We start from the raw sequence: 288,358 nt of genomic DNA on the forward strand, positions 1-288,358 counted from the left end.
AAAAAAACATCGTTCATTCAAAATCGTTAATCGTGCGATCGGTCGAATTATCGCACCGTGTAAAAGTACCATTAGGGCCCTATTCCACCGGACGATTATCGCTTGCATAATCGTTAACGATTAACAATCTCAAACAACCGCTATTGCGAAAGACCTGAAAACGTTCACTCATTTCCACGGAACGATAATCGTTACTTATGATCGTAATTGCGATCGTTTCTTCTTCGCTATTTATTCGCTATTGCGTTCGTATCTTTTGCGAACGACCGAACGATGTCTTATTCAATGTAAACGATTTGCGAACATTTTGCGAACGAGCAACGATAAAAATAGGTCCAGGTCTTATAAAGCGATCAACGATTTCTCGTTTGGTCGTTAATCGTTAACTGCATTTCAACCGAACGATTATCGTTTAGATTTGAACGATTTAACGATAATCTGAACGATAGTCGTCCGGTGGAATAGGGCCCTTAGCACTTAGAAGTAGTAGACTCCAGATAGCTGGTCAAATGGAAAATACTATAAAGAATACAATGAAAAAATTTACTTCAATAATAATATATGTATGAAATTATACTAGCACTTTCCAAGTCATAGACTTCTTCGATATAATGAATGTTTTTTTTTATCTTTTATGATTGAATCTCTGTAAGGCCTTACCATGACTTTGATGGCCCGAACTGGTAGCTTTTAGTTGTGGTCATCAGAAATGTGTTGAGGCTGGGAATTGCATCCATAATACAGATACAAAAATGTGTGTTTTTGTTCACTTGAAAAAGGAAGCAATTTTTCAGAAAGCATTAAAAATTAAAAAAAGAGTCCTACTGTTTTGCTGTTTGATTCTGTAGTTTTTCTCCGAAAATGGTTCTTTGCTACCAAGCAAGCCCCTAGGTGGTGCAGTGCTCAGGAGTTACCACAGGTAGGCAACGTCTGTTTTGCTGTAACTCTGTACTAAAGAAGCAAAGTTACCGTGAAACGGACGTTGCCTACCTTTGGAACGTATCACCACTGTTCTTTTTACCGCTACTATTTTTTTTGCTTGTGATGACGTCTAATTATATGTGATTATCGGCCGTATTCGCATGATGTTGGCTGATCGTTGGCTTTCAACATGTTGAAAGATCAACGTTCACAACAGCAGCTGCCGTCGCTTAGTGCAACAGGAGTGGCATCAGCAGACCCTCCCCACGGTCACCAGGGCTCTTACCTGCTCGCTGCTGACCTGACAGGTCGGCGCTCGCTTTCTCCCTCTCATCACCCCGTATAATAGCTTAAGTGGCATACAATGTTTTAATTAGCTGTCTTCCTCTAAAGAGGGTCTTTGTGTTGAAAGATTTATGAACAGACACAAGCCATGAGCCAGACGTAGAAATCTAGCTCTGAGCTGAATTGGATTTCTGTGGTAATGTACGCCTATTCTTGACATGTTATTATAAATGTTATAAAAAAAAAATAAATCATGAGAAGTGGCATGCGGAGTGCAGCAAGCAAGTGTCACATATTTTTGCCCAAAAACTGACATACCATACCCTAATGATAAATTACCTGCTAAGTTTACATAAATTAGACAGTTTTAGGATTCGGGTCAGGGAACATGTTAGAGGTATTGTGGCGGCAAAAGAATGCTCTGATATTGGTCAACTGACAACAATCCCTCGACACTTTAAGTTGTGCCACAATAGTGACCCTAGATCCTTTCAGGTGAGAGGAATTGAGAAGGTGGTAGGTGGCATTAGAGGAGGTAATCAAAAGAAGATTCTAGCCCAAAAAGAATGCCGATGGATATATACACTAGGTAGCTTGACCCCTTATGGGTTAAATGAACAGCGAAGCTTTGCCTCATTCCTTTAGTTTCCATGTGTATCTAATTTTAATAGCATGTTTTTAATTTTTGTCTTGTTATCTACATTTTTTAATTTTAGTAATTTGGTGATGGGTTACATGAAGCATGATGAGGATTCCTACATATTATGGGGAAGAAGGGTCACTAAAAGGGAAGAAAAGGAAAAAAGGAAAAAAGGAACAACACCTTATGAATTATGGACGGATATTATAGAAACATAGAGGAGATGATATTTATCTGGTGAATCAATGACAGTGTCTTTTATAATTGTACAGGATTTTTCACTATAGCACTTTTATATATAAAACACATATTTATAACTGGTATATATATTGCATAGTACACTTTAATTATGAGTATTTTTCTATATTTGGATTGTTCTTATGTATATTTGTTTTTTATGTATGAAATTTTGCACTTGGCACTTTACTTTTTGTGATATTATAACACGATGTATGAAATTATTATAAATGATGTAGATTTATGCACTTATTTATAGCTCACTATGTATTAGACACGCCTTATATAACCATGTCAATTTATGTAATCATGCAGTCTCCGAATAGGGAATTTGAGATACTGTCCGTGTACGCGGGTCTAGGGAGAATCCGGCGCAGGCGCTCTTCCGACTTGGCCTCCTGAGTCGCTGTGCGCATGTCCACTTGCGTTCCACCGGTGGACGTGCGCTCCAGTGACGTAGGCCGAAAGGAAGCTGCGTGATTCCTGGCCCCTCCTTTGACCCGCGTCATGCCCCGGAAGGAATCCTCATTAGAGATATAAATAGTGTGCAAGACAGGAGTTAGATACGCCCCTTGATAAAGCGACCTGTACGCGAAACGTGCGTCGGGGCTATTGGCGCCAGACACACGATGGGTAAGCATCTTGTACATTCATTCCATGTAATTGTGGGATTAGTTGGATAGTGCATTTAGTAATCCTGCGAGGCTATGTGGATACACTGCATGGTTACATTTATTGATTATTTTTTTCTGATGTTTACATAATATAGTGATACATTCCAACATTTTGTAAGACCGAAGTGTCTTGGCTGTCATTTATTACTGGATTCCGTTGGCACTTAAAAAGATTTTTTATGTAAATTTTTATTGTAATAAAATCGTGATATTTAAACTTTAGCTTTGTTGTGGTGTAATTGTTATCTGATATAAAGCTAATTAATTACTTGAATTGGACCGGTTACACTATGGTAAATTAACTCTGCAAAGCGGAGACCAGTGCTTATTTGTTGTTGTAAGGTCCATTGGAACTATTGTATATAAAATGTTTCGTTACAACTAGAGATGAGCGAACCTGGAGCATGCTCAAGTCGATCTGAACCCAAACTTTCGGCATTTGATTAGCGGTGGCTGCTGAACTTGGATAAAGCCCTAAGGCTATGTGGAAATCATGGATATAGTCATTGGCTGTATCCATGTTTTCCAGACAACCTTAGAGCTTTATCCAAGTTCAGCAGCCCTTGCTAATCAAATGCCGAACATTCGGGTTCGGCTTGACTCGAACCCGAACCTGGTTCACTCATCTCTAGTTACAACCAACAATTTAGCAATGGATTTTTATTACCTTGTGTCATTTGAGGGTCATTCTGTTATTAACACTATGTATAATGTAAACTAATTCTTTCGTTTTCACAAGATCTGGTCTTTTAGGCCATAAATGTTATGAAGTGAGAAACCTTTTGTTTTATACTACTAAAGCAGGCTGTATTGGGTGCCACAACCACCAGATTAAGCCAGAAGTACACCAGAAGGACAATGAAACATTGGGAATTGGTACTAATTTCATGTGTTATGATTTTTATTGTAAGGCTTTTAGGCAATGTCTGAATATTAATGCAACTAAACCTATTGTTATTTTTGTAAAAAAAAAAAAAACAACAACTTTAATCTACGCTCTCTCCAGAGATTATTTGTGTTTATTTTAGATATACATACAGCATGTATTTGCTAGTCTTCATATTTTAAATGAATTATTTTACTAACATTTATATGAATAATTACCCAGACAGTCAGGTGCGTGTCTCTTATAAGACGTAGATTGCTCATTTGTGACTATGGTTTCTGACTACTTGCACATACAGAATATATCAGGACTGGAATTATAGCCGCATCTGCATAATTAAAGTAATAATAAAAAGTAGAGGCTAGCAATTTACTCTTGCTGGAACTGTACTCTGCACTAACATCTGATGCAGCTGTACTATAAAGTATAATGATGTTGCAGCACAATCATTTTAGCAGCTCTTAAAATTCACACTTTCACAATCAGCCATTTATCTCAGCTCCACCACATGACCTGGGCCATGATTTCCATGTTTAATGAAGGAATCAGTAGAGACAACAGCTTCCTGGCAGCATGAAAGGCACATGAATATCACACATTCGAACAAGGAGAAAGTACATTAGCGTTTCAAAGAACAGATGTTTGCTGTGACAAATTGAAAGCTTAAACCTCAATGAGAGGTACGTGCCCTTGTTTTTTCGACGGGATGATTAACCCTCTCGCTGTCATCTCAATGCAGGTGGAAGACGAGATTTGTGCACCAGTGATTTAATATCTGAAGCATAGAAAGGAAATGCAATGTACAATTCGTAGTAATGTAGACAAGCTCTAATAACAATGACATTGTTAGGCAGGCTGACTGTTAGCAGTCACAAAAGTAGACTTTTTGAACAGCTCAGTCATAGTAGTGTATGAGATATGTGGACAAAACAGAACAATTATACTAATCAAGGGTCTGTATAACTGGCACTTGACAAATGGCTTGATATTTTCATTAAACAATTAATTTTATGACATATTTTATGGCTTCTTTAGACTAGTAAAACAATAAGAGCCAGTGAAGCATTATTAATGGCCATTCACATTCCCCGTGAATTCATAATAGTCAATATTATTTAAGAATTGTTTAAAAATGTAAAAATAAAACAAACCGTTGGGGAAAGGGATTTTTTTGATGAAGATCTGCAGGCGCTCGCTTAGACTAGTCATTAGTGTTTGTAAGGCATTTTCAGATTTTAGGATGGAACTTAACCATTAAAACATCTAATAGTCATTGGCTTCATTGAGTCCAATGATTCCTCTGTGATACAAATGAACAGCAGGAGAAGCCATGATAACTGGGAAATAAAGAATGCATACTGTGATAGCACTGGGGGTTGTAAAGCTATATGAACAGCAGAGATGTGGAAGCACCAGGATCAATACACACAACATTTGTCTACAATACCACATTAGCAGACCCAGCTATGTGATAATCAAGTTCACTGCCTACATGCCTGTACACACAGTGGGGATCATTTAGGGATGCTGACAGACATCATTGGTGCAAATTACCAGATTTCAACTCCAGTTCAGTGTTTAGGAGCCTTTATGACTTTACAACTTGACCTACTGTATTAGACTTCCATCTCTTGTCAATAGAATCACCTCTTAAAGGGGTATTCCAGTAGCTTGTATTTAAATAAAACTATGACCCCAAGACATATAGCTTTCTAATATTTATCACTAATAGTACTGGTATCAGCATGCATTTGCATTATTCACCACTGACAAAAAAGTTTAAAATGTGTATTGTCTACAGCTCCCCATCTCCTCCCTTTCTCCTCTTTTGTCACAGGAGACTTGGCTGGATGTTGTCGCTGAGCGAAAGCCCTGCCCCCGAGTGATGTCACCACCTGTGACCAGTTCTTACAGCCTACATCAACATTATCTCCCTGATATAGAAAACCTCTTCTGCTCTGGACAGTTCCTGTCTCGGACAGGGGTGGCAGCAGAGAGCACTGTGTCAGACTGAAAAGAAAACAACACTTCCTGTAGGACATACAGCAGCCGATAAGTATGGGAAGACTTGAGACTTTTAAATAAACGTAAACTACAAATCTATATAACTTGTTTTAACCAATTGATTTGAAAGAAAATGATTCTCACTGGACAACCCCTTCAAGGAGTCTACTTTAGAAATAATGGAAAATCAAGTCTCTGAACTGATATCAATTTAGAGATGATTGACCGAGCACTCCAAATTCTGTTATTAGGGTTTTCTAAATGTTTCTGGTTCTGATTTTTCTAAAATTACCTGTTTCTTTAGTTACACTGTACCCAATAGGGAGACCCAAGTGGTCTTTAGTGCTTACAGTTTAATATCATTTCTTTTAGTTATTGAAAAATATCATAACTGCAAGACTCTTATTTTGTTTCTAATATTGAGAGTAAATTCCACCTGCACCACTACACCTGCGTCACTACCTTCCTGAGAGCGGATGTTAGGCCAACACACAGGTGGCTGGTGCAACCCATGAGATAAATACAAGCTCTGCTCGATTTGCCTCCGTCTGACACTTAGTGGCACAGCCAAGTGTCAAGGACTTATGGTAGGACACAATGTCCTGTAGACTTCAGTACCATCAGTATAACAATATTTACCCACTAAGTGTAAGCAACCATTAAGCAGGAGTGGATTAAAAACACAGAAAGGATCTGTTCACACAATGGTGAAATTGAGTGGATGGCCTCCATATAACAGTAAATAACTGCAATTATTTCAATACAACAGCCGTTGTTATAAAATAACAGCAAATATTTGCCATTAAATGACGGCCATCCACTCAATTTCAACATTGTGTGAACAGATCCTTTCTGTGTTTTTAATCCACTCCTGGTTTTGGTTGCAATATGAGGACCACAATACTGACTGAAATATACGTAGTGTGAACAAAGCCTTAGGCTACGTTCACACAATGTATATTTTGAATTAATCACGGCCGTTGCTGCGATTTGCAACAACGGGCATGATTAATTAAAAATATACATTGCGCTGAAATCAATGGAATACATATTATTTACTCCGGCCAGGATCCCTAGGGGCCACAAGAAAAATTGACATGTCAGTTTTGGGCGGCCGCTATTCATTAAATAGAGGCCACACAAAACTGTCAGTTTACATAATAGAAAGTGCCGCTCCAGCCGCACTCTCCATTGTGTGCCATGGTAAATTGGGATGCAGGCACATACGGATGCGCCCGCATCCCAATTCAGCAGAAATGAAGTTCATCTGGCCGGGACTACAGATCTTCACAGACACCGGACAGTTTCTAACGTAGTGTGAACCTAGCCTAAACAGACAGACAATTTCATGATTTGGATCTACATAAGTTGCAGAGCTTAGTTTGTAGCAATGACCCTGTGATAACAATTCATTGTATTATTATGGCATGTCATCTTCTCTTTTACATTATTACCGTAAGCAAACATATTTTAATATGTTCATAGGCATAACATGAAGCTCCTGAGCCCCAGTGCCAAATCTCTGACAGGATCCCCACCTACCATGTGCAATTTATAATACTGGTGTCTTCCTATTAGCAGTAAGGCCTTTGGGGCCCTTGAGACTTTAGAGTTTTGGGTGACACTGCTACCTCTGCACCCCGTATAGTTATGTCTCAATTATGTTATCTATAAAGAGACATCTAATACTCAATCCTAAAAGCTGAAATAATTCCTGTATATGTGCACGCAGGTTGAGCATAAACTTGGTCACTCATTACACTATCTTTCTATCAGATTTGTAAGTTTCTATTACCCTAGTAATATTCCAGTCTAATTATTTTATTACTCCCCTTAGTATTCAAAATCCATTTTCTATTTACTATTCTAATTTCCCTGTTTTTGTAGTGTATTATTTATTTTCTCCAGGGAAAGTATTGTCATGTCTCACTACAAAAAGCTACATTTCCCCTTATTAAATTTGTATTATGTTATTCCACAGACAAATGTAATAATAAAACAAATAGAAAAAGCATTCAATTACAGTCATTTGCTTGCTTCTGTTTAAAAATCACTTATTTCTGCCTGCTCCATTTTACAAGGGATTCTCTATGCCCTTTGTTCTTCTGGTAGAGATATATATCTTTAATATTATGTAACAGGTTCTTAATGTGGATGTGACTTTCTTGGGTCATGAACGTGTGTCTTTGTAATTGTATTTGCTTTCACTCTCAATTAGGCACAAAAATGATGTGAAGCGTAAAAGAGAGGAAGAAATCCATCCAGTGCATAGAAATAAGCCCCCAGAGCTCATTGATATGCCTCGTTGTACAGGCTGTTATCAGCCTGCTTCAGATACATGATTATCACAGTGTGCAACAAGAGCAAAGCATTCTGGGTACTGCCGAGAAAAAATTACTTTAAGTTGTTCCTAATGTCCAGAAACCTGTGTACATGATGTCACAATTTGAAACACAAAAAGTACACATGTATTAATTGTTTTTATCCATTAGAAGATGACTATACTACTCACTAATGACACCGGCATCAAAGACACTTTAACCATGTTCTATAGTTAATAAGGTAAGGACCCCAAATCAGCTATTTACAGATGGATGGTTATCCATTTGCTGAAGACTCCAGTTTACCTCAAAATCTATAGTCAAATTTCAAGGATCTGCAATGGGTCAGACACTGACTTAAAGGGAAGCCAACTTCACTAGAAATCCAGCCTTCTTACTTTTTAAAAATGGGGCACTATCTAGACTATAAGACTCACCACACCAGCAAGTGGTCTCCACAAGGAGAATCTTTCCTCTCCACCTTGAAAACAATATAAGGCTATGTTCACACCACGTATGTTTTGCATAAATCATGGCTGTTGTTGCAAATGTATTTGAATGAATGGGATCCCAGCCGGAGTACATACACATAGTATATGATTCTAGGATTCTAACCGGCCACACGAAAAAACTGACATGTCAGTTTTCGTGCAGCCGGTTGAAATGTCAGCTCACACAATAGAGGGTGCAGCTACGGCCGCACATTTCATTGTGTGTAAGGCTGGGTTCACACTACGTATATTTCAGTCAGTATTGTGGTCCTTATATTGCAACCAAAACCAGGAGTGGATTGAAAACACAGAAAGGATCTGATCACACAATGTTGAAATTGAGTGGATGGCCGCCATATAACAGTAAATAACGGCCATTATTTCAATATAACAGCCGTTGTTTTAAAATAACAGCAAATATTTGCCATTATATGGCGCCCATCCACTCAATTTCAACATTGTGTGAACAGAGCCTTTCTGTGTTTTCAATCCACTCCTGGTTTTGGTTGCAATATGAGGACCACAATACTGACTGAAACGTAGTGTGAACCCAGCCTAATGGTAAATTGGGAAGGGGGCTCACACAGATGTGCCCGCATCCAAATTCAACAGGAATGAAGATGATCTGGCCGGTACTGCAGTACCAGCCGGTAAGACCTTCACTGACACAGTCAGTTTTGTGCGGCTACTATTCATTGAATAGTGGCTGCACAAAACTGATAGTGTAGACAATGCACAAACTGACAGTGCAGAAAAAGTGCAGCTCTGGCCGCACTTTACATTGTCTGCTATGGTAAATTGGAATGTGGGCACACCCGTATGTACACCCGATTTAAAAAGGAATGAAGTTCATCCGTCCGGTTTGCAGTACCGGCCAGGCTGAACTTTGCAGGCAGCTGCCAACCTGCGACATGGCCATTATACAGAACGGCTAATGTCATACAGCATGTGAACCCGGCCTAATACTATAAGCAGTGTCTAGGGGTCATTATACTTGGATTAAAGGGGTCATTGGGCATTAGAAATATATCCTGCACTTTTATATAATGCAGCCCAGTGGAAAACCTATATCATCACTGGCCGCAGCACTATCCTGTCTCAGTCAGTGGTTGGCTGAGCAGGCTGTCACTCTAGAGACAAATTCATCTTAGCAGTAACGGGGTTGCAGTCAGCGGAGGGCACAGAAAAGGTCACATAGGGACATAAAGGGATAACCCCACATAGGTCACATAAAGGGATAACCCCTTTAAAACTGCCAAGAGTCTAAAACTTGTGGCCCCCAGCTATCGCAAAACTACAATCCGAATCATTTTTTATTTTTTTCCATGATGTTTTATCCCTCATGTAGTGTTAGGTATGTGAAAAGAATTACAGGCAGCTTATTGATTAGTTGCAACTTTTACATTTGCTATCCTGTAACTTTTGGTATGTGTTGTTGTCTGTTCAGCATACAGCCTCTTCTTTATTCATCTTTAGGCTATGTTCACACTGCGTATGAGACCGTCCAGAACGGCCGGTCTCTGGCTGCATCATCTCGGCCGGTATTTAAGTACCAGCCGGATGATCTTTCCGGCCACAGTGCTCTGATGCGGGCGCATCAGCGTGTGCCCGCATCAGAGCTTCCCATAGCACACAGTGAAGCAAGTGGCCGGAGCCGCTCGCTTCGCTGTGTGCACTGACAGGTCTTTCTGCGGCCGGAATTCACTGAATTCCGGCCGCAGAAAACTGACCTGTCAGTTTTTTCTGTCTGCGTATGGGATCCTGGCCGGAGCGTATACGATGTGTGTACGCTCCGGCCGGGATCCCATTGCAAATAAGGCATTCTTCCACACCGCAAAACTACGGCCGTAGTTCTGCGGTGAGAACTACGGCCGTAGTGTTACGTTGTGTGAACATAGCCTTAGCCTGTATTGCTTATATTAGGAGTTGGAGCAATATACCGGGCGAACATGAAAAATTCAACAGTGCCAGTTAAAATCTAAATATTCCATGTAGTGGTAGAGGCAAGCTCATTGTGCGATAAATGAGCCTGGCATGACATCAAAAGCTACGTAATGTACCAGTTAAGAGAAATGGCTACTGAATGATAATCGAAGATCAAACTGAATTTACACTTTGGTTAGACTGTCCTGTGGGTAAAATGTAATTCAGATTGCACCTACAGCAATATCAAAGGAAGAAAAATACAGGGAGGAATGAAAGCAATTTTGGATGTTCCCTGAAAATTTTACCATGTTATTTACTGTACTATAAAATTAAGCATTAGATAGGCTGTGTTAGGATTTTGCATGCTGCACAGCAAACACACTTTACAAGATCGGATGATCAATGCTATCCACTACCTTTAAATACAGACTGCAAAAAGTGTTGCAAAGCCAACAAGGATCTATCCCAATATAGAGAAGCTGAAAGCTACATAAACATTTCTTAGTCTTAATAAAAGCAACATATTTTTCTAGCAGTATAGGGCACATAATAACACACATATTAGGTTTGTGCCCAGATAAAGACTAAACATTAGTTAAAATCACAGTATACTGTAAGTATACATTAATCATCCATAATATTATGACCCAACTGCTTAATATTGTGCAGGCCCCCCTAATTCCACCAAAATGGCTATGACCCATAAAGGTATGGTACTCTACAATACTTCTGAAGGTATCTGGCACCAAGAAATCTACCAAACCAACTGATTCACCCCCTAATCATAAAATATACAGTGGTACCTTGGGGCTTTGCAAGAAGAGCTAACAGTTTTTCAAAATTGTGACTTGGTTTAAGAGCATTGCTTTGGTTTAAGCGCTCCCTGTACTGGGTGAGAGGGGGAGTGGGGGGGGGCATGGCCTGCATAGCGGGTTCTACAGTCTCCCTCACATTCCAAACATTTTGAGGTGTGGAACCATTTTTCTGCATTTCAATGATTCCTTATAGGAAAAAAGTGCTTTGGTATAAGAGTGGATTTGGATTACAAGCACGGTCCCAGAACTAATTAATCAAGGCACCACTGTGTTAAAAAAAAAACTGTATGGAGTCACATAAAATATCTAATAAGAGACACCTACATCATATAACAAGTTGTGTAAGGCAATGAAAAAATATAGCATATGGCAAGTTATGGAACCTTCTTGTCCATACTACCCTCTTCATTGGGGGCATGCTGTCATGAATGATGTTTTCCATTTCTGATTTAGCTGATTTGCCCATACTTTATAAAGAGGTTTGTATGGGTAAGGTTTCTGCTAGAATCTCTTTAGCTTTTATTGTCAGCAGGGTTATTGGCTGGAGAGGTTTTAGTGTCAGCTAAGAATAGAATGGAAAAGAGATAACTATAGATTCGTTTTCTTAAAATTTACATATATTCAAACATATACTGTATAACTAAAGGCTAAACAGTCCAATGCACTGCTAATTAAGCCTGGACTCAGGGCTGGCCTAAGGGTCCTATTACACTGAACGATTTTTAACGATTAACGACTAACAATAAACAATCGCAAATGAGATTGTTTATCGTTAACCTGAAATCGTTCACCATATTACACACAACGATAATCGTTAGTTACGATTGTTACTATGATCGTTATTGCGATCGTTACTATGATCGTTTACTCCTTCTGATCCTAGCAAAACAATGAACAATGTGCGATTACACTGGACGATTAGTGGAAAAATTCAGAACCTGAGTGAATGAATGTGGAATTACAGCAAACGATTTGCGAACGATTAACAATAATTTTAGGTTCAGATCTAAACGACATACGAACGATTTTTCGATCATTGCCTGCAATTGCATAGAACGATTATCATTTAAATACGAACGATTTAACAATTTTTCGAACAATAATTGTCCCGTGTAATAGGGCCCTTAGGTTAGATGGCACCCTGTGCAGAAGTTGCTTTTGGCGCCCCCTCAGAAACAGCAGGACATGGGACCAAAATTTATACAGGGAATGCACCAGTAATCATTTCTTTCGCCCACATAAACCTTTTAAGGACATACTCCTTAAGTCTCCTCTGCACACAATATAATGCCCTGAAAGTGAGAAAGACATTACCAATAAGACCACTCCATATCTAAATAGTCTAATACTAACACACCATGACCACTATCACTACAGACCCTATAAGAGAGAACAGTTACATCCAGTGACTATAGTTGGCATCTTCTCTGATCAGAGTTGTTCACTTTTCCTTTTTCTCTCCATCCAGCCCGGGCCATCTTAAAGTCTTCTCCTGGCCATTAATCTTCTTACCAGAATCTGCCAGAAAAACATTTTAGGCTCCTTGATTCAGCAAAGTAGTTAGGTCAGCTGTGCCCCATGAGGTTTTACCCCCCCCCCCCAACATAATAGTAGTATGTTCTCTATATACTAAAGGCCCTCTGTGTAGTCCCCATATAGCATCAGGCATCTCTGTACACCCCAATATAGTATGAGACACCCCCCTGTGCAACTCCCAAATAGTGTACACCCCCTGTGCAACCCTTATATAGTATCAGACTCCCACCTCTGCAGCCCTTATATAATATCATACTCCTTCCTGTGCATCCCCCATATGGTATCTGCCCTACTACCTGTGCAGCCCCCACATATCATTCTAACTCTCAATCGCCCCTCCAGGCCCTATATAGTATTACTACACAAGGTATCAGCCCCTGTTTAATATCAATCCCCATCACCATATAGTATCAGTCACCTTATAACATCAGGTATCATCCCCTTCCCCCCATATAGTAGCATCAGCCCCTCTCTCCCTGCAGTCACCATATAGTATCAGGTATCAGCCCCCCCTCCCCCTGCAGTCACCTAATAGTATCAGTTATCACCACCACCCCTGCAGTCACCATATAGTATCAGTTATCAGCCTCTCTCCCGCTACATACAGTCACCATATAATATCAGTTATCAGCCCCCATATAGTAATATAAGACCCCTTTTTACTATTAATCCCCTTCCTGAAGCATCAGCCCACCTCCTCCTGCAGTCACCTTATAGCATCAGGTGTGTATACCCTCCCCAGCAGCCCCAATAGTATCCAGTGCCCCCTGTGCACAAATAATAAACACTTTACTCACCTAGCTTCCGCTGGCTCCTGACTCTTCCAGCATCCCCTATTCTTCTCTTCCTCGCTCTGTACCTCTCTCTGCTCCATTGCACAGTGACGTCAGAGCGCTGGAGCAGGGGTACAGAGCGGCCTCTTGTAACCACAGACTTTACGTTGCCTGTGGTCACAAGAGTGATTGACAGCGCGAGGAGCCAGTGGCACCTTGCACTGTCAATCAGTCTAACTATAAGCCTGACAATAGGCATGCTTATAGCTAAAGGGGGCGGCACAGCACCCGAAGGTGGCCACGGCACTAGTTCGGGTTTACCAAGAGCTGGCGCCCCCTTGTGATTGACGGGGTGATACGGTCTGTGCGGTAGCACAGGTCCACACCCCTAAGGCAGGCCCTGCCTATACTTAAAGGGAATCTGTCCATTGCAACTGCATTTCATGTTCCAAACTACTTCCACAGTTAGATACAGTAGCTGTTAGAATAAGGAGACACATGGTATCTTTCATATGTCCGTCTGTGCTTCCAGAACATAGAAAAATACTTTTATTCTATAGTAAAAAAAAAAAAAAAAACAAGTCAAAGAGGCTTTCCAAAGCTCCAGAAATACAGCTAGCTGTAACACCTCTTTACTCCCCCTCCCAAACCTGCCCCTGCTTGTAACTCAGCTTCCAGGTGTCAATAAAGCAGGGAGAAGAGGAGACATTCCAGCTTGCATCAGATCAGGAGTTTGGAAAAGTCTCTTTCTACCAGAGAATAAAGGCATTTTCCACAGTATATAAGTACAGATGGATATATGAAAGGTACCATATGTCTTTTTGACCTAACAACTTTCTAACAGTGTCAGCTGTTTGGAATATGAATTACAGCTGACAGATTCCCTTTAAAGGTGTGTTCACACCTACCGGATCCGCAGCGGATTTCACGCTGTGGATTCACAGTGAGATCAGCTGCGGATCCAGTCCCATTCATTCCTATGGAGCACATACTCACAGCACATACTGTAAAGCACATACTGTAAGTATGTGCTTTAACCCCCTGCTGCCTGCCGGCCACCCCACTGCCTGCCGGTGAGAGCATACGTTACCTGCTCTGGCGACGTGGCTGCATATGCGGCTCCCGGCTCCGTTCCCGCTCAGCCAACCAGTGCTGCCGTCCAATGAAAGTTCAGGTTTCCATGAAAATGCCCTAAGCATCTGTGAGTTCCATGCATGAGCCCTATTCGTCTTAATAGGTCTCTCAGCTGTGTCTTCATATGGAAGTTTAGAAGCTTTAACCATGACAGGTATGCTTTAACTTGGAGCAACACTCCACTAAATCCAATGTTTTAGATTTCAAGGCACTGGATAAATATATTTAAACATAACTTTAATTACAATAAAAAGGCATGTACAGAATTACAATAGCAGCAACATTGTGGCTGTTTTAAAGCCAGTGTACATGTACAGATTTATAGATCTGAGACAAACAACAACCTAGAGAGAATAATGAGATATGCGATGGACACAGTTTTGTATGATGCAAAAACTAAATTTATTAGTGCCAAAAAACTATTTATAGATAACAACCGTCTTCAAAGGTATATGGAGTAAAGGTATAGTGTATAACAATATGTACAGGAGGGAGAGCCCCGATAGTCAGGGATGTTACCCTATTTAGGTCCTACCTACAGACCTATAGGGGCTGCCTACACCAGCCGGGATTTCCCCTACACTTCGAGTCTGTCAATTCAATAGGAGGTCAGAATAGAGTAGGAGCTTGCCTTTTCATACTTATAGAGGAATAATGGAGTCTCAACCGATCTGGTTACAGGTATAAATTGACAGTTAGTTAGGACAATGGTGAAAATGGACACCCTCATATATTGCAAGCATATTCTGTGTTCCTGTTAACATTAGAACGTCTTCCAGACAGAGTTTCTTTCCACCTCCTCCCCCGACTATCAGGGGTCCTTCCTCCTGTGCATATAGTGTATACACTAAACCTTTGCTTCCTTAGAGAAGACAGTCATCATGTGTAAATATTTTTTTGGTACTAAATTTAGTTTCTGCACCTACAAAACTGTGTCCACCACGTATGTTATTATTTTTTCTAGGTTCTTTTTCAAGCCATACAAAATCCAAAAAGCAGTATATGGTTATTAGGATTGACACAAAATAGGATCCTTATATTACTGGTTTATACACTAAAGGATGTTTGCGCTGTAGGAAGGCTGGGGGGAGCCTGAAGGCTATCTGACAAGGTTTTCTGGCAGATAATGTTGTCATTTACCTTATATCCCCTAGGGCACCAAGCTAACTTGTTCCAGTACTGGATGGGGTCAATCTTAGATTCCTTTCTTCCTTGAGTCGCACAACAAGTGACTTCAAATAGCATATAGCGTTGGTAAAATGTAGGAACCTTGGTCTATGCTAACAGTCACCTAAGAAAGGTCTAAGGATCATGGGTATCTTCAAGTTATGGTAGGCTAGATGCATTTACTTTGTATAAGCTTATAAAACTAGGACTAGGAAGACTAGGAAGTCTATGAGCACATTTTTAACACCCAGAATTAAGTCATAACTCAGCAAAGTCCTTATATTTGTGCTCAACCAAGAAGCCAAACAGGTACCTAGATGGTGGAATTTATGTGAAGTAAAAAAACAAACCTATTTTTTCATACAGGTTTTCAGGAAATAATTTGTTAATGTAAGTGATGAACGTGTTGTTTGCAAAAACAATACATAATGTGTGTCTGCTACTTCAATTTGCATAGAACATATACATATCACACAGGAATGCACCACAGGAAATAATGAACATTCTCTAATATAATTTGCCTTGATTTAAAGCACATAGATATCATATTTGACATTTAATTAATATGCTTTGTTCTTGCTTTAATGCAGCATATGTACATGAAATATGAATAAAACGTGAGAATTTGCATATGATGTAATTTCATGTGCGGCAGAACTATTAGAACTAATTATTTATAGATGACTGAGAAAAATAAAGACAGTTGTAAGAATGATAATTCTCCGCTAGGCAGATTTGGTATTTTTTATTTAAAGAGGTAGCTCAAAAGTTAAAAAAAAAAAAAAAAACCTGCAATAAAGCTAGTGTCACACACAGTGGTTTTTGGAAAAGAAATGCCATTGAGCCAAAGTCAGAAGTGGATCCAGCAAGAGGATGTCCTTACTTTACAATTCCCATTACTTAAAATGTACCTCCAATTGTGGATAACATTGCACAATAGTGATTTTTCTAATAAACATCAATTTTGGCACTAGAATATGTTTTAATAGAGTTACACTGCGCTGGTTTTATGCTGAAGATTGAAGCTGTAGAGAGCAAGCTGCACAACTCCCATTAAAGATAATGCACAAATATACAAATTTCATGCAGATTTAGGCTTTCTGATCCCCTGGCAGCCAGAGGGGGTCAGAAAACCATCTTTGGAGAATCTCAGTGTTCCTTTCCTACTCCAGCAGGGGTGTATGACATTCAGGTGCCCTCTGTCAGAGCAGGAAAGGAAGGGAAGACAGAATGATGTGCTGGATAACGGAGGTAGGTGAGTATGGAGCGGGGGCCTTGCTGCTGGGGAGACTACCAATAGAGTGGAGCTGGCAACTGGAGAGACTACCTACAGGGGCACCAGGCTACTAGGGATGCTATCTATATGGGGGGGGGGGGGCTAGTGGCTACTGGGGATGCTACCCACAGGAGGGACTTGGGATCAGGATCACTTTTCCATTGACTTGATACAAAGAAGGATCAAAATTGATCTGTCTTTTAATTTATAATTTTTTTAGCGTACACAAAAACAATGGTTACCCTGCTTTTCGGTATGTTATCATTATATGTTGAAAATGGATAAAATAAAACGGATGCAAAAAGCGAGGTGAACCTAGCCTCTTTATAAAACCTCCTGGAATCTTTATCCCGTACAATAAAACAGGGTAGAAGTAGGAAAATGCCAAAAAAATTTCCTTTTATTTTGTGCCTAGATAATCATATTAGTCATATTTCATGTAAAGCAATGCAACATTGCATATACTGTATAGATGTCAGACCTATCCCTGCATGCCTCCGAGTGAAACTGACAGCAGCCTTTCATCTACATGTACTAAGTCAAATTCACACTGAGGGAATTTGCCATTTAGAGTATAATAATTCATTACTTACTTACATATTTGGTCAAAATAGGTTTATTGACGGTAACTTGATGCATCCAGAGAAACCCTTAAAGTATGACACTTAAAATACATTACATATTACTTCAGCCCCTGCAGTTTTATTGCTTGTACAAAACTAGATCTGCTGTGATCCACAGTGGGCACTACAGACTAGTGGGAGGCAGGAAAAAGCAAATCCTATGATCTTACTGTATAATCCATCATAGATAATAGAACGGTTTCTCTGGCATATAAAATTAAAGCTGTCATAAGTACCTCTCCCCTATATCACCCCTGGGCTGTGACCCATGATAATTCTTGTCTTCCTGCTGTTCAGCACCAAACTACAGAAAACTGATATACGGTAAAAATAAATACTATTGATTCTCAACTGTAAAAAGTTTTCTGCTAATTTTTCTACCAGTGCTTTCATTGTTCTCTGAGTCTGATTTTCCTAAATTTCTGATAGGTGTGGACTTACCTTTTCATAACTGGGAGATGCTCTTGTGGCCATTGATCCCTAACTGACTGAGAATGTTCTAGAATTTAAGCTAGCTGATGTATGTAAGAAAAAGGTTGGCAAATGTTATAACAGTATCTGCTGAACTGTGAGGTTGCAAAAATAGCTAACACAATGTTACATCAGGACCAAGGGTGAAAGCACCGAACATGTGTGAGAGGTTCCCTGTTGGTTTTACCTGTCTATAAATAAAAGATCATTTTTACATTTCAGTGTGGGATTATCTTTATGTTACTTGAACCCTGACTGGACCTTACACCTGCACATGGGATTCATCATGAGTAGAATTGGGCTCAGTACAGCAGTGAGGTGGTTTTTCTATTGTATAAAATATGACTTATTTGGTTTATGTAGCAATAAGTTTCTAGTCTCTGGACAGCCAGCAGCATATGTAAGGAAGGTGAAAATTGGAAAGTATTGGAAAAATTATTTACCTTCTTTCCACGTCTTATTTTGCTGTGTTAATACCATAAAATATGTTTCCATGAGATAAAATGTGATCTCTCATGCCAAATCGGTATTTTCTGTATGAACTGTATATTTGTATTGCATTCACAGTATGTGTATTTGGTTGCAATATTTGTGTAACTGGATCATGTCAGTAGCAATTACCTGCTTGTACAGGAGGTACCAGGGGCTAAAGGCCCATTTACATGGACCAACAGGCTGCAGTACAATTAATCATGTGCTCGGGCTCTATATGCATAAGCCATTGCAGCATTGTTTATGCAGCCCATTTAATGCATCCTTGTCGGTCACACATCAACTATTTACTAAGGGTGGCGTACTGCTGACAACAATACATTTAAAGGGAACCAATCACGCCGAAAATCCATCTTAAGATAAGGAAACGTGCTGGCACATCACCCAGCACGTTTCCTAAACATCCCCCTGTAACCTCCGTGCCCCCCTCCATCAGTCAGTAATCTTACTTTGAAGAAGTCCTGCGCTGTATGTAAATTTCTGGCAAGTAGTCACGGTGGGCGGATTTAGTCAAGGTGGGCAGGATCAGTCACAGGTCCTGGGCGTCTGTAATGGCTGTAATCACGCCCAGAGGGGCGTGCTTGAGTTCTGCCTTCCATCCACATAACCTGGGGGCTTGCGTTTCACGTCGGCGGCGCGCTGACATCATCCGCACGCAGCGCCGTCATCTTCCAGAGTCCGCGCATGCGCAGTACGTCGGCGGCGTCTCCCGCCGTGCTGCGCATGCGCGGACTACAAAAGACGTCTGCGCTGCGTGCAGATGATGTCAGCGCGCCGCCGACATGAAACGCAAGCCCCCAGGTTACGTGGATGGAAGGCAGACCTCAAGCACGCCCCTCTGGGCGTGATTACAGCCATTACAGACGCCCAGGACCTGTGACTGATCCTGCCCACCTTGACTAAATCCGCCCACCGTGACTACTTGCCAGAAATTTACATACAGCGCAGGACTTCTTCAAAGTAAGATTACTGACTGATGGAGGGGGGCACGGAGGTTACAGGGGGATGTTTAGGAAATGTGCTGGGTGATGTGCCAGCACGTTTCCTTATCTTAAGATGGATTTTCGGCATGATTGGTTCCCTTTAATGGGCTGCACAAAAGATCCAATAAGATGATGAACGAGCACTTGTCCTGTTCATTGGCTGATTGCTGGTCTTTTTACAGAGTCGATTGTCAGCAATTTGCCTGTAAAAGGGCCCTAACATTAAGAACCCTGTATCTATTTACTAACTAGTGCATGTGAGTGTGACATAGGGATATTATAGGGAAAGGTTACTGCCTGAGTTAGTGCCTAGTTAACATGTTTTTGTTTTTTTCTTTTCATGTCTTATTTTTATTAAGGCCCTATTCCACGGAACGTTTTTGAACGATTATCATTCATAAAATCGCTCAAACGACCGCTCGTTAACGATATTCGTTCTGTGGAATAGCTGTAAACGAGCGAACGACAATTACGAAATCGTCGTTGAGTCGTTCACTATTTTTTTCAACATGTCGAAAAAAAATCGTTGGTCTTTCAACAATAATTCGCTAATCTTTTCGTTGAATAAAAAATCTTTCAGTCTTTCTTGAAATGTCTACCTACATTTCCCCACCTACATGCTCAGCCTGGCGAACATTTTAAACGACCATGTAACGACCGCAAAAAATTGTTACACTACAGATATCGTTCACGTTCCCACACATATTATGTGTTATCGTTCGCTTAAAAAAATTGTTAAGTGCTCGTTAACGAGCGGTCGTTGGAGCGAGTCTATGAACGATAATCGTTCCGTGAAATAGGGCTATTAGGAAACCGACAATAAAAAGTAAAAGGCTTATCATGTCTTCTTATCTAACGTCTTCTTATCTAACTTCAGAGAGTCTCTCCAACAAACTCTTTAACTCTAATTGTTTACATCTACATTTACATTTATCAGGCTACGGCCCTTCATAGCGCCTAGCATTGACCAATAAACCACCTTTTCCTCCCAATTCACCAACTCATTGTTCCAACCCCTGTGTTCTTAGGGTACAAACCCACACACCGTATACGCAGTAAATACGCTGTGTATACGGTGTGTGGGTTTATACCCTTAATCCTTTTTTTTATACCTTTCAAGGAGTCTACTCTAGTAAGTCTAAAGGATACATTTCTAGATATGGGGGGAGATTTATCAAACTGGTGTAAGGGTGCCTTAACACCTACCGGATCCGCAGCGGATCTCATGCTGTGGATTAGCAGCGAGATCCGCTGCGGATCAAGTCCCATTCATTTCTATAGAGCACATACTCGCAGCGGGATTGACATCCCACTTTGAGTATGTGCTTTAACCCCCGCCGCGATCATTCATTACCTGCTCTGGCGACGCGGCTGCATGTCAGGCTCCCGGCTCCGGTCCCGCTGAGCCAATCAGTGGTGCTGATTGGCTGAGCGGGACTGATGGGATCCGGGAGCCTGATATGCAGTCGCGTCGCCAGAGCAGGTAATGTATGATCTCAGCGGCGGGGCTGCGTGCGGCAGGGCTGCGGACAACAAGGGGTTAAAGCACATACTCAAAGCGGGATGTCAATCCCGCTGCGAGTATGTACTCTATAGAAATTAATGGGACTGGATCCGTAGCGGATCTCGCTGCTAATCCGCAGCATGAGATCTGCTGCGGATCTGGTAGGTGTGAAGGCACCCTAAAGTAGAATTGTCTTAGTTGCCCCTAGCAACCAATCAGATTCCACCTTTCATTCCTCTCAGATTCTTTGAAAAATGAAAGGTGGAATCTGATTGGTTGCTAGGGGCAACTAGGACAATTCTACTTTACACTTGTTTGATAAATCTCCACAATGGTTTATCTACAAAGCAGAATTTTCAAAGGGGGAAAGGGACAGAATCAAGGGGAAAAAAAACACTTGTTAACATGGTTGAAGCGGATTGTGCTAAAGCTGAGCTGTGCCGAAAGGACTATCAGATTACAGCATCTTGGTGCTACCACAGGAAAGAATTGTTGAAGTTCACCCCTCAGCCCCCATACTTCTATGAAACAGCATTGTTAGGATATGTTTACACAAGCAATAACTACATGGTTAAACTGTGCCAGATTGCTTTTCAAAAACACACAATTTCACAAAAAAAATATCTGTCATTGACTTCAATGGGAGACAGTGAACCAGAGAGAAAGAGAGAGAGAGAGAGAGAGAGAGAGAGAGAGAGAGAGAGAGCTCTGCATAAAATTAAGAGACTATTCCATTTTTTCTTAAATCAGCTTCTCCATGTATGGCAGCCATTCCATTCTAATGTTTGTTGAATTCCATTACAGACACACGTCATTCTACTTATTGAGCTGCCGGTAAAGTAATCCCATAAAAACATCATCAAAATATGTCCAGAGCTCACTTTCTCCTCGTTCTCCGCTCGCCGCCAGCGCTATTACACACGCTGATAGCAAGCTGGTAAGTGTGTGTGTGTGGGGGGGGGGGGGGGGGGGGAGCTGCGAAAGGGCTCCCTGGATGATTTCTAGATCGTCCGGGGAGCCCATAGGAAATAGCAACAGTCTGCTGCCACTGCTCCTATTACACGGAGGGATGGCAGCAGATCGTTGATATAGTCTTTACTCTTTCAATATGTTGAAAGACGTTAAAAGACAATGATCAGCCGACATTGTGCATGTCGGCTGATTGTTGCCTTGTATTACACAAAGCAATTATTGGCCAAATGCGTCCGATAATTGCTTCGTGTAATGGTGCTTTTACACAGAAAGATTTATCTGACAGATTTTTTAAGCCAAAACCAGGAATGGATTTGAAAGGAAGAGAAATCTCAATGTTTCCTTTATTACCTGTTCTCTGTTTATACTCTGTTCCTGGTTTTGGCTTCAAAAATCTGTCAGATAAATCTTTCTGTGTAAACGCACCCTTAGGGCCCTATTCCACCGGACGATTATCGTTCAGATTATCGTTAAATCGTTCGAATCTAAACGATAATCGTTTGGTTGAAATGCAGTCAATGATTAACGACCGAACGAGAAATCGTTGATCGCTTTATAAGACCTGGACCTATTTTTATTGTTGCTCGTTCGCAAATCGTTTGCATTGAATAAGACGTTCATATACCTATATATGATCCAATGGGTGTATACCCCAGGGTCCTTATGCACACTGCAATGCCAAAACCAAAAAAGGGAAAGAAGGGGGGGAAAACAAACCCTCCCCGCTAACCAACCATGCAGGACCAAAAATCACAAAGTTTTATATAATCATATATCTTTATTTGTATGTATGAAAAGTATATTACAAAACAAGATTAAAATATTTTTTACATAATGGAGGAACTGACACATGAACAGAACCCCAGAACAATGGTGGTGGTAAATAATATAGAGCAATATATGTACAAAATACAGAAATAGTAAATAAATTTACACAAACGGAGCACTGGGCATTGGGCATGTAATAGACTAAGTTTCAAGCATAGTGCTTAATAAAGTGCATACAAAATACTACCCATACGTCCTTAATGCAACGACCACCATACCACTCACCCGACGCGCGTTTCGCGTACTTGCTTTATCGAGGGTGATGTCACAAGTGGTAGGCTTTCCTCATTTATATCATGGTCAACCAATCCATAACTTACCCCACATGTGTTAGGTATAATGATCCCAATATCGGAAAACCGGAAGTGATGTCACTTCCGGGACCGATGTCACCAAGTCATGTGATAGCCCTCCATTTGGGAAAACGTTAAAGAAAAAGAAAAAGGACAGTATATATATATATATATATATATATCTCACTAAGATCCCTCACATCGTTCCTGTATAGCATGTAGTAAATTGGCATAACTCACATACCCATCATATATGTCGGACCGGAAGTGACACCATATCACATGATCATCATCTGATCATGACGAGCGCCGGACCGGAAATGCCCGTGTATCACATGGGCCTGTCACCTGGTCCGAAGAATGACGCCGGCATTTCCGGTCCGGCGCTCGTCATGATCAGATGATGATCATGTGATATGGTGTCACTTCCGGTCCGACATATATGATGGGTATGTGAGTTATGCCAATTTACTACATGCTATACAGGAACGATGTGAGGGATCTTAGTGAGATATATATATATATATATATATATATATATATATATATATATATATACTGTCCTTTTTCTTTTTCTTTAACGTTTTCCCAAATGGAGGGCTATCACATGACTTGGTGACATCGGTCCCGAAAGTGACATCACTTCCGGTTTTCCGATATTGGGATCATTATACCTAACACATGTGGGGTAAGTTATGGATTGGTTGACCATGATATAAATGAGGAAAGCCTACCACTTGTGACATCACCCTCGATAAAGCAAGTACGCGAAACGCGCGTCGGGTGAGTGGTATGGTGGTCGTTGCATTAAGGACGTATGGGTAGTATTTTGTATGCACTTTATTAAGCACTATGCTTGAAACTTAGTCTATTACATGCCCAATGCCCAGTGCTCCGTTTGTGTAAATTTATTTACTATTTCTGTATTTTGTACATATATTGCTCTATATTATTTACCACCACCATTGTTCTGGGGTTCTGTTCATGTGTCAGTTCCTCCATTATGTAAAAAATATTTTAATCTTGTTTTGTAATATACTTTTCATACATACAAATAAAGATATATGATTATATAAAACTTTGTGATTTTTGGTCCTGCATGGTTGGTTAGCGGGGAGGGTTTGTTTCCCCCCCCCTTCTTTCCCTTTTTTGGTTTTGGCATTGCAGTGTGCATAAGGACCCTGGGGTATACACCCATTGGATCATATATAGGTATATGTAGTTAATTTTCCCTGTGTGTTTTTCTCACAGTTGTTTCTGATCCAGAATGGACTTTAGAACCAGAGATAGATCTTGGGCTGTACAACTGGATAAAGCCCTTGGAGGTGACACAGCACAGAATCCAGATGCGGTACAAAAGAATTCAATGAAAACAACGTTGAAAAAGCTACTTCACAAAAGGACTCGTACCTGGTGGAACAAAATTTCCCTGGAAAATTATATTCAAAAGGGACTGATCCCAAGAGGACTGCGAATCCAGGTATTTCCTTCATTTGAGGTTGACGACGAAGAATTTAAGAAAAAATGGGAAGAGGCCTGTTCAATATGTTCAAAACAGTTTATGCAACTATTAATAGGACTGAATATGAAATCTATTGAAAGTGTAGAACAAGAGATAGATAATCTACAGACACAACTGTTCTCAGAACAACCACAAGAGAATATTGAAAGAGTGAAAGGTGAGATGGAGGAGTGGTTTAATGAATGGGAGAAAAATATTCAAACCGTTAAGGTGAAAAAATTTCAACGTGACATGAACGACTATTCCACGAATAAAGTATACAAATGGAGACAACCACACAATAAGATGAGTCGCTCAGCATCTGTGACATCACTGACATCGATGGGTGCTGAATCCAATCTGTCGTCTGTGAGCTCGCAGGATTCAAGACGGGGGAAACGTAAATGGAACATGAATCACCAAGGCAGCTTTAAGAGATTCTCTAAAGGACGAGAAGGGGGACAAAGACCAGCTAAGGTAATTAACCTCTCTTCTGTCCAACTATCTAAGGCTCAGATTGAGGTTTTGGAATTAGGTCTATCATTTTCACCAGCTGCTAAATTTGATTCTTTCTTAGCAGTAAAGGACCTGCATTTATTTGGACGGAAGCTATTTTTCAAGAAATGGTTCAAACAAGGAACATCTGCGGAGACAACAATGGAACAAGATGCAATCCAAGCATTAATTGACTTACTGGATGAACAGGATTCAGGAATGGAAACTACACCTAAAGGTAAGTTTCCTAAATCTCTCCTACCTAAATCGAAAAAGTTTCCTGCCTTTAGTACATGCCCTGCCATAGATCTTTTCATTAAGATGGTAACACAAGAATTTGAGAAAATTCCGGTATCTGTAGCCAATGATAATTTAACACAAGAACAGAGACGGGCACTTCAGGATCTATCCAAAATGAATGGAGTTGTCATTAAACCTTCCGACAAGGGTGGCAATATTGTACTTTGGCCAACCCACCTCTATGAAAAAGAAGTGTATAGACAACTAAGAGATGGTAATTGCTACAAGAAGTTAACGTTTAATCCCTTGTCCCAATTTCAAATAGATCTATCATGCTTGATGACAAGAGCATGTGAAAATGGAGCTCTGACTATCAAACAGATGGAAGCATTGATTGTGAAAGAACCCACAATTCCCACCATATACCTGTTGCCGAAGATTCACAAGGATATCCATAATCCACCTGGACGACCGATCATATCAGGTAATGGGAACTTCTGTGAAGCTATCTGCAAGTATGTGGATGAAATGCTGCGTCCATTGGTAGAGGTCCTGCCCTCATATATAAAAGATACAACAGACTTACTTACAAAGCTGGATGGGGTCCAACTGGAAGATGATATGTATATTGTGACATGTGATGTGGAGTCCCTATACACATCAATCCGACACCAAGACGGAATTGAGGCAGCAAAATCATTTTTGCTGTCAAGTGAATATTCCCCAGAGACACAAACATTTATTGCAGAAGCCCTTTCATTTGTGCTGATGCACAACTTTTTTATCTTTAAAGGGTCATTCTATTTACAATCACAGGGTACGGCTATGGGGGCGGCATGTGCGCCCTCATATGCCAATCTGTTTCTAGGGCACTGGGAAAGGGAGATTTTCCAAGTTAACCCCATCCCTGGAATTGATTGTGTCCACCTCTGGGGTCGATATATTGATGATGTGGTTTTTATTTAGCAAGGAACTACAATTCAGCTAGATGAATTCATCAATCGACTAAATCAAAATAACATAAATATCAAGCTGACACATCATCATAGCCGTACAACAATTGATTTCTTAGATGTCTCTTTACAGGTGGATGAAGATGGTTATATACAGACCAACCTGTTCAGAAAGAAGACTTCTGCCAACACAGTACTCCATGCTACATCCTCACACCCAGAACATCTTGTAAGGAATATACCGGTCGGACAATTTCTGAGGGCTAGAAGGATTTGCTCCAATGATGAACTCTTCGAAAAACAAGCACAGGATTTGACGATCCGCTTCCAAGAAAGAGGGTACAGTAATAGGTCGATCAAAAGAGCATATCATAGAGCAAAAAACGCAGATAGGAGATCCCTCTTACAGTCAAAGAACAAAGATTCAAAGACCAATCCTCAGGTAAGATTTATAACAAATTTTTGCTCAAGGAATCAGGAAATGCGTGCGGCAGTGGAAAAATACTGGCCTATTTTATTAACAGATAACGATCTGAGAGAGGAGATTACCATGAGACCATCCATCACATACAGACGATCAAGGAACTTACGAGATCACATGGTAAGAAGTTTTTACAACCCCCCAGGCACTAAGGGAATCTTTGGTTCAAGAGGCCCAAAATGGGGCTCCTTACCATGTGGCAAATGTGTAGCGTGCCCCAATATGAACCGAGAAACAAGATTCTTGAGTTCAAATGGAGAAAAAGAATACTCCATCTGTCATTCAATCAACTGTGAGACAAAAGGGGTTATTTACTATGCGGTCTGTCCATGTAGGAAGATCTACGTTGGTATGACATCACGCCAGCTGAAACGTCGCGTAAGGGAACATATCTTGGACATACGAGCAGCCAGAAACATGAAGGATCTCTCTGAACTCAAGACCATCCCTCGACACTTTAAACAAGTTCACAATTGTGACGAAACACTGCTAATGTTCAGGGGTATTGATCGGATCTATGACAATATGCGTGGAGGTGATCTGAAACGATGCCTGGCTCAGAAAGAGGCAAAATGGATATATCTTCTAAATACAACTGCTCCATTCGGATTAAACGAAGGTAACAGTTTTGTGTCCTTCCTATGAAAATATACCTACTCTCTGCCACTTTGGATGTCTCTCTTTTTTTTATTCACATGTATTAAAATATTGAACTTTTTTGACAACAGGCTTGCGAATCCTGTTCTATGTCGTCACTATTTATGCTTCAGAAGTAGTCCGTGAAAGTCCAGATCCGAATAGTTTGAATCATTGAATCATTGTTCCGTTTTTGTCCAAGTAACGGGCTTTTTTCTCTTTTTTCCTTTTTTCTCTTCCTCTTACTTGTTTTAAGTCTTATTGCTCTTTATTTTAACCAAACTATCTTTTTCCTTCTCTTTTTAAATATTGTCCCCCCTTTTTTTTGGGACATTTTAGTGTTATTTAATAAAGATAGTGTTTTATGGTTTTAATATTCTTGTATATTTGTTACTTATAGATGCAGTTTTGAAGGCTGGTTAATCTCTCTTACTCCACTGTTAAGAAATAGGACACCGAAGAATTGGTTCTGGATCTTACAAGGTCCTCTATTGCCATATATCACAAATTTGTATGGCGATGCTACATGGATGTACAATAATCGGTTTTATATCCTATTCTTCCTCTTTCTCTTCTGGTATTGGTATGATGTAATACGGTCTTACCCCCCCTCTTTTTTCTTGGTATACTTGCTATCTGATTGGTAGGCATTGTGGTATTTGGCATGATGTACATTTATGCTATACCTGTTTTTTTTAAAAAATATAATAATAAATAAATAAATAAATATAATTATATTCATGGCACACTAATAAAAATTATTAACTAGTATTGGATACTGTGGCATTGGGCATGAGGCAATATATATACATGTTTACTGGTATACTTTTATCCATACATGGGTACCCTTGGGCTTTGGTGCAATATGTTTTGGGCTTTAGTGCAATATGTTAAAAATAAAAATTAAAATACTATCATAAGATGTTCTATTACTCTATGATATTATTTACACTTTTTATACATGTTGTCCATGGCATATTTTTGTAAGCACTGTATTGCCAGTTTTTATGATACCGTCAACATTAATTTATCCAACCTCTCTATTTTTTCATTTTTTTATTCTCTTATTTGAGTAATTAATAATTTTTATTTACTATTATTCACTAACTAATTATTATTCCTAATTAATTATCACTCATCAACTAACTACTATTTTTATTTTTATTTTTATCTTATTTATTTTATTATTTTTTCACTTTTTTATTTATTTTTTATTATTTTATTTTTATTATATTTTTTTTCTTTCTCAATTTATTTATTCATCATTTTTTTCATCTATTATCATCATCACACACATTATTTAGTATAACTTATTTCACCATGTACGTTCGTGCATGGTTTATCACTATTTCCACTATCACATGTATTGACTAATTGAGCAAACACAGTTCAATTTTTTTACTTTATTGTTCTATGCACTATTGTGCATGATTTATTATTTTCATCACATTATACACTTATTCACTTTTACACATATTTACGAACAACTCACACACTTATTCTTTCACTTTTTGTCATTATATATATATATATATATATATATATATATGTACATACATGTTTTTTTGAGTGAATATTTCACATACCACTGTATAATGTGTTTATTGTTTTTATATATATTCTTTCATGGAGTTGACAATATTCCGGATTTATTATTTAATCTAGGTTTGTATTTTATCACTTTATCACGGTTTTGGCATGGCACTTTTTCACTAGCACTGAGCACTTTGGTCACGTGTATTATGCGCACTGTCACTTTAAGATGTGGAGGATATACCTTTTTAATGCATTTATGTGATGCCGTGGTCATGTGGCCGGGTGGCCGCATTACCTCGGAGATGAGTTATTTATTTATTTATTTAATCTATGGTTGGAGTTTGTATATATTTTTAGTCCCATATCTTTATATTGATATAATCTGATACTAGTATCAGCCTTAGTCTTATCTTTTTTGAAAAATGCTACAAGTATATATGCCTACTCTTCATATGTGCGGTCATGTGACATGCCCAGCTCATCTGCGGTCATGTGACATGTTGGGTTCACCTGACCGCACATGTGATTTAGCTCGTGGACTTCCGGTCCAGGGCGTCATTCTTTGGACCAGGTGACAGGCCCATGTGATACACGGGCATTTCCGGTCCGGCGCTCGTCATGATCAGATGATGATCATGTGATATGGTGTCACTTCCGGTCCGACATATATGATGGGTATGTGAGTTATGCCAATTTACTACATGTTATACAGGAACGATGTGAGGGATCTTAGTGAGATATATATATATATATATATATATATATATATATACTGTCCTTTTTCTTTTTCTTTAACGTTTTCCCAAATGGAGGGCTATCACATGACTTGGTGACATCGGTCCCGGAAGTGACATCACTTCCGGTTTTCCGATATTGAGATCATTATACCTAACACATGTGGGGTAAGTTATGGATTGGTTGACCATGATATAAATGAGGAAAGCCTACCACTTGTGACATCACCCTCGATAAAGCAAGTACGCGAAACGCGCGTCGGGTGAGTGGTATGGTGGTCGTTGCATTAAGGACGTATGGGTAGTATTTTGTATGCACTTTATTAAGCACTATGCTTGAAACTTAGTCTATTACATGCCCAATGCCCAGTGCTCCGTTTGTGTAAATTTATTTACTATTTCTGTATTTTGTACATATATTGCTCTATATTATTTACCACCACCATTGTTCTGGGGTTCTGTTCATGTGTCAGTTCCTCCATTATGTAAAAAATATTTTAATCTTGTTTTGTAATATACTTTTCATACATACAAATAAAGATATATGATTATATAAAACTTTGTGATTTTTGGTCCTGCATGGTTGGTTAGCGGGGAGGGTTTGTTTTCCCCCCCTTCTTTCCCTTTTTTGGTTTTGGCATTGAATAAGACGTTGTTAGGTCGTTCGCAGTAGATACGAACGCAATAGCGGAGAAATAGCAAAGAAAAAACAATCGCAAATACGATCATAAGTAACGATTATCGTTCCATGGAAATGAGTGAACGTTACCAGGTCTTTCGCAATAGCGGTTGTTTGAGATAATTAATCGTTAATGATTATGCGAACGATAATCTTTTGGTGGAATAGGGCCCTAAGAGGGCCTTAACCCTTTCCCGCACGAGGATGTAACTGTACGTCCTCGCGCGGGTGGGGGCGTTGGGAGCGGGGCCGCGCGGCGACCCCGCTCTGAACCACCGCGGTCCCGGGTGCTGCATGTGGCCCGGGGCCTTGGCTATTAGCGGGCACGGTCTGATCGCCGTGCCCGCTAATTAAGTCTTCAGATGCAGCTGTCAAAGTTGACAGCTGCATCTGAAGACTTCAGAGCAGCTCTTCCCTGGTGTCTAGTGGGGAGATCGCTCCCCCGGGACGTTGTCACGGAGGAGCGATCTCCATGACTGATGCTGGCCAGGGTCTGCGCCGTAATGGCGCCGATCCTGGCTCGGCATTCGGTTGCTTCCGGCTGCAGCAGCCGGAAGCAAACGAGTGCCGATCTCATCGATCTATGCTGCATATCTATGCAGCATAGATCTGAATGAGAGATCAGTGCACTTATACTAAAAGTCCCCCAGGGGGGCTTCTAGTATAAGTGTAAAAGGTAAAAATAAAGTGTCATTATTAATAAAAAGCCCCCTCCCCTAATAAAAGTCAGAATCACCCCTCTTTTCCCATTTTATAAATAAAAAATAAATAAATAAACATGTTTGATATCGTCGCGTGCGTAATCGCCCAAAATATTAATTTATCACATTCCTGATCTCACACGGTAAACAGCGCAAGCGCAGTTTTTGGTCGCATAAAATCCAGAAAAATTCTAATAAAAAGCGATCAAAAAGTCGCATATGCGCAGTCAAGGTACCGATAGAAAGAACACATCATGGCACAAAAAATGACACCTCACACAGCCCCATAGACCAAAGGATAAAAGCGTTATAAGCCTGGGAATTTTAAGGACCATATATTTGTTGACAATGATTTGAATCTTTTACAGGCCATCAGATACAATAAAAGTTATACATGTTACATATCGTTGTAATCGTACCGACTTGAGAAACATACGTAACATGTCAGTTTTTCCAAAGGACACACGGCGTAAAAACTAAGCCCCCCCAAAGAAAAAGAATTGTTTTTTTATTTTATTTTACCGCGCATATAATTTTTTTCTGATTTCGCAGCATACTTTATGCAAAAATTCATTCTGTCATTGCAAAGTAAAATTAGTGATCCAAAAAATAAGGGCTCATGTGGGTCTGTAGGTGTAAAAATGCAAGTGGTATGGCCTTTTAAGCACAAGGAGGAAAAAAGGAAAACGAAAAAAACGAAAATTAGCCTGGTCCTGAAGGGGTTAAGTATAATCAAAAGATAGCTACAGGCCATTGCCAAAGAGTTGAAAAGAGTGAATAGAAAAAGGGTTCCATTCTAGCTTTACTGGCAGAGGTTGCTTCGTCCTTTGAAGAGAGTGGTTCATATAAAGAAGGTCAAGCAACAAACATTGAGGATAACAAAGCCGCAGACTAGAAGAGGGTGGAAAGAACTCCCTACTGACCATGATGACATCATCTTTTTTAAATCTCACAAATGAATAAATGTCTGCAAGTTCTGAAAATGAAGCTTGAACTTTATTGTTATATCGTAAAAAACACACAACAATGCATCTAAAAAAGTTTGTAGCATTATTGATGTGTTTTTCAAATGGAGGACCATCCTTCATGGCATGTAGTCAATAAATGTACATATCTTATATACTCTGAGAAACACCCCCCCCCCTCCCCAGAATAGAAGCTAGTTTGTCACCTTGATAAAGAATAGGAACATACTTACATTTTTATACTATTAAGCTGTTAATAAAATGGAGTAGAAAAAGTCAGTCCATTGGCTGCAGTATTGTGAAGCCGGTAATTGTGTATCATCTGTATTGTCTGTCTTGTAAGTGGAATGATCTGTCCTTGGCCTCAGCAATTGATTTGACCCTATTAAGAATACTGTAGAATTAGAGTACCCTCTCTTCCTCAATATATATTCAATGTCATCACAAATCTCCTTGTAGGATGTATCACATTAGTAGGCTTTTTAAGCCATTTTCATGATATGATGTTGGTGAAGAGTAGATACATGGTGAATATTATCACCAGTGAACTGAATATACAAAAACTAAATTAGAAGAAAATCATAAGGAAATGTCAAGCTTAAATTCAAAGAGCTGTCATTTTAAAATGTGTTAAAAGGAGACCTACCATATTAGGAGGAGGTCATCTATATATTGGGCATACAAGTTAATGGAATCAAGGTACTGATTAGACGTTGAAGATGAAGCTCCTCACAATAGGCTATATATAAGATAGCCATATTTCACTAATGAGAATTTCTCCTCAGTAGCTACAAAGTAATATAAAATTTTACTTTTATTTTTATTAGCTAGTATTTTTGTGCATTGTGAACCATGAATAAAGTGGTTAAAATACAACTGTTTCTGTCAGTAATCTAAGTATTAGATACCAATGATAAGGCGGGAGGGGGTGGAGGGGCGGAGGGGCTACCTCTTATGAGCAGAGGAGAAATAAAGCTTAGGCATGCTCCTTTACTGGGTATCTTCTAGCTGCCTCCTATATGTAAGCTGCAGACTTCCTTCAGTTATCAACAGCGACTGTAATCTGTAATCTATACCATGCCGCTCCCTTACATGTTTCACCAGTTACTTTACAATGGCCACTTTAAAAAAGCCAGAAGTTACTGGTGAAACATGTTAGGGAACGGCATGGTATAGATTTTAGATTACAGTCGCTGTTGATAACTTAAGGAACTGCAGGAAGTCTGCAGCTTTGTCAGTTACTTACATATAGGAGGCAGCTAGAAGATACCCAGTAAAGGAGCATGTCTTGCACTTTATCGCTCCTCTGCCTAAGAAGGTCGGTGGCTCACAGGAGGTAGCCCCTGCGGGGTTACCCCCCCCCCCCCTTTCTATCATTGTATCTAATACTTAGATAGCTCTAGCAATCACATTACTGACAGCAACATCTGTATTTTAACAGCTTGATTCACAGTGCACACAAGTTTTATTTAATAAAAAAAAAGGTTACCAGTAGCGGGACGCTCAGCCAATCAGTGTACAGTCCCGTCGCAGTCAATGATTGGCTAAGCAGAACCTCCAGGAGCCTGAGAGCCTCAGCTGGAGCGTGGACCAGGTCAAGTATGCTCTGGATGGTGGGGGGTTAAGGGAGGGTGCCATTTACATACCGTACTTGCAGCAGGATGACGATCACGAGTATGTACTCTCATTCTTGTGTGTTTTGTCAGGGCGTGAAAATTGGGCATATAGAAAAATCTACCGCTTATTAATAATACCCATATCTATTCTCTGTTGCAAGAGACAGTACATTTTTTTTTACCTTGAAGACACAAGTAGGATCAGACTGCAGCTGTCTGCATTCAACCTTTTTCTATAACATTTTTAGGACCTCTCTTTCATATAGACCCTTATCGACTACAACCATTGATTTTCCTTTATCTGCTTGGTGGATTAGGATCTTGAGATCTTATTAAAGAGGTTTTATTGCAATACATTCACTTAGTCCTAAATAAAATGTGGCCCTGTATAATCTCCAGCTGTTTTAATTTCTGTTCCACTTAATATTGGAAATTGACCTGGAATTAACAGGATAAAAATCTGAATTAGGCAGCCTCCACCCTTCTATTACATTCCCATAGCACAAAGGGCACTGAGGATGAATATCCATAAACCCCTTAAGGACCAGGCTAATTTTCATTTTTGCGTTTTCGTTTTCTCCTCCTTGTACTTAAAAGGCCATAGCACTTGCATTTTTACACCTACAGACCCACATGAGCCTTTATTTTTTGCGTTACTAATTGTACAGGCTGAACTTTTGCATAAAATATGCTGCAAATACGCTGTGTGTCCTATGGAGAAACTGACTTGTTATGCATGTTCCTCAAGTTGTTACGATGACAATGATATATAACATGTATAACTTTTATTGTATCTGATGGCCTATAAAAAATTCAAACCATTGTTAAAGGGGTTCTTCAGCAAAAATATTTTTGTTTCAAATCAACTGGTGTCAGAATGTTATATAGATTTGTAATTTACTTCTATTCAAAAATCTCAAGTCTTCCCATACTTATTAGCTGCTGTATGTCCTGCAGGAAATGTTGTTTTATTTTCAGTCTTACGCAGCGCTCTCTGCTGACATCTCTGGCCGAGACAGGAACTGTCCTGAGCAGGGGAGGCTTTCTATGGGGATTCATAGAAAACTGAGACAGAGTTACTGTCTCGGCCAGAGATGGCAGCAGAGAGCACTGTGTCAGACTGAAAATAAAACAACATTTCCTGCAGGACATCCAGCAGCTGATAAGTATGGAAAGACTTGAGATTTTCAAATAGAAGTAAATTACAAATCTATATAACTTTCTGATATCAGTTGATTTAAAAGAAAAAGATTTTCGCTGGACAACCCCTTTAACAAATATATGTTCCTTAAAATCGCTCCATCCTTTGGTCTATTGGGCTGTGTCAGGTGTCATTTTTTTGCGCCATGATGTGTTCTTTCTATCGGTACCTTGATTGCGCATATGCAACGTTTTGATCGCGGTTTATTACAATTTTTCTGGATTTGATGCGACCAAAAATGCGCAATTTTGCACTTTGGGATATTTTTGTGCTAACGCCGTTTACCGTACGAGATCAGGAATGTGATTAATTAATAGTTTGGGCGATTACGCATGCGGCGATAGCAAACATGTTTATTTTTATTTATAACCTGCGAAAAGGGTGGTGATTCTGACTTTTATTAGGAGAGGGGGCTTTTTATTGACAACAACACTTTATTTATTTTATTTACACATATACTAGAAGCCCCCCTCTTCTAGTATATACACTTTGATCTCTCATTGAGATCTTTGCTGTATAGCTGCAGCCGAAAACAGACGAGTGCCGAGCCGGGGACAGCGCCATCTTGGAGAGGTCCCCGGCCAGCATCAGTTACGGAGATAGCTCCTCCAGGACAACATCCCGGTGGAGCGATCTCCCTCACTAGACACCAGGGAAGTGCTGCATCCGGTAATCGGATGCAGCTGTCATCTTTGACAGCTGCATATGATTACCTTATTAGCGTGCACGGCGATCGGACTGTGCCCGCTAATAGCCGCGGCCCTGGGCTACATGAGGCACCAGGGACCGCGGCAGTTCAGAGCGGGGTCACCGCGCGGCCCCGCTCTGAACGCTCGCACCCGCGCGAGGACGTACAGTTACGTCCTCGTGCGGGAAAGGGTTAAGAGGGACTGGCCAGTGGGGCAGATTGGTGCTCTGAGGATGGTAGTCCTACCCCCAGTGCACCAAACCTCTTCATTTGCATACAGAATAAAGTAAAGATCTCTCTAAAATGGCACTGAGGATCAAGGTAAGAAAATGGCAATCATTGTCAGAGCTATGTGTGCTATGGGCAAGGCAGTCATCAAGAATTTGGGGCCCCATAAATGCTAAGTTTTTGGGCCCCCATTACCAGCAATAATCCCAAAAATGTGGGACGTATGTTTGAGTGATCTCAGGAGAGGGGTGCAGAGGCAGATGCCACTGGAAGATTGGGTTACTTTGGATATGTTCCACACTATTTCCGTGCATGATTCCTCTCAATTAAAATAAAAACATGGTAACCGGTCTCCCAGCAGCCACGTCTGCACACCACTCTGGAGACATCAACTTTCAAGTTTTGAAAATAACTTTTTGATATGTTTATGTGATATATAAATACTTTAGCCACAATTAGCCACGGGCCAACTCAGGAACAGAAGCTGTCTGCGCTATAGTGGGAAACGAAGTTCAGAGCAGGGACTCCTTTAAATTATGATGGAATATTGGGCTCCTGAATAGTAAACAGTGGTGTGCTATGCATCACCACTTAACCCCTTACACTCTAGAACCAACTTATGGAGCATAAAGCCCTCAACTTTACAGCGAGTTTTCTTACCTACTGACATTAGTGGGTATCAAATCCACTGTAGATATCATAATTGTAAAACTGTGTAATATCTGCAGTAAAATGCGCTGTGTGAACATACCCTTATTGTAGATCCACCATTACTGTGACAACAATAGATTCTTGCATAATGTATCAACAGTAAATTGTGAATTTTAACACAGCGGAACAAAGTTGGAGGCTATTGTACAGAATGCTACATATATTTATAGTCATACATGTAAATTATATGCATGTACACACATACATACACATGCTAAATAATGTGCACTTTACATGTATCATATACACACAACAAACATACTGTTTGCATGGACACACACATGCACATTGCATGGACACACATTGCATGAACACACACATGCACATTGCATGGACACACACATTGCATGAACACGCACATTGCATGGACACACACATTGCATGAATACACACATATGCATATTACATGGCACACCAGAACACTTGCTCTGTTTGCAGGGAAGCTCCAGAGGGGTCCATATACTAGGTCCAACGTAAAGGGTTGAGTCCAGCTCCGAACCAGGTAACGTGAATAGAGCTTTATTTCTTCACCTGTCAACAAGCACACATTGCGGCTATTCCCCAAAAGGACGCCAACACAACCTTAGTCACAGCCATGACTAAGGTTGCGGGTTGCAACTGAAACGCATTGGCATCTATTGGGGGAGTTGCTGCTATGTGTGCATGTTGACAGGTGTAGAAATAAAGCTCTATTTACACAACTCCTTATGTTGGAACTTGTATGGACGCACTGGTTGGAGTGAGAGCCCGGGCTGTGGAGCCAAGAATGAGGCAGTAAGCTGCCTGTTTCCTTCTTTTGTACTAGGCTCCATATACTCTTGGACCCAACAGGGTACTAGAGTCTCCTGTGAATTAAAAAGTTTGCCCCCAAAAATGTATCCTTTCACTCAGGGACAGTTGTAGACAAGTGTGGTCCTGGGCAAATTTACACGTACGGCCCCAAATACCCCTGGCTTCAGCAAACTCAAAAGGCCCAGGGTCTAAAAAGGTCAGCCCCATGTCCTAAATATATGCAAAAATATTTATTGTACATAATTTAAAATAATACTGTCCATATATTAAATCCACTTCTAGGCTATGTTCACACTACGTAAAAGTACGTCCGTTGTTGCCATCGGCAACAACGGCCGTACTTTTTACGGAGCGCAACATAACCTTGACTGATATAGGATCCCGGCCGGAGCGTATACACATCGTATACGCTCCGGCTGGGATCCCATACGGGGCCGCAAATAACTGACATGTCAGTTTTCTGTGGCCGGAATTCACTGAATTCTGGCCGCAGAAGGACCTGTCAGTTCACACGCGATGATCCGGGCACAGACCGGCCGTTCCGTGACCCAGCCGGGGTCACGGAACAGCCGGTCTGATACGTTGTGTGAACATAGCCCCACAGTGGTACTAAGAAAACCCACTACACGAAGACCTATATATAAATAGTACCACTCAACCAGGCCCAAACAATGGCACCACACCATGGCCACTGCACTACAGAGAAAAAAAAAAAGAAACATATTAAACTCAATATATACCAGTATTATACGGAATAGTGATGCTGTATATAGCTAGTAATAGTCAGTAATCCAGTCCTCTGCTGTGCTTGACTCCAATACTACATGTTGGGAGGTGTTGTAAGGGTAATGTTAGGTAATGTTGCAGAAGTAATTCCAGGAAGTTTTGCAGGAGTAATGTTAGGAGGTGTGAGGGAATGGCAGGCGGTATTGTAGGAGTTATGCCAGGAAGTGTTGCAGAAGTAATGACAGGCGGTGTTGTGTACTAATAGGTTATTTGTACTGGCCACAGCTCTTATGTAGTCCTGCTGCAGCATAGGTTGGTCAACAATATTGCCCCCTCTCATTCAAAAGTCTTTTAAATACAGCGACCTGGCAGTCTTAAATGTATCTATTCATGCTTCTTCTATTGTGCCAATTCCATTTCGGTCATGTTTCCACCACTTTCTAAAGTTTTCAGGTGAACCATAGGAGGTCCCTGAAAAAATTCTTGAGTCACCCATTGACTTTAATGGGTTTCGTTACTCGAATCGAGAACTCAAGCAATTGAAAATACTTGACTGGAGTAACTAGCATTCGAGCATTTTAGAACTCGCTCATCTCCAATAATTCTGCTTCTGAGATTCCCATGGGAGTTCTTGTTAATGTATATTGTTAAGAAATATTTACTATATAGAAAGCTTTAATAAATACAGGGTCACAAAGAGAACTAAACAGCCTGGCGCCCACACATAAAATGGCATCCTATAAGTCCTGGTGACATGTTTGTCAGCTTCCATCTTGTTACTCTTCTGAAATCTGAGAGGTCAGCTTGTTGCTCTATATTATTTTACAGGGGAAACTTCAAAGATAAATGCATATTGATGTTAAATGGAGATGAGAACTCTGAGTGTTTCCTCTCCTGTAAAAAGCCCACACCTATAATAACCTTTTATGTGAGCATAGGAAACTCTTCATCTGAGTCTATATTCTCTTGTTTTTATGTGCTCCTACCCTGTCTTATTACAGGAAGGTTGGCTCCACCTCACAGCCGTCTCTTCTGCCGTTAGCTCTATAATTCCAGCATCATGGTATTACACCACGCTTACCATTCCCCATCTCTAATGAACTTACCACCCATAGTGCCCTGAATAACACTGCCAGCTTTACTTTCCTTCCATGCTCCATTTATTGCAGTGGCATTCTCTGGCAGAAACTGAACTGATTTTCTGTTGTAAGATGGAGATGTGTCCTATGTGCCCTATTCCACCGAACGTTTTTGAACGATTATCGTTCATAAAATTGCTCAAACGACCGCTAGTCGTTCACTATTTTTTTCAACATGTCGGAAAAAAAATCGGTCTTTCAACAATAATTCACTAATCTTTTTGTTGAATAAAAAATCTTTCAGTCGCTCTTGAAATGTCTACCTACATTCCCACCTATATTCTCAGCCCGGCAAACGTTTTAAACGACCATGTAAGGATGTAACGACCGCAAAAAAATCGTTACACTACAGATATCCTTCACGTTCCCACATGTATTATGTGTTATCGTTCGCTTAAAAAAATCGCTAAGTGCTCGTTAACGAGCGGTCGTTGGAGCGAGTTTATGAACGATAATCGTTCTGTGAAATAGGGCTATCAGTTCTCAGTCATCCTCCATATTTCCTCTTATCTCTGTGTTTGAGTCATCTGTTTACTTAGCACTATACAGAAAACTGCCCATACACAGTAGAGGAAGGTTGGCAGCTGTATGGCAAAGCTGTATGGCACAGTAGATGAAAGAGAGCCCTCCATTAATGCTGTCTGCAGGTGTATGGGGATCTGAAGAGAGAGCTGTTGCTACAACAATCATATCTTCCTTTACATGTTGTGTGAACTCTCTGGGGCCAAGGACTTTATGTGTAGTGTGAGATGTGGCACCCATTAACATTAAACCTTTTTAAGACCACTATTTATTCAAATAATTAAACACGGCTGTCTGCCCACTTTGATGCCAGGCTTCATGCCCAGAATTCCTTTGTGTTGGTTTAAATACATGCATTTTCCTCCCGGGAAACATAAAATCCTTGGCACTAAGCCATTTAATCTTTTAGTGACATTTACTTTTCCCAGTGAGTATAATGGCCTCCATGACTCCTTTTTGCCATATTTAAAATCTAGAACCACACTGAGCTAAGCCTGATGTAAGCAGGCCTCTGGATGTACTGCGAATCAGAGGCCAAAGGCCAGTTAACCTTGTAAAACATGGATGGCAAACCTTCGGGCCACCGGCTGTTGCGTTTTTCATCATGTCTGAACAGACAAAGCATGATGGGAATTGTAGTTTTGCAACAGCCAAAGGGTTAAAGGTTTGCCATCCCTGTTGTAAAACATTCCCCATGTTGCCCGCTTTAATACCAGTTCCCATGTTCACGCTTTACAGTCAGCATCTAATTCCCAGGACATTTTCTTTCCTGTCCTGTGACACAGGCAGGAAGTTACTATCACCTGTGGTTTATAATCGCTGCATCCTATCAGGCTGTATATACTATTTTTATGCACATTTAAGCCATTAAGCTCATGTTCACACAGTATTTTTTCTCAGTATTTCGTATTTTGCAACCAAAACCAGGAGTGGATTGAAAACACAGAAAGGCTCTGTTCACACACTGCTGAAACTGAGTGAATGACCATTCAATGTCAAATATTTCCTGTTATTTCAAAACAAGGGTCATTGTTTTGAAATAACGTCCAGTGTTTGCTGTTAAATGATGGCCAGCAGTGTGTGACTCCTGTGTGTGAACATAGCCTTACTGTGTTTTCAATCCACCCCTGGTTTTGGTTGCAAAATACTGAGCAAAAATACTGTGTGTGACTCCTGTATTCTGCTGTGTTAGCATGTCTTTTTAAACCACCTTCCTCGATGTGTAATATGTCACAGAAGTTAGTAAATAAATGATGTTTTAACACTTAGTGGCAAAATAATACACAAAAAAAAAAAAAACTAAAAAAGACCTACTTCAGAAATGTTGATATTTAGTAACTCTAGGCCACTGTCTGTACATCCAGAACCACTTTGGGTGTCCAACCAGTCAATGGTTCTATTCAGTATTCAGCTACTGGTAAATGCACTGTACTTGCCTCAATCTCCACCCTACAGATCATCTTTCTTCTTACTTACTGACATATTCTTCTTACAAGTGACATCACAGAACATGACAATGTATTTTCTGTTTTAGAGGAGAAGCCCCTTCAGCATCTACTACATTGTAGTAAGAAGTGTGAAGAGTTAGTCGGGGCAAGGTTTCCACCACTAGATGGCGCCGTGGGGTCCGTGTCAGGCGTGCACTGTGTGTATGGATAGAACGTGCTGTGGCCACTCACAGCTCATTCATGCAGATGCTATCAGCTGCTCAGCACGCTGCCTGACTGTGTGGAGCTCCTCTCCGGCTCTGCCCTCCCATGCTGCTGAGCGGACCCTCGGCGGCTTCATCCAGCAGTTCCCAGCCACAGCCTGTGGACTCTACGAGGAGCGTCCGGGCAGATCCCCCCCGCAGCAGCACCATCAGTAGCAGAGGGAGCCCCCCAGCAGCCTCCAGCACGGGACAGCAATGCGCCGGCAGCATGGCCAAATGGATCAAGGAACACCTGGGCTTCAAAAGCTCCAAGCCGCCGCCTCCTGCCCCTCCTAAGCCGGACTACAGGCAGTGCCAGGCTGGGGGGCACCACCATCACCACCACCAGTTCCCCGTCACCCCTGCAGGACAGCCCGACATCCTGGCTGCATACAAGCTGCAGAAGGAGAGAGACTTTGAGGATCCGTATACTACTTCTAGTGCCACAGGTTCCAGCGCTCCTCTCAGCTCCTCCATAGTCCCCTCTGCGCCCCCTGCTCCCACGGCGCAGTCCCCGTCCTCTCCGTCCCCGTCTCCTGAGGTCAAGTATGTGTCTCCCAAGCATAGGCTGATCAAAGTGGACACCGGGGAGAAGGGGGGCTCCAGCCCCACCAGTAGCTCGAACCCCACTTCAGGGAACCCTGGACAGTCCAGCTCTGGAGGAACAGCCCTCAAGTCTCCTCCTGCTGCTGCATCTGTGGCCCCTCAGCTGGATGAATGCAAACAGGATAAAGTAAGTGTGCCAGCTGCTCAGCCCACAAGTGTGCCAGGTGCTACAGTGGCATCGCAAGTGTTAATGCCAGGGGCTAATAAAATCTTGGTTGCACATCCCCAGCACCCCATACTCTGATATACTATGTACATGAGAAGTCATGACAGGTGGATTGCATAGGAATCAATGAGCTGTCAGATTGACAAAGACATATCAATGATAAACAATGGATCCAGATCTTAGGACTTGTATTGTTGCATTGTCCTTATTAATCAGTATAAGAAGTGACTTACTGGCCAGGTGGTTACATCACTGGTCATATATAGTCAGCATGTGCCCCTCTAGGGTTCTTCTCTTTGTATATCTCTGACAGGTCAGCCCTGTGGGTATAAAGTTTATCAGAGGATATAGTTGCACTCAGCTTTGTGACATCTTGTACAATGTATGAGCTGGAGCTTGTGGTTGGCTGATGTTGTTATTTGTTGATTATTTTATTGTATCATTGTCCTGATCCCTCTTCCCCATATCTGACATCAGGTTCCGGAGCAGGATATTGAGGGTGAAAAGGCTGTAAATTTTAAAAGGACAAACAGGTGAATGAGGTGAAATGTGCACAATGCTCAAGTGTAAGATAACATTCATCAAGACCATGAAAAGGATGACAATAGGAGCTGTCATAGGGGGTGGGGTGAGGTAGGAGCAGAACCCTTTCACTGCTGGCTTTGTCATGATGTCATAGAGCAATAAAGTGTAAGAATAAAGAAGGTTTTGTGTAGAAGTGACAATGTGATGTCTATATCCTCCCCACCTCTGTCACTGTAGCTTTATTACAGGAACTAGGAAGGGAAAACACAACCAATCCTTCTTAGATTTGTTCCTAAACATGTCTTTTGTCATCCTCCTCCTCCAGATTTTGCAAGTGCTTTTCTTTGTTGCGAGGACTTGTTATATTGTTTTTGGCTGTTGTTGCAGTGCAGCACATGATGTGTGGAGGGGGGCGCCGTGCAGCCTGTGAATGGTGTGTGTGGGAGGTGGGTGACAATGTGTCATGTACCCGGGAAGGTGGAAAGCTCTCTAGGGGATAGGTGAGAGGAGTATAATCGCAGACCACCACGTGAAATGGCTTACGTTACACAGCTACATCCTACCGTGGAATACATGTCTCCAAATACATCCTAGTGCTATTACCATTTATCTGTGTCATTCATTTCAATTGAACCCTGGGATAATGCGGAACCGCAGAAAATCATTGGTGGTGTAATTATGGATTGAGGGGAGCATTGCTTATTCCACAATAAGACTTATTATCCCATGGTAATTTCTTGTTGCCGTCTACATTCATTGATAGATTCAAAAGTGGCTTTATCTTGACTCGAGCAGTAGGACTGAGCTTTATCCAGTGGAGTAATGCCTTTTAATACTGGATAGATCCCACATGACAGTTGCGTTATTCCACATTGTACTATGGATTTGGAATGGATAGCCAGATTTTAGGATTACTCAAAACTAGTAAAAATGAAAAGCAATGAATGTAGGTTTCTTTTTGCTGAAGTCTTTGTATAGCGACTTGGGCTTCTCTGCCAGTGAGTACAGCATGAATTTGCCTTGCAACATCCACACTTGGACTGTTGTACTATAAGATTACTGTTTAGGACAATAGCCAATTATTTATTTATTTTTTGCATATTATTTTTAATGCAAATTTATCCAAATATCATTTCTAGGTAATAAAATTGATTTTCGTGTAAAAACCTTCATAACCTTGTAGAGGGGAATGACAATTTTCTGGAATTACACAGTGACTCTTGCACTGTTGCCTTGGAACACTTGTGTCCTTTGGTTCTAATCTGACCCTTATCTACACCAAGACCCTCTGTCTGTGGAGAGTCCGGAGGCCCCCATATACTTTATAATGTTGGACGAATGCGCAATTGTATGGGCACACCATTGAAATTACAGCTATTTTTATTGGATGGTTGTCATTTATGCTGGTTTTATACATGGCAGTTTTTGTGGCAAAACCAGAAGTGGATGCGACAGAAAAGAGATGTACCAGTCGTCCCTATTTTCCCATCCTATTTGAATCCACTTATTGTTTTGGCAGTCTTCCAAAACACTGCCATGTGTGAAACCAGCATTAACGACAAATAAGGGTATGTTCACGCGGAACGTTCCACCGCCAAATCCAGCTTGTCTATGGGAGAGAGCACGCTCCTCCGCTGAAAGTCATTTCTCATAGCGGAGAGCAGCGGAGAAGCGCGTGCTCTCCCATAGACAGGCTGTGGCACACTGAGACAGGTGCGATGTCGCCTGATTTACTCAGTGTGAACATACCCTAACAGCCCTTATTTTATGTTAAAGTCCCGAAAAAAACACCAATATATTGCGCTGGGTTAACTGTGTCAAATACTGCCAGGTGCTACTTCCGACCACAATATTGCTCCAATACGAAAGGAACAAGACACAGACGAAACTTCATAGTAACCTTTTATCTTTTCTATTGATACAGTGGTACCTTGGTTTAAGAGTAACTTTGTTTAAGAGCTCACAGTTTTTCAAAATTGTGACTTGGTTTAAGAGCATTGCTTTGGTTTAAGACCTCCCAGTACTGGGTGGGAGCAGGAGTGGGGGAGGGGCATGGTCTGCATAGCGGGGCTACAGCACTGTACTCTGACCCAGGAAGTCTCCCTCACCTTCCAAATCATAGCAGATCCACTTCAGGCTGGGGCTTGTATCAGGGGACAGGACTGTGGAGGTAATCTCTTCATAGCTGTAACCCTTCTCTCCCCGGACAGAGTGATGCATGCATGTGCCCACATATGCCCTGGTTATTCCTTCATGCTTCCTGCAGTCTCTGTCTGACCTGTCCGACCTTATCACATATTCAGCTGTTTCTGAATGTTTGTTTCATCTGTTTTACATGTTATTCAGAATAATACATCATTATTTTTGGGGTGTGGAGCCAATTGTCTGCATTACTATGACTTATTGGAAAATTTGCTTTGGTTTAAGAGTGGATTTGGATTATAAGCACGGTCCCGGAACGAATTATGCTCGTAATCCAAGGCACCACTGTATATTTACAATCTCAAAAAACATCACAAACTGCACTTTACCCATAGCGCTCTTCAAACCACGGCGTCCATGGAGGCTCTCACCCTCCACAGATGGCACAGAAGTGACGTAGGGCGCAATCTTTTTGGGTCCTCCTTTTTTTTTCTCAAGTGCTTGAGAAAGGTGAGGACCCCGAAACTTTGTGCCTACATCACTTCCGTAAACTAAAGACAGGTGTCATTTTTTTGTGTGTGTGAACATAGCCTGAGATTTTTAGTGTGTATGCAGTATTGGACTGGGGTACCTTGGACCCACCAGGGAATTTGACGTTAGGGGCCCACCCTACATACTATTACATATCATATTACAATAGTAACTTATCACAGAGCTATGTATGTGACCAGCGATGCTAGATCACTGCTCGTAACGTGTCATTATTACTGTATATGTCATCCCGGAGCTGTTAAACAGGGAGGCCCACCTTTTGCTCAGGGGCCAGCTAAAGGGTAGGGCCCACTGGGGGATTCCCCTGCTCCCCTATGGGTCAGTCCTAGCCTGTGTGTATGTAATGTGTCATGGGACTTTGTAACCTCTGTCATACACTGACATAGAGTCCTTTTAAGATGAGCAGATTTCTTGTCCATGGGGGCCCAAATGAGCGCTGATCAGAAAGATTGGAGGCTTTGATTTGTAGTTACTTTACACAGCATGAGAAATTGTGCAGATGGGCTGCATGAATGATCTGTGCTAGCCCATCGGGCAGAGAAAACTCAAACCATGCCGAAAACTCTTATCAGAGGCCAAAATTATACTTTTGTGTCCTCTGTCAGGTAACTGAGGTTTTTAGGTATGTACCAGATTTCCAGAAACCACTGATGTGGTATGCAAGGAGCTTTAGAGCATGTTTACATTGCAATACATACCAAATTTCAAGGGTAGCCTCGAATTTCTGCAATGTATTTTATGATTCATTTGTAGCTGTCCACAATCCACTGATCCATTTATTAGTTAATGGTGATCATTCGGACATGTGAATGGGGCCAATCAAATGCATGGGTCCATAGTCTTTCATAGATGTGCGAATGCAGCCATTTACTTTCATGTCCTGTCTTGATCCTCTGTATAGAATTTATTTGGCCTATACTGTCCCATATAGTATAACATTTTCTTGTAAATAAGTTTGCTGGGTCCTAAAAGTAGTCATTCGGAATTTCCATGTGGAAGATTAAACTTCAAACTTGTAGGAACATTGAGTACTTTCTTGAAGGGGCTGTTTTGCAGGGCGTTTTCATTCATAGCCTATTCTCAGGATAGACTTTCAATGCCCATTTGGGAGGTGTAGATCCGCCAGCCAGCACCTCTGCCGTTATGGCCGTTTGTCACTGCCATAACATTTCCCACAGCATCCACAATACATGGTGAGTGATTCTGGAAGCAGGAGGTGCTTTACACTGTGTAGTGGCCGTAATGGGTTACTGGAGCTTAGCTCATGAGCTGATTGCTTAGCTATTTGGTATCATCCATATTGTGGTGCCAGGTACGTTTTGTTTGTTTTTCATGCATCCATGGAGCGCGATCCTGATTCAGATTATGACGTTGCAGCAATGGTATTGTTACATATAAGATACTTTAAATCCTCTATGGATAATTACAGCTTTGCCATAAAGGAATGCTTAGCATTCCAAGAGCTTGGCGAAGAATGAGATAAATTGGGAGCTGCATACATGCCCAGTTATGGATAGCAGAGTGATTAACCATTCATCTGTGTGAGCTTAGAGGGATAAACCCCATCAGTACTTCCTCAGGGAGATCCAGATTTTTAAAGTTAATTTATTTTAAAAATTAGTTTAGTGCATTGATTCAAGTCAGCATGTCCTCCGGGTAAATGCAGACCTATTGCTATTCATTTTATCCTTTGGGGAAACCATAATGGAATGTCAAGTTGTCTAAATTTTGGTCCCTTTTATTCCCCTATTTACTACTAGAGCCATCAGAAATCATTAAATAGCCATGTGGCTCATTCATACTGTATACTGTATTTAGAGTGGTTTTTATGTTGTAATGTAAAATAGAAATGAAGTCCAGCAATCAGATCTACATATGCACAGATGGCAACTATGGGCATTATTCTTCTCTGCATCCGCTCTGGGAGTGACATTAATGTTTTCATAATTGGCAAACAACATTCAAGAGCGATCAAGAGATACCTGTCTTGGAAGGCAATGAAACGCTTCCCTGTCCCTTATGTGCGTTTGCTAGTTTTGCAGTCTGCTGAACTTATAAATTGGCTGTTAGCGACATTTTAGTCAAATTCATTCAAACTGAGTGAAGTGCTGAACAAATGGCTAACCTCCTTATCGTTTGTTCTGCATTTTGGAGCCGAGCCAAGCATATACTCTGTGTGAGCATCAGAAAATCAGGTTAGTTGGATTTGGCCCACCACTTCTTTTTTAAGATAAGACTTAAGACAAAGCATAATCTCTCCTGTAGTGTAACAATGATTGATTTATCACTTACCTCAGACTTTGACCTCTACCTTGGGTATATTCAGAAAACACTGTGCCAGGCATATCTAGGACTGTTTTGTGCTTTTAGCATCTGAAAAGTAATGCTTTCCAGTACCCATTATGGCTATGTTTATCTAAACACAGTGGTATCTCCGTACACAACCAGCATTTTCTGGAAGGCTGGGTGAGTACCGAGAAGTTTTCCCATAAATAGCTAACTGTTGTACTTGTAGATTTCATTGAAAAATGTACAATACTGCAAAGAGCACAGAGCCACTGTATATTTAAGATGTTTTCTGAGATAAGCAGAACGGGCAATGAAAATGTGTTCGGCCAGACTTGGTTGCATTTTTATGCATTCCTAAATATTATATGCGTTTACTGCGATGGCAAGTGATCAATTTGTTCAGCATTCACTTCAGTGCATAGAACAAGGGTTATGGACCCAGCTACTGATTTGTCTGTCCTATGTATGGTTAACACTACCACTTATATATATAAAATTGATAATGTACGACATGGCGAGAAAGAAGTTGCTACACCTCACACCTATTGCTGACACTAATGCCTGACTGCTACATTTAAAAACCAACGTCAGGATGTTGGTATATAATTTGATCAAACCATTTTGCCTTATGTACTACGTGCAGGATCCTGGATCACATGAGTTCCTACACTAACTCAACACTGTGTCGGTAAGCGACCGCAAACCCCCGAATAGCCCTGCAACCCCAATGTCACAGGACCAAACCACAAGGGCCCTCCCTAACCAGGGGACCAGCACGTGGTACATGGGGCAATATAGTTTGATCAAATTATTTACCAACATCCTGGCATTGTTTTTTAAATGTAGCCGAGAGGCATTAGTGTCAGCCATAGGTGTGAGGTGCAGCAGATCCTTTTTTGTCCTCCAAATTGATAATGTTCCTCAAGTAAGCATGCTCAATAGTTTTGTTGAGGTGCGTGTTTGGACCTGGATTCCTGCAACACAGTATTATCAAACTGATGATAGTGGTAAATGACTATGACTGATGACTTGACAGAAGGCATGCTGAGTGTGTTTCCAGGTTTAGAATGGGCATCTTTTAACTAACTTGAGAATGGCAATAAGAAGACAAAGACTGATGAGAGGTGTATCATGTGGTCAATCCTTTTCTAAATGTCCTATTAGACAAATAGATGTACAGGATACATTTCTGCCTTGAATCTCCCCTCTACTGCAAACAATAGATTTATTAGATTCATCCCCGATAGATGTTCATAGGGAAAAATTCACTCTATGTACGTAGATAGGAAAAATCCATTACCTTAAGGCTGCATTCACACATCCCGCAAAATTGTCAATTTTAGGTGCCATTAAAATAAATGAAGCCATTTACGTGACCTGTGCCGCGATCTGCACTACAAAAAAATAGGACATGTCCTAGTGCAGCTGGGCACGGACACCCCCCAGCTGCCCGGCATGAGTGAGTGCGCTTCTCTCATCACATCTACTACTCACCTATTCTCCCGTGCTGGCTTCATGTTCACCAGAAGTGGCCTTACTCTCCTGGCAGTGTTGTCCAGGCCACTTCCGGTGAGGGTGTGTAGCCAGCCTGCACGAGGAAATAGATGAGTAGTAGATGCCATGACAGGGGCGCACATTATGTGCTCCTGTCATCTCTGCAGCCGTGGATGGGGGGGCTCCGACTAGGGGATCCAAGTCACGATACTCCTCTGGAACGCATCACAAATCGTGTGGATAAGGCCTTAGTTTGTAAAATCTTTCTATAACAACCAATAACAATTCAGCCTAAGCTGTGATTGGTTGCTGTGGGCACGTTACACCAGTTTCTACTGTTACCCTTTGATAAATCTGCATAGCCCTATTAGTTATGGTGATCCATACTCATGACAGGTGCCATACATAGTGCCCCATGGATAAAAAGTATGCTGGTCCTTATAGTTTTTTTTTCTCCAGGATCCAGCTCAATGGAATAGTGCAAACTTCCACACTATTCCATTCCAGGTAACCCCGTCTTATACGTCCCAAATGGAAGGTAGTATGACATGCTGAGGGCGTGTTTTAATTGAAACTGAACAAAGGCATGACGTTTTAGATGCAGGTGAGTGCCACTTGCTTTTTCTCTGTGATTGGACACTTCTGGCCTCTATTGGGTATATGGTATATGAATCAGTTTAATGAATGTGCTGCCATGTTCTCCAGTAATTGCGTTAAACAGATTTAGCAGTGTACTGCGTAACACAATATGAGAGAAGCCATATATAAGTGCATGGTAAAAAATGGTTTTGGAACTTTCTTTTAAAATTTTACATAGATGGTAACCTATTCTGAAGTGAATTGAAGAAACATACCTATGCATTATTGCTAGCAGACTATAATTATTTTCACTTATTTTTAACCATAGCTTGATGGCTCTAAATCCAGACATACAATAATTATTTATTTATAGTTTTCCTTTCCCATTCTGAATTCCAGCCAACCTCAGTGTTAGCAGGTAGGTCATCTCAGTCTGGACTCAGAAGAATTGAGATTTAGTGGCTATATGACCCATTTGGATTTTTAGAATCCCTTATAAAAATGCTGAAATTGCTTTACAGGCGGAATAGGATGTCGCTTTCACATTGCTACCAGCCTGAAATGATTGCTTTGTGAAATCCTCCCATTTATAAAGGCAGGTTTCTCTGAAGCTTTTAAATCAATTTTCACCTTTTACCTTTTTATGAATAGTTCACTGTAACTGACCAGCATATGGCATCCTATACATAAGCCTTTACATACAATGTATGGCTTGGCTGATTGGTGGCCAATGGTATTCCACTGGTGTAGACCTGTTTTGGTAAAATATTTTTGGGCTAGTTCACATAACAAGTGCAACACTCTTTGCATTGAAGTATGTCTAAAAATTATGTGCCACAGTTTGTGCACATGTAGCCAGTATACATGACAGACTGTCAAAAAGAGTCTCTTTACAGTACCGCGAATATTCAAACACTTTTCTCGCTCCCGGCACGATATTGATACATCATGCTGGGCGGGAAAAGAATCCACTGCAGGGTATGCATGTCCTTGCTGTCCGTGTTTCACGGAGCATGTGAATAAGCCCTAAGTATATGAGAAACAAACTAAATGTAGTCACTATTAGACATACGATGGGGCCAAAAGATTGTCCCTTAGAAAAACTAGAGCTGCTTCCTGTCTTCCAGTGAGATTCTTGTTGCCATTAAAAAGCTACTTATGCATGAGGCCATAGTGTCGAGCTGCCAAATAGTGTGTGATACTAGCAAATTATTGCCTTTGACATAGATGGTGGTTTTGCAGGTTTATATTCCTTTTTATTTCCCCTGGGGGTAGAGCAGATTGTAAAAGTCTGTTCCCGCTTTAAAGTATAGGGTTTTATTTGAATCAAAATGAGGTGTCAAATTTGACCTACATGTGAATGCAGGCAGTGGCCTTAATGCACATTATATGAGTCTCATTTGCTAAGCTTAAAAGGGGTTAAATTTCAGGCATAAAATGACAAGTCGAGGACAAGGTTTCTTAGATAACTGGATGTACTTTGTCATATTGCCATGTATGATTAGTTACAATGACCATAATGAAGTTTCCTTAGATATTGATGGGTCTTTTAATATAAATTATATGCATGATCATGGTCATGGTTGGGTGCCGTGATGACTACATCATGGAATACTGACCTGAGGTGCTCTTACAGGAAATATTCAGAGAATTTGCACATGATGTGAGAAGCTGTAACAAATCAGAAATGATGGGAATATCTATTACATGCAATTACATATAGATTCCTCTAGTCAGTGGTCTTGTGATATATATTGCAATGTATATTATGTGCATGGGTGTTATTCATTTCTGTAGGGAGTGTCAGCTCATAGCCTTATCTGCTTTGGTGACAGATGTTTAATAGGTTTCCAGGGAAAGAAAAAGATGTTCTAAGTGGTCAGAGATGGATACTTTCTTGCACAATGGGTTGCTGCTGTGGTACCTTTTCTGCCTGTTGAGACATGGTCAGGAGCAAGACCTGGGCACAATCGGAACATAAGCAATGCGGGAGTAGAGCGGTCTCTAGAATGTGGCCATGTTTTTTTTAAGCCTGCATAATCCCTTTAGTGATTGCGGAAAGACTAGTCTTTGTTTAGGAGTCATCTGGTTTGTAGGTGAAAAATGTATCGCCTATTACTGTTTTACCAGTGTTCTTCCTAGCAATCATGCCATTCCTGCATCTTTTCTGACCGTCCTGTTTCCCCATCAAGGAAGGTAATCACTCTCACGCCATTAAGGCAAAGTATTTTACTCCAACTACGAGTCTTAGAACATTGACTGGGGAAATATGCCAAGCCAAAAACCTGTCCAAAATTATAGACTGCCCATCTGCAGTTGTTTCAGGTTGTTGCCCTTTTTCAGTGCAAAGCAGGGTGACGTGCTGTACCCGCAGCTGTATTCATAACATGAATTTTTGACATGCCCTGCAATCTCTTACTTGTCTCCTATCCTGTGTAGTCCATTATAGAGATGTGTGGAAACTTAAAATCCATTCCTGTTCCACTAGGAAGTCTGGGAAGAAAGGATATGCAAATAGCTCTCACACCACTTACCCCCTTAAAGAGTCACTGTCGTATTTTTTTTTTTTTGCAGAAATCAATAGTCCAGGCGATTTTAAGAAACTTTGTAATTGGGTTTATTAGCCAAATCTGCCATTATCTGCATGTAAAAAGCCTTTTCCCAGGTCCCCCCCTCCTTCCTCTTTTTCAGCCACTCTGAAAAATCTGAAAATTGTGACTTGTTGCAGGAGACGTACCCTGTCTGCTCTAGGGAGAGGGGAGGGGGGAGGAGGAAGGAGGGAGTTAGCCGGCAGCAGAAAGCAGATAACAGAGGATTACAGGCACGGAGCTGGGTGACAGCTGTAATCTGAGCTCAGACAGGTCACTGGTGATGGTCAGAACAGATAACGGGTGAGGGATTTGTAGATTAACTCTTTGTTGTCCTGTTTTGGTCTTTTTCTTTAGCTCTCTCCATAGGAGAACAATGAAGACAGGGGGGAGAGCTTCAAACTGCTTTTTCATGATAAAAATGCATTTTTCGGATAATAAACCCAATTACAAAGTTTCTTAAAATCGCCTGGACTATTGATTTCTGCAAAAAAAAATTCACGACAGTGACACTTTAAGGACAGAGCCAATTTTCATTTTTGCGTTTTAGTTTTTTCCTCCTTGTGTTTAAAAGGCCATAGCACTTGCATTTTTCCACCTAGAAACCCACATGAGCCCTTATTTTTTGCTTCACTAATTGTACTTTGCAATGACAGGCTGAATTTTTGCATAAAGTAAACCAGAATAAAATTCAATGTGTGGTGAAATTGAACAAAAAAAACATTTTTTTTTTTTTATTTAGGGTTTTTTTCTTTTTACGCCATTCGCCCTGGGGTAACTGACTTGTTATGCATGTTCCTCGAATCGTTATGATTAAAATGATATATAACATGTATAACTTTTATATTATCTGATGGCCTGTAAAAATTCTAACCATTGTTAACAAAAATATATTCCTTAAAATCGCTCTATTCCCAGGCTTATAGCGCTTTTATTCTTGGGTCTATGGGGCTGTGTGAGATGTCATTTTTTGCGGCATGATGTTTACTTTCTACCGGTACCTTGGTTGCGCATATACGACTTTTTGATCACTTTTTATTACATTTTTTCTGGATGTGATGCGACCAAAAATGCGCAATTTTGCACTTTGGGATTTTGACGCCGTTTACCGTGTGAGATCAGGAATGTGATTAATAGTTTGGGCGATTACGCACGCGGACTTCTAGTATAAGTATACTGATCTCTCATTGAGATCTTTGCTGTATAGTTATACAGCAAAGATCAATGAGATCGGCACTCGGATACTTTCGGCTGCTGCAGCTGAAAGCATCCAAGTGCCGAGCCGGGATCAGCGCCATTTTGGAGCGGACCCCGGCCGACACCAGTAGGAGCTGTCCCGGAGGAGCAATCTCCCCCACTAGACACCAGGGAAGTGCTGCATCCGGTAATCGGATGCAGCTGTCATGTTTGACAGCTGCATCTGATTACTGTATTAGCGGGCGCGGCGATTGGACCGTGCCCGCTAATACCTGCGGTCCTGGGCTACAGGCGGCACCCGGGACCGCGGCAGTTCAGAGCGGGGTCGCCGCGCGGCCCCGCTCTGAACACCTCTTGGGGACATATGACGTACCGGTTCGTCATATGTCCCTAAGAGGTTTAAGAGCTTATCCAGTGCTACAAAAACATGGCCACTTTCTTCCAGAGACAGCACTGCTCTTGTCTCCACCTTGGGCATGTTTTTGCTGCTCAGTTCCATTGAAGTGAAAGCAGCTTAATTGCAAACCGCATCTGAATTGGAGACGAGTTGTGTTGTCTCTGAAAGAAAGTGGCCATGTTTTTGTAGCACTGGATAACCCCTTTAAAGCAAAGTGGTGTCACTTTAGGTCAGTGTTTCACTCCAGAACATTGAATGTCAGTAGCCCGCCAACTCCGTATTAAAGAGGGGCAACAACCCCAAAATAGCTGTCTGCAGATAGGTAGGCTTTCCTTTTGGACAGGTTTTTGGCTTGGCATATTTCCCCAATTCATGTTCTCAGACTCCTAGATGGAGTGAAACATTGACTTGAAGAGACACCACTTTGCATAGGTGGTGTGAGAGCTATTTGTATATCCTGTTTTCTGAAAAATAAACCTGAAAGAGGCAGAAATATGCAATGAGCCCTAACATTGGTGTTACTTGGAGAGTTTGTTAGCGTTCTGTGTTCGGGGTACAGGAGGTATGATTACTGTAGTCACTAATATTCTACGTGTTGTTCTGTGTAGTGTTTTCTGAGTTTACAAGTCTTTCAACTTTATTGGCACGATTTAGGCCAGGGATGGGGAGCCTTCTGCCCTCAAACTACAATTCACATCAAACCCGGACAGCAAAAGTTTTGGCTGTCCAGGCATGATACCTGTTGCCTTATTAAACATTTATTAAGTTGTTATAAGGTGTAAGACTGGAACATGATTGTATAGTACTGATATTACCTGAAATACATGTACAGCATACTTGTTATATACAGATAGAGATACAGGTATGGAAATAGTAACTTGTATTAGACAGAGGTTATGTATTATTAGATGTTATAAATCCTCATCATATAATGTGTGTTTTTACTGGCTGAGTAGTGAGATTGGATCTCTCTACCACAGGATGTTGTATCATGGTTGTGTAATAGCTGATTCATTTGAAAGAGGCCTAAAGGTATTGTGATCTAGATTGTTGGACATAGGGAGTTGATCTTCATATTTGGCGTTGGGAACTTAAAGGGAGATAAAGCAAATCATGCATTTGTAATTGCTGGTGGCCATTTGCAGAGTTATAAAATAGCATTTTTCCTTGGAAGCTGAAGTGCCACAGAAGTGATGCTGAGCCACAACATGCACGCCTCCTCCCTGTCTGTATTGACTAATGTACAGGATTGAGCCTTTAGCTTTGTACATCAATTAGTTGAGGCAGAGAGAGGTTTGGGGGGAGGTGGACATGCTGTGGCTCAGCCTCACGTCTGTGGCACTTCAGCTTACAAGGAAAAGTGCAATTTTATAACTCTGCAAATGGCCACCAGCAAATACAAATGCATCATTAGTTTTATCTCCCTATCATCTATCTGCTCTGTATTAGTAAGGACCTGACAGATTCCCTTTAGGGTGGGTTCACACGCAGTGGCGTAGCTATAGGGGTCGCCATGGCGACCAGGCCCCTACGCCTACCCCCCCCCCACCCCCTCACCACTTCCTGTCACTCTGCAGCTCTCCCGAACTGGCTGTGATAATCACAGCCAGTTCGGGTGAAATGCACTTAAGCCTCCCTGCCCGGACTGACAATCTGGCAGACCAGTGTGCTAACCAGATTGCCATTTCATCGAGGGCCTGCATTTAAAAAGTAACAGGCAGCGCAAGGGACAGCCCTTCCTTGCCTGCCCAAGGCCCCCCTACTCGTCCCCATGCTGCCTTAGCATCTGCTAAGGACGCCTGCCAGACACTGCTGACAGCCCGACCCCATTACAGGAGGAGGAGGAGGAGGAACATGATGTCTGCTGTACAAGGCTTGTGGCTACTGCTCCCAGGATGCTGATCAGTGGGGGACAAAGGGACAACATGTTCCCCTGCAGGAGGAAGCACCGCCCACAGACTGCCCGGCAGGAGAGGAGGACTATGTAAGGGCTTTTGTGTATGTGTGTCCCTGTATGGGTATGTATGTACCTGACTGTATGTGTACATGAGACTGTATGTATCTGCCTCTGTATACAGTGTGTGTGTGTGTGTGTGTGTGTGTGTGTGTGTGTGTGTTTGTGTGTGTGTTTGTGTATGTCTCTGTATGGGTATATGTCTGTCTATATGAGTATATGTGATTGTATGTGTCTCTCTGTATGTATGTTTATGTCCATATGTGTATATGGGACAGTATGTATGTACCTTTGTGTACAGCATGTGTGTATGGGTATATATGTGTATGTATGTATGTGCTTGTGTGTCTCTGTATATGTGCCTGACTCTGTGTGTGTGTGTGTGTGTGTGTGTGTGTGTGTGTGTGTGTGTATATGTGACTGTATGTGTCTCTATGTATGCATGTGCATCTATGTGACTGTGTGTGTGTGTGTGTGGGGGGGGGGGGACCCAAGCTAAAATTTTGCACCAGGGCCCATCAGCCTTTAGCTACGCCCCTGTTCACACGTACAGGATTGCAGCGGAGTTACAAACTTGCAATGGAATGAAAAATGAAGTGAAATCCGTTGCAATCTGGTACATGTGAACCCACCCTTAAAGGGAAGCAATCTTGACAAAATTGAGCTAAAAATAGTGTCCTATAGCCCCCAGTACTGTTTCCAGCCAAGTAACCACTATCAGTGTTGCTCATATGGCCTGAAAATACAGTACTTTTTTCCGGGCCGCATGTAAATCGTACCTATGTAGTGATTGGGGAAGTCCTCAGCCAGGTAGTCACAGCTGCTGGGAAACCTCTTCAGTAATCACACCTTTTTGGACGCTACTGGCTCCTGTGCGCTAAATCTCCCAGGGAGGTGTGATCACTGCAGATGTTTCCTTTCAGAAATGACTCCAGCAGGCAAAGGACCGACCTGATGCCTACATAAGTATCATTTACATATGACGTAAGACATTTACAAACTACATTTTCAGGCTATATGAGTAACATTCATAGTGATTACTTAAATCGCTGGGGACAGGTTTAATTTTTTTTTTTGTGGTCCCTCCCTAGCCCACGAGAACAAAGGAAGTTTGCAAGGATCACTCAAGCCTCTGAGCCGGTTTTCTCACAAGGCCCTGTGTACCCACAGGTATCCTTTTCACAAACTGACATTCTACCTGGGCAGTAGCGTGAGGTTTTGGTTCTGGCAGCATGAAACAGCTGGCAGGTTTTCTTTTAAAGTGTATAAAATAGAAAATAAGTCCAAGCACTCACCAGATGAAGTGATCTCTTTGTGCGTTTATTCAGACATCACAGGGAGGGAGCGGTGGTAGAGTGTGCGGAAGCGTGTAGCAGACACCTCAGCGCTTTGTCAAGTCTTACATCACTACCGGGGGAGGGTAGTTTAAATAAGTTACATCATGCATATGCAAATAATATTCAAAATAGGTGAAAATAAAAAATGTTAAATACAAGTACAAATTATCTCACAAGAAAACACTCCAATCATTCCTCTCATTGAGGCCATTGGGACCGGTCGCATCTAGAGTGGCAATCCATGTTGCCTCTCTCCTGAGGGGAGGAGACAGGCATCAGTACCTCCTATTAGGTTGATCCACCTTCTCTAAGCCCAGAAAACGCAGGGAGCTCGTGTCACCTTTGTGGACAGAATTCACATGTTCAATAAGCCGGGGAACGCCTTTCCCCGTCCTAACTGAATAGGCATGCTCTCTGTACCTGGTCCACATCGGGCGTTTAGTTTTGCCAATGTAGAAGCGGTGACATGAGCACACAAGCGCATAGACAGTGTAGGGGGTTCTACAGGTGATGAGGCTATCGATTAATATAAGCAGTAGGAAAAAGCTGCGGGCAGTATTTACAGCTACCGCATCTTTTATTTCCTGTCAGAGGAGCTCTGGTGAACCACTCATCTGCCGCTTTTTTCTTTTTGCACGTATTCACATTGAGCTTGTCTCCAATAGTGCGGCTTTTGCGTAATGTGATGAGGGGTCCCTGAGCTGCAATCTCCTTCAGGTCATTGTCCTGTTCCAGGATGTGCCAATGTTTCCAGATAGCTTTAGTGATACACTGATTCAGCGTGAATTTTGAAAAACAAAAGAAAACCTGTTTAACCCTTTCTGTTGTGTGGTTTTGGTTCTCAGTAAATCTGATCTGTTCAGCATATTGGCCCTAGTTCTAGCTTCCCTAATAACCTGTTCTGGGTACCCCCTTGCTAAGAGTCTTCTTTCCATGTCTGCAGCCTGTACAGCAAATGATTGATCACTTGATTGACCGGTCCCAATGGCCTCAATGAGAGGAATGATTGGAGTGTTTTCTTGTGAGATAATTTGTACTTGTATTTAACATTTTTTGTTTTCACCTATTTTAAATATTATTTGCATATGCATGATGTAACTTATTTAAACTACCCTCCCCCGGTAGTGATGTAAGACTTAACAAAGCGCTGAGGTGTCTGCTAAACGCTCTTGCACCCTCTACCACCGCTCCCTCCCTGTGATGTCTGAATAAACACACAAAGAGATCACTTCATCTAGTGAGTGCTTGGACTTATTTTCTATTTTATACACTGTTCTGCCCTTGTCTCTGTTCGAGCACCGCGGCTACTTACCAGTGCAGTTTATTAGCCCTTTATCCGACTCCAGCGCAGAGCTACTGATTGAGCAGTATTCAGACAGTGCCGGCACCTGTATTTTCCTGAGGCATTATACCCCCATTTTCAAGTACCTTACCAAAATCTGCTCTAATATGGTACTTTTAGTTGACATGGAGTCTGAAGAATGTCTTCTGCCTTCATCATTTATCCCATTGCAAACAAATACAGTGATTTGTTGCTTTATAGCTTTTTAGTCAGCTCAGTTTACCGACCAGTTGCAAAGAAATGAGATATACTGCAGGTGTGAACTCTGTCTTACCTGCAGTGAAAATGGAGTTTATCAGGTGAAGTAACTTGTATTTAACTATCCTATAGTATCAAACGAATCGCACATTGGCTGCTACTACCATCATATCTCTGAATGAACACCAAAGCCGTCAGACTTAAACTCTCATTGCAGGAGAGACCCACAGAGCTGTAGTAATGAACTCCTTTATTGCTAAAGAGACACGCAGAGCCATTTTAATTAATCCCTCCACTGTTGTGCGATTTGCATACCCAAAGAATTAAACGCTACTTCACAGCTGGAGGGAAACCTACAACTTTGTTACCATTTTCCTGCTTGCTAGTGGGACCTGCAGAGCTGTCTGGCTGCTGTACGGTCAGATAGTATCACCCATTAACCACCTGCACAATTTGTAACGTTTAAGCGCTCCAGGGAAGCTGCGGATTGTTTTAGAGCTGCAGGCTCGTTCTCAAACCACCTTGATTTCTCAACTGATGTTTCATAGGCATGTTAATCCTTGTCCAATAATCCTCTTTGGAGCGAGATCTAAGTATTAGGAAATGTTAGTTGGTATAAGAATAGTTGGCAGATACACATTTGACCTTTATTGTAGAACACTGAATGTGTGGAGAACAGGTTGATTATTTAAAGGGATCCTTGTCTCTGTGCATCTTCTCTTAGAACTGTGGCTTCCAACTTGTGGCTCTCTAGCTGTTACAGTAGAGACCAGAGTTTTGACAAATTAAAGGGGTTATCAAGCGCTACAAAAACATGGCCACTTCCCCCCTACTGTTGTCTCCAGTTCAGGTGCAGTTTGCAATTAAAGGGGTAGTGCGGCGCTAAACAATTATTAACAAAATAACACACATTACAAAGTTATACAACTTTGTAATGTGTGTTGTATGTGAATGGCCCCCTTCCCCGTGTTCCCCCCCACCCACGCTAGACCCGGAAGTGTGGTGCATTATACTCACCGCATCTTGTGTCGATCCCCGTCCGCCATCTTGGGACAATGACGTAGTCTTCGGGAACCGCTCCATCCGTCCCTCATGCCGGCCCCCCTCTGCCGCGTCATCAGCAGCTCAGCCGCGATTGGCTGAGCATAACTGTGCTAAGCCAATCACGGCTGAGCATAACTGTGCTCAGCCAATCGCGGTTGAGCACAGTTATGATGCAGCAGAGGGGGTTGGCATGAGGGAGGGATGGAGTGGTTCGGCCAGCATCCCGAAGACTACAGGGGAGATTTATCAAAGGGTGTAAAATTTAGACTGGTGCAAACTGCCCACAGCAACCAATCACAGCTCAGCTTCTAGCTCTGGTGAAAGGAAAGTGGAGCTGTGATTGGTTGCTGGGAGAGGTTTGCACCAGTCTAAATTTTATATCCTTTGATAAATCTCCCCCCTACGTCATTGTCCCAAGATGGCGGACGGGGGTCGACACGAGATGCGGTGAGTATAATGCACCACACTTCCGGGTCTAGCGTGGGTGGGGGGGAAAAACGGGGAAGGGGGCCATTCACATACATAACCTACATTACAAAGGTATAACTTTGTAATGTGTGTTAATTTGTGAATAATTGTTTAGCGCCGCACTACCCCTCTAAGCTCCATTTACTTCAATGGAACTGAGTTTCAAAACCCCACCCAAACTGAAGACAATAGTAGGGGGAAAGTGGCCATGTTTTTTTAGCACTGGATAACCCCTTTAATCTGAAAAGGACATAGGATTAACACACCTTCCAATATGGGGCATAGCAAATCCTGCATAGTTGTACTTTTTTTTTATTTTTATTATTATTATTATTTTTATTTAATTCATATATACATTGAAATAGGTGTAAACCTTCATAATTACAGTTCACAGTCCTATGACATGCCACACTAATAACAAATCAATTAATCAACATGCATAAACCCCCCCCCCCCCCCCCCATCCCCATGCGGCAGGAGAAAAGGGAAAAAAAAAAGTTATTTCCAAAATGACCAAATTTTAGAATATCTACGCATTGCTTTGGGTGAACCCTTTTTTGCAATACATTCCTCGTAGAACTTAACCTTATCCACTAAGGCCTTCCACTCACTGAAAGCAGGAGCCACATCACTATACCATCTACACGACATAAGTACTTTCCCAATAAAAAAAAGTTTGTTCATTAATGAAATCTTTCCCCCATCCTCCGAGAGGCCCCCCAGTAGTATATTATAAGCTCTTTCGCCCGTAGTTATGGACAATGTCCCCTTAATATAGTTTTTCACACTCTTCCAGATTTTTTGTACTTTAACCCCTTAAGGACAGAGCCAATTTCGATTTTTGTGTTTTCGGTTTTTCCTCCTTGTGCTTAAAAGGCCATAGCACTTGCATTTTTCCACCTAGAAACCCACATGAGCCCTTATTTTTTGCGTCACTAATTGTACTTTGCAATGACAGGCTGAATTTTTGCATAAAGTACACTGCGAAACCAGAAAAAAATTCAAAGTGTGGTGAAATTGAAAAAAAAAACGCATTTTGTTTATTTGGGGGAAATGTGTTTTGACGCCATTCGCCCTGGGGTAAAACTGACTTGTTATATATGTTCCTAAAGTCGTTACGATTAAAACGATATATAACATGTATAACTTATATTGTATCTGATGGCCTGTAAAAAATTTAAACCATTGTCAACAAATATACGTCACTTAAAATCGCTCCATTCCCAGGCTTACAGCGCTTTTATCCTTTGGTCTATGGGGCTGTTTCAGGTGTCATTTTTTGCGCCATGATGTGTTCTTTCTATCGGTACCTTGATTGCGCATATACAACTTTTTGATCGCTTTTTATTACAATTTTTCTGGATTTGATGCGACCAAAAATGCGCAATTTCGCACTTTGGGATTTTTTTGCGCTGACGCCGTTTACCGTGCGAGATCAGGAATGTGATTCATAGTTTGGGCGATTACGCACGCTGCGATACCAAACATGTTCATTTATTTATTTATTTACTTTTATTTATAACCTGGGAAAAGGGGGGTGATTCAGACTTTTATTAGGGGAGGGGGATATTTACTAATAATGACACTTTTTTTTTTTTACTTTTACACTTATACTAGAAGCCCCCCTGGGGGACTTCTAGTATAAGTGCTTTGATCTCTCATTGAGATCTCTGCAGCATAGATATGCTGCAGAGATCCATGAGATCGGCACTCGTTTGCTTTCGGCTGCTTCAGCCGGAAACAGACGAGTGCCGAGCCGGGGACGGCGCCATCTTGGAGCGGTCCCCGGCCGGCTTCAGTCACGGCGATCGGACCGTGCCCGCTTATACCAGCGGTCCCGGGTTACAAGTGACACCTGGGACCGCCGCGGTTCAGTAAATTTACGCCCGATGTCGTTAAGGAGTTAAGGGTACAAACACACACACACACCGTATATGCAGCAGATGTGCAGCAGATCTGCAGCAGATTTGGTGGTGAAGACTTGATGCTGTGTTCAGTTATTTACATCTAATCTGTTGCGTATCGCAGCAGTAAATACGCTGCGTATACGGTGTGTGTGTTTATACCCTAACACACATCCACACCAAATGGAAAAAATCTGCCCCATCTGCTTCAAGTTTTGGGCATTTTGATCCTTCTCTACTTCCAATCAGGCAAAGCCTGAGGGGGAGAAATAAAGCTGATATAAGATCTTCATCTGGATGATTTTATGCATCACATTCAAAGTTGACGTGTTGATGTTATTTAGTACATTAGCCCATGTGACCTCATCCATTGAACCAATCTGTGCTTCCCATTTCACCTTAATTTGTTTCAAGTGTTCATTATCTCTGCATAGTTTTACTTGATGCAACAATGTTTCATCCACTGAATATGTTTATCGTCACATGTACACTTTTTTTTGGTGCACCATATATTTTTTTTTTCCTGCATTATTTTATAAGTTGTCAATTTTTAATTTGCATGGCTGGCTTCTTACTGCCTTTAAAAATTTTTTGGGAAAAAAACACAACTTTTTTGTGTGTGCGCGCGTGCAATAACGCGACCAGATGTTAGCTGGAAGTCAATAGGAGTGTATATGGCATATCGCGCATGGCGTTTTATTTATTTTAATTTTTTTCCTTTCTGATGGAAAGTGTGCTCAGTGTGCTGCTTTGAGTGAAGGACAGGGCGCGCGCGCGTCCACTGCCTCCACTCAAAGAAATGACATGCCATCTCTACGAGCAGAGAGCGGCGGCAGCGGAGAAGCGCGCACCCTCTCATTCACTCAAAGCAGCGCACTGAGCACCGGAATTCCGACCATCTTGCTCAGTGTGAACGGGACCAAAGAAGTAACATGTCACTTCTTTGGGTGGATTCTGCTAGAGGAATCCTATAGAAGTCAATGGGGCTTGAATTCTGCTTGCATTCCGCTCGAATTACACTCAAATTCAGCTCCTATTCTGCCAAAGCAGAATAGAAGCGGAATTTTTTGAAGCAGAAATTTTTCCTCTTCGATTTCTCGTCTATTGCTCATTGTGCATGAGCCCATACAGTGATCTACGGAGCATGAGAATAAGCCCTTAAGTGAATGGGAGTTACACAAAATGCTTATGTTCCAGACAACCTGCTAAATTGTGGACAGATTTAGGGCCCATTATTTTATATTGGGCTATTCACACTGTCCGTAGTTTTACGGATCTGTAATTTCTGCTGCAAAAATATTACTACTATGCCCCAATGCGGAACGTAATTGCAGCATGGATACACCTCCATGATTTCTGCAAAAATACAGACCCATAACTAATGTTATCAATTTGAATATTCCTCCTTATTTCTTTTTTACAAGTGCTTTAGATTGGATCCACTTCTGGTTTGTGTGACAGCAGCCTTAACATTATTATTAATTAATTATTTTTGTGTCTGTCACCTACCCCCATATGTATCTTTTATTTATTTTTTATCTATTCATTTCATTTTTGTATTGACCCTAAGCTAGGAATATGCTTTGCTGTCATTCTCTATTCCATTTGCTTATGTAATTCTATTTACTGTGCATATTTCCTGTACTTCCCTCTTTCATAATTTCCAGTCTTTGATATCTGCACTTCAATCTATTATGAGTCATTTGTACTTTCTGTAAACTACCTATGTCTGCATTTCCTCCCATCCAGTTGTGGATTACATTTGATTCTGGTGTTTTGGATATAGCTGAGTCACATAATAATAATTCATGTCATTATTAAGTACTGAAGTTACACTGGAAAAGGCTTATTGCTAGTTTCTATGGGTTGCTCCTGTCTAGGTCACTTGGCTCCTTACATATGGAATCTCACTGAACCTGTACAGCAGTGCACAGAGGCTTTGTAGCTCCATAGTACAGGGATGCCCTGCCTCCTTAGTACTTTCTCACACACACCGTATACGCAGCGTATTTACCTTATGCATGGCCCATGCCCACTCATATACTTCATGTGTTATGGTGGGAACTGATCCCCGATTAAGTTAAAGCTCTGGGTGTGTTCCTGTGCTTTAAATTCCACCCTGTACCCATTTACTAGCTGGAAATAAGAATCCGTCAGTCCCAAGTGATATTTGTAGGATTCCTCCAGAGATAAAATGTTGTAACATGGTTCTGGGTCATGTGGCTGTTTTCTCACTCTTGTGAATTGTTACACGAGAAATCATGACACAAAAGAATCCTCTTTTACTTATGTTTATAGTGCATTGCGTGAGAGGAACTGCTCAATCACATTGGTTCTGCTGAGATGGACATGCTGCTGCTGCTACTACTACTTTATGGATCAGTGAAAACTATATATAAATCCCAAACGTTCCTAAGAGGAAGTCTATTTTAACAGTATGGAAATGTGGTGGGATTCTTTTGTCGTCAACAGTTTGTGATATGGGCCAAATTAACAGATCCGTTACACATGTACATTGTAGGTGATTGGTATATAAGAACTGGGATCTGAGACAAAGGGTATAAGACAAGGCATACCTGAATATATGTCAAATACGGTCTGGGTACTGACACCCACATCAGCTGCCCCTAGAAAGAAAGGGCTGCAGTACTCTGCTAAATGCCGTGCCTCACCTGCTCCCATTGGGAAAGTGATATATGGCACATACATAGCTCTGTGGTAACCAAAGAACGCATTGAGAGCTGACCTGGATTGCCGATGACTGGTGGAGATCTCAAAGCTCGGCCTTCACTTTTATAACCCTGTTATGACTTTTATATTTTAATTTATTTTAATATTTTTATGTCATATTGAGTGTTTTTCTATCATTTAGAAAAAAAACTTTTGACATGTCAGAGAGCTCAACCAAATGTTTGCAGAGATTTTCCATCTTGCTGCAGGAGAGGGAATTCAAAGAAACCTCTGGAGCCTGTTTCCTGCAGCCTTGCACTTTTTTCCTGGCTTGTTCTAATGATTGGTTGGGGTTTGAACACCCACACCCCCACCGATCAAAACGTTTGACGTGTCTCTTTGGCAATAAATGGCGAGACCTGCCATGTAAACGAGTGACGTTCTGAGTTTGCGCTCGCGTACATGGCCTTTTGCACAGCTATTGCAGCCTTTTTCTTTAATCAGCCGTCGGCTGTGCTTCTCTTATTACACAGAGAGATTTGAGGCTGACTATCCTTTGATGTTTTTAATGTGAGCGATCAGCTATCAAGCCAACATTTGCTGGTTGCTGGCTCTATTACGTGGGGAGATATCTACCTAACTTGGCAGATAATCTCTCCGTGTAATGGCCTTGGTGAGGACACCATAAGAGATACTTATGTGTCTGATTTTATAATGGCTTGAGCCACAATTTGGTAGCAAAATTTTTGTCTAAAGCAACCAACCAAGAAGTGTCCTAAAGAAGATTGTCTAACATGTCTCCCAAAATTATACTGTACCGTGTGACGTCGTGCACTTTTTCCTTTCTGGTCTATTACTGTATGTTATAATAAACCCGCCCCAGTGTCTCCTTGTTGTGAAATGTTGGAGCGTTCGTCTCACTGTATCTGTATATGATGTGACCAGGCCCCAGCTGCAGGCTGGTATCTTATTACCGAATATGACTTTGCTGAATGACTAAAAATGATGCGGTTTTAAAATAAATGGCAGCAGATGCGTCTGTGGAACAAAGAAACACTAACAAATATACAGGAAAGGATATAAGCATCATTGTTAAATGATAAAGGCAGAAATATTAAGTTACCATCATATCAAATGTTCATTGTTTACAGTGCTGACGCCTCAATCTGTTCCTGCTGAACCTGTATTCACAGGGAATGTGACAACACTGGCTTTCCCACATGGCCTAAAATGTATAGGACACTATACCTGAAAGACCACTCCTTGATGACTATATAGTTTGTTTTGCGGAAGTTCTTCATTGATCTGTAGAAGATCACATATCCTTGTTTTATGAGAGGGTTGGTTACTGTATACTGTGTGAATGTTGTTATAGGCAGTCCTAGGGTGTGGGGGGTTTAAGCTTTAAATTTCTTATAGGATGCAAACGTACATCAGAGGTTTTCTTCGTGAATCATTTTTGGAGAAACCTTGTATTGTCATATTGCTTGTTATATTTATAACTTTTCCCATGTAGGTTACATAATGGTTAATGTTCTCAGTCCATTTTATGGACTAATAACTGAATTTTCAATATCTGAGCTACACCTGATGCTTATGAGGACTTGTAAGCCATACAACCTTGACCTTGCACCATGTGATGCACAATATGGCATTACTTTCTTGAAGTAAATGTCAGCTCTTAAAGAAATAATAATCTCACTTTATGTTCTTTTAGAACGGGAACACAGACGTATTTAACGCATCTTTATTCCCTTCATCGCTGCAACTTTTTTTTTTTTTTTTTTGGCAATTTGCGCATTGGGGTGACCTATAAGAACATTACTCTTAGGGCACTGAACGATTATTGGCCCTAGTTGGCCAGTTATCGACCCCTCTGGATAATAATTTTTTGCTGTAATGGCTCTTGTTAAAGGGCAACAATCAGTCGGCATTTTCACACATATTGTAATGCAGCAGATTTCGCGCCTTGAGATTCTCGTTGTGAAATCAGCTGTGAACCTGTCACAATTGGCAGCTTTTGGGTCAGCAGTGAGATCCTCTGCTTATTCAAAAGTTCAGGTCTCCATGGATACGGCTCCCGTATCTGATTATCATTAGAAGGGGTGGTCTGTCTGGGGCAAATCAGCAATCTTGGCATGGAGCAATGCTTCAAATGGTCTTATGAGACACAGCATTACATTAATACTGCACAGGAACGGCACTGAGGATGAAGGTCCTGTGCGCAATAGGGAACTATTAACAGGTTAGATTCCTCTACCCTGCTTATAGTTCCCCTTTAAAGTAAATCGCTTAGAGCAGTTAAAAACTATTTAGTATCTTTTGGAGGTAGGGTATGAGGGAGCAGGGAAGAATATCTGGCTGACTGGGCATCTAGGTTTGTGAGTGTTCTGCTGCACACTGGAAAGATGAAATTCCAGATTAAAAAAAGCAGCACAGCTAGCCTGCTGGCACATTGGCTCTTATGGCTTATCTGCTGAATTCTATTTAGCTTTTTCTCTTTGCTGAAGAAAAGAACCAGCACAATGTTAAGGCACTATTACACGAAATGATCATCGACCAAATAATCGTCTAGGGTAAGACAACGTTCAGCTGACATGCACAACATGTTGAAAAATAAAAGATCCCGATAGCAGCGATATTCTGCCGTCACTCCGTGTAATAGGAGCGGTGTCAGTGAACCGCCGCTATCCTCTATGGGCTGCGATCAACCAGGTGCCCCCGTGTGCAGCTCTCTGCAGGCCCCTCCAGCTCTTACCCACTTGCTGCCAACATGTGTAATAGTGCTGGCAGCGAGCGCTAATCTGACAGGTCGCCTGACAGCACGCTTGCTCCGTCTCGTAATAGGGGCTTTAAATGGATATGTATACCATACTCTATAGAGTGAAGTTGGGTGACTTCCAGCACTGGCTGACCATCTCTTCAATTTGCTGTGGATGAATCTATTTCTTACTCTATAAATCATGCAAACATCTGGGTTCTAGTGCAAATGTCGAACCAACTAATCTATTTTCTGGGTGTTACTTTTAGTGTAATGGCCACATGTATGCTATTGGTTGCAAGCGTTTATCCAATGTACTAATTCTAGTTCTAGGAACAGTGTGCGAAACCCTTAGTTTTACAAATGTCATTGGAAACCCCTACTTGATACTGTATATCGTATTAACTGTTGTTCACTCTTGACCCTAGGTTTTCTAAGTAATCTCATGTTCTCCTAAGCTGTCTTGGAAATCTCATATGATATGCAACATAGCTTGTGAGATGATGACACCATGCTTTATGCTATACCGGTATGAATGGCTGAATTTGTCATTCAAAAGGGTGTAGCTTCCTGCCCTTGGGCTTTAAAGCTTTCAAAGATTTCCAGTCCCTGCATCATACAATAACTGGTTTTTCAAAGTTATTTGAGTGTTTGTGGCTGTGTGTAGCTTTTTTTTTTTTTTTTTTTGTTACTCATTCTTGTTCTTTCATATTAAGGTGTGGGATCTAGGACAGGGAAGACAGCCAACAGGTTGCATGTTAGGGCAAATTATTATTCCAGTAAGTCATAAAGAAAGTCATCCGGTATAAAGATTCAGTTGGCTGTTTAGGTACTTTAGCAATAAAAGAAATATACTAATGATATAATTAGCACTTGGCATATAAAATATGAAGTTTTGTTTTTCCTTAAATAGGGGGTAGATTCTTAAACTATCTTTTTTTTTTATTACATAATGTTAAGCTTTTTTTTTTTTTTTTTTTTTTTTTAATTTAGTTACAGCATATAGAAAACATAGGGCAAAACAAATCTAGTCTCAGCTTACGAAGCCTTTAAAGCAGTGCTGCCCTACAGCAAATGGTGGACGTACCAAGATATATTCCCCTAAAGGTGAATACAGGAATAAAGCCTGTGATGAAATGTGCCGCAGCTTTTTCCTGATGGTTTTATTCAAAAAGAGTGGAGTGAGCCATAATATGTCTGTGTATGAGCCCCTTTTTTAAATAGAAGCTTTTTTTTTTCTTTTTCTCCCACAGGGTGCTGCTGGTTTCTTTAGTGCATATAGCAGGTGCTAACTGCTGGAATTTTCAGGCACATAAGTAGAAGTAATTTTTTTTTTCCTCCAGCTTATTCCTTAAAATGAATCTAAGTCACCCATTCTAACTTTCAGAGGATAGAAGGAAAACCTTTTTGTGAATATTTTGCACTGGTCTTTTGGCTGGAAAACTAAAACTACAAGAACTACATCCTTAGGCTATGTTCACACTACGTAAAACTACGGCCGTTGTTGCTGATGACAACAACGGCCGTAGTTTTTGGGCAGTGCAACACAGCCTATTGAGCAATGGGATCCCGGCCGGAGCGTACACACCTCGTATACGCTCCGGCCGGGATCTGTGCGGCCCCGCAGATAACTGACAGGTCGGTTTTCTGCGGCCGGAATTCAGTGAATTCCGGCCGCAGAAAGACCTGTCAGCACTGTGTGCTATGGTAAGCGCTGATGCGCCCACATCAGAGCTCCACGGCTGGATGGATCATGATCTGGCCAGAGACCGGCCGTTCCGTGACCCCGACCGGGTCACGGAACGGCCGGTCTCATACGTAGTGTGAACATAGCCTTAAAGCGACTCTGTACCCACAACCTGCCCCCCCCCCCAAAACCGCCTGTACCGTCAGCTGCTTTTAATTCAGGATCTGTCCTGGGGTCCATTCAGGGGGTGATGCAGTTATTGTCATAAAAAACAACTTTTAAACTGGCAGCCCTGTGCCCAACGGCTGTGGCCTAGATAGTGTACGCATTAGGCTGGCACAACCTCTGTCCCTCCTCCCCACCCTTCTTGTCATTAGGAATGCTCCAGGCAGATTACTATTCATCACCTGTGTCAGAACGGCACATGGGCTGGATCGGTAAGGCACCTGTGCAATGTTTAGACAGGAGAAAATGTTCCAGTGGCATTCCTAATGATGAAAAGGGTGGGGAGGAGGGACGGAGGGGTGGTGCAAAGTTAGGGCACCGATACTCTAAGCCCCGGCCGATGGGCATGGGGCTGCAAGTTTAAAAGTTGTTTTTTAGGACAATAACTGCATCACCTGCTGAACAGACCCCAGGACAGATCTTGGATTGAAAGCATTCTATCCGAAGGTACAAGTGGGTTGGGGGGAGGGGGGCAGATTGCGGGTACAGAGTCGCTTTAAGCTGTGACATACTTCCAATCATAACATGAAGGATTTTTGGAACTTTAACAGCTCCCTTTGGTATAACAACCTATAGTTCTAGAGGCTATCGAAAAAGGTTATATACAGAAGTAAGCAAATTAGTCTACAAGATGAAACTGCTGACCTACATGCGTTTCTAGGTAGAGTAGCAAAGCAAAGTGTGCTAAAAATTTCCCAAAGCAGAATGCTTTGAATGCTGCATTAAGTTAGCAATTCTAATAATGCACCAGTCTGATACTCTTGCTTGGAAATAAATTAAAAAAAAGGGGGGGGGGGGGTTGATTTTAAAATATAAAATTCTATGTAATCAAATAATGAGAGTGACACATGGTATTTTATACGCCGAGTATGGTAGCCACATACGGTGGGGGAGCTAAAAAACAAACGCATCTCAACCGTATGCGGCAACAACTATTAAAAAATAAATAAAAAATTCAACTTCTATGTGACTCATTCCCGGCAACCGCGCTTCCCCCGTCATATTCCTGATGCAGGCAGTATGATGCATACTGCCTGTGCCGGAGGGCCCCAAAGCCTCTGTCATTCTCCTGAAGCTCTCCTGGCAGCAGAGCATCTGTGAGCTTTTCTGATGAGAGGCTCGGCTTCCAGAAGAGCTTCGGGGACCTCCGGCGCAGGCAGTGTGCATTACACTGCCTGTGACTGGAGACTCGCATCTGTCAGGAACAGGTGACAGGGCAAACCCCTGAAAATCTTCTCAAAAGTCAGGGGTTGTCTTATATGCTGGAAAATATGGTAGAATTAAAAAAAAAAGTTAATGTACCCTAAGATGGAGTGGATCCAAAATTTGTCTTTTATTTATCTAAGGCCATGTTCACACATTGCCTTGATTTAGTGTTCTTTAATGCTATTTTGCAGCCAATCACAGTAAAATTTGCCTATTTTTCCTCAAATTGCCACAAACACAGCTTGATGATCTAATCTACCAAAGGGCCTTTAACAGTATAGACCCTATTACATGAGGTGATTATCTGCCCCATCAGGCGGAATTGGGCAGATATCGCACTGTATAATAAAACAATAAGTCGAAAAGCTGATCAATGTCTTTCACAAAGTTTAAAAATCAGTTCAGCGGTGCTCACTTACACTGTGCATAGAGCTGTGTAATAAGGCCCGGCTTCCCTGGGCCCTATCACTAATATGCCTCATTGTGCTGTATGTATAGTGCACAATGAGAATATAGCCTTAATTTTAGTAAATCCTTTGTTTTGGTAGCAGTTCTAGGTATTAAATTTCCTACATATGTGTCTCATGCGAGACTACAACTTCCCTTCACATCCTTCACCCCCATTGCTTTTTTTTTCTGTTCCTTACTAATCTCTGTCTTGTTCAGTCTCTGATGTGATTTTGTTACTTTATATTATCTCATATGTTCTGTATATATCTTTGTTATACTGTACATATGACCATTGTACCAGTGATGGTATTTTAATAAGCATAACGTTGGAATTATATTGGAGGATTATTCATATTTGTAAAACCCCATTTACACTAGCATTTACTCTTTTTTGTGAATGAATTTAAAGTTAAGCTTTGTTCTGACCCATGAGAATAAAGCCAGCAGTGACCATCATATTGGGCGTAAACCAGTACAACTTCCTTTTCTCTGAAATGATTCTGCTGATTCTGCTTACTATGGAATCCAGGAAGCGTTATGTCTTTTCCTGCAAAAAGTCACTTGGCGGTTAGTATGACAAGGTGTAATGCACCCCTTCACTGCCAGAAGCTGCTCAATAACACAGAGATTGGTGAGGAGTGAACAGAACAGTAGATGACTGCTTTCTGTAAAGCGTACATTTTATAAGTAATCATTAGTAAGTTAACACCTAAGTGCAGAATTCCATAACATCCTGTCTGGACAGTCCAGCTGTCATCACCTCATGTCTATCGCTTCCTATTTCAGCTGTGTGAAATGTCTGTAAGCCGCTATTCTTTTAATCCATCCACACTCTGTGTTTACTTCCAGATTCTCATCAACTATTTAAGAGGACTTACTATGAAACACGCAGGTCATATATTTGACCATTCTCTATAGAATCCTTCTTTTACACAGAAGTGTATGACCTGAATGGACATTAATTCATTTTCTATGTATTTGTGTTAAAGCGGCACGATCAGCAGGTTCTGCCCAATGAACCTGCTGATATGCCGCAGATCTTTATCTGAAGACAGCACAGCTGGTAATGAATCCTCTCTTCTCCCCTGCATTCTTACAATACTTGCTAATTGCCCCTATGCTAATCAAGGGCTTAGGAGCATTCGGAGTGTTACCCTTAGCCTGGAGCACCAGCTAGGCCCACCCAGTCCGCCCACTCCCATGCCGCCTGCTATGCACATATGAATATGTATAGTGGCCAGCCAGGAGCAATCCCCTCCCCTGCTGCACAGCATGCCCCCTTCTGTGCCGCATAGTGAGCAGCATGGGAGGGGGCATGCTGGGCAGGCCGAGGGGGTTGCACAGGGCTACCCACTATGCATATTCATATGTGCATAGTGAGAGGCATGGGAGGGGGCAGACTGGGTGGGCCTAGCTGGTGCTCCAGGCTAAGGGTGAGGCCCTAAATGCTCCTAAGGGTCCATGTACACAGATTATCTGCCAAAGATTTGAAGCCAAAGCCAGGAACAGACTGTAAACAGAGAACAGGTCATAAAGGAAAGCCTGAGATTTCTCCTCCTTTCAAATCCATTCCTGGCTTTGGCTTCAAATGTTTGGCAGATAATCTGTCAGATAATCTTTATGCGTAAATGGACCCCACATCCCTGATTAGCGTAGAGGCAATTGGTGAATATTGTAAGAATGTGGGGGAGAAGAGAGGATTCATTACCAGCTGTGCTGTCTTCAGATAAAGAACTTCTGCAGCATATCAGCAGGTTCATTGGGCAGTGCCGCTTTAAATGATTCACAAGGGGCTATTAAAATTGTTAAACCAGTCTGTTAAGATTTAATGAGGGAAGGTTGAAGCCGACTGTAGGGGGACCTTGGTGTGATCAGTCTGACCATAAAGAATGAGCCTTAAGAGGGAAAAAAATATTACAACTATGTCAATGGTAATAAAGTAATGGAAATGGAAATTTGTTTTACTGGTTGAAATGAGTGTAGGGATTTAAAATTTGCCGTTTGTAAGTGAATGTTACGTGAAAATGATTCACAGGAAACTAATGGTGCAGTAACATACTATTAAAGGATACAGATATTGTTGACTCCTGGGTGCAAGTGTTTATTCCAATGAAAAATGCATTGTATGGCCCATAGAAGTGTTAGAGAGGTGTGCCCTGCGGCTACAGCACCTCTGTCCAGTAAATTTCTACCCATTGACAAACAGGCAGGGCTCGGCTTACATTGCGTTGTGCATGGCGGTGCATGCATGGTGAGAGATATTGAATCCTACCCTTTTAACTTTTACAGTCACATAATTTAGCAAGGCTTGGCAGTGTAAACTGAGCCCTGCCCATCTGTCAATGGGTGTTTTATAGCACAGGAGCCTTGTGGCCCTAGGGTACAAAAGACCCCAGGCCACGCAACTCTAATACTTCAGCAGACTATAAAAATTTCTATAAGAAAATTAAACAGTCTTCAGATTGGATTCCAACTTTCTTTTTAATATTTGTGTCCTCCGAAGATAGGACCTAATCTCCCCATCCATTAAAAACAGTAAATGCATTAACTTGCATACTTACAGGAGAGTCAAAAAAGATGAGCGACAAAGAATGGTTAAGCTGGAAACTATTTTATATGTACAGTATAGGAGGCTTTACTGGAATAAGAAGATACATTGGCGGGTTAGGTGACCCATTATCTATTACAATGTAGTCCTTTTTAACACACTAATGTAATAATTACTATATAGCTACAGCGAAGTGGGACAGGCAAGTATACATCACTTTCATGGCCCCCACAGCCCCAAACAAATTCTTTGGGCATCTGCAACATTTAAATAGTAAGTTGTCCAGAGTTAAGTATCACAAATGATCAAGGCAAAGATCTAAGCTCATTGTATAGCCAATGGCTGTCTTAAACTGGAGAAATCCACAGAGTAAGGACCCTTTACATGAGCCATCTTAGGAACGTAAGAAACCTTTACTTAACTCTGTGATCATGCAGGCAGGGCTGCTCTAACAACCACTAGATGTCAATTCTTTGAGCGTAGAGGCGTGAGGCATCCCATTGAGAGATAGCAGGCGGGATTTGGAGTCCGCGGGCGGGGGTTCTAAGCGGAATTTCATTGCTGATTCCATAGTGTGAACGGACCCTTAGGCTGCATTCACACATTCAGTGTTTCATGCGCTTTAAACGAGCAGTGCTATATTAAGTATCCCCAAGGGGAACTAAAAGTTAGTGTGTGAGTGTGGGGGGAGTTTTTTGTTTTTTTTTTATTAATAACCCCCCCCTATAAGTTACATAAATACATTCCTCTTATAACACTGTAAATGGCGTAAGCACAAAAAAATGCACAATTGCTGTTGTTGTTTTTTTCCCGTCACATCAAATACAGAAAATATGGAATAAATAGTAATCAAAAACAAAAACAAGGAACCGATAGTACAGATGGCGCAAAAAAAAAGACACCCACACAGCCCCATAGACCAAAAATAAAGGCGTTATAATGATGGTAATAAAACTTTTTTTTTTTAATAAGTGTGTTTGAAATGGCTCTAATTTTTAAAAGCAGTCAGAAAAAACAAGTTATAAAAGTTACCTATTATAATCAGACTGATTTAGGGACCATGAATAACATGGCAATTTTATTATAGGGCGAACAGTGTAATCACGAACGACCGGTGTTGTCGTTGATTGCCACCCAATGAATTAAGAAGTGCAACAGGAGGCAGGGGGATTTTTTTGTTTGTTGTTTTGCTTAGTCCCCTCTTCAATAAACCGGGGAGGTGAGTGGACGTCTTTTCTTTCAGCCACTTCCTCCCCGTCCAGATCTAAAAATAGCCCCCACGCTGGATAACCCCTTTAAGGCCATATAAATATTGGCATTTTTTTTCCATGACCAGACTAGCTATATAAAGACCTCAACACCAATATAAACTGCCTATATTCTGACAAGGTCTTTTCTCCTGTTGTGGGCTGCATACAGGGTTAATGAATTCAACCATTTTCTCCTATTCTCTGTGTGAAATAAAAATCATATTTCATTTCAGCTGCCTATTTGATTCTGAATCGACAGAAGTGACAGGAACATTAAACTAAGCCTGGAAAACAGAAATACTCTATATTGAGAGTTTCTCGAAACCAACAGCCCAAGGCACTACAAGTAAATAAATTGCATGCTCAGAAAAATAATCAGACCCGTTTCCGAAATCGGCTGATGGGAAATAAATTCTCGAAGAAAGAAAAATGCATGCAGCTCCACTTCTAGTCCAGAAATCCTGTTAATCTGCCATTAGACAAAAATGGTCCAGAGAAACATTTTATGGCATTCAGATTTTTAATTTGGAGTTATATGTCAGCAAATAGTCCTTAAAATGATTTAAATCTGGAATTCGGCAATCTTGTAAGGCTATGTGCACACAGTCTCAAATGCCCATTTTAAAGACAAATCTTTTGTCACTTTTTGGATTACATCAAAAGCTATAGCCTATAAAGTGTCTTTTTGGTGGCATCCTCAATTAAGTAGTAAGGAATGTTTTAACAATTTTAATGTGAAATTCTTTTTTAATCTTTTATTTTTAGCATTTTGAGACTCCATTTGTTTTCCTCATTGCTGTTGCTAATGTACTCCATCCTCTCCTCTTAGAAGGCAATGCAGTCTCTTCTTTCTAAGTCATTTTAGCTATACTGACATCATATTATTGAGACTCTGATCCTTTTCTGAAAAGCAGGGGAGAAAGATGTTTCTATAAGTTGCTCTGCAGTGATCGGAGACTGAGTATACAGAGAACTGTCTGTAGAGGGAACAAGTGAGTTTGTGTGACCTCCAGTCATCAGCTCATTCGGTGGACATGCACATAGCTAAACACTTTTTATAGCTTTTTTTCACCCTGTCCCGATGAAGCAGTAGCAATGTGAAACGCACGTTGAGGGTGATTGGTGTTGGTACTACCAACTCGGCTGATCTTTGTCTTTCAGAATGTTGTAAAATAACAATGACAATAGCAGTGGTCTGCTGCTCATCGCTCCGCGTAATAGGAGTGGCGGCAGACCGCCGCTTTTTTCTATGGGCCACCTGGATGATCTAAAGACCCCATCAATGTCTGTCTGTGCGTGTAATAGTACAGACAGCAAGTGGGGAACGAGCAGGAAGCAAGTTTGGCACCTGCTTCCTCCTGTAGGTCATGCTGTGTAATAGGGCCCTAAGTGCTGTTTTCTTAAATCCATTTTTATTTATTCTATTTATTAATATGTTAATTGGGCGGCTTGGTGCACTGAGGTAGTGCTACAGCCCTTGGTGCACTGCTCTGCAGTGATCTCACTCTGGCCACTTCTCACTGTAGAACGCTGGATGAATATTAATGAAGGTAGGCAGGCAAATCAGTGCACCAAGGGCTGTAGTAACCCCCCCCCCCCCCCACCCCACCCCCAGTGCATCCAAATGACTAACTTAGAATTTAAGATTGACAAGCATGAACTTGCAGTGATGGGTTGGTTGCAAGACCATCTTCTATTCGTCTTTTCTGCCTATTTAAGAGTGATTTCTGTTGTATTATAGTGTCTCTTCCTCAACATGGAATCAAACATAACTTTTGAGAACAGTGTATTTAGTATATTGCAAAAACACAAAAAAATGCAACAGCTCACCGCAATGGCAAAATACAGACACACTACAGACATGAAAATAGTTAAAAGCAGCCCCCCAACTGCCAAAAAAACTCCCATTGGAGGCTCTTGGTTACCATTTGAAAATGGTGTAAACTGCCTCACCACGTTACAGTGGCCTCAGAAACGGGGCAGTCCTACACTACGCCTATGCTCTGGGCATGCAAAATCTGTCTTATACCAGCACAAGTAATTACACCACATGGGTGGAGTGCACGACCAAGCAGAGGCAGCCACTCCCCCATGTGGAACACAGAAAAAAGACAAATTTGGTCAGCTCTCCTAGAACACAATTCACACTAGGCAGGAGCATGTTGGTATATTAGCTAGGGTTCTTATGAAAAATAAAGTAGCTTTAGCTAGTATGGCTTTTGTGAAAATTGCTTTCCATAAAGGGGAATATTTATTTAGGTATATAGAATCTATAATTTTCTCATAAATAAAATGTTTACCTGTGAGTCCCCTTGAAAACCCAATTAAGTATTGAAACATTATAACCTGATTAAAGTTTATAACAGAAAAAGTCTTGTGAATTGAAGGAAGCAAAAAAAGCTTCCTTGCATTTACAAGCCCATCTGACAGCTGACTGATTCCTTTTATTGATCGCAGAGCGCCACACAGCCTACACTTCAGAATAATTTGCTGAGCATATGAAAGCAAAACGCTTCTTGCTCCTGCTTTATGGTTGTTAGTCAGTCTATATTTCCTTATAGGTTGGTTTATTTGATGAATATGTGTACTGAACGTCTTGTTCCCATGCTGCTTGGATTTATTTCCATCCAGATGTTCTAATGAACATATGGTAGTTTGGTCAAATCTGCCCACTCCATTATGATCTAAGTTAATTTATAGTCTGGATTTTCAGAGGTTTGTACTATTTTTTGTAAATAAAGGTTAACCCTCAAAGGGGTTATTCACCTTCCAAAAAAATTATTTAAAGCAAATGTACTCTCCCCCCCCCCCCCCCCCACACACACTTACATGAACAAGCCGGTGCCGTGTTCCATTCATTAAATCTCCGCCCAATTCCTGCGCACAGTGTTAGTCTATTCCCGAACACTGGCCGGGCATAAAGCACTGGGGGGCAGGCTCACCAGCCCCCAGTGTGACAATTTTTTTCTAATGGAGCCTATTCACAAAAGGGAGGGGTTCTTGTGACACTGGGGGCCAGCAGGCCCGCCCCCAGTGCTTCATGCCCAGCCAGTGATCGGGAATAAACCATCGCCATGCACAGGAACCAGGCTGCAGTTAAAAAAAAAAGACCACAGCACTGACACCCCAGCGCTTTTCTGCTCATGTAAAAAACAAGCGATGTACCTAGTGGTACATTCACTTTAAGTACAGCCCTTATATTCATCGTATACATTGTAAAAAATGAATGAATTACGGAATGCTGCACTTTGTTTGCACCAGATCTGAAATAAACACAAATGTTAGCTACTATCGCTGCTGCACCTTTAGCTCGCTGAGTATCAACAACCATTTCACTTTTTTTTATTCTTTTTTTTTTTTTTTTTTTACATGATGGATTATTCTTATTTTTTAGCTAAAGAAAAAATTTAAACCCAGTGCAATCGTAACTTTTTTTTTTTTTTTTGCCTTTCTGTTTGTCCTTCAGAGCTTGATCACATTTCGCCAGAAGAAAATTCATATATTTTTATACCTCCTAAGCTTTGCAGGACAAAATAATTGGATCCCTAAAAGACTTTGACGTCCGCAAGGGCTCCCAAATTCCCTGAACAGAAGTCATAGAGCAGAATTATTCTGTTATAAGGATATTGAAATAAAGTGGCAGAATTAGCACAACAAAAGGTTCTGCATGAATGAAATTGGCCTCTAGAGATTCATTCAGTCTACAGTCATCCCTGAACTGCATTGGCACTACAGTTTTATATAATCCTTAGTAGGCAAGTCCAGACTCTTACAATATTTTGTGTCATTTTCTTAGCTTTTTTCTTCAGGTGCTCACCGTTTTATGGCTGTTTGTTGATGTAATTTTGAAAAAAATGTATGGCTTGTGGTTTGTTAGAAAATTTCATACATTAGATGTTCAAGTACAATTGTACTGTGTAAAAAATAATGTATGTTTACTATAGGCGATGACTATTAAAAAAAAACAACAACAAACAAAAAAAAACATTGGTTGGGTCTGTGATATGCTTAGAATAAAGGGGCTGAGGCAGTTGTCATTTTCTTAAACCAGGATATAAGGGATTAAGTGGACCTTAATCAGATCTGACTGAAATATGCCTCAAAGTAGTTTTATGTCTTCAGAGTTGTAGAGACGTATATGTAATTTTTTGTGTGTTTCTGCTGTTAATATGAAAGATAAATGCTAAGGTATCTGGATTTTAACCTCTGCGGTTTTTGTAGTAGTGCCTGGTATTGACTGCCCCAGATGCTATGAGAATAGCATTTTTCTGCCAAAGAGTTTGATGGAATTTCTTTTGTTCGTCTTAAAAATGCCAACAAAAAGCCATTCGCACCTAAAGTAAAAAAAAAAAAAAAAAAAAAAAAGGCCAGAAAAATGGCAAGATATGTCTGCTGGCACCCTGAGTCCTTTACTTGCTTCTAAAGATTAAAGGGGTTATTCAGAGAAAATCTTTCTGAAACCAGTTGATTTAAAAGAAAGTTTTATATAGATTTGTAATTTATTTCAACTTAAAAATCACGTCTTCCCATAGTTATCAATAGGGATGAGCAAACTGAACCGTTACGAAGTTTGCAAAAAGTCCAGTACTGAACCGAACTTTGAGAAAGTTTGTTCCGAATCTGTTAAAAATTACAACGGTGAAGCAAAATTGTACTTTTTTACACCAGGATACAAGGGATTATTACTCCTATAATCCCTTGTATCCTGGTTTTCTGTGAATATCCAGATGTGTGACGTCACCCCTGTTAGGGTGAGACCTTAAATTAGTCTCCTCAGATATACCTGGGTGCTGATTAATCAAAAATGTAATGTGACAGCTGTCAGTGAGTATTAACCAAGATACATGAAAGCAACTTTAGTGTTCAAACTTATCGAATTTATTAAAGTAAAATCAGTTCATATCTTTAAAATCAGGTTCACAAAATAGAAGAACCCCGTTTAGCTGCAACAACAAAAAGTTAATAAAAAAAAGTCCCAAAAAAAAAGTCCCATCACTGTCCCAAAAACAAAAAAAAGTAAAAAAAAAAAAAAAAGGCCCATCGCCTGTCCCATCACTGCACAGTTGTGTAGAAAAATGTTGGCGACTCATTGGGTATCTTGTTGTCCAAGACCGTGCACCCAAGTGCTGATGTCTGGTCCTTTAATTATGGGCAAGTACGTCTGTTACTGCCCATTGGGTCATCATTCCTCCAGAAGACCACCAGAAAGTTAGCCCATTCTTGCCACTGTCGCCTCCCCGGTGCTTTAGGGGGCCAGTTCTGCACAAGTTCTTCCTCCACCAGCTTGCAACCATCCACCGCTTTGACTGCAGTCTAACCTGCCCCGGTGTCTTACCAACGATGTCAGGCCCGGTGCTCTCAGGCTGTCCTCCATTTTGTGAGCCTGGGTGAACGAAACCACAGTGGGCAGGAGCTCCTCCGGACCATCAGGAAGGAGAAGGAGATATATGAATGGCTGACCCCAGGTCAACTAACGGTGGGAAGTGTTGTAGCCGACAATGGAAGGAACATTGTTGATCCCTTTTGAGGACGTGACTCTGTGAGCAGGCATCAAGGACATCATCCCACTCATCCGTATTCTGGAAAGTGCGGTAACCAACATCATCAGCGAGGAATCACAGGCCACCACCCCAAGGCTGACCATCCTTCTGCTCCATGCTAGTCTTGTCTCAATATTACTGGCCTGAGTGCAATCAGGTACTGCCTCCTCCTCCAATAGTCTCTTTTTAACCATACTGGGCTGTTTGCAATCAAGTGCTATTACTGCAGCTGGTTCCACTGTCAAATGTCTGTTTTCTACCCTACTGGGTCCAAGGAACTTTGTGTCCTATGTCCCGTGTAATCACTTGCACCTTGGCAAATTTTTTTTCACTATTTTTGCTGTTCGATTTTTCCCACTTTTTTCATTGTAATAGCAACTGCAACTGAACGAAACTAAACCCTATTAGACTCCCACTATTGTAGCTGCAATTATTCAGCCGTTATTGCAAGGTTTGTTCTAGGTTCGGTTCGGCCAAATCCGAACTTAACGAAAGTTTGCCGGATCGAACCGAACTTTTGAAAAGTTCGCTCATCCCTAGTTATCAGCTACTGTATTTCCTGCTGGAAATGTTGTTTTCTTTTCAGTCTCTCTGGCTGAGACAGGAACTGTCCAGAGCAGGAGAGCTGGATTTGCTGCTGCTCTGGAGAGTTTCTGTCTTGGCCAGAGATTGCAGCAGAGAGCGCTGTGTCAGACTGAAAATAAAACTATTGTTAATTTTACTTGTTAACCTGTTATTGCTGAAAACATAAAGGAGAAGTCCGGCATCTGTTTTTTTTTTTTGTTTTGTTTAATAAAAGGCAGGGACACAGGGAAAAATAACAGTGTTATAACTCTCCTCTCCCCGTGCCTCTTCAGCGCTGGATCGCCCCTCCGGGATCTGCAGCTATGCAGACCCCATAACCCTACTGTTGGACTGGCTGCTCAACCAGTCAGTGACTGGAGTGGAGTTCCACCCCAGTCCCTCAGCCGGGAAAGGCATTTTCCTCAGAGTTGTGATGTCAAAATATATGAGAGAGAGATTTTTTTTTTTTCCTGGCTTTCCTACTCTTGGCTTCAATGTTAATTAGTCTAATGGAGTGTTATTGACAATTTGTGGTACGATTGTAGATAAGGAGCTGGATATTACCTTACATAAAACGTATATGATATAAATTAAACTTACTGGACCTGCCGATTGCTCTGCTGCCAGTAAATTTAATTTCTCCATGTAAAGAAATAAATCTATCTTCTATCCTCCATGGTTCTTAGAGGGTTAATTTTGGTCAAAGTAATTTTCATTTGAAAAGAAGTCTCCTTTAATAAGATAACGAATACACAATTAGATCCGGAGGTTTTATTTTTCTCATATCCCCGGGGTAAATATGTCAACTTACTGACGTTTAGGATGTCTTGCTGATTTTTAGCCGTTAAAGCTTTAATAGACTTCAACAAAACCCTAGACCTTTATTAAAATGTCATTTTAGTGCCACCAGTTTTGCGTCTTGGAAGCTGACATGTCTGCTTGAGAAGTGACAGTTCTTTTGTTTCTTACCTCTTACAAATGAATGTTCTTTTTAGCAGTCTGGCAGCAATGCAGCAGCACAAGAACAAACCATTTCCATCTTAAGTGGGTACACCTACAGTTATATCCAAGATCCCGATCATGAGGCAGTCTTCCGGGAAAATATGTATCTAGAGTTATGTTTCTGAGGTAACAGTAATAAGTCAGGCTATCATTTTATTTTATGTGAATCAAATATACATAGTATTGAAGGCTTTTCCTCTACTGTATTGAGAAAAAGATTAATACATTGGAGGAAAATCCTAGTAAAATGGTAAGAGTAGTGACAGCTACGGGTTAGTAATGCCTGGGGAATATGTTGTCCAACTGTTTGTACTTTCTGTATACAGCAAAATTAATGTAATGTATTTTATGATGGCTAGTTTTTTTATTTTTTTTATACCTTTTTGTGTCAAAAACAACAAAAGTATTATAGAAGGAATACCTTTATTGCCCAACCAGAAAAATTGTTTATTGCACGCTTTCAGAGCACAGAAACCACTTTATCAGTACAGCATTTTAAGGGGTTATCCAGGCTTAGAAAAACCCAATTTAAGCCTCTATTACATAGGGTGACGAGAGGGAGCAAACTAGCAATGACCTGTCAGATCAGTGCTCGCTTGATCCTCGTTCCCCGCTCACTGCTGGCGCTATTACACGCGTCCGCAGTGAGCGTGTAAGAGCCGGGGGGGGGGGGGGCTGCCCGGGTAATCGCTAGATCGTCCAGGCAGCCCATAGAAGATAGTGGCAGTCTGCTGCCGCCGCTCCTCTTGCACGGAGCGCCGGCAGCATATAGCTGCTATCCTGATCTTTTTACTTTTCAACATGTCGAAAGACAACAATCAGCCGACATCGTGCATGCTAGCTGATCGTTGTTTTCTATTACACACGACTATTATCGGCGGATTTCAGCCGAATACGACCGATTACCGCTTCGTGTAATAGGGCCTTTACTTTTTCCATAAATGGCACCATTCTTCTCTTCAGTTTGTGTGGGGTTTTGAAGCTTGATTCCATGGTAATGGAGTTAAATTGTAATACCACACATGGCCTGACAGCGGTGGTGCTGTTTTTGCAAGCAAGTAGCTGTGGTTTTTATAAAAAATTGTGGATAACCACCTATTAGAGATGTTAACATAGTCTACACTGGGTAATATGCCATTGAGGAAGAGAATGCATCTGCACGCTGTTTCGGAGGTATATAGCTTCATGATAGGTACCCTTTAAAGATCAACAGCAGTTTTCCACAAGCTCATGTGGCTTTTGTATGTGACCATCACAAGTACAATGCTATTAGCTTCCTTTAGTTTGTAATCTGAAAGGTTGCTCCTTTTAAAATTTAGATGTGTGCATCTGTTCATTTTATAGCATTGGGCAGTATCCCTGCTGTAAAGAATGTGCATTTCTTTTCTTTCCTCACTGAAATAATCTGTAGACGATGGAATTTTCATCCAGGACACACACGCGAATCCTCTCAGACAGTAAAGTTAGTGACTATTGGAGATAACTGGTGTTGTTTTGAAAGTGATTATTATTGTTTTGGCTTATCTTACTCATGCATCACCCGTGTACAGATGTCTTAGTATAACGTCTCTTAAATGTTAGTCATTGATTTGTAAACTTGGCTGCTGAAGGGGCCTCTGCTCTGAAAGCTTGTAAGTATATTATTTCTGATTAGCCATTAGGTCACTCATTTTCCCTAATAGGAACACATTGACTGTTGGAAAGTAGCACAAGCTCTGTGGCTAAGTGGCATTGTATAGTCACATGTTCTTCATGTAGTAATTTAACGGCATGAGTACATTCATTGTTAAACGTGTCTGGGATAAACCTATATCTATCCTAAGATAATAAGAAGGGAAATACTAAAAGGACAGACTAGATGGACCAGGTGGTCTTTTTCTGCTGACAGGTTTCTATGTTACTATGTTTCATTTATCATTGTGGCCAATCCCTTTAAAAACAGGATGAATTAAATATTATACACTTAAGGTATGTCTACACTGAGCAAATGGGGCGCGGAATCCGTCCTGCCTCAGTGTGACACTTTTTTTCTCTATTTGGAGGGCATGCGTGCCTCTGCTCCTGCCGTTCTCTGGTCAAAGAATTGACATGTCAATTGTTTCAGCAGAGAGCGGACGCATGCAAGCCCTCCTCTAGAGAAAGAGGCAGACCTGATTCCACGGCAGAGAGCTCCACATTGGTTCAGTGTGAACTACCCTTATGGGCACAAAAATAAATGCCAAGATGGAGTTGTTGGAATTCAATAAATCTGTTGTATGTAATGATATTTGTAAGTGATTACAGTATTAGGCTATATTGACACGGCGTTTTGTTTTTGGACATTTTTGAATGGCTGTCATTTTAAGATTAAAATATGGCAATAAAGCTGCAACATACAGCTGTATTTTCAAATAAGTTATGTTTGTCCAAAAATACAGCTGAAAACAAATGTTATGTGACACAGCCTCTGGATACCTCTGGAGACATTTCTGGGAAACCCTTGCTATTTGTGGGCCAGCATTATCCTGCTGGAAATCACCAGCAGACAGCCATGTCGTGAGAGGCAACACATGTAGCTGCAAGATGTCCTGCACATATCACTGAGCTGTGGGTATCTCTCACTACTAAGGACGAACTAATACCTTATGTGAAGGCTCCTGAAATCAATGTAAGAGCAATTTTTCGTTCAACAAGAAAAGCAGGGGGAAAAAAAAAAATCTCATCTCCTCCCGCTCTCTTCAATAGGCGGGCTGGATGATCTAAGAATGGTCCGGGCAGCTCCCTGCAGTAGCCCCCCCCCCCCGTAATAGCACAGACAGCAAGAAGGGTACGAGGAGGAAGGGAGTGCTGACCTGACAGGTTGGCGTCCGCTTCCGCCTTTTTGTTAAACCATGTGATGCACACAGCAGTCAATCATAGCTCGGCTTTCATTTTGCCAGAGCTGAAAGCTAAGCTGTGATTGGTTGTTCTGGGTAATTTACGCCATTTTCTATTTTATACACTTTAATAAATCTGAGCCAATACTCCAGTAAATCTGGGCTACTTAATACCATTGGAATATACTGTTATTGTACACCTCCCTTATTTCTGATGGTCATGCTTAATGCATAAACCTAGAAACAAATGTTTCAAACTGGAACTATTTTGAATTTCTCACCAACTTTTCCTAATATCTCATACCTCTATTTTATTAGCTTTGTCATATGAGTCCTTGAGAGATGATTTTGGTGTAAAAGCTTGACATTTATAGTTAATTACCGTTGTGTGATTGCTAAGTGTTGAATCTATTTAATATTAGTTTTTCTGCTGCTCTGAGCTCATTGAAGAATGACAGTGGCTTGTGTCACCGACCCTTCATTCTATTGCTCTATGCCTCAGCGATCAATTAGGACTGTATGCTATCACTGCTCACAGCTGCATGAAGCCATTTTACTAAATAACAAAAGGCAATAGAAACCAGTTAGATTGTCATTGAATGTATTTGGGTGAAATATACTACAGTATATTCTATTTCCCATTTGTGTTTTTTATTTAACCTGCATTCCAGGATGAGATGATGAGTGGAGTATTGTGGTGTGAAAGGCACAATGATAAGCTAGACATGCTTCACATATCAGAGATTTTCCAGCTGCTACACTATACCTCCTGATAAACAGACCCATACTTTCCTAATGTCTTAGTGAACCTACTTGGATGGGTTGCACAAGCCTGGTATATATATTTTTTAAGAATATGTATTGGGTTTTTATGTTTAGTATAAAATGACTGGCTAGTATAAGACATTGTATTGTGTTTTCAGCTGCCGTACAGTTTACTATTGATGAACATTAAAGAAGAATCTGCGTGCTCTAGCTGGCCAAAAAATACACAAAAGGTTTCCCCACAGTTCTTACCTTTTGAAATTACATTAATACTTGTGTGTTTTTTATTTAAGTATGTTATGCTGGGTTTACACGGAACGATAATTCGCCCGATCGTACAATTAACGATTTCAAAGTAACAATTTTTTTTAATAACGACCAGCGTCTAGACGGATGCCCATAGGGGGCAAGGTATCAAGACTAGTGAGCGATGCATACCCCAGTGAATCTGCGCCTTTTACCTGATGTACGCCAGGTATATTTCTGATAAATTTTCCAATAGTGTAACTTGGCAAACAGAAGGTCTACTTGATTCTAACGTGGTTTCTTGTGAATTGCTGTGTGTGCATATAGATATACAGCATATTTAACATACTTTACCTAATGAAAGATATATTTGTGTAAGAAACTCAAACTCCCCTACTGGATCCCTATCCTACAAATTAAGTGTTTCCTCTAAATATAAACATGCGCAAAACCCATGACTACAGCATTCGCCGGTGTACAGAATAATAAAACCTTTGCTTGGCGTGAATCCAGTTGACAATTCCAGTTTATGTGGGAGTCATTTTGTGAAATTACAATAAGTGTGACATTATGTAAAAGATTTAAACCTGTATCTTATCTGTAATGGATGTAATGAGATCAGCCTAGCTCAACAGGTGATTCATTACACAGGCGTCTTTACAAAAAAAATAAAAAAAAGTCTGGGAAAAAAAAAAAATTCTGCCCCCTTAAGGCTCTTGTGCACAGGCCAATTATCAGCTAAACAAGCGTTTATAAACTCCTGTGCTCAATAATCTGCTCAATAATCTACCCATTGAAAAGGGCCAGTGATCAGCTGACAAATGAGAGTGAGAGCTTGTTCTTTAGCTGACGCAGTTTCATTGCATTACTAAATCACTTAATTGCAGAAATTATTTCATTCCATTAGATTGTTTACACATACTGTGTCATTAAGTTAAAGTTGGCGCTATTTTGCACAGCCTTACTGCATTACATTGCTGTTCAAACGTTCTTTATTGTGTTAACACAACGGAACTTGTGTGTGAATATAGCCTGAAAGTGTTATTGGCCGCACATGGTTCATTGTAAATGAGTGATGCGCAGCTGACAATGATATTAAAGGCTGCATGTACAACCCTGCTATCATTAGTGCAGCCCAGTCTGTAGTTGATTGTACCACATGAAAGCTAAATAAATGTGAGCCCACATTGTTAATCTGAACTCGTAATTGTGCAGGCATCAGTCCTGTATAAAAGGGCTTTTAGGCTCTGGGATTTGCATTTTGCATTGCCTAGAGCGTTCGTATAAGGGCCCTATTCTACCGGACGATTATCGTTTGCATAATCGTTCACGATTAACGATCTCAAACGACCGCTATTGTGAAAGACCTGAAAACATTCACTCATTTCCATGGAACGATAATCGTTACTTATGATCGTAATTGCGATAGTTTTTTCTTCGCTATTTATTCCCTATTGCGTTTGTATCTATTGCGAACGACCGAACAATGTCTTATTCAATGCGAACGATTTGCGAATGTTTTGCGAACGAGCAATGATAAAAATAGGTCCAGGTCTTATAAAGCGATCAACGATTTCTCGTTAGGTCGTTAATCGTTAACTGCATTTCAACCAAACGATTATCGTTTAGATTCGAACGATTTAACGATAATCTGAACGATAATCGTCCGGTGGAATAGGGCCCTAATGGTCCTTTTACACGGAACGATTGATCGTTCGTTTTTGCACGATAACTGTTGAATTCAAACAATAATCGTACGTGTAAACGCAGCGAACGATCAAACGACGAGCAAAAAATCGTTCATTTTGATCTTTCAACATGTTCTCAAATCATCGTTGATCGTTCGCAAAAAATTTGCAGATCGTTCAGTGTAAACAGTCTTTCAGTGATTTCACCTATGTGTGAGATAGGCTTAAACGAATTTTCCGTACGATGTATCGTTCCGTCTAAATGCTGATCGTTATTAAAAAAAAATTGTTCATTCAAAATCGTTAATCGTGCGATCGGGCAAATTATCACCATTATCACCAAGTACCATAAGTCTTTTATAATCCTGATACCAATGCAATATACTAATGTTTCTCTAAATATTGAATTCTTCTTTTCCCCATAGGTAATCATCCTTGAAGACTATGCAGACCCTTTTGATGCTAAGCAAGGCCCAGGAGGCCAGACAACGGCAGAAATTGTGACTGAGAATGATGGCTATATGGAGCCATATGAAGCTCAGAAAATGATGGCAGGTAAGCCGTGCTTCTTGTGAGAATATTTATTCATGTGCCATGTCCTTGGGAAGTCACGGTGAACCTTTTCTGACAATGTTCACTATGCAATAGTCAGATGCAATCTATATACATGTAATAGTTTCAGTAGGGATAGGAAACATTTGGCAGTTGAGGGAGACAGACTTTAATATGACTAGTTTAATCACAAGATTGATCACACAGCCCTTGATGCTGAAAAAAGTTTCTTACAGATATTATATTAATTATTGTAGAGCGTGAAATATAAGTTTACTAAAACCATCTCCTTATTATATCTCACAGGAGCTGGGAAAGTGCAAGGTTAAAAGCTTTCCTGTTGTAAAATGCTTAAGATCTGGAATAAATTGGTTTAATTATTAATGACTTGATAGTCCTTAGTGTCATTTACATTCATAAATGAGAATATCCTGTATAAATACTGCTGGAGAGTGCCGGGCTTACTCTGCTCCTAATGTGGAACACACCGTGCGATCATGTATTTTTCAAGTCAGTGTTACTTGTTATCTCGTTTGACATTTTATTCCTTCATGATGATTTCAGAAGCCCCAACAAAACTCAATTCATGGATTGTCCTGGACCATTTAAATTCTTATTTTGGTAGGGTTTTTCCTCGATACAGTTGCCTGCATTACTGTGCTGTGGCACAATAGATGCTTGTCTGAAATAAAACATATGTAGAAATGATTATTTATATACTGTGTGTGTGTGTGTGTGTGTGTGTGTGTATATATATATATATATATATATATATATATATATATATATATATATATATAATTATATAGTGTGTTATTATTAATCATATATTTTTATATATTTTTTTAATTTGATGGGTCCACTGCATGGCCTTTTATGCCACATTCACGCGTTGCGCGGCGCATATGCATACAGATCCCTTCGCTCCCAGCATCATTTTAGAGATGCTGCCCATGCAGGGGGGGCGGGTACTCCTTTATATGCCTTCCATGTCCGTTTTCAACGTGAAACATGGATCGTGTGAATGCAGCCTAAGACTACCTGTTCGCCAATCTCCTTAAGTAGACATATTATTCCCTCAGATTGGAAAAAAAAACCTTAGATATGTTTCAGTATTGTTGGAGGTTTATCAATAGAATGCTGCAGAAAAAAGAAAAAAAAAAGGAAAATCTGTTTGTCGGATATATTATCCGAGTGAAGAGTTGACACAAAGCTTGTTTCCATTTCACTCAAGACAGGCCAATAATTTCATTGGGAACTGTGTAATACTTCAATTCCTCTGTGATAGAGCTCCAATGAAAATGTACATTTGACAATTTTCCTCACAAATTACAGCTGTTTGTTTAAAGAGGATGTACCACCAGGTACATCCTCTTAAATTTAACACACCAATAGATTGGCGCCATCATGGGGAAGCCAGTGTCGTGGTCTGTTTTTCGAACAGCGGCCCGGTTCCCGTGTACAGCGCCATTCTATCCAGCAGTACCGTGCAGTGCTAAAGCACTGGAGGTCGGCCAGCCCACCCCCAGTGGGAGGGAATTCCCTCCCCTCTATAACGCGGCTCCATTGATTCTAATGGAGCCGCGTCATAGAGGGGAGGGAATTCCCTCCCACTGAAGGCGGGCCGGCCGGCCTCCAGTGCTTAAGCACTGGCCGGTACTGCTGGATAGAATGGCGCTGTACACGGGAACGGGGCCGCGGTTCAAAAAAACAGACCGCAGCACCGGCTTCCCCATGACGGCGCCGATCTATCGGTGTGTTAAATTCAAGAGTATGTACCTGGTGGTACATCCTTTTTAAGGTCTCTGTAGCCAGATACCTTAAGGCTAGGTGCACATCAGAAAGTAGCCTTCCATGCGTTCAATTCTTGCTGATGTGCTGATTCAAATGTTCAAAATGTGCTGATTGTAGACTGTAGATTGTAAGGGTGCCTTTACACAGAGATTTATCTAAATGATTTTTGAAGCCCATGCCACAAATGGATTTGTAATGAGGAGAAATCTCAGTCTTTCCTTTTATAACCTGTTCTCTGTTTAAAGTCTGTTCCTGGCTTTGGCTTCAAAAATCTGTCAGATAAATCTCTCTGTGTAAAGACACCCTAGGGGCCCTGTTCCAAGGCTGATTTAAGGCTACAAACAAGCGCAGATCAGTGAGATTGGAGCTTGCTTGCAATGCCGTATGATGGATTCTGCAGCTTGGCCGCACAAACAATAGCTGCAACCATTTAAATGAATTATTATTGGCCACACAACTGCTCTTTTTAGATTTGAGTTAAAAATATTTTATCTGGCTGCACAAAAGATTCAATGGGTCAATGGCTGATCGCCGGCTTTTATTACATGGACTGGTTATCTGCTATCATTCAGTGACACATGACATCAAAAAAGCTGTCCAAAAAATAAGAACAAATGGTAAACCTTGCTTTTGTGTATATAAGGATACAGGAGCTTTCAGTAAAATGATTAATATTAGAAACAAGAAATAAGGACTGGTGATGAGAAACATGAGACAGGTGATATCTCTACTTTTATATTCCCAACATGTGTGGGTAAGAAATATTTTCCACATGAGCAGAATAACCTTTCCTTCCCCACAAATTAATAAGGGGATTGCTTTACCCCACGCTTCTTGCGTTTTAGTTTATATAAACTTCTATAAAATTTCCTCTTTCAATTAGTTTAATATCTCTTTGGAGATGCCAGAAATTCCCTTTGCTGTCCATATTCTCCTTCTAATTAGAGTGTCCTCAGCATTTGCTGGACTTGTTAACTCTTGTGTTGGATACTGTCACCTCCAAAATGTGCTGAATGGTAAGCGGACTCCAGCTGTGCTCAGAATTAGCAATATCTCTGGATACTTACAAAGCAAAATGTGCCGCTGCTGAACAGTGAGCTTTACAGAGTAATAACTAATTTGGGTGATGGATTGCACAGTGACAGCGAGAATACATTGGTGACTTTAATATTATATCACACTTCCTAAGGTCTATTAGGAGGAATCCACACTAGTTTATCAGGATCAGTGCTGGATTCATTAACTACTGTTGATTACTGAAGACTTCTCATCAATTTTTGGCTGACTGCTGTAACTTATGTTGTTCTGCTTCACGAGAATGATTTCTCCAGGCTTTGCTTTGAATCTTATTTGTGAGCTGAACCGCTCTGATGTGCAGCAAGGGAACGTATTTAAGGGTCATTTCTGTGTAGACTTGGGAGACGTGCACAATAGAAAAGTTCCTACTCATTAAAGCTCTGATCATCTTCTCGCTATGGTACCTGTCTAGGGGGGTATGTATTAGGCAGCGCGTAAACAATTAGTTCTTAAAGATGTATTGTTAGCAGCAAAAATGGCCAAATAGAAGCAACTGGGCAACTTTTACAAAGGCCAAATTGTGGTGGCTAGACGAGTGGGCCAGAGCTTCTCCAAAATAGCAGGGGTTTTCAGTATGATAGAGGTATTTACCCATGAAAAGTGGCTTAAAAAAAGGACTACCAACCGCAGGGTTATGGCTACCCAAGACTTAAAGGTGTACTTCTGGCAGGAAACTTTTTAAATATGTGCTGCGGATAGGTCATTTGACAATAATTAAGTGTACTTACATCCCTGGCTCCTGCTGCACCACTGGTATCTTGCTGATCTGTACTGCTATTTGGCTTCTTCCAGGACCTGGTGGTGTCAGCCCTGCCAAGCCAATCGGCGGCTGCAGCGGTGTTGTCTGGACCCGAGCAAACAGCGGGACGGATCACAATAACAAAAAAATGTTGCCATTTGGTATTGTAGTAAATAGATTATAAAATGTAGCCACCTTTTAAAGTAAATGTACCATCAAGTGCATCGCTTTAAGTTTTTTATATGACTAGACCGGCGCATCGATGCTGGTGCCGCCGTCCTTTTTCTTTGAAACGCTGCCCGATTCCTGCCCATGGCGCTGGTCTATTTCCGGACACACATTTATGGGGGACTTCACGTGTTCTGTGAATGGTCTGTAAATATGGACAATGCACTACAGCACAGAATTTGAAACTCCCAACATTATGATTGATACTGATAAATCTCCCTATCAGCTTTCCACTTCTGCCTGCAGCTGAGCAGACATTTTCAGTTTAAAAAGTCCAGGCCTAGAAACTAAACTTTAAGTCCTAGTGAACTTATGAACCAAAGTTGATTGTTACAACAGAAAAGGAAAATTGCATTTTAAGATTGGAAAGACCTCAGCTGACAGTCATCATTTCATACATTCTAACATTGTGCAAAATCTACAATTTACATACATATAATCTGTTAGTAGGAAATAATCCGTTTATCCTCTGGTATGAGTCCCTGAACTCCTCCAACAATTGCTCAGTGCTTCTGTAAAATTCCTCAGATTTCTTCATACTAAAAATGCTGTCAGACTAGTATTTTCACTGCAATGAATGGAATGTTATGGTTTCACCCATATACTGTGGTCATGATTTATGGGTCTTTTTAAAATAGTTACTCCATAGGAAAAGCCACTAACGTCACAAATATTCTACGTCAAACACTAAAAGAAAATAGTTAGGTTTTTGTCTCAGTATTTTACACACCTGAAACTAGAAAAATAGAGGACACAGATTTTTATAAACTTAAAGGGGCATTCACACGTTCTGTGATTAGAGTCCATGTACCAAAGATGTGCTACGGACTAAAATGCAGAATTTCCAGTATCATTATTATTAGAGATAAGCGAGCATGCTCGTCCCAGCTTTCTACTCGTTCGAGTATTAGGGTACTCGATGGTGCTCGTTACTCGGACAAGCATCTCACAATACTCGAGACAATGGCATCTTCCTCTTCCTGCATGTTTGGCGTTTTTTGCGGGAAGAATCTTTGGGAGCTTGTAGCATCACGTGGGAACCCTACATGTCGATAGCAGTGATTGGCTGGCCAGATCAGATGACCTGGGCATATAAGAATCAGGTCCTGTGATGCTCTCTTCAGATGCAGGCTGGATGAGATTAGGGAGAGCTGCTGTCTGTCAGGAAGAGTGTTAGGGTGGGGTAAATAGTGTTTGTTAGGCAGGAATCATCCACAAAGAACCCAACAGTCCTTCTAAGGGCTACAACTACATTTTTTTTTTTTTTTGCCTCCTCTTGGCTGCTGGCTGGAACTAGTCCAGCTACCGCCATCTTGGCTGCACACTGTACAGAGCGACTGTTGCCAGAAAGGGGACAGCATGTTGTCCACATAGACCCCAAAGAAATTGCCCAAAGTCCTCTCAGTACTCATTTTTGCTGCTGCTGTACCTTGGCTTGCCGGGATCTGTAGTGCAGCTACACCTATCCTGCCTGTGCGGTGTAACTGTGCTCTAAAACAAACAGCACCTGGCACACACAGACTCCATGGATTACACCAAAAGTCCTCCTAGTTGGGTGCTTTTCTTACATGTGTCAGCACATGTGCCTTGCCCATCTTGGTCTGGGTCAGCAAAATTGTATTGAGGGCCATCCCCTGGCTTTTGTCCATAATCTGGCATCCATGCATGCTACCCCTGCGGTTTCCTGTCCATTTCTGTGTTGTTTCCATCATTTTCTGAGGTTTTCAGGCAACCTTCCCCCTGCCGAGCTTTGGTCCCCTGCAAAAAATGCTCAAGTTTTCCATCCACTTCAAAGGGTTCGTTACTTGAAACGAGCACCCGAGCATTGGGAAGTATTCGTCTCAAGTATCGAGCACCCGAGCATTTTAGTACTCGTTTTTCTCTAATTATTATGCCAGAAGCTCTGAAACAGATTAAATCTTCACACTACTGTACTGCTACCAGGACTCCCAAGGCTACGTCCAACTTCTCAGTGAGAGTCAAATGCCGAGGTTTGGGTTTGGACGAACCCATATCTTTGACAAGTTTGCTCACTGCTAGTGACAGGTCCTCTTTAGGGTATGTTCACACTGAGGAATAGGCAAGGATTTTCAAGTAGAATCCATGCTTAATTTTGCGCGCATTCTGCTTAAATCTGTTGGTCACATGGTGAAGTTTATGCACGGAATGCTGCGCCACGGATTTGCTTCCCGCCTAAAGAATTGACATTCCAATTCTTTGGTTGAATTCTGCAAGAGAAATCCTATAGAAGTCATTGGGACTTCGAATTTCTGCGTCTATCCTGTGCCTATTCCATCAGAATTGAAGAGAAGGAAATTTTTAAACATAAAACTTTTCTCTTCAATTCCTCACCTGTTCCTCAGTGTGAACATACCCTCAAGAATGCAAAAATGCTCCCTCCACAATAGGGGAGCTGTAGCATTTTGTGCATTTATATAAAATGTTCGTTTATTTATCATGAACAGCAGAACTTCTAGATGTAATTTTTCCCAGCTTGCTTTGAGCAAAGATTTGTTCTTTTATCCTTCAGTTGTTGTTTTTCAGCTCTTTTGCACGCCAGTACTTAGTTACTTCATATGCCTTCTTCCTTGGCGCTTAGTTGCCCCATCTGGTCATCGAATTCTCTGCCATTTCGAATATTTTGTACTATAATCTTTATGCTGCTATAGTATGCAGACTCCTTTCAAGCAGTTTGCTGTCCTGAAATGTTTGAATTATGCTTGCCATATGTCTGTGCCTTGTGCAACTTGACCTTAATCTTTAAATATCTTTTTTTTTTTTTTTTACCTAAAGGTTTCAGTAATATTTCTACTGTGGTAACCAATGGTCTGGAAATCCTTCTGGTCCAGATTTCTTTAAACAAATCTTTGAATGGCAATTTTAGTCTAAACTCTCCCATTTTATTTTTTATATAAATATCAGATATACCTTTTTATAAAAGCAAGTCTTAAGAGTCAAACAAGGAGCTCATATAAACACAACTCAAACCCTCAATTATAGCCTTTACATTTAGTCGATAGTAAAGGGTTTCTCCAGGATTTGGTGACTGATAGACTATCCTAAGAACAGGCCATCATTTAAAGGTCCGTGATCGTCAGATCGTTTGGGCAGCCCATAGGAGACAGCGGTGGTCTGCTGCTGCTGCTCCTATTACACAGAGCGACAGCAGCAGTTGCCATTCTGATCAGTAGCATTTTAGCCTGTTGAAAGACAATGATCAGCCGACAACGTGCATGTTGGCTGATCGTTGTCTTTTATTACACAAAGCGATTATAGCCCGTAGGGGCTGATAATCGCTTTGTGTAATAGGGCCTTAAGTTGCAAAACCTCACCCAAACTGGAGACAAGAGTGATGTTGAGTCAATGTATAATTGATGTTCTTACTTGGTTAGCATTAGTTCATTAGCTGTCGTTGCATTATTTCACAGCATGCACTAGGCCAATGGCAAACAAATAGTTAAACACGAACTGGAGAGAATGGAACCGCTGCACATCCCATCTATGGCTGATACTAATGCCGCTAGGCCTATATTAAAAATCAACACCAGAGTGTCTGTATATGAATTGATCAAGCCATATTGCCCCGTGTACCACCGCACAGGTCCTCTGGTCCACACGGGTCCCTACGCTGACTCCACACCGTGTCGGTCAACGTGCATGTTGGCTGATCATTGTCTTTTATTACACAAAGCGATTATCGCCCGTAGGGGCTGATAATCGCTTTGTGTAATCGGGCCTTAAGTTGCAAAACCTCACCCAAACTGGAGACAAGAGTGATGCTGTCTTTTCAAGAAATTGGCCATGTTTTACCAATGTTTGATAACCCCTTTAAGACTATGGGATTAAGATTAAGTAGACTGGCTGCTAAGTGTCCATTACCCCATTATACCCATTTATAACAAACTTTCTACAGATTTTTCCAGTATTTACAACATTTATATATACAAAGGTATTGCATCAGTTCCACTGAGAAGGATCTATAGTATGTGGACATGTTTGGCAGATACATGGCTTTTCAAGTCAATTGATATATTGGCAGTTCTGTACTGTATCTCTCTTAGGTTTTCACAGCAGGACTGATGTAGTTTCATCAGGAGTATATTGACTGGCTATGGGTCACAAAGACTTCTGCACTCCAAAGAGAAGCTGATCTATAAATAAATTACATAGTTAATGAAGAGCAATGGGGGTGGTGAAGGCAAAAATATCCATGTGTTTCACTTTAACGAAGAGCATTACAAGTGGGTTTTAGCTGTAGTGGAAATTAATATATGTACTTCTGTTCAGCTGTTCAAGTCCATGACTCTTACCTGTGTATATAGTTCTAAGAACTACCTGGTAAGATGATTTTTTTCTTCTCTCCAGATGTCCAGCTGGGAATCAATGATGAAATATAAGACCCTATACATACACTATTGTATTTTGGGTCAGTGACATTTTTTTCAATATAGATCCTAGAATTGTATGATCAAAGAATAACATTGCTTATTGTAATGCCCGAATGAGTGTGGACCTGTTGTGCTACCCTACTGGTTTAAATAAGAGTACTTTAGTTAATATTTTTTTCTTTTTAAGTCAATTGGTATCAAAGTTATATAGATTTGTAGATTATTATTATTATTATTATTATTAATAATAATAATAATAATAATAATAATAATAATAATAATAATAATAATAATAATAATAATAATAATAATAATAATAATAATAATAATAATAATAATAATAATAATAATAATAATAATAATAATAATAATAATAATAATAATAATAATAATAATAATAATAATAATAATAATATTATTATTATTATTATTATTATTATTATTATTATTATTATTATTATTATTATTATTATTATTATTATTATTATTATTATTATTATTATTATTATTATTATTATTATTATTATTATTATTATTATTATTATTATTATTATTATTATTATTATTATTATTATTATTATTATTATTATTATTATTATTATTATTATTATTATTATTATTATTATTATTATTATTATTATTATTATTATTATTATTATTATTATTATTATTATTATTATTATTATTATTATTATTATTATTATTATTATTATTATTATTATTATTATTATTATTATGTCTCCCAGTTCTTATTAGCTGCTGTATGTCTTGCAGGAAGTTTTTTTTTTTTCTTTTTTTCCCCCCAACCTACTACCACCTCTGTCTGTGATGGAAACTTTACAACTTAGTAGAAAATCCCCATGGTAAACACCTCTGGACAGTTTCTGTCACGGACAGAGGTGGCATCAGAGAACACTGTCAGACTGGAAAAAACACACCACTTTCCGCAGGGCATACAGCAGCTGATATGTACAGGACTGCTTTAGATTTTTAAATAGAAGTAAATTACAAATCTATATAACTTTCTGACACCCAAAAAAAAATTGAGATGGGGAAAATTTGCATGCTTGAAGCAGCTGTGTTTGAGTTTTTATATGCAAGTGAGAAAAATTACACACAATTCTAAAAATTTTTCGAATAGGAGTTGCTTTTTGTACACACAGAAAAAAGAAATTGGTTATTAGGCTGAATTATAAATCTCCCCAAAGTCTATTGTGTCCATATTGTTTATTTTGACGTTTATTAACAGTATCATGTATAGAATTTATAAAGGATGATCTATTTTTAGATTTTCCTTCCAGTTGAACCAATGCTAGATTAATCTTGTGGGTTATGCTGCTTTTATTGCTTATTTCCATAGAACATCTGTGTGACTAGTAAGAATTTATGTACAGGGCTCCATTACTTATCTGTCATGTATGGATATGTGATACAGCATCCACAGAAATCTAGGGGTCCACGTTGTACTACTATATGCCTCAGACTTTCAATGTTTCCTAGAGTCATTATGGTCCCAAAGGATGAAATGAGGGAAATGTTTCATTGCATTTCATCTTATGTAGATAATTATATTGGCAGCATATGTAAGGCAGTACACAGCAGCACACACATTGCTCTCAGCTTCGCAATGTAGAAGGGCAGTGCTGCTATAAAGGGCCCATGAACATGGCATTGCCATGTTGAGTCAATGTATAATTGATGTTCTTACTTGGTTAGCATTAGTTCATTAGCTGTCGTTGCATTATTTCACAGCATGCACTAGGCCAATGGCAAACAAATAGTTAAACCTTATGGTATTTCAGGGTTTTCTCTTTGCATTCCCGTGCTTTACTTTAAGTGTCATGTATTGTGATATGTAAAGAAATAAAGGAATTAACCATGACCGGTTAAGAATTCAAACAGGTTCTGTCACGCTGTTTCTGTGGACGTCACAGGAATATTGTAAATCAGGATCTTCCATTAATAATGCATTAAAGTCTGAAATATGAGAAGCAAACTGGGAAGCTTGGAAAATGCAAAAAAAAAAAATCATGTGCACTGGAATTTTTTTAATATTATTATTATTACTACTACCAGATATGTTTTGCAGAACTTTGTTTTTAGGCAGGAGCTATACCCAAGCTACTGTAGCTGTGTCTCACGTCAGATGGCTCATAAATATTTTCTGTGTTTTTTTTTTTTTTTTTACTTTGGATTTCACACCCTGTGGTGCACTTGCGGCAATAAGAACTTTTATTAGACCACGACAGTCTACAGGAATACAGACACACAAAAGTCACCTGTACATACAAGGGCAACTTGTTTGCGGCTAGGATGGCGAAATAAGTAAATTGTGTGTATGTGTAATTGCTGTATGAGAAAATATCATGAAGATGACTGCAGCTGACTCTTACTACTTAAAGGGGAATTATCAGCAGGTTTGTGCAAGCAAACCTGCTGATATCCCCCTCCAGCTCCATACCTAATGTGAATAAGCCACTGTGCTTCCTGTTATTGTCGGGCCTGCAATTTTTGTGCAGTTTAAGACATAAATTTAAAATGTGCTTTTTAGGACCACTGGGGGCGTTTCTCAGACCCACAGAGCACAGTCCTCTCCCGCTCGTTCTCACGATTGGTACAGGTCTGAACACTCAGACCCAGACCGATCAAAACTTTTGAGATGTCTCTAACACTGTGTATGTTGCTTGAATAAACTCCACCGTATTTCTGACTACTGGATGCAGCCGGATCCCTTCTGTTCTGGATATCAATGGTTTCCAATTGGGATTGGAGACCTCCAGGCGTGCGTCCCACATTTTCTATCACCCTACACTATTGTGTCTGGTGCTGTTAGACTCTTTTATTGATGGTATGTCTCTCTGACATGTCAAAAGCTTTTTATGATGACAGGTACACTTAAAAAAAAAAAAAAAAAAAGGCATGATTTTGAGATATTAACTAGAGATGAGCGAACCTCGAGCATGCTCGAGTTCATCCGAACCCGAGCGATCAGCATTTGATTAGCTCGGGCTGCTGAAGTTGTATAAAGCCCTAAGGCTATGTGGAAATCATGGATATAGTCATTGGCTGTATCCATGTTTTCCAGACAACCTTAGAGCTTTATCCAACTTCAGCAGCCCCCGCTAATCAAATGTCGAACGATCGGATTCAGATGGACTCGAGCATGTTTGAAGTTCGCTCATCTCTAATATTAACCCTTCAGCGTGGTGACTTTGTGATTTAATTTTGTTACTGCTGTTGGACTCCTGAGAGTCCTCTCCACGGTGCACAGCTATTTCTCATTCTCTCCATTTCAGAAATCCGACCTTAGTTGTTGTCCCTGCTGTACTTAAGCCTGACATACTTTCCCTTGCTTTTTAAGCCAATGCTCTCTGCAAATGCCATTATAGTGCGGGAGAAAGTTCACAGGACCAAACAGAATTGCAGTATACAGAGTATACTATATAGTGCTACATTATCATACTATAGACCTCCTGCACCACTGCTCCAGTCCTCTCTCCCACCTCTGTTCCTAGCACTGAAGCCCTGGCTTAAATAGTCATGTACTATATTCTGATAACTCCAGTGATTGACTGCAGTGATTACATGGATAGATGGGCACGTCATCATTGCAGCCATTTAAACCAAGCCCAACATGGAACATGGGAACTAGGCACTACGAGAATTAAGCCCCTATTACACCAAGTGATTGTCATTTAAAGATTCGCTGTTACGATCGGTTGCTAGCGATAACTAGCGATTTCATAGTGAATTATTTACATGTTATTACACAAAACAATTTCTCTACTGAAAGATCACTTTTGGAGTTGTTTATATGTTCGCTTAATAGGTGCAAGAGAAAAATGGTTGATCATGTAAGTTTTTTTAACAAATGACCAAAAGATTTTATTTTACACAAACGTATTATTATTATTATTATTATTTATTATTATTAGTATTATTATTATTAGACCAACAGTTTTTTTTCGACATGCTGAAAGGTCATGATGAACGAGAATATAGCAATTTTGTGTTCATGGTTTGCTTGTTTACACCTATTACACGTAACGATGAATGCCAACAGTCTATAGTTTGGGCGGCTTTCCAAACCATAATCGATCTGAGTAATAGGGCCTTTAAACAGGTAAATATAGTGCATGTTTTTTTTCTTAAGCATCACAATCCCAAGCAGTAGAAAAAAAAATTGTATAATTTTATGGTGGTGCATATATTTGGCACTTGTACATGTCTAACCTGTCCATTTCATACATTGTCCCAGCTTTAATAGAAAACATTGATATATTTTTGTGTTTAGACTTTCATTATTAGGGTACAAACCCACTTGATGTATTTGCTGCGTGAATCAGTCTTAAAAATAAGCAGGCAAAACGCAGGTTGGCTTTATACGATTGTTCTGCGTTAAAATACGCAAGTGCGTATTTTTGAAGCGTGAAGCTTGTTGTTAGCAAAGCATCAGTTGTTAACAACCTGTGCGAAAAACACATGTAGCTTCACGCTTCAAAAATACGCAATTGCGTATTTTAACTCAGAACAATTGTATAAAGCCAACCTGCGTTTTGCCTGCTTATTTTTAAGACTGATTCACGCAGCAAATAGGTCAAGTGGGTTTGTACCCTTACTGTAGAGCCAAAAATGTGAAGCATCCCCTTCCTATTCCAGGTGTCTTTTAGACTCCTTTCTCTCATGCTTTCCTGCTGTATTTTTTTGTACTTATCAATCTAGTTTGATCTTCCGCCATGTTTACCATTGCTTGAACGTGCTCCTGTGTCTTTAATCCTTCTTGACCTTGGCTGCTCTGCATCTCTGCCTTGTGTGTTCTGGCCGCCTACAGAGTCATTTTACAGATAAATAATTTAGCGCTGCTGTGTTAAGTGAAGTCTTTGCATTGATGCATGCTTGCTTTGTTGTCTCACTGCAGCTTGGTAAAGTACTATAGGCTTACAGTCCTCTTTTCTGCCCATAAATTGAAGGTTGTAGGTTTTGTTGGAGCAGATGGCAAAGACAGTGGGTTCCCTAAGTAATTTCCCTAAGGTGTCTGTGACATTTTCTGCACACTTTTATGCCATTTTTTTTCCTGGTACTGTAAATGCCTGAATATTTTTTAACAGTTTTATGTCAATTTATGTTTTTTAAAATAGGCCTAACTTGTATAATGTAGGATAAATGTTATATTCAACGGGAAAGCAACATAGATATTGCCATATTTAATGCTGAACTTATATGTACTATTTTATGGATTGAGTTCTTTGTTACATCCTTAGATAGTGCCTGGTTATTTTGACTTGGCCGACAAAAAGTCTTGTACAATACAGCTTATTAATATTAGAAAATGTGGCTTGATCTTAAAATAGTCGACAATAAACCTTAGCAGCCATACACATTAAGCCTGTACAGACAATCCTCTATTAGCACTCATCCACCATGCCAAATGAGTCTGCTATAAAAATAGTACCCCCTTAATTATTAAAACTTTTTTTTAAAGGTAGCCATAAATAAACGTTCAGCTGACTATCTCTCCGGATCCCTTCATATGCATGAAAATTTGTTTCGTTGAATAGATGGTCCCACTAAAACTGGTAGGTTTAGCCGACCGTTATGCTCATAACATCCTCCCCTCCACCCAGGGCACTAAATTCCTTGGGTACATCCTTGGTACAGACCAATTTCACATAAGCGCGTTACATGCATATTTTTGAATTCTTCCAGACATAACTCCCGACCTGACTGTGTTTCTAGTGACCAGAACTGACAGTTGTCAGTTGGGGTCATCAGACCCATGGTCCACCCCGGGACTTGGTCTGTGAGGGTATGTTCCCACTGCGGAATAGTGGGGAAACAAAAAGGCGAAGGGCGCTTCCTAGTGCAATATATCCAATGTGAACAGGAGTAAGTGACTCATGGAGGCTCACTCACCTTGTGTGGTTGTGCAAATGTAGGCACAACTCAAATGAAAGCATTCAGGTGTACTGCAGCTTCTAAAAAGACCCCAGCAGCGATGGGGATAAGACAATAGCAGCCAAAGTGTTCTGTCAGGACCAGGCAGAACACAAACCAACTTCTGTGCAAGGAGCACAGGGAAAGGTACCACAAGTCTCAGCTAGACAAGTCTATCATACACTGGGCACATATGGTCTGTGAGTATAGATGCCCTTCATTACCTACAGTGTATGATTGACTTGTCTAGCTGAGACTTGTGGTATCTCTACCTGCGCTCCTTGCCTAGAAGTTGGTTTTTGTTCTGCCTGGTCGTAACAGAACACTTTGGCTGCTATTTTCCCACTGTGCATTAGGCACAGAAACTTCAAGCGGATTTGCCATTCCTTCTTCTTACCTGGCCAGGCCTCAGCGTCAGTGACGCTGATCCCAGCTTGGTAATCCATGGATCTAGGCTGCAGCACCCTAAAGTAATACAGCTCTGATCTAATCGATCAGTGCTATATAACATATACTACACTGATCTCTGAGAGATCAGTGAAGTTGTATTAGAATCCACCAGGGGGACTTCTAATTAATGTATGTGTTAAAAAAAAGTTTATTAATAAAAATCCCCTCCCCTAATGAGAGTTTGAATCACCCCATATTTTCTAGCCTCGCATGCGTTATCACCTGAACTATTAAATTGTCACATTCCTGGTCTCGCACAGTAAATGGTGTAAGTGCAAAAACCCGCCATAGTGCTAAATTGCTGTTTTTTTGTTTGTTTGGGGTTTTTTTTGTCACATCAAATCCACAAAAATTGTAATAAGTAATCAAAAGGTCACTTATATGCAAGCAAGGAACCGATTGAAAGAACAGATCATGGTGCACAGCCCCATAGACCAAAGGATAAAAGTGTTATATGGATGGCAATTTTAAACTCATTTAGTGAAATGTGTAAAATAAGTTTATATAAATTACATATTGTTGTAATTGTACTGACTTAAAGAACATATATAGCATGTCAATTTTACTATAGGATAAACAGGGTAAACACGAAACCCCCCAAATGAAAACAAATTGCTTTTTTTTCATAGCATACTTTATGGAAATATTAAAGGGAATGTACCATCAGGCTCGGGCTGAAGCACTCGAGGCGGGCCGACCCACCCCCACTGGGAGGAAACCCCTGCCCCTCCATGATATGGCTGCCTTTGGAAATCACAATTGGTGTAAAAAAAATAAGGGCTCATGTGGGACTGTAGGTTAAAAAATGCAAGTGCTATGGCTTTTTAAATATTAGGAGAAAAAATTTAAGTGCAAAAATGAAAATTAGCCTGGTCCTCAAGGGGTTAATAAAATTATGGCATATTGCTAAGGTGAACTACAATTACCAGTGCTGAATATGAAGGCGCTACTATGTCCACTTCCAAGTTTTCCCTATACAGTGTCTCTTCTAACCACCTCCTTAAAGGGGTACTCCGGCGAAAACCTTTTTCTTTAAGAAAGTTATATAGATTTGTAATTTACTTGCTCTTTGCTGCCATCTCTGGCCGAGACAGAGGTTTTCTATGGGATTTGCTGCTACTATGTAGTTGATTTGAAAGAAAAAGACTGAGCGGTTTGCTTCATTATTACTGTAAATTGGCTCATCTCAAATTTTATTTTAGTTATTTTGTGATAACATGATTTAATAAAGCCTTTTTTTGTATTTGATACATGATGCTGATTAATATCATAAATAGTTACTTGTACCAACCCCCCCCCCCACCTTCTGAATTCCTTTCATACTAGAAGCAGAAGTAGTGTCTGCTCTTTATATCATCTAATTTAATATGATCCACACTGGTTCTGGCATCAAAGGTGCAGTAAAAACTGCACCCAACCTGCACTGTATAAAGCCGCATTCCCACATTTGTGATTATCTACAACATACTGCGGCTATTGGTAACCACTTGGGAACATGGGAACATGGTTGTGGCCACGTACAAAGGCTGCAATGTGGGAACGCGGCCTAAACCTAAAAAAGTGACGTGATCTCAGTAATTTTTTTTTTCTCCCTGTGTTCGCTGTCAATAACATCACATCATTAATCCTATGTGAGGACCAGCTGTTGATGCCTACATCACTAAATTATTATTTTTCTTTGCTCCTAAAGTGTTAATCACATAGAACACTACCGTGGGATTACCTCTTAAAGGTATGATCCTTCTGAAAATCAATACATGTATCTTCCTACAAACTGTGTATTCACATTGCTGTCTGGTGCCTATTGTAGTCTGAGAGCTCTGGAAGTAGCAACTCTGACCTTGCTTTCTCAAAGCGGTTGTTGTGCTGAATCAGCTGCTAGACAAAGTGCTGGCAACAATGGACTCTGTGGGGAAAAATGGTATTGATCAACAAGCAGATGTGTAAGGTGCCGTCCTCTAAAGTGGGATCAGCCATTTTCACATCATGGTGTATTCGACTGCATTGTCCCAGCAAGTACTCTCTGTTGGCCACAACATCCAAACTAGATGACTGATTCCTATATGGCTGTACCCTGTGTATATTTTTTTTATCTTCACACATTTCAGTCAATAAATTTTATGTACTGTCCCAGCAGCCTTCAGTTTAGAATAATTGCTGGACTATAGTAACAATGCAGGACTTTTCCATTCATTGTTTTATCTCCAAACCCGTTCATCCTGGACCATAAGAGAAACAGATCACTGATCTCAGGAAGACCAGCTAAAGATAACACTGCCGGCTGCTGGTTAAAGCGCTCAATGCAGTTAAATGCTGGGTGCATTGCTCCCTAGAAGACATAAATATGCAAAAAAAAGCGCCTGTAGGACCTCATTTAAGAGTCTCAAACCTTTTTTTTTTTCTCTTTTCTCCTCCTCCTCTCTAACTTTCCTTGTACTTTTTATTTCTCCCTGAGTGAGTCTCACCCTCTGGGTAACTATCTTATATAAAAACTGACTTCTGGAGGTCGTGGTATGGTCTCAACGGACCCCTCGTGTCATTTTCCTGTATGTTAGCCATTGCGGTATTTAGATTGCTCTTATTAACCTGTGTGTTTTCCGATCCTTACCACGTAATATGGAAGTGTGTATTGTTGGGGATTGGTGGGCTTGTTGCAGTGCCGCCTTTGTGCCTTCAGTAAATAATTGTAGCACACCTGTAGGTGGAGCTTTATTATACTAATTGGATGGGACCCCTCCCTGAAACCTTGGTGACACCCCAAATATTCCCCAACTCTCTGACACAGTTTTCTTTGACAGCAGGAAAACACATTTATTGGGACAGGTTAGTAGAATTGTCCTTAGAGCAGTTAACACAATAGACAATTAGCATACAGCAACAAAAGAAAATGACTTGCTAATTAACCAGCAATAATGAACTTAAGGTAATGTTATTAATTACACATGCATATACATTAAATCACACAATAAACTGTAATTTTATGATCTAACTGGTTCAAAAATGCCCTCAGAGGTTCTTGTCTGAGGTAAGAGAAAAAGAACAGGAAAAATGTGTCCATAGTCCTCTAGTACCAAAAAAAACCCAGAGAAGTCCAGCATGTGCACAGCTGTGGATGAAGTAGCTCCCACAGATAACAGTGCAGGGGACTGATAGGCTTTAGCTGTAGTCTCTCTCTTTACATGCAGGTGGGGCTGTCACTTATTCCCCTCACTGTCACCCATACACCTCACAGCACTTGTATTTATTATCTGTATTTGCAGTTCAGTCTGCAGGATTATATGTAGAACACTGGGGCTGCATGTGATGTGGCTCCTGTAAGTATGTGGTACTGTTATCTCCTGCTTAGAAATGGCTGAAAGCACTACACATCCACCATGTGTCCTTCCTGAAATGGTGGCCGCCTCACACCAACACTGTAACTTGTGGCACACTGTAACTGGTTGTACTCACAGCCTGGGCATATGTGTCTGATAACAGGCAGGTTCTTTGCAGGTGCTTTATGGGGTGATAAATGTCCTTTAGGTGAGAAAACACAGGGGTCTCTTCACTTGCTTCCAGCAGCATCCCAAAACCACACTGTCCTTGCCACCCCAGCATCCTCTTCCTCCTCTCCTCCCAGCTGCTCCCACACTGACCCTGGGGGATCATGGGTCTTGTAGTTTAATTATCCATCACTGCACTGGAAACCTCTGAGTGTAATCCCACCCCAGTGCACAGTCTGAGCAGCATTAACTCTTTATTTGCTGAAGAATTCCACTAGCAGAGGAGCTCTACATAATAAAAAAAAAAGTCTTGAAACACGAGACGAGCTAGATATCCCTCCGGGTAGGACCCAGCTGAGGGGTGGCTCTGTGGGGAAACCACCATATTAAGTGGCCCTATCAGTCAATGTATTGGAAAGGAAAAAACCTCCTGAACTGTAAGCTCTTGTTTGCAGGGCCCTCACTTCTCATGTTTGGCTTAACCCCTTAACGACATCGGGCGTAAGTGTACGCCCCCGCAGCGTGGTACTTAACGCAAACGGGCGTACACTTACGCCCGATGTTTACCGGATCGCTGTGTGTAAACACACGGCGATCCGGTAACGATGGCTGCTGTAATACACAGCAGACCATCGTAGCTTGTCGGCACGGGGGTTGGATTACACCCCCCGTGCTGACGATCGCTGTAATTGGCTGATTTATTCAAATCAGCCAACTACAGCGATTTTCCGGTTCCCGGGTCATCGGTGACCCAGGGCCCCGGAAATCAATGGTGATTGGTGCTGTCCGAGACAGCACCAATCACCATTACTGTGTATAGTGAAGGGGGCCATGGTGGCACCCCCCAGATCGCTGCTATTGGCCGGCCGGCCAATGGCGGCGATCACAGTAAAAATAAATATTACTTTTCTCTGCACCCCTCAGCTAGTTAGCTAAGAGGTGCAGAGGAAGTGTGTGTGGTGTGTGAGGACCATACTCACCGGATCCCGGCGCTGGAGAGAAGATCTGCGGTCCCGCGGCGTCCCACGTCGTTCTCCGTCGTCTTCCCTCGGCTCCCGTCGTTTTTCGTCGTTTTTCTTCGGAGATCTTCGTCCAGGTACTTGTACTGCCCCCTAGCGGCTGACTAGTGTATATCATACACTAATCAGTGGCTTTGGGGTAAAGAAGTAGCTTTTTTTTTTTTTTCCAATTTTTATTTTTTTTTTGTGCGCCCTTCCGCCGCTGAGTGCTGATCAGCATCGCACGCAACTCCTCTTTTTTGGCGTAGGGTTTTTTTTTTCCCCTCCCCCCCCCCCCCTTTTTTTTTCTATATCCTACCGCCACTGTCTGCTGATAAGTACCGCACATAAGTGCGGCATTTATCAGCAACTCCCATTTTGGCGTAGGTTCCCCCCCCCTTACTGTGAAAAACACGTATAAAACACTACATTACACTACACTACCCCACATTACACATTACACTACTTGAAATAAAGTTTTACACTACACCACTACACTACATCACATTTACATACCCCCCATACACCAATCCCCGAATAATGTCCCAGAGAGTGTTTTCGGTGGAGGAGGCATACGCGCTTATTGCCTCCGACACCGAAACGGCCAGTGAGGATGAATGGGGGTATCCTTCTTTCCTCCATTCATCGTCATCATCATTATCATCATCATCCAGTGATGATGACTTTCCGCCTCGGGCTGCCCGCCAGACACGTCATCCCATCCCGCCCCCTGCCCCCCAGACAGGTGACCTTATCCCGTCCCCTGCCCCCCAGACTCGTCATCCCATCCCGCCCCCTGCCCCCCAGACAGGTGACCCCATCCTGCCCCCCTGCCCCCCAGATAGGTGACCCCATCTGGACCCCAGACCCCCAAAATCATCAGCCCTGGATTCCTGGCTTTATGGCAACGGCGGGAATCCAAATTACACAGGTCTCAGAGAAATAGACTTTTTCAAGCTCTATTTCTCTGATGACTTTGTAAATTTGATGGTGGCGCAAACAAACTTGTACGCGCACCAATTCCTGGCCCAGAACCCCTCCTCTTCTTTTGCTAGGCCCGTGGCGTGGACTCCTACTGATGCAACCGAAATGACAAAATTTTGGGGGCTCCTGCTGCACATGGGCCTAGTAAAAAAAAAACACAATTCGGCAATACTGGAGTGGGGATATTATGTATAATACCCCACTTTACAGTATGGCCATGGGACGGTTTCGATTTGAAGCCTTCCTAAAATTCTTGCATTACAATGACAATGCAAGGTGCCCCCCACGAGATGATCCCTCGTATGACCGACTGTACAAAGTATGGCCAGTCATAGAGCACTTCTCAGCCAAATTTACTGAGATGTATATTCCAGAGAAATACATCTCAGTAGATGAGTCCCTCCTGAACTTCAAAGGAAGACACCATTTCCGCCAGTACCTTCCCAATAAAAGATCGCGGTATGGCGTGAAACTATACAAACTCTGTGAGAGTACCTCAGGGTACACTTACAGATTTAGAGTATATGAGGGTAGGGACACCCAAATCCAGCCCCCAGAATGCCCCCCCATCCTCGGAGTTAGTGGGAAGATCGTTTGGGAACTGATCTTCCCACTGCTGGATAAAGGTTATCACCTGTATGTTGATAACTTTTATACCAGCATCCCCCTGTTTTGGTCCCTCGCTGCCCGAGCTACTGTAGCTTGCGGCACGATCCGAAAAAATCAAAGAGGTCTACCAAGTCACCCTGTTAGACAAGTAATGCAAAGGGGGGAGAGCAAGGCCTATGCCTGTGACAATATGTTGTTGGTCAAATATAAGGACAAGCGCGATGTCCTTATTCTGACCACAATTCACAGGAATAGCACCACCCCTGTCACTGTACGTGGTACCACAAACGTGGTGAACAAACCTGATTGTGTTCTAGAGTACAATCAGTATATGGGAGGAGTTGATCTCTCAGATCAAGTCCTGAAACCATATAATGCCACGAGAAAAACCAGACGGTGGTACAAAAAGGTGGCCGTATATCTGGTACAGACAGCGATGTACAACGCTTTTGTGCTGTACCGATATGCCGGCCACCCAGGGAAATTCCTTGAATTCCAGGAAGCAGTAATCAAAGCCCTGATATTCGGCAGCCACGGAGCGGGCCCCAGCGCTTCTGGATATGAAGGACCCCGTATCGTACAGGGACAACATTTTCCAGGTGAAGTCCCCCACACTGGAAAAAAGGGGAGATCCCAAAAGAAGTGCAGAGTGTGTCGTAAAAGGGCGATCAGGAAGGACACCATTTACCAGTGTGACACCTGTCCTGATCACCCCGGCCTCTGCATACTGGATCGCTTTAAGGCGTACCACACGTCATTGGAGTTCCAAATTATCAAAATTCTGTCCCTTATTCCTATTTCAGGGGTCACGTTGATCCAGGGATTATTCTGATCGCCGTTATGGAGTCGGGAAGGAATTTTCCCCTGTGATGAGGCTACAGTTGTCTGCCTCACGAGGGTTTTTTGCCTTCCTCTGGATCAACACAGGTTGAATTTGATGGACACCTGTCATTTTCAACCTTATAAACTAATAATTGGCCTAATACCCCCAAATTAATTAAAATTGTCCCTTTTCCCCAACTAAATAGGCATGGCCCCCATTCCCATTAGAGGCGTGCCATTATGCAATTAGAAAGCCTCTGTGCGGCCAGGACAGTAGAAACCCCCCACAAGTGACCCCATTCTGGAAGCTACACCCCGTAAGGAATCTAACAAGGGGGCATCAGGGATATGGCCCCCTGGTGACGGCCACATTTGGGACGTGAAAATGAAAAAAATTGTATTTTTCATCTTCACAGCACATGTTCTACATATGTGCCCGTCACCAGTGGGGTCCATATGCTCACTGCACCCCTTGTTAGATTCCTTATGGGGTGTAGTTTCCATAAGTTTCACTTGTCCGGGGTTTCTACTGTCCTGGCAGCACAGGAGCTTTGTAAATGTGACATGGCCTCCATCCTCTATTCCAGCCTCTAAATGGCTCTCTGTCCCTCTGGTAGCTTGCCCTGTGCCCATATGGCACATTATATCCACATGTGGGGTATTTTCGTACTCAGGGGAAATTACCCTACACGGTTTGCATTTATTTTCTTTTAACCCCTTGTGGAAATGAAAAAAATTTAGGCTAGACCAACATTTAGTGTAAAAAAAAATAAAATTTTTACACTAAATCATTGATCTAGTCTTTATTTTTTCTTTTTCACAAGGGGTTAAAAGATAAGAAAAAACACTAAATGTGTAGCGCAACTTCCCCCAAGTATGAAAATGCCCCACATGTTGACATAAAGCGCCAGGTGGGTGCAGGGTAAGCCTCCGCAGGGAGGAAGAGCCATTTGGCTAGAATGGATGGTGAATGCCATGTCGCATTTACAAAGGCCCTGTGTTGCCAAGACAGTAAAGGCCCCCCAAAAGTGACCCCATTCTGGAAACTGCACCCCTCAGGGAATGTAACAAGGGGTGCAGTGAGGATATGGACCGCTTGATGACGGGCACATTTGTGCTGTGAAAATGAAAAAAGGAAATTTTTCACTTTCACGTCACATTGGTCCCTATTTGTGCCTGTCACCAGTGGGGTCCATATGCTCACTGCACCCCTTGTTAGATTCCTTGAGGGGTGTGGTTTCCAGAATGGGGTCACTTGTGGGGGTTTACCACTGTCCTGGTAGCATAGGGTCTCTGCAAATGCAACATGGCCCTTGAAATCCATTCCAGCCAAATCCAGCATCCAAAAGCCAATTGGCGCTCCTTCCCTTTAGAGGCCCGTCTTGCGGCCGCATGACGCTTTATGTCCACATGTGGGGTATTTCCGTACTCGGGACAAACTGCTCTACACGTTTTGTGTTTTTTTTTTTTTTCTTTTAAACTCTTGTGAAAATGAAAAATTTACGGCTAGGCCAATGTTTAAGTGTAAAAAATTTTATTTTTACACAACATCATTGATCTAGTCTTGACATTTCTCATTTGCACAAGCGGTTAAAAGAGAAGAAACAGAACAAAACATGTAGAGAAATTTCCCCCGAATACGGAAATACCCCACATGTGGACTTAAGGCGCTATGCGGCCGCAAGACAAGCCTCCAATGGGAAGGAGCGCCATTTTGCTTTTTGGGGCTGGATTTGGGTAGAATGGATTTCAAGGGCCATGTTGCATTTAAAAACTCCCTGTGTTGCCAAAGCAGTGAAACCCCCCCACAAGTGACCCCATTATGAAAACTACACCCCTCAGGGAATGTAACAAGGGGTGTAGTGAGCATATGGACCCCGCTGGTGACGGGAAGAAATGTGGAACAATGCGGCGTGAAAATGAAATATTACATTTTTTTACACTATAAAGTCGGTTTAGCCTTGAATTTTTCATTTTCACAAGGGGTTAAAAGAGAAAAAAAAACACACAATGCATAGAGCAATTTCCCCCGAGTCCGTAAATACCCCACATGTGGACATAAAGCGCCATGTGGGTGCAGGGCAAACCTCCGAAGGGAAGGAGCGCCATTTGGATTTTGGAAGCTGGATTTCACTGGAATGAATTTCATGGGCCATGTCGCATTTACAGAGCCCTCGTGCTGCCAAAACACTGGAACCCCCCCACAAGTGACCCCATTCTGGAAACTACACCCGTCAAGGAACCTAACAAGGGGTGCAGTGAGGATATGGACCCCTTGATAACAGGCACATTTGTGCTGTGAAAGTGAAAAAATGATTTTTTTTACTTTCACGTCACATTGTTCCACATTTGTGCCAGTCACCAGTGGGGTCCATATGCTTACTGAACCCCTTGTTAGATTCCTTGAGGGGTGTAGTTTCCAGAATGGGGTCACTTGTGGGGGGTTTCCAGTGTTTTGGCAGCACGAGGGCTCTGTAAATGCGACATGACCCTTGAAATCCATTCCAGTGAAATCCAGCTTCCAAAAGCCAATTGGCGCTCCTTCCCTTTGGACACTCGTCCTGCGCCCGCTTGGCACTTTATGTCCACATGTGGGGTATTTCTGTACTCGGGAGAAACTGCGCTACACATTTTTTTTTTTTTTTCCTTGTATCCCTTTGTGGAAATGAAAAATTGAAGGCTAGAACAACGTTTCAGTGTAAAATTTTTTTTTTCTTTTTTCACGCCACATTGTTCTGAAAATCTGTGAAACGCCTGTGGGGTCCAGATGCTCACCGCACCCCTTGTTACATTCCTTGAGGGGTGTAGTTTTCAGAATGAGGTCCCTTGTGGGGGGTTTCCAGTATTTTGGCACCCCAGAGCGTCTGCCAACCTGAAGTGGTACAGTCAAAAATGACCAAATATAACGGAGCCATTGAAATTCACTAGGCACTCCTTTGTATCGGAGGCTTGTGGTTGCGTCAAACAGCGCAATAGGGCCACATATGGGGTATTTCTATAAACTGCAAAAATGGGGCAATCAGTATTGGGGTGCATTTTTCTGGTAATGGGTTTATAATTATTAAAAATATTAAATTACAATAAAATCTCTGCACAGAAAATTTCAAATTTCTTAAACACTTAGCTTTTATTTCTGTGACTTCCCTAAAGGGTTAAAAAAAACTTTCTGGATGTGCTTTTGCAGAGTGTGGGGGGTGCAGTTTCTGAAATGGGGTGCTTTGTGGGGCTTTCTAACATACAGTCCCCTCAAATAAACTTTAAACCCGAACAGGTCCCTAAAAATATCTGATTTTGAAAATTTGCAGAAAATTTGGAAAATTGCTGCTAATGTTTTAAGCTTTCTATTGTCTAAAAAATATTAAAGATAGTTTAATAAATGCTGCCAACATAAAGTAGACATGTTGCTAATGCTATTTAATATATAATTTATGTGGCATAACCATTTTCTGTATACGCAGAAGAGTTTCAAAGTTGGAAGAATGCATTTTTTTACATTTTTTCATGTTATTTGGGTTTTTTTCATAAAGATTCGTTATGAGTATCGACTCCAATTTACCAGAAATGTTAAATACAATATGTCACGAGAAAACAATCTCAGAATCAGCCGGATAGGTAAAAGCATGCCGAAGTTATTAATGACTAAAGTGACACAGATCATATTCATAAAATTTGTCTCTGTCTTTAAGGCCATTTCAGGCCCGGTCCTTAAGGGGTTAAAGGGGTTGTCCAGGGAAAAAAAAAATTCTTTCAAATCAACTATTGTCAGAAAATTTAGATAGATTTTGTAATTTACTACTTTTTAAAAATCTCAAGTTTTCCCATACTTAAAAGGAGAGTTTTTTTATGGGAATTTGCTGCTGCTCTGCACAGTTCCTGACTCTGCCAGAGATGTCAGCAGAGAACACTGTTTCTGAATGTAAATAAACAACCATTCCTGCAGGACATGCAACAGTTTATAAGTATGGGAAGACTTTTGTTATTTACTTCTATTTAAAAAAATCAAATCTATATAACTTTTTGACAACAGTTGATTTGAAATAAAAAAAAAAAAAAATCGCTGGACAACCCCTTTACATAATTACAATGTGGATCTCTGTGATATCTGATTTTGTGTATGTATGTACCCCCAGAACTGTAACATGCTACAGAATATGTTGGTGCTATATAAATAATAATGCCAATGAGTGAGTAAAGAAAGTGTCATTGTTGCTGATAGTAACCACATAGCAATTAACAATAAGAAATATTCCTACTGTGACATGACACCCTCATTCACACTATGATTATGGTATGATGTCAGAATAGATACAACTTTTAACAGTTGGTCTGTGGGATCACAGTATGTCTTGTGTAGTCGGGTAGACGGCACTCTGTAGTAAGTGGTGCTCGTGATAGGACAGTGTCCAAGATAAAGCGATAGAAAGGATCCTGGCACTCACCAAATTAAATTATGCTTGTTTACTCATTGCAAAACATTATAGGGTGCAGGAGGACGCGGTTCAGCTGATGAAGGCTATATGCTGAAATGCGGCGTCCTGTACCTTATGATGTTTTGCACTGAATAAACAAGCATAATTTAATTTGGTCAGTGCCGGGATCCTTTCTGTGGGATCAGAGTAGACTGCACTTTTTTATGGGTTGATTTTGTTTTTTTAAGACCAGTTTATGACAGACATACTAAGATGTATACGCTTCCAGATACATACCTGTTTTTATACATTAACATTTAGTAAACACCAAGTACATGTCACAATTTACAGCAGTCTGTATTATGCCGACTTTACATCTTTCTGCTGTTGATAAATCCATTCCATATTTGACTTATCATGGCTTCTTAAGTTTTTTTTTTTTTTTTTTAAATGGCAATTATAAAAACAGATGATCAGGAAATTTCTGCAAATGGTTTTCTAATATTCAATGCAGGTTAATGAAACAGTGTAATAAAGCAAAATAAAAATGGGCAGTAAACATAAAGCTGTGAATGCATGTTCTTAGCAGTAACATCCCTTCTGTTCTGAGGCAAGCTATCACAGGAGGTAGCACAATTATCTGGACACGAACAGTAATGGTATAGAAATTCTTTACATGTCATTTCCCTTAAGATGCTTTTCTATTATTTTTATCTGTTCAATGTGAAAAGTGTCAGACATAAGGTCACTGGGTTATGTATTCTCCCGGCTCTCGGCCGCCTTTCTTATATCTTCAGGGACCACTTTTTATGTTCAGTGGATGACAATCCCATCTCTTAGGTCATCGCTGCATCGTGGCCCTATAAAGGAATCATGCAGCGTTGAAAATTCTGTCTGTCATCTCCTATCCTTGTCGTCTTGATGCCACCAGTCAGAAAAGATTTATCTACAAAGATATATTAGAGAGAGACCTATTAGTATACCAGTTAAAGATTTATTTTCACAAGAAACAATATTTCCATTTCATGTAACAATACATGCAAACATCACAAAATTACAATGACAGCAGTGTATTTTGTATCCTACTAAATTTTCAACTGGAAAAGAATGTTCTGTTGTATTTTTTTTTCTTTTTTTATAGTCCCAGTATGAAACTGGGTATACTGGCCTACAGTTATTGGTTGGTAGATCTAGTTATGGTAGAAGTCCAGTTATAGATCTGAGCTCCAATAGGAAATATCTAAGATGTGGGCTTCAACCAGCTTTGGCATTCTGAGAGTGTTCTGAGTGACATCTTAAAGCTTCACTATGGAGTCTTGAGAGGACCAAAATTCCAACCAACGCATTTCAGCACAACCGTACTCCTTCGCCGGGGATCCCTGACAAAGGTGTAAGGTTACGCTGAAATGTGTTGGATGGAATTTGGTCCTCTCGAGATTCCGTAGTGAAACTTTGTGATGTCACTCAGAACAGTTGCACGATTATTTAAACTTTTATAAAGGTCTTGCCAGTGACCCACAATCTCGCTCATAGACGCTAATTTGCTGCTGTCAGTCGGGCTGCGTAAAGGGGTCCTAACTGTGCATTGATTTTGGGCTCTTTGTTGAGGATCTCAAATAAGACCAGGAGCAGATCTGGCCACCTGTGTTTTAAAGAAAATGGATACACTAGGCATATTAACAAAAAAATTATCTTGGCCAGACTTCACACATGTCCCCAGCTCATAGTTGCATTGTTTGCACAGGTATGCCTGTACACCACGCAACACATAAAATAAGCTTCTGCATCTTCTGTGACAAGAATTTGCTCAAACAATATGTGAGGTTGAATGAAAGCAGAAGAGCCACTTCGCATTAACTCCATTCTCCAAGCAGATGACTCTGATTTATAGCGTATTTCTCTCACTATCTCTTTGTAATGTCCTCTCGTAGATTTGTACAGGCAAGCACAAAGCCCAAAGGGGAAATTAGTACTTGGCATCCATTTGTGAAGTGTGTTTTTCTCCTTGTACTTTTGTCATTGGCTCTTTGTACTTAAATCTGTTCCATTTCTCCTTTCATCCAGTCTGCTTCTCGGCTATAGTCCATAAAACTGCCTGCCGTAAGGCTTCTTTACTGAATTAAAGATAAGAATAAGGAAAACAGGAGTTTGAGAACTGTTAATGAAATGGTCGATGTCTACATCAATCCCTTCTGTTTTATATGAAATCTACAGGACATTTTCCCATACGCTGGAAATGTTTAAAAAGTTTATATATAATATATTTGTAAAAGCAAACCTATTACATTGAAAACACAGTCCAATCTGCAGACTTCATGTTATAGAGCCGGGGTGGGGAACCTTCAAACCTCCAGCTGTTGCAAAACTACAATTCCCATCATGCCTGGCAGCCAAAGCTTTAGCTTCTCTAAACTTTTGAATGCACACATCCAGCTGTTCAAGGTTTCTTTACTTTCGGCACAACTTGCTCTGCTCAATGACCTGAAGGGCACCCTTCAAAAAGAGTGGGATGCCATGCCTGAGCAGACAAAAAGTTCATTTGTGAACAGCATGAGACATTGTTGTCAAGTTGTATTTGATGGTCATGGTTACATTACAAGTTGACGATTAAATTTTTTTTGTTGGGGTATACCCACTACAATTTCAATACATATTTTGAGATGAGGAAATCGCATTTGCATGCTTCTACTTAAATGCTCTACTTTAGGGTGCCTTCACACGTATCGGATCTGCAGCAGATTTCACGCTGAGAGTTTGCAGCGAAATCTGCTGTGAATCCTGGTAGTGTGAAGCTGATTTGGTCCCATATACACAGCGAAATTTTCATTCTGCTGCCTGTATGTGACCCAGTCCCTTTTACCCCCACCGCCCTGCCGCCCCGGCCCGCAACATACATTACCTGCTCTGCGGCTGTGTGAAGCTCCTGCCTTCCCTCGCTCCCCATCAGCCAATCAGTATACGGCAGCACTGATTGGCTGATGGGGAGCGAGGGGAGCCAAGAACTTCACTGCAGCCGCGCCAAGCAGGTAATGTATGCTTCGGGCCGAGGCTGCGGGCGGCCGGGGTTAAAGGGGCCGGCTTACGGCATGAACATTCTGCTACAGATATGTAACCCCCATAGACGTTCACAGTACATGGATTCGCTGCAAACTTGCAGTGTGAAATCTGATGCGGATCCGGTAAGTGTGAAGGCACCCTTAATGATATATAACTATTGTGTAGTCTTCTTAGGTTTTCCATAAATTTTGCCCACAAGCCAAATATCCCTAATTTTTTATGACGTTCTTTCTCTTTAATATGTGCATTTGTACTAATGATTCTCAGTAGCAAGCTAATTACAGTCCTACTGAAAGTGTTGCATGTCCCACCGTGGCACTGGGGCCTGAGGGGCACCAGTATGCCACTTCTGGAGAGTCCTGTGTTGTTAAAGATGCATAAAAGTTGTGTGAAGCTGTTACACATTTGGATGCAAAAGAACACTGCAGAGACACCATCACATGTCTCAACGTCAGTGAACTAGCCAGACCTTCCCTCCGGGAAGGAACAACCAAGCCAAAGGCGTTATCCAGTCAAGTAAACCACCCCAGCAAGGTATCCATCCACAGACAGCTGTTTCGGGGTTTTGAGGTGGTTTCCTTGACTGGATAACACCTTTGGCTTGGTTATTCCTTCCCGGAGGGAAGGTGTGGCTAGTTCACTGACGTTGAGACGTGATGGTGTCTCTGCAGTGTTCTTTTGCATATTTGATTTCCCAGGGGACAATGTTCTAGAATACACTGACATAGAGACACGTGATGGTGTCTCTGCGGTGTTTTGGTTGATCTCCCTGAGGTCAATCAGTGTCCTTTTGCATGCACTTACTAGTCATTGTTCCCACTAGCCAGAAACCTACTCCACACTGATGAGGGGCAAAACCCCCGAAACAGCTGTCTGTAGATGGATACCTTGCTGAGGTGGTTTCCTTGACTGGATAACGCCTTTGGCTTGGTTGTTCCTTACCGGAGGGAAGGTCTGGCTAGTTCACTGACGTTGGGACGTGTGATGGTGTCTCTGCAGTGTTCTTTTGCATATTTGATTTCCCAGGGGGCAGTGTCCTAGAATACACTGACGTTGAGACACGAGATGGTGTCTCTGCGGTGTTTTGGTTGATCTCCCTGAGGTCAACCAGCGTCCTGTTACACATTTGGAAGCTTGAAATAACTCTTGTGTATGCACACACGCGTTCCCTGATGTACACAGTTGTTAACCTTCATAATTCACCCAACACCACAAAGCCCTAACAACTCCATTAAGTTGAAGCTTCTTGCCTGGCCAGCTGGTTAAGCTGCAGGTATATCTCCAGTCACTCTCACACTTGATGTTTAGTTGCAGCTATGAATTTATGCATGAACATTTCTTTAATGTTTGGTCTCTGAAGAATAGACCATATGGTGTTTCAATCCAGGAGAACAAATGGCATATCTCCGAAACCTTGCTAGAACAAATGTACACACATTACCATTCTGCTGTTCTAATCAAATCATGTTCTGAAAGTCATCATTTATTGTCTTGTGCTGAACGCTGCAGAAAATGACAGATTTATGTCCAGAATGAATTACGTTTGGTCACCTGTAGAGCATTTGCATGGTAAATTGTGTGCCATTATATTACAGCGGAAGGAGGACTGCACTAAAATCTGAGCTCTGCAGTCCTGTCCAGAAATGTTGATTATTACAAACCACTAAAAGTACCTTCCTGCATTGGTTACTGACCAATATCCATTACACAGAGGATACAGGCCTTCAGTCTCATAACGGATGTCTCTCCTACAGTCCCAGGTGATGTGATGGGGTCATTTAACTAGGACACTAGCTTTTCCTCAAACTAAGGCTTATACAGTATAATGGTTTCATATTAAATAAAGAATTCTTCAATGCATTTCAGTGCGTTATAAAACATCATTTGGAAAGGATCACTGAGGACGGTGAAGACATCATGCCTGTGCAGCCAGTTCAGCTGCTTAAGAGCGGAGTGGCTCGGTATCAGAAAATTCCAATTTGTTATTTGGCATTATGTAAGAAATAATTATTGTGGCAAGCAGGTGGCAGCATCACACAGTGATCCTGTAACCTACTTGTCTCATGGTTCCAAAACTGGACCTGAGAGTGAGTGGCAGTATGAGGAAGTCGGCTACAGACCGGTAAAGGGAGGAGGAGGGGCTTTCAGAATAGCCCTTCCCTCCCTTCCTTCCTTCCTTACATTGTTCTGGGGTTCAGTCCTGACACCTGCATGCCCATTATAGGAGTTTATGGCAGTGTATACCTTTTCCTGGTCCCTACCGCCCAGCCAGCCATTGGTTGAGGTGGGGTATTATTATTATTATTATTATTATTATTATTATTATTATTATTATTATTATTTTTATTATTATTTTTATTATTATTTATTTATAAAGTGCACTTAATTCCAGAGCGCTATACAGGTGGCGAGCAGAAACAACACAAGATAAAACACATTACATGAAGGCAAATAGCAGACTGGTACATGGGGAATAGGACCCTGTCTGCGAGGGCTTACAATCTATATATTATTATTAATTATTATTATTATTATTATTATTATTATTATTATTATTATTATTACCTAACCACTTACGAATAAATACTCTATATAGCCTTGTTATTAGCACATGCTGCACTATGTTTGGTTGTCATTATGCTGGCATTATAATTTATGAAGTTATTCCTGCTGATAGATAAGCTGATGTGGAACCCAGTAGTTTTATGCTGTCAGCCCGTCAAAATCCTTTGGCAGGTAGACATTAAGGGGGGACAATTGTCAAGACTGGCATACAAGTACGCCAGTCGTAAATGAAGCCCATCCGCCTTTTCCGCGGCCGGATTTACTAAGAGGCCTGTGCCTTTGGCGCAGGCATTGCAGATCGAATCTACATCTTCTCATCAGGAGCCATTGTAGACTTGTACAGTATGATGATTTACACCTGTGAGTGGGCATAAATCATGTTAAATCTGGAGCAGCAGGAGGCCCCCTCTGCTCGCCCTTCAGGTGAGCTGAGGTTATGGCCAGTGAATCTGTGCCTTCACCCTACTGTACGCCAGGGGCGCACCCTTGAAATATCTACTCCTACATGTTTCACTACCACCAGCCTCCCCACACATTGCTAGTCACTGGTGGCTATGTTCTGCACAGTGGAGTAGGTAATGATGGCACTCTCTATACCAGCACATCTGCTAAACAGACGGTGACTATGCCAACATACATAGCCTTGTGCAGATCCAGCATGGTCACCTGTTGCCATACTTAGGGATAACTAAAACCTCCTGGCAAGGCATATTCACTAGAGTGTGAAGGATTCCCTTATGAATGTTTAGAAGGATCTGTTTTCACTGGAGTTTCTCTTCAAGGCATTTTGCAGATGGATGTAAATGATAAAATATCTTTTTATTTATTGTGCACAATTTGTGCGTGCATTAACACTTTAGGTATATAACATATTGGGTGTATGGGCCATAAAATGTATCCTTTTATAATAATTTCTGCTAAGCAAGCACTGTGGGCTATCTTAATTGAAATGTGTTTCTACGGTCATCTTAATTTATGGCTAATGTACACTTTAGCACATTCCTGATCTGCACAATTTTCCTCAACATTGAAGAGGTTAATGGTCCCTTGTGTTCATAGGCATAAATAAGCCATCTGGAAATGCTGAAGTGGATGGAACAGGTTGCCAACCAAGGCCAGTGAGACATTATTGCTGCTCCTTGCTCGTCCTTGAGTGGTCTGATCTAATTTTGAGAAATTATTTTGGCTTATCTGCCTTTAATTTATATTCAGTCTAACAGCTTAGCCAGAGGAGACATCTGGGTTGGTACTTAAAGGAACCTACCTACTATTTTCAGAATACAATGGTGCCTTGGATTACGAGCATAATTCATTCCGGAATCCAAATCACTCTTGAACCAAAGCTAATTTTCCCATAACAAATAATTGAAATGCAGACAATTGGTTAAACATGATTTTATATCTTAAATATGTAAAACAAATTAAACAAACCTTTAGAAACAGCTGAATGTCATATTATAAGTTACTGTACAGTATAGCATGTGGTGTATAATGTAAAAGAACGGGATGGAACTGCAGATGCTAGAATAGAGAAGCAGGCTGCTGTCAGAGGTCTGTGTGGTCACATGATCACAATGGGGAAGGTGGTGGTCAGCATGGACCAATGAAGAAGTGAGAATCACAGAGCTGTGCAGGAGAACAGTGACAAAAATTTCTCCATACAGCAGTGTGACTGGCTGAGTGTAAGTGCAGGTACATTATAGCAGCAGTGTGTATAGCTGAGTGTAAGTGCAGGCACATTATAGGGGGTGAGAGTGTTATAGACCTCGCTATGCATACCATGTCCATTTACATCTCTATTTTTACATATTGGTTCAAATGATTACAGGAAATGTACACATTTATATGATATGACAATCTGATACTAAAAGTCAGGGAAGGGGAACGTGCTGCTGCAAAACTACAATTTCCACCACCCAGGCATGATGGGAATTGTAGCTTTGAAAGAGTAGGGAAACTGCCCATGATGCATTCAAGGAAGAGCACGATCAGTCAGGTGCAGCAGTTAGGGGGCAACTAAAGCTCTGCCAAGGGCACCGAGAAACTATTTAGCTTCTGGAATGGGCTCTCTGGCCCCTATATGTAACATTTCTTGTCAGTTTGTTCCCCCGGGAGTTTTTTTTTTTTTTTTCTAGCAATGCTTTTTCAATTCCTTGCTCCTTTTACTTATTTTTGTAATGGCAACTCCACACATCTCCATTACAGGAAAATTGTGATGGCCATTTTCCTATATAGACGTAATGAGTTTCTTATTCCCTAAGCTGTTTCAATAAACTGACTTTTTCTTGGACTGATCAATGAGGCATTGAAGGAATCTTAAGAAGGCAGTAAAATTTAAAATGAAAAAGTTTGCCCGAGCTGACTTCCTGCATCATTTAAAGGGCCATTTAGGAAGGTAGTTCTGTTTGTGGGAGAAAATTGTATTCTAAAATCCATTTATAAAAGCTTGGGTTGGTATTGGTTTTACATCTTTTTAACTATTAGGTAATACAATACTTAAACAAAGTAAATTGTTTAAAATGTTCTGCTGCTTACCTATATTTAAAAGAACCACTTAAAAATGTTAAACAACTAACTCTTTGCATAGACCTGCAATTTAAGGCAAGTTTTTATAGCGTTAATAAAAGAAAGAAACCATAGTAACCAGGATAGTTTCCGAAGGCATTTTGTTGAGTATGTTCATTGGTCTTATTATGAATCAGTAAAAGGAGTCCAAAAGACTCGGGTTCCGATGCAGAGTAGGAAACTCTTTTACACAACTATTTTCAACGGCCGTTATTTGATACTCAAAACAATTGCCATTATTTTAACATACTTTGGCAATTGTCCTTGCAATGGGGACTGTTGGTACATTATTTAAGTGTGGGTGTGGCTATTTTAACCCTTAGAGGACCCGGCCAATTTAAATTTTTGCATTTTCGATTTTTCCTCCTTGTGTTTAAAAGGCCATAGCACTTGCATTTTTTCACCTAGAAACCCACATGAGCCCTTATTTTTTGCGCCACTAATTGTACTTTGCAATGACAGGCTGAATTTTTGCATAAAGTATACTGCAAAACCAGAAAAAAATTCAAAGTGTGGTGAAATTGAAAAAAAAAACAAAAAAAAAACGCATTTCTTTTATTTGTGTTTTTACGCCGTTCGCCCTGGGGTAAAACTGACTTGTTATATATGTTCCTCAAGTTGTTACGATTAAAACGATATATAACATGTATAACTTTTTCTTTTATCTGATGGCCGGTAAAAAATTCAAACCATTGTTAACAAATATATGTTCCTTAAAATCGCTCTATTCCCAGGCTTATAGCGCTTTTATCCTTTGGTCTATAAGGGCTGTGTTAGGTGTCATTTTTTTGCGCCATGATGTTTACTTTCTATCGGTACCTTGATTGCGCATATGCGACTTTTTGATCGCTTTTTGTTTTTGCACATTGGGATTTTTTTGCGCTTACGCCATTTACCGTGTGAGATCAGGAATGTGATTAATAGTTTGGGCGATTACGGACGCGGCGATAGCAAACGTTAATTTATTTATTTATTTTATTTATTCAGACTTTTATTAGGGGTGGGGGCTTTTTACTTATAACAATACTTTTATTTTTACTTTTACACATATACTAGAAGCCCCCCTGGGGGACTTCTAGTATATGCACTCAGATCTCTCATTGAGATCTTTGCTGTATAGTTATACAGCAAAGATCAATGAGATCGGCACTCGTTTGCTTTCGGCTGCTGCAGCCGAAAACAAACGAGTGCCGAGCCGGGGACGGTGCCATCTTGGAGCGGTCCCTGGCCGGCAGCAGGTACAGAGATCGCTGTCCCGGAGGAGCGATCTCCTTACTATACCACCACCGATCATCTGCAGCCGGTAATCGGAGGCAGCTGTCATCTTTGACAGTTGCCTCCGATTACCTGATTAGCGGGCACGGCGATCACACCGTGCCCGCTAATAGCTGCGATTCCGGGCTACATGCGGCACCCGGGATCGCGGCGGTTCACAGCGCGGCCCCCGCTCTGAACGCAGGGAGGTGGCCCTGTCGTACGGGTACGTCCAGGGTCGCCTAAGGGTTAAAAAAAATTTAAAAATTTTTTTAATCAACAACAATATACCATATCAAAACGCTCTATCATTGTTATACACTCATCAATGCCATGTCCCATAGTAATCACATTTTTAATACCCTTAAAACCCTCCCACCACCCCATTCTGAGGGAGGATCGGGCAGACTGGTAAAAGAAAAAGAAGAATCAGGAAAGCAGAAAAAAAAAAGTTTGGCTGTTTTAAAAGGTCCATTAATTTTTTTGTTAAAAAGACAGTTAAAGGACTTTAAAAAATAACAAAAAACTGTGTGAACAACTTAAAATAACAGCTGCTCGCTAAATAACGGCCGCAAATAAATGTCCTGAACATTAACTTTATGGTTGCTACAAACAGAGGCCATTATTCTATGCATTATGTGAACTAACAACCATTGTTTTCATAGACTTCAATGGAAATTATTGAAGACTGAAAATAACGGCTATTATTTATTTATTTTTTAAGACCATGTGTGAACATTACCTGAGTCTTAGGTACAGTCATGTCCCCATTGTGGTGGTCCCATGGTGTAATGGACCTTTATATATAGTAGAACGGTGCAGTGGCTCAGTGGTTAGCATAGGGTCCTGGCTTCTAATCTGACTAAGGATAACGCAAAGCATTAACTGGTTTCCCATGAACATTTTGTGTGTCTAAAATAGGGAAATGATGTGGAATGACAACCTATCAATAAATGATAAAGCAATTGTATATACAATGTGGGAAGTGTATATTAGCAAATTGCTATACAATGACAGTCTGCAACTTAATGTATGACAATATTATACAGCATAAAAATGGCTGATAGTCTATGAAACCTGCTCACTGGCCATATCCAGTCACTTTATCATTTATTAATATTACCTTGTCGTTCCACAGATTCTCTTGTAGGGAGAAAGGTCTGGTAGGACAGAAACCTGGATTATTAATAACCTTTAAGTTGTTTGCATGATACTTGGAGTGCTGTGAGATATTTGCAGAAATATTCTTGCTTGTACCATGTCACTAAGCAGCCACCTTTGGCTCCTGGTGTGCACAGCCTTTGCTAGTCATGCTGAGAGCTCGGCTCAGTGACAGTGTTGCTCAGGGTAGTTGACAAATTGGGTGCATTCAAGCGCATAAAATCAATGATCTTAGTTTGGAAGCAGCACCGCTATATGTGATACAGAGGTCTGCTACCTCACAATCGTTTTTTGGTTCTCTCAAATTGATTGTTAAAAATGTTTGCCTATAAAACAAGCTCAGAAAATGTTATTGGTTTGACCTTCTTAAGAGTTTAATGGTCAAGTTCATCTGCCCATGAGGGAAGTATGTGAAGCGGCAAGACATGATGGCTTTCCTTGTCTACTACTTAAAGTATCCAACATCTCATCAGCTGAGTCAAGAATACTTTATACCACCAATGAAATGGTCCGATTGTAATTGAAGGGATTTGGAAAACTTGTTTATATGCCAGAGATGGGATTGATGCTTTCTGACTGACTACTCAGCAGTAGTGAACGTGCCGAAAGGTTGGGTTCGTCTGAAGCTAAACCCTTTGCATTGGTCTCCTGGTGGCTGGAAAAGTTGGATGCAGCCCTAGGGATTCCTGGAAAACATGGATACAACCGTAGTGACCGACTCGCTAACAATATAGAAATGGTGGGGATATATGTGGTGTTCTCTTAGGGCTTTGCAGTATGCTTACAGGGGTTGAATCCATGCATTTTGTAGCCATAACTCTATGCTTTTTTTTTTTATAGAAGATGTAAGAAATTATATAGCCCCTTCTGTGTTCACCTTGTGCATACAACCAAGTATCTATATAAACTGTTGGGTTTAAAGTAGGTAAGTGGTGGAAATTAATTTATAAATCTCTAATACAAAATATGCTTTTAGAGATCATATACTTTAGCAAATAGGACTTTGTTGGTAACAAATGGTGTTTTTAGAAGCTTGACAACATTTGACAAATGCTTAATGAGTCCCGGCAAACCCTGATAATCTTCTCCAGTATTATTAACCTTAGTTGAAATGAGAATATAAATCGCATTCTATTCACTCATATGTAAATATATTGTAGTTCTGCCACTTAGCTCTCCACTTGTCTCTGTATACTTTAATTCCTGTGCTGCCTTGGTACTCTCACTGGAACAGTGGTCTGTGAGCTGCGCTCCTCTTCATTCCCTGCCTGTGAGTTTCTGGCAGATGTTGTTTGAGCAGTGGGCACTTTCAAGTGTTGCATCTCATTACTGCCAACTAGACAAGCATGGCATACTAGATGTGCTACATTCTTGGATTCTGTAAACTGTGTTCTTACCAAAAGTAGTGCCTACCTGTTACTTTATGATCCAGATGACCTTATATGCAGTTGTATCTGATGTTGCCTCTATGCATTTATTCTGCACTAATATCCCTGTGAATGCTTGGTGTGAAATGACTGAGAGTGATCAGACAAGCAGGCTGTGAGGCCAGATGCTGATTTATACTTTGCTGTAGAATGTTGCATTACTAGGAGCAGAAAAAGTGGAAATTCCCATAATCCATTAACAGAATGACTTTGGTGTGAAAGTTAGAATTACTGTAGGTGTAAAATATGTATAGTATGACTTCCCATAATATCTCTGAATAGATTTCTTACTGAGATTGCCATAATGCTCTAATCTTTAATAAATAATGGAAACTATACTCTATTTGGTAACTTCTAAGTAATATTTTTTTTTAAAGAAAAAGAAACTAACTGGAAATGTTTTGTTCTACCCCAATCATTATCATCTTATAATAATCATGTAGTGAGATCAAAATGAAAGCTAATTTTTAATTCCTAGGATTCCAAAGAGGGAACATCTGTTGAGAGCCAAAGGGTAGGGGTTTGTTAGTGGGCAGCTGTAAGCATATGTCTAAAAAGGTAGTTTCCAATAAACTTTAAAAGAAAAAAAAATAAACTAATACAGCTGCAGCCCCGACAGAAGAAATTAAACTCTGATCGAAATACCCATTATACGAGAAGACATTAATAATCATTAATGATAGTAATTAGTAATAATCATCCATGCACAAAGTTGTATCTGTAGTTGCTCTATATATACTAACACATAGGGAGATTTATAAAAGTGTGTAAATATACACCTGGTGTAAACTGCCCACAGCAACCAATCACAGCTCAGCTTTTATTTTACCAGGTCTGAAAGCTGAGATGATTGGTTGCTGTGGGCAGTTTACACCAGGTGTATATTTACACACTTTTATAAATCTCCCCCACAGTGCATGTTGTACCTCTGTAGTCATCTCTATTATTCTTGCAACAAGGGTAACCTGTGACCGCAACATGGCATGTTCGAACAGTCCTTTTCAGTATGACATCCACTGCAAGGAGATTCTGTGAAACCTTATGATTTATTGGGAAAAGACAGAAATATTCTGTAGTCACACTTGGAAATATAGGTGTACAATACACAGAAATAGAAACCCGACGAGTCCCGAGCTGGTCTTCTATTTCAGATGTCTTATTTCCATAACCATAGGTACTGAATGCTGTTTGTTTTCTACACTACTTGTTGGGCTCTGTCAGTCATTCTCATTTATAACTGCTGTGTTTCATACACCACCTACTGTCCTATAACCCATACCAGTCTGATAAGAGGTTTGATGGGTCTGGCACGCTCCCAATTTTCCATACTGTGCGGATTATTTTCAGTCTGAATTTTCAGGCTTTAGTCCTTCGGTAGAGTAGCTGGAGCTCATGCATGACATGACATCTCTATTAGATAAAGCATTTAATATAGTTGACATTCAAAGAAATGAGAAATGAAGACTTTGTTTTTGAGACTCTGAATGACAACAAGTGGAAATGAATTTCTATCGTTTCATTAGATTTCTAGAACGGCATGCCATATAATTTAGATGGATAAGCGGCATACACGCCATCCTACTAGAAATGCAAAGGGTGATGGATATCTTACAAGCTTGAGAATTAATGTCAAATATGAACATCCACATTAAGGGATTAGTGTTTAGTATTGAAGAAAAAAAAGCATCAAAAAGTATATAAGTAGATTAAAGATGGAATATTACATATAATTTTAATCTTTTTACAAAACGAGAAGTACTATGTACTCTAATAGAGAAAGGTACATTTCAGTAAAAAGGGCAAGCTACAAATATTATTCAGTAGGTGCTTTAAAATAAAAAAAAATGTACATGTTAGAGAGACAGTCCAACAGCACCTTTGGTACCCAGGTAATTGCAAGTGGATCCGATGCAAGCAGGAGGCCATCAATCTCGGACTAGATGGCCCATAAATCATAATAGAAATCCTAACTGATATCCTAGTGGGCAAAACGTCGTGTCTGTACCCACTCACACAGTAAATTTGTGAATACTTCATCACCGTCGTAGCTTTTTTCCTATTACATGTCAAAGGTTTTGTGACCTAGATGGACTTTCAATGAAAGTCTTTTAGGTCTTTTAGGTTGCAGACACAGACCGGGGAAAGAAGTGTGCACCAATTGTCTCTTGCTCCTTCTATTGATCAGGCAGGGTCCTGAACACTCTGACCCATAAAAAGTCAGGTGAGCATGAAATTTTTTTTCAAAAAGAGTTGTGAATGCTAGGCTCAGGGTGCATGAGTCTGACCTGACTACTAAGTGAAAGATACAGGTGGTCAATCAAATATTTAAACCCAAATCTCAAGAATAGGGTGGAATGGTTTTGTAGCCATAAAATAAACACAGGGGCATAGCAAAAATAAAAAATTGTGATGTTACCAGTGTTCTCGTTGATTTCCATCACCTTTGTCCCCATCGCAAGAAAAGGAAAATGTTTGCACAACCAACCATTGGCTGACTTGGGTCAATGTTGTAGCCAGCAATTGTACTCATTTTAAAGGGAATCTGTCAGCTGTAATTCACGTTCCAACCTGCTGACACTGTTAGATAGCTTTTAGGTCAGGCAGACACCTGGTACTTTTTATATATGCATTTGTGCTCCCAGAATGTAGACTGGGCCCAGGGTGTGAGTCTGAGCAGGACCCAGGGAACCGGCAGCAGAGGGTTGGTAAGGTTAATACTGTTTTGGTTGTCCAAGTGAATTGATCAATTTACAGCATTTTAGCCCCAACAATAAGGGAGTTGCAGAAAATATACATGTATATAAATATATTTGTGGGCCATATTTTGGATAGCTTAATATTTTGGTCTTAAACAAAATTGAAGCCTTACATCATGACCTTAGAGTCTCGTGGTAGCTTCAGGAAGAATTAAAGTTGGCCATTACCTTTAAGGACCTATTTAACCACCTCAAGGAAATGGACACTAAATGCTCAATTTGGTTAAATGAAGTAGACTTGCTGACGTGCCCACATGTGGAATATACCTCAGGGATACTATGTTGTTGTTTTCTCCATCACAGGGGCCTTAATTGGAGTGACTATTTCATGAACACTCTGAGTGATTAAAAGCTTTAGTTAGAGACCACTATCTGTCATCCTGCTGTTATACATAATGATGAAATCCATCATGAGAAGTCTGCAGACATTGCATACTGGGGGAGGAAGCAGTGCTGAGCTTTTTAATCACATTGGCTAGAAGAAGAATACATTATCAATAATCAGAGACTATACAAATTAGTATCAGGAAATTGCTGTAGTGCGTGTGCAAGATGCCAGTAAAATAGTGTTGTCAAGCTATAAAATAGGAGGTGTTTTTTGGGGATGGGAATTAAAAAAAAAAAACTACTTTTTTTCTTTTATAGTGAACACCCTAAAAATGTCTGGTTTCAGTACCCAAAATGTGTTTTTCCTAAAAGTTTGTTTGCACTTTATTTAAATCTCTTATTTTAACCATTGGAAGAGACAATTGTTATGCAAAAGCAGCTGAAAACAGCAATTTTTCCATAAAAGTTCGGTGTGAACAGAGAGAAACAGTGGTGAGCCAGAATAGGATATACCTAGCAGTTACCAATACAATCAATTTGAATTAATCCTGAATATAGTAAAACAATCCTTTCTAACCATGGGGACTTGAGGACATAGCTCTGCTTGTCTAAAAAGACAGTTTACTATTGAGTTTAAAACGTGCAATTTTTCTACAGAGTATTCATCTGTTTTTTACCCAGCCAAATAGGACTAGTATAACAAATGTGCAAATACTAGGACTAGTATAAAAAAAATTGTGCAAATAAATTCACCTGGTACTGATCAGCTGTAAACCTGCACCAGTGCAATGTGCCTGCCTGTGCAATTGTCTTTAAAAAGTAGCCAATGATAAATTGGGCGCTAATCCTATTAAAATTTCAGGGTGAATACTCAAAACAGGCAGATTAAAAAAAGTCACATCTGAAAAATATTCTCCTAAATATTTGCTAAAAATAAGCTCCAAGTTCTTGATAAATGTCCCCCACTATTTTCATGTGAATGCCAGCTGTAATTCACTTTCCATATTGCTGACATTGTTAAATGTTAGTGCAAGGGGACACATGATACCTTTCATATATCCAGCTGTGACATGTGAAAGGTAGTCTTTTGAAGTCATCAGAAAATGGATGCATATATTGACACAAGTTTTAAAAAGATTTTACAGAGCCATTCTGGGATCCCTAATTTTTGTGTTCTGCTGGCGGTGCGGCCCCTGAAGTGCAGCTTCCATTCCAGCACCTTTTGGTCCCCTGCTTTTCACCACTTGTTGCTTCTTCCAAGCAAAGTTTTTTCACCAGTACCAGCCTCAGTCAGTGATTGGCTGAGCAGGCAGATCCTGTAGAGACATTTTGTCTTGAAAGAAGCAACAAGCAGGGGTTCAGAAGGTGCTAGAATGTGACAAGAGGTATATTATTATTTTTACTATGGATTATTATTGTTTTTTTTTTTTTTTAGATCCTGGACCCATTTAATGTGAATTTGGTGCATTTACATATTAATTTTATCTCCCAGCCTACAGTACAGTAGGTGATATAGGTTACTGTATTGCGTAAAAACCCAAAGAGAATATTTCCATGTATCTGTGAGAACAGTCCTCACAGTGACCCCTGTCAGTTCTGCAATTATAGTCTATAAAGGTTGCTGGAAAGGTGCGTGTGCTTTGAAAAGGATGCCTTCAGGGCTAGCTCAGGGGATCTAAAATATGTCAAACTGTTGTTGGATTCTTATATTGGATCTCCCCTACTTACAATTCCATCAGTGAGACTGGGGCTACTCGGCAATTCCCAATCATGCAACAAGGAAACGCCATGTTACACGACCCCTTCACTCATACAAAGCAGTTTTCCTGGCAGTTTTGGTCTCGCAGTACAACCCCATTCACTTGTATGAGTATGACACAGTGATTCCTGGTTTCATGGCCGGAGCTCCAGCTTTAGGCCTATGTAACAAGTCTCATCCATCCTGTTTACAAACTAGCCAAGCCAACCCGCAGAGAACTTGCAAGCAAGTCACAGTCACGCATGATTTGCATTGAGGTCTATGAAAGCAAATTTGCGTGCGACCTGCAATCATAAATCCATCAAGGACTTTGAAGGACTGTGTGTATACAGTGCATTTGGAAAGTCTTCAGACTTCATAGGCATGGCTGTATTATTTCTCTTTGCAATCCCAGAATTGCACAGGGAAGTCACAGACTTTATATGCGGGCATAGTGACTTTTTTTCTGAATGAATCAGAGACAAATCACGATATTCTAAGATACCAAATTTTTTTGAAAACTTGAAAATGTCAATTAAAATTGGGCCGCCCAGAACACCATACAACTCCAAATAGAGTGTCTATGGCTCTATAGTATGGGGCCGTATGCATCAGACCATGTATTTATTAAAACAATCTGCACTTGAATAATAACATCTAATCATGTGGCAATGTCTGTTTTCCTGAAATCCTAGAACATTTTAATACATCACGCTAAAATAATTTGTCATCTTCACATCAATGACTTTAACTTAACAGCATCCCAAGTGTCATGCACACTGTCTTGCTCTGACTGGTGTCTTTGTTGCTGTGCAGTAAGAATACAGTGTCTTGTCACTTGGTTCTCTCGGGAATTCGGTGTGGGTTGGAGACAGATCTCTATTACAGCGGCTGAAGAAGATGGATCATCTCATAATAATATTGATCTACCAAGCACATAGCCAGTTAATACATTGCTGGCATGGGAGAAAACCTAAGCAAACATTTGTGTTACAAGATGAGACTGATTGCAAGAGCAATTCAGTCATTGATGTTTTGGTTTTAAGCAATATAGGACAATGCCCAGCATTCGATCATTATGGCGTATTTGGCAAGCGGCGCACATCATCCTTGGCTGTATTCCAGAGCTTCTCTAAAGCATGTGGCTGGAAATTATTTTAGGTAAAAAATTAACTCCTGAATAAGTCTCACATTCTTCAGAAGACTGCTGTTTCTGCTGTGTATATATAGATCTGCGCCGCAGGACTTAGGAGTTCCTTTAGTTTGTAAGCCGTAAGCATCTTGTGTTCTTGTAAGGCTTTAATATGAACATTTGCGTAGGATTATTTTTCTTTTTTTATAAACAGGATATTGATTCCTTTCAATGATCTTAAAATATCTGAGAAGCAAGTATTGGAGATAAATTTAGATGTTGTGCTATTATATGAGAGTAGGTATCTTTGAAAAGCCTTTGGTCATATATCCATGCCCCGCTTTACAAGCACGCTATTCAAGTTTCACCTGTAAGGGGATGTTTTCACATGGCACATTTGTTGCAAAAATCAACTGTGTTTGTAGGAGTAGAAAAAGTAAACATATTCATAGTCCCCGATCAATCACATGACTGACACAAAAACGTGCAATACATCTGCCACGTGTATCTTCCATACTTACTGTTTAAGTAATTTCTCATGTCTTCTCCTAGTGCCACTCATATTATACTCTAGATTATACCACCACAAATGGTGCCCCTGAATATAACTGGCACATGCTGTGCCTTCTGAATATGATGGAATCGCCCTCTCACGCCGTCCCTCTGCAGTATAATGGAATCACATAGTGTTCCCCCTGATGCAAATGGTTTCACAAGCGGACCCCAGAACAATAAATCCACATGCTCTACTCCCTTACTATAATGGAATAGTGTGTCCTACTACCTCAATTTAACGGCATCTCACTTTGTGGCCTGTGTATATTACAGCACTTCACATAGCAAAATAAAAAAGCCCTACCTAATAAGTCAGTGCTACACTTAGGGGGAGATTTATCAAAGGGTGAAAAATTTTGACTGGTGCAAACTGTCCACAATAACCAATCAAATTTCCTCTTTCTTTTTTTACCAGAGCTAAAAGCTGAGCTGTGATTGGTTGTTGTGGACAGTTTGCAACAGTCTAAATTTTACACTCTTTCATAAATCTCCCCCTAAGTGTCCAGTCTAAAAAAAATTATATACAACAATTTAAAAAAAATTGAGAAAAGTTATTATTTAGACCCAAACTGGATATTGAGCACAAATCAATTAATCCCACTCTCTTGCATGTGTGTTTTTGTCCTGTGTATTAATCCAAGGAGGATGTTGGCAGAGGGACACAGGGCACTGGAGGGACACTGAGTATCCCTCTGCCATCATCCTCTCCAGCAGCCACAGTCCGCACAGCTCTGGGAGTTGGGTCGTGACATCACCATTTTATCCAGGAAGTGAAGCCTTGATGCTGCAGTAAGTGCAGGGAAATAGCACTTTATAAGTATTTCCTGTATTAAGTGTATATTGGTAATTTGTATAACTTTTGGGAGGCAATACAATATTTTAATAAAAATTTTTGCCGGACTTCTCCTTTAACCCCTTAGTGACCGCCGTGCTGCCTCTTCACGGCGGCCACTAATGGGCTTTATTCCGATGCGTACGCCTTTTAACGGCGTACGCATCGGAATGAATTGCCGCCCGGCGGCGGCAGTGCAGGGGATCGGCGGTCAGTATGACAGCTGACCCCCTCCTGTAACTGCCCGGAGCGGAGGATTCTCCGCTCCGGACAGTTAAACCCGTTAAATGCCGCTGTTAAAGCATAACATCGGCATTTAACGGGTTCTGGTGTGTATCGGACAGCGCCGCAGGTCCACTTACGTGATCGGAGGTCCAGCGGCGACGTACGGTCCCCCGACGTCTCCATGGTAACTCTGGGGGCCTAATGAAGGCCCCCGGGCTTACCATGGATAACCCATCCTGCTGACAGGGGTGGCTGTGCTACTGCCTGTCAGCAGGATGGTCCCATTATACAATACACTGTACTGCAGAAGCAGCACAGTGTATTGTATAATGTAATCGAAGTGTTACACTAGTGTACAGTAATGTACACTAGTGTAAAAAAAAGTGCACTAAACACAATCCAGAGAATACATGTATTATGTTATTAGTGACCGCCAATATGAATTTTTACGGCGATCACTAATGGGCTCTATTCTGCTGCCATCAGCTCTTTATGGCGATGGCGCAGAATAGTGCAGCAGCGCCGGTAATGCCCGCAGCCCTCACCTCTCAGCTACCGGAGGTTGCTGAGATGTTGGGGCAGAGTGCGGGCTCAGTCCCGGCCAGTCCCTGCACCGACTATCGCCATTATTAACAGTATAACGGCGGCCACCAGTAACGGGCGCTGCATGCTTTCATCTCCTCACACCGTTAATCCGCAGTGAGAGGAGATGAATACATGCCCCCCCCCTGTCCCCCCCGGAATAACCTTAGTGTTCACAGTGATTAATTCCTTAGGGTTCAAACACACTTGCCGCATCAGCAGCGAGACTCGCTGAGCATCCCGGCCCTGTGTACTCAATGGCAGACAAACTCGCAGCAGGGATGTACACCCTGCTGCGAGTTTGTCCAAAGGCCGACCCGTTAACCCCCCCAACTACCGGAGACTATACATCACCTGGTCCCGACTATACATCATCTGGTCCTTCGCTGATTCCCAGCATGTCCCGCTCGGCCAATCAGTGCGCTTCCCCACCGCAGCACTGATTGGCTGAACAGGCCGTGAAGACGTCGGGAGCCCCGTAGCGGGGATCAGGTGACGTATAGTCTCCGGCGGCCGGGGAGTTAACGGGGCGAGCTGTGGACAAACTCGCAGCAGGGATGTACATCCCTGCTGTGAGATTATCTGCCATTGAGTACACATGGCCGGGATCCTCAGCGAGTCTCGCTGCGAATATGCAGCCAGAAACTCACTGCGGATATGACAAGTGTGTTTGTACCCTTAAAAAAAGATCAAACCCTCATTCTCTCCACTACCAGAGGTTGCGGAGAGCATGGGGCAATGATCAGGGACTAGCCGATGTGGTCCTGGTACAAGTGATCAGCGGTATATACTATATACCACTGATCACTTGTTCCAAATGCTGCCGGCACTTTTTGTCCCCTGTCACCAAAAATCATTGACTGGATAAAAAGTCAAGTGCCCCGGATTACCTGTAACTGCACTGCAAATGCTAATTGGCGCTCCTTCCGTTCTGAGCCCGGCTGTGTGCCCATACAGTGGTTTATGCCCACATATGGGTTACTGTTGAACTCAGAAGAACCTGTGCTATAGATTTTGGGGTGCACTTTCTCTCCCTTTCCTCGTGATGTTGAGAAATTTCAAACTAAACAAACATATTATTGGAAAAATTCTAGTTTTTCATTTTTACTGTCTAAATTTGAATACTTTCCTCTAATACCTGTGGGGTCAAAATGCTCACCTCACACCAAGATGTATTGTTTGAGGGGTGCACTTTCCAAAATGGGGTGACTTATGGGGGGGGTTTCACTCTGCTGACACTATAAGGGCTCTGCAAACGCACCTGGCGCTCAGAAACTTCTACAGCAAAATCTGCACTGAAAATGCTAATTGGCGCTCCCTTCCTTCTGAGGCCTGCAGTGTGCCCATACAGTGGTTTATGCCCACATATGGGGTACCTTTCTACTCGGAAGAACATGTGTTACAGATTTTGGGGTGCCTTTTATCTCCTGTTCCTTGTGAAATTGAGAAATTTCAAACTAAACATATTATTGGGAAAATTCTAGTTTTTCATTTTTACTGTATAGTTTTGAATACTTTCCTCTTATACCCGTTGGGTCAAAATGCTCACTACACCCCAAGACGTATTCTTTGAGGGGTTAAATTTCCAAAATGGGGTTACTTATGGGGGGGGTTTCACTCTGCTAGCACTACAGGGGCTCTGCAAACGCACTTGGCGCCTGAAAACTTGTACAGCAAAATCTGCACTGAAAATGCTAATTGGCGCTTCTCCCCTTCTGAGCCCCGCTGTGTGCCCATACAGTGGTTTATGCCCCCATATGGGGTACCATTGTACTCAGGACGACCTGCATTACAAATTTTGGGGTGTTTTTTCTCTCTTGTTACTTGTGAAAATTAGATACTTTAATCTGAACAAACGTATTATTTGAAAATTTCTATTTTCCATTTTTTTCCGGCCTAATTGTGAATACTTTCCTCCAGCCCCTGTAGGGTTAAAATGCTCATAATACCCCTAGATTAATTCCTTAGAGTGTAGTTTACAAAATGGGGTCATTTATGGGGGTTTCAAGTATAAAAGCCTCCTAAAAACACTTAAAAAAAGAACTGGTCCCTAAAAAAATTAATTTTGGAAATTTCATGAAAAATTGATAATTTGCTGATACATTTCTAAGCCCCGTAACACCCTAAAAAAGTAAAATATGTTTACGAAATTATGCCAGAATAAAGAGGACATATTGGTAATGTGACCTAGTAACTAATTTGTGATACAACTTTCTTTTTTTAGAAGCAGAGAATTTCAAAGTTTGTAAAGTGCAAATTTTTCATGATATTTTTATGTTTTTCACAAAAAACACAAAAGATAGTGACCAAATTTTGCCACTAATATAAAGTACCATATGTTACAAAAAACAATCTCAGAATTGCTAGCATATGTTAAAGCATCACTGAGCTATAAGCGCATAAGGTGAGACATGTTAGATTTTGAAAACTCAAATAGGCTTGGTCCCTAAGGGGTTAAACTGTATTACTTATTCCTAATCGTACAGTATTATAGATGTTATATACAAAGAAGAAAAGGGTGTTTTAGGTAACGCTATTCTGTATGGAGAGAACAGTTAATGCCATTGTGCTTCATGGAGATGGCCTTTCATGTAGATGGCCTTTCTCTATCTCTTTCCCTATTGGGCGGCCATTTTCCTCGTAGAGACAAAAAGGGAAGTAGCTACCCAGGAGTTGAGAGCATCTCATAAGCCTTTTAACACAGACTAGGAAATCCTGTCTTTGTTGAGCATCTATTAGTTATATTTTAATCCAGACAAACATATTCTTACATGGCTTTGTAGGGAAATTGGCTGTCTATCCACAAAAGCGTAATCTACTGAACTCATAATGTATAATGCATGGTCTATATAGTGAATACCATAGACAGGAGATGCTGATGGTCCCATTTACATAATGTACACTTGGGAATAAAGTAAGAAACTCAAGTAAATAATTTGGTGTAGGTTTTACTTTCTAAATATATTTTAGTTGAATAGATTAACATAAACTTTTATTCTATGGAAAGAGTATGAATTAATAAGTAGCAAACTCCTAGTCAATGTCTTCTTCTTTTTCCTGTGTTTGTACAGAAATTCGCAGAAGGGGATCCAAAGATTTGCCTAGTAAACCCTTACATTTATATGACACACCGTATGAACCATCGGAAAATGGATTAGAATCGGATGGTGAAAAGTCATCTGGTCAGCGGCCACGGGAGTCTAGGCTGCCACAGGATGATGAACGGCCTCCAGAAGAGTATGACCAACCTTGGGAATGGAAGAAAGATCGAATTTCTAAGGCATTTGCAGGTCAGTTGATACTGTACAGTCACCCACATTAACACTAAGGAGGTTTTACAGGAAGACACCAGACCCCATTAACAGTACAGGAAGAACAATGATCTGAAAACAAAAATCAGCCAAAAGAACACTGTGTATGCATTTTGATCTTGCTGGCGGGACAGACTGAAAAGTGACTTTTATTGCTTTTGTCAGCTTTGTTTATGCAATTCGCCATTTTATGTAAAATATGAACAAATATCGTTATGAGGTTTCTTTGTGAGACTTTAAAACTGCCATTGCTTCAACTACAGTTTTATGTAAATAAAGCCTAATGCATTGGTCTGTATATACATATATGCATTTGTATAGAATGTGTCTTTACTGTCTGTCTGTCTGTCTGTCTTGGACCAATGTTTACTTGCTAAGCCTTTTAGTTCGGTGCTTGTTTTGCTAACAGAACAATTACCCATTACTGGTAGATTTTGCTTTGTCTTTCTGTCTGTCTTTCTGCATAGATTTTCCCCATTGTTTATTCCTCCTATCTGGTTTCGGTACACTAAAACATTTTGCAGTAGTATCAATAAAAAAAATTAATGAGAAAAAAATGTATACTGTGCACTTTTATTGTTTTCTGACATTGATGTAGTAGATGTAATAACAATTTAAGATGAAGTCATATTTTGCACTCGTAAAACTTTTTTATTTTCTTTCTATTTTGGATAAGTTCATGTTTATTTAGAAAAAGACACGGTTAATAATTGAACAATATCATAAAAATATGGATGTAAAATACATGAACGTGTTGGTTAGAACAAGCAAGTTAAAGAAATAGAAATTTGTATATTGTGTGTGATGGGTCTGTGTGTGATTGTATATATCAATATATCAAAATGTCTTTATTAAAGGCTATGGACATATTTGACCTGGAAAAATAAGAGCACAGAGGACAAGTATTGCATTTTAATGATCCATGAAAAAAAAAAAACCCTACAATATCCTAACATTAAAAAAGCACATAGTGAGAGATGTATTGTGTTTTTGCGCTAAGTATTTTGATAGCATGTCAAACCCAGCCATACAAAACATAACCAAGTAAAAGTCAAACTGTGCTGTAAATAAGCGCTATTCTCCTATGTCTGCACTCCTTTCCAGAGCATACTACACGGCTCAATAGTCCTGTGGCCATGGCTGCATGAACAATCACTATATTGTTTGTGTGGACATAACATTAATCTGCCAATGGCCACACACATCCTATTACTTAAGAAGATGTGAGACTAACAGAAGATTATTTTTTGCCATGTTAAGTCAGCAATCATCAGATGAGCAGGCAGGAGACAATAGGGCCTTAAATCCGAAGTAAGCACATAAGAGTAGGGTTTAATTAGCGTTAATTAGCATTATTTTGCTGTAAATTGTGTAAGATATGACTATTTTTGCTGTGATTTTGATGGAATAGCACTATTTTACCACAAATTGCACAATTCACTGCAAAATTTTGCTTATTAATGCTAATTCAACACTATGTGTGAAAATTGAGTCTCCTCCTTTGTGTGCCTAATGACCAATTGGCTGTTAGGGTATGTTCACACTATGGAATCGGTGAGGAATTTAAATCTGAGTCTGCTTTAAATTCTGCCTGTCCCGTTGATTCAATGGGATTTCTCAAGCGCAATACTCCATCCGCCCAAAGATTTGACATATCAAGGATTGTGCTTGCGAAAGGGACAGGCAAAATTTCAAGCGGTGTCTGCAGCACGAACTCCGCACAAAATTCCTTGTCGATTCTGTAGTGTGAACATACCCCCAGGCAGCCCACATATGCAGCAAGCCAAAATGCACTGTGAGTTCTGACAACATAATAAGCATTACTTCTGTAATAGTTTATAATACAATAGCTCTTTAGTGGGATCAGATGAGAAGAGTCGTAGGTGCCCTTGACCCGCATGCTGGTTCAATGGCCATTCCTCAGTGTTGGTACGCACTAATCTTTGATACTAGGAACATACTAGGGGTCATGTTGGGATTCTCTGATCCAGTCTTTTAGCCATCACAGTGTGGCTCGCCTCATCCTTGTTCCTCAGATGCTTACCCTTGCCCATTTCTTCTATTTTTAACACATCAACTTCTAGAGCTTACTGTTCACCTGCTGCCATATATATACACCACCCCTTGACAGATACCATTGTCATAGGATGATCATATTAATTTTACATGTTGGTGGCTTTGTTTGGTATGATTGATGTATGTATTTAAAGCGACTCTGTACCCACAATCCCCCCAAACTACTTGTACCTTTTTGGATAGCTGCTTTTAATCCAAGATCTGTCCTCGGGTGCGTTCGGCAGGTGATGCAGTTATTGTCCTAAAAAATAACTTTTAAACTTGCAGCCCCGTGCCCAACGGCCGGGGCTTAGATTGTGTATGCATTAGGCTGGCACAACCTCTCTGTCCCTCCTCCCCACCCTCTTCCTTATTAGGAATGCCACTGGAACATTTTCTCCTGTCTGAACATTGCACAGGTGCCTTAACGATCCAGCCCATGTGCCGTGCTGACACAGGTGGGGAATAGGAGACAATCTGCCTGGATTATTTCTAATGATGAGGAGGGCGGGGAGGAGGGACAGAAAGGTTTTGCCAGCCTAATGCATACACAATCTAAGCCCCGGACGTTGGGCACAGGGCTGCTAGTTTAAAAGTAGTTTTTTAGGACAATAACTGCATCACCTGCTGAACGAACCACAGGACAGATCTTGGATTAAAAGTGGCTATCTGAAGGTACAAGCTGTTTGGGGGGGGGGGGGGTCAGATTGTGGGTATAGAGTCGCTTTAATGAACGGGCATATATTATTTTATCATTTTGATGCCTGTGGGGTGTATGGTAATGTCCACCATATAAAAATAGCTTTGAATCCCACAACTGTCCCCATTACCAGTATTGAAACTAGAAGGGTTGCAGTTTACAATGTGTGTCTATCGCTCTTCCGACAGTTCCACACACTGTTTTCTTTAGGAGCTCATGGGGTTTTGAAAGGGTAACCTGCTTCACAGTTGAATTGATAGGTACCTTATAGGATTTTGAGACATTAGTTCTCAATGTTAGTTCTCAATGTTAGTCTTTGCATGAGCCCAGGCAAAAGAAGCAGTGGGCTGACCTTTTTTGTATTTTTTAAAAATATTTGTTTTTCATGGAATTGCCTAACAACCTAGTTTTGTTATGTTTTTTTTCTCCTTTTTGTGTGTGTAGATTGATTAGACTAATGCATAAAATGGTATCGGTTTCTGTTTTTCAATTACTTTAGGATCTTGTTCTATCCTTAGTGCAGCATAAGCTCTATGCAAGGTAATTGATTGTTTTTTTTTTTTTCCATTTTGATTAAAGCATTTTAATCCCAGAGATATTAATGGCCTAAATCTGACAAGAAAAATGTATTAATTAAAAATGAGAAAGAAACAGTGAAAACTTTGCATGTGGATTCTTGCATTTTGAAAGCCGCTTTGTTCTATCTGTGTAATCACAAGCAATAGGACAATACATAGAACTGCCATAGAAGATTTTATGGGGAAATCTAAAAGTGTAATATGTACTGTATCTCCCCCTGTGTTTAAAGTGTCACTGTCGTTTGAGAACAATATTGACATTTCATAGAGATATGTGAAAAGTTTTGATCGGTCCAGCTCTGAGTGTTTCCTCTCCGTGTCAGAAAATAAAGAGTCAAGCTCATAATGTAAGTCTTTAGAGCCTGACTTTTTTTTTTTTTCTTACACAGAACGGGGAGAGCACTCATTGCAGCACAATCTTCTTCCAGCTCTCTCTCTCGATTAGTACGGGTCTGAACACTCTGACCCAGACCGATCAAAACTTTTCACATGTCTGACATGTCAAAAGTTTTCCAAAACGACTTTAAAACAATAAAAGTCTGCATACTTACCATCTCTTGTTCTCCCAGCTCCCATACTTGGCGTCCCTAGCTCTCCCAGTTCTCCCAGGGCTGCAGCTATCAGATACTCTGTGGTTCTGTATTTCCTCCTCTCTTTGGTTCTGTGTTTAATTCTGATGATGTTTCTGCCTGAACAGCAGGGGCAGGATGTCATCAGAAGAAGGAAGAACCGGAGCGCACAACTTTGTTTTTTTTAAATTGCCCTAGAATTCTGGTGCATTTGCAATAGTACATGTGGGCCACAAGTTGTGTTTTTTTTGTTTTTTTTTGGTCACTCTGCCACCACCCTCACCATTACATTCTGGTGAAATCCCAGGAAGAAAGAGAAGAGGGAATAAAGTGTTTAGCATTGGTCCCAGCATTTCCTGTTTTGGTGCTTTTGTCAATTACACTTTTCTAAGTTTAAATGGGGTGAGGGTGTCCATATGTCCTATTAACACATCCCCACCACAGAAATAATTTCTTTCAAGGAGTCAGAAGCCTGACTTCCTTTATGGAGTGTTGCATGTATAATGTCCCTTTGGTGTTGTGTGGTGATATGCTGGGTGGTGTAGTGCAACCTTAGGGCTCATCTTCTGAAACCTTCCTGTCACGGTGGGGTCCGAGGGTGCTGGGGCCCTTGTCGTCTTCAGCATACACACACGGACATATAATTTTTAATAAAAGTCTTCACACAATAGCGGTGAAAGTATATTAAGACTTTACTTGAAGGATAACTATATACAATCCAATACAGGGGCTTCTAATGATGGCAAACTGTTGGCTTGATCAGAGTCCTTAGCTTCAGGGGGAGGGTTGCCTTGGTTACTATAGCTTAGACTTGGTGGATAAATAGGATTTTATGTAGACAGACCTGTTCCAGGGACTTTGCAGTTTTCCAGCCTTTATAAGGTACGTGTGAATAGGTACTTGAAGTTACTGAAGAGACTTAACACTATCAACGCTTGCTATCATGTAGGAGAAAGACGCATGGACACACTGACTTGGAAGCCAGAAAGATGTGGACGGTAAATGAGAGACCCTCTATCACTTCAACAATCCGACAGCAGGCACTAATAAATACAGAGGATGTCCTGCTGATACTTTGAAGACACGGATTAGTCCTTATGGATGACTGGAAACAGGTTAGGGGGTTGAAGATGAGTCTGACAGGATTACTGAGGTGACATAGGGAGGTTAGATGTGACTCTGCCAATGCCGGACTACCAACTGTCACTGACAAGACTGCACAGCCCTTCTAGGTAGAAGGTGGGCGGAGCTAGCTTTCCCCTGGCCAATCACTAGAGTGTGATAGGTTGGAGGGGAGGAGCACTGATCAAGCTCAACACTTGTCTCCCTAGAGATTAATACATAACAGCATATTGAATAAATATATGACAGAAAACACTATCTCCATAGGAGCGTTAGGAAAAAGCAACATGGTCCCAATACAGACTGTCTAGGGCTGCCAACAATACATTTTCAGACGCCTGACAATAAATACCTCTCTCGGCCATTTCACATGCATACTTCTTGCTTAGTGTTTATGTATTAGTTATTTGGTTGTATATATTAATGTTTCTGATCAAATATTTTGTATTTTTGGAATTTATTTTTCTACTGTAGAGGACACTATTACTGTAATGGTATTTTTTCCTACAGTACTTGACTCATTTTGTGGATATTAAGATTGTGCCAAATTGTCATTGGCAGAAATGACAATAACATGTTCTGGCCAGTTAGACTCCAGTTTTCTTATTCTAAGTAAATGGGAAATCTCATTAGCTCCCATTACACTGACTAATTCCTGGAGACACCGCTAATAAGAATCATCGTTCATTTGCAATAACCCATTTAGTGTGTAGACGCAATGTCTGCATGGGATTAAATTTCCTGAGAGTCCAAATATAAAACTTCTCTAAATATTTTTAGTTTTGTGCTTTTAATAATTTTGTTTTATGTTGAAAGTGTCTGTGGTTAAAATGTCATGCAGGATTGAAAAGTCAGCAGCATGTGTGTAACCAGTCGCACATTCAGGATCTCTGTTCACCATATCCAGTACGAGGGGCACACTGTCATGTTGCAGCTACCGCATGCAGATGGATATGATAGAAGACTCTGGACCCCTGACTGCTTTTGGTCCAAACACTGGAACCTTCTGAGATCAGAAGTCCTAAGGCAGTAATTTTATTCTAAATTCTGTGGATAGGTAATAAATGTTTATGGGGCAACACATTTGACCAGGGGTGGACACAGACTGCATAGGGCCTCTGTGCCAAAAATTTTCCTGGGCCCCCATAAGCAAACCATGCCACCCCATTCCTGCCCCTAATCCCCACACACCACCCATCCTGGCTGCCCCCATCCCAACACACACTACCCATCCTGGCTGCGTCCCGGGGCAGGGTAGGAGCGTGGCGCCACTGTGGCCAGACGTGGCTCACGTATTGTATAGAGGAGCGTGGTATGTGTGACGGGCCATGGCTGCTGGCATCTTGGCGCTTGTGGACCGAGGGTGGCAGGACAATACATATCACCTATGTGGGCCCGGGGTAGCGGAGGGGCCCGCTAGGCTGAGTCTGAGTCCTGTGGGCCTCTTTGTTGGCCTGGGCCCCTGTGCAGCTGAACAGGCACAAGTGATATGTCCGCCACTGCATTTGACTGTTCATTTAAATGCTAAAGTAAGGTTGATTTGTTCGACCAATAGTAGTATCAGTATCTGATATTCTTTTCTCTAATCATAGGCAACCCTTTAAATAAGGTATAAAAAATTTGTTAGTGTGCCATGTGTACAAAATTACAAAACATAAATGTCAGCCTGCATAATAATAATAATAATAATAATAATAATAATAATACATTTTTTATTTATTTTTTTAAAATAATTCCATTGTCTTAAACTTCATATAAAATAGCTGGTTATCTTAAATCCACTAAAAATAAAAGAAAAGCCTCCTGCGGTTGCCAGATAGACAGAAATCAGCTGTGAACATCTATCTCCTTGTAATAGAATGCTAGGTCGTCTTTACAGAGTATTCAGAAAGTACAGCTCATGAAAGCAAGAAATTCTCCTTAATTCTTGTCTTGCCATAGTGAATTTACTACTTTTGCAGCATAATGCTGTCAATGAATTTCAAACATGGCATAGATCACCATTTATCATAGTATCAGTTAGAGTTCCATTCTAAAAAATTGTTCTACAAAAATTTTCATTTCACAGTTTACATTCGTAATAGTGTTACATAAAAAAGTCAATGCTTCATTCATTAGAATAATTGCTGACTAATATCCCATGCGTCCTCCTATATCCCCAAGGGTATACAGAAATGCCCTTAAATTCTGCTGAATTAGATTGCTTCACTTTCAAGGATATTTCTTCATGTGTATGGAGACAGTCACAATTCATTATATTTGATTAGAAAACCACAGGCTGCCAATTTAATAAAACCCAGTAAATGTAGAATGGGGACTTCCAGTATTATTACTAGAACCATTTTTCTTTGCTGATCATGTATGGAGAATTTCTTAGTATGTGAGCATTAAAACCTCACACCCATGTAGTTGCTTAATTTACTGTGCCAATTTATTATTTTTAACATTATTGATATTAGTAATATGTTCTCTTCCCTTGTCGCCTAACAAAGAAAGCACTATTTTCTTCCTTTTCGTAATCTCTCAATGCCTTATTACACAGTTAGATTATTTGCCATATCAGGCAGATATCTCCCCATCTAATAGTCTTTCATCATGTCAAAAAATAATCTTATATCCAGTGCACATCTCTCTGTGTAATAAGTAATTCCTTGCCGAAGGCTGATTAAAGCAAAGGGCTGCACCACCATCACTAGCGATGTTCATGCAGCCCTGACCATGCGATTATTGAGCTGTGTAATAGGTTTACTACGCAAGATGGGTAGCCTAGCCTTAAAAGGGGTTGGCCATTTTATAGTAAAATTGTTCTGTATATAGTAGTATTAAGTTTACTCACTGTATATACTGACAGCAGCTCCCTGTGTACCTCATAGAGCTAAGGTCAGACCCCCCCCCCCCCCAGGCTGTGCTGCCCTGCTCTGTGGTGAGTCTGTCTATAAGATGGCCAACATAGAGGAGCATGTGACCATGCCTCGCCCCCAAGTGTCCAACGCTGAGCCTGTGTATGGTGGATACTGGGGGGGTGGGTCATGTTCACATGTTCATTCGTGTCAGCCATCTTCTGGACAGGCTCATCACATAGCAGAGCAGCACAGCCTAGAGGAGAGGAGTCTGATTTTAGTTCTATGGGGTACACAGGGAGCTGCTCTGAGTACACTTACTAATACTATATACTAAACAATTTTACTTTAACGTGGCCAACCCCTTTATTGGTTGCAACACTCTTTCCCTCCTAGTTTCCAACGATTCTCTGAAGACCATAAGCATGTCTTTCATTGCAGAGTCTGTAATGGGAATGCCTTTTGTCGGCATAGCGTCAAAACAGTCAATCATTGATTCAGACCTGTCAGTTGTTTTGTCCATTTTCATGTCCTCTGCCGAGCCCTCAGGGTCTTGTCTAGATGGGCTGCCCATTGGAGGAGTCGCGGGGGAAGAGCAAGAGTCTCTGGAGTCAGATTGTTCCTTTTGCCCCGGTTCCTCTGTCAGGGGACCCGCAATCGGCATCTCGTGGTCTGAATCTCCTTCCTCGTCCTCCCCAGGAGTTAAAAGTGGTGCGAACTTGCCTCCGATGACCATATCGGCTGTTGTAGCTACTGCGGTGAAGCTTTCAGCTACTATGTCGCAGTTTCCTTCTCCCGAGCCGGCGCCATTTTGGCTCTCCGCGTAAGGGAAAAAAAGCTGTCAATTTCCCTGCTGTAGACTTAAATTTGGTCTTTCTCTGGGTTCCGGCCATCTTCTGTAAGAGATCCCCAGCAGTTTAAAGCAGAAAGTAGGCAATTCGGGTCCGGTAGTCGCTTACAAGAGTCTCTAGGGCAGGAGCTCCGGTCAAACACGTCCTATCCCATCCAGCAGCAGGCCACGCCCCCCCCGGCCAACCCCTTTAAGTAGACTTAGATTCCTTTGGCTGTTGAGCGCAATGATAGCTGATGGGGGATCTGTGAGCTGCAGATCTGGCATGACTGATATTAGGGCAATAAAATAAAATGGTGGGATTGTGTGGATAAAGTGCTGCAGTATCTTCCGCTTTTGGGCACCCCCTTTGCTTCCTGCCCTACATGATTAATTTATTTTCAGAAAAATAGCACCATGGTTCAATAATGTGGCTCTTATCAGTAAAAGAAAATCTAGATGACGCATTACCTTTAAGGTTCAGCAATCCACCATAGCTGTTGAGCTTTGTTTTTTTTTGTTTTTTTTAGCCATAGAAGTAATTGGCTAAAACAGTCACCTCTGGGGCAAAGAATCATTGGGAAAGGTGTGAAACACAGATTTAACCTTTTGTAATGTACTTTGCTGGTTTAAGGTCTGCCTACACCTTAGGCTTTGGTCACTCTCTGCTAGGTTGGCCATAAATCTAAGCTGTATAAGGCTCTCCTGACCACTTACAAACAAATGATGTTAGCTGTGGGGGATAGGGGTCAGGCATGATGGTAAAATGACCGCCCGACCCATTTTGTTTCGGTAGAGATGAACAGCAGTGGGAGCACTATTGCTGCAGCTTACCCCTCTCCTCCCTATAGAGAGTACAGGAATGCTTGGTCATGCCGAACAATTCTGTGTATAGGGATGAAAGGGGCCGGTCAGTTATTTAAAGATGTATGGACAGCTTTAAACACCAAGACTACGTTGTATGGCTAGGTTCACACACAGTCAATAGCGAGCCGGTTTTATTTGACGGCCGTTATTTAAATTCAAACGGCAACCGTTATTTTATAACCATAGCCTATATTATGCTAACATTTTGACATTGTGTGAACATAGCCATTTGTGTAGATCTCCGTTAGCTTTATGTTTTGTTACACCGCGGTAAGGTTCACACCATGTTTTTAGATCATGTTGAAAAACACAAACAAAACAACGCTGCTTTTGAATGATGTATCGTATCATTTTATCATCTGTTTTAGACCTCAGTTTTTTTTTTTTTTCATTTTGAAAGTGAATTGTCAAACAGGATAAAGTCATAATAAGAACATATGTATCTGTCAGAAAATAAATAAAGACATTATAAGAAGCCCAAGGTAATGTAAACAGGCCTTAGAGAAGTTATCCAGAGAGCAGAAAAGGTCCTACCTGTTCTACTCTCCAGCGCTCCACTTTCTTCCTCTGAACGTCTCTGCTGATGACTTCGACAGACGAGGGGTGTGGGAGCATGTTACAGGCAATGATGTTACAGGTCTCACAGCGACATCCGGCAGCTATTGGAAATTGCATGGGGGTGTCGTTAGTGGGAGGAAGGGGAGCGCCGAAGAAACAAAAAGGTAGGACCTTTTCTGATTTCTAGATAACTACTTTAAGGAGTTTATCCAGGAAAATCTAGCTGCTTTCTTTTCAAACCGCACCACCCCTGTTCAATAAAGCCGAGCTATAATATCAGACCCAAACTGAGGACAAGAATAGCACTGTTTTTGGAAGAAAGCATCCATATTTTTCTAATTCTGTATAATCTCTTTAATATCATAAACCAAAAAGCCATGTGGAACTATGCAGACTTTTGTATGTCGTCTATGATGCTAAAGCTCAGAATATGTTTGTGTATTAGAGATGAGCGAACCTGGAGCATGCTCGAGTCGATCCGAACCCGAACTTTCGGCATTTGATTAGCGGTGGCTGCTGAACTTGGATAAAGCCCTAAGGCTATGTGGAAAACATGGATATAGTCATTGGCTGTATCCATGTTTTACAGACAACCTTAGAGCTTTATCCAAGTTCAGCAGCCTTAGCTAATCAAATGCCAAAAGTTCGGGTTCGGATGGACTCGAACTTGAACCCGCTTCGCTCATCTCTAATGTGTATGTATGTGGGGGTAGATTATTTTAATAGATCATCCCTCCCTGTATGATCTCCACCTGGCAATAACTTCAAAAACTGCATCAAAGTGGCATGCGTTATTACACCCTTTAGCGAGCAAACAAACAAGCAGATCTGTCAAGTAAATGTTTTATTTTTCACACATCTGTTACACCAGTATCATGGATGTTCAGTAAACTATGCCTCTGTGGGTCATTATGGGAAGTAAAGAAGTTATTGCTGCTATGATGCATTAACACTTAAGCAAGAGATCTGCTTAAAGGGCATTGGAAACTGTCTAAGCTACTGTATTGTCCTCTAAAGTCTAATAGATCTGGCAGGAGGCAAAGGATGAGTCATTTCCCATAATATCTCCCTAGTGTGTTAGTGTCCCATGCATCACCATAGTCCTTCTTTAGCTTGAACCTTGGATGTTCGCATTATTAACAGACCGTGTAAAGCAAAGGGATTTGACTAACCTTCTCAATCAATGAAAAGTATTGATGATTTTTCCTTGCTCTAGCATGGCATATTCCAAAGTACTTTACAGTAGAGAAGGGGAATGTAGGTGGGTTTCACACTGTTGCAGTTTTTTATCCAGTTTCCTTTAAAGGGAACCAATCACTTAAAAAACGCATATAAAGCTATGGGAATGTGCTGTAGCAGCACCCAGCACACTTCCCAAACATGCTTTTATACCCCCCGTCCCTGCAATGTACAAGCCAAAAACGTACTTTATAAACTCGGCGCCCTGTATGTAAATTACCCCCAAGTAGTCCTCTGGGCGAGGAGCTGCGGGCAAGTAGTCACGGTCCCTGGGCGTTCTGAAGTGCTAATCATGCCCCTCTGGGCGTGATTAGCCTGCATAATTGTGGCGGCGTCATCGGAGGCACGCTGTCTCTAACGTTAGCACGCCTACGTTCTTGCTGTGCCGCTCATGCGCAGTACAGCGGGTCCGGTCTGCGCCGTACTGCGCACATGCAGAAAGCCTCAAACTCATTGCTGGAGATCCGGCAATGAGTTCGAGGCTATTTTGCACCTGCGCAGTATGGCGCAGACCGGACCCGCTGTACTGCGTACGTTTTTGGCTTGTACATTGCAGGGACGGGGGGTATAAAAGCATGTTTGGGAAGTGTGCTGGGTGCTGCTACAGCACATTCCCATAGCTTTACATGCATTTTTTAAGTGATTGGTTCCCTTCAAGACCTGTTTTTAGGGAATGAATCTGATTGTCTGGGGTGGCCTATTCCAAAAAACTGAATGAGAAAAGTCCTGGAAGGGAGATTTGAATGATAGAGGATGTAAGACCCTTTTACATGGGCCAGTTTATTGCTAACGAATGTTCCTATGAATGCTTAATCACCTGATAATTGGCTGTAAAGGTACTGATGCAAAAACCCGGCTTGTCAACTGATTTGATGTTTTGTACACCTGTAAAAATCACTGTTATCGCCCTGTGTGAACAGGGGTGGTGCAGCCAATTATGTATTTAGATGGCCGCATGAACAATACATCGATAGTTTGTTTGACCCACCCGGACTAACAGTACCGCCACCCACAGAAAGGAGCAGAATGGCATTGCAGAAAACCTACAGACACAGGGGGAAATTTATCAAACACGGTGTAAAGGGAAACTGGCTCAGTTGCCTCTAGCAACCAATCAGATTCCACTTTTCATTTATCAAAGACACTTTGGAAAATGAAAAGTGGAATCTGATTGGTTGCTAGGGGCAACTGAGCCAGTTTCACTTTACACCATGTTTGATAAGTCTAAATGTGTCAGAGAGCTGGCGCTGTATATTAATGGGGTCAGCTCAGTAGCGAAATTTGATGGGGGGCAGAGGGGGTGGCCGTCCCCAGGCCCACTCTGGCAGGGGCCCACTGTGATCTCCAGAGATTTTTGGCCCAGCCAGTGAGATTATAATTTGACGCCGCTGCCCGCCATTGGATGGGTGCAGCCCCCCCATGTCACTCCGCCGCGGCTGCCGCCATCTTAACCCTTTAAGGACATGGCCCATTTTCGTTTTTACGTTTTCGGTTTTTCCTCCTTGTGTTTAAAAGGTCATAGCACTTGCATTTTTCCACCTAGAAACCCACATGACCCCTTATTTTTTGCGTCACTAATTGTACTTTGCAATTACAGGCTGAATTTTTGCATAAAGTACACTGTGAAACCAGAAAAAAATTCAAAGTGTGGTGAAATTGAAAAAAAAAACGCATTTCTTTTATTTGGGGGAAATGTGTTTTTACGCCATTCGCCCTGGGGTAAAACTGACTTGGTATGCATGTTCCTCAAGTCGTTACGATTAAAACGATATATAACATGTATAACTTATATTGTATCTGATGGCCTGTAAAAAATTCAAACCGTTGTTAACCAATATACGTTCCTTAAAATCGCTCCATTCCCAGGCTTATAGCGCTTTTATCCTTTGGTCTATGGGGCTGTGCGAGGTGTCATTTTTTGCGCCATGATGTGATCTTTCTATCGGTACCTTGATTGCGCATATACGACTTTTTGATCGCTTTATATTACATTTTTTCTGGATTTGATGCGACCAAAAATGCGCAATTTTGCACTTTGGGATTTTTTTGCGCTGACGCGGTTTACTGTACGAGATCAGGAATGTGATTAATTAATAGTTCGGGCGATTACGCACGCGGCGATAGCAAACATGTTTATTTATTTATTTGTTTACTTTTATTTAAAACCTGGGAAAAGGGGGGTGATTCAGACTTTTATTAGGGGAGGGGGCTTTTTACTATTAACAACACGTTTTTTTTTTTTTCTACACATATTCTAGAAGCCCCCACTAGTATATACACATTGATCTCTCATAGAGATCTCTGCAGCCGAAAACGAACGAGTGCCGAGCCGAGGACGGCGCCATCTTGGACACGTCCCCGGCCGGCATCAGTAACGGAGATCGCTCCTCCGGGACAAGGTCCCGGAGGAGCGATCTCCCCCACTAGACACCAGGGAAACGTTGCCTCCGGTAATCGGAGGCAGCTGTCAACTTTGACAGCTGCCTCCGATTAGCTAATTAGCGGGCACGGCGATCCGACCGTGCCCGCTAATAGCGGCGGTCCCGGGCTACACGCGGCACCCGGGATCGCGGCACTTCAAAGCGGGGCCGCCGCGCGGCCCCGCTTTGAAGTGCAAGTGAGGACATATGACGTACCGGTACGTCATATGTCCTTAAGAGGTTAAGCTGATCGGGTGCACTGAGGTTGCGTATGGCCTCAGCGCACCACTGCTGGTACGTGCGCCGCCCACCTGTCAATCACCTCCGGCGCCGCGCTGTCCCTCTGGGTTCCGTCTCCCGCGCTCGCACCAGGTCAGTCACTTGCTGAACAGCATAGGAGCCGGGCGGCCGCCTATGACTGCTGCTGCTGCTGCACACAGAACAGGGGAAGGCCGACCTGGACATGTGGAAAACAGGGGGTGAGGCTGGACATGTGGAAAACAGAGGGGTGCTGGACATGTGGAAAAGGGGGGGGGGTGCTGGACATGTGGAAAAGGGGGGGGTGCTGGACATGTGGAAAAGGGGGGGGGTGCTGGACATGTGGAAAAGGGGGGGTTCTGGACATGTGAAAACAGGGGGAGCTGGACATGTGGAAACTGGGGAAGCTGGACATGTGTAAACTGGGGCAGCTGGACATGTGTAAACTGGGGCAGCTGGACATGTGTAAACTGGGGGAGCTGGACATGTGGAAAACTGGGGGAGCTGGACATGTGGAAAACTGGGGGAGCTGGACATGTGGAAACTGGGGGAGCTGAACATGTGGAAACTGGGGGAGCTGAACATGTGGAAAACTGGGGGAGCTGGACATGTGGAAAACTGGGGGAGCTGGACATGTGGAAAACTGGGGGAGCTGGACATGTGGAAAACTGGGGGAGCTGGACATGTGGAAACGGGGAGCTAAACATGTGGAAAGCAACCGAGCTTCAATACCACACACACACACACACACACACACAAGATAAAGACAGGGGTTGTGTTTTTTTTTCTAGAAGAGAGCAATCATGTTTTTCTTATCCTGAAGAACCTCTTTCATTTTATGTGTCTATATATGTAAATGTAGAAGCCTCTAACACTGCTCTTTATCTTAATTCACTATGAGTAATGGAGCAGAATATACCCTTTATTATTTAGAAAGCATTGTTGTCAAGTGAGGTTCCCTTTGGGTAACATAATCGGTTGGGGGCCCACTCAGACTTGCTCGCCCCCCCTAGGCTGAACCCCTAGCTACGCCCCTGGGTCAGCTTATAGGCCATCGGAGAGCTGACAGTTTCCCTTTATATTTTTTAGTTACAATTGTAACTACAATGCTCAAAATTAAGATAATGGGGGGAAAAAACTCTAAAAACTGAGGTCACAATTGATTTCCTTCAAACAGATGGTTTGTAAGCTTCAGTTCCATATGTTTCTTGAAAAGTGTCATCCATAGAAGGCACTTGTGTCTTTGCTGCTGTTTCATGGAAATATTAAATGGGCCAGAACTGAGTGAAAATAGGCATCAGCTTTTCCTATCCAGCGACTGTTGAATGCAGTTCTGTAAATGTGTTTTGCTTGCTAAACTCTAGATAGTCAGTAGGGCCAGAGTGAATCATTTTGAGCTTTGTCAGATGAGCATTACCTTCTGCACACAACATACTGTAATTACTGTTACAGCATATATGGCGGATTCACTGCTGTGCTAAGTACAACACTGCAATTAGTCATGTGATACCATTCAATGTTATGCGCATTATACTATATTTTGACATTTTTGTTAATGCCATATCTTGCTCATTCTAAATTCAGCCTTTTTGTATAAAGTATTACTTTTGTGAATATATGCAACCATGGTATAAATCAGTAAATCCCTTGACACGGTTATGGCAAGCACAACAGACTGTTTTTGCAGATGTTTCAGGGTTCTTCCCATCAGGCACTGCAAATCAGAGCTCAAGCAATTGTTTAAAAGGAACATGAGATGCAGATTTGAATACTGTTTTTCTCGATAAAGCAAATTACTCTGACTACCCCTTAAAAAAAGTATCGGTGAAAAAAATAACTGCTGCTACAGAGGGTTCAGCCCAGCATGGTAATACAATAAAATCAATGAAACAAAAAAAATTCTAACAAAGGTAAAATCAATTGTTTGATCGACTGCTGCACTCACTGTAATGATAAAAAGCAAATAAATGGTAAGAAGAAAAAAAAAAACTTGTTGTTTATGGCTCAGCATGCTGTATTATTTGCTGTTAAATAGGATTCCATTAAAATACTATACTTAAAGCTTCGTAGGAACCCGAACCCTCGGTAATGATTCCCCCTGTCTGCCCGCTCCGTGGAGCGGGCGGGTCCAGCAGGAGGACCGCCTGGAAAACTGGGATACAGCCATCGCCATAGGCTGTATCCCAGTTTTCCAGCCGTTACTCCTGCTGTATCCGCCCGCGATATGTTTATTTATTTATTTATTTACTAGGTTTTAGTCAACTCGAGATGAGCAAAGCAGCCGAAAATCGTTTTGCAAGCTTTGCGAATTTTGGGTCAAATTAGTTAATATTTGTGATCTGAATCTTAATGAATTTCAATAAAACAGCCAAACTATAGTAACTACAGTTATGAAAAAGTCAGTAGTTACTGCTTATATTAAAACATCTCTGGACATCTATGGACAATCAATTCAGTCAAGGAATTTAGCTGGCAGCACCAGGGCCTGATATCAAATCTAACAAAAGAAGTGGTTGCAACAAAGCTTCCTTAGGGTATATTCACACGAACAGGCTCACAGCGAGATTCTCGCTGCGAGCCCGGCAGGTCCTGGCAGTTCCCATACACTACATACTTGCTGCGGTCTAAACGACCGCAGCGAGTATGTAATTATACCGCCCTTAACCCCTTCTGCTCCCTCCCGGCTCCCCCGCTGTAAGCATACTTTACCTTTCCTTGCTGCACGGGTCCGGCGTCCTGATCTCCCGCCCGGCCAATTTGTGGCTGCGGCTGGGCAACACACTAATTGGCCGGACAGGAGAGCAGGACGCCGCACCCGTGCAGCAAGGACAGGTAATGTATGCTTACAGCGGGGGAGCCGGGCGGGAGCAGAAGGGGTTAAGGGCGGTATAATTACATACTCACTGCGGTCGTTTAGACCGCAGCAAGTATGTAGTGTATGGGAACTGCCAGGACCTGCCGGGCTCGCAGCGAGAATCTCGCTGCGAGCCCGCCCGTGTGAATATACCCTTAAAATTATTCTTTTAACAAAGTATTACATGCAGGGGCGGATTAAGGTTGGTGGAGGCCTTGGGCGACAATCTTGTTGTGTCCCCCCCCAAAAAAAAAAAAAAAAAAAACAATACCAGGATCTATACAAACGCCAGCTTACTGTAGGCGACTTAGCACAGACTCCTCCTCGCTCCTGGCTGTATGGCTCAGCATCCTTCTCTGTTGTGCATGTGATGGTCACTAGAGGCTGCAGTGCAGAGGAAGATGCCGGGCCCTAGAGGAGAGAGGAGGGCTCAGTGTCCTCATGTTGTGTTTGTGTTAATAACGCAATGTGAGAACCCAGCACTTTCTCTGCGTTTTTACCTACTGTGTTAGGGTATGTGTACACTGAGGAAATGTGACAGGAAAACCGCTGTAGAATTTGCCGCTCGCTGACTGCGGTGGGCGCGTGCAGCTCCGCCCGTGTCATAGACCCCACTCTATGCATGGGCAGATTCCGTCGCTGTCCAAAGAATGAACGTGTATGGCTTGATATCCTGGGTAATCAGTGCCGTTCTGCTAGAAAAGCTCTCGCTTACAGAGCCTGTTATAAGGCTCGATCAGCCTTATCGGTGACACATCACTATTAAACACAGCGATGCACAGCTGGTGGCCAATGATTTTTGAACACGTAGAAAGACATCAATCAGTTAATGGGGGGATTTTGCTATCGAGAAGCAGTGTGAGTATTATGGCTTAGAGCAGTATAGCCTAACCTTTTTATTTTACCCTGGGGCACCCCTAACGAATAATGTTCTAAAAAAATACGAAAGTAGCGTCATTCAGTGACTCACTGGTGGCATCTTCTTTGATCTGAGGTGTCACTTTTCTTTTCCTCTCCATCTGGCCCTGACCCCTGCTGTGCCTCCATATTGTAAAAATGTGTCCTGCTGTGCCCTCCATATAGCAATAATGTCCCCCTGCTGTGCCTCCATATTGTAATAATGCCTACTACTATGCCCGCACTTAATGTTCTACTGTGCGCAAAAGTGCTGTGTGTGGGTTAGCAGCACCTGGGGCAAGAAAAAGTACTACACCCCCAATGCCCCTAGCATTGTAGTTAACCCTTAAGTGGTGCTCTTGTAGCTGGAGTTAACCCCCTAGTGATGCCCCTGGTTGCTTTAGTCAACCCCCAGTGGTGTCCTGGTAGCTGTAGTTAGAGGGATCTGGAGAAGCTGGAGCCTTGGGTAGAGGAATGGCAAATGAAGTTTAATATGGATGAATGTAAGGTTATGCATTTGGGCCGTAGAAATAATAAGTACAGTTATGTGCTAAATAATAAAACACTGGGTAAAACTGCTTCTGAAAAGGATCTAGGGGTATTGGTGGACAGAAAAATTTCAGTGACCAGTGCAAGGCAGTGGCTGCCAAGGCTAATAAATAATGTTATGCTTTAAAAGAGGCATAGATCACTGGTCAGACCACAATATGGAATTCTGTATACAGTTTAGGGCATCAGTATATAAGAAGGATAAAGCTGGACTGGAGGGGGTACAGTACCAAAACAGGTTATTAAGTTTGGAGTTATTTACTCTAGAAAAAAGACGTCTTAGAGGCGATCTGATTACAATCTACAAATATATGAATGGACAGTACAGAGATCTTTGTAGTGGTCTTTTTACCCCTAGGTCTGTAACCATGACAAGGGGGCATCCTCTACATCTAGAGGAAAGAAGGTTTCACCATCAGCACAGATGGGGATTCTTTATTGTAAGAGCGGTAAGACTGTGGAAAACTCTGCCACATGATGATGTCATGGCTGATTCATTAAATAAGTTCAAGAAGGGAAATGAGTGCTTCTCTTGAAAAATATAATATTACAAGTTATGGGCATTAGAATTCTAGTGATTTATTGATCCAGAGATTATTCTGATAGCCATTGGAGTTAGGAAGGAAGTCAATTGTCATCTGCCTCATAGGGGTTTTTGCCTTCCCCCTGGATCAAGACAGTAGGGTTTCCCTAGGTTGAACCTAATAGACTCTTGGCGGCTTTCAACCTTTTTAATTATTTTTTTTTATTACTATTTTTTTACTATTTTATTTTTATTACTGTTACTATGTAGTTTCACTGTCCAGTCTCCCGAAGGTAGCTTTAGTCTTGTGCTGGTTGAAAAAAAAAAAAGAGACTTAACACAGGAGGTCCATCAATCAAATGACTGCCTTCTCTGTGCGCAGATATCTGGGACTTCTTGTGTTTGTGTGTGTGTGTGTGTTTTTCTTATTTATATAGTTTGATTTAAACTGAGCATTATACTGCTTTGTCATATCTTGAGATATATATATATATATATATATATATATATATATATATATATATATATATATTTATTTTCTTTCTATATAAAACTTGTGGTTAAACTAGTTTGAATTAAGAAATTGGACCATGTTTTAAGTGACAGTTCCAGGACGTTCCTGTTCTATAGCACATGTGAGCATTTCTATTCAGACTGGATTGTAACCGTTCCCAGCCTTTTTATTAATAACTTTAAAACTCAGGGGAATAGACACTTACAGTGTTTTGATATGGATCAGTTTAATTTACAGAGGGAAGGAGCTTTTTCTAAATCTCAAGTATAACTGTGTGTGTGTGTTTATGTATGTTTTGTATGTGTGTGAAGATACAGATGAATGTGAATGATACCACTACAAATCTTAATACTGTCACACCATGACCGCTATTACTACAGACCCCATATGAGATTGCAATTACATCTATTGACCTACAGGGGGTGTCTTCTCTGATCAGAGTTCACTTTTCCTTTTTTATTTCCATCCAGCCCAGGCCATTTTAAAGTCTTCTCCTAGCCATGAATCATCTTACCAGAATCTGCCATCGCGGAGGGATATCTGGCTAGTCCTGTGTTTCGAGACTCTTTGAGACTCCACAGGCTCATCTTTTGCATATTCATGTTTCCCAGGGGGCAATGCACCTAGGATTTCACTGCATTGAGCGCTTTCATTAGCAGCCGGCAGTGTTATCATTTGTCTGGTCTCCCTGAGATCAGCGATCTGTTTCTCTTATGGCTCTACTAGGCATTGCTCCCACCTAACCAGAATTCTGCTCCACACTGATGAGGGGCAACACCCTGAAACAGCTGTATGTAGATGGACACCTGGCCTTGGTTTTTCTCTTGTCATTACATTGACTTATAGGGCCACTTAATATGGTGGTTTTGGTGGTTTCCCTACAGGAGCCACCCCTAGGCTGGGTCCTTCCCGGAGGGATATCTGGCTACTCTTGTGTTTTGAGACTCTTCAACAAAGCTCCACGGGCTCTTCTTTTGGATATTCATGTTTCCCAGGGGGCAATACACCTAGGATTTCACTGCATTGAGCGCTTTCACTAGCAGCTGGCAGTGTTATTATTTGTCTAGTGTCCCTAAGATTAGCGATCTGTTTCTCTTAAGATAAACATTTTAGATCCTTGCTCCAGCACATAAAGTAGTTAGGTCTGTGGTCCCCCCCCCCCCCCCCCCCAACATAATAGTAGTAAGCGCTCTATATAGTATAGGCCCCTCTGTGCAGCCCCAATATTGCATCAGACATCTTTGTCCACCCACAATATGAGACCTCCAAATAGTGTAGACTCCCTGTGCATCCCCATATGGTATCTCCCCTACTATCCTGTGCAGCCCCCTATTTTAAATCTCCCCATGCACCTCCATATAGTATCAGTTCCCCCATATTCCCTCTGCAGCTTCCATATAGTGTCCCCCATTGCCCTTCTACCCGTCTACCCAGCAGCTTCTATTTATCAATTTCCCCCTGCAGACCCATATAGAATCTCTAATCCCAGCCCCCCCTTCCTTTGCAGGCACCTTATAGTATAAGTTCCCCTATTGCCCCTGCAGCCTCCACTTAGTATCAGTCCCCTTTTTTAATATCAATCCCCTTACTTTAGCATCAGCCCCCTCCCCCCTGCAGTCACCATACAGTATCAGTGTCAGTATCTAGTATCTTAGTTACATCAGCTTTGCCCATTTTCCCTTGCAGCGACCATATAGTAAAAGCCACCCCACAACCCCAATGGTCCCCAGTGCACCCTGTGCAAAAATATTAAACACTCACCTAGCCTTCTGGCTCTTCCGGCATCCCCTGCTTTTCTCTTCCCCGCTCTGTGCCTCTCTCTGTTTCGTCGCACAGTGATGTCAGAGCGCTGGAGCAGGGGTACAGAGCGGCCTCTTGTGACCGCAGGCTTAACGCTTCCTGTAGTCACAAGAGTGTTTGACAGAGCGAGGAGCCAAAGGCACCTTGCGCTGTCAATCAGGGTGCCCTGTCTAACTATAAGCATATCATTAGAAAGGCGGCGCAGCACCGGATGGTGGCCCCAGCACTTGTGCACGGTTCACTGGACAGTGAACATCAATGTAAGTAGGACCACGGAAACGCAATGGGACACATTTATCAAACTTTCACCCATGGGGTACACCACTGAAAAAGGTGCAGATTCTTTTCTGTGGCATATGCAAACTATAACCCCCACTTGCATGCCCTCCTCCGGCACCTAATTTGTCACAAAGGGGCAAATTATAATTGTTTTAAACGGGTATTCCCGCAAAAATTCACTTTTTCCCTGTTCACAGTATAGCCGAGGCTCTTTCCGAGTATAGAGCTGCAGATCACTTGCTAAACCAGGGCTCTATTCATAACAGGGGCTTTATAAAAGACTGGCTTGTCCCCCAATAACAGTAGTTAAAACAACACTTCAGAGAATGTTCTTTGTGTATTCTGTGCAAAATCTGTTTAATTGCAAGTTTGAGGGGGGGGGGGGGGGTTGTATATTGTTGTGAAAAAGTAGTGCATAGACTGTTTTGTGTCACTTTTTGGACACGTTCTAGGATGCCAATCCTTTTGCCACCCTGTTTCCCGAAAATAATCCATTCTCCGAAAATAAGGCATAGTGGAGGATTTACAGGAGAGCTTCAAAGTAAGACCCCTGCCACCACCCTCTGCCACCATGCTGCTAAGAGGAGGGGAGGTGGTGGGTTGTCAGGTTATGTTGGTTTGTGATGACAACTACTATAAAGTATATAATAAATGTGTGGGGTTTTTTTATTATTATTTTTTTTAAGTTCGACAGTAAGTGTGAGTTCTTCATGGAAAAATAAGACCTCCCCTGAAAATAAGACACAGCACATCTTTGGGAGCACAAATTTTGTATAAAACACCTTTTTTCGGGGATACACGGTACATCCTTAATTGCACAATTTTTGTCTGTTGTAAAAAGCAATTTCTTTTCTACTTTTAGGCATGTTGCTATTCCTCAAAATGGGATAATTCTTTGGCATATAAAAACCAACAGGCATCTACAATCAAACTAAATAATTTTTTGGTCTTTCATCTTTTTAACCCCTTGCCGCATTTGGACGTACCGGCACGTCCAAATCTGCATGTAGTTCCTGCAGATGGACGTGCCGGTACAGCCACGGGATGACAGGGGCGCAGGAGCTGCACTTCTGTCATCCCCGGCGGGGCCCAGCTGTCAGTGATAGCCGGGCACCCACCGCAACTGCCGAGATGCGGGCCGAGCCCGGATCCCGGCAGTTAACCCCTTAGTGACCGCCGATACGGCGGTCACTAATGGGCCGGCGCTGCAGTGCTTGTCATCTCCCCCCACCGTGGAGATGAAATATGTGAATCAGACCCCAGATCAGCCCCCCCCCCCCCCCTAGTAGCCAGTCACTAACCCCCCTCCCCCGGCGGCCATCGGATCCAAGATGGCCGCCGCCATTGCTGTGAACAGAGTATATCTGTTAACAGCGATGGAAATGTAAAAATGAATTAAAACCCCATGCTCTCCGCCACCGGAGGTAGCGGAGAGCATGGGGCAGTGATCGGGGACCCCCCTGTGGGGTCCTGGAACAGGCGATCGGCAGTATATACTATATACCGCCGATCGCCTGTTCCCAGTGCAGGGATGCACTTTTTATCCCCTGTCACCATGAATGATTGGTGACAGGGGATAAAAAGTGTCAGTGTCCGTCCCCCAAGTCGCCCCCCCCCCCCCAGTCACCCCCCTACCCCTTATACGTTACCTGATCCTGGAGCTCCTTCCTCTTCGGTGTCCAGGCTGGTTATGAAGTGCGCATGCGCTACATAACCAGCCAACTCTGAAAATTTAAAGTGACAGAGACCAATTTGGTCTCTGTCAGTGAACTATGATTACTGTGATAGAAAATATCACAGTAATCATAGAAATACAGTGAACATGACTGTGTAAATGTACAAAAAGTGGCAAACACACAAAAAAATAAAACACACACTTTTTATTATAGTAATAATTGCAGTTTACTCCCAAATTACCCCTAACCCCCCCAGATTACCCCTAACCACCGCAGGTTGCCCGTAACCCCCCCAGGTTGTCCGTAATCACGTCAGATTGCACGTAACCACCGCACGTTGCCCGTAACCACCGCACGTTGCCCGTAACCACCGCACGTTGCCCGTAACCACCGCACGTTGCCCGTAACCACCGCACGTTGCCCGTAACCACCGCACGTTGCCCGTGACCCCCTCCAGATTGTCCGTAATCACCCCAAATTACATGTACCCACCCAGGATTACCTATAAGCACTTCAGTTTATCCGTAACAATGCCAGATTGTCTGTAACCCCCCCAGGTTGCCCGTAACCACCGCAGGTTGCCGTAATCATGCCAGATTACATGTAACCCCCCAGATTGCACGCAACCACCGCAGGTCGCCTCTGACCACCGCACATTGCCTCTGACCACCGCACCATGCCACAGACCACCCCAAATTGCCAATGACCCCCTCCAGATTGCCCGTAACCACGCCAGATTACAGGTACCCACCTCAGATTACCTATGAGCTTTTCAGTTTATCCGTAACCACCCCAGATTGCCCGTAACCACCCCAGATTGCCCGTAACCACCCCAGATTGCCCGTAACCACCCCAGATTGCCCGTAACCACCCCAGATTGCCCGTAACCACCCCAGATTGCCCGTAACCACCCCAGATTGCCCGTAACCACCCCACATTGCCCGTAACCACCCCAGATTGCCCGTAACCACCCCAGATTGCTCGTAACCACCCCAGATTGCTCGTAACCACCCCACGTTGCCTGTAACCACCTCACGTTGCCTGTAACCACCTCATGTTTACCGTAACTACAGCAGGTTGCCTGTAACCACCCTAGATTGCCTGTAACCACCCCAGGTTGTCTGTAACCACAGCAGGTTGTCCGTATCCACCCCAGGTTGTCTGTAACCACAGCAGGTTGTCCGTATCCACCCCACGTTGCCTGTGACCACCCTATGTTGACCATATCCACCCCAGATTGTCTGTAACCACCCCAGATTGTCGGTAACCACAGCAGGTTGTCTGTAACCACAGCAGGTTGTCTGTAACCACAGCAGGTTGTCTGTAACCACAGCAGGTTGTCCGTATGCACCCCACGTTGCCCGTAACCACCCCAGGTTGCCTGTGACCACCCCGTGTTCACCATAACCACCTCAGTTTGTCCGTATTCACCCCAGATTACCCGTAACCACCCCATGTTCACCGTAACCACCCAAGGTTGTCCATATCCACCCCAGATTACCCGGAACCATCCCAGGCTGTCCGTAACCACCTCCAGATTACCCATAACCACCCCAGACTGTCCGTAACCACCTTACGTTACCTGTAATCTCATTTTCTTTATTGTATTTTAGTAACTGCGCTATTCTAATAACTATTACTAGCTGCGGTTTTGCTCCAGCAAATTGGCGCTCCTTCCCTTCTGAGCCCTACTGTGTGCCCATACAGTGGTTTATGCCCACATATGGGGTACCGTTGTACTCAGGAGAAACTGCGTTACAGATTTTGGGGTACATTTTCTCTCCTATTCCTCGTGAAATTTTGAAATTTCAAACTAAATGAACATATTATTGGAAAAATTCAAGTTTTTCATTTTTACTGGCCAATTTTGAATACTTTCCTCCAATACCTGTTGGGTCAAAATGGTCACCACACACCAAGATGAATTCTTTGAGGGGTGCACTTTCCAAAATGGGGTGTCTTATGGGGGGGGGAGGGTTCACTCCGCTGGCACTACAGGGGCTCTGCAAACGCACCTGGCTCTCAGAAACTTCTTCAGAAAAATCTGCACTGAAAATGCTATTTGGCACTCCTTCCCTTCTGAGCCCTGCTGTGTGCCCATACAGTGGTTTATGTCCACATATGGGGTACTGTTCTGCTCAGGAGAACCTGCGTTACAGATTTGGGGTGAACTTTCTCTCCTGTTCCTCGTGAAATTGAGAAATTTCAAACTAAAGGAATATATTATTGGAAAAATTCGCGTTTTTTATTTTTACTGTCTACTTTTGAATACTTTCCTCTAATACCTGTGGGGTCAAAATGGTCACCACACCCCAAGATAAATTCTCTGAGGGGTGCACCTTCCAAAATGGGGTGACTTATGGGGAGATTTTACTCCGCTGGCACTACAGGGGCACTGCAAACGCATCTGGCGCTCAGAAACTTCTGCAGCAAAATCTGCATTGAAAAAGCTAATTGGCGCTCCTTCCCTTCTGAGCCCTGCTGTGTGCCCATACAGTGGTTTATGCCCACGTATGAGGTACCGTTCTACTCAGGAGAACCTGCGTTACAAATTTTGGGGTGCTTTTTCTCTCATGTTCCTTTTTAAAATGAGAAACTTTAATCTAAACATATATATTATTGGAAAATTTTAATTTTTAATTTTTTTTACGGCCTAATGGTGAATACTTTGCTCCAGCCCCTGTAGGGTTATTATACCCCAAGATTAATTCTTTAAGGTGTGTAGTTTCCAAAATGGGGTCACTTATGGGGGTTTCCAGTATACAAGCCTCCTAAATCAACTTAAAAAAGAACTGGTCCCTAAAAAAATCAGTTTTGGAAACCTTCACGAAAATGTGGTAATTTGCTGATAAATTTCTAAGCCCTGTAACACCCTAAAAAAGTAAAATATGTTTATGAAATGAAGCCAGAATAAAGAGGACATATCAGTAATGTGACTAAGTAACTAATTTATGTGATACGACTTTCTTTTTTTAGAAGCAGAGAATTTCAAAGTTCATAAAATGCTAATTTTTTTAAATTTTTCATGATATTTTGATGTTTTTCACAAAAAACACACAAAGTAGTGACCAAATTTTGCCACTAATATAAAGTGCCATATGTGACGAAAAAAACTATCTCAGAATCGCTAGCATACGTTAAAGCATCACTGAGCTATGAGCGCATAAAGTGAGACAGGTCAGATTTTGAAAAATGAGCCTGGTCATTAAGGCCCAAATAGGCTTAGTCTTGAAGGGGTTAAAAAGCCTAAAAACCTGCACAATACAACTCTAAAAACCTGCTGTAAAACATTTAACTAATTCAAAAGGATCATAAAAATTTGGTATTTCGGAAGCTTTGTTAACAAAGTACAGAAGCTTTATGTGATGTTCGCACTGACTGACCATGTAAAATTGCTTGACATTTTTTTTACACTATAAAGAAAATTGCAGACAAGGTTCTCAAGCCTCTTACTGCATGCTATCATCCCTTAATGCTGCGTGTGACCTTCTCTTGAATGTGACACCGAGCTACCCAGTCATATTGATGAAACAGTAGTGTGGGGGAGAGAAAGATTAAGAAATGCAGGCTGACAGCTGCTGCTGCTGGGTTATTAAGTGATGGATCATGTATTTAATGTCACAGAACTCTTTCTGGAAGCTGCCGCAGCCATCAGGACGCAGCAGATACCTGGAACTTAGATGGGGAGATGGAAAGTCTTACAGTGCCTTGTCACATTAGCTTTGCACGACTGTGTTTAATACGGACCCCTTGTCTTTCTGAATTTATAAATGATAAGATGACATAGAAGTTTTATGTCGTTCAAACTTCATGAGCGAGCTCATGTGGATAGACTGATTTAGTATCAACATACCGGATCCTTAAAATATCTCTAATTGGCTGCAGGTAATGGAGGTAGCAGTATCATCCCACCCCCTCTATATCTTTCTTGGTTAGAGTACCTCTAAACCAGGAAAAACCATCTGTGTTTAGTATCCTCCGAGAGCAGTTAAAGGCACTTACTGAAATGAAATGCAAAGAGGCTGCAGGTTCTCGTTTTCCTTTGAAATCCTATGCTCTGTGGATCCCTGGCTTCTGCACTACATAAGGAACTGGAAGAACAAATGGTTTAATTGCCGACAAGGGCAGTGAACTTAAACATGTTAATGCAGATTAACTACGGAGGAGACTCGCAGCACAATACCCCTTGTGAAAATAAAGAATAATTATGGCAGAGCAAGCTGCCAAATTCATCTCTCATTGTATTGGTTTGTGATGATAGGACATAGGCCATTTATTTTTAAAAGATTCTTCATAGCTTTGTTTATCTTAACATTATTGATGAGCCAAAATTATTGTGCTTGAAAAGCAGCGCAGTCAGCAGTAACCTTTTCATCAGTTTATGCTACAGTAGGTCTTCTGCGATATAAGACAAGATGGGCTCACTTTCTCTTCCTGCGTGCCTCAGTGAGCCAGGACACCCTTGACTCTGTTATCGGCTGTTCCTCACTGATAGGTACTACCCATTGCACATTGAAAACACCCCACAAGAGTTGCTCAGATCCATATGCTTATGCTACATGTTTGTTACGCATCTGCCCAGAACACAAGTGGTGATTGCTAGTTGTCTATCTGGGGTTAGGGGAAAGTGAATGCAGGACTGAGTACCGTATTTGTTCGGTGTATAAGGCGACTGGGCATATAAGACGACCCCTGACTTTTAAGCAGATTGTCAGGGGTGTGCCTTATACGCGGGCAAATGTTAACCCCTGCCTGTCAGGCAAGGGTTAACTGCAGCTAAATTAAAAAAAAAACAAAAAAAAAAACATTTAACCCATTCCTGGCCTCCGTGCGCCTCCCGTACAGTTCCCGGCGCAGGCAGTGTGACGTACACTACCTGCGCCGGAGACTGAGATCGACGAACCTCACCCTAGCAGCTGAGCGTCTTATCGGAGAGGCTTGGCTGCCGGGAAAGCTTCGGGAGAATGAGCGAGGCACCGGAAGTAGCCGAAGGGAGAGGTTCAGCGATCTCCGTATCTTGGGTAGTGTAAGTCACACTGCCTGCGCCGGGAACGGTACGGGAGGCGCACAGAGGCCAGGAACGGGCCCTAGTGGAGTTAAATGTTTGTTTGTTTTTTTTATAGTGGTCATCCCATACGGTGGGGATGGGGCCATTTCTTAACCCCCCCCCCCACCATAGATTTTTCGGGGTTAAAAAGTCATCTTATATGCTGGAAAATACAATAAGTAAGAATAGATAAAGTAAATCTTACTCTATATGCAAACCCCTTGCCATATGCAGTGAAGGTATATGTGACAACTATCACATGTCTAATTGTCTAACAGCAGTTGTACAATAATTGTAACATGTATAAAATAATACAAAATGTAGAATAAAGAGAAAGCGAAATAAAGGGCCCAAATGGTTCTTAGTACAGAGTAGTGAAATATAAAGTGATGAACGGGGGAGTTAAGCACTGTATAATATTAATAAGCCTAGGACATTGCATTAATGAAAATGTCTTAAATATATGCACACAGAAATAGTATATACTAGCCCTCCCAATGAAGGAGGTGGGGGAGGGCAGAATTTAGGCCTTATTCACATGTTCAGTAATATTTTCTAGTCCTGAAACAACCCGCTAAAAATTACGGATTGGATATCCGTAGTACATCCGTATTGCATCCGTATTTCCGTAAATCCGTTTTTAAAACGGACTGCTTTATATATGTTAATAAAGTTGAGTAGGTTAAAAAAATAGCACCAGTTTGCCCAACCCCTAAAATAAGTCACATGATCGGTTGTCAGCCTGTGGTTGCTTAGAAACAGAACCTTGTGACCTAAGAATCATCCGTATTTTTTTATGGAAATACGGATGCCAAACATGTTGCAATCTGTAAACAATTGATTTCAATGAGAGGATCCGTAAAAAAAAATCTGGGTCCGCACTAGGACATGTCCTTTATTATTTGCATGATTGTTGAGTTAAAGAGGGTAATCTTCAAGTGACATGGTTTGTTTCTCTGCCATCTTCTCTATTAACACTGTCAAAGCACTCAAAACTTTATAATGAGACAGCCATGGGAACAGAAGATCCACATGGCACACGTAAACTTGGCAGCACTCTGTTTACCTACACCACATATACAAGTATACCTATTAGTATAACAAGTATTAAAAAAAAACACTTTTAAATTAGAAAACACTGGCTCATCATCAAAACCAGTACACTGGATGCTGGGTTTCATCCGTCTGGCTTCTGGGCTCCTACTCCTTTTGAGGCAAGTGTAGACTTGTCCTCTAGTATCCCCATATAAAAGGAGTGTAATTTCTGCACCATTACAACTCCATGTGAACATAGCACTAGAGTGCTCCATATACCTGTCATTGTATTTATACAAAAGGGTGCAGCATACAAACATTTCTGGATTATTACATAATTTTTTGATAGCTAAGTTTTAATCCTATTGTGAGATTTCTAGCAGTCACAGCACTTGTGATTTGCTATTTTTGGCACCAAAGGAGCAACATTTACTTTCTGAAATTACATCAATTCCTGTGAATTAATAGACTAGAGGGTTTTATTTAGTAAAAACATCCACCAATGGGATGCCCGGTGTAGTAGTCATGGCTGCTCTGCACAGACTCTGTATCTTGAAGTCTTTTGATAAACCAAGATGCCAGTTTTGATTTTGCAGCTGCACAGCATGTAGCACCATTATGTTCAATATCTCCAAGCCTTCAGCACCATTATTTTCAATGGATGAGATATGTAGCTACAATGTGTGAGAATTCCCTGGTGTTGCAGCAATATGCCTCCCAGACAAGAATCTCCTTGAATTTGATTTTATTGTATGCAAAGTCATATAGAACACATATGCATATACTGTCTATAGTGCTTTTAGTGGGCGGTATGAAAGTGCTTTTATGTGTTATAATATGACCTACAACTTAACAGGACACAGTTATAGAATTCAGCTGTTTTGGCGAGAAAGGTTTAGCTGTAGTGTATTCACAAACTATAGAAAGAAATAGAAGGAAATAGAAGGTATTTTCTTTCACTGTGTACAAACCTACTTTGCATAGCCTGTTTTCTGTTAAAGGGGGTTTCAGAAAATTGCATCTATTATCTAAAGCTGGTGTGTGTGTGTGTGTATGTATATATATGTGTGTATATATTAAAGTTTTACCTTACTTACCCCGGTAAGGTGTTCACAATGTACTTTACGTGAAAAAAAATATTCTACCCCGTGATCAGAACAAAAATGTGTTCATGCATTCTTGGATTCTGATATCCATGAACAAGGTGAACTGCATTTGCTCCTTTTCATATAAACCCCTTCATATCAACAAAACAACTATATACGTTCTAACTGCAGATGCTCCGTGCAGTAGGAACGTATATATAGGCTTTTTAACGTGTGCAGGGCTGTGTCTATACGAGTGGTCACACTCACATCAGTGTCGCCAGAGGTAATGACAGGCAACAGCTCACAGTCACATCATTAATCCCTTAAATGCTGCAATCTATAGTGATCAGTGTGTTTTAAGGAAGTCAGTGACAGGATAAGTACCTGTCACTGACTGAATGGGACCCCCGCAGCCCCGATTACTTGCACAGGCAGCGAAGTTCTCCTTACCTCCATCCTGTCAGATCGACAGGCTCTTTGAGAAGATTGCATATATTGATCAATGCTATGTCCCTGTAGCGATCTAATAATTTCATAGTTAACAGTAAAACAAAAGTGTAAAAAAAGTTTTTAAAAGTATAAAAAAACATAAACTAAACCCCCCCAATAAAAGTTTAAATTACCACCTTTCCCATAATAAAAAAGTATAAAAAAATATATATGTTATATATTGTAGTGTGCAAAATTAACCAAGCTATTCAAATTTAACTATATTGTTCCTGCATGGTCAACGGCATAAACAAAAATATTAACAAAACACTGGTGATTTTTACAAAAAATTGGTGATTTTTACAAAATTATATTTTTAGAAATTTTTTTTAATAAGCAGACTATTTTCCTTTTACACCAATATAATACCAATAAAATTATGGCACAAAAAATAATGCCCCAACCAGCCCTGTAGGTGGAAAAGATAAAGCTGTATGGCTCTATGCTGCTTCAATGTGACCTGGACATCCGTGCATCAATAAACGGCGGTCATGAATAGGCTTAAATACAGTTGTGGCCACAATGTAGACTTTATTTGCTCAGTGTTATGAAATCAATCTACCTGTAGTCATAACTTTAACATTAAAGTAAAGAGTAAAGCATTAAAATGCTAATCGCCTCACAGTGCCACTTTAATACGCTATCTAGGTGAAGTTTGATATAGCATTAAAGGGTTAATAGCAGTTCAATATTGTGTTAGGTAATTGGGAAGTTCTTCTGGATGGAAGATGACTCAGAGCCTGGTAAATTGTTTCTGATTACACAATCAGAGGTTGCTGAATGTTTGCCTTTTGATTCATAGACTCTGCTTTACTAATTCCCTATAGAAAGGTTTGTATTATTCAGCCCCCTTCTATAACTAAAAACAAACGCTTACATTAGACTGTGACGTCAACTGTAATTTTCCCTTCCATCTCCTGGTGTTGAAATGGCAATTTTGCATGCGCTAATTAAGAAATCCCAGCTGAGTTAATCAGAATTTCCGTGGCAGGATAAAATGTGATTTCCTAAAAATAAACCTGGCTGCCAATGACTTTCATTATGAGCGGTCACTTCATTGTGTGACTTGACAGGTGCACAAAAAGCCTCTTTATTTTATAGAAAAAAAAGGGGCGGGCGGCGGGTAGTCAACGTTGAGAATGAAGCATTTAGGCAATTATTAATATTGTATTCTGAAAAAATGTTCAGGCCTTCATTTCTTGTCTGTTCTATTACATTAATAAAATCCTATAATAAAAATAAAATCCTTTGCTTTGATGTGTTTGCTTACATGAAAGTAGTTCTTAAGTTTAAAAGAGCCTTAAAATTATAATTTTTAAAAAAATTTGTAAATGGTGAGACATCTCTCTGTACATGGACTTGGTGTCTCGTGACAGAGCCTATTAATAAGAATGAAGGTCTGAATGCTTTGGTCATATGACCGTGATTGGTGAATAGTGGATGCAGAAAATATTCTGTGCTCACAGTGTAAAGTAGGGCTCCTGGCCGCACTGCACCCTGTGATCAATGGTCAATTGGATTGTGGACACACATGAATATGCCCAGATTCCACTTAAAATAAAATTCTGTTCATTGCTCCAATATGGCCATTGTGCTTACATGGTTTGAACATAGCCCCAAACAACACATTTGTTATGCTGATGTACTGTGTCTTTATGTAGATCATAAGGTCTTGGCCAGGCTGGCTTGGACCTCTCCCCTTCTGTAGCCCTGCTTGACCAACAAGCCTGAGCTGCCTCTCGGCAGTAAGGTGGATCCGAGCTGATGTGAGACAATGCTGTTACTGTGCATGTCCAAAATTTGTTGAGGGCAGCTCTGGCTTGTTGGTTAGGGGGGATAGGAGTCCAGGGAGGCACAGTGTTGCTCCAGACGTGAAATTAATGCCTCCAGTGCACCGAAGATGTAGCATAATGAATGAAAGATCTTTTACTACATAATGGTGTAGTACCATCTGTATAACAAAGTACAAAACACAAAATAAAATAAAAAATTATTAAACACCATCCCTCTGTGTATGAATGCCAATAGTAGGCTAGATTATTCAGAGACCCTCTTAGATGTAAAGCCTACAATAGTATCCATTTGTATACCATAACTGTGTTTTAAAAGCTGTTTGGTTAATATGACCTCCTTTTAAAATAACTATGGAATAAAAATTGATTTTGGAGGAGAGATTCATCTATGGGGTTGTTACTTTGGGCATTATGCCCCATTGGGGTCTTGTGTGTCGGATACTTGCGTAGGATATAAAATGAAATTTAAACTTTTCTTTGTGGTTTGTGGTGATGTGAAAATACTAAAAATTCCATTTTCACCTCCTCTGGAAATCCACAGCTGACAGACCTCATTTCTCTATTGGTCTTTGCTTCTTCCGAGTTCTGTGTCGTCGCAACCCCACTGGACCTGCCCGCTCAGCTACTCGGTGACTGAGGTGGGGTACTGTTGTGGCCACAGATTGGTTGGGTATTCTTGTAATCTGGGGTCAGCCTTACACAGAACCCAGAAAAGGAGACCAGCAGAGGGCCATGTGCATCTGCATGACAGTTGGTGGGGACCAGAAATAGTAATGTACCCTAGTTAGCAGGATATATACAATGTTTTTAAAACTGTTACTGTTGATAAATTGTATTTTTTTTCCTTTAAGGAATATTTTAACTAGCCCTTTGCTTTGTGGCGCAACCCTTTTGAAGGGATGTGGACTGAATAACTGTAAAAATAAAAAAATTTAAAAGGGTATATATGGCTCTTACTTATAATAGGTTATAGTGTCTCTATCACAGACCACATATGAGGGGTTTACTGTACATTCACTATGGATTAAGTCTTTCCTTTCTACCCTTTCTGTCTTTAGAGATTTTTTTCTTAATCTGTCTTTTGATATGTGTTACACTTTACCTATTCTCAATCTTTCTATCTTTATCCCTTCTTTGTCTTTTCTGCCGATCTTCGTGTCTCTTCTCCTGTTGATGTGGATATCAGTTGAGATAAAAGTAATCAAAGATCTTCCTTGGCCTCCACCAGTGGGACAGCTGGACAGCACTACAGAGACCCAAGAAAGTGATGTGAGCACTTCATTCTCTCAGCCGCCTCCATCCTCTCCGCACTTAACATCTCAGAATAGCTTTGAAGACCGCAATGGTGGGTTTCTGATTGTGAACGCTAATGCTCACTTTACTTCAATGTAAAGGTGTCAGACCATATACTGTATGTGTGTGTTTTTGTTTTTCCTTATATAAACCTTTTAGTTTATATGTCTAGTTTATATGTAAGCTGAAGTAATAAGGTATCATTAAATACTAGTGATTCTGAAGATGGATTTATGTAATGTTGTAACTAACATTATAAATGTAGCATTATTTTACAAAAAACTGATTGGTCAGTAATGATGAATTTTTTAAAAGTCTAGTTTGCATTAGTGAACCAGTATACATCACATGACACATGATGTCCTTGCAATGCACCTAATCTGCTAATTTTAGCATTATAGCTGTAGTTTCATATTATCATAGGACAGTCCCCGTATAGCCTCAATGTTTTTAGTAATCCGACTAACCATGACATTGTTGAAGTAATGCTTCTCAAGCTAAATTCTGTTGTTTTGCACTTCATCCCTGACCTTATTGTGATTTAGAATGCAGTTGGCATGCATATAAATATTCCCCATCCTGTCTACTATGAAGGATATACTAACACTTAGAAATTCGCTTGACTGCTCATGATTTCTATTCAGCCAGTGCATGAAATTTTTTTTTTGCTTCACCCATTATAACCGAGAATAATAGACCATGCACGTGTAATAGAAATACAGCTCATGCAGGAACTGAAAGTGGATCATGCAGAAAAAAAAGTAATAATAAGAGACTGTTAAATCTCATACTGGAAGAAGATGTCCTTTTCCAGCTCTTCCTAAATGATGCGGAACGGTAAAGAGTATAAAAATATAAGTTTATCAGAACATTACTTTGTAAATTTTAAAGGTGTATTCTCATCTTGCTTTTAGAGTAGCATTGTTTAAAGCTTGTTGTCTGTTACAGACCAGTACTCTGCTCTAAAAACAGTGGTCTAGTGGGTTTATGTATAGGTATAGTAGGTGTATATAAATGAATGTATTTGCAAAAATAGTTAACTTGACAAGTCCTACAAGTTTAGCTATGTTAGTGGAAATGAGAATACCCCTTTAAGTAATAGTTTTGTTAACCAGTAAATGTTCTCATTTATAGTACCTTGCCTAAGCAAGTCCATGTACAGCATTCCAGAGTCAGCCACTATATACATATCACCAGCTGAAGAGGATAGGAGACAAGTACAGAATGTGCTAGCAACTAGTGTTGGGCCATAGGCTGTATCCATGTTTCCCTGGCAGCACATGGCTGCTATACCCCCCCCCCCCTTTTTTTTAAACATCTAGACAATGAATCAGCGAGAGGGTCATCTATCAGTGGCTCTGCTCCATACTGTATAGCCAAGAAAAGTGTGCATAAACTTCATATTTAGTGAATTTATTTATTTTACCCTTTTTATGTTCACTTATAATAAAACACCTTTACTGTTCACAATATCTTGATGATTTACTTAATCTTAGTGTAGGCAAAAGGATCTGCTATGATCTGTGTTTGTCAGGACTGACAGCTTAGGATAGGGACTACTTTGTGTATAAATTCTAGTACTGCAGATCAAACATTGATGACCTATTGTAATCCTATTTATTTAATATTAAAGACCCTGAGGACTAGTTATTCAAAGGCCAAAACTGAATAAATCCAAGTGGTTGTAGCCAAACAAATTAGAAAATTCTAAAGTCTGTGATACGTTTTATATAAGGCATATATGTATATTCTTCCTTTAATGGGTCTGTAACGTCCAATTTATATTTCTCTTCCACAGTTTTCCTCATGCTGAGTAGTAACTAAATAATGCAACACTATGCCTCACAATTAAGTTGTAAGCTATAGTTTTACATTACTTACAGATATAAGAAATATGGAGGCCGGTGAGTCTTATAATTGGTCTATGAGACATGAGCCAAAGTTTTAACCTTTTTCTGTATAATAATATTATTTTTTTTTTTATTATTATTATACAAAAAGTTGGTGTAAAAGTTGACCGTCACTGTGACTAGTGTAAAAACACTATTGTACACTCGGTAGCTGCTTTACTAATTCTGCTAGTTGCAAGTTTGAGGCTCCAGGAAAAAAAGTCCATCTCCTGGACTCCTAAGAAATTACTTGGGCATATAGTATTTTCAATAATAGCTCACTCCAGACAATTCCCCCTCACCACTCAAGCCATATACAGACCCCGGCACTCAGACTCACCGTGTCTAGATCCTGGTTGCTAGAGGTGCTCACTGTATAAACAGGATAGATAGTCCTTGTATAGCAATCAGCGAATAGAGTAAAGATCAGAGCACTTTTCTACTGCAACCAAGTGAAGCTTATTCAGCTAGCAAGCTGGACATCAGATGCAGATAGATAACAGGCAACAGCTGTTTCACACGACGCAGCGTGCTTTTTCACAGCCCTAACGTTATCACGTATGCCTCCCCCTTATATAGAAAACACACAGGTAAATATAATCATAAAAACTTGTATATATTTACAAAATAAAGAGAATACATATATACATCATTTCTGCTAACTGCAATATACATTTTTTTATATCCATTTACATATCCTATTTGTGTTATTTCCAGCAAGTTTCATGTATGGAGGATCGGTCATTCAGGTCTGAACTGTTGCTACCATGAACTGAGCGCACATGTTCGATCAATCTCTGGCAGCCCTTGCCTGTCCTCATGGATCGAACATGTTCGGCAAATCTCACGTACATTGGGCGTACAGTTTTGCCAATGTAATAGTGTCCATACATGGAACTTGCTGGTAATAATACAAATAGGATATGTAAATGGATATGCAAAAATGTATATTGCAGTCACCAGAAATGATGTATATATGTATTCTCTTTATACAAGTTTTTATGATTATATTCACCTGTGTGTTTTGTATATAAGGGGGAGGTATACGTGATAACATTAGGGCTGTGAAAAAGCACGCTGCGTCGTGTGAAACAGCTGTTGCCTGTTATCTGTCTGCATCTGATGTCCAGCTTGCTAGCTGAATAAACTTCACTTGGTTGCAGTAGAAGAGTGCTCAAATCTTTACTCTATTCGCTGATTGATATAGTATTTTCACCTCTCTTGGTTACTGTGCTTCCTGTCACTCCTAGGTGCACCTGCAGGCATCCTGACACTGGCCTTTATGTGGGCATGCAGTCTGCAGGGGTTCACAGGAGCGAAGACTAATAGAAGAAATGGAGTGAGGTGACAATCGGGAGGGTCTGAGGTCTTTATTTAGGCATAACCTGGTTTGGTGCTAAACTAGTTTTAGGGATAAACTAGGCTAGGTTTATTTAGGGGGTGATCTATTTTAGGGTCTATATTTTAGGGGTAGTCTAGTTTGCGGTGTATGTTGAGGAGTAGTCTGATCGGAAATCTCTTTGTTCCCAGGCTCTGAAGGGTCTTACCCTAGGGTCTCTAAATGGTGATTTATAAGGTATTTACTTAAGGGTATTTATTAGTGTAGGTTGTTGCTATTAAAGGGGTAGTTCAGGAAAAATTAACTTTTCCGACCTCTATACCCCCTGCCGATCTCTGTATCGGGCCCCGCTGGCTCTGTTATGAATAGAGCCGCAGGTACGGCACGTGACCCGCAGCTCTATTCATTCCTATGAAGCGCCGAAAAGCTCTCGCGCCATGCGCCATACCCGCGGCTCTATTCATGACAAAGCCGATGGAGCCTAATACAGAGATCAGCGGGAGGTACAGAGGTCAAACCCTCCGTAATCTCCTCCTACTTTTTTCCTCAAATATCTCTATAATTTTAAGGTGTGATAAATGAAGTCCTATGCAGTATTTGGGATGCTACAGGTTGGGAGCATATCTCATACAACTGGATAACGCATGATGCCAAACGATTTATGACCCTTTATACTGTACATAACCTTTCAGAATTTCCCTTATGACCTTTCCAAAAACTTGGCAAGCTTGTAAGTAGTTTTATTTGAATACAGTTGTGTGATCCTATTGTAGCAGTGTATTAGAGGAGTCTGTTTCTCTGTGTAGGAGTGGGTCTTATATGGTAGAACGTGTGATGATTAATTAACCCAAGTGAACTATGATATGCAACCATAATGTATTAAATTCTAGAGCACATATTAAATGCAGAGAATATGAAAATGAGGATGCTAATGAAACACCATACATTATAGTAAGCATGTCAAGCTCAGGCTAAACTAAAATTGGCCATGAAGGTTTTCCTGCAGCAAATTAAATACACTACTTGAGATTTAAAAGTCACGCTATCATTTGGTATCATTACTATCATCCTTAGTAACTCTGATATTTTTAACTCATTTTACAGATAGTACAGTTTAAATCATACAACTTATTTGGGCCTAATCACAGAGTGATTATCTGGGAGGTAAGGCCATTTTGGGCAGATATTGTTCCATGTATTAAAGACAATGATCAGCTGATAAACAGATAATCGTCTGACCGTAGTCTTTTTAACATGTTTAAAATATAGTAGCAATGCCCGGCTGACGGCTGATAACAGAGTAAAGTAAAATAAAAAAAGATTATAATTACCTGTCTATGCTCCCCGGTGTCCTCCTGGCTTTTCCTTGCTTCTGAAGCTGTCTGTGAAGTGATGGGCCGCTTAGCCAATCACTGGCTGAGGCGCTGCCCTGTCTTGGCCAATGATTGGCCTGTCAGTTCAGAGGCGTTCAGAGACATACCCTTTAGTCAGCAAGGGCTGCACGGATATTGCTAATGATGTCTATGTAGTCCTTGCTGCATTATCATTGAGCCATTTAATAGCCTCAGTAAGCAAGCGCCAATCTAGCAGATCTATAGTTACCCACACAGTGCATCAAACCATGTAATACGGCCCTTAGTGTGTTACTTCCCCATGTCACTGTCAGTCTAGGATGTAATGCTATTACATGGCTTCAGCTTAAAGCGACTCTGTACCCACAATCTGACCCCCCCCCCCCCCCCCAAACCACTTGTACCTTCGGATAGCTGCTTATAATCCTAGATCTGTCCTGCCGTCCGTTCGGCAGGTGATGCAGTTATTGTCCTAAAAAAATACTTTTAAACTTTAAGCCCTGCCAAATGGGAGTATCTGTGCCCTAACTTTGCACCACCCCTTACGTCCCTCCTCCCCACCCTCCTCATCATTAGGAATGCCACTGGAACATTTTCTCCATGCTGAACATTGCACAGGTCCTCAACTATCCAGCCCATGTGCCGTGCTAAACAGGTGGGGAATAGTAGGCAATCTGCCTGGAGCATTCCTAATGATGAAGAGGGCGGGGAGGAGGGACAGAGAGGTTGTGCAAAGTTAGGGCACAGATACTCCCGTTTGACACGGGCTTCAGGTTTAAAAGTATTTTTTTTGCACAATACCTGCATCACCTGCCCAACAGACCACAGGACAGATCTTGGATTAAAAAGCAGCTATCCGAAGGTACAAGTGGTTTGGGGGGGGGGGGTCAGATTGTGGGTACAGAGTCGCTTTAAGGGTAACATCACACATACCAGGTTCGCAGAGGATTTCATGCTGTGAGTTTTGCTGCCCGTGCACTGATTGGCTGATGGGACGGATGGGAGCCGGGAGCCTCACACACCGCTGCAGCGCTGAGCAGGTAATATATATTCCGGGCGCAGGGCTGCAGGGGGGGGTTAAAGGAGTCGGGTTGTATGTAACCCCATTGAACTTCACACTACATGGATTTGCAGCGCATTTTGCTGCAAGCTTGCAACGTGAAATCCGCTGCAAATCTGGTACGTGTGAAGACACCCTAAGGGTATAAACACACACACCGTATATGCAGCGTATTTACTGCTGCGATACACAGCAAATGCGCAGCAGATTAGATCTAGATAACTGAACACAGCATCAAATCTGCACCATCAAATCTGCTGCGTATACGGTGTGTGTGTTTGTACCCTAAAGGTGGCTATACACCTTCAATAATAATTTTTTTTTGGGGGGGTGAGCTACAGCCAGACACAGGGGTTCATCTGATAGTAGAGTCTTGGGAGACTACCTTTATACTGACTGCAGGCAGAGATGGTCTAGTTGCTTATGCGATGCTGTGTAGAACAGGAGAAGAAAGCAGGATAGAATATGAAAGCCAAGATGGTGGCTGGACTACAAGTTAGTGCATAGTGAGTCCTTGTGTCACCAGTTAGGACCTGCACATGGTGTTGCCATTTTATTACAATTTAAAAGGGGTGTCCACTGTCCAGTGATAGAAACATTGGCATCTCATTGGCTTAATAAAAATGGCAATGTAGCAAATGTAAGACCACTGAGGTGGCTTGTCTTAGGTCTGGGTTGGCATTTTCTCATGTAGAGATGAGAACAGGAAACAGCCTCAGCCACTGTATGAATGGAAGATTGAGCAGGTGAATATCCTTTTCATTTATTTATTTTTAATCAAGCCTTTAAAAAAATAGTATTTCTTGAAAATCTATTTATTCCCATATTTGAGGGGAGTGTACTATAATGCTGTTCTGCTAAAGACATGCACCATCCATTTTCATCAGATCTTGTTCCCCCTGCAGCTCTATCGGCCCCATACATTTTCAGTTGTAATACTGAGTTTGTCAGCTCCATTATTTACCAGTAGTCTGAGTACAAAGAAAGAATAGTCAGAAATTAGTAGATGTCATTGGCAGAGGTAGTCCCAGGAGAATAGACATAACATTGATCCTGACTGTAAGACAGTGGCACCTGCTCTGTAAGCCCTGCTTCTGTACTGCGGGTCCCTTCTTCTGGGACCTGTGCTGCTAGCAGAGCTCTGCTGCAAAGGCCGATTAGCCAATTACATGGGATCTTTCGTTTTGCCTAATTCATGAACCACTTCATGATTTCCATAATGGAAATTCAGTTGCAGCGAGAATTTACAATTCAAACAAATGAATAGCGGTATAGTAAGTGATGTGTCAGTGGGGGCAGCAAGCTCTGCAGCTAAGCACATTTTCTCTCCATTTTGCCACCCCTTATTATGGTATAAGAGGATTCCTTGTTCTTGTCACTTGTTTGTAGAGCTTCCATGTGATGGCAATTTGAGGTCTCTATGGGATAAGGTCTCCATTTCTCTGCCTGTTTTCTAAACCCTGACGTTCTTTCAGAACCTATTACACCATCATGCAAATCTGGAAACATACTGATTTTTATTCAGTGAAAACAATTACATCCATATAGTGGCCCAGATTTACTTTATTCTTGGTGCAAAATGAATGGTGTGTTCACATGTATAGAGTTTTGGTTGCAATTGATGAACACAAAGCCAGGAATGGATTTGAAAAGAAGAGAAATCTCAGTCTTTTTCTTTATGACCTGTTCTTTATTTATAGTCTATTCCTGGTTTTGGCTTCAATAATTGCATTGACAAATCTATCTTTGTAAACACACCCTAATGCTAAGTTTACACGGAGCGATAATTCGCCCGATCGTCCGATTAACGATTTCGAAGTAACGATTTTTTTTATTATAACGATCAGCGTTTAGATGGAACGATATATTGTACAGAAAATTTGTTTTGCGATCGCTTAAGCCTATCTCACACATAGGAAAAACCAGTGAACGACTGTTTACACGGAACGATCTGCTAATTTTTTGCGAATGATCAACAATGATTTATTAACATGTTCAAAGATCAAAATGAACGATTTTTAGCTAATCGCTTGATCGTTCGCTGCGTTTACATGGAACAATTATCGCTCAATGCGATTATCGCGAAAATTCGCCCGATAATCGTTCCGTGTAAACATAGCATAAGGGTCCATTTACACAGAAAGATTATCTGACAGATTATCTGCCAAAGATTTAAAGCCAAAGCCAGGAATGGATTTGAAAAGAGGAGAAATCTCAGCTTTTCTTTTTGACCTGATCTCTGTTTATAGTCTGTCCCTGGCTTTTGCTTCAAATGTTTGGCAGATAATCTGTCAGATAATCTTTCTGTGTAAATGGACCCTATGAGCAACTTAAAATACACCTGATTAATCACTGGCTTAGGCTGATTAATAAATCTGGTGTATTTGAAGACTGTCTAGTCTTACCATGCCTATACACCTTAAATTACCGTTGACTGAACGATCATTTGATAGTTTTAACTCCTTTTGTTGTACTTAGTGAAAAAAGGTGTCTGAAAAGTATATAAAGTTTGTGGCGGCATGGTGGGTGACTGGTTAGCACTTTTATTTTGGGTAAAAATCCCACCAAGGACAACATCTGCAAACAGTATGTATGTTCTCAGTGTTTGTGTCTATATAATGAATGGGGGAATGACTATATTGTTGTTATTTATTTATTAGACAGGCTGTTTTTGTGTTTTGACACTTTTGCTGTAGTACATCTCGGTCTTTGTTTTACTGTTGGACCATGATATATGTTTTAAATTTGAAACATGAACTAAAGGTTTACATAGAAACACTGTACTGTACTGTAGGATATCATTAAGAAACACTTAGGGCCCTATTCCACCACACGATTATCGTTTGCATAATCGTTAACGATTAACGATCTCAAACGACCGCTATTGCAAAAGACCTGAAACTGTTCACTCATTTCCATGGAATGATAATCGTTACTTATGATCATAAATGCGATAGTTTTTCCTTCGCTATTTATTCGCTATTGCGTTCGTATCTATTGCGGACGACCGAAAAACGTCTTATTCAATGCGAACGAATCGCAAACGTTTTGCGAACGAGCAATGATAAAAATAGGTCCAGGTCTTATAAAGCGATCAACGATTTCTCGTTCGGTTGTTAATCGTTAACTGCATTTCAACCGAACGATTATCGTTTAGATTAGAACGACTTAACGATAATCTGAACGATAATCGTCCGGTGGAATAGGGCCCTTAGAGAAACAAACTGTGTCTTTTAGAAATCTCTGATTTTACTGCAGGGAAAACATACAGTCATGTATATTCTATGATTTGATAGATGGTTCTGTTTAGGGATGGTCCGAACCTGAACTCTCAGCAATGATTCCCGCTGTCTGCCCGCTCCATGGAGAGGGTGGATACAACGGAAGGACCGCCTGGAAAACTGGGATACAGCCATAGCCGTAGGTTGTATCCCAGTTTTCCAGGCGGTCCTCCAGCTGTATCCACCCGCTGCACGGAGCGGCCAGAGAGCGGGAATCTGATGCCGAGCGTTCGGGTTCATACGAACCCGAACCTCGGCAGGTTTGAACCATCCTTAGTTCTATTAATAGGTATATGATTAAAAACTGGCCTGTGCAGATGGATAGGTAGGACTTTGAAAATATATTGTAAAGAGATGCGTGCAGCTAATGCCTATAGTGTTTCTATGTCTACCATTGATAGCAGTTGAATAAAGTCTACCAAATGGGATAGGTGTTATTTGGTGTACAATTGTGTTAAATGGTGTATTTGGCTGTGCTTTTCATTACAATTGGAGCTCTGGATCTCAGCGTTTCCGAGCCAAACATTTGCCAAAAAGACACACTTTTTGCAGATGTTTCCTATTAAAGTCTCTGGTCATGTATATTGGCGTGTATGTTGAAAGTATTTCCAGGCATATTTGTCAACAGTGCACCACAACATCAAGTAATAGAGACTTTACATGCTGTTCTTTTAGTTAAAGGGTTTATCCAGCGCTACAAAAACATGGCCACTTTCCCTCTACTGTTGTCTCCAGATTGGGTGGGGTTTTGAAACTCAGTTCCATTGAAGTAAATGGAGCTTAATTGCAAACCACACCTGAACTGGAGACCAGTAGGGGGAAAAGTGGCCATGTTTTTGTAGCGCTGGATAACCCCTTTAACCCCTTAACGACATCGGGCGTAAACGTACGCCCTCGCGCCCTGGTACTTGGCGCATCAGGGCGTAAATTTACGCCCGATGTTTCCCCGATCGCTGTGTGTTCGCACACAGCGATCGGGGAAGATGGCCTGCTATAAATCATAGCAGGCCATCATAGCTTCTCGGCACGGGGGGTGGTTAACACCCCCCGTGTTTACGATCGCCGCTATAGGCTGATCAATTCAGATCAGCCAATAGCGGCGATCGGAACCTTTCCGGGTCATCGGTGACCCGATGACCCGGAAAAAAATGGCGGTCGGTGCTGTCCGAGGACGGCACCGACCACCATTACTGTAAAAAGTAATGGTGGTCACCGTGCCACCGGCCCGATCGCCGTGAACGGCCGGCCGTTCACGGCGATCGGGCCGGTGGCACGGCGATCAGAGTCCCACAAAATAAAAAATACCTGCCCTGGACCCCTCAGCTAGGTAGTTGAGGGGTCCAGAGCAGGTATTTGTACATTACTCACCTGTCCCGGGGTCCTGATCGGCGTCTTCCGGGTTCGCAGCGTCCTCCGTCATTCCGTTCGATCTTCGGGTCTTTCCGGCGGTCCCCGTTGTCTACTTTCGGCTATTTTCGGCTCCAGCCTCGTCATTTTCCGGAATTTGCGCTCTGCTGCCCTCTAGCGGCTGATATGTGTAATACACTTTTCAGCAGCTACAGGGATGTTCAGAATGTAGAAAAAGGTTTGGTTTTTTTCCAAATTTTTTTTTTTCTATTTTCCGCACCCTATCGCCGCTGAGTGTTGATCAGCATCGCACGAAAGTGCGCTGCTAATCAGCAACTCCTCCTTTTTGGCGTAGGGTGTTTTTTTTCTATATTCTACTGCCACGGTCTGCTGATAAGTGCCCCACAAGTGTGGCATTTATCAGCAACTCCTTTGTTGGCGTAGGTTTTTTTTATACTTACTGTAAAAAAAAAACACGTAAAAAACACTACATTACACCACACTACATTGAATAAAGTTTGACACTACACCACTTCATACCCCATATACCAATCCCCGTATAAAGATGGCCCCCAGGGTGTTTTCGGCGTCAGACGCATACGTTATTATTGCCTCCGACACCGAAACAGCCAGTGAGGATGAATGGGGGGGATCCTTCTTTCCTCCATTCATCCTCATCATCCTCATCATCCTGTGACGTGTCTGGGGGTAGCGTAGCGTACGCTGCCCCCCAGACACGTCTTTTCCGCCAGTACCGTCCCAATAAGAGATCACGGTATGGTGTGAAATTCTACAAACTCTGTTAGCGTACCTCAGGGTACACTTACAGATTTAGGGTACGTGCACACTGCGGAATGGCGAAGGATAACCCTTCGTGCATTCCGCAGCTGGCACCCACCGGCGGACTGATGCGGGCGCATGTCTCTATCCGTGTCATAGACTCCATTCTATGCACGGGCGGATTCCGTCGTCCATCCAAAGAATGAATACGTTGGACGGAGAGCGGAATCCGCCCGTGCATAGAATGGAGTCTATGACATGGACGGAGACGTGCGCCTGCATCAGTCAGCCGGCGGGTGCCAACTGCGGAATGCACGAAAGATTATCTGTCGCGATTCCGCAGTGTGCACGTACCCTTAGAGTGTATGTAGGAAGGGACACCCGAATGCAGCCCCCAGATGCCCCCTCCCCCATCCTTGGAACAAGTGGGAAGATCGTCCGGGAACTGATCTTCCCACTGCTGGATAAAGGTTACCACCTGTACGGGGATATCTTTTATACCAGCACCCCCTCTTCCGGTCCCTCGCTGCCCGATCTACTGTAGCTTGCGGCACGATCCGAACATATCAGAAGTAGTAATAGAGCCCTAATATTTAGCAGCCATGGAGCGGACCCAGCGATTCTGGATATGAGGGACCCCGTATTGCACCAGGACAACATTTTCCAGGTGACGTCCCCCACACTGGAGAAAGGGAGACCCCAGAAGAAGTGCAGAGTGTGGCGTAACAGGGGGATCAGGAAGGACACCATTTTCCAGTGTGACACCTGTCCTGTTCACCCCGGGCTCTGCATACTGGATCGCTCCAAGGCGCACCACACGTCATTGGGGTTCTACATTATCTAAATTCTGTCCCTTATTCCTATTTCAGGGGTCACGTTGATCAGGGGATTATTCTGATCGCCATTATGGAGTCGGGAAGGAATTTTTCCCCTGTGATGAGGCTACTGTTGTCTGCCTCACGAGGGTTTTTTGCCTTCCTCTGGATTAACACAGATAGAATTTGATGGACACCTGTCATTTCCAACCTTATAAACCAATAGTTGGCCTAATACCCCCAAATAAATTAGAATTGTCCCTTTTTCCCCAGCTACGTAGGTATGGCCGCCATTCCCATTAGAGGATGCCATGATGCAATTACAAAGCCTCTGTGCGGCCAGGACTGTAGAAACCCCCCACAAGTGACCCCATTCTGGAAACTACACCCCATAAGGAATCTAACAAGGGGGGCAGCGGGGATATGGCCCCCTGGTGACGGCCACATTTGGGACGTGAAAATGAAAAAAAATTGTATTTTTTATTTTCTCGGCACATTCTACGTAAGTGACTGTCACCAGTGGGGTCCATATCCTCACTGCACCCCTTGTTAGATTTCTTATGGGGTGTAGTTTCCAGAATGGGGTCACTTGTCAGGGGTTTCTACTGACCTGGCAGCACAGGAGCTTTGTAATTGCGACATGGCCTCCATCCTCCATTCCAGCCTCTAAATGGCGCTCTGTCCTTTTGGTGGCTTGCCCTGTGCCCGTATGGCACATTATGCCCACATGTGGGGTATTTTCTTACTCAGGGGAAACTACCCTACACGTTTTGTGTACATTTTCTTTTTTAACCCCTTGTGTAAATGGAAAAAATCAAGGCTAGACCAACATTTTGTGTAATTTTTATAAAATTTTTACTCTAAATCATTAATCTTGTCATGATTTTTTCATTTTCACAAGGGGCTAAAAGATAAAAAAAAACAATAAATGTGTAGAGCAATTTCCCCTGAGTACGGAAATACCCCACATGTGGACATAAAGTGCCATGCGGGTGCAGGGTAAGCCTCCAAAGGGAAGGAGCGCCATTTGGTTTTTGAAGGCTGGATTTGGATGGAATGGATTTCGAGGGGCCATGTTGCATTCAAAAGGCCTCTTTGTTGCCAAGACAGTTGAAACCCCCCACAAGTGACCCCATTATGGAAACTACACCCCTCAGGGAATGTAACAAGGGGTGTAGTGAGCATATGAACCCCACTGGTGATGGGCACAAATGTGGAACAATGTGGCGTGAAAATGAAATATTACATTTTTTACACTATAATGTTGGTTTAGCCTTGAATTTATCATTTTCACAAGGGGTTAAAAGAGAAAAAAAACACACAATATGTGTAGAGCAATTTCCCCCGAGTCCGTAAATACCCCACATGTGGACATAAAGCGCCATGTGGGCGCAGGGCAAGCCTCCGAAGGGAAGGAGCGCCATTTGGATTTTGGAGGTTGGATTTGGCTAGAATGGATGATGAACGCCATGTCGCATTTACAGAGCCCTCGTGCTGCCAAAACACTGGAAACCCCCCACAAATGACCCCATTCTGGAAACTGCACCCCTCAAGGAATCTAACAAGTGGTGCAGTGAGGATATGGACCCCTTGATGACGGGCACATTTGTGCCATGAAAGTGAAAAAATGAATTTTTTTACTTTTACGTCACATTGTTCCACATTTGTGCCCGTCACCAGTGGGGTCCATATGCTCACTATGCCCCTTGTTAGATTCCTTGAGGGGTGTAGTTTCCAGAATGGGGTCACTCGTGGGGGGTTTCCAGTGTCTTGGCAGCACGAGGGCTCTGTAAATGCGACATGGCCCTTGAAATCCTTTCCAGTGAAATTCAACTTCCAAAAGCCAATTGGCGCTCCTTCCCTTTGGAGGCTCGTCCTGCGCCCCCTTGGCACTTTATCGCCACATGTGGGGTATTTCCGTACTCCGGAGAAACTGCGCTACACATTTTGCGTCTTTTTTTTCCTCTTATCCCTTAAAGAAAATGAAAAATTGAAGGCTAGAACGTTTTAGTGTAAAAAATAAATTTTTCTTTTTTTCACGCCATATTGTTCAGAAAATCTGTGAAGCACCTGTGGGGTCCAAATGCTCACTGCACCCCTTGTTACATTCCTTGAGGGGTGTAGTTTTCTAAATGGTGTCCCTTTAGGGGTCTTTTTCAGGTTTTGGCACCCCAGAGCCTCTGCCAACCTGAAGTGGTACAGTCAAAAATGACCAAATATAACGGAGGCATTGAAATTCACTAGGTGCTCCATTATATCTGAGGCTTGTGGTTGCGTCAAATAGCGCAATAGGGCCACATATGGGGTATTTCTATAAACTGCAGAATCGGGGCAAAAATTATTGGGGTGCATTTCTCTGGTAATAGGTTTATAATTATGAAAAATATTGGATTACAATAAAACCTCTGCACAGAAAATTAAAATTTTCAAATTTCTTACACACTTGGCTTTTATTTCTGTGACTCCCCTAAAGGGTTAAAACACTTTCTGGATATGCTTTTTCAGAGTGTGGGGGGGTGCATTTTCTGAAATGGGGTGCTTTGTGGGGCTTTCTAACATACAGGCCCCTCAAATGCACTTTAAACCTGAACAGGTCCCTAAAAATATCTGATTTTGAAATTTTACTGAAAATTTGGAAATTTGCTGCTAATGTTTTAAGCTTCCTATTGTCTAAAAAAATGAAAGATCGTTTAATAAATGCCGCCAACATAAAGTAGACATGTTGCTAATGCTATTTAATATATAATTTATGTGGTATAACCACTTTCTGTATACGCAAAAAAGTTTCAAAGTTGGAAAAATGCAGTTTTTCACATTTTTTCACATTATTTGGGGTTTTTTCATAAAGATTCGTTATGAGTATCGACTCCAATTCACCAGAAATGTAAAGTACAATATGTCACGAGAAAACAATCTCAGAATCAGCCGGATAGGTAAAAGCATCCCGAAGTTATTAATGAATAAAGTGACACTGGTCATATTCATAAAATTTGTCTCTGTCATTAAGGCCATTTCAGGCTCTGTCCTTAAGGGGTTAAAGGAAAAGTCCAGGCTCTGCCTTTTTTTTTTTTTTTTTAAAGAGCCGTGGAGGATGTGGCTAAACATAACATGTACCCACCTCCCCGGGTTCAGCGCTGGGGTCCACTGTCCTCTGATCCGGTTCCCGATCCTCCAACCACTTTCTGGTCTGAGTGGGGACCCAGGTCATGACGAGTCAGGCCCACTCAGCCAGTCAGCGGCCGAGGTGGGACCCCTTTAAATTTAACTGAGTCTTTCTATTGCTATGGCTAGATCTTTAGCTAGACAGGCCATTGTAGAGAGTTTCTCTGATAGCTGGAGCCTTGTGCATACATGAGAGTTGAATGTGACCCTGAAAGTTATGTCTCATATTCTTATAATGCCATGTACCTTATAATTCCTAACTAGAAGTAGTAAAATCAAATTACCTGGTTTAAGATGTGACTGTAGAGAATATAATTTAATATTGTTCTGCTTGTTAAATGTATAATAATTCACTCACTTGATGGTGTTTTTGAATCTCTGTTGTAATGCCGTAGTGACTTAAACGCCAATTAAACTTGGAATTCAATGTGGCGCACAAGCCTAACCTACGGTATGTTTATTTTTTATTACTATTGTTTAGCTTTCTAAATGGAAAAATAAGCAATTTTCAATTTAGTCTTCATTACAAATATCCTTTTGGGTGCCCTCATAGATTCTTTTTGTGTGGCGTTTTTCAGGCCTCCAAAAAAGCAAGAAAAACTGCAAATTGTATTTTTTTCGAGCATTTTTTTCTTGCTTTTTTGCTTTAAGTCACATGACTTAGTTGCTGGACCAAAAAAGGTGATAAAGACACTGTACACACAGCAATGCCATATTTGAGACAACCAGAACAGTTCCATTGAAGTCTGTGGTGGAAAAACTGCTACAGTTTGCCAAAAAAAAAGCCATACCCTCAGCATGCTGCATTTTGGAAAAACTGCCAAAAAGCTTTAAAAATGCCAGACAAGATTTTAAGGCAGTAATGGGAATTGTAGTTTTGAAACAGCTTACTTGTTCCTGTTGGTGAGGACAGTTGATCCCTCTTTTTGAGGCATGGGGAACCTTTGGCCCTCCAGCTGTTGCAGATTTCTGGAGAGTCACAGGTTGTGCACCTCTGCTGTAGGTGAGGACAAGCATCTAAGCAACCAGTTTCACACAGAAAACATTTGGTTACGTTAGGCATATTGTCTATTTTTTAATTTCGCTGGTAGAGTATACATAGTATTGGGTTGGTGTCACACAGTGTTTTTTGAAAAACTGCCGTTTTGATAAAAAAAACTAGAGCTCATGGTGCAAAAAATAACTCCCCATACAGCCCTGTAGGTGAAAAAATAAAAGCGCTATAAGAGTCACAATAGGCCCATTGTTAACACACCTATTTGCAAATAATAAAGTTTTACTGATAATGACAATAGAAAAACAGTAGAAAAGCTATGCAAACATGCATATCGCTGTATTCAGACTGACCTTTAGAATAAAGATAATGTCAGTTTTACCGTTAAGTGCATTACCTTAATGCGGAACCCCCAAACTTTGCGTAATTGCATTATTTTTCCCAAATTTACCCCTAAATGATATTTTGGGGGTTCAGTCATTAATTTTACAGTAGATTTACAGTAGTGAGGCTATCAATGTTAATGCATTGATTACAGAAAATTGCAAAGGTGTTGATGTCAGAGTGAATCGGTCCTTCCAAAAGAGGAATGTGAGCATGACAAATATGTATGTGTAACATATAAGTGGATTTCATTTTGCCTTTCTTGTTCTCTCACTGGTGACCGGGGTTGGATAGATAAAGCTAATTGAGATATCCTACAAAGTAGCAGATGTGTGCCGTCCTCTCTGTTGGGTTAATTTACGGTCTACATTTTGGTATAGAAGTCTTCAGTAGTAGATGCTGTAGCAGGTGTCATCACTGACAGTAACATATCTCTTTGTATTGTCAAGACAACAAAACATAGAAATCTAACTCACAATGTCACTAAAACTATACCAATATTTACAAACAATTATATAGATTTTTTTATCCCACATATTTCAGTTCTGGCTGTTTTGTGCTGTCAGTGTTCAGTTCCTTTCACCATAAACCTAGTGTATTAATTGTTGTAAGTATTAATAGCATTCCTATTGTACTGAGAGCTTCGCTTCAGTTCCTACAGAATTGTCAAGTCAGTGACCCTGGAGATTTAAACATGTGCCATTTCCTTCCAGTGCCCAAAGGAAGCTTGTAGGATAGCACTGCTTGATATTGATACATTTCTTCATGCTCCCACTATATAAAATGTCTATATTGAGATTTTTTTTTTTTTTTACTTTTCTGAAATGTTCATTTGATCTACAAGAAAGAGATCAATACTGCCCTCTGCTGTCTTTGTAACATTATATGTAATATAGTCACTTTGTTTCCTAGTAAAACCATTATGAATAGGATTATACATGCAGACTCTTGTCTCACCTAATCTGAGAATTTGTGATGCATTCTAAAAAGGCAACATACACAGACTAGATTAATGCTGATAAATAATATAGAAATATAAGGTATGCTTTAAAACAGTTTTTTTCAATAAAATATATAGAGGCAGAATCAAAATACAGAATAATTTCTCAGTGTGCGTATGTGTATGTGTGTGTCTATCTCTCTCTCTCTCTCTCTCTCTCTCTCTATATATATATATATATATATATATATATATATATATATATATATATAGAGTGTATAATGGTGTGTGTATGTATGTGTATGTTTATATGTATCTATCAGACACACACTCAGAAGGATATATGCTCCTGATCTATGTCCAAGTGAATGACATGATATAGTTACTCCGTTAGGACTGGACTGTATGCCAGTGTGAACAAGTGATCCCTGATTTTTAGCTTTTTTTTTTTTTTTTGGTGAGCTTCAAAAACAACTTACTGACTGTTTTATTTAAAGGGGTAGTTCAGTTACAAAAAAAAATACAACTGGAAAAAAACAAAAAAACAATGTAAAAGATGTATGTACTAATTAGAGATTAGGAAATCTTAAGCACATTTGGGTTAGTCCAAATTTGAACGCTCTGCATTTCATTATCAGTGGATGAAGAAGGTGGTGGATGCAGCCCTCAGGCTACCTGTATCTATGTTTTCCAGGACTTTTTAGAGCTGTATCCAACTTCTTCAGCCACCGGTAATCAAATGCAGAGCGTTCAAATTCTGACGTCTGAAGTATTATAACACTCAAATGGGTGTGTGTGTGTGTGTGTGTGTGTGTGTGTGTGTGTGTGTAAGGGGGGGGGGGGAGAATTGCTGTTCTATTTGCTTTTTTTTTTTTTTTTAGGGCAAAAAAAGATTCTATGCAAAATCAATGTCTCAAATTTATCTATCCACCTGAGATAAAAATCACACGCATATAGATAACAACTAATTGGCGTCCATTCTCAGAAACAAAAGCTAAGCTGCAATTGGTTGCTGAGACACAAATGTGTCCGGTTATTGGTCTATGTGTGAAGGAAGTTTATCAGTAGTCATTTGATGACCATGAACCAGCTCTCACCAAGTACTGATGGCTTTAGAATATCTCTTTAAAGGGGGTTACACTGGACTGCATTAGGCCAGTTTCACATGAACACATTACCTTCACCTTTTTCTGTTCAAATTACAGATACAAATCTTGGCTCAACCATTTTTCTGATGACCCAAACTGACAGCTGTCACTTTGGGACATCAGAAAGATGTTCAGGCCAGGACATGTATCAGTAGCAGGGACACGAATCTGCGTTCATGTGAAAATGGTCTTAGAACCGAATGACTGTTTTCTTGCAGAATGGGCACCACCTGTCCTGAAGATCTGTGCTTATGCAGCTCCGCTCTATACATTATCATGGTAGAATCCATTGACTGGTGCAGCATGGTCATGAGCAGCCATGTTCTTCTAATTCTGTACAACCCCATTAAATTTAGTTTTGAAGCAATCTGATATGGCAATAAAATACAAAAAATACACTGATTTGCTTCCTAGCATTTATGTCATACCTTGCTGAGAGCAAAGAAGGCGAAAACAGATTGGGAGCAGTAATAACATAATGCACCTTATTTTGTGTTAAGGTTTTTCTGAAGATGATTTTAGTTTGGAAACCTTTTGTAAGTCCTGACCTGGTTCTCAGGATAAATGCCTGAGAGCCCATGTAAGAGTACGACTTTTATCATATGTTATTTATAAAGGGTCTTTGATGGCGTTAATAGGAGAATGGTGATGAAACTCATAGGTAGAGTAACAGATAATGGACTTCAACCAACAGATCTTCTGATATGGCTACATGACATGGCAGGGTTGGTAGAGAGGACATTTACTTCAAGGCTTATGTTTTGGTAAAGCTTATTTGTTTAAAGGGAACCTGTCAACAAGACAATGCTACGTAATCTATGCACATCATGTTATAGAGCAGGACTGATATATAACTCTGTGGGAAAAAAATCTGTATAACTTGTAACTTGATTGGAATCCCTGATCATTCTGTGTTAAAGGGACCCTGTCACCTTCAACCCTCAACATCTAAAGGCATCTGTAAATCAGATAAACAATGCTGATTTCAAATCTGTAATTTGTAGCTTTCTATTCCTTTATATGTCACCGTTGTAAGCCTACAAACTGGGCACGTTGATGCATAGAGAGGACTACATAGCTCAGGAATATAATGGAGAGGACTACTTGGACTCCTTCATGAGTGGCTTATAGCAAAGGAAAGCAAGAACATAGAAAGAGAAAAACTACAGATTCAGAATCAACTTTGTTTTATCTATCAATAAGTATAGGAAGTGTTTTGGATGTGAGTCCATTTATGGAGTCTAGTGTATAGTGTCACTGAATGGACTGGACTCTTTAGCATGGAAACATCAGAACTTTCAATCAGTACATTACAAAGTATACTGAATATTTTCCCATAAAGATATATATTAATCCACTCAGCTTTTTCTGCTCCATAACATGATGCCCATCGCTTAGGTAGCATTTTCAAGGTGACTAATAAATGTGAATGATCCTTTTTGGTATCAGGCCAAAAAACTATGACTTTCCAAGTAAGCCATTGGAATAACAGATATCCTCTGACCATTTATAACACCCTATTTTCTCACTATATGTATAAAATCAATGCTTATCCTCCCAAGAACAGTCAGGTAACTAAACTAACTAAAAATAATAGATAAACGGTGGCCAAAACAATGTAGCCATTGCGCTTCCTTTAGAAAAGCAATTATAGAATGCCATGTTTGTAAATTCTAAAGGTCCTGACAGTAAATTCTCTTGTTACAAGTCCGGAGGTTGTGCTGTACTACAATCTGGAGTGGAAATCGTAGATTATAGATCTCATCTGTCTTTTTCCGGTTACAAATGACATTGTTATCTGCTGTAGCGTTTTCTGGAGTAACAAATGAGAAAAATTAAAATGCTAATACAGCATTTAACCTGGATTAACTCTGAAGCTGCTGCTCATGGGGAAGAGAGGTTTAGTAGGTAGTGAAATATGTTGTGAGACTGCATTAGAAGGCATCAATATCTCTGTATCCAGAGGGAGAGAGAAAGCAGAAATACTGATGTGATGGCCCGTTAAACAGTAATGTATTCTTGATCTGATCTGTGTACGCTGTAATCCCTTGCCCCCTCCAGCCTTTTCCTATTGATTTTTATCATCTTGTGTCACCATTGCACTTGATGGTCTTTTTGTTCCCCATCAACATTTCAGGATGCATTAAAGATTTTACTTCAAGATAACAGCATCCATTGTCTAAGATATTTGGCACCAAAAGAATCTGTTTGGTCAGTTCTTCGCCGCTCTTTTTATTTTTCTCTAGCTGTGTTTGTGTGCAATGTGATTGACAAATTATTCTCAATCATTGTATATGGTTGGTGTTAGTTTACTGCTCTTATATTATATATTCACTGTGGACATCTTTATACTCAATACATTTAGAAATAATCTATAGAAGTTGAGCAAGGGGATTACCCAGTGGCAGAGAATAGGAAGTGGTGGGGGAACAAAAACACATTCTCCAACCCCCAACTTTCCTACCATTCAGTGCCACTGAGATCTATCTATCTATCTATCTATCTATCTATCTATCTATCTATCTATCTATCTATCTATATATATTATATTATTTTTTCAATCAAAATGCATTAGTCAGCTAACAATGGCTTCAAAGTACTCTAAAGAGAGTGTTCTCTATTAATATATACTGACATTGACTTACCATGCATATAGAGCAGATTTGCAGAATCAATCTTCTATTGACACCTGAACTGTTCATTCTACTTCTACTCCTCCCACATGTTACGCTTAAACATAAAATCCATTAGGCCTCTGAACTCAAAACGTCTCTCACCTCCTTTCTCAATAAGGACACTTAATATCTGAACTGATCTTCTCGCCATAAATCAATGGCTAACAGAATATCATATGCTGATGAGTCTATTACACTTCTTTGTTTTCACTTGCATAATATTCTGGTAAAAACTGAAAAATCTATAGCTACCCACGATTGGTGAATGCATTAAGTAGAAATGATGTGCTATTTTATGCCTTCTGATTATCTAATAAAGATTTAATTATGATTTTCATTGTCTTTTTGGGGATGACACGTAGGTCCAAAATAGTGGAAGTCTGTGCCCACTTGGTTTTATATATTTGTCCCAGTTCTGTTTCTGCATCAAATATTGAAATGAAGAATTTCTGGAACTGGGATATCTGCTGTGATATTAAACTGCTTGAAAGGCAAAAATGTGAACTAATTTTTAAGACCCCCTAATCCTGTGTGTCTTCCTGATTTGTGGTTTTTGTGGAAAAATTTATAGTTTTTCTCTTTTCCTTTAGACCAATTAGATGATGATGAGGATAACACAGACATGTCACCATCCAGAGAGGACAAACTCAGGCACATTCACAGACACTCAGCTGGGAACTTGAAGGCTATCAAGAATCCAAGTGTAGAACACATCAGCTCAGTGGGAGAAAGAATAGACCCTTCACTGCCATTAGAGAGTCAATTGTAAGTACCGCTAATATTGGCACATTAAAAAGATTTAATGGCAACATGGCCAAGTACTTTATAAATAAGCATATTTAAAATGTAACAAAATAAATTATATATAGATAAAGTAAGCTTATGTATATTAAAATCAAATATTGAGTTAAAGGTTTTTGTTACATATTTGATCTTTTAAATACAGCGGAACCTCTTTGAGATAACCACTCAAAATCAAAGTGAAAATTCTTTAGGGCCAGAGTACGCTGGATACAAAAATGGTTTTTTTGTAGGGTTTTTACTGTATTGATCAAGCTTCTATATTTAAAGTACATGTCCCACCCCATAATCCTATAATGTAATTTTAGATCATGGAGCTAATCATGTGATATATCTCAACTGATATATTTTATGTTTGAGGGCATTCAGGGTATATATAAGATTATTCAGCCAGTCAATGGCTGCTGTGCTGTCCTGCTTCAGTAAGTGATTGGCTCAGAAGCTATCACTGCTGTCAGAAGTAGCAGCCCGAGCACTCAATGGAGGAGCTGATATCTCAGAATGACCCCCAAGGGAGCATGTTTAGTAGGTATGGGTTGGTTGTTTTTTTCTATGCAGACCCGGTAATATATGAAAAGCCTGAATGCCTGGAGTACCCCTTTAAGCTCAAGTACAGAATTTATATTAATACCATGGCTATAAAAAGATGGGCTGCAAAAATATCAAAACACTTTAAAGAGAAAAACTATACATACCGCCTTACTGCGGCATAAAACAATAAATGAACCATACTCCCCCACCTCACTTGTGCTGTGCAATCCCAGCTGTGTTCATTTTCCCCTGGCTTCTGCTAATACTCTGCTTTCCCACTCAGCCAATCACAATGCTGAACGGGTTAGCAGGACATCAGTGTAGGACAGCAGAATGAGAACACAGCTGGGGTAGCAAGGGTGGGGGAGGTCGTGGTGAGTTGGGGTTAAATCATGGGAAGTATGCATAGTTTAAGATTACCTCTTTAGGAGTAACACTAATCAGGGGAGACTGAACTTAAATTAGTTTTCCTTTGAAAACTTATTGATGTCCTGTCTTCAGGATAAATCAATCAATATCTGCTCAGCAGCATGCTGTTTCGCAGATCCGGGGCATCTGCATTAGACATATAACCGTTTACAGCTACTTCAGTTGCAGATTAGGTGCAGCATCTCAGCATGGCTCCACAGTGAACACAGTGGTGGTTTTGCAGCTCTGTCAAAACAGCTGATCAGCAGGGCTGCTGCCTGAGGAAGGGCGGTTAAGACAACTGGTAAAATCAGCAAAAAAAATAGCACTAACTGTGCATGTTCTCTCCCTGCTCTGTTGTAGCAGGAGAAAGACATCTATAGTAATTCTATGTGCCAGTCTCCTCCAATGAGACAGGCAGAGTTGTATATCAGAAGAGATCACAAGAACCAAAGGAGAACCCGTAGGAGGGTCAGTGCAAGTCGACATCCAGGAGACCAGGGAAATCACAGTAGGAGCATCACACAAAGATGTGACTCAATTGTTCTGTTTAATAGCGCTACGGATAGCTGCGGTCCCTGTCTGAGTGACATCATATACCTACAACAGAGTTGTGCCTATTATTTGCACAACCCCACAAGGAGTCCACTTTTTTCACTGGAATAGACACACTAGCCCTCCACGTTATTGCACCAGGAGGTGCCCCTCTCTCCTTTTGTTTCCAACGAGACAGGGAGCGAGATACTCACCTGTGTATTTCTTTCCACTCATTCTAACGATCAGCGGGTGTCTGAACAATCAGATCCCAATTGATCAAAACCTCTTTGACATCAATAAGTTTTCACTAGAAAAACCCTTTAATTTTTGTAGTATGGATAAAAAAATAAAAAGATGGAACAGGATCAAATGTTAAATGGTTAAATGAGGTTCAAGGAGGAAATGTTTTAGGAAACTAAACACTAGAAGAAGTTGACACAAAATGAGGTAAGTTGGAGATAGATTACAACCAAGATGAGAAAACTTTACTTAAAGAGTAGTAGATACTTTGAACAAATTTACAGCAAATGTGGTTGATAAAGCCACTGGTATTGAATTTAAATATGGCTGAGATAAACATATCTATCCTAAGAAAAATATAAAGGAAATATGATAAGGGCAGACAAGATGGCCATTTTTTTCCTGCCATAAATCTTCTATGTGCCAGGTTTTCTTGACATCTTATTGCATTTTTAGTACTTTACATTTAGTAATTCCCTGCTGTTAAGCTAGTAGGCTGTGTATACATTCCAGTTTACATTGTTATTTATGGCGAGAAAAGCAATATACATAGATGAACAGACTAAGTTCTAATATAAAAGTAATGAATATTATAAAATGCACACCGACAGCCAGGAAGGGGACATCAGAGAAACATAGCCAAAGGACAAATCCGCAATGATAAAAGTTTTCTTTGTACCTTTTAAAACGCACCACAAGTAGCTTCAGAAAAAAAGAAAACTTGTTTTGCATTCCAAACAAAACTTAAAATTATAATCTTTGAACTACCAAGGTTTGCTTTAGTTGTAGATGAGATTGACACTTTGCTTATTGAATGAGGATACATTTGACTAAATGTTTTAGATACAACATTTATCTTTCATTATATACTATTTGGGCTGCTTGATCTGTGACTTATTGTGAATACTCACTACACATAACTCACATAATCCACCAGCACAAGGGCTGGATTTTTTCCCCTCCCCTCCCACTATATCATACATTCCTACTTCTGACACTTAAAGGGATTTCCACTCAGAATTAACTACATAAACAGACTATTCTTACCTTTCCGCCGCCAACCCGCCTCTACTTCTGAGACAGGGACAAGCCCGTTCAGTTAATCACTGACTGAGATAGAATAGCTCCTGGGCCAGTGATTGGCTGAGCAGGCTGTGGAGGCGGGATTGTTTTGCCATTGTTCAGCCAGGGACCGAAGATGTTCATGTTCTGCATCTGGGCAGCAATATATTAACCTATTGTCTCTGCAGCTTTTTTTGCCCTTATTGACCAGGCTATTTTACATAGTTTTTATTAGTATCATATTTCTGAATACTTTTTTATATTAAAAAAAAATTTCTGACAAATATTACACGATCCTGGCCTTTTTTCCTCTTTCGTTTACGCTGTTCACTGTAGGGGAATAGTATTGTTATATCTAAATACTGTAAATCGAACAATTGCACACGCTAAGATACATAATATGTTTATTGTTACATGTTTTATTTGTAAATTAGGAAAGGGAGGTGATTTGAACTTTTTTGGGGAAGAAGCTATGTTATTTTTAAGAAAAAAAGAATAAATTAAGCTTATTATGTCCCTCTAGGGGACTTTTACATGCAATCATTAGATTGCTTACACTGCTGACTACACAGAGGGCGATTTTAAGGGGTTAATGGCGGGTGGCAGCACAATCACTGCTGCCAGCCATTAAAGCGACTCTTTACCCACAATCTGACCCCCCAAACCACTCATACCGTTAGCTGCTTTTAATCCAAGATCTGTCTTGGGGCCATTTAGCAGGTGATGCAGTTATTGTCCTAAAAAACTACTTTTAAACTTGCAGCCCTCTGTCAAATTGGCGTGGCCTACAGTGTCTATGCCTTAGGATTATGACACTTCTCCTTCCCTCCTCCCCACCCTCCTCACTGTTAGGATTGCCCCTAGAACAATTTCTCCTATTCATCACCTGTGTGAACACTGCACATGTTGTGGATCGTTAAGGGACCTGTGCAGTGTTCAGACAAGTGATAAATGGGAAAAATCCTGCCTGTGTCATTCCTAATCATGAGGAGGGTGGGGAGGAGGGACGGAGGGGCGTCACAATCTTAGGGCATGGGTACTCTAGACCACGCCAATTTGACACAGGGCTGCTGAACGGACCCCAGGACAGATCTTGGATTAAAAGCAGCTATCCGACGGTACAAGCGTTTTTTTTTTTGTTGTTTTTTTTTTTTTTTTTGGGGGGGGGGGGGGGGGGGTCAGATTATGGGTACAGAGTCACATTAACTTTGAGGACCCAGCTGCTTAGGTCCTGAGTTCGCTTCATATAGCCTCTGTGCATTATGATGTCCCACGTCCTCATGATGTGTGAACTCTCCCCTGTGCATAAAGTGCTGGGATGTCACTTTGCTTCAAGGGGTTTAAAGGTGGTTCTGACCTGAACACCCCTTTTAAGGCACATTTGTACTTTATATCTGTAGATTTAAACTCTTGAAAGGAGAATTCTAGGTAATCCACTCGATAGTGTTATGGCCTATGGCTCTGCATTCTTGCTGTGGATTTTCATTCAATTGCAGCAGAAAACTGCGAGTGCCACATAGCATTTTAGTTTTTTTAGAATTTTCTTTTGAAAAAATTAGGTCCTTAGCAAACGTTTTGATCAAACAGAAAATACCAACTCACCACATTAAGGTGCCCTCAGACACTCACCTAGACTAGCAATGGCCTCTCTTGGACTAGACATCTACATATCAGGCCATATAAGAGCAACTGAACTCGGTAACACCCCTACAGGAGCTGGGTGAAGTGCACAGGTATAAAGGAGAGAGCCACCCCTCACATATGAAACATAACAATGCAGTGAAAGCCTGCACATTTACACTAACACTTGTTCACACTATGCAGTTTGCATACAGTCGTGGCTAACAATAAATCAAAAACAGAAAATTGCTGCAGGAAACTGCAAGTGCCAAATAGCATTTAAGTTTTTTAGAAAAAGTTTTGAAAACGGTTTGATCAAACAGAATGTACCAACTCACTACGTTAAGGTGACCTCAGAGAGTTACCTATACTAGCAATGGCCTCTCTCGGACTATAAGTCTACATATTAGCTGCTGGGCCTTAAACAAGATAGTACTTTACCTGCCTGCACGTCTGTCTGCTTCTCTAGCTCCTGGGTCACTGACAGCTCAGTCAATCAGTGATTGCAACGGGACACTGTACATATCAGCCTCAGATTTGCCATATTTATTAATGCAGCAGTGAAAATTTTGTTACGACTGGTGTACAGATACATTGGTTTTGATAAATTCCTTCCCCATGACCATAAACCACCTGAAAAAACAGCTCCAAAAACAGATGCAAATCATTGGTTTTTTTTACTCTTGTTTTTTAAGTACATTTTTTCAGGCATCAAGCACAAATTGATTTCAAACAGAACAGCTCTGAAAAAGGGCACTACGTTATTTTTGGGACTGATTTTCAGCCCAGTTTTCATACTGTTTGAGCACTCCTTATTAAAGTCAATGGGAGCTGGAAACCACATGATTTGAGGCATTTTGGAACTTTTTTGCCCTAGTGAAACATGTCTTTATAGTCATTTTTTAAGCTAAGTTAGCCCTGTTAAAATCTGCCATGTTGACCGGCATTCTTCAACTACATTTATAAATACCGCAACCCAAGGCGTTGACCTGGTTAGCATGGATGAAGGGTGGCCATTCAATAAAGTGTAATATTTAAAGGAGAAGTCCGGCAAATTTTTTTATTGAAGTATTGTATTGCCCCCCAAAAGTTATACAAATCACCAATATACACTTATTACGGGAAATGCATGTAAAGTGCCTTTTTCCCTGCACTTACTACTGCATCAAGGCTTCACTTCCTGGATAACATGGTAATGTCACGACCCGACCCCCAGAGCTGTGCGGGCTGTGGCTGCTGGAGAGGATGATGGCAGAGGGACACAGGGTACTGGAGGGACACTGAGCATCCCTCTGCCGTCATTCTCTCCAGAAGCCACAGCCCACACAGCTTTGGGAGTCTGGTCGTGACATCACCATTTTATCCAGGAAGTGAAGCTTTGATGTAGTAGTAAGTGCAGGGAAAAAAGCACTTTATGTGCATTTCCCATTATAAGTGTATGTTGGTGATTGTATAACTTTTGGGGGGCAATACAATACTTTAATAAAGAAATTTGCCAAACTTCTCCTTTTAAGTGTGCTGTGTCTATGTAGATGTATTTAGGAAATCACATCATAGACAATCCTCATACAGAGTTATTTCTATTTAAAACCTGGTAAACTGTGATATGTTAATCCAGCTAAATGATATGATAAGAGAGAGTGTACAGTAATTTATTACACATTATAATATGGATGAAAGGTGTAAAGGAGAAAATTGGAATTTGGGAGAAAACCAAAGCTCTCGCTGCATAAAACAAACATATAAATATATTATTCTGTTTAATAATTGGATTCCCCCGCAGCTGGTACCACGGTGCAATCAGCCGCACAGATGCAGAGAGTCTCCTGAGGCTGTGTAAAGAAGCAAGTTACCTGGTGCGAAACAGCGAGACCAGCAAGATTGACTTTTCCTTATCACTGAAGTAGGTGCCGCATTTTATATTGAAACAAGGGAATACAGGATGACTGTATAAAAGAATCTCAATTTGATTTTGTTACTTAATATCCATTTATAAGTGGCTAAATGACCAGATTTTGTGTTCGTATATTTTTACTGTTGTACTGTACAAAAACTATTTTTAGCCTGATAATAAGGATTATCTGGGTTTTAAAAAATTAATTGGTAAATAATATTAGATTGGTGATTGCAACTTCCGATACCCCTGCTGATCAACTGTTTGAATAGGCTAGCACTCATATAAGCTTCATTGCCTACGTTTTTGGCAAGTTCATTCATACTGGCAATCATCATATTTGTAGTTACTGTGCTTGTTCCCTTTAAAATTAATTGATTACAAGTATGAGCCACTGTGAACTGGGTGTGCTGGGAAGTGGCCCCTTTCTGATCTAATATTGGTCTAATATCCCAAGGATAGGCTGTCAGTTTTTAAAGCGACTCTGTACCCCCAATCTGACCTCCCCAAACCGCTTGTACCGTTGGATAGCTGCTTTTAATCCAAGATCTGTCCTGGGGTCTGTTTGGCAGGTGATGCAGTTATTGTCCTTTAAAAACAATGTTTAAACTAGCAGCCCTGTGTCAAATTGGCATGGCCTAGAGTACCGATGTACTAGGATTGTGACACCCCTCCCTCTTCACCGCCCTCCTCACCATAAGGAATGCCCCTAGAACAATTATTCCTATTCATCACCTGAAGCACAGATGGATTTATAAAAGGTACCATGTGTCTCCCTGACTTAGGGATTTAACCGTGCCCACAGTTACACATGTGAATTATAGCTGACAGATTTAATTTAACAGTAGTGATGATTTAAAGATCAATACTAGATACAGTATCTATATAGTAGTTGATCGCTAAGAAGAGGTATAGAATTAGAGCTTTATAACTCTGCTGCATTTACTTAAAATTTTAGAAGTGTTGCCTCAACCTTAAGGTGGTTTTACTTTGTTTGTGTTTAATACCAATCTTTTTTTTTTTTAAATAAAGCAACTTTATAAATAGTCTTGACTAAGGGTACTATTACACCAACAGATCTGACGACAGATTATCTGCCAAAGATTTGAAGCCAAACCCAGGAGTGGATTTGAAAAGAGGAGAAATCCAGTCTTTCCTTTATGACTTGTTCTCTGTTTATAGTCTGTTCCTGGGTTTGGCTTCAAATCTTTGGCAGATAATCTGTCGTCAGATCTGTTGGTGTAATAGTACCCTAATGCCCCTATTCCACGAGTCGTTTGGAGGAGCAAACGAGCGCTATTAGCGCTCATTTGCTCCTCGTTCCCCGCTCGCTGCCGCCGCTATTCGACGCGGCGTCAGCGAGCGGGTGAGTGCGGGAGGGGCGGCGGGGAGCTGCTGGGGGGGCTGCCCGGGGGATCGCTGATCGTCCGGGCAGCCCATAGGATATAGCAGCATCTGCTGCCGACGGTCCTATTCAACGAAGCGACGGCAGCAGATCGCTGCTATAGCAGTCGCTTGTTTTTCAACATGTTGAAAAACAAGCGACTGCAACGAACAGTCGGCTGATCGTTGCACTCTATTCCACGGGACGAATATCGTTCATAGCGGCCGTTATCGGCCAAATAGGAACGATATTGCTCCTCTAAACGACCCGTGGAATAGGGCCTTAAAAGTCTTTGTAGTGAAAGCAAATGATGACTCCTCCCTCACCCATGACTACAGGATCTATCCCCCAATTAATGTTCATTGGTAGTTCTTTACAGTCAGAGAACCCTCTCACAACTTCTTGCTTCTCAGGCATCAGCACCTGTAGGTATATTAGATATAATCCAGGTATCTTGAATATACCTGATATTTTCTTTCTTTGGGTATTTCAGTGTACATTCTCTCTAGCAACTCGCAATCTATCTTACTCTTGCTTTTCTATCTATCCTACCCCTCTCTCCCAGTCATTCCCTTTTCTTTCCTTATTGCCTCCCTTTCTTCCTCCCTCTCCCTTGCCATCCTCAGTGGGCAGATTGTTCCTATTTTGATGCAGTACGGCCATATTCCGTTGCCCGATTAATGCAGTAAGCGAGCATCGATCTACTAGATTGGTGCTCACTTACACTGCCTATTAAATATCTCAATGATTGTGCAGCAAGGGCATACATTTTTATTATTTTACTTGCTGGCTAAAGACAGTGTAAGTATAGTTATAAAGATGTATACTTACCTGTCCACGCTCCCCAGTTTCCTCCTGGCTTTTCTCCACTTACCACAGCTGCCTCTGAAGCTTCTGCACCAGTCCCTGAAGTCACAAACTGCAAAACTGTCCTGTCTTGTTCAGTGATTAGCTTAGCCGCCTGTCACTTCAGAGATTTGGTTTCAAAGCTTCAGAGGCATTTCTGGTCTGCAGGAAAGAGACAGGACTGAGGGGCGTAGACAGGTAAGGATACATCTTTATTTTTATACTGTACACGGTCATCAGCCGTCATCTATGCATCACTATTACACGTAGCAATGTGCTCTCAGCGGACGGTGACTTTTACACATGTTAAAAGACAACGATCAGCTCTTCGGCTAATCATCTGATTTGGCAAATAATTTCTATGTGTAATAGGGCCCTAACTGTGCTGTGTAATATGAGCAATGAGATTAGCCACACACCCCTTTCCATACAAACACACACCACTTCTTTTCTCTTCATCAGTGCTCAATAGGAAAGCCTGTAGCTTTATCTCCCTTCTCCAGGGACAGGCTCTGCAGAGAAGTGGCCTCAGCAGTCATTAAGGGCTTTGCTGGAAGGGCAGGAAGGCAGCCATACCAGTGCACTGAGAGTCATAGTATGGCCCCATGCACCAAATGACTACATTTGTACAGTTTATTAATAAAATACTTATTTCATAAACAGCAGACCGGATGAATATTATAAAGCTCTGCCTAGTGTCCCCTATCAGGCTCTGTTAGTTGCTTAGGAGGCCCCTTTAAAGGGAATAATGTTTTTATGTTAAACATATTTTTAAACTTTTTTTTTTGTGACTTTTTTTTCAAGCTTTCCATTTTTCTATCTATATTAAAAAAAAATCTGGTATCTTGCAGTTTTTATTCTCACTAATGGGTTTAAAAAAAGCTGAAACTTCCTGTTGTATCTGTGGTGATAAAAGGAGGCTGCTGTAAAGAGATCAGTACAGCATTGCAGCAGCATGACACCAGTAGATAGAGGAGACTATAGTCACTCCCTCTGGAATGACCTCTTCAAAGGTCACAATACGCTCAGACATGCTGCTGTAAAGCATATCACTAAATGCTGTTAAAAACTGCTCAGGCAAAATGTTAGCTTCCATAACAATGTACAAAAAGTGAAATAAAAAATGCAATGAGAAAATAGAAACAACTCAGAATAAAAGAACAAGTTTTGACATTGAACTAATCAGTAAAAAAAAAAACCTTAGGTGATACATTCCCTTTAACTCATTAACGACATTGGGCGTAGATTTACGCCCCCGCAATCTGGGCTTTTGGCACAACCAGGGTACCGGGCTGTGGAGTGGGCTCAGGAGCTGAACTCGCCCCATAGTGGGTGAGGACTGGCTGCTATCTGCAGCCAGGCCCTCACCCTCAATGGCGGGCTGCTGCGATCACGCCATTAACCCCGCGGTTTAACGCTGTGTTTAAGTAAAAAAAAAAAAAGTTTTAAAAAATGTCCCAAATTCGCTCCCTCAATAAAAGTGAAAATCACCCACCCTTCCCATTTTTTACATAAAACACATAAAAATAATAATGTTAATTAACATATAATACACCGTAGCGTGCATAATCGTCCGCTCTAATAAAATAAAACTATATTGTTCCCGCACGGTGAAGGGCGTGAACAAAAGCGGTAAAAAAGCAGAGATTTCTTTTTTTAAATTACATTTTATGTATAAAAGAATTAATAGAAAGTGATCAACATTTCTGATCTAGAAAAAAATGTTACTAATAAATAGAGATCATGGCGCAAAAAATGATGCCTCATATGACCCCCAGGTGAAAAAGTAAAAGCGCTATGAGAGTCACAATAGGGCCATTTTAAATATACCTATTTAAAAAAAAACAAAAAAAAGTTTACTGCTAATAAAAATAGTAAAACATTAGAAAACCTAGAAAACATGCATATCACTGTGTTCAGACTGACCTATAGAAAAAAGAAAAGATGTCAGTTTTACTGTAAAGTGCATTATGTAAACATGGAACTCTCCCTAAAATTTGCGGAATTATATTTTTTGACCCAAATTCATCTCATAAATGATATTTTGGGGATTCTGTTATTCATTTTATGGCAGATTGAAAGATGCCATGACAAAGTAAACCTGATCTTGAAAAAAACAAGCCCTCACATGGCCCTGTAGGTGGAAAATTAAAAGTGTTATGGGTCTTAGAAGACGAGGAGGAAAAAACTAAAATGAGAAAGTGACAATTGGCCCGGTCCTTAAAGCGACTCTGTACCCACAATCTGACCCCCCAAACTGCTTGCACCTTTGGATAGCTGCTTTTAATCCAAGATCTGTCCTGGGATCCGTTCGGCAGGTGATGCAGTTATTGTACTAAAAAACTACTTTTAAACTGCCCAACGGCTAGGGCTTAGATTGTGTATGCATTAGGCTGGCACACCCTCTCTGTCTCTCCTCCCCATCCTCCTCATCCTCCTCATCATTAGGAATGCTCCAGGCAGATTGTCTCCTATTCATCATCTGTGTGAATACTGAACATAGGCTGAATCTGGGCAATGTTCAGACAGGAAAAAATGTTCCAGTGGCATTCCTAATGATGGAGGGGTGGTGCAAAGTTAGGGCACAGGTACTCTAAGCCCTGGCCGTTGGGCACGGGGCTGCAAGTTTAAAAGTTGTTTTTTTACGACATTAACTGCAACTGCAGGACAGATCTTGGATAAAAAGCAGCTATCTGAAGGTACAAGTGGTTTGGGGGGGACAGATTGTGGGTACAGAGTCGCTTTAAGGCCATTTCAGGCTCTGTCCTTAAGGGGTTAATATACTGTATGTTTTTCCAGGGTAAATACATGATAAAAAAAAGTAACTAAAAACAAAGCTTTTTAGTTACTTGCACTATATATAAAATCTCACCAAGCAATTCACAGAGATGTGATCAATATAACAATTTTGAAGGAGACCTGTCACCCCCCGTGCCGGGGTGACAGGCTCCCGACCCCCCGTTACAGCCCCCTATACTCACCTGATCCCGCCGGGTCCCGCTTTTGGATCCGGTCAGGTCACAGAGATATCAGCTCCCGAAGCCCGGCGCGCATGCTGACAGGAGAGTCCGACGCTCATAGAGCATGACGGAGCATCGGACTCCCCATTCATTCTCTATGAGTGTCGGACTCTCCTGTCAGCGCGCGCGCCGGGCTTCGGGAGCTTATATCTCCGTAACCCGACCGGATCCAAAAGCGGGATCAGGTGAGTATAGGGGGCTGTAACGGGGGGTTTGGAGCCTGTCACCCCGGCACGGGGGGTGACAGGTCCTCTTTAACCTCTTAAGGACATAGGACGTACCGGTACGTCCTATGTCCTCATTAGCACTTCAAAGCTTTGAAGCTTTGAAGTGCCGCGATCCCGGGTGCCGCGTGTAGCCCGGGACCGCCGCTATTAGCGGGCACGGTCCGATCGCCGTGCCCGCTAATTAGCTAATCGGAGGCAGCTGTCAAAGTTGACAGCTGCCTCCGATTACCGGAGGCAACGTTTCCCTGGTGTCTAGTGGGGGAGATCGCTCCTCCGGGACCTTGTCCCGGAGGAGCGATCTCCGTTACTGATGCCGGCCGGGGACGCGTCCAAGATGGCGCCGTCCTCGGCTCGGCACTCGTTTGTTTCCGGCTGCAGCAGCCGAAAGCAAACGAGTGCCGATCTCATGGATCTCTGCAGCATATCTATGCTGCAGAGATCTCTATGAGAGATCAAAGTGTATATACTAGAAGTCCCCCAGGGGGGCTTCTAGTATATGTGTAAAAAAAAAAAAAAAAGTGTTGTTAATAGTAAAAAGCCCCCTCCCCTAATAAAAGTCTGAATCACCCCCCTTTTCCCAGGTTTTAAATAAAAGTAAACAAATAAATAAATAAATAAACATGTTTGGTATCGCCGCGTGCGTAATCGCCCGAACTATTAATTAATCACATTCCTGATCTCGTACGGTAAACGGCGTCAGCGCAAAAAAATCCCAAAGTGCAAAATTGCGCATTTTTGGTCGCATCAAATCCAGAAAAAATGTAATAAAAAGCGATCAAAAAGTCGTATATGCGCAATCAAGGTACCGATAGAAAGATCACATCATGGCGCAAAAAATGACACCTCGCACAGCCCCATAGACCAAAGGATAAAAGCGCTATAAGCCTGGTAATGGAGTGATTTTAAGGAATGTATATTGGTTAACAACGGTTTGAATTTTTTACAGGCCATCAGATACAATATAAGTTATACATGTTATATATCGTTTTAATCGTAACGACTTGAGGAACATGCATAACAAGTCAGTTTTACCCCAGGGCGAATGGCGTAAAAACACATTTCCCCCAAATAAAAGAAATGCGTTTTTTTTTTCAATTTCACCACACTTTGAATTTTTTTCTGGTTTTGCAGTGTACTTTATGCAAAAATTCAGCCTGTAATTGCAAAGTACAATTAGTGTGGCAAAAAATAAGGGGTCATGTGGGTTTCTAGGTGGAAAAATGCAAGTGCTATGACCTTTTAAACACAAGGAGGAAAAACCGAAAACGTAAAAACGAAAATGGGCCATGTCCTTAAAGGGTTAAGGATCTTCTGAAAGTTTTGGTGTTTCTTATTGCCAGATCAGTTTAAGCTTTTTCTTTTTTTTAAAAAAACACATCTTATTATTAAGCACTGTCACTCCCTATTACCTGTATTCACACTGATCTGTTTCTCACACAACACTATACTCACCCGTGATGCTGTTGATATATTATAAGAATTTGCAATGAGAATTACCTAAGGATATTCAGCTATAGCAAGCTGTCGTCTTAATCTATGCTGTTTTACAAATTCCTTATTTATGTTGCCAAGGTTTTTGTCAGACTGCTTAAAGGTTTTATTTGCTGTCTCTTCTGCAAATGGCTTTGTAAAAGCATATGACCCTAAGGGGATTGGGTCAGTTACTGGCGACCATTAAGAAACCGTAGCCTTACCAAATTGTATGAGCAGCAAATAGTAGAAACAAAATGATTTTGAAAAATTGGTGGTCTTGTCCAATAATAGAGAGTCAGCAATTTATTTATAATGGATACAATTAAACACATTTCAAGATCTACCTTCCTGGTATCAGAGGAAAAGTATACTATTTAAATTTTACATGGCAGTTCACATTTCAGGTTAGTCACAGTAATAGCAAACATGATGTTTGGTCTTATCTTTCTAACCATAGAAAGTATTTTAGTGACTTTAAATTGTCACTGTTAAATAACAAAACATTTCACATGTGGTAAAAATGTCAAAAGTTTTAATTGGTTGGATCTGAATGCTCAGAGCACCGATGACTGCTAGAGGATCAGGAGAAGCGCAGTGCTAAGTGCTGCCCTTCCTATAGGAAATCTATAGGAAATCTATAGTAAGTCTATGGATTCCCTCTCTTGCAGCGAGATTGGAAAAGCAGTGAGGCGGGAAAGAGAAATGCTCAGCGATCAGTGGAATGAAGACCCAGACATCAACTGATCTAAACTTTTGAGGTCTCTAACAGGTCATATGGGTTGTTAAAATATAGTAACACTATAAAAAGAACATTTACACTTAGAATCCAAATTTAACTTCCCATGATCTGTACCATGTGTTCCTTAAATATATTGCTAGTCTTCAAGAGGTTTTATACCCTAATGCTACTAGGCAATAACCCCAATGGCACAAATATTTTCTGGTACTAGCATATAAAGCGAAGAACAAAAAGACCAGAAAACTGCTACTTGAATTTAGGTATAAGTATTAAAGGGAATCTGTCACTATGTTTATGCTGGTCTGTCTATGGTCATTGGCAAGAAATGGCATACCATGTACATACCACACGCATTGTTCATCTTGGACAGTGCTTATTATTCCTGTATATTGTAGACCTGTCTTATCCTGGTGTTTTATTGCTTTGTTAACCTGGCACTGGCTTGAAGGGTACAAAATACTTGTCTCTTGCTGTGGGTACATGCACTCAGGGTATATGAGGGTTTCTGTAGTATGTGCTGTTTACTATATTTTATGTTAACAGCTGATCACAAGCAGTATGTACTTTTGTACCAATATTTCTTTGCAACACTTTCCTGACTTTTTGAGAATGTTACAAATGTGTTAAGTGTTTTGAACACACACATTATGCGCTCTTGTTGCATTATATGTCCAGTGTATGAGCATCACTGTTTAATTTTTCACTTCCCATAATGAAGATTTTGAGGATATTTCTTAGAGATTCCCATTGGGTTTGACTTTGGAGGTGTTTCATCATGGTTTTAATGTTGCACAATACCATGCCAGACATTTGCTAGTCATTAGAGGCAGTAAAGGGTATTTTAGTTAGGGTTCCACTGTAGGATCCATCCTATCCAGTGCCCTGCATTTGACCAGGGCCCTATTTTTTATGGTGCAGTATAATTGTTGTCTTTGTCCTACTTTATCTTTCACAAGGGTTTCTTGTAATTGTATGGATATACAAATAAATAGTAAGTTTTACTTGTTTTCTTTTTTATTTACCGTAAGGGCATTGTAAAATTGAGACCCCAAATTCACTTTAGTCGAGTGCTGTAAGACTCACATTTGGTGGCCATCCACCCTTCTGATGTTGATAGCTTTATCTCCATACTGTGCATAGGGAGAATGTTGTCAATCAACTGTAGGAAAGGGGGGTGGCTTCTCATGAATATAGAGTACCAAAGAGCGTGCGCACATCACCGAAAAACTACTGGGTTCAACTCGGCAGCTGATGAACACTTTTTCTTAGAGCAGTTCTCATAAAACAAGTGACGTAGCCGAAGATCGTGCACAAAAAACCGATAGAAGCACACAAGGCACCATATATCCTTACAGACACCTATATTACAGAGAGATGCCTCCATAATATGGCATCTAAGCTGCATAAGAGAGCCATCTCACTCATATAGACACAGAGCTCCAGTCAGACCCAACTGGTAAAAGTTGATTTTTGTTCCTTTTTCTGTACTTAGCAATTCAATAAAAGATTGAAAAGATATCTGCAATACTTTGGATGCTGTTGGACTTCCTTGCTTTTTCATGCATACTAGCTAGCACTGTGAATTGCTGGCTTCCTAGCATACATCCACCATTCTACCTGCCTGTTTGACCTGGTTCCATAGTGCTGTTGGACTTTAACACTCTGATATGTCTCTTTGTAATGTTAAGTTTTTTTTCTATGACCTTTAGGCTCACAGAACAGGGACTGGGAATGCCTTTAACGGACTCTCCCCCGCCCGGGCAGCATCTGTAATTAGATGCTGAGAGCGGGGGAACTGTACTTATATGCGCCGCTCTGTAATGACAGAGCCGCGCGGCTGATTCATTACAGAGCTGTGCATATCTGTACAGTTCCCCCACTCCCAGCATCTTCTCACAGATGCTGCCCGGGCGGGGGCATTCCACGTCCGTGTTTCGTGAGGAGCACAGAACGTGGGAATGCAGCCTTACACTTAAAATGCCCAGACTTGTTTTCAGAAACAAAAGGATTTTTATTTTTTATTTTTGCAATCCGTATCTCGATGTGGCGTTTTATGAGTTAAAAGACACAAGGGCTTTAGAGTCCAATCAAAATACCCTCGCAGTTGTATCGAGAAATCTTGCCTCAGCTGTCAGTGCTGGGTAAGATAGTTTCTAAATTGTCTCTCTGATCTTATAACACCTTGATGCGCTACATCCCCCATCAATTTTCTTTTCTCGTAAGCCCTAAAGCATATTAGCTTCCAATAACCTTGCTGCAGTCTTAGGCGATATTTTGTCCTTGAGAGGAGAGATTTTGTGTACTGCACAATTACATTTCGTACTGATCCGTTTTGTTCTGAAAATTTATTAAATTACTACTTTTGGTTTCATGTACTTGTCTGCTTCAGTCTAACAGAAAAGTCAAATGGGCTCTAAGGAGTGTGAAATCCCTGAACGAGGCATTTCTTATATATGTAAAGCATAATGTGTACTATAAATAGCCTGTGTCTTAAAAGTTTTGTCTCTTGACTGCTTGTTTAGAAGCAGCCGTGGAGCTGAGCTTTGTGGATGCTTCCTGTATTGATATTAAAAAGTCCTATCATTCGGTACTGTTGTATGTGCTCTGCAAGTCTACTCATGTAGCACAGTTCTGATAATGCATGCCAACTAGACAAGTAGATCATTGAAAACAAATTGAAAGTCAAGTGACCTTTAAAAGGTCCAGTAGCCTGGAGCATTTTCTAATTGCTGAAATCCATATGAAAGCATGAGAGACATTACATAGGATATAGGCTAAAAGCATGCTTTGAAAATGGAGGCCTATGTAGCTAGGCAATGACTGCAGATTTATATAATATATTATCCTTCAACACTGTATAATCAAATAATAAAATAATAAAAAAAAAGGTCAGGAAGCCAGGGGGGTGCAGTAAAATAATAAACAATGTAACCTTACCTGTACTTGTGCACTGTAGGTGCCGCTCCTGGGTCCCATTGACAGCCACCAGTGACCTGCAGCTCTTCTAGCTGCAATGTCACGTACCTGGCTTCCTGACTTTTTGCCCACTTAATCAATCAGTGACGTTGCAGCTGGAAGGGCTATGTACCCGGTTTCCAGCCGAAAATTATATTTTGCAGCCTTCAGCAGCACATGGGAGCGGCGCAACTGAGGCGCAAGGATGAGTTAGTTTACATTGTTTATTATTTTACTGCACCCCCCTGCCTTCCTCCCTTTTTTACATTAGGTGGGACTTCTCTTTTAATGGAACATAGTCATTTATTAATATTAGATGATTCTTCTCATTTTGTTTATTGATTTATTTTTTTAGAGTTTAGGAACTGGAATTTTTAAATGCAAAAAATATATAACAGTTAAACGAATCATATATAAGGGCACTATATTATAAAGACAAGTCTGCTCTCCTTATAGCCAATGCTGGACAGCAATATTATTTTGGCTAGTAGGAGCTGTCTAAAATTATACTAGGCTTGTAGTTAGTGTAATTGTTACCAAATTTTACAATATTTTTTGTGATCTGGATAATAGGAGACTGGATCCTATTAGGGCACAATAACCAAATGATAAATCCACTTTAAGGCTGGGTTCACACACAGTATATTTCAGGCAGTATTTGGTCCTCATGTCAGGTCCTCATAGCAACCAAAATTAGGAGTGGATCGAAAACACAGAAAGGCTCTGTCCACATAACGTTGTAATTGACTGGATGGCCGTCATTTAATGGCAAATATTTGCTGTTATCTTAAAACAACGGCTGTTGTATTGAAATAATGGCAGTTATTTACCGTTATATGGCGGCCATCCACTCAATTTCACCATTGTGTGAACAGATCCTTTCTGTGTTTTTAATCCACTCCTGGTTTTGGTTGCTATGAGGACCTGACATGAGGACCAAATACTGCCTGAAATATACTGTGTGTGAACCCAGCCCTAAAGGCTATGTACATCGTTTTTAATTAATTTATTTTATTTATTTTTGCATTGTTTTGGTTGTAAAAATATTTTCCCATAGATTTTTTTTGTTTTTAAAAAATGTGCTTAGTTTCTCTTCTACAGCCTATGGGGGATAGTTATCAAACATGATGTAAACTGAAACTAGCTCAGTTGCCCCTAGCAACAAATCCGATTCCACCTTTCATTCCTCTCAGACTCCTTGGAAAATGAAAGGTGGAATCTGATTGGTTGCTAGGGGCAACTGAGCCAGTTTCACTTTACACCATGTTTGATAAATCTCCCCTATGTGTTTTCACATACAGTGCTAGCTGCTTTTTTCTCATTCAACAAAAAATCCATCAGGAAGGTTGCCTGATGGCTTAGTATCCAGCTTCTCTTTCTTCCCTCTCCTGAATGATCTAAGCTGATCAGATTAGTGGTGTGGTCTGATCAGCTTTGATCTAGTTACACTTCAGCTTTTAAGAAAATAGTTTTTACAAAAATAGTGGTACTGTTATCCTGTCTTTTACAGTTTGTACATCACACTCTGAAATCTGCTGAAGCCTTCTCTTTGAATTACAGCAAATGTGTTGTGCTAGAAATAAGGCTTGTGAAAAATGCTACTTTAATATGTCAGAAAACTGGAGTAGAGATCATAATACATCCCCCACCACTACCACCATCCTCAACAATAGTCAAATCAACAAATATGATAAACAATTGCAGAATACAAGGTAATAGGAATAAATAAGGTATACATTGTAAAGAATGTGTGTAGCCAAGGGTTACAGAGTACAGGATATCTCAGGCTTCTTTGATTAATACTGGACACTATGTTAATCGACTAATTTAATAATCCTTAGCTAAAAAAAAGCAAAATGTAAAATATATGCCAACCATTTTATAACCAGTTTTAGAGAATACACAAATACGTTTTAGATTCTGTACATGCTTTCATTTTAAAAGGGTTTAAGCAATTCCCCCGTGTTTTGTTGCAGGAGTTCTTTTCAGTTTGTGCCAAATAAATTATAGATGATTACAATGTGACTTTCAGCAATAAACATTGGCTCAAACAGTACACAAGACTAAAACGTGTAAATCATTTACATGGAATAGCTGCTTTATACATAATAAGAAATTGGAAAAAATTACAAATGGCAGTCATTTTCTGCAATTGTTAAAAAGAAGAACCATGTACCAGTAGCGTGATGATTTTTTAAAAAAATGTTTTTTAGGTATTGGTGCAAAACTGGAGCATATTGTGGATGTAGACTCTAAGGGGTATTGTACATTTCAATGAAGATTTAATTTCTAACATAAAATTAAGTAGAAAAGAGCAAAAAAAAGGTGCCCATCACAAGACACTATAATATCAGAATGGCAAAGATTCTTTGAACAGGTTCAGACTATTTACTTCCAGCCCCTGGCTCCCCTCTTCATTAATCAGAATGGAGGTCAAAATACCATTTTGTATGGGAGAATTTAGATTGTATGGACATATTTGTTGTGTGTACTGGGAGTTATTTCAAGGTTCACATAAACAGACACTGCTGGATACCACTTAACGCAATGTGAAAACAACTTAAGGCTATGTTCACACTACATACAGACAACGGCTGTTTGGCACTCAAAAATGAAGTGTTGCATTGCTGTTGTACTGAGCGTTGCACTGAAATCAACATACAACGGCCACAAATAATTAACACACCAATTATTTCAATGGCCGTGTCAAACGGTGGTTGTTCAATACATTATGTGAGCAACTGTCATTATTTGCATTGACTTCAATGCAACACATTTCACAGACAGTTTCACATGGCAGTATTTGCATCAGTATTTGTAACTGCAGTCCAGATTATACAACCGAGATTCTGCAATCTATGAATCCACCCTTAGGGTACGTTCAGCAGATTTCACGCTGTGAGTTCCTCGCAGGGAAATCCGTGAGATACTGATCACTACTAGTCGGCATTCGGGCTAAAAACAACTTTTATTCTGGCAGCACAGTACACTGTCAGTGAGGTGGAGCCTATAGCATCTGTGCTCTAGGCCTGAAACGCCTCTAGGAATACATTTTTTTGCCTCAATATTTGCCCTAGGGGACAGGCAGACCCCAGGACCTGATATGTGTTTATGAAGATAACTAAATGGTACCGGCGGTTTGGGGGTCGGTTGGTTTAGCTAATTCTAATAAGTATCATAGTAGGTTGCACTGAGAAATTGGCAACATAGAATCCGCTGCAATATGGTTTGTGTAAATGTACCCCTACGTACGTATGTTCACATGTAGCATACTTGACACTGAACAAATCTATATATGAATGCATTGCCGATCATGTTAATAAACTAGGCCAAAATAGCCAAGAATTCTTTTATGAAAAAAATTATTAATAAACCATTTCCATCTCATTATGAGGTGGGCATTGGGGGCAAAATAGGTCCACAAGAGCACACAAAATAAGCAAGTATTTCCCATGCTTTCATATGATAAAAAAAAAATCCTAAAAACACCTAAAGCTCTCGGTAAGACTGAAATTAAGAGCAGCAGGGCCATTAGGCCGTCAGATTGAATCAGTAGACGTGGCATTAGATAGTGTCACAGCTTTATCTCTTTCTGAGCTCTTTTAGCGGTTATAGACCTGAATAGTGCTTACTCACTGACTTATAAAGAATTGGTTATTAGATCTAATGGAATTAACCTGTGCATGTGCCAAAAGGGGAGAAAAACGCAAGGATGGCTGGGAGAAAAATGAGAGGTGAGAGAATTCGAAATGATGATGGAAGCACTGGAGACTGAAAGCAATGAATGATAAGTAGATGAGTATAATGTGTAAAGAGCTGAATGGTAAAGAAAGAAAAATAAAAGACACTGTATGACAAAACTGTGCAGCATGCCTAATATATATTGGACCTAAATATATATAAAATATTTTATATAGAGTTATATCCTAATGTGGCATGTAATACTTTTAACATATTTTACTGTGTAAACTTTTAATTTTCATAGCTATATTTAAAAAAAAAAAAAAAAAAAGGAAAACCTGTGGAAAAATAAATGCACACATAGGGGAAGATTTATCAAACATGGTGTAAAGTGAATCTGTCTCAGTTGCCCCTAGAAACCAATCAGATTCCACTTTTCATTTCTCACAGATTCTTTTTTTGTTCTTGGAGTGTATTTAGGTTAATTATATAGGATTTGCTTATTAGTTACATTTGCTGTTTCATTGACTTGGCTCAACCATCACACAGTTCAGCAGAAACAACTATGATGCATTGCATTTTTTTTTACTTTGGATGCTTCAAATTCTTAAAAACTTCATTCAAGCCCCTCAGATCAACTTCAGAACTAAACTGGTCCCTAAAATTAGATGTAAACATTTGTATTGAAAATTTGTAACATTGCTGCTAAAATTCTAAGCCCTCTAATGTCATAAATAAGTAGAGGGATATTCCCTTCATCCTTTGGAAAAGTTGAAGTATCCCAAAAATATTACAACATAACAAAATTGTCCTTGGTCCTTATAGCCTACAGATCTGCTTGAGCAGTGCCTGTGATCTTCCTAGACCCTTAGTCCCATTCCTCTGCTCAACTTATCTGCAGCGGGCGTGTCTAGGAAGTGATGTCATGTGCCCTAACAGCATGCCAAGTAAGGGCAGTTAGGACACTCCAGAAGAGAGAGAGAGTAATTGCAGCACACATGGTACAGTTTTTCTATCACTCCCATAAAATTTTAAAAGTATATAACTGTGTATATTAACTGTCTAGCACATTAAAAAAATCATTTTCCATGATCTAATTCTGCCTCAGTAAAGCAAATTACCGTCTTAAACAACAGCACTATCATAATGACAAACATATCTGGGCATGGGAGGAGTTGTAGTTGTTCAACAACCTTAGCCTGCTATACACTAATTTACATATAAATATTACTCAGTCGTATATTTTCTTGTGTTTCCTAACTACTACACTACAGCTGTTGTGGCATTATAGGAACTATATTTCTGCTTGCATAAAAGTAAAATGTCCTTTTCATTAAAAATATAAACTTTTCTCTGTTAAACAAAACCATTCATGCACACTTGGCATTAGCACATTAGCCATGCCAGAAGGACAATCTCATAACAAGCAGTCATTTAGCTTGCTAGTATCATACCTAAGCAATGTCTATGACTGCACAGGTCTCTTCCTAGGTTTGGTCTCATTTTTGAAAATAGAAAATACCAAATGCAGACAGGAGGTAGCATTGATCACCGTTTGAGAAAAAGGGAGACACCTTATGGCTGCATGTTTAATGTTTTAAAAATTTAAAAAGTTAAAACAGTTTAACCCTTTTTCACGACCTGGGGTCATTGATGCCTCAATGCGCAGGTTGCAGGTTGTTTTTAGACATCAGCTTATGGGATCATAATGATCCCATAAGCTGTTGTCCCTATGTCTGCCCCCTCTCCTCTGTCCCCTGCCGCTACTATCTTGTGACAGCGACAGGGCAGAGAGGGGAGGGGGAAAAGCTCAAGGTCACGCCTTCCTTCCCTCCCTACCTCCCCCCCACCGGCCTCTGTAGCCAGGAAACTGGAAGCCTGAGGCTTCCGGTTTCCATGGATACCATCGGGGCTCTGCGATTACTTCGTAGAGTCCCGATTGACACCGGAATGAGAATTCTCACTCTGTAGAGGGAGAATTCTCTGTCAGGAGCCCTATAGATGCTGGGGTCGTGCTGACCGCAGCATCTATAGGGTTAACTCTTAGCACCAGAGTGCGGCTCTGGCGCTGAGAGTTGTGGCGGGTCCCCAGCTATCACTGATAGCCGGGACCCACCACAGATGACACAGGCGCAGCTCCTGTGCCTGTGTTATCCTGGATTATTAATTAACGTTGTTGCAGCATCAGGCATAGGCTTCAACGACGTTAATTTACTGTAGAGCGGTGGGAGGAGGTTAAACGTGTATTACAAAGCTACTTGCAATGACAATCCCTACTGATTTATTTCAAAAAATTGTGACAGTGAAGCTTTAGGTCAAAATTAAGCATGAATAATCCACCTCTAATTGTGAGGTATTAAAATCATCAATTCTATTTTGTGTAATCTAATAGTAATAGCTTTTAAGGTGACTGTGGACATCCCTTACCTAGTCGGCCCCTGGTTGCACATATAGAATCAGTCAGCTGCTGGCACGTGTGTCTTTGTTTTAAGCAGGGGCTACACAGGGACTTTTATAATGTGAATTTGCATATTGAATTACAGCTGTTTTTTTTATGAAGCCCCAGCTTTAAGAGGTGCCATACAATAAATGAGATTAGTAAGAAAAAACTTGAATTTTCCTTCTAATAGATTCAGAGCCTTTAAATGAAAACCAGTGGAAAGATCATTCATATTTTTTAAGATAGAATGTGGAATAGAAAAATTACATTTTTTAGACCGGTTCAATGTATGGGTTATTATGCTAATTCCATCATAAAAATACATTACAAATAAACTGCGTACAGAATACATTTGTACATAAAATTTCTGGCCCTTTTTATCTTGTCTTTGAATACTAGCCTATATTCAGATTTATAATTCAATATCCTATGCACACATCATAGCACTAGTTCTTATGTATCAAGACACAAAGTTGACCCATTTGCTTACCCATGCATGTGGCTGAATTTAGAGAACAAGACCTAGTCCCTTAGTTGCTTTAAATCTAGCATACTTATATATTTTCCCTCCTGTTTATAATTTATGATGTTTTATTCATTTACAGAGGCATTTTCATTGTGCTTACATAGTGAGGTTGAGTTACAAAAAAATAGCATCAACAGTGTCCTTGTAATAATGACTTTGGAATATTTTCTAGTAAATTCAGATAAGAATAAGGGTGCTGCACCCAAATTATTGCTGTAAATGCTGCAGGAAAGAGGTTTTGTTTTTTTAATAACCTGATTTATGAAAGGTTAACTGTAAAATTGAAAATGCAGTCCAATCTGCAGGCAGCATGTTGTAGAGCAGGAGGAGCTTAGCAGATTGATATTTTTATGAAAAATAATTCAGTATAATTTGTCATTTTCCCTCTGTAAATCTGTGTTCATTGTGACTAATTAGCCCGTCCTCAACAACAAACTAGCGATGGCATAAACCACAGCAGGGAGTGCAGTCTAGGGGGCCATTTATCTTCAACAGTGCCCACCGCAAGGCAGGATGGACTTGTTGGGACAGATGACCCCCAGGTTGCTACCCCTGGCTTGGCTTGTTAGCGGTGGCAGGCGAGGTGCAGCTGAAGACAAGTGGGCAGGCAGGAACACAGCAGGACTCATGGCTAGAAGCACAGACAGCAGGAACCAGGAATGGCAGGAATCACAGATCAGCTGGGATCCCACACTTATGTGAAGCATGCAGAGGCTCCAACAATAGGATCAAGTGCAATAAAACCAGAATCAATGAAAAGTGTACTCTCAGTTTAAATTTAAGCAGAGTTGTCGCGTGCACACCCTAAGGATCAGGGATGCGCGTGCTGGCTTGTAGAGCAGTCAAGGGGGCAGGAGGAGCAGGGGAATGCACACTGGAACCCAAGGATACTAGTAGGAGTGAGGAAGGAGCACGGCCAGGAACAGGAGCATGGCTGTGGGTGCTAGGACCCAGGGACACTGGCCAGAGGACGCCCGTAATGGCAGGTGGGAGCTGCAGACGTGGCACAAACAAGAGCGTGTTTTGGCCAAGTGGCCTTTATGCACTAAGCTAACACATCCTTGTGTGCTGTTGATAACTTGTCACTGAATAATGAGGACATTTTCCTACTTGGTGAGTGCTGCGATTCTTTACTACATTCTTGTTAATTAGTCATGTGATCAGTCCTACTCAATGAGTGACAGCTCAAAAACTGGGTAGGATCACCCACGTGACTTCCTAATTATCCTGGAAATTATCTAACAAATCTATATATCAGTTTGCTCATCTCTTCCTGCTCTATAACATGCTGCCTGCAGAACAGTCTGCACTTTCAATGTGACAGGTTCCCTTTAATTGTTGTAAATTAACAGTTTGTAGATACAGCCTGTAGCATGTACATTCATGTCTGTTATGTAATGAAGCACTAACAGCTCTAAAAAGTCAGTACATGCATCCAGGTTCACAGTTGTTGTGCCCCTAATCATGACAGCAGTCAGGTGATGCTCTTTTCCCCTTGTAATTGTCATTACTATGAAGGAGAAGTCTGCTGCCTGTACCAGCTGTAGTATGGTGACATGGAGCATGGACTGTCTTGTACTGTGCATGTATAGTAACTCTCCTCCAACACATTTCTTTGTCTATACTACAAGAATACTGTACCTGAATTCATTTTCTAGCTTTCAATTGTCATGGGATGTCATTGTTCTTACTTGCATTAGCGTGTATCCTTGATCCTGCTTGTCAGTTTCACCATGCATCTGTTTATTACATGTGCACTCTGCTAGGAGGAGAATAAGCCAGCTGTGTAGGCAGCCACTAGAAGAGGAATAGGAGAATACAATTCTGTACTGACAAATGCACAAAAAACCATCGAAAGCTTTATGAGGTGATGTCGTCTTTAACAGTGTTCCACAATAACATAGTAGTTAAGTATGAAAAACACCTTTTAGCTTATTATAAAGCTAAACATAAATGAGTTCATTTGTTTGAGTTCATTTGTTTAACCCTGTATTAGCTTAGTAAGGACTTGTTTTGTGCTGGGCTAGTTTTATTTAGTAGGAAACAATATCACCACTGTTATAATATGTTACTGACTTTATTCTACACAATGTTTTATACAGTGCTAAATAGAAATATAACTACTTTATACTAACTAAACTTGGTGGTTTAAGTAACTAACTTTGGTGGTCTAGGCTTCAAGAGGAGGTTAATAGTGAGACCCTGTTAGCCCATTAGTCTGTATTATGGCATAAGGTCTGACTGAGGGTCTAATCACCCAAACTGACAGCATCATAAATCCCTATAATAGATCCCTATGATGCTGTCAGTTAAGGTCAATAGACCTGTGGTGGTGCTAGGACACAGCACTGAAAATATCCCTGTATTAGGCTTGTGTGAAACTGGCCTATTCTTTCTGTGTTGTATTTTCTTAATTTTAAGATTACTTTTTTGGTTCTCCAAAGCAGTAAGCTATCCCACATTACCCACACAGCTCTGTAGCATGCATTTTATCCACAGCGCCAAAATATACCGCTCAGATGCACCTGCACACATTATAGATGGAATACACACAGCCTGCTATATAAATATACGCTCAGTTCAGCTGCACCAACATATAGGAGAAAAAAGGTTTACTTACAAATGTGTCTTACATGCGGAGATCTCTTGTTTTCAAACAAGTGGAAACAAGTTTTATTTACCAGTGCATTGTAAAAAAAAAAAAAAAAAAAAAAAAAAAAACAAACTATATCACAAAATATGTTTCACACTCATAGGCTATGCTTACACAACATTCTTTATATGTAAAGAAAGTCTGTTTTCAATTTACACAAAGGCCGTTCTTTTCATAATGCAATAATTTGCATTAAAGTCAACGGAAACAACGGCCGTTATTTCACACAATGTATTAAACAATGGACGTTATTTGCAACGTCTGTTGAAATATCTACCATTGTCCATAGACTTTAATGCAATTTTCATTTAAAACAAAAGCCGTTGTTTGATACTCAAAACAGCAGCTGTTGTTTAGTGTGCCAAATAACAGCAGTTTATACAATGTGTGAACATAGCCTTAAGTTTATTCTCCCCATTGAGAATAATTAAAGAATCTGCATATGGTATAATTAATCTTGCTCTCGAACATGTGACTTATCATATGACTCTGACATCAGAGAAGTTCCTACCGGCCTTCATCCCCCTGTCAGGGAAGCTGTTTCTTAGGACATTGGGACTTTTTGTAAGAAGCTGGAGCAATGTGCTCATCATATCCAGCTTCCTCTCCTGCTTGGCAATGATCAGAGATCAGTGCTGGGCAGCAAATCAAAGAGGACTGTGCAGCTATGAGATGCTGCACAGTTTATTGATTAGGCACAGGACTGAATCAGCCCGATCATTAGGGAAGGGGCCAGGGCAGTCTCCAAATGGCTCTGTGAAGATGCAGCAGCCTGAAAGACATCATAGAGCAGTATTTGAGCAGTCTAGTTTATAAATCCATCACTATCTGTAAGACAAGCCTGTGTTTGTCTGTGTTTCTCCCTAAACGTCCTTTGCTTGTCATTCATCTCACTTACAGTACCTTCCCCCTTTCAAAGTCTTCTATGGGTAGGGCACTAGGGACTTGAAAATGTTGTATTTCAGTGCAAAATTTCCTTTGAAACACTTTAATCTTTATTTAATTCATGTGTGTTGGTTGGTGTGTGTGTTGGTTAATCAGTCTTTCCTCTCTGTCAAAATTCTTAGATGCCCTTGTCACTATTGTCCTGTTACAGTGGGTGCCCAGCTATTACATCCACTGAGACAGTAAAGCATGCACAGTTTAACTCCAATCTACTGATCTGTCCAGGAGGTTTCAACAGGTAGTCTTGAGCAAGGGGGGGTTTAAGAAAGCACAACCACTAGAGATGAGCGAACCTCGAGCATGCTCAAGTCGATCCGAACGCGAACTTTCGGTATTTGATTAGCGGTGGCTGCTGAACTTGGATAAAGCCCTAAGGCTATGTGGAAAACATGGATATAGTCATTGGCTGTATCCATGTTTTCCAGACAACCTTAGAGCTTTATCCAAGTTCAGCAGCCACCACTAATCAAATACCGAACGTTCGGGTTCGGATCGACTCAAACCCGAACCCGGTTCGCTCATCGCTAACAACCACGGTTCAGAGAGGAAATCAGGAAGTGATCAGATCCATGGGGGAGAAGGACAGTATAAACATGAAATGTGGGACATTTGCACTTCTGTACATGTTCTGTTATTTGGTACACCTCACACTTTGCGTGATATATATATATATATATATATATATATATATATATATATATATATATATATACAGTATAGGAAAAACTCTCTTTATAAAGGCTATTTTATATAGTTTGGGTTTTAAAAGCTGTAAATATTGGTAAACCTCGTTCTCTTCTATGTCTCTAAGAAAGAAGTATTTGATAATGTTGATTGCTATACAACCTTGTAGTTACTATCCCTTATGGATGTAAGAAGCTAATAAAATATTGATCGGATCAAGGCTGTTAAGGTCAGGAAAGTTTGCCCTTTTCAAGCCTTCAGGGCTCCTCACAGCACATTGCCCTATAATTTACTTCTTTAGTTCTGTATTGTTATAAAAAGTTCAAGTGTAATTACAAAACTGCAATTGTTATCTGCATTTACAAACAATAATATCACCAATTTCACACACTAAAAGAGGTCCTGGAGGAATTTCCAATTACCTGAATCCCTATTATGTGATATACTATGTCAAAGATGAATGCATAAATAGAGAAATGTATTTTTCTTTGACAAATATTTTTTTGCAATCTTATGACCTAATTATAGCATATGTCTTAACATTCAGATCTGTGTCGGTGACTCTCACAAATCCCCAAAATAGTTGTCCCTGTGTCTGTTATTGTGCAGAACAAGAGTTTGATTTTGTTGATGAAGTGATGGAGATGAGGGTCACGTCACTAGTGGCTAATATGCCGATTAGGTAGGGATATGTGTAGTAGGGTGCATTAGGGTAGGGGGAGATTAGATTATTTTTGTGGTTTTTAAGGCATATTGGTAAAAGTTTAATTTTGAGCTGGTCTTTTGTTCTGTTGTTGGTTTATCAAGATCAGTTGGACATATTCGGTACCAAATACCCAAGGTTGTCATACTATCTGTGAGCTACCTTAGTGATATACTCTTACAATGTTGGGAAACCTCTTTATACTCTCCATAACTCGTCTATTCCTGTCGATTGGCATAGTATCACAGTTCTTCTGTTCAAATCTCAAATTAAAAAAAAAAAAACTGTTTTAAGGCCACCTTACTGATGTCATAAATTTCACAGGATGAATTTAGCTATACCTGTATGACAAACAATCTTTCTGCCCTCTTTGAAAACAAAATAATTTATAAAAGGCAATCCTAATACATATTGGCTTTTCAGAAAAGAACGACTGTTTATATTTAAAATCTTCAATCTTTTCAATTTCCATTTAACAGACGATCTTACATACTGCAGCGAACAATGGCCATTGTTCACATGCAGTATCTTTTTTTTTTTTTTTTGCGCTAAAGGGAGTCTGTCAGCACACAGGCCCTGCCACTGGTGCTGTCAGTGTGCTGTAGTTGGCAGTACCCTAGTGAGCATGGTACCTTTTGGTAATTTGTCTGTGCAGTGGATTATGCTCAATCTCAGGTCTCCTACGGTAATGAAGAGTCAAAGAGGAGTTGTGCCTCACTCAGGCATGCCTCACCTTTCCTTCCTGCTCCTCCTTCTTCATGAATAATCAATGCTGCCCGCCCTCCTGCTTTCTTAGCTGTTAGTCAGTATCTGACGACAGAGGACTGATCTACAATCCAGATATAGTGGAATCTCCCAGCCTGTGTAGGAGCTGTGGTCTAGTGGTAAATCACCTGTTTTAGAGACCACCAGTAGGTCTTTCTTTGGTTCGAATCCCCGATATTTATCAGCCTAAATATCTTGGGTTTGTGTTCCAAATGGCCTGGTGTGCTAGGTGATGCACTCTCATCAAGGTTCCATATATATTTTTTTTTAATACTTTTTTTTCATCCTAGTAGCTTGATTCTCTTTAACCTAAGTATTCCACAATCCATTCTATAAATAACTTATTACTATATGGAGCTTCTTCCATAAACCTTAATAAATACACTTAAAGTTTAGAATATTTCCCAGTGGATTTTAAGCAATTACCTACATATGTCACACATTTAGCCTTGATATTTCATTGTATAATGTAGTACAGAATACTGCATAAATAGACAGCTATGTTTTTACCCTATCCTGGAGCAGAATGTAAAGTCATCACATAGATACTTGGCTGGTTGGCTTGTCTTTTTTTATCTTCAATATCCTAGATGTTCTTATGGGGAACATATCACAATTAACAGATTAAAAGTAAAAAAAAAATACTCAATTTTATCAACAGCTGTCCTCCCAATGGACTACTTTCCTTTTCCTTACCTGCGGCTAAGATTTTTACATCATTACTACCAGTGTGAATAGTTTGGCATAGAATTGTGTCAGACAGAAATTCTGGATTGTGTTACAGATAGCAATTAGATTTTATCATGTATGCTTATGGCCTGAGAAAAAGGGGACAAAACTTAAATGTTCTTAGTAGTAATAATGTGTATGTAGCAGCAACATATTTTGCAGCACTTAACGCGACTCTGTATCTTTTAATTAGCATGGCTGTGTCATACTGGTGTGTCTTTGCCCCAGGTCTGAGGCACCTCTCTTTCCTTCGTCCTCACCCTCCTCATCATTAGAAACACCCCCAGGCAGGATTTTTCCTATTTATCACTTGTGTAAGCTGTACCTGGGCTGTAGCGACACAGGTGCAGTTTAGATGAGCTATGAATAGAAATCTTGTCAGGGGCGTTCCTAAGGATAAGGAGGGTGGGGAAGAAGAAAGAAGAGGCATCGCAGACCTGGGGCAATGACACACCAGTATGACACAGTGCTGCAGATTAAAAGATTTGAAATGCATTTGAAAAGATAGGACTGGTAAGGATTTATTCTCATTAAATGGATGGTACTAGCAGTTTGGTGGGTTGGGTTGGTGGATATAGAGTCGCTTTAACAATTTTTAGGGTACATATACTGTATGAAATGAGCCCTTACACAGTAACATGCTAATTGAAGGGAAACAATCACCTTGTTATAGGAGAGTGAGTAGGCCCCAGTACCCTACAGCTGCTGGGCACAACTCTCTGCAGGGCGGCAATTTCAAAATCTTGATCTTTAATTGTCCATCCTGGTGCCCGGTAACTATGACGGTATGTGGTAACAGCCGCAGCGGCATCTAGTCATGCTGCCTCTGCCCACTTCTTATTTAATTGGCAGCTTGTGCGCTGGTAACTTAGGGCCCTATTACATGGAGCAATAATCTGCCGAATCAGGCTGATTGAGCGGATTATCACTGAGAGTAATAAAGACAACAATCAGCTGATGACAATGATCTATGGCAATGGAACACGCTCAAAAGTGAACAACACAGACCTTAAGGGTACAAACCCACACACCGTATACGCAGCAAATACGCAACAAATACGCAGCAAATACGCAGCAGTTTGATGGTGAAGATTTAATGCTGAGTTCAGTTATTTAGATCTAATCTGCTGCGTTTTTGTTGCGTATTTGTTGCGTTTTTGCTGCGTATTCGCTGCGTATCGCAGCAGTAAATACGCTGTGTATACGGTGTGTGGGTTTATACCCTAAAGGAAATATTCAAATAAGGAGTCCATGGAGGCTCCACTGACCCGTTTTTTGCATATTTACATTTATAGGAGGTAATGTAGATAGTACAAATAAGCCGCACTTCCAAATCCGATGTGGTGGGTGTTATAGGAATTAGGTCCCCAGGCCAGGGATTCCACAAGTAGAAGGTTAAGGAGTCCACAGCTCACCAGCTGGTGGGCTGTGGACTCTTCGCCTTCTAGGAGACAATGTATCAATGGAGACTCTTGAGTGAGTACTTCATTGGATTTTTTTCACTGATCTCCCTGAGCTCAGTGATTGCTGTGTTTTGTTGAACTTAAAGGAAACCTGTCAAGTAGAATTGCCAGAAACATAATAGAGCTAGAAATGTTGAGGCTGGCCATTCTTTTTGTTTTTATTTACCAGAAGGAAAAGATGATGTTACTTTCCACTAATACAATATATTGCAAAATTTTATAGCAAAGAGATATTCTGAAGTTGTATATAAAGCAGCATGTCTGTTTCAGGCTTTCTGTTAATATTACTAAAGTAGTATTTGTGAGGATTAATAAATAAGCTGTGATCCTAAGTTTTGGACCTACACATGGCTTGTATACTTAGAAATACTAATTCCAAAATGCCCTGTGCTGGAGATTGAGTTATGGGAAGGTCTGCCTTTTGTCAACGGGGTAAATGCACATTACTGACCTTCTCATTCTGTGAATTGGTGAGATTTCCAGCTCACTGACCACCACAATGTGAACATCTGATGTGATACATACTATGTCAGAAAAAAGTTTAACCCTGTGTCAACCTCATTTTCTCAAATAATGGTAATTCACCTGAAGTACCCTGGACTTGCCAGGTAAGCCCAGGACAATTTTACAGTTAGCATGGCTATACTTGAACACTTTTTTCCTATCTGTTAATGGCCATTACAAATCCTTCTCTCCTGACCTTTTTTATCTCTGGATTTAAATACCATACCTCTATTTCATAGTAATGGCTGCAGTACAGCTTTGGATCTAGTAATGAGAACTTCTGTTTTAACTCAACCTCCACCTGGTTGTGCACTTATCATGTTCTTCTGCTACACAGCCGCTTTCTACGCTTTACAATCTAACTTTTGTTGTTCTTGACTGACTTTATCAGTACATGAATATGTACATTTTGGTTTAGATAAAGCCCATAATGTAGCGGAGAAGTAGCTTGTCGCATGTGATATTACATCTCCCTATAAGAAAAAGAATGTGACAAAGGCGTGCATCTCAGACAGACACAGATAACAAATGTAGACAACACATACTGCTTGTACTGCTATACGATATTCTATCTTCTCCTTAAGAGGAAATGTCAAGAAAATGCCAAAAGTCCCAGCTCTGCCAGCTCATTAAAGACAGAGGACACAAAATGTCAGGAGCAGAAAATGAGCCGGCTACCTGGGGGGGATAATCGGAATCATGAAACCGTGGCAAATTTATCTGCGCTAAGTGATATTTCACCAGGAAGGCTTTGACACCTTGTAATGGTGAATTATAGTTGTACTGTAACACAAAACAAGCATTTACAAGCATCTACTGTGGGTGCTTTACTTTATTGACTACTTCTTAACAGTTCTCATTTGATTTTATTTCAGCGAAATCTTTCGTTTCAGTTTTTGAAATAGGTGTTTTCCAAAAGGTCTGATATGTAGTTATTCTGTAAAGAATAATAAGTGATTCAAGGAAAGAGCCTGTAACATAGGTATCAGTCTGTATCAATCCTTATATGACCACAGTAGGTATAATTGTTGGTTGCATAGCAGTCCTCTCTTGTTCTGCCTTGTTTTTCTATCTACAGGGCCATGTAAGTGCTTGTTTTTTACAGGAGTAGTTGTACTTTGTAATGAGATCTTTCATTCTACCATAACACGTATGATGGAACCCCAAAATTATTATTTATGAAGATATAAATTGGTGAAATCGTAAAAAAGAATGCAATATGGTAACTTTTGGGGGGTTCCTGTGTCTACGTAATGCACTATATGGTAAAAGCGACATGATACTATTACTCTATAGGTCAGTCCGAACACAACCACATGCAGGTTTACACAGATTTTCTGTTATATATTTTTCTTGAATGAAATCCTTTTTTTTTGCAGTTATTAATAAAATGGGCCTATTGTGGCGCTTATAACGTTTTTATTTTTTCACCTATGGGGCTTTGAGGTGTAAATTTTTTCGCCATCATCTCTAGTTTTTATTACTACCATATTTGTGAAGATTGGACATTTTGGGTATTTATGAAGACACTTTTACTTTTTTTTTTTACACATTTTAAGTTCCCCTGGGGGACTTTTACATAAATTTATTAGATTATATGCAGTGATCATTTCAATGCCAAAGGCATAGCATTGATCAGTGTTATAGGTGCTCTGCTGATTGAGCCTTCCTGTGGAAGTCTTAACCAGCAGAGCGCCGATCGGACCGCACGGAGGAAGGTGGGAAACCTCCGGCGGTCCGTTAAAACAAGTCACACGGCGGGGGTCCCGATCAGTAAGTCACAGGGGACTTCCCCTGTCACTTACACTAAAACACCGCAGTCCCGCCGCAATCACAGCGTTTTAGGGTTAATGACACTCTGCAGCACGATCGCTGCAGCCTGTCATTAACCGTGAGGGCCGGGCTGCTCATTGCAGCCGGCCTGCACCTCCTATGAAGTGCGCTGCGCTCCGGAGCGCGCTTGATAGGAAAGGACGTACCAGTACACCCAGGGTCGTCTGGGGACAGTGACCCATGGCGTACCGGTACGTCCAGGGTCGTTTAGGGGTTAAGGTCAAGTATATACTGGTGTATTGACACTGAAAGCAATTAGCATACCTGTAAAAATGTAACTTTAGATGTTCTGCATCAAGCTATGATAACACTATGTATAACACCGTCTGTTGCATAGCCAGATGCCGGGCGGTTTTTAGTACGTTCCTACAGCCGATACAACTGTATCAGCTGCAGACACATTATCTTTTTACACTGCTGGGTGTGCCACAATTCAATTAACCAATAGTAATTCAGTTGTGTGAAGAGCTATTGTTTCTGAACGCTGTTAGGTGAACAGCATCTGGAAATAATAGGTATGTTTATTATTTTAATGCTCGTTCAGGAGAACAGATGTTAAAATAACGATGTCTGCACACAGTGGGTGGTATCACATTGAATTCAATGCAATGCTGCCGCTGCAGAAATGAACGGACGCTGATATTATTGCAATCTGCATCTGTTCTTTTCTAAAGAAAAAAACATAACCTTATAATAAAGAGTCTCAAAAACCTGTTATATAAATTCAGTTTTACTTATTAAAACCCAAGCCAGATACCATGCGCCTCTCCAGAGGAACAAAGCTGAAAATGTATATAAAAGAAAAGTTTAATAATTGTTCGCCCCAGAGGACAGATGCCCCAAAATCATTAGTTTATGCATCTTGCCAAAATTTTCCCATTTAAACCTAGCATAGACATATGTTAGCAAAAAATATTACAGCAGAGAAGCATGTCTATAGACTCTGGTGTTTATGAAGTGCAATGTTTTTCTGAAGCATTAAGCATATATTGCCAGGCCTAATCTGTCGCACAAGCAAGTGGCTCCTAGGCAAGGTTCCCATCTTTCAGTCTGGCAGATACTCCATAGAGGGAAAAAAAATTCTTCAAAGAGACAAAAATGCTGAGATTGTGCCTCACAGTACTCCTCTTTTTCATCCCTTGGAAGATGGAGACAAAGAAAATGGATTTGAAGAGGCACCAGAGTCACTTCATAAGCACTGTTCAGTTTATATCCAATTGATTAAACACCAGATGTAGGGAAGCTAGATAAATCTTCCCTTGCTCTTAAATAAATATGTCTTCAGTTGACAAAGCAGCAAGACAGAGAGATATAGATGAGTTTTTTTGCTATAAATCTTTCTGTATATTGAGCTGTCAGTGTTGGTTTAAAGACCTTGATAGCAGAATACAGCAGATTTATCTAGTATGTTGTGCTAGGAGCAATGCAAATGTGCATTCATACAATTAATTATCTAAATAAAAAGCTTGGCAATGTAACCGTTAGGTTCTTCGAGGGGACAATTTCATAGATTAAGCTAATTTTTGCATTAAAAACCTCATAATATCTTTATAGGAGATTTAAAAATTCCTCCTACTCATTTATGAATGCAATTGTGCCAGTTTTCTGAAATGTATTACATGTTAAGACTGAACACTATATATCAAGCACCGCTCTTCCTTCCTTGTGAAGAGTCAAAAAAGGGGGTGCAAACAGTGTGACTGATATAAAAGCACGTACAGCCAACTTTTTAGATTGATACAAGTGTCAGTGAGCAATGACAGGTTGGATGAATATGGAGCATGCTGCATAGATTATTAATGCTGATGCCCCTCTCTGAGTCATTCCCTGCTAAAGCATGACAGCTGAAGAAATGGAACATTCTCCTCTATTTCCATTACGTTTTATCAGAAATCTATAGATTTCACCCTGTTTCCAAAATATAGAGTGACATAAATGGCAAACTTGTAAAATATTTAGGTTGATAAGAGGATACTGTTTTGCAGTGAGGACCTTAATGTATTTCCATGTCTCCAAGTTCATACAAAAGTTTTCCAGTCAGGTGCCATATAAATACAAGTACAGTGGTGCCTTGGATTACGAGCATAATTCGTTCCGGGACCGAGCTTGTAATCCAAATCCACTCTTAAACCAAAGCAAATTTTCCCATAAGAAATCATAGAAATGCAGAAAATTGGTTCCACACCCCAAAAATAATGATTTATTATTCTGAATAACATGTAAAACAAATGAAACAAACATTCAGAAACAGCAGAATATGTGATATTATAAGTTACTGTACAGTAATGGAGAGGATGGGAAACACAAGGACTGACAGAGACCGCAGGGAGCATGAATGAATGAGCAGGGCAGATGTGGGCACATACATGCAGTACTCTCTGTCTGGGGAGAGAGGGGTTACAGCTTTGAAAAGATTACCTGCACAGTCCTGTCCCCTGATGTGAGCCCCAGCCTGAAGTGGATCTGCTATGATTTGGAAGGTGAGGGAGACTTCCTGGGTCAGAGTACAGTGCTGTAGACCACCCTGTGCAGGCCATGCCCCTCCTCCACTCACACTCCCACCCAGTACAGGGAGCTCTTATACCAAAGCAATGCTCTTAAACCAAGTCACAATTTTGAAAAACTGTGAGCTCTCAAATCAAAATGCTCTTAAACCAAGGTATAACTGTATAAACCCTTATAATCTGCTGGCAGGTTTACACTTTAATACATTTATGTACATAAACCTTTACAGGGTTTAAATAGTGAGAAATCCCCCTGTTAATACCATCTTGTTTTTAGCACAGAGAAACTGTGCCGATCTACTTCATATTTATTAAAGGAGTTATCCAGCGCTACGAAAACATGGCCACTTTTCCCCCTCTCTTGTCTCCAGATTGGGTGGGGTTTCAAACTCAGTTCCATTGAAGTAAATGGAGCTTAACTGCAAACCACACCTAATCTGGAGACAAGAGAGGGGTAAAAGTGGCCATGTTTTTGTAGTGCTGTATAACCTCTTTAAGAATGATTGGAGCACAACATGACTGACTCCAAATCCCCTGCATAGATAGTGAATGTTCCCACAATGTCCAAAAAAATGAGATGTTATTGCATAATTTTTAATTGACTTCAATACATTGCATTGAAGTCTATAGAATATTTTTTTTTTATTTATATATATAGCGCCAACAGATTCCGCAGCACTACAATTCAGAATAATGGACGTCTTTTTTCAAACAATGTATTGAGTGACGGATGTCACTCAATACACTGTGTGAAAAAGACGTCTGTTATTCCAGGTAATTTATTGAATGACGCAATAACGGACGTCTTATTTAAAACAAAAAACGGATGTCATTTTACTTTTTTGGACGTTGTGTGAACATAGCCATATAGAGATTGCAGGTACATTCACATGTGCCATGTTTGTTGCAGATTTAATGCTGTTTTTCCAGTAATTTTCTTACAGCAAACATAGTATATGTGAATGTGCCATACTCAGTTTTTTTAGGGAAAAATCTATTGACGACCAATCATCAAGATAGGTCATTAATATCTGATCACCCACCAAAAAGTTGTTTGCCATGGTGCTGGCATACTGTACACGGTGAAATAGAATTGGTAGCAAAAGGTTCTGGACATTGTGTATTTGCCTTATTAAGTTATTGCGGATCAGCTGCCGTTCACTTCAGTGGGAGATTTGCAACAGTCATCCAGCAGGACCACTACACAATGTATAGAGCAGTATGCTTCTGGCCCTGTTTCACTGTGTCAATACACAATATCATTGTGGTATTCAAGTCATTAGATTTGAGTTATTACATTTGATTGTGTAATACTTACACACTTCTCTTTTATATAATCATATTTCATACAGTTAATCTCAATTAAAGGAGAAGTCTGGCAAAAAATTTTATTGAAGTATTGTCTTGCCCCCTCAAAAGTTATACAAATTACTAATATACACTTATTACGGAAAAAGCTTATGAAGTGTTTTTTTCCCCTGCACTTACTACTACATCAAGGCTTCACTTCCTGGATAACATGGTGATGTCACAACCCAACTCCCAGAGTGGGCTGTGGCTGCAGGAGAGGATGATGGCAGGGGGACACTGAGGGACACAGGGCACTGGAGGGACACTGATCATCCCCCTGCCATCATCCTCTCCAGCAGCCACAGCCCGCACAGCTCTGGGAGTCGGGTCGTGACATCACCATGTTATCCAGGAAGTGAAGCCTTGATGCAGTAGTAAGTACAGGGAAAAAACGCTTTATAAGCATTTCCCGTAATAAGTGTATATTGGTGATTTGTATAACTTATGGGGGGGACAATACAATACTTTAATAAAAGTATTTGCCGGACTTCTCCTTTAAACCTTTAAAAGACCCTTTCAAAGTTTACCATTTGTGCCACATTTAAAATCTAACAACCTATGCAGTCAATTAAGACTATGCATAATAGATGATAACCCCATAGACAATGTCACAGTAAAGCTGTCACCCGTGTGTTTACAAGTGACATTTGCAGAAGCAGTCACAACAGCACTACACTTTGTACAGTTACCCTTGTTAGTGTACTTTGTGTCATCTTTTTGAAGAAAATTCTTAATCCTTGGTGCCACAGAGATGACAGTGTTACCAAGGCAGAGCCTCTGCTATTGAGTCCCCTCTCCCAGCCTCAGTCCGGCGCACATGACAACTTCCACCCCATATAGTGATAACTTCTTTTCCTAAACACAACACGCTCCTGAACCCATATGTGTAAACACTTCAATACCAAAATATAGCAGTAATATTTAAGATCTATTTGACCTGTTATGTTTAATTAGAACATAAACTTCTCCATTATATAGATGTTCATCTCTCAGATATTCGTAATTTTGCCTTACAAAGCTTGATAAGCATAGAATAAACTTTCTAGGTGTTCGTCTAGTGTGGTCGAGTATTTTCTTTTGTTTGTCAAAGGTTTTGTGATTTAGTTGTACTGCTGTATAGTCACATAATTATTCCCGTTAGGAGGGAATGAGTTAATTAAATTGTAATTCACTGTGCACAGATATATATGCTCCATCTTTTTATGTCCTCTCCAACACTTACTTCCGTCTCTCAGGAGAGCCATTCATCCAGCAGATGGTTTCAAAGCCAGGACAGTGCTCTCCAGATAACCTGCCTGAGCGTAATTAGAAACGACAGTGGTTCTGGAACAGGATACCTAGGATGACTTTATGTATACCAGTATCACTGTGGCCTTTTATGTAGGCCTATAATAATGGATGTCTGTAAATGATAATTTGTTCTTTATATTGACTGCATTAAACACCAGAAAAATTGAACACCTTACTATTTACTGCTCCCTCTGCTGCACATTCTTAGGGTATGTTCTCACTGAGTAAATCAGGCGGAATTCCGCAGCAGAATCCCGTCTGTCACAGTGTACCATAGCCTTTCTATGGGAGAGAGTGTGCTCCTCCATGTCACTCCTTTGAGCGGAGAGCGGCGGCAGTGGAGGAGCACGCGCTCCCCCATAGACAAGCTATGGCACACTGAGACAGGTGGGATTCCGCCTGATTTACTGAGTGTGAACATACACTTACTGTGAAATAGTGTTCTCTATTCTGAAATAGTTAAAGTAAAGTGAAATAAAGTTGGTCATGTGACAGCGGCACTGGCAGCATACCAGCATGGCGATCATAGAACCTAGATAGGTGCTGTACAATATGGCTGTCACCAAAATGTTCTTCCCCCAGATTATTGTGTAATGCAGACCCATGCCCATCTTGTGTCTCCTGCTGTTCTCCATGTAGTATTAATTCATGTTTGTGGATGGCAGTTTTATTTTATGCAAAAATCTAAAACTTCGTACTCACAGATATGACACGTTTAGGCGGACTTGATTTTTTTTTTTTTTTAGAAACAAACTATGATGAAACCATGCTGCACAACTTTGGGTCAATGTTAGAAAATGAGTGCATTGTGGGAAAGAGGAGGAGCCTAGTGGACCTTGTAAATAAGAAGCTAGAGAGGCTGGGTAGATATTGCAGTCTAGAAAGGAGACAGGACAGAAGAGAACAATTTTAATCTTGTTCTAGAGACAGGTGAGGGGTCTCAGAGGTGAGACCTGCACCTATGGGACATTTATGCCAAATCCTCTGAATATGCTATAAATGTCCCAGATGAGAATACCCTTCTACATTTAGGAGTTTCTTTGAACGGAAAGACAACCTCATAGTGAAAATACTGTAGAAAAGGATCTTTTCAGAATAGAAAATAGCAATAGCGGAATATACCTATGTGTGTGCTGTCAACCTCCCTCTCCTTTTACACAACCCCTTTGCATCTGTGAGTGCATAACGTTATCCCTCAGTGCAAATCTCATATTTGTCATGGTTTTCAGTGAGTGCAGGAATAATAGGTGCACACTGGAAAACAGGAGTTTGACTTATGGATGAAGCCATTTTTCTTTAACATGATGCATTTCAAATTATTATTTTGACATGCAATATTGATTTATGTAAAGATAGATCTGTAATGTAGTCTATTAGTCCTAGGGATATAAGATTAAAGGGTCTTATAGCAAAATTCTAATCTCCCCCTAGTGTTTGTTAGAGCAGTTTATTGATTTACAGCCGCCCTTCCTCCTACTGGATTTTGTATAATATTATCAATATCAATTTTATCTATTAATAACAACAATGGCTTTACTTTTCTATGCTTTAATACTGAGAGATGCTGGAACTAATGGAAGTAATAGTTAAAGAAGAACTATTAATATAAATGTGGACATGACATGTTGTTTGATTTAACCTTGCTAGTCATTGTTATGCTAATAGTGTAGATCACTTAAAATGAAACTAATAAAAACTTCCAGGGGTCATGTCTAAATACACACAATAATATTATCAAATAATAATGGAAATTGTGGTAGTAGTAAATAATAATAATAATAATAATAATAATAATAATAAATTGTTGTTGTTTTCCAATAGGAGCAGCCAAGGATTCATGCACATGAAGCTCTCACGTACCAAAGAAAACCAGTATGTTCTAGGACAGAACAGCCCACCTTTTGACAGCGTACCAGAAATAATCCACTACTATACCAGCCGCAAGCTACCAATTAAGGGAGCTGAACACATGTCACTGCTCTACCCGGTTGCAATACGGACATTGTAACAGCAAGCATGTGAATGTTTAGAGAACATGAATTGTCAAGAGAGAACTCATCAATGAAGTGTAGTTGTTCATAGAGATACTCTTCACTTTCCAACAAGCATCCGCAAAGTTTACCATCACCAAAAAAAAATAACAACTGTAGTACAAATATTTAAAGGAGAAAAAAAAATACCACCCTTATATAGATTTTATTTTCTTCTCTTTGATGTAGTGAATAGAAGCCAGAACACAAAGAACATTTGTGACGGTACTTTACGTGGTTCGTACAATATCAACACTGGCTGTTTTTTTTTGTTTTTTTTGCTTACCAAACGTCACCAATCTGCCAAGCATTATGAAAACAATAATCCACCTGAAAGGGCATCTACCTGTTCTTACAATTTTAATGAGGTTTTGGGGCTAAAGTGCCCCTAATATTGCAATACTTCTATTTACAATATAAATGCTTGATATTTAAAATAAAAATATGTATTTCCCGGTATTTCTGCTCCCCACATAAGTTATCATTGGGGGGGATTAGAATCCTGGTCTGCACTGTGTGTGTGAGCGTGTGTAACTATTTCCTAAAAAGTTCAGCAATACTGTATAATGTTGTCAAGCTGTGAAGAGGCCAAGTAAGTGGAGCAGATTATAGAACTCTCGTCCATTTCTTTTGGACATAAAGAAGGCAATAACAACATATAAGTTTATTTTTGTACATATGGCCTCCATTGAGATTTACAGCATTATCCAGAGGGCTATTTCAATAGATGACATACTGCATATTTGACTTTTTTTTTTATGATCTTGAGATGAAGATGAAGATGATTGCTTACATCACATTAAAAGGTTTATTCAGCCCACACCATTTGTGTGAATGGAGTCAGGCTGGCCTTAACAAAAAAATTATATATATATATATATATATATATATATATAAATAATTATATTCACCTGCCCCATTCCCATACTGCGGTAGTCCCAATGGTGCCACTATCCGCTGAGCAGTGCTTTTGTATTAACACTTAGATCCACCTTGGCTACTGATTGACTGGCAACTAACGACAGCTATTTCAAAACAACAGCTGTTGTTTTAAAATACGGCAATTATTTGCCATTAAAAAGCGCCATCCACTCAATGTCAACAGTGTGTGAACATAGCCTTTTTGTGTTTTTAATCCACAAAATACTGAGCAAAATGTTGTGGTGCAATGTAGCTTAAACGAAAATTAAATCAGGAAATGAAATGTTACTCTTAGGCTAGGTTCACACACAACAAAATAAGGGCAAAATATATGAGTAAAATAGGTATTATACGCAGCCATATATTAATCTAAAAATGTGTTTCATTATGGCTATGTTCACACAACATATCTTTTGAATTAATCACGGCCGTTGTTGCAATTTGCAACAATGGCCGTGATTAATTTAAAAGATAAATTCCATTGAATCAATGGAATAACGGACAGAGTGTATACTCATAGTATACTGAAAAGCCAGTTTTTTTACACAGAACTGGCAATTCACACAATGTGTGCTATGGTGAATTGGGATGTGAGGGCACCTGAATGTGGCTGCATCCCAATTCAACAGAAATGAGGTTCATGCGGCCGGTACTGCAGTACCGGCTGGAATGAACTTCACTGACACCGGCCTTTCTGCGAGACGGCCGGGTCACAGAACAGCCAGGGTCTGGCGTAGTGTGAACCCGGCCTAAGTCTGAAAAAATTCAGCCTGTGCACACATTGTGTAAAAAAAAAAAAAAAAAAAAGACAACTTAATCACATTATTAGATTAAAAATATGGCTATGTTTCATACTTATTTATGACCATATTTTGCTTTTATTTTACTTACTGTATGAACTTGCTTTACCCTGAGATACTGTTCCCGAGCAACTCTTATATATGAATACCTTAGAAAAAGAATGCATTTGATTAAAACATTCCAGTAAATATTTAGATCAATTCTTTTCCAACTATGGGCAATTTGTTTTCTGTCGAATGTCTAGATTCATTCTGACATATCCATACTAAAAGCTAGGTAATTTTTAAATTGTATAGACTGTTTTATACAATTAACTGCGTAGCAATCAAAGTTAAAGAAATTATTTTCAATCTTTACATTTTAGATATAATTATGTACAGTTTGTCTCTGTCTAGTACAGTTTCTTTGTGATTAAAATGTCCATTCACAATTCACACAGTGAGAAATGAATTAGAAGATTGTTATTAGGGAGGAGCGAATTTACAGTAAGGAGAAAGAGAAGGGCTTCATTAGGATTGGCCAGAAGCTTATCAGGCTGTGGGCTTTGAAGTCTGTGTCTCTCCATGCTGCTCCACCCTGGGTGTCGGGAAGCGCTGAATCCAGTCCTGGTTTCCTAGAACTGCTTCCAGCTTTTCCTGGCACCCGGGTAGGAGCGCCATGGACTTCAAAGCCAGCAGCCTGACAAGCTGACAACCGATCCTAACAAAGCCCCTCGCTTTCCCCTACAGTAATTTCACTCATTCCTAATTGTTAGAACAGTAGTTTGGAGTAAAGACATAAAATGTTAGCCATATAAAACTGTATGCAAAGAAACCATAGGGACAATAGTGTTGGTAAAATTCCATAAAGAGCAGGGAGGTAGCAACTATGTTTCGAAACTGGTCCTGTTCCTGGGTTTAATTTTTGTGCATTTTGAAATGCTGAGGACATAGATATATTTGTCAGCCTCCAAGTCAAAATGATATATTAGTGCATTTTTAAGTCTGAATTGAAAGCAATTGAATGGCTACAACTGTAGGTCTGTTGAGTACCTAACGCACTAGACAGTTGTTTTTATGACTTGTTTGCCTATTACAAATTACATTAGCTTACCAAACACACTGGATTAAAATTAGAGACCTATTGTATATGGGGAAGCTTCCTTATTCCCCAAACATGTGAGGAAAGGATGATTGGCCATGTTGGAGGAAAAGTCCCATTTGCTGTTTAAATAAACATGCACACTTAAACAATAATGCAAGTGGATGTATGGTTCATAAGAAATAGATGTGAGCAGAATTAACAAAGGATTAATTAAAGGAAATATCCAGGCTTAGAAAAACATGGCTGCTTTCATCCAGAAACAGCATCACTCATGTCCTCAGTTACGGTGTGGTTTTGCAGCTCCGTTCCACCATAGTAAATGGAGCTAAATTGTAATGTCACAAACAACCTGAGTATAGGTGTGGTGCTGCTTTTGCAAGAACGTAGCTGTTTTTTTTTAGGGCAACATCTATCTAATGTCTATGAAGGGATTGTGTCCATCAAAAATACCAATTCCTTTATATAGCCCCAACATATTCCACACTGCTATACGCATTGGTTTCTGTGCCCAGTGGATCTGGTAATGTAAAGTTTAAATGAAACTATGAGTACTGTTTTGGACTGTGGTTGAGTACCCAAAGGAAGCCCATGCAAACATTGGAAGAAAAATACGAACTCCATGCAGATGTTCTTAGTGGAATTGAACCCAGGATCCAAGTGCTGCAAGGCCACAGTGCTAACCACTGACTCCATCAGCCCTTGTTGTGGTAAAATGATCTAGTACAATTGAGCGATCATGTTTAATTGTCATTTGTAATTTGACGTATAATGAGTTATCATCTGCAAGGCTGGTAGAAAATATAGTTGACTGTTTGCACAAGACAGTGTTGGAGTAAATGAATTATAGTTTTTCCCATTTTTATTTCCGTATGAAATGAATTCATATTTCTTGTCGGTTTTTAAGTGTTTGCTGGAAGCACAGCTGATATGGAAATTGCAAGGCGCTGACATATCACCAGATAAGATAATCTTGCAGTGTCAGCCTCCTTCTTATTTTATTGACACATCTGCTCTTTACACATAATATTGTACCATTTAGAATATGAAGCTTTCTGCAGCAGAGATTTGCCTAAATTGATGTCTAGGTCTAACCACCAACACCGGTATCTCAATTCTTGTCATCTTTAATTTATTTTAGGTTTCAGGTATTCTTGTTACCCTATTTACTTGTCTATTCACCGGGTGGAATGTCTGGGTACATATGCCCGAGGGTTGAAGGAATCTGCTCTTTCTTGCTCTCAATGTTTGTGTTTTTACTGCTGTTACAACTTTGCGTTTGTGACTTTTGCCTTGTTAAATAAAAACTGTATATTTAATGTAATAATGTCATCAGTATAATTTTTTTTTATACATTTTGTATGCAAGTCATTTTGAATACATTGTCTTATTTCTTCTAGTTTGTTACTTGCATTTCTGCTAATTTTTTACGTCCATTTTTCACTTGCAAGGCCTTTCCGCCAATAGATGGCATATTGCTAGCATGGGCTATCACATACTACTGATAATATTGCAGGAAGAAGCACTACTCCATAGAATGAGGGTGCTGCAATGATAATATTCCTTTGCAGAATGATGCCCCCCGGCCATCCACCCACTGAATAAGGACATTCATTTGATAGAACTGTGTTAATGTTTCCTGCAAATTATATGTCCAAAATCAGTTCTAGATAAGGAACAACAGAAAAGTATTCTATGCTTTTACACCTAATAACAATGGAAGGCTCATAGGTGAAACCCTTATAATATTGCATGTAGTATGCTATAATAGTAAAATATTATAATGCCCTTTTAATTGCTTGTTAATTTTCCAACATCTGTGGAAACCACATCCTTGTGCAGAATTTTACCATTGATTAATATGGGTGAGATCATCCTGGGTTTCTTTTCTCCTGGGCCTTAAAGCAGCCACATACTTTTTTTTTTTTGTTCAGGGAAGAAAAAGAGTGCTGCACTTCACACCTATGGCTGATACTAGTACCTCTCGGCTGCATAAAAAACATCAGAATTCTGCATGTGAATTGATCAAGCCACACTGCCCCATGTACCGCGTGCAGGTATCTGATACACATGGGTCCCTACACTAAGTCCACACTGTGCCAGTCAGCGACCACCACCGCCGCAGGCGTGCACAGTCAGGGAAGGGAGGCCATGGAACGGCCCTGCAACCCCCATGCCACAGGACCAAACCCAAAAATGCCACACCAAAACCCAGCCAGCACCACCGGCGGAGGAAGCTGCCCCCAAACAGCACAAGTCTGGATAAGGTATTGCACTCACCATAGCTATCAAAGATAGAATGGGACAGACAGGAGTGTTTTGCACTCCTCCTGGTGAGACCCACATGACCGAGCCGAGAGGTACTAGTATCAGCCATAGGTGTGAGGTGCAGCACTTTTTTTCTTCCCTGAACCTTTTTTTTTTTTTTTGTTATTGCACTTATATTTGTAATTATTGCCGTCAATAATGATGTCAGTAAAGCTTCCCTATTTGGGAGCATGGCTACCTGGGCTATTATGACTGAGGTAGGAGAGCCTTTTGCTGACCAGCGATCATCCTTCCTATGTTCTACATTACTGACAGGTTTTCACATTTCCAGCTGAAGTTGACATTTTGCCGAGATTATTTTGAAAGTGTGTCTGCCAAACAGATGACACCATCAACAAGCTGAGAAGGTTTCAAGGATCTCAGAATGCCACCTTGAAATGTGAATTTATTTTAATGGTCTCCTGTGAGAGGTAAAAGGAAAAGTTGTTGAAAGTTCTCGGTTACTCTGACCTCTCTAAATCTAAAAAGGAATGATGCATTTTAGATTCAGCCTTTGTTTATTGAACTACTTTACTGCAGCAATGAATTCATTTTCAAAAAGCATTTCAATTTTACTGATGGACAGCAAGGTCAGCAGCCTGATGTCTCTACTTCGCTAACCCACTCATCCTTTTCAGAAACCTTTCACACACACTCAGCCAGTAATGGAACTACATGTTTCTAAATATACGATTCTCTTATGACAGTTTTTTTTTGTTTTTGTTTTGTTTGTTTATTCACATATAAAATTGTTACAATATATCCAGTATATATGTTAGAGAGAAAAATATAGGGTTGAATAGAATCGTTCATGCTTAAAGTGTCACTGTCATTATAATTAAATTCTAAATCAGAAGATCTGATATAAAGCAAGTTTGCAATTTACATTGAAGGAGACTGGACCTGGATTTCTGGTAAGTTCAGCTTTAAGATATATATATATATATATATATATATATATATATATATATATATATACACACTCACCGGCCACTTTATTAGGTACACCTGTCCAACTGCACGTTACCACTTAATTTCTAATCAGCCAATCACATGGCGGCAACTCAGTGCATTTAGGCATGTAGACATGGTCAAGACAATCTCCTGCAGTTCAAACCGAGCATCAGTATGGGGAAGAAAGGGGATTTGAGTGCCTTTGAACGTGGCATGGTTGTTGGTGCCAGAAGGGCTGGTCTGAGTATTTCAGAAACTGCTGATCTATTGGGATTTTCACGCACAACTATCTCTAGGGTTTACAGAGAATGGTCCGAAAAAGAAAAAACATCCAGTGAGCGGCAGTTCTGTGGGCGGAAATGCCTTGTTGATGCCAGAGGTCAGAGGAGAATGGGCAGACTGGTTCGAGCTGATAGAAAGGCAACAGTGACTCAAATAGCCAACCGTTACAACCAAGGTAGGCAGAAGAGCATCTCTGAACGCACAGTACGTCGAACTTTGAGGCAGATGGGCTACAGCAGCAGAAGACCACCCGTTACTAGCATGGTGTACCTAATAAAGTGGCCGGTGAGTGTATATATAGTAAGTTTATAGTAATAAAGGAATATAAATTTCTTCTAGTTTTGTTATAGATTTGTTAAGATATTAAATTACTAGGCTCTTTACATCGCCAGAAATGAGAAACCACAACATGTAAGGATCATGCAAGCACACAATTGCATGTTTCCCATATACGAATAATAAACACTGTGTAATAAAAAAAAAAAATATTGAAAAACATAAGGGGACATTTACGAAGACCGACACACTTGTACACCAGTCTTAAATTAGGCCCTGCCCCCTTTTCCCAGCCAGATTTACTAAATGTAAATGTCCCCCATAGTATGTGTATTAAAGAAAAAAATATATATAAAAAAAAAGAAACTGTAATTTGTATCCTTAGTAACCTGAATTGTAAAAATATGAAGTTATTTCCATCATGAGGTAAAGGCAAATTCTGAAAGTTAAAAAATAGCTTTTTGAATTAAGCACCATAAAAACAAACAGATTTTATTTCACTTTTTTTGTATAAAAATATTAAAAGATAAAACGATATAATTGTGGTATGCTACATCCAGAAAATATAGTGACACACACATATATATATATATATATATATATATATATATATATATATATATATATATAGCAAAATCCGCAGCACACCAAAAGAGATTGCAAGGTGATTTATTCCATCAAAAGTGCAGGTACAAAAACACAACTAGAGACTATGACTAAGCGCGCATGCGCGAAACGTGTCAGTCTTTCAGGCCACACAGCATGAGCTGCTCAGCTGTTTTTTAGATATGCTCTAATAAAAGTTTTTGAATTTTAAACCTCTTGGAGTGCCGAATCCTTATCACCTTTTTGCCACCATTTACTTACTTGACGGACAGCCACCGCCAGGAACCGTGCACCCTCTCACATACGCTGGAGACTCCAAACAATACACCAAGAGGTGAGCTGATTTCCCTTGTTTACCTTTGTTCACAAAAACACAACGTTTCAACTCACTCCAGAGTCATTTTGAAGCATTGTGGGAACTTCCTTGTTACCTATTTATAGGGATAACGAATTAGCATAATTATAACCCAACGTGTAAACATCATGTATTGTGCAAAATATTAAGATAGGATAAATTGCTACATAATTTATAAAGGTGCTACGTGCATATACACCTAGTGAAAAATAAACATAATTGCTGTAAAATGCATAAAACAGTCTTTTGCTCTACATAATATTCATGAGGAGGGAGGGATCCACTCACCACTCGCATATTCATAAAAAGATAAAGAAAAATTGAAACTGCTATCATGGCGTCCGGTATCATGGCTTGGCGTGATGAAGATGGTACTGCGCATGTGTCACGCCGGTACACGCTCCTAGTAACCTCCAGCCAACCGTATTGCAATAATAAGTGTCCATAGCAACTTAATCACGGCCACAAAGACAGAGGCAATCCATGTATACTGCTGTGAATCACGCTAGTCCCTAAAGTCCTTCATCTCCAGACAGGGTACAAGAGCTGCGATCAGCACCCAAGTCTGGGGGATTCACGCCGCTCTTCTAACACACCCAAAAGCCGGTGCGGTACCGCATCCACTCCTGGGTCACTGGTAACGTCCACTCGTCAGATCCGGACTCCTTTCTGGGGGCGTGTCAAACCAGCTTAGATTAAAAAAAAATAAAATAACATCATAGGCCGAATTCATTGCAGGAAATATAGAATAGTATCTGAGAGGCATCTGAGTGGTCCCTTCTCTCTCCCGAATCTAGAAGAAAGAAGTAAAATTAAGATTAAAATCACAAGATACATAGGGCAATTCAGAGCAGTTTAATACCTCAGGACCACAACTCATGTAAACATTTTATGATTCACCTTAAATTCTACGTTAAGGCCCTTTGGTTTCAATGTCTGCAGTTCATAAATCCATTTTAACTCCATTAAAATGCTCAATCGATCGCCCCCACGTTTCAGAGGCGGAACATGATCAGTCAGCATGAATTTAATCTCACCATGGCCCATCTCTGAAAAGTGCTTATAGACTGGCAAATCCAGTTTTCTCTTACTGATGGTATACCGATGGTGATTGATCCTGGTTTTGAAGTCACGCTTTGTTTCTCCCACATAATTTACAAGGACACCAAAGGACGTAAACAACGTACTCAGAATTACAAGTTAAAAAGTGGGAGAGTTGGTATCTCTTATTTGTGTCTGGATGTACAAACTCTGGTCCCTTATTCATCAAAGGGCAATTGACACAGGTACAGCAAGGATAGGACCCCTTCCTCTGTGTTTTCAGAAAGGATTGTTTATTCCTGTTACCCAAAGAAACATCACTCTTGACTAATCTGCCCCTAATGTTTGTATCTCGCCTATAGCTCATTAATGGAAAACTCTGGAGCTCCGGTATATTCTTATAGCTGTCACGTATCATGTACCAGTGTCTGCGGATGAACCTTGCTACGTGTCTTGATTGATGATGGTAAGTTGAGAAGAAAGCAATTCTGGGTAATGTTGAAGTTTTGGGTGAAGGATGTAGCAGTTGTTGTCTGTTAGTGTCGACTACTTTAGCTCTATGTTTTGTGACCAACGCTTTAAGGTAACCCCGCTCCATAAAGTTATTACAAATTTTGTCAAATGCCGCTTCCACATTTGTGTCTTGGCTGACTATCCTGCGTGCACGTAACATCTGTGAATAAGGAAGTGACTTTACTATTGACCTCGGATGACAGCTGTTATATTGTAGCAACGTGTTACTGTCTGTCTTCTTGATGTATAAATCTGTCACAAGTGCATGGCCCTGTATAGTCACTAATGTGTCTAGAAATTGTATGGACTGTTGTGATGAGGTAACCGTGAATTGGATGTCTGTATTGATGTTAAGAAAGTTGTGAAACTCAGTCAGTTGTAATTCTGTCCCTGCCCAGGAAGACATCGTGGATGTATCGCCACCACCCCAGCACATGGCTGAAGTTGGGCGACACATAAATTGACGACTCCTCCATGTTGGCCACAAATATATTCGCATAAGTTGGCGCGACATTCGTGCCCATGGCTGATCCTTTCGTCTGCATGTAATAAGTGTCATCAAAGACAAAGTAATTGCATGTTAAAACAATCTCAAGCAATTCCAACAAAAAAGAAACGTGTACTTGGAAAATCTTATGTCTGTAAAGCATTCTGTACTGCCTGTAGGCCTCTCTGATGTGATATGGAGGTATACAGGCTTACAATGTCAAATGAAGCAATGATGGCATTGGAAGGTAAATGTACAGTAAACTGTCCTTTATGTAGGATCTGGCTTTACTGGCATACTGTCTCAATACCTTGTCTAGGTAGATGGAAATCTGACTGGTAATTGAACCCCTCCCTGAGACAATGGGTCTGCCGGGGGGGATTTATGAATTTTGGGTAACAAATACAAAAGAGGTGTTACTGCAGAAATGACTGTAAGAAAAACCTTTCAATCCAAATCAATTACATCATTCTTATACGCATCTTCTAAACATGTTTTAATCCTACGTATAATTTCCCATTTGGGATCATGTGTCAGGGCCCTATAGACAGAAATGTCAGACAGCTGTCGTTTAGCCTCCTGTACATACTGTGCTCGATCCATCACAACAATTGCCCCTCCTTTGTCCGCAGGTTTCACTATGAGATTACTCTGCTGTGTCAATTCCTCTAAAGCAGTCATTTCAGCTGTACTCATGTTTGGATGACTTAATTCAGGAGATCTCTGCTTCAGGCAGTTAATGTCTCTCTGTACCAAGTCCACAAACGTGTCAATCACATGTGAATCAATTGGGGGTTGAAAATCGCTCGGTACTCTTAAATCAACATCACGTAATGTTAATGACTTAACAGTAGTCGTCTGCTTAGGTACCATTTCAATCCTATTCTGAGTCCCGAACCACACTTTCAGCTTAATTCGTCTCACAAACTGTTGTAAATCAAGTTCAAGGTTAAACCAATTCATACGTTGGCTTGGACAAAAACTAATGGTACTTTTACACGGTGCGATAATTCGCCCAATCGCACGATTAACGATTTTGAATGAACGATGTTTTTTTTTTATAACGATCAGCGTTTAGACAGAACGATACATCGTACGGAAAATTCGCTATGCGATCGTTTTGCGATCGTTTAAGCCTATCTCACACATAGGGAAAATCGTTGAAAGAATGTTTACACTGAACAATCTGTGAATTTTTTGCGAACGATCTACGATGATTTGTGAACATATTGAAAGATCAAAATGAACGATTTTTTACTCGTCGTTTGATCGTTCGCTGCGTTTACACGTACGATTATCGTTCAAATTTGACCGTTATCGTGCAAAAATGAACGATCATTCGCCCCGTGTAAAAGTACCATAAGTCCTTTTGCAAGCAAGTGGAGTTGTATATCAGAAAGAGAATGTGATGAAATATTTACCACTGTTTCCCTTTTGTTTTCACCAGTTTCCGGATTGAAGCCGACTTGTTCTTCTGGCTGCGGGTTATATATATATTTATTTATTTATTTATTTATTATGTACATGTACACACTGCACAGACAGTGGAATAAATTTAGAATGCAAAAAGCAGTGATGGAATTGCTGTTCTCCAAAAAACATGAGAAAACCATATTTACACCAAGATATTAATAAAGTCATTAAAAAATATATAACTAATTTCATAAAAAAACTCACTGTATGGCAAATAATGCAATATTATATTATAAGATCCCCAGGGGCCTGACATCCTTGATGATTAGCTGTTTAAAGGGGCTATAGCATATGTGCGAGTGCTGCAGCCTTTCTAATGTTTTTCTGTGTTGGTCCTCGCATTTCCTTATCGCTTGTTATGGTGGTGTATGGAACTGCAGTGTTGCCCTATTCACTTGAATAGGGCAGCATGTCAGTTCCCTGAACAACCACTACAAATGGTTTGAAAATGCAGGAATGAGTGCAAGTGAGCGATTAAAACACTATGCCACTTGCACATGGGTTTTAAAAGTGAGAATTTCCAGCGATTTAACGTTGGTGGACTATCTGTAAGCATTTATACAGAGTAGATGTGTGTAAAAGTCTAATTCTCATGTGTGTAAAAGTCTAATTCTTGTTATTGGTATTGATGATTCATCCTTTTTCTAAGACACGAACATACAGTATATTTAGATACAAAAATGTCACTTTATTTAGAACATTTGTTATACACACTTAACCATATTGCAAATATCGTACATATAAGTTACTCTAATACTTTTTTTTCTACATGCTTTTTATATTTGTCAAACCATAATTCAGAGGGCACTAAATTGGTCTGGTAGCTAGTTATATGTATTATACATGGGATTTTAAATCATATAGATGTGAATCTGACATTAATATTTGTGGTTACAGTCCAAATAAAGAGCATAAACCAAAAGGGCTTCTACATGTAAGAGAATATATTCACCATCATCTATACTATCAAAAAGTGATCCAAAATAAATCTGAAATCATATGTCAGGCAGTCTGGCACTGTCTGTCATGGAAACAGAAACACTGAATGCCACAAGCTGGATCTTTTGCATTCAATATCTGTTGCCCCATAGAGTGCAATGGGGTATGTCGTCAAACATGTAGACTAGTCAGCATATTTGCCATCCAGCCAGATAAAAAAAACGCTGCATGTAACGTATACTGATCCAGCGCATGCACACGGAATGATAAATATATCTGATTTCTCGTCCTCGACTGCTCAATGTCCCTTTTACACCAGCCAATTATAGGCCGCAGAAGTGTTTCTAGCAACAATCCTGGCCCATAATCAGCCCGTGCAAAAGGCCCTATAAACTACACTACTAAAAACAGAGCAGGACCCTTACTTAGACCTGTTATAAAATTAAAATTATTAGTAAGGGAAATAATGTATAGTGCAAGAAGCTTGGAATATATCAAGTTGCTATATAGTAAACTGTATTTATAACTGGGGAGGGTGTCTGGGCTGTCTAGAGCTGTCTTTGCCCATCATCAGAAACAAAGGATCAGATTCACTAGGTGATAATGTCATTCAGACAAATTAAGGTACTTCAGGTTGAGAAAACCATCATGTCGATCTTGAAGTTCAGAAAAAGGCTCCTTCATCAAACTTCGCAGAATAGAATAAATGGATCATGCTCTTCACTGTCATTGAGATTATCATCTTCATAGGAATCATTGATGGACTTATACAAAGATTATTCATGTTAAAGTGTCTTCGACTGACTGAATCATCTAGCATTTTTACTGATACAAATCAAGTTGGCAAGACACTGACGCAAAATTGTCTGACAGAAACTAAGAACATATTCTTTATACTCTGATGCTGATGCATTGGCCTGTCCAATAATCGCTATACAGTTGTCAGAGGAAAAGTACAGTAATGATGTAGGATGATGCATGCACTTTCTCCATTTTTTTCAATTGAAGGTAATGAAACAGAATTTAAATAGAAATTTACTATCAAGACAGGACTGTTCTGCAGATGCAGTGAGTTATGTGCTAACTGTTGTACCACCAATTGCATTAGTCTCTGTGGGCTACACAGCAGATTGTGCCAATATAAGTTTGGTAGAACTATTTTGGCATTTTCACTTGTATACTACATAAAACTATTATTTAGCAATTTTTTGTTAAAACTTAAAATTAAAAAAAAAAGGATAAATGGTAAAATATATCAATAGGCAAAAACCACAGTGATTAGTACACAAGAAACACATGTAAAACAATGAACAGTCAAAGTAACCAATTCAACCAAGAGGTTAAATAGACTTTAAATAAAACAATATAATTAGAAACATAAGCTGCTCATTTATTATGACATTAGGGGGGAGATTTCTTAAACATGGTGTAAATTAAAACTGGCTCAGTTGCCCCCAGCAACCAATCAGATTCCACCTTTCATTTTCCAAAGAGTCTGTGAGGAATGAAAGGTGGAATCTGATTGGTTTCTAGGAGCAACTGAGCCAGTTTCACTTTACACCTTGTTTGATAAATCTCCCCCTAGATGTATAAATGACACAGGCAGCAATAGGTACACACAGTACATAAACAATCAACCAACCAACCAACCAGAAAAACGTAATTATGCAAAAGATACAGACAAATTGCATGAGTGAAAATATTTCCAATTATTTCCTATAAAAGAATTAAGAATAGCTTTTTAAACTTTTCACATTCTACCAGATGGTACCAGATAACCGAACCTGTAAAAGCCGTGTTAGCTTGGAACTTTGTTAATAGTGTCAGCCACATGGATGCAGCCCTAGGGCTGCCTGGAGAACATGTGTACAATCTATGGATGTATCCATGTTTTCCAGGACACTCTATGGTGGCATACAACTTCTGCAGCCAAGGAGAATCAAATGATGAGCATTTGGGTTCAGAGAATGTTGCCAAACCTGAACAGTTTGACAGGTCGGCTTAACATTAGTTAGGAGTAGATCCCTGAGGGACAGTAAGCAGTTAACAACACAGATAGTAGGACCACACAAACACAATAATTGTAGTTAAAGCATTGGTACTGTGACTGCAAAATCTGTTTTATTGTTAGCCTAATGTGCCAGTTTTTTTGGTACACTAATTGTTGCTTAAAAAACAAAACAAAACAAAAAAGTTCATAGAGGGTCTTGTGTCACTTAAAGCAAACACTGGACAGTTATGTGCAGTGTTTAGACAAGTGATGAATAGGAGAAATCCTGCTCAGGGGCACAGAGGCGGTGCAGGCCTAGGACACAGACACTCTAGGTCAGTTTGACACAAGGCTGCAAGTTTAAAAGTTGTTTTATAGGACAATAACTGCATCATCTGCCAAACGGACCCCAGGACAGATCTTGGATTAATAGCAGCTAAAAGATTCAAATGTCTGTTTTTATTTGTGTTACCTTATGTGCATAGATGATTTTATAACGCTTTAAGACACATTTTTAGTCTGCTAATCCTGTTGTACACCCAAAGATAACTTATAGACCATTTGGAAAAAGCCATTGCTTCTTCCAATACCTTTTATTCCAATAAAAAGATAAAGTTTATAGTCAGCATCTGTTACCATCTAATTGCCTATAACCATACACATTGACATAACTTTGTCATTATCTGTGCCTTACGAAGAGACCAAAAGTACTTTTTAGATGGCATTATACATGGTTTTATGCCTCCTTCTAATACCTGCATAACTCCTTTAAAATTAGAAAAATCCCTATTATTTACCAATAGTGCAGGTCTAAAGTCTCAAAGGGGCCATTTAAATGTCTACTGTTTACGGACAGATAGTATTCTGCAGACCAGACTTCGGAGCTCTCGGCATCATCATTCATAATGATGCCTGGAACTCCAAAACGTTTTTTTTTTTCGCACTACTGTACTGACACGAGTAGCATGAGTATTTAAGTTTCAGAGCTTCATAATGAATGCTGATGCTGGAAGCTCCAAGTTCCGGTCTGCAGACTACTGTTCGTGCACTGTATTTTAGAGACACGTGAATGGCCCGAAGTATGTTTAACTGTCGACGTTTATTCCTTCACAACCATTTTGATCCTTGGACAGAATGGACAGAGAAACATGGTATGATGCTGGTTCCACACATGGCAGTTTTTTGGAAAACTGCCGCTGCAGTTTTTGTGCCAAAACCACATGTGGATCCAACAGGAAAGAGAAGTCCTACCTTTTATATTTTCCATTCCATTTGAATCCACTTCTGCCTTTTGGTACAAAAACTGCAGTGGCAGTATTCCAAAAAATTGCCATGTGTGAAACCAGCATTAACCCACCCACCCACATTCAACTGACCATCTAGCTGGCTTGAGCGAAATGTAATTTTTTTTTGCACATATTGTTACAATGCAAAACATATGAAACCATTAGCTGTGAAAATATAAGAAAAAAATGAACTGACTGTTAACAGCACATTGTTGTAATTTTCTAAATCACAATGATCTACGTAGAACAAAGCATTATGGATGGTGGAATTAAACAGCAGGTGTTCCAGGTTTTGTGTTGGATTTCTTTTGATGGATTTGGAAGTCATAAAAATTATTACACGGAGGAGCAGAACAACAGATTGCATAGAGATTATGTGGAACAAAATGTCAGGGACCAGTTTTTCTTTTCATGAAGACATTTAAACTAGAAATGGAAAATGTTATCTCGCTATTACAGAGACTAGCTGGGCTTTGATGGAAATTTGTTTTAAAGCCACAGTTTGCCTCATACAATTTAAGTCAACACCGTTTAGTAAATTACCAAAAATTGGTGACATTTACTGATCTAAAAAGTTCTTGAAGCCCATTATAAGTGAATCGTCAGATATAAGGATTTCTCACGGTTGAAGCAATTTTGTGCTTTTCCCCCACTACCTATTTGATTTTGAGCTCATATAAATATGGAATATGTCACACTCCAAACATGAATGTCAATAGCACTTTAAAAATCAATATAAGTTAAAAAAAAAAGAGAGAAGAGAGTAGCATGCTCGACTGTCCAGAATGGTGCATTAACCCCTCAGCAACCTGTGTAGTACCTGGTACGTCGTGGCGCCGCTAGGGGGGGGGGGGGCAGAGAGATGTTGTGTCATGACCCTGCTCTGAATGGCGCAGCTCAGGACACTATTAGCACAGGCTAGTTAAGCATTTAAATGCATCTGTCAAAACTGACTGCTGCATTTAAATGCTCTAATAAGGCCGTCTCTGCTGTTCTAGTGGACGGATCCCCTAATCTTTCCCCGCGATCGTGGAGGGGTGATGAGTTCTTGTTGCTGCCACAATGACACTGATCCTGGCTCGGCACTCTATTACTATGAGCTCGAGCAGCCCATAGTAATCTAGTGCAGATAACATAGATCAATGCAGAAATGATCTACATGATCAATGTATTGTGTATAGAAGTCCCTCAGTGCGACTTCAAATTACTGTAAAAAAAAATTCATTAAGAAAAAAACATTTGATATCAGTGCGAAATTTGACTTTCTTCTTAAGGGGCTTAAAGAGGGTATTAAATATGTAAGGGTGCCTTCACACGTACCGAATCACAGCGGATTTCATGCTGCGAGGTCCACAGTGAAATCTGTCACGATTCCCGATACTGTCATTTTCTATACAGACTATAGACTTTACATACTCGCAGCAGATTTTTCATTTCCCTGTAAGCCCCATCCCACTTAACCCAGCGCTGCCCAGCTAATACTTTACCTGGCCATGCTCACGCTTGCTTCTCAGCCTCCCTGGTGTCCCACAGGGGGCAGCCAGTAAGTGTGCTGCCCCGCCGCAGTTAGGACTAAAAAAATATGCTGTGAGTATGTAAAGCCATAAAAAATCACAGTACCTGGAATCGCAGTGGATTTTGCTGTGGAACCCGCAGCATGAAATCAGCTGTGATCCAGTACATTTGAAGGCACTTTACCTGAAAAAGTTAACCCCTATTCATAGCACAGGACATAACCCAAGATCAGTACGGGTCTGACAGCTGGAACTGGACCCCAACTGACCTTAAAAAAGTCAGCATAAAGCCAGCCCCCAATGCTTTATGCCAGGGCGGTGCTCAGGAATAGACCAGCGTGGCACATGGGAACTGAGTGGCAGTGTAAAGAAAAAAAAAAAAAAGAAAAAAAACTGCACCGCTGGCACCAATCCATATTAAAAAAAAATCCACTTATGGTACTTACTAATTTTAACCATTCTTTGTGAGTGCACTTTTTAAAATTTATCTTAGAATTTTGTATTTCTCATCTGCATTTTGGCTGTTTGATATTTATTGTTAGTATTATTAATATTTTGTGGCCTCGTTTTAACCATTTTTGCTATTTTCTATTGTAATATTAACTTTTATTATTTCGTATTTGGAAACAAAGTATCATGAGTTGTTTCATGACCAATCACTGATTCTTTCTTTCCCTCTTCATTAGGATGACCTGAACCGGTAAGTTTATCTAATTGATAACTAACATATATTGCAAAAATTAAAACACAACTAAAATTAAAGGAGTTGGCCATTTTGTAGTGAAATATGTCAGTACAAAGTATTAGTAAGTGTGCTCAATGTATATACTGACAGCAGCCCCCTGTGTACGTCATAAAGCTAAAATCAGACTCCCCTTCACCAGGCTGTGGTGCCCTGCTCTGTTTTGTTTCAGTCCATAAAATGGCTGACATGGAGGAGCATGTGACCAGGCCCTGTCCCCTGTGTCCCCCATAGACATAAACAGGCTCAGTGTTGGACACTGGGGGTGGGGCATGGTCACATGCTCCTCCATGTAAGCAATCTTATGGACCAAAACACCACAGAGCAGGGCAGCCCAGCCTGGAGGAGGGGAGTCTGATTTTAGCTGTATGAGTTACATAGGGAGCCCGTGTCAGTAAGGGCTGCGAGTACACTTACTAATACTGTACACTGCGCAATTTTACTATGAAGTGGCCAACCGCTTTAACCCTTAGGCAACCCTGGACATACCCGTACATCCAGGGCCGTCTGAAGTGTAAAAGTTAAAATAAAAGTGTTATTATAAGTAAAAAGCCTCCCCCCCTCCCAATAAAAGTCAGAATCACCCCCCTTTTCCCATGTTATAAATAAAAATAAACAAATAAATAAATAAACATGTTTGCTATTGCCGCATGCATAATCGCCCGAACTATTAATTTATCATATTCCTGATCTCGCACGGTAAACGGCGTAAGCCTAAGAAAATCCCAAAGTGCAAAATTGCGCATTTTTGGTCACATCAAATCCAGAAAAATCATAAAGTCGCATATGCGCAATCAAGGTACCAATAGAAAGAACACATCATAGCGCAAAAAATGACACCTTAAACAGCCCCATAGACCAAAGGATAAAAGCGCTATAAGCATGGGAATGGAGCGATTTTTAGGAACATATATATGTTAACAATGGTTTGAATTTTTTACAGGCCATCAGATAATGTAAAAGTTATACATGTCATATATCATTGTAATCGTAACGACTTGAGGAACACATATAACAAGTCAGTTTTTCCCCACGGTGAATGGCGTAAAAATGAATACCCCCCAAATAAAAGAAATGCAGGGTTTTTTTTCAATTTCACCACACTTTGAATTTTTTTCTGGTTTCGCAGTGTACTTTATAAAAAAAATTCAGCCTGTCATTGCAAAGTACAATTAGTGGTGCAAAAAATAGGGGCTCGTATGGGTTTCTAGGTGAAAAAATACAAGTGCTATGGCCTTTTAAGCACAAGGAGGGAAAAACGAAAACGCAAAAATTTAAATTGGCAGGGTCCTCTAAGGGTTAAAGAAAGGACAATCTTTAAGAAACGTGTTAGTTACGCTAATGTGTATTGATCATTTCATACAAGTAACTCTATGTCCCTCACCTGTGTAATTCTGTGTTTATAAAAAAGGGTCCATAGGTTCCACTATTTTTCTGTATTGAATTGACTGCACTTTTTGGTTAAAGGGGTTATTCAGGCTTAAAAAAACATGGCTGCTTTTTCCCCCCAAGAACAGCACCAAGTGAATGGAGCTGAATTCTATGTAATATCACACACAACCTGAGAACAGGTACTGCAAGAAAGTAGTAGTTTTTTTTCTAAACCTGCATAACCCATTAAAATCTCCTAGAAAAGCCAAGAATACAGTTAAATATGTAAAAATATGTACAAATCTGCTGCCAAACTGAAGGAATTATACTGATTACCGGCTGTTTTTCTGTAGGTGGACATAATGAAAGGTCCTGAAATGGCAAGAAATTTAATTACCAACTTTCATTATAGCAGCCAATTCTCTCTTCTCTTTGTAATGTTTCCTATTGTTTCAGGCATCTAAACCGTGTATCTTTCTCATTTTTTTTTCCATAAACCCAACTTAAGGTCAAGCACATGTTCTCAGCCACCATATGGTGTTGGGGAATAACGACTCATCTCAAAATATGTCTCGCTTTTATACCCAGTAACGATTTTACCAGTGACTTCACCAATGCTTTTTGTAGATTTATTATTCATGATTGTAAATGCAAACATGACTCATCCTTTGGCATATAGTCCTCACTGCAAAATGAGCAAATATCTGATCCTGTTACTCAGACACTGGTAGCAGTCTTGGAAATTAATGTCCTATTCACATGTATAACTATTAGCCATATGCCTACCTAACAGTGTTCTAGTGTGTTCATTTTTCATTTACATGATCTATTTTAATACATATGAAGCTTACTGGTAAAGCGATAGAGGTGCAGTGATTGCAGTCACTATCCCAGTACCAGAAGTTTTGGCACTTTTGACACTTAAAGGCTTGAATGTTTAGTGATGGGGAGCTAGTAAACTATGAAATCCATTGTAATGCTTGAATAATATTGTGTACAGCAGGTATTATGCTAGTTTTTGCAAATGTTTCCATCATGTCGTCCTCCATGAAACTACAAACAACATAACTGTATGTGAATTCACATGGCATCACCACCAGCACCATTGGTGGGAAGGTCTACGCAGTGCACCAAGAGTCACCTACAGTAGCTCCATCTTAGAAAAGGCACAATTTAATCAGGATGGTTTTCAGACACTAGTTGTTAAAGGGTCTGGACAACCCCTTTATTGAGAATGTTTAATTTGAGAAAGATCTTGTAAATGATGTACAACTAAGGGTATAGTAAAGAAACATTAAAAAATAGTTTATGCCTACAAATGTCCTACTATTCTGTTACATATTGTAGCCACTAAAATCGCATCAAATCCAGAAAAATTGTAATAAAAGTCATAAAGTCGCATGTGAGCAATCAAGGTACCACTAAAATAAGACTGGGGCAACTTTCACACAGTGATAATTGTTCGTTGCAGTTAACTATTAACGACCGAACGAGAAATTGTTGATCGTTTAATAAGACCTGGACCTATTTTTATCGTTGCCCGTTCGCAAATCGTTACTATTGAATAAGATGACGTTTGGTTGTTCGCAATAGTGACGAACGCAATAGCGATGACAAGACGACCGCAAGAACGATCATAAGTAAAGATTATCGTTCCATGTAAGTGGGTGAACGATTTTAGGTCTTTCGCAATAATTTGCACAAATCAGGGCATCATGACATTATCTATCCTGTACTATAACCACCACACTAGTGCTGCCATAGTTACAGTGGGGTTGAAGGGCCCAGGCTTGGTCAACAGCCCGGGGCCTATGGTGAAGTTAATCGGCACCTGTTTAGAGGTTATACAGAGCCATACTACTGCCACACGGATGAGCCCTAATATGTATCACTGTATCAATAAAACTTTAAACTTAGAGCAAACGAAATACTCTTGTAAAATATGAATTCCTGAAATCCTTTTCATGATTGACATTTTTCTACGTATCGTGTCTCACAGTATCCATACGATTCCAACACTATGTCCTAATAATTCATTGCTTGATCAGTTGTCAGGTGATTCTGCAGCAATCTACATGGAATGTACAGGAAACTATTTATACAATCCATCCATTAAACATATTAAAGAAAATGGCCCATGGTAAATGATCCGTTACATTTTTCTTCCCCGGCATATGTTTCCATATGAAACAGCATTAACAGACCTACTTATAATACATTAGCCATTTATTATAAAGCATGATTCTTTGCCCCAAAGCATTGCCCTTTCCCACTAACAGCGTATATTTCCATAACAAGCATTGGGGACGCTATGAAATTATATGACAGTCCCTCCAGGGACAGGATGACTTGATGTGTGCTCCTGACTGGAAGGTTAATTGAGTAATAGGTGAAAGCACACACAAGGATTTATGAGGGTTCTGCAGAGAGTAAGTGGACATTTACTTAAGTGTTCATTCAGCAATCAGGCAGCATTTATTCTTAGTGAGCTGCATCCCCCAGATACACAGAAAATGATGATAGCATTCGTGAGATGCTGCAATGAATACCACAAGGGGTTAAAAAAAATCCAAAGCTGTAGAAATGGTAATGATATCTATCCCCAGCCCTGTCATATAATTGCTTCTAATTAGCTAATTATTCGAAAATCATTATTTCCGTTGGACAGCTGTGCAGACACATTGGTACGTTAACTCCCATCACTACATATTGCATAAAAACAGTTCATTACTGCACTTCACAAGTGCACACAGTGTTGATGATATGAACAGATCACATATGTTCCATATGTCTATCAGTCCAAACAACACGTAGCTACAGTACATAAGAAGAACACAGTCCTGGATCCGTTTCTCGAAACCAGAGCCAACACGTTGGCTTCTTGGGGTACTCAATATTACATTTTCCAAATCATTTGTATTCTTTCCTTAATTTCTTCCTCTTTCTTTTATTCAATTACTTAAAAAATATTACTTTAAAATATTACTTAAAAAATGATAGCGCTTCTCATAGCGCTTTACTTCTTGCAGAGTAGAAATGTATTGGCTTTAAATAGCCTTTGGTAGTCCTCATAGTTTTTCAATGCCATTTTGTACAGAGCTTAATAGGACTGTCACAGAGGTGCAGGAGGTTTCTACTGAACCTTCATGTCTAAAATTTTTATATGAAAGCATGCCAGACTTTTTTCTTTCCTCCCCTATATTCTTTGTTTAATGAACCTTCTACAGGAGTTCCATGTAGTGCCCTACAAGCTTAGTGCATGAGGCTCTGCTATATATGCCTTTCAAGGAGTATTCTCGACTTTGTTATCCCCTATCCATAGAAAATTGGATAACTGAATAAATTGGATAATTATTGCTGGGGGCCAAACCTCTATTGATCCTAAGAATGGGGGTCAAAAAAACATCCCTGCACTGAATGCAGTGCTCACAGCTTTTCCAGTCCACTGATGATGCAGACGCATGCCGGAGACACGTTTTTTTGATTGCATTGCATATAGTGGCGTTGCTGGAAGGAATATTTCTGTGATACACCCCTGCATCGGGAGCGTGGCAGAAGGATTTTGACAGTATATCTTGCCGCCCACTAAAGATGATAGTTACACTTTAAGGCAATGTTCACACAGCGTATATTTTTGTAAAATCACGGCTGTTATACAACGGCCATGATTTATACGGAAATATACGTTCCATTGCTGCCTATCGGATCCCGACCGGAGCTTATACACATAGAACTCTGCGGCCCAAAAGATCATCCAGCCGGTACTGCAGTACCAGCTAGGATGATCTTTTCGGGATGATCTTTTCTCTTACGTTGTGTGAACATAGCCTAAATCTGATATGTATCTCTTTATGTGGTAATAATTTTATTTTGATTTTAGTTATCAAAGTGGTTCTAAGGTTGCTTTTTGTGACATTGTGTACTTTGTGTTAGTTGTCAATTTCGGTTGACACATTCAGCGTTTTTTACGTAAAAAAAAACCAAACAAACTCCAAAATATCATGAAAAATTACCATCTGTTAAAAACCATACCAAACCTTACCATGGTTTAGTGTAAGTGTTTTTATAAAACTGCTAATGTCTTAGAGAAGTGTTTTCATCTGGTCTGATCCAAATGACTGATACAGAACGCTAAAATGAAGCAAACCACTATGAACGCCATAATATGGTGCCTTTTGTGTTTCTCATTTTCCTTTTCTCAGAGTTATAAGGAAAATACTTCATAAGGGTGCCTTCACATCTACCGTATTGCAGCAGAAAATCCGCTGCGGATCCGCAGCAGATTTAACTAAATGAATGAACACAGCATTAAATACGCACTGTCAAATCCGCTGTGGATCCGCAGCGGATTTGTAAGTGCGGATTTGATGCTATGTTCATTCATTTAGTTAAATCTGCTGCGGATCTGCTGCGGATCCGCAGCGGATTTTCTGCTGCGATACGGTAGGTGTGAAGGCACCCTAAGGAAGATTCTTCATTTGTTCAGAATAGAATCATATTTAAGTACTCGTACATTTTTTTCTAGTTTAACATGCCCTTCTGTAAGGCCCTTTTTACACACTGCAGAAAGATGCAAACTCATTTATTTCGTTGGCTTACTGACAAGCCATAATCTGGCCCACATTTGTGCTCCCCCTATGTTTAATGAAGGGGTCCCTGCCTTTGCAGACAGTTTACGAACTGCACATCTATAGTCCTGCTGAAGGTCTGTGGCTATGGGCGGCACTTCGGATGTGTGAATGGGGCCTAAGGCCTAATTGTAATTTTGTGTATACGGACAAATTCGCATCTAGAAGATAGATATTGGCCGTATAAAGCAGTAGAGCAGAAGGCTAATAAAGCTGTGTGCACCTGCCTTAGACTTGGATGACATCTCATTTTTAACTGCTATTATTATATATAAACTATTATGATTAAAATCACTTCAAGTGTATACAACAAAATGACAATAGATCAAAACAATTAGTCTAAGTATGTTTAAAAAGATTGATTTTTCTTTCATTATAGATCAGCTTTTTCATTGCTGGCCATTGTGTTAGCAGAGTGAGGTCACACATATTAGTATGCGATTGGCATCTGTGAGAGTCAGGGAGGTGATATTACAGCTAACTTGTTCTAAATTCTTGCATAAATAACATCTCTTGGCTTAAATAGGGGGTGAATGAGAGCTCAATACATGTTTGAGTAGGAAATGATACATATTAGGTAGAATATTTAGCTCTAGGATCACGGTATTAGCTGAAAACACATTTTGGCAAGTACACTGGCTTGGCGACTGAATACAAATTTGCATAATCATTTTATGTAATTGAAATGTGATTATAGCAGTTAACTGTATCGTTTGGAAGACATTGCTTTACACAGCTTGGAGTTGCAGAAAGGAAGGAAAATAGTTGAACTTTTATGTTTTTAAGTATAAAATGTCCTATATTTTAAAGCCATCATATTACATAATAAAGTAATAAAGTTTTCCTTTGTTTTTTTGTGTCTCAAGAAAAACAAAATTGGCCTTACCCCTGTAAATTAGTTGTCCCATTTTGTTTTTGTTAGTATTACGCATGGTGCCCAATGGCTTATAGTATTGTAGCAGTTGATGTTATGATGAATCTAACTTTATTGAGGCTTTCTCATGAGAAACGCTTTATCATGCCTTATCTCATTGGTTGGCTTTACAAGTAGAAGACGACACATTGGTGCCGTCTTTGTTTTCACTGCTCCTTTTTATCACTGCACCGGCACCACAAGTGTAAATCACGTCAACGGTGTGAGGTTCTGTGACTAGGGGGACTATTAGGCCGATGGGGGAAGCCCTTGTTTAAACGTTACACGTTACCTGTCCAGGCTGCAGGGCTCCTCTTCCTCTGTGCTTCTTCCTGGGTCCGCGCGCATCAGCTTCAGAGTGGCCTGTCTCAGCTGACAGGCCACTCAGCCAATCACTGGCCCAGCGGTCCCGAACAGTGATTGGTTGTGCGGCCTGTCAGCTGACAGGCCACTTTGAAGCTGGAGCGCGGGGGACCCGGGGAGAAGTACAGAGGAGGAAGAGCCCTACAACCTGGACAGTTAATGTATATTGTCAGTCGCTGGCCGCGCACCACTATTACACATAGTGGTGCGCGGTCAGCGCCCGACAATTATAGGTCAGAACCTATATCAACTATCAGCTGATGACAACGATCATGGGCTGATCGTTGTCTTTATTACACAGAACGATAATCGGCCGAATCGGGCCGATTATCGTTCTGTGTAATAGTGCCCTTAAGCAGAGAACCGCATCAACCTCATTATGTAATTGGGCAGGCATACGAGGGAAAGAGGTGCTGCAGTCCTAGAGTGTCATGACTCTTTTACACCATCCTGCAATAGTCGTGTGTTTGTTTTTCCACCAGTGTTTCTGAGCTATTATTATGGACTGTGATACAGTGCTGCCAGCTTTATAGTTGTAGGGAGGTGACAAATTCACTTTAATCAAGATGGAGAAAAATAGAGGAGTATATCTAGTCAACCTGGATGTGTAATGAAGCAACGTTCAAGATTTGATAAGTGCATGTGGAAGACAAAGTGCCAGGCTACGAAATGTTTTTGTGTTAAGAAAAATGTACTATTCAATACCAAATGTCATTCAAGTGTAGACTGCTGCAATAAAAAGACGCCATGTTAGCTTTCAGACAGTTCATTAATAAAATTTTCTCATCTCTGTCAAAATGTCATTGATGCAATGCTAGCTATTAACATTTTCCCATTCCTGTTGTCTTGTTGTCTTGTATATATTTTTAATTAGTTTGGCTTTCACACCTTTCAGTTTGCTAATAAATTGCTCCCACTCCCATTGTTGACTAGATGATTCAATGCTGAAAATATGCTATTTGTTCTAAAGAACAACTAAGCAGTCTGCTAAAAGAAAGAATCAGAAAGAAAGATAGAAAATCAGAATACAAATTTTTATTTCATACTTTGTCATCAAATTCCGAAGGTGTTGTATAGGATACATAAAGAATATTATATACAATACAGTAGTTCCATGCACCTAACATGTATATTTGGATTATAGCCTAATGCTAATTATTTTATATTGTGAATATAAAATCTACCTTAACCCATAAAGGGTGTTCCCAACTACAAGCATCTAAAAGATAAAACTATAGGCTGATGGTTGACCTTGTTTATTGTCACTTTGATACAGTTATATAAATGTAAATGTGAATGCTGTGATCTTATATAGTTATAAAGTTAATGCTTAGTTAATGCTTTGTTTCCTTGAGATATTTTTAAACATATGAAATAAATAAGAATAGGATAGAACCCAAAAGCCACCTAACACCATTTCAACATGGAAGTTTTCCCACTCCTCTTGGGTTGTCAAGCCCTTGACAAAGCCAGAAGGTGAAAGCAGTCAGACATCACCTAAACATCTTATTTGCCTTTTATGATGTGCCTTTAAACAAGTGTTCTACTCTGTAAGAGAGGTAATAAAGTGGGCTAATAGCTTCTTAACCAGATCCCATGCAGTGTATCTCCTCCATCTCTATAATTCTTTCTGCTTAGTATGGCAATCTCGCCTCTTCAGTTTAGAGGTTATCATGTCCTGAGTTGGCCAGCATGGTACACCGTAGACGTGATGGCAGAAGGAATGATTACACAGTGCAGAGTGGTGAGACACTGGGAAGACTATATATGAAGCTGTCACTGACCGTACATTGTATATGATGAAGTCTGTATACTGTATATGCACTTGCTTGGACTGTTTCTATTTCCAATATGTTTCTGAGAACATGTATATGTGACCTCCGCACTTGTTAGTTTACTTCCACTGGATTGAGGAATATAGCTCTGGAATCAACGTTATTATCTTCAAATTCACAAGAAGTTGGATGTGGCCCTAAGGAGTCCTGGAAAACAGTCACAATTTTCTTTGTAGAACTATTGACTAGCTGATTAGAGGCCCCGATGAATGGGGAAGTGTCTTCTGTTACTTCAAATAGCTCAGGTGGTGGAGTCAGGTAAATAATCATCTTTTCATATCTAATTTTTTGTGCCTAGCCACTGAACCTTAACCCCCTCCCGACACTTCACAGTAAATTAACGTCACTGCAGCCTATGCTTGATGCTGCAGCGACATTAATTTACGCTGCAGGATGACACAGTAGTAGAAGCTGCGCCTGTGTCATCCGCGGCAGGTCCTGGCTATCAGTGATAGCCAGGGACCGGATGCAACTCTCAGCACCACAGCCGTGCTCCAATGCTTAGAGTTAACCCTATAGATACTGTGGTCAGCAAGACCGCAGCATCTATAGGGCTCCTGACAGAGAATTCTCCCTCTACAGAAAGTGGATTCTCTGCCTGTGTCCATCGAGGCTCTACGAAGTAATCACAGAGCCCCGATGGTAGCCATAAAAAACAGAAGCCTGCAGCTGTAGGCTCTGCCCCCTCCCCTCTGTCCCCTGCCGCTGTCACAAGATTGTAACAGCGGCAGGGGACAGAGGAGAGGGGGCAGACATAGGGACATCAGCTTATGGGATCAAGCTGATATCCTAAAACAACCTGGGCATTGATGCAGAATGAGAATAGCGCAACACGAGTGTGCTCAAGTCCGATTGTTCGGCATTTCAATATTGGGGGCTGAAGAAGTTGGATGTGGCCCTAGGGAGTCCTGGAAAACATGGATACATTATTAGGCTTTATCCCTGTTTCCCAGACTCCCTAGGGCTGCATCCAACTTCTTCAGCCACCGGTATTAAAATGCCAAACAATTAGACTTGAGCATGCCCGCGTTGTGCTCATCTTTAAGAATTAGTACTAACCAGACCTTACCTACTAGGTTCTTGCCAAATATATATAAACACGGCTGAGTAATAAAGATGAATTAGATCAAGCTTCAAGTGTTAATAACACTAATTTATTAAAAGAAATATAGCTATTGCTGCTCCTTGACCAGGGAAAACAGAAAAGTCCACTAGATAATAGATCATCACTGGACCATTGAAGTATTATAAAGCAAAGTTCAAATGTGCTTTTTCAGCTGGTCAGGTAGACAATCATGCAGAAAACAATATATTTAACAATATGTAAACAGACTAATTCTATGTAGACATATGCTACTTCAAATAAGGAAAACATTGGCCTAAAAAAACCAAAAGTCTGTAGCTGCATGTCACGAGTTCAGTATGTAGACAGCTCACCAGCTGCTGGGAATTAATAGGCTGATAGTACTGTATGTCAGTAAACTAATAGGAAGATATGTTCACATGTTCAGCAAAAATAGTCATTATTGGATTCTCCTTGTTGTTAATGAATCAAGCAGGTAATGTAATGATATTTGGCATCTCTCACTCCTAGAAGTGAGCTCCTCTATGGCTGACCGTGCCTCTTCATTGTTGGCTGGCTGGTGCCTCTACAAATGCTCCCTAAGGGTGCCTTCACACCTAACAGATTTTCTGCTGCAGATCCGCAGCGGATTTGACTAAATGAATGAACACAGCATTAAATCTGCATTGTAAAATCCGCTGCGGATCCGCTGCGGATACGGTGTGTGTGAAAGCACCGTTAGGGTGCCTTCACACTTACCAGATCCGCAGCGGATCCTCACGCTGCGGCTTCGCAGCGAGATCCACTGCGGATCCGGTACCATTCACCCTAATGATAGCACATACCCGCAGCGGGATTGACATCCCACTGTGAGTATCAGCTTTAACCCCCTGGCGCCCGCAGCCCCGCCGCATCCCCGCTTCCTCCAGCTCCGCCACTGCCCCCATCAGCCCCGGCGCCCGCATCCCCAATCGCCACACGCATTGCCCATCATCCCCGCAGCTTGCCCGCATCATCCCAGCAGCTACGCCGAGGAGCAGGTAATGTATGCTCTCGGCGGCGGCCGGTGGATCTGCTATGATTTACAAAGTGAGGGAGACTTCCTGGGTCAGAGTACAGGGAGCTCTTAAACCAAAGCAATGCTCTTACACCAAGTTTTAAAAAACTGTGAGCTCTTAAACCAAGATGCTACCAAGGTACCACTGTGTATGTGTATATATATATATGTATATGTATATATATATATATATATATATATATATATATATATATATATATATATATATCCATTGACCCATTGACTTCCATAATTAAAAAAAAAAAAAAACTGATCAAAACCGAGGCTTTTTTTCACCCCTTTTCTTTAGCGTACACAAAAACATTGTTGACCATGTTTTTGTGTATGTTAAAAGCAAAAGCAATAGCAATGGTATTTGATCCAGCACTCCCAACCATGTAGAAAGTCTGATTAAAACATAATTTTTAATATGTCCAAATAAAACTAAATGCTAAAACCAATGTGATTCGTGCAGTTGCACTTAATCATGGTTACCATAATTAAGCGCCATTGCGCAAAACGCGTTAGTTTTAGTATATAGCTTTATTTGAAATGTAAATTACCATCCTAAAGCCTAGGGTTATATTACTCCCCGTTTGCTAACTCCTCTTATTCAACAAATCAATGCAATATTCTTAGATGCTATTGTCAGCACAACTAAACTGGCAAGTTATAAAACTTACATTTATTATTTATTAGTAAAATGATTTTGACAGAAATACTAATACAGATATAACAATAGGGTTAGTACTAGAACAATGGAAGCTTGGTCAGGAATAATAAAATCGATAAACCAATGAAAATGAAATGAACATAATAATGAACAGTAAAGATAGAGTGCATTTATTCTCATCCCACTAGACCATTTTTCTGACATAAAGAAGAAAAAGGCGACTTTTAATACACAGGAAATATAGCCCTTATACCAATATTGGTGAAATTGGATAAACTAATAGCCCTGAGCAAACTTTCCCTCTCCAGAACACAAAGCTTGTATTAAAAACAACCCCATTGCCACCCTCCATAGTAAAAAAAAAAACAAAAAAAACACCAACAACAAGGATTGTTGGGTACACAGTGGGTACACAGACAAACTGAGTAATACAATAGCTTCCTCATTCTAGCAATATATTTTTTTTATGCTATACAAGAAAATTGGACTAGAGAGACAAGAATAAATGCAGTAAGATATGAAGACTTTATACTGTAGTATACAATTCCAGCACTTTGTGTTTATTGTTTTTTATTATTATCTAGTCCTAGGGTTTTATCGTTTTTTTTTTATCCTAACCAAGCCCTGACACCAGTGTCGGACTAGGGTATCTGGGGTCCACAAGAGGAAATGATCCTGGGGTCCACCAATGAAGAACCAGTGAGAAACACATGCCAGTCAGTGTTAGTGCAGGTTCTGAAGCTTGGGGCCAACTGGGGGGATCCTCTGGTCCTCTGGTGGGCCAGTCCGACACTGCCTGACACTCACTTCCTATTGAAGTTCAATCATATGATTAGAGATGAGCAAACTTGCCAAAAGTTCAGGTTCACAAAAAACCCAAATGATCGACATTTTAATCCTGCTGCCTGGAGAAGGTTGATGCAGCCTGGGGATTGCTGGAAAACAAGAATAAAGCTATAGTCTGTCTAATCATATGATGTGGAGAAATTACAAAGTAAAATCACCATTCAGATCAATATCTGCCAATATTTAGGCCATTTCATATATTGCCCATACGATAAGACCACAGAAAAGGCAATAGGAAGTAACGTCTCATTGCTGGGGGCATGTTACTTACTGGGGGTACAGTTATTCTTAGAGATGCAGTATATCACTGTGCTGTTGTATGCTATTACTTGCAGGTTGCGGCGGTTCAGCCATTGGGACCACGTCAATTTGGTCAACCTACTGTTACCTCATGGGTCCATTATGGAAAAAGTCAAAAGCGGGCCCTTTATTGTAATGTCTATTGGAATTCCAACAGCCAGACCCTCACCTAACCAGTACGCAGTGGTATATGCCATCACTTAGGCACCAGTAACTTCTGTTATAAATCATTTCACTGCTACTCTTCCAAGAATGATAACATTCACTGTGTGGTAATAATAATGTTGTCTCTTTCTTCCCAGATGATCTAAGAAACACAAATGTGCAGACTTTCCACCTCATTAGAGGCTGCGTTCATGCACCTGAAGTATGACTGTAAACCAAGCCAGAAATCTATTTGGAAGGTGCAATATAAATGCAAATTTGGATGGTAACATTGTATTCCACTGCCTTCTCAAGGGAATTGATAGAACATCGTTAGTTGGCTTCATATTTGCAACATCTTATTGAACTTTTAATGTATTCAAGCACCTTGATATTCTTTCATTTGGTTCTCTTTTGCTTTAGTGTCTCCCATTTAGTGCTAAATGAAGGAAAACAGCTACAGAGCCAAATGATCTAATTAGCTTTTTCCGTTATTACAGCTGGCTCACAGCTGCAGACATACAAGGAAATCGAGATGTGCTTTGTGTGATATAGAAGAGGAAAATTATCGACATTCATATATTCTTTTACTTACATTTATGGGTAGATGACACAGCTAGACCTACTGACTTGTCACTATATCACTGGGTAAATGTTCAGTCCTTAAAAACATAGGCATCATTAACATCTTTTCAAAGAGAATTATTATTACAGCTTTAGGGTATAAACCCACACACCGTATACACAGCGTATTTACTGCTGCGATACGCAGCGAATACGCAGCAAAAACGCAACAAATACGCAACAAAAACGCAGCAGATTAGATCTAAATAACTGAACTCAGCATTAAATCTTCACCATCAAACTGCTGCGTATTTGCTGCGTATTTGTTGCGTATTTGTTGCGTATTTGCTGCGTATACGGTGTGTGGGTTTGTACCCTTAAAACTTCAAATTGTACGGCTAAATTGCCTTTGTAACCTTCATGTGCTATGGTAAGATTCTAGGGTTATCTTTTGACACAATCATCCCCTTTTTTTTATATACAGTAATTCTCCTCTCCCAATGAGAAGCTATACCATATAACAATACAACCAATATTAGGCTGGAATTCCCCAATATTTTTACTAGTTCTCCCAGGTGGCAACAAACGAGACCCCCCACTACAACCCCTGACACCCCCCGCCCCCCGTTTTCCTCCCTCCTTTAAAGAGAATCTGTCAGCAGTTCATTTTCCAAACTTCTGACCCTGTTAGGTCAGTGAGATAACTTGTACCTTTCACATACCTGTCTGTGCTTCCAAAACATAACCAAATGTTTTTTTTTTCATGTGCAAAGTGGCAAAGTGTTAAAGATGCTTGCCCAAGCCCCTGAAGTGCCGTACCTTAGAATGCCTCCTTACTCCCCATACCATTTCTGATCCTGTTTGGGGCTCATTCTCTAGCTGACTCTCAATTGAGCACTGTTAGGAATGGGAGGGGGGAGTAAGAAGGTATTTTGGTTTGCAGCATCTCAGGGGCTTGGAAAAGCCTACAGTATTTGACACTTGGCAAAGGAGAATAAAAACATTTTTCTCTCAGCTGTTTGGAATGGAAATGGGAAGAATAAGAATCGTATGGATCATGAAGAGTAGAAAATTAAAATCCAGGAAAGAAAACCCTTATTAAGGGATATATAACTAGTCATTTGCCTCAAACCTTCACCATGAAATAATCAAGTACACAGGGTCATCAGTTAATAAAACAATATGAGGTGGAACAACCATTCAACTTATTATTATGTTACCAATCTGAGCTGGTCACATAGTCTGTCTGGTTAAGAAAGACACATTTCCATCAAGTTCAGCCAAGTACTGGATAAGAAAGCTATGGGAATGTGCATAGTTGGATGAAGGTAAGGGTATGTTGGCTACCATAGACAAGGATATATTATAGGTCTAGATAAGCATTAATGTTATTCCCGGACGGTATATGATGTCTGTAAACATCTGCAATCCTCGTCCGCAGCCCGCAAAAAAAAGATTTTCAGATGTTACTGATATTTCATCTGTAAAAACTATGGATCTGCAAAAATTACGGATGCTCCCCTAGACTTTTTTAGGACAATTTGTGCTAAGATTATGGTCTATCCTAGAGCTTGTCAGTAATATTTGCAGATCCATAAATATACAGACAATTTGAACAGCCCGATTGAAATCAATAGGCCCTAAATTTGTCCACATTTACAAATCAACAATTACAAACAAAACTACAGATGTATGTAACCTAAAATATAAGGCAGATATTTTTTTTTTACTTCACTGTATCAGTGGCTTAATAATAAATCAACTGTACTGTGTCCCCGCAATCACTTAATCACGAATGGGGTCCTTTACTGCATTCCTCCTTACTGTATGAACTCAGTGAATACAGTGATGCACATAAATGTGTCCTACCATTACATTGCGTGTCCACAGGGCTGACAAAGATAAATTAGTACCACACTTCGGTGTTTCTGTCAGCCCTATAGATGCAAAAAATTAAGCAGGAGGGTTCATGATCTCAGAATCTTATTTCCCTATTTCAACACACACAATAGTGTCATATGTCAGCCCTGGACACTGTACCTTACCCTGAAAATCAACCTTGACTAGAACTACAGTAAGCCAAAGCCAGTGTTTCCTTGCTGCCAACTGCTTACTGCCATGGGCTTTCCCAGGCAGAAGCAGAACATTTTTGGTGCACGTTTGCCAAATTTTGCCACACCAAGCTCCAAAAGTTCATTCTCTGTCTGGGAAAACCCATGGCAGTAAACACAATGATGTTTTTGTTTTATTTTTATTTTTAATATAACATTTTCTTTTATAGAAAAAAGAGGTACACCACTTAAAGAAGGCATAGAAATAAGAATATTTTTCTTTCTTTCTTTCTTTCTTTCTTTCTTTCTTTCTTAGGTTTTATAAGAGTGTCTTAAAGAATTTTTATTTCAATAAAGATTTTTTAAATGTGTGTTCTTGTGTGTCTTTTTTCTTACATGGGGACCGCTCTCTGCGGTGCGGTCTGTGGCCCATTCTTACAAGAGAGAATGACATTGATAGACAAAGAAGTGAATTGCTCATCACTTTAGCTGTCACTTTTGCCCCCCCCCCCCCGTGAGTCATGGGCTCCCGGGCAGCCGGCACCTACTATGCCCAACGTGAAAGACTGTTCTGGTCATCTGTATTATCCATAACCAATCAGGTACCAAACAGGTACAAACCAAGCAGCAAGTAGCCTGGCATTACCAGGGTAAGAATGGCCATTTATTTTGCCCCAGTACCCCAGACGGCTTCCACTGCTAGGCCACATACAATAAAAAGAAAAGGTTTAAAGAACATAAACACACTAAGACCCCTCGTTAACCCTTCTACCTGAAATAGTCCACTACAGGCTCACTACAGTCCTCTCTAGTGTCCTTTGTGTTTACTGCAACAATGTATATAGCAGTGTTGCTGTGGGTTAATTCCCAGGCATCCCGGCAGAATTCTAATGTGTCTTAAAGAAACATAGAAACATAGAAACATAGAAGATTGTCGGCAGAAAAAGACCACTGGGTCCATCTAGTCCGCCCTTTTAGTATTTTCTTCCTTATTATCTTAGGATAGATATATGTCTATCCCAGGCGTGTTTAAATTCTGTTATTGTAGATTTACCAACCACCTCTGCTGGAAGTTTGTTCCAGGTATCTACCACTCTTTCAGTAAAATAATATTTTCTTACATTGCTTCTGATCTTTCCCCCAACTAACCTCTCACTGTGTCCTCTTGTTCTTGAGCTCAGTTTTTTACTAAAAACACTCCCCTCTTGAACCTTATTTAGTCCCTTAACATACTTAAAGGTTTCAATCATGTCCCCCCTTTCCCGTCTTTCCTCCAGACTATACAGATTCAAATCCTTAAGTCTTTCCTGATATGGTTTATGCCTCACACCTTCCACCATTTTTGTAGCTCGTCTTTGGACCCGTTCTATTTTATCAATGTCCTTTTTTAGGTGAGGTCTCCAGAACTGGACACAGTATTCCAGATGTGGCCTCACCAGAGCTCTATACAGCGGGATCACAATCTCCCTCTTCCTACTGGTTATACCTCTAGCTATACACCCCAGCATACGATTTGCTTTCCCCACCGCCTGGTTGCACTGGTGACTCATTTTAAGGCTTTCAGAAATCATTACCCCTAAATCCTTCTCTTCTGAAGTCCTTTCCAACACAGTACTGCCGATGTGATACTCGGATAGAGGATTCCTCCTCCCCAAGTGCATTATTTTACATTTGGAAACGTTGAACTTCAATTTCCACTGTTTGGACCACGTATCTAGCAAAGCTAAATCATTTTCCATATTACTGACACCTCCAGGAATATCCACCCTATTGCACACTTTTGTGTCGTCAGCAAACAGACAAACTTTACCTATCAACCCTTCTCCTATGTCACTTACAAACATATTAAAAAGAATAGGACCCAGAACAGACCCTTGTGGCACACCACTTGTAACCAGTCTCTGCTCAGAATATACACCATTAACAACAACCCTCTGATATCTCTCCTTCAGCCAACCACAAATCCACTGAACTATCCAGGGATTTAGTCCAATTTTCTCCAACTTCTCTATCAGCTCTTTATGGGGAACTGTATCAAAAGCTTTGCTGAAGTCTAGATAGGCGATATCCACAGCACCACCTTCATCCAGCACTTTTGTGGCATAATCAAAGAAATCAATGAGATTAGTCTGACATGATCGGCCCTCAGTAAAGCCATGCTGGTTTGGATCCATCAAATTGTTGATTCTTAGGTGATCCATTATCTTCTTTTTTAGAAGAGTTTCCATCATTTTCACTACTACAGATGTCAGGCTCACTGGCCTGTAGTTACTGGGCTCTTCTCTATTCCCCTTCTTGTGGATTGGTATAACATTGGCTGTTCTCCAATCATCGGGGACATCTCCTGTTAGCAGGGATTGGTTATACAGATCTGTCAGGGGGGCAGCAATCACAGATCTGAGTTCTTTAAGAACCCTGGGATGGATCCCATCTGGACCCATCGCCTTATTCAGCTTTAAACGGGCAAGTTCCTCTGCAACTTCAGCCTCTGAAAATACTGGAGCCGAACCCATATAGCTTTTACATTTTTGCATTCTAATTTTTGTATATTTAATTTAATCATCCCTTCAAGGGACAAAGTATACAAAAATTAGAACAAAACAAATAGGTTACAGGCGGGCGGGAGATTTAGCTGATGGCTGAACTATCTAGAGGTATTCCAACCTTTATCCAAGCACCACAAGATACTCAGTTGATGCTTTGTCAAGCATCAAGTTATTAGCATCAACCGAGCATGCTCACTCAACACTAGTGGTTTGATTTATACGAGTATTTATAGTAGCCTTTTTTATAGTAGTATTTTATAAAAGTATTTATTTATAGTACTTAGACACATTTAGATTATGCAGCGTAAACTGTGACCAAACAGTCTAAGAATATGTTAGATTAATAAAGTATCTCAGACACTCTGATAAACCTGTTGTATTCTTTGACTATTTAGTCTACGTTTAGATAAACTATTAACTTGGCTTAAACTCTGCCACAGTTTTGTTGTATAGTGCCCCATCTTGATCCAAACCCTTTTAACAAAATCCTGGCATTTACCAAATTGACACCCCATTTTTTTAGATGCAAGAGGAAAGGGTCTAAAAATGTTTAAATGTCATAAATCTGATACTAGTCATGTAAGCCATTTTTTTTACCCAAAGTACTGATGCTTACAATTATAAATCTGCCCCTTTCCCTGAAAAGTTTGTGTTGATATCCCTGAATGTACAGTATTCATGTATACATACTGAAATTCTGTATATTTATATGTACTATTAGATGCCCTGTTTTTGGAGCACCCTCACTGATTCTCCCGCTTAGTTAGAGCTATGATGACCATGGCTTCTGGAAATTGTACACAGTAGCCACAACCACAGGTGGTTTATTGGTAAAGATGCTCTGCAGCATCTCAGTGGTTTACACTGTTCAATTAGCGTAATGGCCTTAAAGGGGTTCTCCAGTGACAAACAAAATTGTTTTTAAGCCAACTGGTGTCAGAAAATTAAACAGATTTGTAAATTAGTTTTCAAAAATCTAAAGTCTTTGTGTACTCATCAGCTGCTGTATGTCCTGCAGGAAGTGGTGTATTCTTTCCAGTCTGACATAGAGCTCTCTGCTGCCTACTCTGTTCATGACAGGAATTGCCTAAAGCAGAAGAGGTTTTCTACTGGGATTTGATACTGCTCTGAACAATTCCTGTCACTGGTAGACGTGGCAGCAGAGAACTACTTGTCAGACTGGAAAGAAAAAAAAACACTTCTTGTGGGGCATACAGCAGCTGATAAGTACTGGAAGATTTGAATTTATAAATGAAAGTTATTTACAAAACCTGAAAACATTTTTATTTCCTCCAGATAACTTCATTTAGATACCATTACACTGTGTGGCTATGCAGCAGCTCTCAGTATTGACCTGCACCTAACACAGCAGTCGTCTTCAGCTCTTTAGAGACTGTCTGGTAAGCAGCACATTAGCTGCATGTGCACTCACTGCACACCTCCACAGATACTGCAAACCAGAGATTGCCATACCCTTACAAATTGGGGGATTAGCAGACAAATATATAACTTGAGAAAAAAAACCTCTTATTTTACAGAAGGAGGAATAGAAAGAAATATTAATGCAACTGATTTAAGCAAATCACCCATATTTTATCCTTCTCCTTGTCTCCCAACAGTCAAACTCAGGCCCTCTAGTTGTTAGAAAACTACAATTCCTATCATGCCTGGACATGCTAATGGTGCGTCTACACAGATTTTTGAAGCCAAAGCCAGGAATAGACCATAAACAGGGAACGGGTCATAAAGGAAAGACTGAGATTTCTGTTTTTTTTTCAAATCCATTCCTGGCTTTGGCTTTCAAAATCTGTTAGATAAATCTGCCTGTGTAAACCCACCATAAAGCTTTGGCTGTCCAGGCATAATGGGAATTGTAGTTTTGCAACAGTAGGAAAACCTGAGTTTGACAACCTTGGTTTAGAGCAATGGCCATACCTGTAGTCCAAGGGCATTAATCCCTTCTCTATGGATGTTTGCGCAATGTGCTCAGCAACAGGTGTAAACTGTCCAACTGATTGTGTGTTATTAGTTTAGATTGGGATTACTTGTTTGGGTGTGTTCACACGTTTTTAAATGCAACTATAGAATACAAAGCCAGGAACAGGTCATAAAATGGAGAACACAAAAATAAAGATTGAGGCATTTATCTTCCCAAACCCATTCCAGGCATAAATAACAGACCACATTTTATTAATCCAAGTAGTTCCAAAGAGAGAGATGAGCGAATTTATAATATTAACGAAGCAAAGCGCTTTGTTAGCTTGGCAGTCGGCTTCCTTTGAATCTTGTTTCACTTGGGGTGTTGGGAAAACTGGATCCAGTCCTGGGAACCTCCTCCTAGTTGTCGATGAATGGATACAGCTTTTCCAGGCACCCAGAGCGGAGCTGCACAGATTGGCATGGAGTTCTAAGGCAGCCGGCTGATAAGCTGACAAAACAATTCACTTAGTTAAAACTGTAACTTTGCTCATCTCCAGTTCCAAAGGATTATTTTAAGGGGTTTATTTTTGCATCTGATATATATAATGTATACACACACCTACTACTAAAATTGTTTTGATATGCCATACAAGCACCACTTTTTGACAGTGAAGGTATTACTGAATGTCCATTAAAAGAGAAGCCCCAGTTCTCTCTGCAGAGAAGCTTCATTGCATATTGAAGAAGGTCATGCCAAGTTAGACTTCAGCGGCTGTGCTGATCAAAGTACCACAGCTTAACATCCATAGTGACCTGAATGTAGTTCACGTTTTCCCATTTCTCTTGTGAGAGACCATGAACAAGACCTTGAGCTAGTGCCAAAAATGTAAAATACCAAGTACTGAGCATTGTGAAAATATAATACACCAAATAAATGAGCTGTGTAGTTGAAATTGGGCCTCTGATCACTTTGATTTACACATGTTCAATGCAGCTCAAGCAGAAAAGAAAAGAAAATTGTAAAAGCTTTTTGGCAGAATGACCAAATAAAAAGTCCAATTTTTTTGTGCAGCGAGGCAGTCTCCTCCAGCCAAGGATATTAGCTTGTGCGCATATATTCATTTACTCTTTCTCTCTTATCCAGGTTTCATCACATCTCATGAATAAGTAGAACAATCTTTAGATGAAATGCATTCATTTGTAAACTATTTATTGTCTTGGACTGCTATAGGATACATTACTGTACACTCCTTGTCAATGAAACAGATAACTTGAGATGGGTTTATATAAAAACTGCACTCAGCTACATAAGCATGTAACACACAAAAGCCTATGGAAAGTGAGACATGTACAGAATGCACAGATGGATCCAGCCTTATTTTTTCTTTCCCATTTTTCATAAAACCAATTCAACCCAATATTTCATTTATATAGCAATACATGGCTGTGATACATGGTGCTTACATTTAAAGCATTGTCAAAAAAAACTTTTCACATGTCTCGCAGAAATATCAAAAGTTTGTTTTATTGGCACCCTATATACATGAATGTTTGGCTCAGTTGAACATTTATGTGTTATGTGTTGTGAAGGGGGAGAGGGAAGGTAAAGTGCTGCCAGACAGGTCCGGTGGCGGCTTATCTCCCAGTACAGATTAGGGGGGATTTATCCAGCATAGATGCCTTGATTCCAGCATTAAAAAGTTGCCATTTTTGTGACTTTTGGATGTGGCCCTTCAAATTTACAGTTAAAGGGGTTATTAAGGATTAGAAAAAGTATAGCTACTTGCTTGCAAAAAAAGCACCACCCCTGTCCAGGGTGGGCCTAAGGGTAGATGGTGCCTTGTGTGGAGTCTGCTTATGCCGCTTCTCCCCCCCCCCCCAAGCCCAGTGTTATTAAAATCTCAGAATCAGCAGAATATGAGACCATGTTGTATACAGGGAGTTCTCTGCTAAACATTTTTATCGCTGGGTTCGCCAGGTGCTGGCACCCACTTTTGATTGGTGTGGTTTTGCATCCTGTGCAAAGTTGCGCAGGTCCCACACCCCTAATGTTGTGTTTACACACAGATAATCTGACAGATATCCGAAAGAAAACCAGGAATGGATAAATCTATCTGTATAAATACTTTTCTGACGGAAACAGATTAGTAATTCAGCCCCAATATGTAGCATTTTGGTACTAAAAATTATTCATTCAAAAGCCAAGAATAATACCCTTCACCTATCTGCACTAGTCATTCATGTTGCCATCCTTCTTAGATTTTAAGAACTGCAACAATTATTCTAGCTGTGTTAAGCAGCGGCTTGCTGGGATTTTCTGACATTCTATCAGTAAGATATTAAGCTTGGCAGTTAATTGTAACAGGCTTAACTGTAATATGGCAGAAGAAGATTTTCACTTTCTTAAAATGTATGCGAAGAAAAAACTTTTACAAAGGAGGTAGGAGATATTCCGTCCACAATAGCTTTTAATGCCTAATTACAGATGACTTTATCTGTTACCTCTGCTATATTTAGGAATCTCCTGCATTTGTCAAGAATAATTGAATCATTGCTGTGCACACAATGAAGACTTTTTTTTTTTTTAACTTGGATTTACATACTGTGCGTGATTGAAATATAAATTGCCAAAGTTCACAGATTCCACAGTCTTCCTTATTAGAGATAATTATACTGCAGTGTATAATACCCTAGCCACACAAGTCTTAGGCTAAATTCACATGGAGATTTGCTGAGTCTGTTACTATGCTTACTGATATACACAGTAAAATATGCAACTGAATACAGTACAATACATGTGGAGAACATAAAAACTAAAAAAAAAAACTTGTGGCATGTCTGTTGTGTTGTTGTTTTTTTTTTTTTTTTTGCCATTTAACCCCTATACAGGGATCTGGATTTCACTGCTAGGCACCCACTGTTGCCTCTGAATTATAGCTGCTGAGAACTGGGGAAAAAAAAACATTGGAGCCAATTTTTAATGCTGGGAAGTCAGCCAACATCTGAAACAGGGAAAAAGAGTCAAACTAATGGGGCTTGACTAGGCACTTGACGAGACTAAACAATCTAACACATAGAGCGCAGTCTACATGCACACCAGGTAGCATACAAGATACAATAACTGCCAAAGAGGAAGGAACAAAGGAGCTTCAAATAGGGATGTAAAATAGCCCCCGATTGGTCTACAGATTAGCTGGTTAGCTAGTCCTACTGATTGGGTGTCATACGGGAGTGTGGATGGTCAGGATAAGGATACCATATAGATATTTCAAGTGTCACCACAGTGTCCTTTACAGCCAAAAAACTACTAACATGATAACCGTGGTTGACTAGTAAAAGGATAAAACATAACTTTTATTTTAGTATATATAGTATAAAAATACGTGCTCTAAGTAAACAAAAAGGTACTCTAAAGGACGTACCCTTGAGAAGTCTGACCTGAAAAAGGTATGATGGGGTTATATGCATGGTCAGAATATCACCATATTAGGGTGATATTTACCTAGTAGGGTGATATTCTGACCATGCATACCACCCCATCATACCTTTTTCAGGTCTGACTTCTCAAGGGTACGTCCCTCAGAGTACCTTTTTGTTTACTTAGAGCACGTATTTTTATACTATATATATACCACAATAGAAGTTATGTTTTATCCTTTTACTAGTCAACCACGGTTGTCATGTTACTAATTGGATGGCAAAGTCTTGCAACTGACTGTGCGCAATGTACACAAGCCTTCTAACCCCTCTACTAGGGGCTGGGTGAGTATGCCGCAATACTACTCCTAAGCCAAGAATACACTCTTTTCCCAGTGAAGGGGCACAGATGTTTATAAGAATACAAATACAACACTGTAACAAAACATTTCATGTAGTATTTTTATTTTTTCATTTATTTTTTCTACTCTAATAAATCAATAAAGAAGGCCTTGGGGAAAAATGTAGTGTCCTGAAATAGTTGTTACATATAAAACCAAATTAACTCCATGTGGCTCTAAAGAAAGTTCAATCCAGTCCTACAGTCATTCCATAAATATGTAGCCATTGCCAGATCAGAGCACTTCCGTCCAAAGAGTACCAAACCTGTCTTATTTGCATATTAAATAAAGTAAAGATGTACTGAAAACTGTGCTGAGGGTGAAGGTAAGAAAATTACCTTCATTCTTAGCGTCCCTGGTCCTGTGGGAACCTAACAGCAGGCTGGAGTCTTCAAACCTGCTGTCTGTCTTCAAACCTGTTTCCTTTTAACCATTGGTCTTAACAACAAAAAGAAAACTAAAAATCCTTATTAAAGTCAAAGTCATGTTATTATTTACCCCATAAACAAATATGCATCTAAATTGATGCTATATAGAGATGAGCGAACCTCGAGCATGCTTGAGTCGATCCGAACCCTAACTTTCGGCATTTGATTAGCGGTGGCTGCTGAAGTTGGATAAAGCCCTAAGGCTGCATTCCCTTGTTCCGTGATCCTGACGGATCACGGACGTGGAATGCATGTACCGGAGTCCCCCTGCGCCCGGACAGCATCTGTAATTAGATGCTGGGAGGCGGGGAGACTGTATTAATAAGCGCCGCGCTTATGAATACAGTCTCCCCCGCTCCCAGCATCTAATTACAGATGCTGTCCGGGCACAGGGGGACTCCGGTACATGCATTCCACGTCCGTGATCCATCAGGATCACGGAACGTGGGAATGCAGCCTAAGGCTATGCGGAAAACATGGATATAGTCATTGGCTGTATCCATGTTTTCCAGACAACCTTAGAGCTTTATCCAAGTTCAGCAGCCCCCGCTAATCAAATACCGAACGTTCGGGTTCGGATCGACTCGAACCCGAACCCGGTTCGCTCATCTCTAATGCTATATGAAAAATCCATAGAAGAACAATGTAACATACAGAAAACAAGTTTTTATCTTTATATTTACACTACAGCCACTTTTGCTATCACAGCAGCTGCGGCCATTGAGGGTTGCTTTGTTTACTATCTGGTACCTCTGTTCTCAAACTGCTCTAACCTCAAACAGTTCTCAAACAATATTTTCATGGAAAGTTTGCTTAAGTTCTCAAACTCTTGCTCAGTTCTCAAACACTTTTTTTGGCACCCAGTCTTGAAGTACAGTAATATTGCGGTATTCGAAATCATGTGAATTCAAACTTTATTTGAATGAAAATTTACCCAGAAGTAACATCCAGAATTTGAAGTTTGCTCAGTATCCAAATGTTTTTGCGAGTGTGGATGGTGGTTGTACCTGGTGAGTTAAGCAATGGTGAGGCCTCACAAACAGTACAGTACTGTATAAGATTGCTGGAGTGCATATACAGCACAGTAGTAGTACAGTCAGTGCACCACCATCTCCCATCTGTTACAGTGCTGGGGCAGGAGAGTGAGAAGTTAGTGACTACTGTATTTTCTACTACTATAATTGCTGGTTTTGTTGAATGTTTCTTGTTTTGAATGTACTGTACTGCAGGCATGTGTCAATGCAATAAATGAGTATTGTAGGTAATTATTGGCTGGTGCTGGAACCAATTAAACACATTTACATTATTTCCTATGGGAAAACACTGCTCGGTTCTCAAACTGTCTTCCTAAACCAATTATGTTTGAGAACAGAGGCACCACTGTACTATACTTTTATTACTCTGTACCCCAGTTTTATTCATATTACTGTATAATCAGCCATACTATTACTACTGCCTTGTTGCATTACTTCTTGTTTATTAACCATATATTACATTTACCACATACCTGTGTAAGCTGCCATCTTATCTTGGTCTACATCATTTTATGTTGTCAGCAAAAATTGCCATTTGGAAATTTTTTATTCCAGCCATAGGATCATTAATAAATAGATTAAAAAATGATCCTTAGATTTTGAATCACAAAAAAACATAAGAATAAAGACATTTTCATTTGTGCAATATTGTGAACATTGCAGTAATAATCACATTATTAAAATTACCCCTCTCTATCATCTGAGAAAAATGCATTTTCATTTATTTGAACATCTAAAATGCATGTAATATTATTGCATCAATATGTTCATTCTGATATTATAATAAAAATGGATTATTGCATTTAATGAGTGAAAGTGTTTATTAAAATATATAAATCAATACATGAAAAACTCTACAAAGTCACGTTCGGTTCATTACTGACAAGTTCTCTCATTAATATGACAAATAGAGAACCATACTAAATATTAGTTCTAATAAGATATTGTTTTAATTATTCCCTTATCCCATTTAAACTAATGAAACTTCTGTCTTAAAGCTAAACATTCATCTGGCAGAGTTGATGGAGGTTGTTGTTTTTATTCATTTTTTTTATTGTCTGGAAAGCACTAATCCTTCCTCTGTGAATGTTCTTTTTGTCGAGTATATTCTTCAATGATTTTTAATTATTTTTCTTCCTGTATAAAGTGCCATTAGAAAAGGTTGTGTTCGGAGAAGGTATGATATACTAGGGGACGATGTGCTGTATTTATTAGGCCCAACTATTACATTTCAAGGTAATTATGCCGTTTACGAGCATCTTTCTTAATACTATATGTACTGTAAGATACCTTGCATTTCTTTCTTTTCCTTCTGCTTTTAATGCAAATATAAAACCATTGAAGTAGAAACAGAGGCCACATTGGGGAACAATGTTATTTTGACTATGGAGTGGCTGTTGGTAAAAATATTGAATAACAATTCTATTGGCAAAGTTGTCTGTCGTACTGTTTTAGGCTATGTTCACACACTGTATAACAACGGCCGTTGTTATACTGGCCGAACTCCGGACACTATTTGTATGTTCCTGGTGGCAGTTTTTAATTAACATGTTAATTTTTTTGCACAGCTCCACCAAGCAATGCCCATTGTCGGTGGGGCGTGTGCATGGAAAGGGGGGTATTGCGTTGATTTCAATGCAATGCCGCCCAGGCAGAAAAGAATGGCCGCTGTTTTAACTGAAAACAGTGTCCGTTCTTTCAAAAGTAATAGTAACATATACTGAGGTAGCAAACTGATCTTGCTTTTAAAAAAAGAGTCCAGTTCATTTGTGTGTATTTTTAATGTTTCTTTTAATAAGACGTCTAAGGTATGCTACATATAGCAAAACATCTACTAAATCTTCTATGTCTCTCTATACTGTAAATTGTAAACCCTCTTTATGTTAAAGCGAATGTACCATCAGTTACATCACTTTAAGTTTTCTACATGAACAGACAGGCGCCTGCTTGGGGATGCTGGTGTCGTGGTCCTTCTTTTGAACTGTGTCCCGGTTCCCATGCATGGTGCCAGTCTATTCCAGGGTGCCAGCCCAGCTTGAAGCACTGGGGGCTGATGAAACCCCCTCCTCTTTATGATGCAACTCCATTGATTATAATGGACAAGCGTCACAGAGGGATGATCGTCATACTGAGGGCCGGAGGGCCAGTCCCCAGTGCTTCATGCCGGGCTGGTGCCTGGGAATAGAATGGCACCACACGCAGGGACTAGGTCACGGTTCAAAAAAGTCACTGTGGCAATGGCATCCCTGGGCCAGTGCCGATTTGTTCATATAAAAAAACTTAAAGTGATGTACCCAGTGGTACATTCAGTTTAACATTATTTAGTTAAAGGGATTGTCTGGAGAAAAATGATAATTTAGAGAAAGCCATTCTGTCTATGCTGTGCAGTCATAGCCCATTACCTACTCCTGTTCACTGAGCAGTGAGGCTGCTGTAAGTTAAAAGCCCCTGCTCCTGCACAGTGTCAAATTGGCCATCAAATCTAAAATAAATCCTACAGCAACTATTGGCAAATCCTTCCAAAACAAATTATGGGAGATTTGTTCATACATACTTATCATTTTATGAAACTGACATTTAGTACTAAAGGTAGCCATAGACAGATCCAGCTATGTAACCTGACTGTAAATTTATTGCAGCATTTGTTGCTTATGAGACCTTTAGCCAATTAGGGAAACCAACAACAAATATTTGATGATTTCTCTTAGGTGCCACCACATGGAAAGTTAAGAATTCTCAAAATTAGGCCGGAATCACTAAAAGAAAAATGAGTTATAAAAAAAGAATAAAAACCCACAAATCTGTGAAAAGAAAAAGCATATGTTAGCACTGGATGGTGGCAAAAGCTGTAAGACAGATACACACAGACAGTGAGCCCTGGCTGTTCCCACCCACTGTCCCTGTCTACTTGCCACGGACAGCTCAAGGAGGCTGCGGACAACCACAAAGGCGGTCCCTGCTCTGTAACAAATGAAAACACAAAACAAGGACAGACAAACAAACACAATAATTCGGGGTCAACAGTTTGGGTCGGCAATGGCGGGCACCAAAATCGTACAAAATCGTCAGGCAAAGGAAGGGTCAAAAGTAAAGCAGAAAGGTCAAGGCAGGTAGCAGATAGAGAAATCAATGAACGAGCAAAAAGGTCAGGAGAACTACAAGTCACAGCAAAAATATGCTTAGCCTGGCAGGAACACTAATAGCCAGCACTGTCGTCTGGGCTTACACACTATTAATGGAGGATCAGGGACTCAGTCCAGCAGCTGATTTGACTGGCCCCTGATTCTTCACACAGATCACCTGCACAGCAGCAAGTTAACCCTCAAGCTGCCAAGGCATAACAAGCAAGACTGGTGGGGCTGAATAAACTAAAATAAACCTGTGTTCAGACAGGGTTCCGGAACTGCAACGAAACACCAACTCAGCGCCTTCTCGGCCGCATAGCCCAAACCGAGGAGCGCCAGCTCACAGTCTTGACAGCATAATTTACGATTAGGAAGCCTGTCATTTTATTAGGAAGCGTCATATTATGAAGGAAATCATTGGCATAGAAAAACTACCTAACAACAGTGCAATTGTTGTGGAGAGAGACCTGCGCCAGCATGTGGAGCAATGAGTAAGTGCCAAATGTCACGTTAATGTAACAGTATTGCACATGGCTGTGTCACTTAAATATGAGCGAAAAAAAGAATTGTTCTGTGTTAATCTGACACCATTCATAGCTGTGAACATGATTTGATTGAGCAGCTGAGGTTGTGAATCAAATTCCATTTGTATTTTCGAAGCTAAATAGTTCTTACAAAGGACTAATAGAGCTCTTTAGGAAAAGCTATTAAAGGTCCTGTAATAAATAGCTTTCTCTATTCATCAGGTCTAATTGTAACACAATGCTAATCTGCTTATGCACTCCCAATATTTAATAAAAAGCCAGCATTTTCTGCTGGTAATTTAATGTAACAGGCTATTCAGTAACCAAGCTGTAATGCTTTCATTTTTCATGGAGGTTTAATAGCTACCTAAGCACAAACCCTGCTTATTTTATACTTGCCTCGCAGAGCAAGCTGGCAAACCCTTTTTATGTCATGTCAGAAAGTTCCCAGTCATTATGGTCCCAATGTGTCTGTGTAACATAAAAAGGTGAAAGTAAGCTGTCAGTACAAAGAGGAGCAAACAAGACCAGCATACTTATAAAGCAATAAGACTAATAAGGCCATCTATAAGTTATATTCACACATGCCATTTTTATAGAAGTTTGGCTGTGATTGTCCTGCTATTTTGTAGTAAATTGCACAATTGCTATGAAATAGCACAATTTTTGTAATCATTTTGGTAAAATTGCTGTAAAAATGCTGCTATTTTACCATAAGTGCTCAAAATAGCAATATAATGGAAAAATTGCAGCAAAGACACAACAAAAGGCCTTGTGTGAACACAACCATAAAATAACAGTTATCTTACTTGCTATCTACTTGTAGTAATTCCATTTTTTTAAATAACATAGACTGATTCGATTATATTCTCCTGTACTTGATCTAAAAAAGAACTTATGCTGGAATATTCAGCTATTAAATCCTTTCCTACTCATGATGTAAAGTTATTTTATGGGTCAGGTGAAGGACTGGTGTGGGCCTAGGATACAATCCATACCATAGTCAAGGGTATTAGCTTTAGGGTAGCTTCACACATGCCAACTCGCAGCGTTAATAATGTATACAGAGCGGGAGCGGAGCGTACTGCTCTCCTGCCCGGCCGATCAGTGTGTTGCCCTGCCGCAGCCACTGATTGGCCGGGCGGGAGAGCAGTATGCCGGGACCTCGTGCAGCGAGGACAGGTAATGTATACAGAGCGGGAGCATAGCGGCAGCTGAAGGGGTTAAGCGGCCGGCAGAATTACATACACGCAGCAGTCGTTTAGACCGCTGTGTGTATGTAGGGAAAGTGATCTTCCAGGACCTAGCCGACTCGCAGCGTTATTAACGCTGCAAGTCGGTACGTGTGAAGCTACCCTTAGGGTACTATTACACGGAACGATAATCGGCCAAATCGGCCCGATTCGGCAGATTATCAATCCGTGTACTAAAGACAACGATCAGCCGATGATCGTTGTCATCGGCTGATCGTTGATATATGTTCAGACCTATAATCGTCGGGCGCCGACCGTGCACCGCTACGTGTAATAGCGGTGTGCGGCCGACGCTGACGATTAGCAAAGAAGAATACATACCTAATCCATGGTCCAGGGTTCCTCTTCCTCAGAGCTTCTTACCGGGTCCCGTGCGCTCCGGCTTCTCAGCGGCCTGTGTCAGCTGACAGGCCCCTCGGCCAATCACAGGCCGGAACCGCCGCAGCCAGTGATTGGCCGAGCGGCCTGTCAGCAGAGACAAGCCACTGTGAAGCTGAAGTGCGCGGACCCGGGGAGAAGTTAAGAAGAAGAGGAACCCTGGACCATGGATTAGGTATGTATACAGTTTAAACAAAGGCTGCAAGGACATCGGTAACGATGTCCCTGCAGCCCTTGTTTAACGATTATCGGGCCGTGTAATAGGCCAAGTAAACGAGCAACGATCTAGCAGATCGCTGCTCGTTTACAGGTATTATCGGGCCCCCATCCGCCCGTGTAATACCACCCTTAGACGGTAATGACAGTTATCAGAGATCACCTTGATTCTGGTCTTTTAACTGTTAAGATGTCTCAATTAATAGTGATTGTGGCATATACACAGTATTTAAAGGGGAACTCTGGATAAGAAAAACTTGTTTTCTATTAAAAGTACATTAAAAGTTATATCGATGTGTCTATACAATGTATTACCGTATCTGTGCGGTTCTGCCACACTGGTAGCTGATAGAAATCCAGGAAGTGAAGAATAATGGCCTCTGTACCAATCCACATTGTCTCCTGCTCTCCCATCTTAGATGACAAATATTGTGTGTGTTTGCTGAGATCAGGCTGATAATGCAGACAGGGGGCAAGGTGTGATGTCACAGGAGGCTTGGCTGGATCCCCCAATCCCCTGAGTGATTCACCATCTCTGAATGGCAAGAAGCAGCTGCTGCACTAAATTTACTGACTGTGATGGGTGGGGGACTGTGATGATCAGCTGAGGGAAAGCATTGCATTCTGGGAACTGCTCAACCAGGAAGGATAGAAACACAATACAGAACAAACCCAAACAAATGGATTTTTAAAACTGGGATAGACAGGCAAGTAATGCTATATGCTTCTGTAGAAGTTTCATTTTTTTAACCTCTACCTGAAGTTCCCCTTTAACATCCCAATGTACTTGCAGGATGGCAGTTGGTTGTCAAGACAGCTCAAGGCCTCTGCTAGGCCTTGGTCCCTGACCTGCTGATGTAGTATGTGTATGGCAGGCTGTCAAGCAGAGCATTGATAGCATAGATCCATCATTGATTTATCTAAGCAATCAAATGATTACTTATAAATGTCCCCTAGGGTGACTATAAAAGTAATAAAAATGTAGAAGAAAAGTTTTAAAAAATATCTCTTCCATAATAAAAAAAAACCCACCCCCTTTCCATTTTCCTAGTAGAAAATGTAAATAGTAATAGTAATGACAGAAAATAATAATAGACAGATTTGATACTGCTTTGTGGGGAATTGACCAGACTATTCAACTATCAAAACCCCAAACCCAATTTTTGTATACTAAAAGAAAACAAAAATTATCCATGTTTGGTATCCTTCAGGCTGCGTTCACACTATGTATATTTCAGTCAGTATATGTATATTTCAGTCAGTATTGCAACCAAAACCAGGAGTGGATTAAAAACACAGAAAGGATCTGTTCACACAATGTTGAAATTGAGTGGATGGCCGCCATTTAATGGCAAATATTTGCTGTTATTTTAAAACAACGGCTGTTATATTGAAATAATGGCAGTTATTTACTGTTATATGGCGGCCATCCACTCAATTTCACCATTGTGTGATCAGATCCTTTCTGTGTTTTTAATCCACTCCTGGTTTTGGTTGCAATACTGACTGAAATATACGTAGTGTTAACGCAGCCTAAAATCGTACTGAACTATAAAATAAATATATTGTATCAATTTTGTTGTTTGTGTTAAATACAAAACAACATCTCATTTTGATGCCAAAATAACTAAAAATTGTGGTAAGTGGACTGTAATGCATAAGACCATGCTATGTATCAGTTTTTACTATTCTGTACACATTTTCTGACCCATTAATATCTACTGGCTATGGACATGTTTTAGTATATCTACTGAAATATAAAATATAATAAACCTTTCGGTCAGGAATCATAGCATAGGTAAGCCCACAGAAGTCTATAGATGCTTCTGGAATTACGGACAGCAACAGATGTGCATCTGTAGCTGATTGTAATTCCAGGAACATTGCTAGAGGCTTTTCCTTTTCTTTATTTTCCCTGACTAGGAAATAGTGATGCACTACCAATCCATTATGGACCATTATTATTACGGACTGCGGTCAGGAAATACTAATGACTTCCTGATCATTATAGATCCATATTTGAAGACAGTTAAAAAGTATACAATTGTGTGCATAGGGCCTAAACTGTCATGATTTATAGGCATGTTCCCACAACTTCTATTTTAAGTGATAAAACACCCATTTTTGATAATCACAGCCTTTAATGGTGATCATAAGCATTATCAATGGCCATCAATATTAAAAATGGCAGATTTTTCACCTAAAAAAGACATTCTATGTTCTGTTTCATGGTAAATGACAGAGGATCTATATGTGCTATTACTATACGGTGCACATTCTATACTTCTGTTAGCTAACTTCATATAACACTTTACCTTTCGTTATCCATTGCACATGGCAACTTAATGAAAAGGAAAGATCAGGCTATTAGAAGCACTGGCCTAGAGCAGATTTTACTTTTTTAATTACATTTTTTCTGACTTGAATCTTGCATGAAGGATTATATTAAAAAAAAAAAAGGGCAGAAAAAAGCCCATTAGTATCAGGCATAAAGTCATGCCACCAAATGTGATTCAAGTCTGGAACAAAAAGAAAGGCTAATTTGCTCTGTTAATGGTTGCTCAAGGGCTCAAAGATGATATTGTCAATTTAAATGACTCTTCTTTACCCTGTCCCATGTACCACATCTATAATAACACAAGAGGGCCAATATTATGCTCTCAATTTCATTGATTTAAATTTAAGAAAATATTCATGGACGGAACGTAGTTGGATATTAGGTTTGGACTGTGTAATCATGCGTATTAAGAAGGGAAATCATTACTCATTTGTCACACGTATGGGTGACTGAAAATGAAATATGCATATTTTATCAATAATAGTGCTTGGTGGTAGCAGCTAGCACAGTGAAATGATTGTAATGATGCAATTAATATATTGATTGCCTGACAGACATAAGAAACTATTTTTATTTACCCTTTAAATTATTATTCATGTGTTTCTATTGATTTTAACACAACAGAAGGTTAACTACTTGTGGCATGTATCCTTACAAAATGTGTTGTTAGGGCTTCTACAATTTATGTTTATTATTATCTTAAAGGGAAACTGTCAGCATATTTTGTACATACGAACCTGCTGATATATACCTGTTGTCACATTTCTGTGCTGGTCTTTTTATGTTTCTCCGTGGTGCCATTTGGGAGGTTCTGAAAGAACTTTTCTAATTAGTCCATCTGGTGCACTGGGGGCATTCCTCAGACCCTCAGTGCACTGCTTGGTTTGTATATACAAAGAGTTTTATTCCAAAGGAGAAAATACCATTGAAGGGCCATATTAGAGTTGGTCGCACATTATGTCAAAATGAGCTCTTGTTTGTTGAGTGGTTTTTGACCATATTACACAGGGCACAGGTCTTCTTGTTTGGCCAATATTTGTCCCATGTAATAGGACCCTTACTGCATGTTCACATGGATTAGCCCTGGATTTTCTGCAACCGCTGCGGCAGATGATCTGTATTAGCTCAACACCTTATTTTAAATACATTGATTTGTTTTATGATTGATCCACAGCAGATATCTTAAGATAAAAAATCAGTCAACCTGCCAATTTTGGTGGGATCAACCAACAATGTAATGGGGTGCATAGGGTCTAATGATTTATTTCTCAAAACAAAAGTCTGGACAAAGAAGCCATGCAGTCAATAGAGAAGGGGTACACTTATAGATATTCCATACATGCCCAAAAGGTGTCTTTTTAAGGGTTAATCCCTTCTTTGACATGTTTGGCATATCCATAAGTATATCCCCTTCTCTATTGACTGTATAGAGAATGCAGCAGCTGGGACCCACCTATCAGACATTTATGGCATATACTGTGGATGAGGATATTCCTTTGAAGCACAGATTATAAATGTGATATCTGCCCCTTTAGAGCACATGAGTTCTACATGAAAATTTCCCAGACTAAAATTATTCTACAGTTTAGATTTTGAAACATGCAACATGTCAATTTTTCTTGCAGATTTTTCGCTGACCCTATTGAAATCAAAAGGAAGAATAAAATCTTATCAAAACCTGCAACAAAATCCACAACAAAATCTGTGTGGATTTTCATGCGGATTTGCAGCATATTTTTTTCCTGCAAGCAATTCACCTAGAGTCCATTTACCCTTATTCTCCAGAGTATGTAGCCGCAGAACATTTCTATAACTAACAGTAACCGTCACCTACTTAGAAGTTATTTTAATTCGTGCACAAGACATGTCCCCCATTGACATTATGTCAAGTACTGTGCTTGCTTGAGAATGTAGCTCACAGTGAAATATTATACTGTCATAAAAATAACAGATGGGTATTTTATTTTGTTTAGCAACAAATGGATATCTCTGCTGTCTCCTGACAGAACTGCATAGCAGATTTCCCACGGGAGTAACAAACAAAAACAAGCGTGGATGAGGTGATAGAAGAACAAATTGGACTTGCTGCAAGATATATTTTGTCAATATGAAGGACACTGGAGGGCAGCTCAGTTTAGATTTAACAGAATACATATTGGAGATACTATAATGTAGAGGTTAGTAGTTGCAACCTGGCCAATATCCTTTTTGTTTGGCCAGTACCGTTCTATTGTAATTTCGACCTCATTACTCACTCTGTATTATTATAAGATGATCTAGTATATTCCCATCAATTCTTTACTATTCTTTCAACAAAGTAATCTATGCTGTAGACCAGTTGTCCCAATCCAGTGGCTGAGGAGCCAGATGTGGCTCACGACTTTCTCACGTGTTTTCTAACTCATTATAGGAGTCCTGGGTCCTGACCATATACACTGACAATTTCCATTATAGCATAAATATCATTCCTGCAAACCATACCAATTGGAATAGTATAATACTAGCATTACATTTTAGGCTGGGTTCACACTACGTATATTTGAGGCTGTATGTTTGAGGCTGTATAGCAACCAAAACCAGGAGTGGATTGAAAACACAGAAAGCATCTGTTTACACAATGTTGAAATTGAGTGGATGGCCGCCATATAACAGTAAATAACGGCCATTATTTCAATATAACAGCCGTTGTTTTAAAATAACAGCAAATATTTGCCATTATATGGCGGCCATGCACTCAATTTCAACATTGTGTGAACAGATCCTTTCTGTGTTTTCAATCCTTTCCTGGTTTTGGTTGCTATGAGGATCAAACTTGAGGACCAAATACAGCCTCAAATATACGTAGTGTGA

The 288,358-nt window shown here is 40.5% G+C and overlaps 1 protein-coding gene across 4 annotated transcripts; it reads left to right on the forward strand.

The window, feature by feature from the left end:
• Window positions 1-41,493: 41,493 nt before the first annotated feature.
• On the forward strand, window positions 41,494-238,676 carry SHF (Src homology 2 domain containing F). 4 transcript variants are annotated; one of them, XM_069981899.1, is made up of 7 exons: window positions 41,494-42,219; window positions 88,151-88,280; window positions 137,439-137,657; window positions 171,444-171,602; window positions 193,307-193,481; window positions 199,699-199,818; window positions 234,345-238,676. In XM_069981899.1, the coding sequence occupies exons 1-7, from the start codon at window positions 41,554-41,556 to the stop codon at window positions 234,529-234,531; spliced, it is 1,656 nt and encodes a 551-aa protein (XP_069838000.1). In that variant the 5' UTR covers window positions 41,494-41,553; the 3' UTR covers window positions 234,532-238,676. The 4 variants fall into 4 exon arrangements, with proteins under 4 accessions (XP_069838000.1, XP_069838005.1, XP_069838010.1 ...); XM_069981904.1 differs by having other exon boundaries at window positions 171,486-171,602; XM_069981909.1 differs by lacking the exon at window positions 199,699-199,818.
• Window positions 238,677-288,358: the final 49,682 nt, after the last annotated feature.

The sequence above is a fragment of the Dendropsophus ebraccatus genome, chromosome 1 (assembly GCF_027789765.1).
Source record: "Dendropsophus ebraccatus isolate aDenEbr1 chromosome 1, aDenEbr1.pat, whole genome shotgun sequence".
NCBI lineage: Eukaryota > Metazoa > Chordata > Amphibia > Anura > Hylidae > Dendropsophus > Dendropsophus ebraccatus.

Excerpts from the sequence above, each read along its gene's own strand:
- SHF (XM_069981899.1), top strand. The coding sequence starts at position 41,554 with ATGCTGCTGAGCGGACCCTCGGCGGCTTCATCCAGCAGTTCCCAGCCA. Across the intron at positions 88,281-137,438 it reads AGCTCAGAAAATGATGGCAG|AAATTCGCAGAAGGGGATCC; the intron begins GTAAGCCGTGCT and ends GTGTTTGTACAG. Across the intron at positions 199,819-234,344 it reads GACTTTTCCTTATCACTGAA|GAGCAGCCAAGGATTCATGC; the intron begins GTAGGTGCCGCA and ends GTTTTCCAATAG.